The 263,377-nt window shown below is 47.4% G+C and overlaps 8 protein-coding genes, 2 long non-coding RNA genes, 1 other non-coding gene and 3 pseudogenes across 35 annotated transcripts; 10 read left to right on the top strand and 4 right to left on the bottom strand.

Moving 5' to 3' along the window:
- Positions 1-37,724: 37,724 nt before the first annotated feature.
- On the bottom strand, positions 37,725-42,862 carry LOC117071534. The gene is made up of 3 exons (XR_004432344.1): positions 42,805-42,862; positions 42,210-42,439; positions 37,725-38,439 (listed from the first exon to the last, which is right to left on the bottom strand). It is a non-coding gene; the product is annotated as an uncharacterized LOC117071534 (long non-coding RNA).
- Positions 42,863-84,157: 41,295 nt separating this feature from the next.
- SEMA4B (semaphorin 4B) lies at positions 84,158-129,738 on the top strand. The gene is made up of 15 exons (XM_033189012.1): positions 84,158-84,338; positions 100,312-100,586; positions 117,509-117,672; positions 117,836-117,898; positions 119,906-120,004; positions 121,065-121,176; positions 121,450-121,563; positions 121,697-121,848; positions 123,648-123,829; positions 123,927-124,077; positions 125,045-125,255; positions 125,359-125,474; positions 125,732-125,898; positions 127,650-127,735; positions 127,996-129,738. Exons 2-15 carry the CDS (start codon positions 100,448-100,450, stop codon positions 128,733-128,735), a joined length of 2,496 nt encoding a protein of 831 aa, XP_033044903.1. The 5' UTR covers positions 84,158-84,338; positions 100,312-100,447; the 3' UTR covers positions 128,736-129,738.
- On the top strand, positions 100,596-105,811 carry LOC117070218 (annotated as a pseudogene). Its single transcript, XR_004431831.1, has one exon. The product of XR_004431831.1 is annotated as a 40S ribosomal protein S12-like (transcript).
- Positions 129,049-129,713, top strand: LOC117070216 (annotated as a pseudogene). The gene has a single exon (XR_004431830.1). The product of XR_004431830.1 is annotated as an uncharacterized LOC117070216 (transcript).
- Positions 129,739-130,329: 591 nt separating the features above from the next.
- CIB1 (calcium and integrin binding 1) lies at positions 130,330-134,196 on the bottom strand. Its single transcript, XM_033189019.1, has 7 exons — positions 133,941-134,196; positions 133,776-133,810; positions 132,305-132,413; positions 131,443-131,593; positions 131,182-131,300; positions 131,005-131,093; positions 130,330-130,585 (listed from the first exon to the last, which is right to left on the bottom strand). The coding sequence occupies exons 1-7, from the start codon at positions 133,989-133,991 to the stop codon at positions 130,564-130,566; spliced, it is 576 nt and encodes a 191-aa protein (XP_033044910.1). The 5' UTR covers positions 133,992-134,196; the 3' UTR covers positions 130,330-130,563.
- A 99-nt stretch (positions 134,197-134,295) lies between these two features.
- GDPGP1 (GDP-D-glucose phosphorylase 1) lies at positions 134,296-143,386 on the top strand. Of its 3 annotated transcripts, XM_033189015.1 has the most exons (4): positions 134,296-134,395; positions 134,629-134,703; positions 138,594-138,650; positions 142,206-143,386. In XM_033189015.1, exon 4 carries the CDS (start codon positions 142,215-142,217, stop codon positions 143,370-143,372), a length of 1,158 nt encoding a protein of 385 aa, XP_033044906.1. In that variant the 5' UTR covers positions 134,296-134,395; positions 134,629-134,703; positions 138,594-138,650; positions 142,206-142,214; the 3' UTR covers positions 143,373-143,386. The 3 variants fall into 3 exon arrangements, with proteins under 3 accessions (XP_033044906.1, XP_033044908.1, XP_033044907.1); XM_033189017.1 differs by lacking the exons at positions 134,296-134,395; positions 134,629-134,703 and adding an exon at positions 135,542-135,807; XM_033189016.1 differs by lacking the exons at positions 134,296-134,395; positions 134,629-134,703 and adding an exon at positions 136,584-136,639.
- A 4,618-nt stretch (positions 143,387-148,004) lies between these two features.
- Positions 148,005-165,833, top strand: LOC117070212 (tubulin polyglutamylase TTLL13P). 2 transcript variants are annotated; one of them, XM_033189013.1, is made up of 17 exons: positions 148,005-148,917; positions 150,069-150,336; positions 150,680-150,720; positions 152,705-152,823; positions 155,527-155,657; positions 155,928-156,084; positions 156,770-156,913; positions 157,267-157,352; positions 157,669-157,900; positions 158,367-158,551; positions 162,209-162,394; positions 162,695-162,872; positions 163,164-163,331; positions 164,134-164,245; positions 164,944-165,187; positions 165,486-165,607; positions 165,697-165,833. In XM_033189013.1, the coding sequence occupies exons 1-17, from the start codon at positions 148,914-148,916 to the stop codon at positions 165,783-165,785; spliced, it is 2,466 nt and encodes an 821-aa protein (XP_033044904.1). In that variant the 5' UTR covers positions 148,005-148,913; the 3' UTR covers positions 165,786-165,833. The 2 variants fall into 2 exon arrangements, with proteins under 2 accessions (XP_033044904.1, XP_033044905.1); XM_033189014.1 differs by lacking the exons at positions 165,486-165,607; positions 165,697-165,833 and having other exon boundaries at positions 163,942-164,245; positions 164,944-165,191.
- Positions 165,834-165,879: 46 nt separating this feature from the next.
- On the top strand, positions 165,880-173,082 carry NGRN (neugrin, neurite outgrowth associated). Its single transcript, XM_033189018.1, has 3 exons — positions 165,880-166,099; positions 166,510-166,620; positions 172,066-173,082. The coding sequence occupies exons 1-3, from the start codon at positions 165,936-165,938 to the stop codon at positions 172,664-172,666; spliced, it is 876 nt and encodes a 291-aa protein (XP_033044909.1). The 5' UTR covers positions 165,880-165,935; the 3' UTR covers positions 172,667-173,082.
- Positions 173,083-175,446: 2,364 nt separating this feature from the next.
- Positions 175,447-177,492, top strand: LOC117070219 (annotated as a pseudogene). Its single transcript, XR_004431832.1, has one exon. The product of XR_004431832.1 is annotated as a p53 apoptosis effector related to PMP-22-like (transcript).
- Positions 177,493-181,136: 3,644 nt separating this feature from the next.
- On the top strand, positions 181,137-184,051 carry LOC117070207 (golgin subfamily A member 6B-like). 11 transcript variants are annotated; one of them, XM_033188996.1, is made up of 6 exons: positions 181,140-182,005; positions 182,433-182,523; positions 182,779-182,962; positions 183,235-183,336; positions 183,425-183,581; positions 183,668-184,049. In XM_033188996.1, exons 3-6 carry the CDS (start codon positions 182,948-182,950, stop codon positions 183,862-183,864), a joined length of 471 nt encoding a protein of 156 aa, XP_033044887.1. In that variant the 5' UTR covers positions 181,140-182,005; positions 182,433-182,523; positions 182,779-182,947; the 3' UTR covers positions 183,865-184,049. The 11 variants fall into 11 exon arrangements, 8 of the variants coding, with proteins under 8 accessions (XP_033044888.1, XP_033044887.1, XP_033044886.1 ...); XM_033188995.1 differs by having other exon boundaries at positions 182,431-182,962; XM_033188993.1 differs by having other exon boundaries at positions 181,140-182,523.
- A 2,654-nt stretch (positions 184,052-186,705) lies between these two features.
- On the bottom strand, positions 186,706-194,448 carry LOC117070210. Its single transcript, XR_004431829.1, has 5 exons — positions 194,405-194,448; positions 190,729-190,853; positions 190,367-190,456; positions 189,473-189,509; positions 186,706-187,977 (listed from the first exon to the last, which is right to left on the bottom strand). It is a non-coding gene; the product is annotated as an uncharacterized LOC117070210 (long non-coding RNA).
- On the top strand, positions 193,422-229,117 carry LOC117070208 (ubiquitin-conjugating enzyme E2 Q1-like). 9 transcript variants are annotated; one of them, XR_004431828.1, is made up of 6 exons: positions 193,422-193,777; positions 201,234-201,313; positions 205,534-205,648; positions 209,184-209,268; positions 214,348-214,443; positions 219,941-219,997. XR_004431828.1 is itself a non-coding variant. In XM_033189004.1 (6 exons), exons 1-5 carry the CDS (start codon positions 193,685-193,687, stop codon positions 214,351-214,353), a joined length of 336 nt encoding a protein of 111 aa, XP_033044895.1. In that variant the 5' UTR covers positions 193,422-193,684; the 3' UTR covers positions 214,354-214,443; positions 229,095-229,117. The 9 variants fall into 9 exon arrangements, 8 of the variants coding, with proteins under 8 accessions (XP_033044895.1, XP_033044897.1, XP_033044894.1 ...); XM_033189004.1 differs by lacking the exons at positions 201,234-201,313; positions 209,184-209,268; positions 219,941-219,997 and adding exons at positions 213,665-213,713; positions 213,829-213,894; positions 229,095-229,117 and having other exon boundaries at positions 205,527-205,648; XM_033189006.1 differs by lacking the exons at positions 201,234-201,313; positions 209,184-209,268 and adding exons at positions 213,665-213,713; positions 213,829-213,852 and having other exon boundaries at positions 205,527-205,648; positions 219,965-220,021.
- Positions 226,153-226,316, bottom strand: LOC117071715. Its single transcript, XR_004432464.1, has one exon. It is a non-coding gene; the product is annotated as a U1 spliceosomal RNA (small nuclear RNA).
- Positions 229,118-230,082: 965 nt separating the features above from the next.
- LOC117070209 (golgin subfamily A member 6-like protein 4) lies at positions 230,083-241,515 on the top strand. Its single transcript, XM_033189011.1, is given in 17 exon segments — positions 230,083-230,166; positions 231,841-231,960; positions 232,580-232,602; positions 232,604-232,637; positions 232,825-232,860; positions 232,862-232,912; positions 233,563-233,650; positions 234,038-234,703; positions 234,706-234,956; positions 235,222-235,299; positions 235,935-235,938; positions 236,947-237,021; positions 237,774-237,864; positions 238,118-238,226; positions 238,507-238,593; positions 238,689-238,845; positions 238,932-241,515. Coding segments are annotated over 17 exon segments (2,151 nt in total). The 3' UTR covers positions 239,129-241,515.
- The last annotated feature ends 21,862 nt before the right edge of the window (positions 241,516-263,377 follow it).

Raw genomic sequence — 263,377 nt, 5'->3', positions numbered from 1 at the left:
TGGTGGTAATGCAATTACTGCCCTCCTCTCCCCACCAAGGACTTGCCCCTTCCTCTGCATGGTGGACTGGTATCTCAGAGGCCTGGCCAGAGGCAGCACTGTAGGTGTGTTCCAGAGTCTGGCCTTTGCCTGCTGAGGGATCAGAGAGGGAGCACTTGTGTTCCTTGTAAGCACAGCAGCAGCTGGAGGCAATTAAAGCAAAATCTTTAAACTGCCTCTAACTGCCTGCCTCCCAACCCCCAGCTCCATGCCAGCCTTTCCCATATAATCCCTGTTTGGTGAGGCAGCTGATGCCAGCTCCATTGGCTCATAGAGGTTACCACACTTGCTCAATGTCGCACTGCTGGGAAGTAGTAAAACTCCAGTTCAAATCAATTCCAATCCTGTTTTTTTGGGTTTTTGTTTTTTTGGTTTTTTTTTTCTAAGACAGGGTCTTACTCTGTTGCCCAGGCAGGAGTGCAATGGTGTGATCACGGCTCCCTGCAGCCTCAACCTCCCGGGCTCAAGTGATCCTCCCACCTTAGCCTCCTGAGTAGCTTGGACTACAAGAACATGCCACCATCACCATGCCTGGCTAATTTTTTTTCTATTACTTTTTTAAGGAGAAAGAGGGAGAAACTACAGCCCCTATTTATTGTGCTGGTCTGGAATTCCTGGTGATGGTAACTATTGGCCCTGAAAGCTGCTGCAGAGAAAGATGGTGTTTAAAGGAAAGGGGCTCAGATCCTCCATTTGGGGTCAGTGGAATTGAAAATTTCCACCCCTCCACATTTTCAATCAAACCCTAATTTGTCGTTGAATTTAGGTCATGTGCAAGTTCCCTGTGGAGGCACAAAAATTTGTATTACTCCGTCCCTACCCGCTGGGAGCCAGACACACATGTATACAATCACCATAAACGCAGGCACAAGAGGAAAGTGTCTGCTGGGTGTGGTGGCTCACTCCTGTAATACCAGCACTTTGGGAGGCCAAGGCAGGAGGATCCCTTGAACTCAGGAGTTTGAGACCAGCTTGGGCAGCAGAGTGAGAACTTAATCTCTATTTAAAAAAAAAAAGAGAGAGAGAGAAAGAAGGTGTCCCAAGAGGAGTGTAGATGACACTTGAAGCATCTGGCAAGGAGAAAAGCACCTTGGGTGCAGGAGCCCCTGGAGAGCCTGGGGAAGGAGCATCCATCTAGCTGCCTCTTCAAAGAGCTCTAAGGTCTGGGGGGAGGCTGGACAGGACAGCTGGGAGTGGTCAGGGACTCACATTTCTTTTTCTTTTTTCTTTGGAGACAGAGTCTTGCTCTGTTGCCCAGGCTGGCGTGCAGTGGCGGGATCTCGGCTCATTGCAACCTCTGCCTCCCAGGTTCAAGCAATTCTCCTGTCTCAGCCTCTCAAGTAGCTAGGATTACAGGTACGCACCACCATGCCCAGCTAATTTTTGTATTTTGAGTAGAGACGGGGGTTTCACCATGTTGGCCAGGCTGGTCTTGAACTCCTGACTTCAGGTGATCAGCCCGCTTTGGCCTCCCAAAATGCTGGGATTACAGGCATGAGCCACCGTGCCCAGCCCCCTTTTTTTTTTTTTTTTTTTTTTTTTGAGATAGGCTGGAGTGCAGCAGTGTGATCTCGGCTCATTGCAAGCTCCGCCTCCCAGGTTCAAGTGATTCTCTTGCTTCAGTCTCCCAAGTAGCTGGAATTACAGGCACAAGCCACTGCGCCAGCCTTTTTCTTTCTTTTCTTTCTTTTTTTTGAGACAGGGTCTCACTCTGTTGCCCATGCTGGAGTGCAATGGTGCAGTGGTGCAATCTCAGCTCACTGCAGCCTCGACCTCCCGGGCTCAAGTGATTCTCCCACCTCAGTTTCCTGAGTAGCTGGGACTACAGGTGCATGCCAGGCTAATTTTTGTATTTTATGTAGAGACAGGGTTTCAGCATGTTTCCCAGGCTGTTCTGGAACTCCTAGGCTCAAGTGATCCTCCCACCTTGGCCTCCCAAAGTGCTGGCATTACAGGAGTGAATCCCGCGGGTACTCACATTTCATCCAGCCAACACTCCAGGACATTCATTTTGTGGTGTGCAATAGGCAGACGGTAACATCTGGCAACAGTGGTGAGAGGGTATTGGGATCGAGCCTGGGGAAGGGAGACGAGTTCCTGAGCCAGGGACAGGCCTGACACAGGGTGCTGGCGGAATCCCCAAGAGAGGCAGGACTCCAGAGATGGTGTAGAAGAGATAGAATCAGCAGGAATTGTAGCTGGTTGGACAAGGGGCATGGCCGGGGGAGGAGTCAGAGTGACTCAGACTTCCATCCCTGGGGCTGGAAGAATGGCACAGCCATTATTAGAAATCGGAGAATAGGAGGAGGAGAGAGTTGTGGGAGAGGTGTTGACAGCAGAGCTATTTATGGTCATCTCCAAACTTATTTCCCTGCCAGCTGTCTGTGTCCCCTCCCCCACCCAATCTGCCCTACCTGCTGCTTCCAGCACTGTCCTCCTAAAGCCCAATCCTGAGCAGCTACTCCACAGCTCAGATACCCACAGGAGCTTCCCACGCCATACACAATCAACTCTGAACAACTTCTAACAGTCCATGGCCTCCACCTCCCTCTCCTCTCTTCTCTTCTGCTATTTCCCCCTCCCCAGGATCCCTAAATGTAACATTCTCCTGAATTGTCACTGCCTCTGTGCCCTTGCATTGTGCCCTCACTCCACCAAACAGGTTCTCTACTGCCCACAGCCGGACCCAACTCACACTTGGTGGCTGCTATGGACTGAATTTTTTTTCTTTCTTTCTTTTTTTTTTTTTTAGATGGAGTCTTACTCTGTCACCCAGTCTGGAGTACAGTGACATGATCTCAGCTCACTGTGACCTCCACCTCCCAGGTTCAAGCAATTCTCCTGCCTCAGCCTCCTGAGTAGCTGAGATTACAGGTGTGCACCACCATGCCCAGGTAGTTTTTGTTTTTTTTTGTTTTTTTTTTTTTTTGAGATGAAGTCTTGCTCTGTCGCCAGGTTGGAGTGCAGTGGCATGATCTCGACTCACTGCAATCTCTGCCTCCCAGCTTCAAGTGATTCTCCTGCCTCAGCCTCCTGAGTAGCTGGGACTACAGGCACCTGCCACCACACCCAGCTAATTTTTGTGTTTTCAGTAGAGATGGGATTTCACCATGTTGATCAGGCTGGTTTCGAACTCCTAAAGTGCTTCGGCCACCTCTACCTCCTAAAGTGCTGAGATTACAGGTGTGAGCCACCGTACCCAGCCAATTCTGTTTTTTAATATCACCCAATCTGTGATATTTTCGTTATAGCATCCTGAACTAAGACAATGGCCAAGTCCAAGCCCACCTTCACAAGCCTGCACTGAGGGTAGGGTGCTACAGGGACAACAGCATTCATTTACCTGAGTCATCATGTAGGGTATCCAACCCCCCAGACCCCTCCAATAAAAGAGCACAAAATCTATTCTGATTTTAGCTTTGGAAAGTGGACATCAATGGGATTGAGAAGCAAATTTGAAAGATTTTGAAATACTATTTAATTTCTTGAAGTTTTCTCTCATCGCTTAAGTTAATCCTAAAAAATACTAATATTCTTAAAAAGTCCTAATATTAATAAAACTAGGGAGCCAAGAGCCATTTGCAGTGGCATGCACCTGTAATCTCAGCTACTGGGAAGGCTGAGGCAGGAGGATTGCTTGAGCCCAGGAGTTTGAGGCCAGCCTAAGCAACATAGCTTAATCCAGTTAAAAACCAGAGAGCCAGAGTTGGGGCCACAGGAAATGATTAAAAGCCATTAAAAAGAACCAGGTGCTGGCCAGGAGTGGTGGCTCATGCCTGTAATCCCAGCACTTTAGGAGGCCGAGACGGGTGGATCACGTGGTCAAGAGATCAAGACCATCCTGGCCAACATGGTAAAACCCCATCTCTACTGAAAAAAAAAAAAAAAAAGAAAATTAGCCAGGTGTGGTGGTGGCACCTGTAGTCCCAGCTACTTGGGAGGCTAAGGCAGGAGAATCACTTGAACCTGGGAGGCGGAGGTTGCAGTGAGCCGAGATTGCTCCACTGCACTCCATCCAGCCTGTTGACAGAGCAAGACTCCATCTCAAAAAAAAAAAAAAGAACCAGTTGCAACATTATCATATTGCAGCAGATTCCTAGAGTATACAGATTTCATCCAATTTGCAGAGATAATTTGTATGATTCAAGGTCTCATTGCCTGGGCAAGTCAGTAGTTAACCTCTCTGAGCCTCAGTTTCCTCATCTGCAAAATGTGGATAATAACAGCACCTACTCCTAGGGTAATTCTGAGAATTAAATGAACTCATGCAAATAAAATGCTTAGAATGGTACCTGGCACACATTGAGGGGATCTGTTGCTAGTGGTGTTAATATTATCACATCATTCATGTCTTATAAAGCACCAGTTTTTATTGTTGTTGTTGGTTTTGTTTTGTTTTGAGACAGAGTCTTGCCCTGTCACCCAGGCTGGAGTGCAATGGCGTGCTCTCGGCTCACTGCAACCTCCACCTCCCAGGTTCAACCAATTCTCCTGTCTCAGCCTCCAGAGTAGCTGGGATTATAGCCATGTGCCACTATGCCTGGCTAAGTTTTTGTAAATTTTTTTTATGGGGTTTAGCCATGTTGGCCAGGCTGGTTTTGAACTCCTGACCTCAAATGATCCACCCGCCTTGGCCTCCCAAAGTGCTGAGATTACAGGTGTGAGCCACTGTACCTGGCCTACATGGCACCAGTTTACTGAGCCCCTGTGACATGCCAGTCCTAACCAAGGGATGGACAAGAGGGCATGTTCCTTTCCTGAGAGGACCTCAGTCCACTGAGAAACATGGGAAATGAATGTGTCAACAGATATTTCAAAACAGTGGATTAGCCAGGCATGATGGCTCATGCCTGTAATCCCAGCATTAAAGGAGGTCAAGAAGGGAGGATCGTTTAAGGCCAGGAGGTTGACACCGCAGCCATATTTGTGTCACCACCCTCCAGCATAGGTGGCAAAATAAGGCCCTGTCTCAAACAAGAAGAAGAAAAGAAAGAATGAAAGAGAGAGAGAGGGGAGAGGGAGGGACGGAGGGAGGAAGGAGGGAAGGAGGGAAGGAAGGAAGGAAGGAAGGAAGGAAGGAAGGAAGGAAAAGGGGAAGGAGAAGGGGAAGGGGAAGGAAATGTAATGGTGGTTACATGTTATTACATTGTCACAACCCCTAGAACTGTATAACACAACGAACCTTAATGTAAACTATGGACTATAGTTAATAATATATATCAATGTTTTTTCATCAATTTCAATAAGTATAACACGGTAAAATATTAATAGGAGAGACTATGAAGGATGGGCTAGGGTAGTAGGATGGGTATATGGAACTCTGTATTATTTTGCTCAATTAGTCTGTAAATCTAAAGTGTACTATTAATAAAAAACAAAGTATTAATTATTTTTTGTACTGTTTTCCAAAAGGCATTAACAATAATCTAATGGTGCAGGGCATTCCTTTTGAGCGAGGAAAGAAGAAGGTAAAATGATTTAAATAGTTATCCTTGTGAGATTTTGATTTGTGGTATGTTTATGAAGTGTTGGACAATGGGTGAGGGTGTTGGATTTGAGACATAGAATGAGGCCAGGCATGGTGGCTCACACCTGAAATCCCAGCACTTTGGGAGGCCAAGGTGGGAGGATTGGTTGAGGCCAGGTGTTTGAGACCAGCCTGGGCAACACAGCAAGATACCACCTCTAAAAAAAATAATAATTTAATTTAATTTAACGTAAAAAAATAAAAAGAATGGGCCGGGTGCGGTGGCTCATGCCTATAATCCCAGCACTTTGGGAGACTGAGGCAGGTGGATCACCTGAGGTCAGGAGTTTGAGACCAGCCTGGCCAACGTGGCGAAACCCTATCTCTACTGAAAGTACAAAAATTAGCTGGGTGTGGAGGCAGGCAACTGTAGTCCCAGCTACTGGGGAGGCTGAGGCAGGACAATCGCTTGAACCCGGGAGGCAGGGGTTGCAATGAGCCAAGATTGCACCACTGTACTCCAACCTGGGCAGAAGAGTGAAACTCTGTCTCAAAAAATAATAAAAATAACAAAAAATAAAAATAAATTATTTAATTAAAAGAATGGAATAAAATATAAGGAAGACATCAAAAAAATAAAAAAATGAGGTAGGTCAATATTTGTTGACATCAAAAGATGTTCTGTGTGCCAGGTGTGATGGCTAACACCTGTAATCCCAGCACTTTGGGAGGCTGAGGAGGGTAGATTGCTTGAGTCCAGGAGTTTGAGACCAGCCTGGGCAAAATGGTGAAACCTAGTCTCTACAAAAAATACAGAAATTAGCTGGGCATGGTGGAATGCACCTGTGGTCCCAGCTACTCGGGAGACTGAGGTGAGACGATTGCTTGAACTCAGAGGCAGAGGTAGTAGTGAGCTGAGATCACACCATTGCACTACAGCCTGGGTGACAGAGTGAGAGAATGAGACCCTGTCTCAAAAAAAAAAAAGTTATATAATAAATAAAAGGAGAAAATTGCAGAGAAGTAACCATATGTGCACACACACATGCGTGAAAAATTGAAGACACTTAAGCCAAAGAGTATGAGGGAGGGGTGGGATTACGCAGGACTCTCAATTTCTACTTTATACAGTTCTGTGGGGTTTGAATGTCATGTAACAAGCATCTATTACCTTTATAACCAGAAAAAAACAATTGAGATATATATTGTTTATTTTAAAAACAAACAGACACAGCCAGTCTCAGTAGCACATGCCTGTAATTCCAGCTACTCAGGAAGTGGGAGGATTACCTGAGCCTGGGAGGCAGAGGTTGCGAGCCGAGATCATACCACTGCACTCCAGCCTGGGCAACAGAGTGAGACACTGTCTCAAAAAAAAAAAAAAAGATTTAAATGTAATACAGTACAAAATACTCATTATTTCAAATTCTACCTTGCAAGTAACTTTTAAGAAACTATCACTCGGCCGGGCGCGGTGGTTCAAGCCTGTAATCCCAGCACTTTGGGAGGCCGAGACGGGAGGATCACGAGGTCAGGAGATTGAGACCATCCTGGCTAACACGGTGAAACCCCATCTCTACTAAAAAATACAAAAAACTAGCCGGGCGACGTGGCGGGCGCCTGTAGTCCCAGCTACTTGGGAGGCTGAGGCAGGAGAAAGGCGTAAACCCAGGAGGCGGGGCTTGCAGTGAGCTGAGATCCGGCCATTGCACTCCAGCCTGGGCGGCAGAGCGAGACTCCGTCTCAAAAAAAAGAAAAAAAAAAAAAAAAGAAACTATCACTCGTGCATTTTGTTACAGAAAATGAGTGCAGTCAGTTCTCTGTAACCAAAGGGGTCTGCATCCATGGATTCAACTAACCATGCATGAAGAATATTCAGACAAAATATTGCTTCTGTATTGAACATGTACAGACTCTTTTTTCTTATCATTTTTCCTAAACAATATAGTATAACAACTATACAGCTATTTACATTGTATTACATATTATAAATAATCTAGAGATAATTTAAAGTATACAGACAGGGCTGGGTGAGGTGGCTGATGCCTGTAATCCCAGCACTTTGGGAGGCTGAGGTGGGCGGATCACCTGAGGTTGGGAGTTTAACACCAGCCTGGCCAACATGGTGAAACCCCATCTCTACAAAAATACAAAAATTAGCCAGGCGTGATGGTGTGTGCCTGTAATTCCAGCTCCTCGGGAGGCTGAGGCGGGAGAATCACTTGAACCCAGGAGGCGGAGGTTGCAGTGAGCTGCGATTCTGCCACTGCACTCCGGCCTGGGCGACAGAGCAAGACTCTGTCTCTAAATAAATAAATAAAAGTATACATACAGATATTTGTTGGTCATATGTAAGTACTACACTATTTTATATCAGGGACTTGAGCATCCTGAGATTTTGGTATCCACAGGAGGTTCTGGATGAATCCTCTATGGATACCAACGGACGGTTGTATCCTCAATATCTGAAAAAACTATGAAAATACTCCCCCCGCGTCCTTTTACAGCTGTGTGAGGATGGGTTTTCTTCATATGCTTCAACCCAAACAACATAACAGCAACATGAATGCAGAAGCAGCTATGAGAATCCAGCTACTTTCATTAGTCAGATATTGAGAGAATTGCAAAAATGTAAACAATGCAGTTCTTCTCATGAAGTTTTTTTGGAAACTAGTTATTTTTAAATAAATAAATATTTCTTTTTTTGTTTGTTTGTTTGTTTTGAGACGGAGTCTCCCTCTGTTGCGAGGCTGGAGTGCAATGGCGCGATCTTGACTCACTGCAACTTCTGTCTCCCGGGTTCAAGCAATTCTCCTACCTCAGCCTCCCGAGTAGCTGGGACTATAGGCGTGTCCCACCACGCCCTGCTAATTTTTATATTTTTAGTAAAGACAGGGTTTCACTATGTTGGCCAGGATGGTCTTGATCTCCTGACCTTGTGATCTGCCAGCCTCAGCCTCCCAAAGTTCTGGGATTACAGGCATGAGCCACCGCGCCCAGCCTAAATAAATATTTCTAAAACATATTCAATTTTAACTTTTAACTTAGTAAATATGGTTATATATAACCCATAAATGCAAAAGCTCTTTGGAATCCTCAAAAGCAGTGTATGTAAAAGGATGCCAATAAAACCACCTCTGCAAAACTTATAACAGTGAGAGAAATGCAATATAACTGACTTCATCTTGCTTCTAACCTCACAAGCTAACTGCCCTTGCTCATTCCTGGGCATAGGCCAAGCTAACTATGGGAAGAATTTTGTTTATAGTTTAACCTTAAAGCAAGGATTAGCCTGGCGCAGTGACTCATGCCTGTAATCTAAGCACTTTGGGAGGCCGAGGCTGGAGGATCACTTGAGGCCAGGGGTTTGAGACCAGCCTGGGCAACAGAGTGAGACCCTGTTTCTACAAAAAAAAAAAAAAGAGAGAGAGAGAGAAAAGAAAGAAAAGAAAAGAAGGATGAGGTTGATAATAATCCTTTCCCAAAACTAACCCCCATCGTGTTTGGAACTGAAACTGCCTTTGTAAAGCTAGAATCATGGGAGGGGTCTGAATTATGCTAAACTGTAGGCTTACTTGCTTTTCTATAATTGCTTACTGCTCAGAGGTCATATAGATTTCTAAGTAACTGCTGGAGGTCACAAGATTTGTAACTTCACTAGTTGTTCCTATAGATAACATCACTATTGTAAACCTAAGGCTGGTCTGAGATATTTCTCACACTTTTGCATTCTGGCAGACCAAATGACTTCACTGAGACCCATGACCCACACCAAGAGACTGACTCCACCAGTCCTGTGACCCCACCCAGAAACTGACTTAGCACACCAAAACAGTTTAAACATTCCTATTATTTCATCCCCAGCCAATCAGCAGCACTAATTCCCTAGTTGTCCCCTGACTGTCAAATTGTCCTTAAAACCCTAGCCTCTGATTTCTTGATGAGATGGATTTGAAGAACATCTCCGGTCCTCCTTGCTCAGCACCCTATGATTATTAAACTCTTTCTCTACTGCAGCACCTTCTGTTTCAATATACTGGCTTTTTCTGTGCGGCAAGGAAGAAGAATCTGTTGGGTGGTAACACCGAAATAAAAACATTTGAGAATAATTATACTAGAACAGAGTAATTGCATCTCAACAAAAATGGAGGCCACATGATCATACACAAGATACTTAATATTTATACATGTCAAAAGAAAATTACAATAAATTTATAATAAATATCTCAATTGCCTTTACGTGTGATTCTAGAATCAGGCAACACTTAATTCCATAAAATAGAATAAAAGTGATATAATGAGCTGAGCAGAGAAGGTTGGCTTTTTTTTTTTTTTTTTTTAGACAGGGTGTCTGTCACCCAGGCTGGAGTGCAGTGACACAATCACAGCTCACTGAAACCTTGATCTCCTGGGCTCAAGTGATCCTCCCACCTCAGCCTCCTCAGTACTCCCCAGTAGCTGGGACTACAGGCATGCAATACCATCATACCTGGTTGGTTTTTTTTTTTCTTGGTAGAGATGAGGTCTTACTTTGTTGCCCAGGCTGGTCTTGAACTCCTGAGCTTAGGCAGTCCTCCTGTCTCAGTCTCCCAAAGCGCTGGAATTACAGGCATGAGCCACCACACCTGGCCATGGAGACTGGCCACAGAGACAGAGAAGGGCTGAAGAAAGCAGATACAAAGAACAAAGAGTGCATTACAGTTGAGCCTTGAACAACACAGGTTTGGACTGTGCAGTTCATTTATTTGTAGATTTTCTTCTTTTTCTTTTCTTTTTTAGACTGAATCTCGCCCAGGCTGGATTACAGTAGTGCAAACTCAGCTCACTGCAACCTCCGCCTCCCAGGTTCAAGTGAATCTTGAACTAACACAAGAGAATCGCTTGAACCTGGGAGGTGGAGGTTGCAGTGAGCTGACATTGCACCATTGCACTACAGCCTGGGTGACAGAGCGAGACTCCATCTCCAAATAAATAAATTCATTAAAATAAAATCAAATTACTGTTTCTTGTAAGGCAGGGAAAGGAAGACAGAACAAAATAAAAATAACTGATTAGTTAACAGCAGATTATTTTAGGCTACTTTTTTGTGTAAGGACTTTATTATATCAATTAAAGATTTAAACTGGTCTGTTTAGGAAATCCACTATCCCTTCCTTCTGATTTCTTCAAAGGTCAACCAACAGCTTAGTATGGGTGGTGAAAATGGAACTGTAGCGTGGGTGACTCCATGTTGATTTTCAATCTGGTCTGTTAGCGCAGGAACTTTGTCCACAATAATGGGCTCCTATAATTTTTATTTAATATACTGTATAATATATAGTCCATATTAAGTTTCCCAAATTGTCCCAATAATTAATGTAAGCATATTTTAAATTACAAACACGTAGGATTTAGGAGTTCTCTTTTTGATAGTGATTTTATATTTTATTGCACTAAGTCTTGCTAAAGAAAAAATGAAAAAAAAAAAAAAGATTCATGACACTTGTTAAAGATGGCAAGGCAGGTTTTATCCAAGGTGAGCTATGGTGATAGGTATAGGGACCTCTGTAATGGGGTCTTGTAGTGGGGGAGAGAGGGAACTCAATTCCAACTCCAACAAGAACAAGTGGGGATCTATAACCAAGGAGTCGGGGGTTGGGTGTCAGTGGATGGAAAACTAATACAAAGAAACATCGAGGATAAAAGCGCTTCTGTTCTGGCTAAACTGACTGGTAGCATTATTGCTGAAGGCAGGCCAGGGTGATAAGATATCAAGGGGGGTCAGATACCAAGGTTGAGACTGGCCTGTCTTTCTTTCTTTCCTTCTTTCTTTCTTTCTTTTTCTTTTTGAGACAAGGTCTCACTCTATCACCCAGGCTGGAGTGCAGTGGCACGTTCTCGGCTCACTGCAGCCTCGACTACCTGGGCTCAGGCGATCCTCCTGCCTCAGCCTCTGAGTAGCTGAGACCACAGGCATGCGTCCTAATTTTTTTGTATTTTTTGTAGAAATGGGTTTTTGCCATGTTGCCCAGGCTGATCCACCCACCTTGGCATCCCAAAGTGCTAGGATTACAGGCACAAGCCACAGTGCCTGGCCTAGATTTTGTTAAACTGACTTAGCAGGTCATTTGCTCAAACTGGATTCTACAAAGAAAGAGAGAGAACCTGAGGTCAGGCCTATGGAGGCGGAGGACTCAGAGGAGGCTGACTGAAGTTTTGGCCAAAGGGAAGTCTTTGTTAGTTTATAATATGTCCTCTTTAACATGTATTGACTCTTCTTTAGTGGTCCAATGTGTGGTCTAATGTGTAAGTTCCAGGTGTTTTTGTTTTGTTGTTGTTTGACATAGGGTCTCATTCTATCACCCAGGCTAGAGTGTGGTGGCATGATCTCGGCTCACTGCAGCCTCGACCACCTGGACCCAGGCGATCGATCCTCCCACCTCAGCCTCCCAAAGTGCTGGGATTACAGGCGTGAGCCACTGCACCTGAACTTTGTGTTTTAAGAGATAGAGCCTTGCTATGTTGCCCAGGCTGGACTTGAATTCCTGGGCTCAATTAATCTTCCTGCCTCGGCCTACCAAATGGCTGGAATTACAGGTTCATACCACCACACCCAGTTCTAGGTATTCCTTTATTTGTTTTTTATTTTATTTTATTATTATTCTTTTTTCTGAGATGGAGTCTTGCTGTGTTGCCCAGGGTAGAGTGCAGTGGCGCGATCTTGGCTCACTGCAACCTCCGCCTCCCAGGTTGAAGTGATTCTCCTGCCTAAGCCTCTGAGTAGCTAGGATTACAGGCATGAGCCACCATGCCCGGCTAATTTTTGTATTTTTAGTAGAGATGGGATTTGGCTATTTTGGCCAGGCTAGTCTTGAACTCATGACCTCAGGTGATCTGCCCACCTTGGCCTCCCAAAGTGCTGGGATTACAGGTGTGAGCTACCACGACCAGCCGAAAGTCTCTGTCTTTTATAAACATATTTACACTGTTCACATTTATGGAGATTGCTGAATATTTTTTACATTTCTATCTCTTTATTTTGCACTTTTTATTAGCCATGGTTTTCTTTTGCTTATCTATTTATTTATTTATTTTAGAGACAAGGTCTCACTCTGTTGGCCAGTTTGGAGTGTAGTGGTGTGACGATAGCTCACTGCAACTTCAAGCTTCTAGGTCAAGGGATCCTCCCCCCTCAGGCTCCCAAGTAGTCGGGACTATACACCCATGTTACCATGCCTGGCTTCCTTTTGCTTCTTTTTACATCCTTTTAAGCTTTCTATAGGATCAGCCAAGATTTCTTTATTCTCTTCTACCTCCCTTACTGGTATGGAAATGATATGTTCTATTTCTACCTGTTTAGTTTAAATTCAGACTTGGGAACCCACATCTATAATCTCAGCACTTTGGGAAGCTGAGGCAGGAGGATCACTTGAGGCCAGGAGTTTGAGACCAGCCTGGGCAACATAGCAAGACCCTATCTCTACCAAAATTGAAAAAATAATTAGCCAGATGTGATGGCACACACCTGTAGCTACTCAGGAGACTGAGGCAGGGAGATCCCTTGAGCTCAGAAGGTCAAGGCGGCAGTAAGCCATGATCGCACTCTAGCCTGGGTGGCAGAGCAAGACTCTGTATCAGAAAGAAATAAAGAAAGAGAGAGAGAGAGAAAGAAAGAAGGAGGGAGGAGGGAGGGAGGGAAGGAAGGAAGGAAGGAAAGAAGGAAGGAAGGAAGGAGGAAGGAAGGAAGGAAGGAAGGAAGGAAGGAGGAAGGAAGGAAGGAAAAAGAAAAGAAAGAAAAGAGGGAAAGGAAGGAGAAATTAAATTCTTGACTTTACAAAGTTTAAAACTCATTTTATTTATCTTTCTTAAAAATATGAGAAACTTAGATTATTTCTCTCCAGTTCTCCCATCTTTCATGTTATTAGTCCGTAATATTTTAGTTCCAGTGGGAGTTCTAAGCCTCCTCATTTTTTTTGTTCAAGTAGATTTATAAACATGTTTGCACCTTTCTTTCTTTTTTAATAGAGACAGGGGTCTTCCTATGTTGCCCAGGCTGGTCTCGAACTCCTAGGCTCTAAGGGATCTTCCCACCTCAGCTTCCCAAAAGTGCTGGGATTACAGGTGTGAGCTACCACACCCAGTCACGCCAGTTTCTTTACTCAGCATTGTGTCTTGAATTTCACTCCTGCCTCCTGGGTTCAATTTCCTAATAACCAAAAGGTGTCATTCAACAGGTCTTTTAACAAAAGCCTGTGAGTAATTAAGCTTTTCTGTTTCAACTTGTTTTATTTTACTCTCACCACTAAGGTCTAAATGTCTCAGAATTCATGTGTTAAAATTTAATGGCTGGGCCAGGTGTGGTGGCTCACGCCTGTAATCCCAGCACTTTAGGAGGCCCAGGCAGGCAGATAACTTGAGGTCAGGAATTCAACACCAGCCAGGTTAACATGGCAAAATCCCATTTCTACTAAAAATACAAGAAAAAATTAGCCAGGCATCATGACACATGCCTGTAATTGCAGGTACTCTGGAGGCTGAGGCAGGAGAATTGCTTGAACCTGGGAGGCAGAGGTTGCAGTGAGCCGAGATCATGCCACTGTACTCTAGCCTGGTCAACAGAGTGAGACTCCATCTCAAAAAAAATAAATTAATGGCCAATGAGATGGTATTAAGAGGTGAGGCCCTAAAGGCTGAGACAGGAGAATCGCTTGAACCTGGGAGGCAGAGGTTGCAGTTAGCCAAGATCTCGCCTCTGTACTCCAGCCTGGGTGACAGATCGAGACTCTGTCTGAAAAAAATAGAAAAGAGGCCGGGCGCGGTGGCTCAAGCCTGTAATCCCAGCACTTTGGGAGGCCTAGACGGGCGGATCACGAGGTCAGGAGATCGAGACCATCCTGGCTAACACGGTGAAACCCCGTCTCTACTAAAAATACAAAAAACTAGCTGGGCGAGGTGGCGGGCGCCTGTAGTCCCAGCTACTCGGGAGGCTGAGGCAGGAGAATGGCGTAAACCCGGGAGGCGGAGCTTGCAGTGAGCTGAGATCTGGCCACTGCACTCCAGCCTGGGCGACAGAGCGAGACTCCGTCTCAACAAAAAAACAAAAAAACAAAAAAAAAAGAAGAGAAAACATAACATTACCAGCACCCCAGAAACCGTCCTTAAGTGTTCTCTTAGACATTATTTTTCCAAGTTCCCCAAAGGTCACTACTACTATCCTAACTTCTACTAAAATGATTGATTTTTCTCATTTTTATTTTTATGTAAATAAAATCATACAGTATATACTCTGTTGTGTCTTTTTCTCCATATTACATCATAAAATTCATTCATGTTTTTGCATGTAGCTGTAATTCACTAATTCCGTTGCTACCTAAAATTGAATTTTATGAACCTGCCATAATTTTTTCCTACTATTTGCATTCTACTATTGATGAACATCAAGTGTTTACAGTTTGGGGCTATTACTAATGATGCTTCTATGAACGTTCTTACACTTATCTTCTGTACATATATACAAAATTCTGTGGGATAATACTTAGGAGTGAATTACTCGGTCATAGGCCATATACATACACATATAAAGTGTTTAGTTTTAATAGACACTGCCAATTTTTCAAATTGATTGTCTAATTTATATTCTACCAGCAAAGTATGAGAATTTCAGTTTCCCTACAGCGTCGATAACAGTTAGCGTTGTAATTCTTTTCAGCTTTAGTTATTCTGGTGGGTATAGTGGGAGCTCAGTGTGTTTTTTTTTTTTTTTTTTTTGAGACGGAGTCTGGCTCTGTCGCCCAGGCTGGGGTGCAGTGGCTGGATCTCAGCTCACTGCAAGCTCCGCCTCCCGGGTTTACGCCATTCTCCTGCCTCAGCCTCCCAAGTAGCTGGGACTACAGGCGCCCGCCACCTCGCCCAGCTAGTTTTCTGTATTTTTTAGTAGAGACGGGGTTTCACCGTGTTAGCCAGGATGGTCTCCATCTCCTGACCTCATGATCCGCCCCGTCTCGGCCTCCCAAAGTTCTGGGATTACAGGCTTGAGCCACCACGCCCGGCCTCAGTGTGATTTTTAAATTGCATTTCCCTGGGGACTAATGAGATTGCATTCCTTTTCATATGCTTATTAGCCATTTAGTAGCCATTTGGATATTCTCATGTGAAGCGCCTGTTTCAAATCTTTTGCCTATTTTTCCATTGGCTTTTCTGCTTGTTTGTGATTTGTAGGAGTTCGATATGCATTTCTTTCTTTCTTTTTTTTTTTTTTTTAGACGGAGTCTCACTGTGTTACCCAGGCTGAAGTGCAGTGGTGGGATCTCGGCTCACTACAACCTCCGTCTCCCAGGTTCAAGCAATTCTCTTGCCTCAACCTCCCCAGTAGCTGGGATTACAGATGTGCACCACCACGCCCAGCTAGTTTTTACATTTTTAAGAGACAGGGTTTTGCCATGTTGGCCAGGCTGGTTTTGAAGTCCTGACCTCAGGTAATCCGCCTGCCTCGGCCTCCCGAAGTGCTGGGATTACAGGCCTGAGCCACCACACCCAGCCTTGATATACATATTGATATGAGTCTCCTTATTTATTTATTTATTTTTTTCGAGACGGAGTCTTGCTCTGTCACCCAGGCTGGAGTACAGTGGCGCCATCTTAGCTCACTACAACCTCCATCTCTCGGGTTCAAGTAATTCTCCTGCCTCAGCCTCCCAAGTAGTTGGAATTACAGGCTCACGCAACCATGCCCAGCTAATTTTGGTTTTTTGTTTGTTTGTTTTTTTAGTAGAGATGGGGTTTCACCATGTCGGTCAGGCTGGTCTCAAACTCCTAACCTCAAGTGACCCATCTGCCTCAGCCTCCCAAAGTGCTGGGATTACAGGCGTGAGCCACTGTGCCCAGTTGAGTCTCCTTTTTGGATGTATGTGTTGCAAATGTCCTCTTACTCAGTGGCTTGCTTTATTTTGTTGTTGTTGTTGTTGTTGTTGTGTTGAGACGGAGTCTCGCTCTGTCGCCCAGGCTGGAGTGCAGTGGCCGGATCTCAGCTCACTGCAAGCTCCGCCTCCCGGGTTTACGCCATTCTCTCGCCTCAGCCTCCCGAGTAGCTGGGACTACAGGCGCCCGCCATCTCGCCCGGCTAATTTTTTGTATTTTTTAGTAGAGACGGGGTTTCACCGTGTTAGCCAGGATGGTCTCGATCTCCTGACCTCGTGATCCGCCCGTCTAGGCCTCCCAAAGTGCTGGGATTACAGGCTTGAGCCACCGCGCCCGGCGGCTTGCTTTATTTTTTAACACATCTTTCGATGCACAAAAACTCTTAATTTTAATGTAGTCCAACTTATTGACCTGAGAAAAGAAAAATAGCTCAGAACAGTCTATGTGAGGTATACGAAACTGATCAGGCCCAGAGAGACTTGAGTATGGGACTTCAGTCACAGCTCCCCATGCCCTCCCACATTCATGCCTGGGGCAACTGTTTAAAGGCATTTTTGCTTTTTTTTTGCCTTTTCTGTTATCTTCATGTCCTGGAATTCCTGATACAAAAAAATCAATGGATAGCCAATCAATAGCTTATGTTATTTTAATGTAAATTCTTGGTAGACCATTTAGGGACGGCTTACCCTTTTTTCCTTTAAAAACCCATCTGTAGGCCGGGCGCGGTGGCTCAAGCCTGTAATCCCAGCACTTTGGGAGGCCGAGACGGGCGGATCACAAGGTCAGGAGATCGAGACCATCCTGGCTAATACGGTGAAACCCCGTCTCTACTAAAAAATACAAAAAACTAGCCGGGCGAGGAGGCGGGCGCCTGTAGTCCCAGCTACTTGAGAGGCGGAGGCAGGAGAATGGCGTGAACCTGGGAGGCGGAGCTTGCAGTGAGCTGAGATCCGGCCACCGCACTCCAGCCTGGGCGACAGAGCCAGACTCCCTCTCAAAAAAAAAAAAAAAAAAAAAAAAAAAAACCCATCTGTAACGACTGCTAATTGGAGCATTTATTCAGGGCAACTTGAATCTGTGCTCCTGGATTACAGTCCTCAACTTGGCCCAAATAAACTCTCTATTTTTATGAATGATTTTCCCTCACTTTCTTCCTCTAGGTCAACATATCTTTTGTTTTTGTTTGTTTGTTTTTTGAGACAGAGTCTTGCTCTGTCGCCTAGGCTGGTGTGCAGTGGCATGATCTCAGCTCACTGAAACCTCTGCCTCCCAGGTTCAAGTGATTCTCCTGTCTCAGCCTCCTGAATAGCTGCAATTACAGGCATTTGTCAACACACCCAGCTAATTTTTGTATTTTTAGTAGAGACAGGATTTCACCATGTTGGCCAGGCTGGTCTCAAACTCCTGACCTCAGGTGATCCACCTGTCTTGGCCTCCCAAAGTGTTGTGATTACAGGTGTGAGCCACCATGCTCAGCCAACATATCTTTTATGTTTATTATTTATATGTCCTATGTAATAAATCTTTTCCTATCCCAAGATTGTGAAGGTATTCTCCTACAGTATCTTCTAGAAGACTTATGCCTTTTTCAGAACTCCTATAGGCCAGGTGTGGTGGCTCACACCTGTAATCCCAACACTTTGGGAGGCTGAGGAGGGCGGATCACGAGGTCAGGAGATTGAGACCATCCTAACTAACACAGTGAAACCCCATCTCTACTAAAAACACAAAAAATCAGCCAGGCGTGGTGGCAGGTGCCTGTAGTCCCAGCTACTCGGGAGGCTGAGGCAGGAGAATGGTGTGAACCCAGGAGGCGGAGGTTGCAGGGAGCCAAGATCGCGCCATTGCACTCCAGCCTGGACGACAGAGTGAGACTCTGTCTCAAAACAAACAAACAAACAAACAAAAAACTCCTATAATATCTTCCTAAAGTACAGAAGCTTTGGAATTTTTTAAAAATTTTACAATGATACCTATAATCCATCTAGAATTGATTTTTATTCACCCTGATTTCAGGTATGTTTAAATGTGAAAAACAATGTGTTCTCAAGAATTGATAAAATAGCTATTTTTTTTTAGCCTTCATTTGTTACTTAATACTTTAGGGCATTTTTCTCTGCCATTAAATATTCTTCTACAAGATATTTTTAAATTGTAAATTGGCAAATTGCCATTGTATATGCTTATGGGTTACAAAGTGATGTTATGGGTCGAGCTCCAGTAATTTCAACACTTTGGGAGGCCAAGGTGGGAGGATTACTTGAGTTCAGGAATTCAAGACTAGCCTGGGCAATATTGTGAAACCCGCATCTCTTAAAAACAAAAAACAAAAACTAAAGTATGTTATGATTTATGAATACAATGTAGAAAAATTAAATCAAGCTAATTAACGTATCTGTTACCTCAAATGCTTATAATTTTGGTAGTGAGAACATTTGAAATTTACACTTAGTGACTTCAAAATGTATAGCACATTATTATTTACTATATTCACCATGGTGTGCAATATATCTTAAAAAAAAAAAAAGAAAGGCCGGGCGCGGTGGCTCAAGCCTGTAATCCCAGCACTTTGGGAGGCCGAGACGGGCGGATCACGAGGTCAGGAGATCAAGACCATCCTGGCTAACATGGTGAAACCTCGTCTCTACTAAAAATAAAAAAAAAAAAACTAGCCGGGCGAGGTGGCGGGCGCCTGTAGTCCCAGCTACTCGGGAGGCTGAGGCAGGAGAATGGCGTAAACCCGGGAGGCGGAGCTTGCAGTGAGCTGAGATCCGGCCACTGCACTCCAGTCCGGGCCACAGAGCGAGACTCCATCTCAAAAAGAAAAAAAAACAAAAAACAAAAAAACAACAAAAAAAAACTTATCCTCCTGTCTAATTGAGGATTTGTACCCTTTGACTATCATTCTCCCAAGGTTTTTTTTTTTTTTTTTTTACTAGAAGCCTAATAGTCCATCATCTGCCTCTCCCTGGAGCAGGGGCTCTGGAATTAGTCAGGTTAATATTCTGTCCTCATCTCTTACGAACTATGTAACTTTTACCTTTTTTTTTGAGACAGAGTTTCACTCTTGTTGCCTCCCAGGCTAGAGTGCAATGGCTTGATCTCAGCTCACCACAACCTCCGCCTCCCAGGTTCAAGCGATCGTCTCCTGCCTCAGCCTCCCAAGTAGCTGGGATTATAGGCATGCACCACCATGCTTGGCTAATTCTGTATTTTTAGGAGAGACAGGGTTTCTCCATGTTGGTCAGTCTGGTCTCGAACTCCTGACCTCAGGTGATCTGCCCGCCTCAGCCTCCAAAAGTACTGGGATTACAGGCATGAGCCACCGCGCCTGGCCGAACTATGTAACTTTTGACAATAATTTTACTCTCTTTAGCTCTTATGGGAGATGGCCAGGTCTTGAACTCAGTTAGTTTCGTAGTTGGATCTCAACCCCTAATTGATTTAGAAGCCCTACATCAACTGAAATAGTGGATCATTAACTCTAGACCAGTCTTATTTACTCATAAAAGTCTCCTAAAGACCTAGGATAGGCCACATTTGAGAGTCCAAAGTTTTATTGTCTGTGACTAAGAACAATAAAACTACATGAAACCATGCCCTGTGGTGTTTGAACGCTGAAGTCAGGGTTGGCAGCATGAAAGAGTGGCAATTGAACCACTTAATTAAATTCCCTTATCAGATGATCAGACTGTTGTTTATCAGTAGAGCTAGTGGTTAAGTGAGGCCTCCAACCTTGTCCTAGCCGGTTGCCTTGGGAGAGTTTCCAGATTTCTTTGTGGCTCACTTTATCATCATCTGTAAAATGGGCAGAGTAACAGCTTAGTACCAAACTCATGGTAATGTGCTGGTTAAAATATACTCAGCTGGCTGGGTGTGGTGGCTCATTCCTATAATCCCAGCACTTTGGGAGGCCAAGGTGGGTAGATCACCTGAGGTCAGTAGCTCGAGACCAGCATGACCAACATGGTGAAACCCCATCTCTACTAAAAATACAAAAATTAGCCAAGTGTAGTGGTGCACACCTGTAATCCCAGCTACTCAGGAGGCTGAGGCAGAAAAATTGCTTGAACCCAGGAGGCAGAGATTGCAGTGAGCTGAGATAGCACCATTGCACTCCAGCCTGGGCAACAAGAGCGAAACTCTGTCTCAAAAAGTAATAATAATAAATAAATAATACTCAGCTGGCCGGGCGTGGTGGCTCATGCCTATAATCCCAGCACTTTGGGAGGCCAAGGAGGGTGGATCACTTGAGCTCAGCAGTTCAAGACCAGCCTGGCCAACGTGGTGAAACCTCTTCTCTACTAAAAATACAAAAATTAGCCTGACATGGTGCCATGTGCCTGTAATCCCAGCTACTTGGTAGGCTAAGGCAGAAGAATTGCTTGAACCCAGGAGGCAGAGGTTGCAGTGAGCCAAGACGGCGCCGCTGCCCTCCAGCCTAGGTAACAGAGCAAGATGCCATCTCGTGGGGAAAAAAGAAATCAGTTTGTCCAATGAGGTGCTGGTAAATGTTTAACAACCAGTTCCAGTAGGATGCATGTGTGTGTATGTGTACTAACTTGTAGCATTTGCTGATTTCAGTAGTGTAAATATTTCCACCATGGCCAATTTCAAACTACCAACATGGCATCACTGAACAGAGTTGTATATTCCCATCTATGATATTTCCATCATATAGATGCAACAGACATAAATGTCCTCAAATGCACAGATACTAGTAAAAAATAGTAAAATAAGTAGAAAGTGATGAGTTTGAGTCTTTTAATATAATCATAAGTTTATATAACTTAATTTTTAATAATGACTGTGTGTAACAACTGGCTTGCAAAATTATTGAGAATTTAACAATTGGGCTCTCATGAACCTGTACAAGCTGGCTCCAGACACCACTCCAGCCACCCCACGTGCCCTTTTGGATCCTGTGGAGTATAACCCAGGACCCGGCAACTGCACAAGTGCTCAGGCCAGCTTCAATATCCTTCTTAGGGACTCCTTCCTCTGGCCATTGTGTCCCCTCCCCAAGGCCACAGCCCCAGAGGTGACCTTTCCCCTTCCAGGCTCCAAGCTGTTTAACATTCTCATCTACCAGCACCTCCCCCCACTGCAGGGCGGCTATTTCAGGAATGCTGGGACATGCACGTAGGGCATCCTGGCCAGCCACTCACCGGCCAGCCACTTGCCGAATGCACCCCGTCAGGTGCTCGCAAGGTCATCCAGATGGCTAGAAAGAGAGCAGCAGCCTTAGGAAGGGGCTGCCTGATCCTAGGCTCACAGCCCAGTGATACCTGCATTCTCGAATTAAGAATGCCTGGGCACACAGACCCTAGAAGTCCACTGCCCTCATGTATTTGAAAACCTGAATCCAAACTACCATTTCTTAGTTTAATCTCACTCCTGTCCATTGCTTCTCTACCCCTGCAAGTGACAACAGAGACAGTCATAAATAATGTTGGCAACTTCACGCATGGGGTGCTTGCTCTAGAATTATCCTACTTAATCCTCATAACAACCCTATGAAGTAGGTACTATTTTTATCCCAGTTCTGTAGATGAGAAGTCCAGGACTTGGGGTGGTATATAGTCATATAGAAGGACTGTCTGGGGAACTCAAGTGTCTTATCAGTGTTTTTTCTTTTTTTTTTTTTTTTGTTTGAGATGGAGTTTTGCTCTTGTCGCCCAGGCTGGAGTGCAATGGTGTAATCTTGGCTCACTGCAACCTCCGCCTCCCAGATTCAAGTGATTGTCCCGCCTCAGCCTCTCAAGTAGCTGGAATTACAGGCACCCACTACCATGCCCAGCTAATTTTTGTATTTTTAGTAGAGACAGAGTTTCACCATATTGGCCAGGCTGGTCTCAAACTCCTGACCTCAACCTCAGGTGATCCACCTACCTCGGCCTCCCAAAGTATTGGGATTACAGGCATAAGCCACTGTGCCTGACCCGTTTTTTTTTTTTTTTTTTTTTTTTTAGATGGAGTTTTCACTCTTGTTGCCCAGGCTGGGGTACAGTGTTACCATCTTGGCTCACTGCAATCTCTGCCTCCCAAGTCCAGGTGGTTCTCCTGCCTCAGCCTCCTAAGTGGTTGGGATTACAGGCACACGCCACCACACCCGGCTATTTTTATTATTATTATTTTTAGCAGAGATGGGGTTTCACCATGTTGACCAGGCTGGTCTCGAACTCCTGACCTTGTGATCCGCCCACCTCAGACTCCAAAGTACTAGGATTACAGGCGGAGCCACTGCGCCCAGCCTATCAGTGTTTTTTCTTTCTCCCTCACCTGTCTTCCTTTACACGGTATCCTTGGTTCATACGTGATTATTTTGCATGTTTGACATGTTGCTTATTACTAAACATTCTCAACACAGAGGCAGTAGTAGAAGCCATGAGTCTGATAAGTTTGCTCAAGGAGAGAGTGTTCTATGAGGAGGGATCATTGACAAGACCCTGGAGGACATGAGGACCTAAGAGCCCCTAACAGGAGACAAAGAAGGAGCTGTCCCTCAAAGTGCGAGATGTCCCAGGAGAGAGGTGTCCAGGGGATGACTGTGGGGAGAAGCTACAAAGTGGACAAGTAAACGAGCACCAGAAGGTGTCCCAGGGATCTGGCAATCAAGAGGCCATCAGTGACCCGGGCAGGGTCTGTTTCTTCATTTCTTTGCCAGCGGGTGAGGAGGCTGTAGCGGGGAAGGCAGGAGACCCAATAGGTGGGTGGAGGAAAGGCAGGGAGGTCGCCAAGTGGGGCCACCCAGTGTAGACTTCCCTTCCAAGAAGGAGAAGGAGGGAGAGAGACACTAGGTGGAAGGAGGGCTTTCGGGATTTGGGTTTCAGTTTTTGTTTTTTGTTTTTTGTTTTTTAAAAACACAGTTTCGGCAGGGCGCGGTGGCTCACACCTATAATCCCAGCACTTTGGGAGGCCCAGGTGGGAAGATCACTAGGTCAGGAGATCAAGACTACCCTAGCCAACATGGTGAAACCCCGTCTCTACTAAAATACAAAAAAAAAAAAAAATTAGCTGGGAGTGGTGGCACATGCCTATAGTACCAGCTACTCAGGAAACTGAGGCAGAGGAATTGCTTGAACCCAGGAGGCAGAGGTTGCAGTGAGCCGAGATCCCGCCACTGCACTCCAGCCTGGTGATAGAGCAAGACTATGTCTCAAAAACAAAGAAACATAAACACAGTTTCATTCTGTCGCCTAGGCTGGCGTGCAATGGCACCATCTTGGCTCACTGCAACCTCCACCTCCCAGATCCAAGCAATTCTTGTACCTCAGCCACCCGAGTAGCTGGGATTACAGGCACACGCCACCATGCCTGGCTATTTTTTTTTTTAGTAGAGACAGGGGTTCACCGTGTTGGCCAGGCTGGTCTCGAACTCCTGACCTCAAGTGATCCACCTGCCTCAGCCTCCCAGTGTTGGGATTACAGGTGTGAGCCACCGCGCCCTGCCGAAACTGTTCTTTAAAAAACTGAACTAAGGCACTCTGCCTTAGTTTTAGTTTAGTTTTGTTTTAAGCTGGGAATGCCCTTAGCAAATTTCTATGCTGAGGAAAGGGAGCTAGCAGAGGTGAGGCTGAAGATGCCAGCAAGAAGACAGTGATGGCTGACACCACAGATGTGGAGGGATCCAAGTCCCAAACCAGAGAATACTATACTCCCCTCCCCTCCCGGTTTGGTGGGAGCTGGGTGGCTCCTGCCTGGTACCGCCTGTATTTTCTCAAAGGAGGAGGCAGAGGGTGAGGGGATGAGTAGTTGGGGGACTGAGGATAGTGGAGGAGGCATATAACAGCCAGTCTGAGAGGACAAGAGAAGGGGTTGCCAAGAGAAACAACTGAAATAGGAAGTGATACAGATGCTCCTCGATTCACAAGGAGCTACAGCCCCATAAACCCGTTGTATGTGGAAAATACATTTATTGTGGGCAGCACAGCAGACGGTCCCCTGACTGATAATGGTTGATTTCAGATGTTTCGACTATATGATGGTGTGAAAGCATTACACCTTCAGTAGAAACCATAACCCCATCGTAAGTCATAAGGAGTTCTTTGACTTAGGTTGGGGCTACATCCTAATAAACCAATCACAAAGTTGAAAAATCTGGAATGGAAGCATTGGAAGTCAGAGACCATCTGTACAGGTGCAGTGGGACCATCTCTGCAGGTGTCAGCGCCTCAGCAGCCGAGACTAGACTTGGCAGATGCTGGTTACAGGTTCTGTCTGCAGCCCATAAGCTTGTCCATCGTCTCCTTTTTTACTGCTTTTGCCACCAGAGAGGGACACTCTCGCTCCAGGTTCTGGGAACAGTTCACCACGGTCCCCCATTTAAAACCCCATGAGGCTGGGCACAATGGCGCACACCTGTAGTCCTAGCTCAAGCAGGAGGATGGCTTGAGCCCAGGGGTTCTGGGCTGCAGTACACTATGCCAACCAGGTGTCCACACTATGTTCAGCATTAATATGGTGACCTCCCAGGAGCAGGGGACCACCAGGTTGCTTAAAGAGGGGTGAACCGACCCAGGTCAGAAATGGAGCAGGTCAAAACTCCTGTGCTGATCAGTAGTGGGATTCTGCCTATGAATAGCCACTACACTCCAGCCTGGGCAACATAGTGAGACCCTGCCTCTAAAAAATAAAATAAATAAAAAAATTTTAAAAAGGCTGGGCGCAGTGGCTCACACCAGTCAGCCCAGCACTTTGGAAGACTGAGGTGAGAGGATTACTTGAACCCAGGAGTTCGAGACCAGCCTGGCAACATGGTGAAACCCCATCTGTACAAAAGATAAAAATTAGCCGGGTGTGGTGGTGCATGCCTGTAGTTCCAGCTACCCAGGAGGCTGAGTGGGAGAATCACCTTGAGCCCGGGGAGGTAAAGGCTGCAGTGAGCAGTGATTGCACCACTGTACTCCATCTTGGGTGACAAAGTGAGACCCTGTCTCAAAAAAAAAAAAAAAAAAAGCCATGAGGATATCTCTGGATTTCTTTCTTCCTTTTCTTATGAATGGTGCTTTATCACCCTCACTATGATGGTTAATATGAGTGTCAACTTGATTGGATTGAAGGATGCAAAGTATTGTTTATGGGTATGTCTGTGAGGACGCTGCCAGAGATTAACATTTGAGTCATTGGACTGGGAGAGGCAGACACACCCTTGATCTGGGTGGGCACCCTCCAATGGGCTGCCAGCACAGCGAGAATAAAGTAGGTGGAAGGCGCGGAAGGAGCTGACATGCAGAGTCTTCCAGCCTTCATCTTTCTCCCCTGGTGCATGCTTCCTGCCCTCAGACATCATCGGGTTCTTCAGCCTTTCGACTCTTGGACAACACAGTGGTTTCCCAGGTGCTCTCCAGCCTTTGGCCACAGACTGAAGGCTGTGCTGTCAGCTTCCCTACTTTTGCAGTTCTGGGGACTGCGCCTCTACTGGCTTCTTTGCTCCTCAGCTTGCAGCCTATCATGGGACTTCACCTAGTGATGGTGTGAGTGGATTCTCCTTAATAAAGTCCCTTTCGACCACATACGGTGGCTCATGCCTGTAATCCCAGCACTTTGGGAAGCTGAGGCAGGCGGATCACCTGAGGTCAGGGGATCAAGACCAGCCTGGCCAACATGGTGAAACCCTGTCTCTACAGAAATACAGAAATTAGCCAGGCATGATGGCGGGTGCCTGTAATCCCAGCTATTCGGGAGGCTGAGGTGGGAGAATCACTTGAACCCAGGAGATGGAGGTTGCAGTGAGCTGAGATTGTGCCATTGCACTCCAGCCTGGGTGACAGAGAGAGTCTCAGTCTCAGAAAAATAAAAAATAGTAATAAAAAAAAACCTCTCTTTCATATATACATCTATCCTGTTAGTTCTGTCCCTCTAGAGAACCCTCACTAATCCACTCACTTTCTTTTATTTATTTATTTATTTTTAGATGGTGTCTTGCTGTGTCACCCAGGCTGGAGTGCAGTGGTGCAAGCTCGGCTCACTGCAAGCTCGGCTCACTGCAAGCTCCACCTCCCAGGTTCATGTCATTCTCCTGCCTCAGCCTCCCACGTAGCTGGGACTACAGGCTCATGCCACCACGCCTGGCTAATTTTCTGTATTTTTAGTAGAGACGGGGTTTCACCGTGTTAGCCAGGACAGTCTCGATCACCTGACCTTGTGATTCGCCTGCCTCAGCCTCCCAAAGTGCTAGGATTACAGGCGTGAGCCACCACGCCCGGTGCCCACTCACTTTCTCAAGATCACTTAACATGTGTAGTAATCCCCCATGCAGAATAAGGAGGTTATTCATTTTGCCCAGAACAGAGCAGGACTTCCAGTTCCAGGTTAGTGATTATCCCATTTTGTCACAGGATGTACCACAAGATCTCCCGAGGCTTCCCCTTATTTGATCAAATAGAAAATACATTCCTAGAGGCCAGGGAATGGTGGCTCACACCTGTAATCCCAGCACTTTGGGAGGCCGAGGCGGGCGGATCACAAGGTCAGGCGTTTGAGACCAGCCTGGCCAACATAGTGAAACCCTATCTCTACTAAAAATACAAAAAATTAGCCGGGTGTGGTGGCGGGCACCTATAATCCCAGCTACATGGGAGGCTGAGGCAGGAGAATGGCTTGAACCTGGGAGGCAGAGGTTGCAGTGAGCAGAGATCACACCATTGCACTCCAGCCTGGGTGACAATGCAAGACTGTCTCAAAAAACAAAAAAAAGAAAATACATTCTTAGAATTGACCTCCCTATAGTCAACATAGATGGAATTTATTGCAGGCATTGGTCCTTTTCCCTTGAAAAAGATTTGCCTGTTCAATAATTTAGATCTGAGTTTCATTAGGAGGGAAATAGGTTTCCATTCTGATCTATCAGTAGTGATTGCATAGGAGCCCACCTGGAAAGAGTTCTGTGATCAACTAGTCAGGCCTGCCAAGGGCCAGGCAGTGGAACAGTTAAAGCTTGTGTGCTAAACATGGTGCTTCAGCCCTCAGTATCTGTGGGGGATTGGTTCCAGGACCTTCCTTGGGTGCCGAAATCCATACATGCTCAAGTCCCTGATATAAAATGGCTTAGTATTTGCATATAACTTACCCACATCCTCCCATATACTTTAAATCTCTAGATTTCACACATAATATCTAATACAATCTAAATGCTATGTAAATAGTTGTTACGTTGTATTGTTTGGGAGATGATGACAAGGAAAAAGGTACATGTTCAGTACAGGCACAATGTTTTTTTCAATTGTTTCCAATTTTTTTTTTTTCTGGAGACAGGGTCTCACTCTGTCACCCAGCCTGGAGTGCAGTGGCACCAACAATAGTTCACTTGAACTCCTGAGCTCCAGCAGTTCTCTTACCTCAGCCTCCCTTGAGACTACAGGAATGCACCACCATGCCTGGCTTTTTTTGTGTGTGTGTGGTAGAAATGGGGTCTTGCTATGTTGCCCAAGCTGGTCTCAAACTCCGGGCCTTAAGTAATCCTTCTGCCTCAGCTTCCCAAAGTACTGACATCACAGGTGTGAGCCACTGTGCATGACCCTTCAGATATGTTTGTTTTATGCTTGGTTGAGTCCATGGATGCAGAATCCACAGATACGGCACCCACAGATACTGTCAGGCCTCTGAGCCCAAGTGAAGCCATCATGTCCCCTGTGACCTGCACGTATACATCCAGATGGCCTGAAGCAACTGAAGATCCACAAAAGAAGTGAAAATAGCCTTAACTGATGACATTCCACCATTGTGATTTGTTCCTGCCCCACCCTGATACGATATATTCTCCCCCTCCCTTAAGAAGGTACTTTGTAATATTTATTCTCCCCTGCCCTTAAGAATATACTTTGTACACCTATCCCAAACCTATAAGAACTAATGATAATCCCACCACCCTTTGCTGACTCCTTTTTTGGACTCAGCCCGCCTGCACCTAGGTGAAATAAACAATTTATTGCTCACACAAAGCCTGTTGGTGGACTCTCTTCACAGGGACGCACGTGACATTTGGTGCTGTGACTCGGATTGGGGGACTTCCTTTGGGAGATCAATCCTCTGTCCTCCTGCCCTTTGCTCCGTGAGAGAGATCCACCTATGACCTTGGGTCATCAGACCAATCAGCCTAAGGAACATCTCACCAATTTTAAATCGGGTAAGCAGCCTTTTTTTACTCTCTTCTCCAATCTCTCTCACTATCCCTCAGCCTCTTTTTCCTTTCAATCTTGGCGCCATCCTTCAATCTCTCCCTTCTCTTAATTTCAGCTGCTTTCCTTTTCTAGTAGAGACAGAGGAGACACATTTTATCCGTGACCCCAAAACTCTGGTGCCAGTCACGGACTCAGGAAGACAGTCTTCCCTTAGTGTTTAATCACTGCGGGGATGTCTGCTTGATTATTCACCCACGTTTCAGAGGTGTCTGATCACTGCGGGGAAGCCTGCCTTGATCCTTCACCCTTAGTGGCAAGCACCACTTTCCTGGGGGGCAAGTACCCCCCACCCCTTCTCTCCATGTCTCTACCCTCTCTTTTCTCTGGGCTTGCCTCCTTCACTATGGGCAACCTTCCACCCTCCATTCCTCCTTCTTCTCCCTCAGCCTGGCAAGAACTTAAAACCTCTTCAACTCACACCTGACCTAAAACCTAAACCCCTTATTTTCTTCTGCAATGCCGCTTAACCCCAGTACAAACTCGACAATGGTTCCAAATAGCCAGAAAATGGCACTTTCAATTTTTCCATCCTACAAGGCCTAGGTAATTCTTGTCGTAAAATGGGCAAATGGTCTGAGATGCCTGACGTCCAGGCATTCTTTTACATGTCAGTCCCTTCCTAGTCTCTGTTTCCAATGCTACTTATCCCAAATCCTTCTTTCCCTCCTGCCTGTCCCTTCAGTCCCAACCCCAAGTGTCACTGAGTCTTTTCGATCTTCCTTTTCTACCGACCCATTTGACCTCTCCCCTCCTCCCCATACTGGTCCTCCTCAGGTCGCTCCCTGCCAGGCTGAATCAGGCTCCAATTCTTCCTCAGCCTCTGCTCCCCCACCCAGTAATCCTTCTATCACCTCCCCTCCTCACACCCTGTCCGGCTTACAGTTTTGTTTCACAACTAGCCCTCCCCCACCTGCTCAACAATTTCCTCTTAAAGAGGTGGCTGGAGCTAAAGGCATAGTCAAGGTTAATGCTCCTTTTCCTTTATCCAACCTCTCCCAAATCAGTTAGCATTTAGGCTCTTTTTCATCAACTATAAAAACCCAGCCCAGTTGACGGCTCATTTGCCAGCAACCCTGAGATGCTTTACAGCCCTAGACCTTGAAGGGTCAGAAAGCTGTCTTATTCTCAATATGCATTTTATTACCCAATCCACTCCCGACATTAAATAAAGCTCCAAAAATTAGATTCTGGCCCTCAAACCACACAACAGGACTTAATTAACCTCGCCTTAAAGGTGTACAATAATAGAATAGAGGCAGCCAAGTAGCGACATATTTCTGAGTTGCAATTCCTGGCCTCCACTGTGAGAGAAACCCTAGCCACATCTCCAGCACGCAAGAACTTCAAAATGCCTAAGCCATACATGCCTAAGCCACAGCAGTCAAGCATTCCTACAGGACCTTCTCCATCAGGACCTTCTTCAAGTGCCAGAAATCTGGCCACTGGGCCAAGGAATGCCCACAGCCCGGGATTCCTCCCAAGCCGTGTCCCATCTGTGCAGGGACCCACTGGAAATCAGACTGCCCAGCTTACCCGGCAGCCACTCTTAGAGCCCCAAAAGTTCTGGCCCAAGGCTCTCTGACTCCTTCCCAGATCTTCTTGGCTTAGCGCCTGAAGACTGACGCTGCTCAATTGCCTCGGAAGCCTCCTGGATCATCACAGATTCTTTGGGTAACTCTTATAGTGGAGGGTAAGTCCATCCCCTTCTTAATCAATATGGAGGCTACCCACCCCACATTGCCTTCTTTTCAAGGACCTGTTTCCCCTACCTCCATAACTGTTGTGGGTACTGACGGCCAGGCTTCAAAACCCCTTAAAACTCCCCCACTCTGGTGTCAACTTGGACAACATTCTTTTATGCACTCCTTTTTAGTTATCCTCACCTGCCCAGCTCCCTTATTAGGTCAAGACATTTTAACTAAATTATCTGCTTCCCTGTCTATTCCTAGGCTACAGCCATACCTCATTGCCGCCCTTTTCCCGGGTTGAAAGCCTCCTTCGCATCCTCCCCTTGTATCTCCCCACCTTAACCCACAAGTATAGGACACCTCTACTCCGTCCTTGGCGACCGATCATTCACCCCTTACCATCCCATTAAAACCTAATCACCCTTATCCCGCCCAACACAAATATCCCATCCCACAGCATGCTTTAAAAGGATTCAAGCCTATTATCACTCACCTGTTACAGCATGGCCTTTTAAAGCCTATAAACTCTCCTTACAATTCCCCCATTTTACCTGTTCAAAAATTGGACAAGTCTTACAAGTTAGTTCAGGATCTGCACCTTATCAGCCAAATTGTCTTGCCTATCCACCCCGTGGTGCCAAACCCATATACTCTCCTATCCTCAATACCTCCCTCCACAAGCCATTATTCTGTTCTGGATCTCAAAACATGCTTTCTTTACTATTCCTTTGCACCCTTCATCCCAGCCTCTCTTCACTTTCGCTTGGACTGACCCTGACACCCATCAGGCTCAGCAAACTACCCAGGCTGTACTGCCTCAAGGCTTCACGGACAGCCCCCATTACTTCAGTCAAGCCCAAATTTCTTCCTCATCTGTTATCTATCTCGGCATAATTCTTCATGAAAACACACCTGCTCTCCCTGCTAATTGTGTCTGACTAATCTTCCAAACCCCAACCCCTTCTACAAAACAACAACTCCTTTCCTTCCTGGGCATGGTTAAATACTTTCACCTTTAAATACCTGGTTTTGCCATCCTAATAAAACCATTACATAAACTCACAAAAGAAAACCTAGCTGACCCCATAGATCCTAAATCCTTTCCCCACTTCTCTTTCCATTCCTTAAAAACAGCCCCAAAATCTGCTCCCACCCTAGCTTTCCCTCACTCATCCCAACCCATTTTCATTATACACAGCCAAAGTGCAGGGCTGTGCAATCGGAATTCTTACACAAGAGCCGGGACTGTGCCCCGTAGCCTTTCTGTCCAAACGACTTGACCTTACTGTTTTAGGCTAGCCCCCACATTATTCCTGATACCACACCTGACCCCCATGAATGTATCTCTCTGATAAACCTGACATTCACTCCATTTCCCCATATTTCCTTCTTTCCTGTTCCTCACCCTGATCACATTTGGTTTATCGATGACAGTTCCGCCAGGCCTAATTGCCACTCACCAGCAAAGGCAGGCTATGCTATAGTGTCTTCCACATCTATCATTGAGGCTACCACGCTGCCTTCCTCCACTACCTCTCAGCAAGCCGAACTCATTGCCTTAACTTGAGCCCTCACTCTTGCAAAGGGGCTACATGTCAATATTTATACTGACTCTAAATATGCCTTCCATATCCTGCACCACCATGCTGTTGTATGGACTGAAAAAGGTTTCCTCGCTATGCAAGGAATCATTAATGCCTCTTTAATAAAAACTCTTCTCAAGGCCACTTTACTTCCAAAGGAAGCTGGAGTCATTCACTGCAAGAGCCATCATAAGGTATCGGATCCCATTGCTCAGGGCAACACTTATGCTGATAAGATAGCTAAAGCAGCAGCTAGTGTTCCAACTTTTGTCCCTCATGGCCAGTTTTTCTCCTTCTCATTGGTCACTCCCACCTACTCTCCCACGGAAACTTCCACCTGTCAGTCTCTCCCCACACAAGGCAAATGGTTCTTGGACCAAGGAAAATATCTCCTTCCAGTCTCACGGGCCCATTCTATTCTGTGGTCATTTCATAACCTCTTCCATGTAGGTTACAAGCCGCTAGCCCGCCTCTTAGAACCTCTCATTTCCTTTCCATCCTGAAAATCTATCCTCAAGGAAATCATTCTCAGTGTTCCATCTGCTATTCTACTACTCCTCAGGGATTGTTCAGGCCTCCTGCCTTTCCTACACATCAAGCTCGGGAAATTGCCCCTGCCCAGGACTGGCAAACTGACTTTACTCACATGCCCTGAGTCAGGAAAGTAAAATACCTCTTGGTCTGGGTAGATCTGGGTAGACACTTTCACTGGATAGGTAGGGGCCTTTCCCACAGGGTCTCAGAAGGCCACCACAGTCATTTTTTTTTTTTTTTTTTTTTTTTGAGACGGAGTCTCGCTCTGTCGCCCAGGCTGGAGTGCAGTGGCCGGATCTCAGCTCACTGCAAGCTCCGCCTCCCGGGTTCACGCCATTCTCCTGCCTCAGCCTCCCGAGTAGCTGGGACTACAGGCGCCCGCCACCTCGCCCAGCTAGTTTTTTTTGTATTTTTTAGTAGAGACGGGGTTTCACAGTGTTAGCCAGGATGGTCTCGATCTCCTGACCTCGTGATCCACCCGTCTCGGCCTCCCAAAGTGCTGGGATTACAGGCTTGAGCCACCGCGCCCGGCCCCACAGTCATTTCTTCCCTTCTGTCAGACTTAATTCCTCGGTTTAGCCTTCCCACCTCTATACAGTCTGATAATGGACCGGCCTTTATTAGTCAAATCACCAAGCAGTTTCTCAGGCTCTTGGTATTCAGTAAAACCTTCATACCCCTTATTGTCCTCAATCTTCAGGAAAGATAAAACGGACTAATAGTCTTTTAAAAACACACCTCACCAAGCTCAGCCTCCAACTTAGAAAGGACTGGACAATACTTTTACCTCTTGCTCTTCTCAGAATTAGAGCCTGTCCTCAGGATGCTAGCACAGCCCATTTAAGCTCCTGTATGGACAGTCCTTTTTATTAGGCCACAGTCTCATTCCAGACACCAGCCCAACTCGAACTGCACTGCAAAAACTTATCATCCCTACTATCTTATGTCTAGTCATACTAGGAGTAAATACTCAACTACTGGTAAATACCCTGGTAAATATCCTACTGGTAAATACCCTGCCCTTGTTTCACTGCCGGTTTACATTTTTCCTTCAAACCATCGTAACTGATATCTCCTGGTTTTACCTCAAACCCCCACCCTTAAGTCTCTCTTAAAGTGGATAATTTTGCTGACAGGGTACACTCTAATACTTTCACCCTGATGAAGTCCTATTCTTTACTTTTTTTTTTTTTTTTTTTTTGAGACGGAGTCTCGCTCTGCCGCCCAGGCTGGAGTGCAGTGGCTGGGTCTCAGCTCACTGCAAACTCCGCCTCCTGGGTTTACGCCATTCTCCTGGCTCAGCCTCCCAAGCAGCTGGGACTACAGGCGCCCGCCATGTCGCCCGGCTAGTTTTTTTTTTGTATTTTTTAGTAGAGACGGGGTTTCACCATGTTAGCCAGGATGGTCTCGATCTCCTGACCTCGTGATCCGCCCGTCTCGGCCTCCCAAAGTGCTGGGATTACAGGCTTGAGCCACCGTGCCTGGCTATTCTTTACTTTTATACTCACTGTTATTCTCATTCCTATTCTTATGCCACCCTCTACCTCTCCCCAGCTATCTCCACCACACTATCAATCTCAGTCACTCTCTCCTAGCTGTTTCTAATCCTTCTTTAACAAACAATTCCTGGCTTTGCATTTCTCTTTTCTCCAAAATCATTGCTGAGGCCTTGACTTACTCACTGCTTAGAAAGAAAAAAAAAAAAGACTCCATGTATTTTTAAATAAACAGTGTTTTTTTTTTACCTAAATCAATCTGGCCTGGTATGATAACATAAAAAATCTCAAAGCTAGATCCCCAAAACTTGCCAACCAACCAAACGATTATGCTGAACTCCCTTGGGCACTCTCTAATTGGATGTCCTGGGTCCTCCCAATTCTTAGTCTTTTAATACCTGTTTTTGTCCTTCTCTTATTTGGACCTTGTGCCTTCAGTTTAGTTTCTCAATTCATAAAAAAACCGCATCCAGGCCATCACCAATCATTCTATATGACAAATGTTCCTTCTAACAACCCCACAATATCACCCCTTACCCCAAAATCTTTCTTCAATTTAATATCTCCCACTCTAGGTTCCCACGCTGCCCCTAATCCCACTCAAAGCAGCCCTGAGAAACAGTGCCCATTGTCTGTCTATACCACCCCAAAAAAATGTTTGTCACCCCAACACTTCACCATTATGTTGTTTTGTTTTTCTTATTAATATAAGAAGACAGGAATGTCAGGCCTCTGAGCCCAAGTTAAGCCGTCGTATCCCCTGTGGCGCAGGTATGCATCCAGATGGCCTGAAGCAACTGAAGATCCAAAAAAGAAGTGAAAATAGCCTTCACTGATGACATTCCACCATTGTGACTTGTTCCTGTGCCACCCTAACTGATATGTTCTCCCCTGCCCTTAAGAAGGTACTTTGTAATAATCTCCCCCGCCCTTAAGAAGGTACTTTGTATGCCTATCTATCCCAAACCTATAAGAACTAATGATAATCCCACCACCCTTTGCTGACTCCTTTTGTGGACTCAGCCCGCCTGCACCCAGGTGAAATAAACAGCCTTGTTGCTCACACAAAGCCTGTTGGTCAACTCTCTTCACATGGACATGTGTGACAGATACGGCACCCACAGATACAGAGGGCTGACTGTATTTGCCCAGGCTGGTAAGAGGTGGGGTAGGGGATAGAGGTAAGGGTTAGCTTTGTAGATTGGAAAGGGAAGAGATTCTGCAGAAGTCTTATTGGTTTTTCAACTTCTTTTCTGAGTAGTTTAGAGTGGGGTGGTTGCTGATTGAGAATGTTTACGTCTGTTTGACAGAGTCAAGGTGGAAGGTATCCAGAAAAGAGAAGTACACACGGCAGCTCTTAGAGTTTTGACACCCCCTCCCTGCCAATCCAGGGCACTGTTAGCAGGGCAGTCACAAAGACTCTTGGGCCAGGGTGCCTCTCGGCACTCAGGCCTGAAGAGGTGGGGAGGGCAACGGCCTGTAGAAGTGGCCTGGCAGGAGAAATGCTGAGTTTGTCTTTCTGCCAGAGGCAGGCACAGGATGTACTAATTGCAGCCTGGTCCTCTGCTCTAGGTACACATAGATTTAGATTTTATGGAGTCTGAAGCTTTTGGTACGATTGGCAGGACAAGGGAGTCCTTTTTAAGAAAGTCATACAGAATTAGGTACGGACCCTCCGAAGGGGCCTGTGCAAGTGAAGGGGCCCTGGAGCTCAAGCTTCAGAAAAGGATATATGCAAGAAGAAAATAAAACAGGATGGCTGGGCACAGTGGCTCACGCCTATAATCCTAGCACTTTGGGACGCTGAGGCAGGTGGATTGCCTGAGCTCAGGAGTTCTAGACCAGCCTGGGCAACATGGCAAAAACACGCCTCTACTAACAATACAGAATCACTTGACCCTGGGAGGTGGAGGTTGCAGTGAGCAGAGATCGCACCACTATACTCCAGCTTGAGTAACAGGGCCAGACCCTGTCTCAAAAAAAAAAAAAAAAAGATAAACATATTTGGTTTGGCCAATGATGTAATCAATCATGACTAGGAATCACCCACAAAACCCAAAAGGACAGTGTTCAGAGAGCTTCCAGGTGGGTGAACAAGAAGACTTCCATGGGCTGGGAGGGTGGTGCACCCCAACTCCACAGAGATGGAAACTCCTGTGCTGAGACCAGCTCAGCCCGGGAGACCCTAACCCAGTGGCCTTAGAGGAATTAAAGACACACACACAGAAAATCAGGGGTCTCACAGCCTTCAGAGCTGAGAGCCCCGAACAGAGATTTGCCCACGTATTTATTGACAGCAAGCCAGTGATAAGCATTATTTCTATAGATTATAGATTGAAAGTATTCCTTATGGGAAACAAAGAGATGGGCTGAAACAAAGGGATGGGCTCTGCCTAGTTATCGGCAGCAGGAGCATGTCCTTAAGGCACAGATTGCTCATGCTGTTGTTTGTGGTTTAGGAACGCCTTTAAGCGGTTTTCTGCCCTGGGTGGGTGAGGTGTTCCTCGCCCTCATTCCGGTAAACCCACAACCTTCCAGAGTGGGCGTCATGGCCATCATGAACATGTCACAGTGCTGCAGATTTTATTTATGGCCCGTTTTGGGGCCAGTTTACAGCCAGATTTTGGGGGCCTATTCCCAACACTCCTGTGCTCACGACCTTTCCAGAGCTCACCCCCTGTATCTCCAGGTAGACCATGTCAGAATTGAATTGAATTATAGGAATCCCAACTGGTGTCTGCTGCAGAATTACTTGGCGTATGGAGAAAAAAAAACAGCCCAAACATTTGGCATGAGAAGTGTTGTGTTGGCTAGGTGTGGTGACTCACGCCTGTAGTCCCAAAACCTTGGGAGGCTGAGGCAGGAGAATCACTTGAGCCTAGGGGTTCGAGACCAGCTTAAGCAACATAACAAGACCCCATCTCTACAATAAATAAAAAATTAACTGGCATAGTGCACACCAGTAGTCCTAGCTACTCAGAAGACTGAGGTAGGAGGATCACTTGAGCCCAGGAGTTTGAGACTGCAGTGAGTCGAGATCGTGCCACTGCACTCCAGCTTGGGCAGTAGAGTGAGATCCCATCTCAAAAACAAAACAACAACAATAAAAAACTTTATCTGAAGAATGCAAGTCCCAGGCCGGGCACGATGGCTCACGTCTGTAATACCAGCACTTTGGGAGGCCGAGGCGGGTGGATCACAAGGTCAGGAGTTGGAGACCAGCCTGGCCAACATAGTGAAACCCCGTCTCTACTAAAAATACACAAAATTAGCTGGGCATGGTGGCAGGTGCCTGTAATTCCAGCTACTCGGGAGGCTGAGGCAGAAGAATGGCTTGAACCCAGGAGGCAGAGGTTGCAGTGAGCCGAGATCACGCTATTGCACTCCAGCCTGGGTGACAGAATGAGACTCCATCTGAAAAAAAAAAAAGAATGCAAGTCCCCCTTTCGTTATCAGGCCCAGAGAGGCATTGAAATGTGACAGCGGGTTGGGTGCAGTGGCTCACACCTATAATCCCACCATTTTGGGAGGTCCAGGTGGGCAGATCACAAGGTCAGGAGTTCAAGACCAGCCTGACCAACATGGCGAAACCCCATCTCTAGTAAAAATACAAAAAATTAGCCATGCATGGTGGTGTGCACGTGTAATCCCAGCTACTCAGGAGGCTGAGGCAGAAGAATCACTTGAACCCAGGAGGCAGAGGTTGCAGTGAGCCGAGATCATACCACTGCACTCCAACTTGGGTGACAGAGCAAGACTCTGTCTCAAAAAAAAAATTAGCTGGGTGTAGTGGTGCACACACCTGTAATCCCAACTACTCAGGAGGCTGAGGCAGAAGAATCGCTTAAGCCAAGATTGCACCACTGCACTCCAGCCTGGGCAACAGAGTGAGACTCTGTCTCAAAAAAGAAATGCAACAGCAAATGACAGCAGTCACATCTCACCCCACCCCCGACCACCAAGCTAAATAATTACCTCTTGAAGCCACTTGCTATGTGGGCTCTAGACTGATACCACGTAGCCATAAAACGCCATATTCCAGACACCGTAACTCATACCCCATAGCTCAATAATGCCTAGCCAATCACAAGCCAATGTTATTGCTGCAAACTAATAAGAACATTGTTGAATCACCCACTCCTTGTCCCCTTTTGCCTTTAAAGGCCTGCTTGTAACAAAAGCCGAACACAGAGCATACCCCAAGGCAACTTGAAGTGTGTCCCCAATGGCTGTCCTCACTCTTGGCCCAAATTAACCCTGTATATTGATTTTGCCTCAGCTTCTTTCTCTGGGTCAACACTAGAATGTCCAACAGCCAGTTTGGGGTGGACGAGAGGGCGAGCCCTCTGAGCACCTGCCCTGTTCGTGGTCTGAGTGGGTCTCAGCGGCTGGACGACTTGCTCTCCCCTCGGGCTGTGAAGTCCTCGGCCTCCCAAGGGCTGGCCTCTTTGGAAATCTTTGAGGTCCTCCAGACTCCAACAGGAAGCTTGTGGCAGGGGCGGCGGGGGGATGAAGGAACTGGATTGTGGGAAGTGCCTAATGAGTCAGCCAACTCTGAGGAGGGGAGGGAAGGAAACATGCGGTGGTAAGAGGATCTGCAAGCCAGGGATGGGTGGGAAGTGGAGCCCATGGAGGATGAACAGCTGGGCCATGTGAGTTTCCACTGTCTCGGGGAACGTCACCCGGAGGTCTCTTCAGCAGCCGCCCCACCCCCACCCCTGCAGATTCCACAAGGACCAAGGGCTTCCCTGGACAAGGGCCTGGTCCTTGGGGACTCAGGCAAGACTCCAATCTCCATAGTCGACCAAGCTCTCTTCTCTGTTTGGGACTTGGGAATGGGACCATTTGGGAGGTGAAGAGCTGGGACTCCCTTTGGTGGAGAAAGCTTGGGTTTCAGCACTGACTTGGAAAGACCAAAACAAAGGACTTTTGGCCAAGCTAGAGTGGTTCTCAGGAGGAAAGGCAGGAAGGCATTTCCCTGCATTCAGGTAAGGAGAGAGAGAAAATTAACAAACTGTTGCTGTGGAGGGAGACAAACCCCTTGATAAACTCAAGAAACTGGTTACAGGAATCCCAGTAAACCTGCCTGCAGCAGAGCACAGTAGTGGAGAGGCCCGGGGAGTCCCAGCAAAAAACACCCCACCTGCTGGGTGCGGTGGCACACACCTGTAATCCCAGCACTTTGGGAGGCCGAGGTGGGCAGATCACGAGGTCAAGAGTTTGAGACCAGTCTGGCCGATACGTTGAAACTCAGTTTCTACTAAAAATACAAAAATTAGCCGGGTATGGTGGTGGGTGCCTATAATCCCAGCTACTCAGGAGACTGAGGCAGGAGAATCGTTTGAACCCAGGAGGCAGAGGTTGCAGTGAGCCGAGATCACACCATTGCACTCCAGCTTGGGTGACAGAGCAAGACTCCATCTCAAAAAAAAAAAAAAAAAGACGGCCAGGCGCGGTGGCTCAAGTCTGTAATCCCAGCACTTTGGGAGGCCGAGACGGGTGGATCACGAGGTCAGGAGATCGAGACCATCCTGGCTAACACAGTGAAACCCCGTGTCTACTAAAAAAATACAAAAAAACTAGCCGGGCGAGATGGCGGGCGCCTGTAGTCCCAGCTACTCGGGAGGCTGAGGCAGGAGAATGGCGTAAACCTGGGAGGCGGAGCTTGCAGTGAGCCGAGATCTGGCCACTGCACTTCAGCCTGGGCGACAGAGCGAGACTCTGTCTCAAAAAAAAAAAAAAAAGACAAAAAGGAAAACACCCCATCAACCAGCAAACAAGCCAACAAAAACCAAGGGGGAACGACCAGGAACAGTGTCTGCAGCCTCAAATGCCTTCATACCAGTGACAGTGACACCCCACAGTGGGGCCCTGCTCCTAATCAACTGAAAAATGAGGCAGTGACAGTTGTGGGAAGCCATCAGTGGGAGGAGACCAAAAGCCTGGGGTGGATTTTTCTGCTTTGTTGAGATACAATTGACAAGTAAAATTATATATATTAAAAGCATACAACGTGATGATTTGGTATATGGACACGTGAAATGATTATCACAATCAAATTAATTAACACATTCATCACCTCCCATAGTTACCCTTGTTACCCTTTTTTTTTAAAAAATGAGAACACTTAAGAGGTACTCTCAAAAGATTGTTTTTTAAAGTTATTTTATTTTATTTTTTTTCTGAGACGGAGTCTCGCTCTGTCACCCAGGCTGGAGTGCTGTGGCCGGATCTCAGCTCACTGCAATCTCCGCCTCCCGGGTTCACGCCATTCTCCTGCCTCAGCCTCCCGGGTAGCTGGGACTACAGGCGCTGCCACGTCGCCCGGCTAGTTTTTTTTTTTTTTTTTTTTTGTAGTTTTTTTAGTAGAGACGGGGTTTCACCGTGTTAGCCAGGATGGTCTCGATCTCCTGACCTCGTGATCCGCCCGTCTCGGCCTCCCAAAGTGCTAGGATTACAGGCTTGAGCCACCGCGCCCGGCCTTAAAGTTATTTTTAAAGGTTGGGATCACCTAGACTCTAATTCAAGTGACCTTATGGGAGCCCAGAAAGACAGGATTGTAAGCAGGTAAAGGAAACCTCCGCAATTCTGTTTCTTGGTCGAGAGAAAGCCTGTCTTGAAGGAGGTGTGGAGGAGGCGGGTGCCGGCAGCCAGTTGAGGAAGAGCCAGAAGGTGGCAGTGTCTACCTGGGGAGGAGCAGTAGGCGGAGCCCCACACCACAGCCAGGGCCAATCCTTATGTGCAGCCCCAGATTACTCCTTGGCAAGACACAGTCGTGCCAGGCCCTCCTCGCAGGCCTGTTTTTTACGCTGGTCTGGCCATGAGGTAAGATCAGGTAGGGACAAAGTGCCAGAGCATGACAGCTGCCCGGGCTGGGCCCAGTTGCACAGCTTGGGTGGCCTTAGCCTTTGAGCTCTAAATTGAATCTCCTCCTACTCCTATCCCATGGCAGTCGGGCCCCTGACATCCTCCCCACTGCTTCCAGGGTTTTAGAGGGCTTTCCAGTCCCTCTGGCCCCTGGGCTGCAGTGTTGACCTCCTGAGTCCCTGCCTGTCACTTCCTGGTGACGTCCCTCTGCTCTGTGCCCAGCCTAGGAAAAAAAAAAAAAAAGCCCTCTTTCTATGCTTTTTTTCTTCTTTCCTTTTCTTTTTCTTTCTTTCTTTCTTTTTTTTTTTTTTTTAATGAGACAGAGTCTTGTTCTGTCACCCAGGCTGGAGTGCAGTGAAGTGATCTCAGCTCACTATAACCTCCACCTTCCAGGTTCAAGCAATTCTCCTGCCTCAGCCTCCCCAGTAGCTGGGACTACAGGCACCCGCCACCATACCCAGCTAATTTTTGTATTTCTAGTAGAGACAGGATTTCACCATGTTGATCGGGCTGGTCTCGAACTTTTGACCTCCTGGTCCACCCACCTCAGCCTCCCAAAGAGCCACCGCGCCTGGCTTTTTTGTATTTTTAATGGAGGTGGGGTTTCACCATGTTGGCCAGGCTGGTCTCAAACTCCTGACCTCAGGTGATCCGCCCACCTCAGCCTCCCAAAGTGAAAGTGCTGGGATTACAGATGTGAGCCACCATGCCCGGCCTTTCTATGCTTTCTTGTCACATGAGATACAGCTTTTACTGAAGGCTTGGGCAATAGAGGGATGTACTTAGTAGGAAAACAAACCATTTCAAAAAGAATAGTATAGATCCTGTTCATAAAAGTCCTTTGAGTCCGGGTATAGTGGCTCACGCCTGTAATCCCAGCACTTTGGGAGGCTGAGGCAGGCGGAACACAAGGACAAGAGTTTGAGACCAGCCTGGCCAACATGGTGAAACCCCGTCTCTACTAAAAATAAAAAGATTAGCCAGGCGTGGTGGCGTGTGCCTGTAGTCCCAGCTACTCGGGGGGGCTGAGGTAGGAGAATCACTTGAACCCAGAGGCGGAGGTTGCAGTGAGCTGAGATCACGCCATTGCACTCCAGCCTGGGCAACAAGAGTCTCAAAAAAAAAAAAAAAGCCGTTTGGTGTCCCTGCCACTGTGAAATCCTCACTGGACACATACACACATACCCCCCAGGCTCTGACCTTGCCATTTTGTTTTCTGCCCCCGTCCTCCCTCCTTCATTTCTATGACCATCCTTCCGTCTCTTCTTCCCTTTTGGGGTCTCTCACCCCCAAGTTCCGGTTAACGTTCTCTGTAAAGCTGTTTGATTCCTCCTGTGTTTAAACATCTCCCTTCAACTATGTCCTTAGCACCTCCCCTTCCTCAACAAAAGTGGCTGATCAAGATATTTTCCTAAACAAAAACCGGTCTCACCCTGCTACATGCATGGAAAACTTACCATCTGGTGTATATATTGGCCTCTCGAGCAATTGATTCGTCTGAGTCCACAGCTGGGACCTGGATCTCCTCTCTACCAGCTGCCAGGCTGAGGGCAGACTCAGGGCCCCAGGGGTGAATTTGTCAGGGCAAAGGCCTTTGTGGGCAGCCTCTTGGCAGCCTGCCAGTAGCCCCTTCTGGCAGCGTCCCATCTCTCCCAGCATCACAGATCAAGCCTCAGAAGTGCAGGGCCTAAGGAGAAAACCTGAGAGTGACAATGGCAAGAGTGATCACCACACCCCTGGTGGGTGGACTCTGGGGGAACACAGAGGTGCTTGGGCCCAGAGCTGGTGGGAGAGGGGAGGTGATGGGAAACGGGACACTCAGAAAGTCCCACCAGCATGGAAATTCACTGGGGGGGCTGGGCACCCCTGGAGAGGCACTGGGAGTTGGGAGGATAAAAGGAAAGACAGGGCTCTCACTGTCAGTGAATAGAACAAGCTGGGAAGGAAACAGACAATGCTTTCCAGGTTTGATTGCCAAGGCAGAGAGGCAAGTGAGGGGATAGAGAAAAGTCTTCAAAACTGCCATTCAAGGCCAGGCATAGTGGCTCTCACCTGTAATCCCAACACTTTGGGTAGCTGAGGCAGGAGGATCGCTTGTACCCAAGAGTTCGCGACCAGCTGGGGCAACATAGCAAGACCGTGTCTCTAAAAAAAATTTTTTTTTAAATTAGCAGGGCATGGTGGTGTATGCCTATAGTCAGAGCCATTCAGAAGGCTGAGGTGAGAGGCCTGTGTGAGCCCAGGACATCTAGGCTGCAGTGAGCTGACATCACACCACTACACTCATTCAGCCTGGATGACAAAGTGAGACCCTGTCACAAAAAAAAGAAAAAAACAGGCCAGGCTATGGTGACTCACGCTCATAATCCTAGCACTTTGGGAGTTTGAGGCAGGCAGATTGCCAGAGCTCAGTAGTTTGAGACCAGCCTGGCCAACATGGTGAAACCCGGTCTCTACTAAAAATACAAAAAAATTAGCCAGGCATGGTGGGGAGCACCTGTAATCCCAGCTACTCAGGAGGCTGAGGCATGAGAATCACTTGAACCTGGGAGGCGGAGGTTGCAGTGAGCTGAGATCGCACCACAGCACTCCAGCCTGGGTGACAGAACTAGACTCCATTTCAAAACAAAACAAAAACCAAAAAACTGCTGTTCAATAAGCACTTACCATATGTCAGGCACTGAACACTGACAGCAGCTTTCAATTACACTGACTTACTCCACACCAGGCTTGTTCTAAGCAGCTGCTGTCCAATAAACACAATGCAAGCTACCTAGGTAGTTTTGTTGTTGTTGTTATTTGGTTTTGGGTTTTTTTTTTGAGATGGAGTTTCACTCTAGTTGCCCAGGCTGGAGTGCAATAGCGTGATTTTGGCTCACTGCAGCCTCTGCTTCCCGGGTTCAAGTGATTCCCTTGCCTCAGCAGCTTTTTTTTTTTTTTTTTTTCTGAGACAGAGTCTCACTCTGTTGCCCAGCCTGGAGTGCAGTGGTGTGATCTTGGTTCACTGCAATCTGTGCCTCCTGGGTTCAAGCAATTCTTCTGCCTGAACCTCCTGAGTAGCTGGGATTACAGGCATTCGCCACCATGCCCGGCTAATTTTGTATTTTTAGTAGAGATGGGGTTTCTCCATGTTGGTCAGGCTGGTCTCGAACTCCCGACCTCAGGTGATCCGCCCACCTTGGCCTCCCAAAGTGCTAGGATTACAGGCGTGAGCCACTGTGTCCAGCCTTTTGTTTTGTTTTGTTTTGTTTTGTTTTTGAGATGGAGTCTCGCTCTGTTATCTAGGCTGCAGCGCAGTGGTAAGATCTTGGCTCACTACAACCTCCGTGTCCCGGGTTCAAGCAATTCTCCTGCCTCAGCCTCAGGAGTAGCTGAGATTACAGGCACACACCACCACACCTAGCTAATTTTTGTATTTTTAGTAGAGACAGGGTTTCACCATGTTGGTCAGGCTGGTCTCGAACTCCTGACCTTGGGTGATCCGCCTGCCTTAGCCTCCCAAACTGCTGAGATTACAGGCATAAGCCACTGTGCCTGGCTTAGTAGTTGTTTTTTAATTTTTTAATTTACTTTGCACCAAGGCAGAAAATATCATAGTTTTAAAAACTCTAGTAGCTGCATTTTTAAAAGGAAAAACAAAAAACCCACTGGTGAAATTATTTGTAATAATATGTTCTATTTAGACTAGGTGTGGTGGCTCACTCTTGTCCTCCCAGCAGTTTGGGAGGCTGAGGCAGGCAGATCACTTGAGGTCAGAAGTTCAAGACGAGCCTGGCCAATATGGGGAAACCCTGTCTCTACTAAAAATCCAAAAATTAGCCAGGCATGATGGCATGCGCCTGTAATCCCAGCTACTCAGGAGGCTGAGGCAGAAGAACCACTTGAACTCGGGAGGCAGATGTTGCAGTGAGCCAAGATGGTGCCACCATGCTCCAGCCTGGGCAACAGAGTGAGACTCCATCTCAAAAACAAGAAAACAAATAATATATTCTATTTAACCCAATATAATCAACAATTAGTGAGTTATTTTACTTTTTTTTTTTTTTTTTTTTTGAGACAGGGTCTCACTCTGTTGCCTAGGCTGGAGTGCGGTGGCATGATCACAACTCACTACAGCCTTGACCTTCCCTGGGCTCAGGTGATCCTTCTACCTCAGCCTCCTGAGTAGTTGGGACTATAGGCACATACCACCATGCCCTGATAATGTTTTGTATTTTTTTGTAAAGATGGGGTTTCATGATGTTGCCCAGGTTGGTCTCAAACTCCTGGGCTCAAACAGTCCACCCACCTCAGCCTCCCAAAGTGCTGGGATTACAGATATGAGCTGTTGCACTTGGCCTTTTTTGTATGAAGTCTTCAAAATCCAATGTGAATTTATGCATACATCACATTTCAGGGTTTTTTTGTTTGTTTTGTTTCTTTTGAGACAGGGTCTCGCTCTGTCACCCTGGCTGGAGTGCAGTGGCACAATCATGGTTCACTGCAGCTTTGACCTTCCAAACTCAAGCGATCCTCCTGCCTCAGCCTCTGGAGTAGCTGGGACTACAGGCACACGCCACCACACCAGGCTAATTTTTAATTTTTTTTTTTTTTTTAGAGACAGGGTCTCACCATGTTGCCCAGGCTGGTCGCAAACTCCTGGGCTCAAGCGATCCTCCTGCCTCAGTTTCTCAAAGTGTTGGGATTACAGGTGTGAGCCACTGTGCCTGGCCTCCCCACTCAGCCTCCCAAAGTGTTGGGATTACAGGCGTGAGCACCATGCAGGGCACATCTCAGTTTAGACAAACCACATTTCTTTCTTTCTTTTTTTTTTTTTTTTTGAGATGGAGTCTCGCACTGTCACGATCTCAGCTCACTGCAACCTCTGCCTCCCAGGTTCAAGCAATTCTTGCCTCAGCCTCCTGAGTAGCTGGGAGAGACAAGCCACATTTCAAGTGCTCAGTAGGTACTGTGGCTGATGACTACCCTATCAGATGCGGCTAAATGCTTCAGATGTGTTAGTCCTCACAACTATGCTTTTGTTATCCTCATTTTATAAATGAGAAAATTTACACAGAAAGTGCTTCAGCACTTTGCCCATTACCACCCAGAAAGAAAATGGCCGAGCTGGAATCTGAGCCACCAACGTCAGCCAACTGAGGGTCCACAGTCTGGTGTCCTAACAACTGTGCTATGCTGTCAGCTTCACAAATCTCATCTCCCATAGGAGGTCATCAAAAAGCTACTTGCAGCTGGGCGCAGTGGCTCACACCTGTAATCCCGGCACTTTGGGAGGCTGAGGCAGGCAGACCACTTGAGGTCAGGAGTTCAAGACCAACCTGGCCAACATGGTGAAACCCCATCTCTACTAAAAATACAAAAATTAGCCTGGCATGGTGGCACATGCCTGTAATCCCATCTACTCAGGAGATTCAGGCAGGAGAATTGCTTGAACCCAGGAGGCAGAGATTGCAGTGAACCGAGATCACACCACTGCACTCCAGGCTGGGCAACAGAGTGAGACTCTGTCTCAGGAAAAAAAAAAAAAAAGCTGCTTGTTATGCTGTTTCACAGAGGAGAAACTGAAGGTAAGAGAGACTAAAGGATCTTGCCCAGTAGGTGCCACAGATGGGATTTGAACTTATATGGAGTGAAAACTTGGGAGACAGCAACCACATCACCTCATATCTTCAGGGAGGTCAGGCACAGTGTCTCATGCCTGTAACCCCAATGCTTTAGGAGGCCGAGGCAGGAAGATCTCTTGAGCTGCAGTGAGCCATGATCACACACTGCACTCCAGCCTGCATGACAGAGCAAGATTCTGTCTCTAAAAAAATAAATAAAGCACCGGGGAGGGAGAAGCTGGACGTGGCCACCCACATCTCATGCTTAAGAAGGGTGACTTTGAAAAGATCAAAGAAAAAATGACTCTGTGGCTTGAGACCAGGGGAGGGAAGAAGATGTCTGTCTGCATGATGTTCTGCACTATCATTTTAGATGGTTAAGTCTATCAAATAATGCACTGACTAGGCATGATGGCTCACATCATGCGGTGGTACACATCCATAGTTCTAGCTACCCCAGAAGCTGAGGCAGGAGGATCACTTGATGCCAGGAGTTCAAGGCTGCAGTGAGCCATGGTTGCGCCACTGTGCTCCAGTCTGGGCAAGAACCTGCCTCACAACAAAGAAACAAAAACCCACACACAAACAGTCTGCCATAATTTATTTAAGCCATCTGCTATTTGGAGCAATTTTTCACTGGTGTAAATAGGCCTACAATGAACATTCCTTTTTTTTTTTTTTTCTTGCCCAGTCTGATCTCAAACTCCTGGGCTCAAGCAATCCTCCTGCCTCAGCCTCCAAGGTTCTGGGATTACAGGCATGATTACGGGCCACTGTAACTGGGCCACATTCTTGTAAATTATTTTTTCCAATAATCCAAAGTAAGACTGGGCACAGTGGCTCATGCCTGTAATCCCAGTACTTTGGGAGGCCGAGGCAGGTGGATTGCCTGAGGTCAGGAGTTCAAGACCAGCCTGACCAACATGGTGAAACCCTGTCTCTACTAAAAATACAAAAAAAAAAAACCGGTGTGCTGGCACATGCCTGTAATCCCAGCTACTTGGGAAGCGAAGGCAGGAGAATCACTTGAACCAGGGAGGCAGAGATTGCAGTGAGCCAAGATTGCACCACTGCACTCCAGTCTGGGCCACACAACGAGACTCTGTCTCAAAAAAAACAAAAAAAAAAAAAACAAAAAAAACCCCAGCAGCTCACGCCTGTGGTCCCAGCACTTTGGGAGGCTGAGGCAGGCAGATCACGAGGTCAGGAGATCGAGACCAGCCTGACCAACATGATGAAACCCTGTCTCTACTAAAAATATAAAAATTAGCCAGGTGTGGTGGTGCATGCCTGTAGTCCCAGCTACTCCGGAGGCTGAGGCAGGAGAACGGCATGAACCCGGGAGGCAGAGGTTGCAGCGAGCCAAGATTGCGCCACTGCACTCCAGCCTGGCGACAGAGCAAGACTCCATCTCAGAAAAAAAAAAAGAAAAAGAAAAAGAAAGCAATAATCCAATATATAGGCAAGAGCCCTTACTTCTCTACTACTTACAGTCTGGTGTTCAGAGAGTGTAGGAGTGAGCCCGGAGAACTTCCCAAGCCTACCATGTCGTCACTGCACACAAGAGTCCCTGAAGATGGCCACACAAAACCCTGGGGCTTACTCATACATGTTCGCAATTTCATTTTCTTATTGGCCAGTTTCATCTACACTGGAACGTGGTTCCACCTATCTTTCCGTTCTCTGAGAAGCTTCAGCTCAAGGGGAAACATTTCTAGGGCCACAGGTTCTATTGACTGCCTCTGCAATGAGCACATTATGCAAAACAGATGTTCTGTGCCTCATTCAGTCTCTGCTATCAGGAAAGCTGTGTTCAGAGCCACATGGAGCCTGCAGCCTCCTACTTTGCGGGAATGTTTGTGTAAAAGTTCCTGGCTTTCTCTTTGTTTACATCTGACTGTTTACCTTTCAGTCCCATCTTGTTTCCTGCTCAGTGAACAGTTTTTGCACTGGCAGAAGCCAGGTCGAACAGTTCCATAAACTACTTTTTTACAGTTCTCACTAGAGCAGAGGTTTGAAATTGGGGTGCCTGAATGTTGGCTCAAGGAGGACACAAACTCCCTGAATTAGTGTGCAAAATCTATGTGAGTGTGTGTGTGTGTGTGTGTGTGTCTTTCTAGGGAGTGGTTCCTTATTTTCATTGGATTTCCAAAGGGGTCTGAAACCCACCGCAGGGTCAGAACAACACCTGGGTATATGGTGGGCCCCGAGAGGCCACCACATGGAACGTTCTGCCGTCTGCTCTTTGGAATATTCTTCTGGCCAAGAGCCACCACTTCCCTGACTCTGGACTTTCTCTTCCCCACTGCCACCAACAGGGGATGTACGCTTTCCACTCGGCACCACTCCTCACTGAGAACTGCTCTTAGGGCTTTCTGAGCCTGTTGGTGTGACTGCGGTGGTGGCAGCTTGCAGGAGAGACACCTCACTCTTTGCTTTGTGGGATCCTCTGCTTGGTCCCTGAACCACAGGCTAAGGCTCAAATTCTAGCCACGCACAAAAAAGTGATCGATAGCCAGGTGCAGTGGCTCACACCTGTAATCCTAAGCACTTTGGGAGGCCGAGGCAGGCGTTTCACCATATTGGCCAGGCTGGTCTCAAACTCCTGACCATTGCATTTGTTTGCAATGTAATTTGCAAACAAATCTGGTAGGCTGCCATAACAAAGTACCACAGACTGGGTGGCTTAAACCATAGACATTTAGCTTCTTACAATTCTAGAGTCCAGAAGTTCCCAATCAAGGTTTCTGCAGGGCTGATTTATTCTGAGGTCTCTCTCTTTGGCTTGCAGATGGCCATTTTCTCCCTATGTTCTCGCACTTTTCCCTCTTGCATGTCTGTGTCCTAATCTTCTCTTCTCTTTTATTTTTTTGAGGCACATTTTTGCTCTTTTTGCTTAGGCTGGAGTGCAGTGGCACAATCTCAGCACACTGCAACCTCTGCCTCCCGGGTTTAAGCGGTTCTCCTGCCTTAGCCTCCCAAGTAGCTGGGATTACAGCCATGCGCCACTACACCTGGCTAATTTTGTATAGTAGAGACGGGATTTCACCAGGTTGGTCAGTCTGGTCTCAACTCCTGACCTCAAGTGATCTGCCCGCCTCAGCCTCACAAAGTGCTGGGATTACAGGCATGAGCCACCGCACTTGGCCCTACCTAATCTTCTCTTCTTATAAGTACAGCAGTCCTACTGGATTAGGGCCCACCCTGAGGACCTCATTTTAACTCAATTACCTCTTTAAAGACTTTACCTGGCCGGGCGTAAAAACTACAAAAAACTAGCCAGGCAACGTGGCGGCGCCTGTAGTCCCAGCTACCCGGGAGGCTGAGGCAGGAGAATGGTGTGAACCTGGGAGGCGGAGCTTGCAGTGAGCTGAAATCCGGCCACAGCACTCAGCACTCCAGCCTGGGTGACAGAGCGAGACTTCGTCTCAAAAAAAAAAAAAAAAAAAGACTTTACCTACAAATACCTATGAAGCTAGAACTTCTTGATGAACACAATTTAGTCCATACCACTATCTTACATTTCAGGGATTACAAAAGCAACATATGCTCCCTATAGAAAATATGGAAACATCAGAAATGGAAAAACTAAGATAAGAATCTCTGCAAAAATCATTGTTTTTTTGTTTTGTTGTTGTTGTTTTTTGTTTTTATTTATTTATATTTATTATTATTATTATTTTTGTTTTGAGACAAGAGCTACTCTGCCACCCAGGCTGTAGTGCAGTGGCATAATCACAGCTCATGGAAGCCTTAACCTCCTGGGCTCAGACAATCCTTTGGCCTCAGCCTGCAAATACCTGGACTACAGGTGTGCACAACCATGCACCATGCCTACCTAATTTTAAAAAATTTTTTGTAGTGACAGAGTCTCACTATGTTTCCCAGGCTGGTCTTCAGCTCCTGAGCTCAAGCAAGCCTCCCACCTTGGCCTCCCAATGTACTGGGATTACAGGCATGAGCCACTGCACCTGGCCCTGGCTTTTTTTTTTTTTTTTTAAGTAAATAAAGTAAAAGCAAAAATATACCCTTCATTCCTCATTTCTACCTTCTCCCCCAAAGAACACTGCTATGATAGTGAGGGACCTTTTCTGGGTTTGTCTAAACTGCTTCCAGTAACATCCTTGCCCTGCAGCTACACCTGTTCCTGCTGGTGCCCTGGAGAACAGACCCCTCGTGCCTGGGTTGCTGGTGGATCAAATCTTTGTGCACATTCACGGTGATTCTGTAGAAGTGGAATTCTTTTGTCAAAGGGTATACAAAATGCTAATAATTAGAGCTCAGATTTAAAAGAATTTTTTTTTTTTTTTTTGAGACAGAGTCTTGCTCTGTCACCTGGGCTGGAGTGCAGTGGTGTGATCTCGGCTCACTGCAAGCTCCACCTCCTGGGTTCACACCTTTCTCCTGCCTCAGCCTCAGAGTAGCTTGGACTACAGGCGTGTGCCACCACGCCCAGCTAATTTTTTGTATTTTTAGTAGAGATGGGGTTTCACTGTGTTAGCCAGAATGATCTCGATCTCCTGACCTCATGATCCACCCTCCTCGGCCTCCCAAAGTGCTGGGATTACAGGCGTGAGCCACCGTGCCTGGCCTAAAAGGAAATTTTAAAAGAAGGCACATAAAGATACAGGAGACCTGGCCGGGCGTGGTGGCTCATGCCTGTAATTCCAGCACTTTGGGAGGCCGAGGGGGTCGGATCACAAGGTCAGGAGTTTGAGATCAGCCTGGCCAAAATGGCGAAACCCCATCTCTACTAAAAATACAAAAATTAGCTGGAGTGGTGGCAGGGCACCTGTAATCCCAACTACTCTGGAGGCTGAGGCAGGAGAATCGCTTGAACCCAGGAGGCGGAGGTTGCAGTGAGCCGAGATCGTGCCGTTGCACTCCAGCCTGGGCGACAAGAGCACGACTCCATCTCAAAAAAAAAGAAAAAGAATAAAAGATGCAGGAGACCTGTTAGGATAGCTTCCCTATGGTACTGAAATGTTAACTGTGCCTGTTCTTAGGTAATGGGGCAGGAAGTTGTTTTTCCTCCCTTTATCTTGCTACCTACCTGGATTTTCTACATTTTCTTTCATGAGCTTGTGCTACTTTTTGTAATGGAAGGAATAAACAACTGTAATAGAATGCTGCCAGAGAGGACAATTGAAAGGAACTTTTGGTTCTGTTCAGAAAGGGCAGGCCTGCTGCTAGGAGCTGCAGGGGACAGAGAGCAGATGGGGCAGGGGGACTTCTCGCAGAGGCTGAAATGGAAGGTGGGACCTGTGGCCAGTGTAGGGGGTGGGGCAGTCTCTGCCTTTCAGACCTGGGAGGGAACTGTGTGCATGAACTTTGCCAGGGAGGGAGGTAGCTCTTAGCTGGTCCAAGATGGGCTGAAGAGTTTGTAAACAAGTGCCTGGCCACTCAGAATAAGTTTAGGTCCTTTGGCCCAGACTAATTCTATCCCAGGCTACTGAGAAACGGGATGCTGAGTCCCTGCCACGGGTCTTTGAAAAATGACAATGGAAGATGCGCTGGAAGATTGGAGAGGGTCAAAATGCCATTCCCTTTCCTGAAAGGAAGGCAACAGAAACTTCAAACATTGGGGCAGAGGGCTAAGCGAGTTTAAAGGGGTGACTCAGGATCCCATAGAAAAGGATGTGACAATTCATGGGAGCTAGAATGGGTCAACTGCAGCCCCAGACCAACCTCAGCTTGTGATGTGAGGCACAGAGCTCCTAGATTCAGCAGATCTCCTAAGAGACTTATGATTGTTTGCAGCCAAGATAGAGAAATATGGAGTAGATACTAGAACGGTCAGGTCAAATGATAGCCCCCAAATCAGTGGACTGATGCCAAGGTGAGGCAGGTTTCTAAGTCCATGTCAAAAGGCTCTGTTCGCCCTGTTGCCCAGATTGGAATGCAGTGGCATGGTAACTGCTCACTGCAGCCTCAGCTTCTGGGTTCAGGGGATCCTTCCACTTCACCCTCCTGATCACTGGGACTACAGGCACCATCACACCTGACTAATTTTAAATTTTTTGAAGAGACAGAGTCTACTTGTGAGCCCAGGCTGGTCTTGAATGCCTGGGCTCAAACAATCCTCCCACCTTGGCCTCCTAATCCACAGGGATTACAGGCATGTACCATTATGCCTGGTTAATTTTTTTTTTTGGTAGAGACAGGGTCTCGCCATGTTGCCTAGGCCTCGAACTCCTGATCTCAAGTGATCCTCCTGCCTTGGCCCCCCAGAGCACTGGGATTACAGGCGTGAACTACCCTACCTGGCCTTCGTTGTTCTGTTCAGAAGCCAGATTAGAGAATCTAAATGGGTCATCCAGTGACTAGCCAAATCCAAACAGGTACGAGTCCAAAAGCTGAGATCATCACTGACAGCAGAATCTCTCCCAGAGAATTGGCAGTGAGCCATTCCAGAGGCAGTGGGTGGGCAACTGCCCAGGGCTATATTCAGTCTTCATGGCCATGGGAGGGTGCTGCATCCTGAGTGTTTAAAAGTCCTGAGGAATCCAGACGTAGGGATGAATGATTCTAAGGAGTTGGAACTTGGCATGGTAACATGGCTGCTTTGGGCTTTCTTGACCTGATGTCTTTAGCTGTTTGGTCCATCTGATTGTCTTTAGTTGAGTTTCTTATTCACTGAACAGCTTTATAGGTCTTTTGAGTATTTCCAAATTGTGTGCCAATTGCATTTTCCACTGTAAATGAATCAACTGGCCTTCTGTTTGTGTTTTGAAAATTTACAAGCAACGACTGGACAGGCCCAGTGGAATCCTTCAATCTCCCCCATTCAACATTCCTCACTAATGACCTTCCTGGCCTGAGAGGTAGTTAAAAATAGTTGCCTCCTGCCCTCAAGTTACACTGCTTCAGGTATTGCATTTCATAATCCATGCCCTCTATACTGAACCTCGTGACCAGGACAAGCTTCCAGGGCAGTCACAGTCAGAGTGGACAGCTGTCACCTGTAGTTGGCCGCAGCCCCATCAATGAGTAGGGCCTGCACCAACTGTGCTCAAGTGTTCTCTGCAGAGAATGAGCAGCATGCCTGGCTTCATGAGTTGGGGACCCTTGTGGCTCTGGGGATCCAAAGGACTTGGTTTCTCCCTTGGAAGATAGAGGCAGGGGTAGAACCAGGGCATACGCAGTTATACTAGTGAGGTGTACTCTTATACCCCCCTGGTACAGTCTGAAGTCTACAGGAGGTGAAAGAGGTGTGCAGGTGGGCCAGATATCCCTAGCAGTGGTTTCTATTTGTGGCAGCCAAATGGTGAGAGCAAGAAGGTGGAGAGGACTGCGGAACCTTTGCAAGGCAAACCAGTGAGAGTAAGTGCCTGGTGGGCCACAGTGCCTTGCGGGACGTAATGGTTGTATCTCCAGAGATGAGTAGATGCTGGCTTCCTATTTAACATCAGTCCAGTCCCCTAAACGCCTCCGTCGGTGGGCCTGGCATTCTTCCAGACTCCCCTCAAACCATGTTTCCAGCAAACGCCCTGCCATCAGCCTTACTCCCACGCTGATTACTGGCTCTCAGCACATGTGTGTTTCATTTACACTGTGCTGCTGTTTTGGAATTGTTTGCAAGTTGCGTCATATGTGTATGTTGTGTCTAAAGTGGATAGAGGCCTCTGAGATCAGGATCTAGTTTTCTTGAATCATCGTCCTCTTCCTCCACAACCACCACCAATAACTGGCACCAAACACAGGGCATTACGTAATGTGGACAAAAATGCTTGTAAATGAGTTCATGTCACAGACACTCAGAAGTTTGCCCCCACTGTAAACAATGTAGAGATGAAAGGCTTTGTTTCCAAGCCTCTCTCATGTTCTCAGGAACATGGAGAGAGGAGCCCTCTACCTTTGCAATTCATTCAATGGACTAGGGATCTACTTGCCCTCATAGGGTTCTTAGAATAAGGAAAAAAAAGCAGAAGGCATGTTCCGCAACCTCACAGAACATATTTAGCTAGGAAGATTCTTCAAGAAGCTGGCAAATAATTTTTTTTTTTTTTTTTTTTTTTTTGTGAGATGGATTCTCACTCTGTCACCCAGGCTGGAGTGCAGTGGCACAATCTTAGCTCACTGCAACCTCCGTCTCCTGGGTTCGAGCAAGCAATTCTCCTGCCTCAGCCTCTGGAGTAGCTGGGACTACAGGCCATACCAACACTCCCGGCTAATTTTTGTATTTTTAGTAGAGACGGGGTTTCACCATGTTAGCCAGGCTAGTCTCAAACTCCTCACCTCAGGTGATCCACCCACCTTGGCCTCCCAAAAGTGCTGGGATTACAGGCATGAGCCACCATGCCCGGCCAGAGCTGGCAAATAATTAAAACAATTTTCAGGCATCCCATCCTCCCAACTTCACAGTTAAGTGTTAAAATAAATTAGGCCAGGCTGGGCGCAGTGGCTCATGCCTGTAATCTAAGCACTTTGGGAGGCTGAGGTGGGCGGATCACAAGGTCGGGAGTTCGAGACCAGCCTGGCCAACATAGTGAAACCCCATCTCTACTAAAAATACAAAAATTAGCCGGGCATGGTGGCACACACCTGTAGTCCCAACTACTCGGAAGGCTGAGGCAGAAGAATCGTTTGAACCCAGGAGGTGGAGGTTACAGTGAGACAAAATTGTGCCCATTGCACTCAGGTCTGGGTGACAGAGCAAAACTCCATCTCAAAAAGGAAGAAAGGAAGGAAGGAAGGGAGGAAGGAAGGGAGGGAGGGAGGGAGGGAGGAAAAGAGGGAGGGGAGGAGGCAGGAAGGGAGGGAGGGAGGCAAAAGGAGAAGAGAAGAGAAGAGGAAAAGAGAAGACAGAAATTAGATGCCGGACATGGTGGCTCATGCCTGTAATCCTACCACTTTGGGAAGTCTAGGCAAGAAGATCACCAGAGGACAGGAGTTTGAGACCAGCCTGGCCAACATGGTGAAACCCCGTCTCTACTAAAAATACAAAAATCAGCCAGGTGTGTGTACTCCTGTAGTCGTAGCTACTGGGGAGACTGAGGTAGGAGAATTGCTTGAACTTGGGAGGCAGAGGTTGTAGTGAGCCGAGATCGTGCCATTGTGCTCCAGCCTGGGCCACAAGAGTGAAACTCTGTCTCAAAAAATAAACAAATAAAAATAAAATAAATTAGAGTCAGAAACATTTGCTTCGGTTTTGGCAAATCCATAACAGCTTTTTCTCTTTCTTTCTTTTTGAGACGGAGTCTCACTCTATCACCCAGGGTGGATTGCAGTAGCATGATTCTGGCTCACTGCAACCACTGCTACCCGGCTTCAAGCAATTCTCCTGCCTCACCCTCCCGAGTAGCTGGGATTACAGGCAGCTGCCACCGCACCCGGCTAATTTTTGTATTTTTAGTGGAGACGGGGGTTTCACCATCTCGGCCAGGCTGGTCTTGAACTCCTGACCTCGTGATCCACTTGCCTCAGCCTGCCAAAGTGTTGGGATTACAGGCATGAGCCACCTCACCCTGCCCAAAACAGCTTTTTCAAAAATTCTTTACTATGAGGTTCTTTGAGATATCAACCTGTATAACTTAAATGACTTATTGATATTCTCGACTTTTCAGAAATGTATTTTGTTTAAATAAATAAATAAAGCAAGCAAGCAAGCAAAGGTGCAAATTCTCCAAAAAGGCCAACGTGCTGCGTGGCTCCTGGCCACGAGGGGGCATGGTCTCCCTAGTCCTAGGCTAAGGAACCAACGATGGGGACCCCCGCTGTGTCCAGCTTCAGCCTAGTGGAGCTGGGAGGAATGCCCTCTTGGCCAAGGTCCAGGAGTTCCAGGAGACTCCAGATCTCTTCTCCGGTGCTAGCAACTCCCCCGCAGCAGAGTGCATGTCTGCGGTGTAGAAAGCCACGAGTGCTCTAGGCTGAAGAGGAGGTCATGTTTAAATTACAGACTGAGCAAGAGTGCTGTGCTGGCAGCTTTGCCCAGGAGCCAGCAGGGCGGGTGGTGTCTGGGGCATGACCTTGGGTGGCTGTGGTGCTGGTTAGGGTGCTGGGTGGAGCCTGGCTGGTGAGGTTGGAGAGCATGGGCGTGGCAGCCACAACACAGATGGGACTACACAGAGCCTGTGGGAGCCACTCTGCCTGGCCAGCTGCTCCCAGCCCTGCCAGCATTGGGATTGTGTGGTCAAGGCAAAGACCATGCTTTTCAGCAAGGTCATCTGCAGTCTGGCTTCAATCTCCCTCCCTCCACATTACCTTTTCCAAAAGGACCTCATCTCCAGCGCAGCTGAATGACCTGCTCTTCCCAAAAATGACTTAAACTTTGCTTCATTGATTCATTTTTGCACTTACTTCGACACACAGCAAACACTAATAGAGCGCGTATGGTAGCCAGACACTGTGGAAATACAGGACCTTGTCTGTGACTTCATAGACATGATAGTTTTTGTTTGTTTGTTTGTTTGTTTGTTTAACAGAGTCTCACTCTGTTGCCCAGGCTGGGGTGCAGTGGTGTGATCTCCGCTCACTGCAGTCTCCACCTCTCTGGCTCTTCTGCCTCAGCCTCTCAAGTAGCTGGGACTACAGGCATGCACCACCATGCCAGGCTAATTTTTATATTTTTAGTAGAGATGGGGATTCACCATGTTTGCTGGACTGGTTTTGAACTCCTGACCTCAAGTGATCCACCCGCCTCGGCCTCCCAAAGTGCTGGGATTATAGGCATAAGCCACTGCGCCCCGCCCATAGGCACTACAGTTTTATGCCTTCGAATCTTTATTCATGTTTTTCTATTTGTGGAAAATTCTCCTTGTTCCTCTCTGCCTGGCCAGATTTTACCATCTTTCAGTGACCTCCTCATGCCTCACCAACTCCAGGATCCCCCCTCTGATTACTCCAAAGTGAGAAAAGGGACCAGATCCTTCTCATTCACTGTTATATCCTAAGTGACTAACAGGTGCCTGGTATAAGCAGGTGCTCAAAAATATTGACAGAATGAGTGAGGCAGTCTTGTCCATCTCTGACTTCACAGCCCTATTGCCCAAAACTTTCACTTCCAGTCTTGTCCATGACATTTCTCCTACTGAACTCTTGCGTTTATTACTACTCAGTGCTGGGTGGTTGGATTAGGCAGGGCTCTGGATTTGCCAGGAACAGAAAGGAATGTATTGGTTCATTGAACCACACCATGGGAGGGGCAGCAGGAACCACAGGGGTCTGACAATACAACGTTTGGACACACTGCCACTGGCTTCTCTCATTGGTGTCTTCATCCCCTACTACTGCAGAAAGCCTTTTGCCACCCAGAAAATGGCTGTCAGCTGGTCAGGATTCACATCCTACCAGTTTAGCAATCCAAGAAGAATAGGATTTTCTTCTCCAATTACTTTTTTTTTTTTCTTTTTGAGACAAGTCTCACCCTGCTGCCCAGGCTGGAGTGCAGTGGCACAATTATAGCTTACTGCAGCCTCAACCTCATGGGCTCAAGTGATCCTTCTACCTCAGCCTCCCAAATAGCTGGAACTACAGGTGTGTGCCACCATGCCTGGCTAATTTTTTAAATTTTTTGTAGGGACGGGGCAGGGGGTGTGTCTCGCTATGTTACCCAGGCTGGTCTCGAACTCCTGAGCTCAAGCAATCTGCCCACCTTGGCCTCCCAAAGTGCTGGGATTACAGGCGTGAGCCACTAAACCAGGTCTATTTTATTTATTGTTTGTTTGGGTTTTTTGTTTTTTTTGAGATGGCATCTCACTCTGTTGCCCAGGCTGGAGTACAGTCACACAATCTTGGCTCACAGCAACCTCCACCTCCCAGGTTCAAGCGATTCTCCTGCCTCAGCCTCCTGAGTAGCTGGGATTACAGGCATGTACCACCACACCTCACTAATTTATATTTTTAGAAGAGACGGGGTTTCGGTATGTTGGCCAGGCTGGTCTCAAACTCCTGACCTCAAGTGATCCACCCACCTCGGCCTCCCAAAGTGCTGGGATTACAGGCGTGAGCCACCGCGCCGGGCCTTTCCCTAGACTTTACAGGAGCCTACAACAGTCCATCTTGTCCACTTGTCACCACTGCTGCGGGTGGGGTCATTTGTCCTGTCTGAAGGTGTGGAAATAGAATCCTGGTAGCCATGTTATGACTTGAGCAGTCACTTCTGGTTTTCCTTCTGAGAAAATCTTCTGAGCCCAGCTGTATGAGTAATATTGGCTTTTTGTCTCAAGTGGGAAATGGCTCTAAGACCGGTTTTTCTATTTGTGTTTCTTTGTTTATTTTGGTAGAAAGCAGATGGCAATACGTAAAACGGCATCTTCTTCAATGGTCTCAGGAGCACAGTCATCTCTAAAGAAATATTCTTCTCCAAAGAGCTGCAGGCCTTCAACAGCCTTATTAGGGAATACTATTATACCTGTTTACTGAGGACACTGACGCTCAGTGGTAGTAACAAGCCCGAGGTCACAGAACTATGGTGGGAGGGAGGGGTGAAGACAAGACCCGTGGATCTAGATCCTGGTGCCAGAAGTTTTGCTTACATCCAGTCATTCAATCCGCACTGCAGTCTTCTGAGGTCAGAATCAGGCGACAGGTTCTATGAAGTTTACATGGCTTGCCCAAGGTCACAGAGGCAAACAGGGCTGAGATCTGCTGATTCCAAGCCCATAGTATTTTCACTTCAGGTCACCTTACCTCTCTGTGCTTGCACTTCCTAATCTGTGAAATGGGAATAATAATAGTCCATGCCTCTGGGTTTGTTGTGGGAGTTAAATGGAATGACACACCTGGCCCGTAGTGAGCTCTGTAAGTGGATGCTACTGTTGTTATCGTAATTTTATCACAAGACCTCCCTCTGGTCAGGAGTTGGCCACTCCCTGTTGCAGGAGAGCCAGATTCCGTGGGAGCCTCTTCGTGGCCCAGGTGCTCCTGAGGCTCAGTGCAGGTGCTGGGAAAGTTTGCAACAGGAATAAAGGGAACAAAGGCTCCAGGTGCCTGTCGATGCTTTGTCTGGCTGGAGGCCAGCTTCCTGCTGGATCAGGTTGCTCTTGGCTGTCTGGGTTCATGGAGCTGACCCCTCCTCCCTGTCCCTGCCAACTGAGGGCTGAGGAATAAGCCTGGTGACACCAAACAGGGTCCATCATGGGCAATGTACTTCCTTTCTGGAACCCAGTGCTGGGATCTCACTGACTGAACCAGGAAACTTTGGGGCACTGAGAGAGACCTATTCTGGGTCCTCATTCCACAGTGTGGCCTCAGTGAACTGCCTCCCAACCTCTCCTGGAGGGGTAGTCTTGGGTGTAGAGGCGGCACCTGGAGTCCGAGACCTGGGTTTGAATGCCAACCCAGGATGGAGCACTGAAGTGACCTTAGACAAGCCAACTGTCTCTCTATCTCAATTTTCTACTGTGAAGGTTCAGGAGGTTGTGCTGGTTCGTGCATAAAGCCCTTGCAAGCCCTTAAAATTCACTGCTCTCCCCAACACCACCTATAGGAGATGAAACTTTTTTCTTTTTCAGACGGAGTCTCTCGCCCAAGCTAAAGTGCAGTGGAACGATCTCAGCTCATTGCAACCTCTGCCTTCCGAGTTCAAGCGATTCTCCTGCCTCAGCCTCCCAAGTAGCTGGGATTACAGGCACATACCACCACACCTGGCTAACTTTTGTATTTTTAGTAGAGATGGGGGTTCACCACGTTGGCCAGGCTGGTCTTGAACTCCTGACCTCAGGTGATCCACCCACCTTGGCCTCCCAAAGTGTTGAAATTACAGGCATGAGCCACTGCACCTCAGCCTAGGAAATGAAACTTCAAACCCAGCAGAGTGTGATCTTTGCATAACACAAACTAGACTATGTGTCGCCTGTCCTCAAAACCTGCCACAAGCCCTGGCCTGCTCCCTTCCAACTTCTGCTGTACCTCCCAGTCACCAGGCTTCTTTAAGTTCCTTGAATAGGACTTTGTTCCTGCCTTAGGGCTTTTGCACTCGCTGTCCCTTTGTCCTGAAACATTTTGAGCTCCAGGTCTTTCCGTTGCTGTCTTTATCACTCAGGTCTTGTGCTCAGGTATGACCTCCTCAGAGCAGCCTTCTTCTGTCACGCCTGTCTTGTCCCTCTCAACCAACATCATCCAGTTTTATATCCAGAGCATACCTCTCTCTGAAATTATCCTGTCTGTATTTATCTACTTTTTTTTTTTTTTTGAGACAGAGTCTCGTATTGTCAGTCACCTAGGCTGGAGTGCAATGGCGCAATCTTGGCTCACTGTAACCTCCGTCTCCCAGGTTCACGCAATTCTCCTGCCTCAGCCTCCCGAGTAGCTGGGATTGCAGGTGCCCGCCACCATGCCTGGCTAACTTTTTGTATTTTTCAGTACAGACGGGGTTTCACTATGTTGGTCAGACTGGTCTCGAACTCCTGACCTCGTGATCTGCCTGCCTCGGCCTCCCAAAGTGCTGGGATTACAGGCGTGAGCCATCGCACCTGCCGTGTCTCCCTTTTTATTGTCTACCTCCCTCCACCAGAAGTTAAGCTCCGTGAAGACAGGGAACCTGTCTGTCCTTTCTCCCTTTATCTCCTCAGAAGTGCCCAGAGCAGTGCCTGGCACAGTAGGCACTCAGGGACTCTTTGTAGGCTTCCCATTCTGTAAGACCCACCTTGAAGTAGGGTCTGGGCTGCCTGTGCCCATCATTTCTCTGTGCTCTGGGGCAGTGGCCTGGCACTGCAATGAGGCAGCTTTGTGAGTGTGAAAAACACTGTCTATTTCCAAAATACTTTCACATGTGGTGACTCATTTGACCCTCCCAATAACTCTGTGAGACAGGTAGAGCAGGATCATAAACTCCATTTCATAAATGAGAAAATCGACGTGTCCGGAGGCTTACAGGAACTTGCCTAAGGTCATATCCCTCATTTGGTGCAGAACCAGGAAGAGAACTATTTGTCTTAGGAAGCTCCAGGACCTCCAGCCAGACACAGAATGCCGAAGATCCACATATCAATCGCATTTCTCCATTAGGTCATGTTATCCATGTACACGTGTTTAGAATTACTGCAATGAGGGGGTAGTATTCTGATCTCTGAAATGCTTTTGAGATCTAAATTTTTCTAGGACTCTTGGATATATCTGATGAGACTTATCTTTAGGTCTCTTCCAGGGAAACTAAAATTCTTGCCTTCTTCATGGACTGAGAAATCAAAGTGTCTGCCCTATTCTGCCACAGAATCCCAGTAATGCCTCTACGTACATAGCACATGGCATTTAACAGCCGGTTTCACCTATATTCAACTGCAGATGAGGTTCAGAGACGTGAAGGGACTTGCCCACATAGGAAAATGGCAAAGGGAAGTCTAGAACTCAGCTGGTCTAACTCCAAGCACAATGTTCCTTCCGCCATGACCATATGCTTGTAAATTCACTTCCAGTTTCATGGAAGATGGAGTTCTTCACGGCTAAATTGTTAAAATAATAACGCTATCTTTAGATGCCTTTATTAGGCTCATTAAAAGCTTATCTGGGCCAGGCACAGTGGCTCACGCCTATAATCCTAGCATTTTGGGAGGCCGAGGAAGGTGGATCACTTGAGGTCAGGAGTTCAAGACAAGCCTGGCCAACATGCTGAAACCCCGTCTCTACTAAAAATACAAAAATTAGCCAGGTGTGGTAGCACATGCCTGTAATCCCAGCTTCTTGGAAAGCTGAGGCAGGAGAATCACTTGAACCCAGGAGGTGGAGGTTGCAGTGAGCCGAGATTGCGCCATTGCACTCCAGCCTGGGTGACAGAGTAAGACTCCAACTCAATTTAAAAAAAAAAAAAAAAAGGGCTGGACGCGGTGGCTCAAGCCTGTAATCCCAGCACTTTGGGAGGCCGAGACGGGCAGATCACAAGGTCAGGAGATCGAGATCATCCTGGCTAACACGGTGAAACCCCGTCTCTACTAAAAATACAAAAAAAAAACTAGCCGGGCGAGGTGGCGGGCGCCTGTAGTCCCAGCTACTCAGGAGGCTGAGGCAGGAGAATGGCGAAAACCCGGAGGCAGAGCTTGCAGTGAGCTGAGATCCAGCCACTGCACTCCAGCCTGGGCGACAGAGCGAGACTCTGTCTCAAAAAAAAAAAAAAAAAAATGGTTATCGGCAGGAGGCCAGCCATGCTGGCTCATGCCTGTAATCTCAGCACTTTGAGAGGCCAAAGCAAGAGGACTGCTTGAGCCCAGGAGTTTGAACCAGCCTAGGCAACATGGCAAAACCCCATCTCTACCAAAAATACAAAAATTAGCCAGGTGTGGTAGCACATGCCTGTAATCCCAGCTTCTTGGAAAGCTGAGGCAGGAGAATCACTTGAACCCAGGAGGTGGAGGTTGCAGTGAGCCGAGATTGCGCCATTGCACTCCAGCCTGGGTGACAGAGTAAGACTCCAACTCAATTTAAAAAAAAAAAAAAAAGGGCTGGACGCGGTGGCTCAAGCCTGTAATCCCAGCACTTTGGGAGGCCGAGACGGGCAGATCACAAGGTCAGGAGATCGAGATCATCCTGGCTAACACGGTGAAACCCCGTCTCTACTAAAAAATACAAAAAAAAAACTAGCCGGGCGAGGTGGCGGGCGCCTGTAGTCCCAGCTACTCAGGAGGCTGAGGCAGGAGAATGGCGAAAACCCGGGAGGCAGAGCTTGCAGTGAGCTGAGATCCAGCCACTGCACTCCAGCCTGGGCGACAGAGCGAGACTCTGTCTCAAAAAAAAAAAAAAAAAAATGGTTATCGCCAGGAGGCCAGCCATGCTGGCTCATGCCTGTAATCTCAGCACTTTGAGAGGCCAAAGCAAGAGGACTGCTTGAGCCCAGGAGTTTGAACCAGCCTAGGCAACATGGCAAAACCCCATCTCTACCAAAAATACAAAAATTAGCCAGGCGTGGTGGCACACACCTGTGATCCCAGCTACTCAGGAGGCTGAGGCAGGAGAATCGCTTGAACCTGGTAGGTGGAGGTTGCAGTGAGCCGAGATCATGCCACTGCACTTCAGCCTGGGCAACAGTCCAAGACCCTGTCTCAAAAAAACAAACAAAAATTAGCACTATGGTGGCATGTAGCTGTAGTCCCAGCTACTTGGGAGGCTGAGGTGGAAGGACGATTTGAGCCTGGGAGGTCAAGGCTGCAGTGAGCTAAAGTAACATCACTGTACTTCAGCCTGGGCAACAGAGACAGACCCTATCTCAAAAAAAAAAAAAAAAAAAAAAAAAAAGCTTATTAAGTGCTTGCCATGGCCTTCTGTTAGATCGCAGCAGGAGAGGGAGGAGACGAGAGGAAACCTTATGATGGAATACGGGGCAGCTCCTCCAAATGAGGGCAGAAATCTATGCTTATTGGTAACTTTGCAAATATGTGTCTCCGTTGTGTGCAGACACACAAAGAAAGTCTGGAAGGATGTGCTCCAAAATGCTAATAGCAGCATCTCTGGAAATCACCTTATGGGTAATTTTTCAGTCCTTTTTATATACTTTTTTTTTTTTTTTTTTTTGAGACGGAGTCTCGCTCTAGCCCGGGCTGGAGTGCAGTGGCCGGATCTCAGCTCACTGCAAGCTCCGCCTCCCGGGTTTACACCATTCTCCTGCCTCGGCCTCCAGAGTAGCTGGGACTACAGGCGCCCGCCACCTCGCCCGGCTAGTTTTTTGTATTTTTTAGTAGAGACGGGGTTTCACCGTGTTAGCCAGGATGGTCTCGATCTCCTGACCTCGTGATCCGCCCGTCTTGGCCTCCCAAAGTGCTGGGATTACAGGCTTGAGCCACCGCGCCCGGCCCCTTTTTATATACTTATCTGAAATTTTATTTTGTAATGGGCAAGCATTTTCTTTATAATCAGCCTTTTTTTTTTTTTTTTCTTTTGGAGACAGAGTTTTTCTCTCATTGCCCAGGCTGGAGTGCAACCTCGACCGCCCAGGTTCAAGTGATTCTCCTGCCTCAGCCTCCTAAGTAGCTGGGATTACAGGTGTGTGCCACCATGACTGGCTAATTTTTTTGTACTTTTAGTAGAAACAGGGTTTTACCATGTTGGTCAGGCTGGTCTTGAACTCGTGACCTCAGGTGATCCACCTGCCTTGGCTTCCCAGAGTGCTGGGATTACAGGCATAAGCCACCACAACCAGCCAATAAAGCCATTTTCATTTTGAAAAATAATTGAAAAAAGCTAGTGAACAGGCCAAGCATGGTGACATGGGCCTGTAGTCCCAGCAACACAGGGGGCTACGGCAGGAGGATCACTTGAGGCCAGGGACTGGAGGCTGCAGTAAGCCATGATTATGTATGTAAATAGCCACCACACTCTAGCCTGGGCAACATAGTGAGACCCTATCTTATGAAATATGAAGGACGGAAGGCCACTGAATAAAAATAAAAGAATGGGAAGAAGTCCTGATACATGTGTCTAATGTTTTCAGTCATATCACTCCAAGGATGCAGGTGGAATCTGTGTCACTCATGAATGGATCCTTTACTTGGGGGGCATTCAAAATATTAAGGTAATGAGGACTAAGTAGACATCTTCCAGTGAATGACACAGAAATTATAAACCTCTTGGCAGTCTTTTTGAACAACTCTCATCTTTCTCAGGATCCTAATGATTCATGTCACAGGCCCTTCCCAAAGATTGTGTGGTGGCTCTGGAGGAAAATCAAGGAGTGATATGACTCGTTTTTGGATAATTGTCAGTGAGTCAGACCTCGTTCAGCGCTCTGGAGTTTCCAGGCCGTTAACTTCTCTGCCTGAACTCGTGAGTCAGGGTCAGTCAGCCTAGAGTTGCAACGTGTACGTGCTTCCGGCCCTGCTCTTCTGGCCCGCCCCCCAGCCTTCACTCATGCACGCCTGCAGGCACTTACAAGCCTCCTCATCCATATATCCCGGAAAGGGTGCAAGCATGCCTGGCTTAGTCATCCATTCACAGGAGGTTTGCACAACCCTACCTGAGTGCTGCTAAGATCAGGCTGTAAACTGCCAGAATGAACCAAAAGAGGGAAAATAAATATGAGCACTCTCCCATAAATTTTGCAATAGTCAGCTGTAGTCTAGCTGTGATTTAGAGCATTTGTTTTGTGAATAACCGGATGTGAATAATCTATATGTGAATAACCTATACATCTGTCAATAGTGATCCATTATGATTCATTGTAGTGGTGGGCACCTTGTAATCAGCTACTCAGGAGTTTTAGGTGGAAGGATCGCTTGAGTCCAGGAGTTCTGAGCTGTTGTGCTCTATGCTTATAGTGTGTCCGCACTAAGTTAGGCATCAATATGGTAACCTCCTGGGAGCTGGGGGACCACCAGGTTTTCTAAGGAGAGGTGAACCAGCCCAGGTCCGAAACAGAGCAGGTCAAAACTCTGGTGCTGATCAGTAGCAGGATGGTTCTGTGAATAGCCACTGCACTCCAGACTGTGCAACTTAGCAAGACTCTTTCTCTAAAAAAGTGTGTGTGTGTGTGTAAAATACATTGTGGTATATCCAGAGAACAGATTACCATGCAGCTATTTAAAAGAATGAGGTAGAGCTATGTAAGTTGACACAGAAAGTGTCAGTTTGGCTGGGCACGGTGGCTCACACCTGTAATCCTAACACTTCGGGAGGCTGAGGCAGAAGGATCATTGAGCCCAGGGGTTCCAGGCTGCAGTGAGCTATGATCACACCACTGCACTCCAGCCTGGGTGACGGAGCAAGATCTGGTCCCTAAAAAAAACTCAAAAACCAAAAACAAAAACAAAGGGTCAGTTTTAAGAATAAGAGGAACAGCCGGGCGCGGTGGCTCAAGCCTGTAATCCCAGCACTTTGGGAGGCCGAGACGGGCGGATCACGAGGTCGGGAGATCGAGACCATCCTGGCTAACACGGTGAAACCCCGTCTCTACTAAAAATACAAAAAACTAGCTGGGCGAGGTGGCGGGCGCCTGTAGTCCCAGCTGCTCGGGAGGCTGAGGTAGGAGAATGGCGTGAACCCGGGAGGCGGAGCTTGCAGTGAGCTGAGATCCGGCCACTGCACTCCAGTCCGGGCGACAGAGCGAGACACCGCCTCAAAAAAAAAAAAAAAAAAAGAATAAGAGGAACATTGCATAGCAGTGTATATATTATGCTCCCATTTGTGTGCATGTCTATTATTATTATTTTTTAAATTATTTTGCTCATTCTATCACACAAGCTGGAATACAGTGGCACAATCTCGGCTCACTGTAGCCTCGACCTCCCAGGCTCAGGTGATTCTCCCATCGCAGCCTCCCAAGTAGCTGGGACTACAGACACATGCTACCACGCACAGCTTATTTTGGGGGTTTCACCATGTTGCTTAGATTGTTCTCAAACTGCTGGGATCAAGAGATCCTCCTGCTTCAGCCTCCCAATGTGCTGGGATTACAGGTATGAGCCACCATTCAGGCATATTATTTTTATTTTTAAAACTTTTTTTTTTTTTTTGAGGCGGAGTCTCGCTCTGTCGCCCGGACTGGAGTGCAGTGGCCAGATCTCAGCTCACTGCAAGCTCCGCCTCCCGGGTTTACGCCATTCTCCTGCCTCAGCCTCCCGAGTAGCTGGGACTACAGGCGCCCGCCACCTCGCCCGGCTAGTTTTTGTATTTTTAGTAGAGACAGGGTTTCACCGTGTTAGCCAGGATGGTCTCGATCTCCTGACCTCGTGATCCACCCGTCTCGGCCTCCCAAAGTGCTGGGATTACAGGCTTGAGCCACCGCGCCCGGCTTATTTTTAAAACTTATAAATGGGCCGGGCGCGGTGGCTCAAGCCTGTAATCCCAGCACTTTGGGAGGCCGAGACGGGCGGATCACAAGGTCAGGAGATCGAGACCACCCTGGCTAATACGGTGAAACCCCGTCTCTACTAAAGAATACAAAAAACTAGCCGGGCGACGAGGCGGGCGCCTGTAGTCCCAGCTACTTGGGAGGCGGAGGCAGGAGAATGGCGTAAACCCGGGAGGCGGAGCTTGCAGTGAGCTGAGATCCGGCCACGGCACTCCAGCCTGGGCGATAGAGCCAGACTCCGTCTCAAAAAAAAAAATAAAATAAAAAAAAAAACTTATAAATGGCATTTTCTCATTGTAAAGGGATAAACATACAGAAAAGACTAGCAGAAGACAGGAAACTCTCTCATCACCCCTTGCATCAGTCAGGACAGGCTAGGCTATGCTGTTGTAACAAACATCTCTAAAAATGTCAATGGCTTAAAACAACAAAGATGTATTTCTTGCCCATGCTTTATTCCTAACATGGACTCAGAGATTCAGCTCATTGTAGTCAGCACTATAGTCACAGCACCACCAACATACGATGCCACCATCCCAACATGAAACTTTACAGTTCACCATTATAGAGGAAGAAAGCATGAGAACAAACACTGGATCTCAAATGCCTCCCCTGGAAGGGACACTTGACACTTTTCCTCACATTTCACAAGCAAATCACAAGGATACACCTAACTTCAAGACAGTGTGTGAAAGTATAACCTTCCCATGGACACAGGAAGAGAGCTGGAAATATTGATTCACCTTGGGAATGTCTACCACCCCATCCCAAACCACCCTCCTTCCCAGAGGGGAGTTAACACATTGCTACTGAATCCCTTCAGGCCTCTTTGATATATAGGTATACCTTGGAAATATTGCAGGTTCAGTTCCAGACCACTGCCGTAGAGCAAGTAACATGAGTTTTTTGGTTTCCCAGTGTGTATAAAACTTATGTTCATACTATCCTGTAGTCTATTAAGTGAGCCATCGTATTATCTCTAAAAAATATGCAGATATCACAGAAATATTAGCCAGGCATGGTGGCAGGTTCCTATAATCCCAGCTACTTGGGAGGCTGGGACAGGAGAATCGCTTGAACCCAGGAGGTAGAGGTTGCAGTCAGCTGAGATGGTGCCATTATTGCGCTCCACCCTGGGTGACAGAGCCAGACTCTGTCTGGGAAAAAAAAAAAAAAAAGATATGTCTTTTTAATTTTTAAAAAACTTTAAAAACTTTTTTTTGAGACAGGGTTCCACTCTGTTGCCCAGATGGGAGTGCAGTGGCACAGTCATAACTCACTGCAGCCTTGACCTATTAGGCTCAAGTGATTTTCCTACCTCAGCCTCCCAAGTAGCTGGGACCACAGGCATGCGCCACCATACCTTGCTTTTATATTTCTGGCAGAGATGGGGTTTGACCATGTTGGCCAGGCTGGTCTCGAACTCCTGGGCTCAAGCAATCTGCCCACCTGGACACCACAAAGTGCTGGGCCTACAAGTACAAGCCACCATGCCCAGCCTGTTTTGGCTACTTATTGTTTGTGTGTTCACTGTAGTAGTGCCTTTAATTTTCCTTTGTCTTCGGAACTTGGCTAATTGGCTCAAGAAGGGTAGTTTTTCAGCCTGTTTTGGCTTTCAACATGCCTTCCTCACTAAGCTTAATCCTTTGTGGCTAGAGATGTGGAACTCTTGCTTTTATGTGAACATTTAGAGGACTTAGAGGCCATTATAGGGTTATTAATTGGCCTAATTGCAACATCTTTGTGTCTCAGGGAATAGGGAGGCTCCGGAAGAGGGAGAAAGAAGGGAGGGAGAATGACCCATTGATGGCCATTTGATGGAGCAGTCAAAACAAGCAAAACATGTATCAATTGTGGCTTGGCACGGTGGCTCATGCCTGTAATCCCAGCACTTTGGGAGGCCGAGGCTGGTGGATCACCTGAAGTCAGGAGTTCGAGACCCGCCTGGCCAACATGGTAAAACCCCATCTCTACTAATAACACAAAAATTACCCGGGCGTGGTGGCGCACTCCTGTAATCCAAGCTACTACGGAGACTGAGGCAGCAGAATCACTTGAACCCCAGAGGCGGAGGTTGCGGTGAGCCAAGATCACACCACTGCACTCCAGCCTGAGCAACAAGAGCGAAACTCCGCCTCAAAAAGAAAAAAAAGAAAAAAAGTTTATCAATTAAGTTTGCCATCTTATATGGGCCTGGTTCATGGTACCCCAAAACAATTAAATAGTAACATCAAAGATCACGAATTACAGATCACCATAACAGATATATTAATAATGAAAAAGTTTGAAACGTTGAAAGAATCAGCAAAATGTGACACAGACACTAAGTGAACACATGCTGTTGGAGAAGCTGTGCTCATAGACTTCCTTGACCTCACCACAAACCTTCAATTTATAAAAAAAATGCAGTATATACGAACTGCAATATCTTCAAAGAGCAATAAAACAAAGTTTGCCTGTATATAGTTTTGACATAAATTAATAGTTTTACAATAATTTTAAAATATATCTGGCGAGGCACAGTGGCTCATGCCTGTAATCCTAGCACTTTGGGAGGCCAAGGTGGGTGGATCACCTGAGGTCAGGAGTTTGAGACCAGTCTGGCCAACATGGTGAAACCCCATCTCTACTAAAAATACAAAAATTAGCTGGGCATAGTGGTGAGCACCTGTAATTCCAGCTATTCAGGAGGCTGAGGCATGAGAATCGCTTAAACCTGGGGAATGGAGGTTGCAGTGAGCCAAGATTGGCCACTGCACTCCAGCTTGGGCAACAGAGCAAGACTTAGTCTTATAAAAAATAAAATAAAATAAAAACATACCAGCCTAGGCAACATAGTGAGACCCACATCTCTATTAAAAAAAAAAAAAATAGAAAAATAGCCGGGCACAATGGGTCATTCATGTAATCCCAGCAGTTTGGGAGGCTGGGGAGGGTAGATCACCTGAGATCAATAGTTCGAGACCAGCCTAACTAATATGGTGAAACCCTGTCTCTAGTAAAAATACAAAAATTAGCTGGGCATGGTGGCACATGCCTGTAATCTCAGCTGCACGGGAGGCTGAGGCAGAAGAATCACTTGAACCCAGGAGGCGGAGGTTGCAGAGAGCTGAGATCACGCCATTGCACTCCAGCCTGGGCAATGAAAGCGAAACTCCATCTCAAAAAATAAATTAATTAATTAAATAAAAATACAAATAATAGCTGGGTATGGTGGCATGCGCCTATAGTCCCAGCTACTTGGGAGGCTGAGGCACGAGAATAGCCTGAACTTGGGAGGTGGAGGTTGTAGTGAGCCGAGATCACACCACTGCGTTCCAGCCTGGGTGACAGAGGAAGACTCTCTCTCAAAAAAAAAAAAAAAAAAAAAATATATATATATATATATATATACACACACACACATACATATATATACACACATACACACACATATATATGTGTGTGTGTCTGTGTGTGTGTGTGTAATGCAAGTTTTGGAGTCAGATCTAGATTTGAATCTCAAATAGGTTATTTACCAGCCATGTCTCCTGAGATAAGTTCCTTAATCTTTCCAAAACTCAGTTTTATTTTCTGTACCTTCTTCCTGGGTACATGTGGGGATTAAATGTGATGGTGTAAATGAAGCTCTTAATAAACAGATGCTTACAAAAGTTGTAATAGTGATGTCTAACTTGGAAATGAAGAGCTTTTGAAAGTGACTGTTTAGAGGGCTGGGGGTAGGATATGCAAAAACATATGCAACAACAAAAAATCCATCCATCAGAGTTTTCCAGGTCAATATCTGGACCAGTTTCTCTTATATTCTGTAGCCCTTGTTGTGATGTGGGGTGGGAGAAAGGGACATGGACATCTTACTGGCTACTGGCCAGGTCTTATCTGTTTTGTTTTGTTTTTTTTGAGACAGAGTCTTGCTCTGTCACCAGGCTGGAGTGCAGTGGGTGCAATTTAGGCTCACTGTAACCTCTGCCTCCCGGGTTCAAGCAATTCTCTTGCCTCAGCCTCCTGAGTAGCTGGGACCACAGGCATGCACCACCATGCCCAGCTAATTTTTGTAGTTTTAGTAGAGACAGGGTTTCACCATGTTGGCCAGGATGGTCTTGATCTCCTGACCTCGTGATCTGCCTGCCTCAGCCTCCCAGTGCTGGGATTAAGGTGTGAGCCACAGTGCCTTAATGGCGTCTTAATGACTGGGGACATGGAGGAGTGAGTCAGGTACAAAAAATAAAAACAAAACAAAAAAACCCCTGCTCAACCCTGCTCTCTGTCCATGGACCAGTACCCGTTCAACTTATCTGGGCTCTCCTTCCTACACCCTCGGGTTTCCCAAAGCTGAGTGTCATGTTGAAGAGAGCAGCTTTCCAGGTAAATAAGGACTGGCCAGGAACAGTGGCTTATCCCTGGAATCCCAGCACTGTGGGAGGCCAAGGCAGGAGGATAGCTTTGGGGCAAGAATTGGAGACCAACCTGGGCCACATGGCAAGACCCCCATCTCTACAAAAAATAAAAAATTATACTTTTGGAATCTTCAGAAAGAAAAATGAATAAACTAATTAAATAAATAAAATAAATTATCCAGACCTAGTGACACACACCTATAGTCCCAGCTACTCAGGAGGCTGAGGTGGGAGGATCACTTGAGTCCAGGAAGTTGAGGCTGTAGTGAGCAATGAGCCATGATCACACCATGGCACTCCAGCCTGGACAACATAGCCAGACCCTTTCTCAAAAAAAAAAAAAGAAGAAGAAGAAGAAGAAGCAAAGAAAGAAGAAAGGACAAGTCTTCATGTAGAAATATGTTGAAATATGTTATTTTAAGAAATAACAATTTTCACAACATTTCTCAAGAACAGTCTGACAGTGTATCAGACGCCTTTAAAAAATAAGGAGATCCAAGCCAGGCACCACCTGTAGTCCCAGCCATTCGGGAGACTTAGGTGGAAGGATCACTTAAGCCTAGGAGTTTGAGTCTATCTGGGCAACATAGCAAGACTTTGTCTCTTCAAAAATATATGTGTAAAAAAATAGACAAAAATTTGGCTGGGCGCGGTGGCTCACGCCTGTAATCCCAGCACTTTGGGAGGCCGAGACGGGCGGATCACGAGGTCAGGAGATCCAGACCATCCTGGCTAACACGATGAAACCCCGTCTCTACTAAAAATACAAAAAATTAGCCGGGTGTGGTGGCGGGCGCCTGTAGTCCCAGCTACTTGGGAGGCTGAGGCAGGAGAATGGCGTAAACCCAGGAGGCGGAGCTTGCAGTGAGCTGAGATCTGGCCACTGCACTCCAGCCTGGGCAACAGAGCCAGACTCCGTCTCAAAAAAAAAAAAAAAAAAAAATTAGCCTGGCAGGGTGGCAAGCGCCTGCATTACCATCTACTCAGGAAGGTGAGGTGGGAGGGTTGCTTGAACCCAGGAGGCAGAAGTTGCAGTGAGTAGAGATCGCGCCACTGCACTCCTGGCTGAGTGACAGAGTGAGACCTGTATATACACACACATACACATACACAGACCCTTTGATCCAGCAGTCCACAGAGCATAATTTATTCTAAGAAAATAAAAGAAGTGAATAAAGATGGGTTTATCTTGCTCATAATAATGTAAATATTGAAAACCTAAATATCTAGCTAGAGGAGATTAGACAAACTATAGAATGCTTTACTTATCTATCTAACTACAGGTAGACATTATGGATGTAAATTATCCATTGAAATGTTAAATAGAAACAAAAAGAGCTAGTTCATGGCAGGATTAGGCAAAAAATGAATAAATAAATAAGAGCAACAGGAATGTAAAAGCACATGTATCCTATGTTCCATTTTCAAAAAAAGTTTATAAATACACACCTTGAAACTACAAAAGGATAAACACCAGAATTTTAGCAGTTATTAACTCTAGGGGATGGGAACATAAATTTATTTCTCTATGTGCTTATCAGAATTTTCTTTTTCTTTTTTCAATTTTTTTTTTTTTTTTTTTGAGATGGGGTCTCACTCTGTCACCCAGGCTGGAGTGCAGTGCTCCAATCACAGCTCACTGCACCCTCAACCTCTCTGGGCTCGGATGATACTCTCACCTTAGCGTCCTGAATAGCTGGGACTACAGGTGTGCATCACCACGGCCAGCTAATTTTTGTAATTTTTTGTAGAAAAAGAGTTTCACCATGTCACCCAGGCTGGTCTTGAACTCCTGGGATCAAATGGTCCATCCATCTCAGCCTCCCAAAGTGTCAGGACCACAGGCCTGTGCCACCATTCCTTGTCAGAATTTTCTAATTTTTCTACAAAGAACATGATTAAGTAATAAAAGACAAAGATTGTTAAAATATGTCTTCAGCCACTTTTATTTTTTGAGACAGGGTCTTGCTTTGTTGCCCAGGCTGGAGTGCAGTGGTGCAACGGCAGCAGTGGTGAACTGCCACCTCAACCTCACAGGCTCGAGCCATCCTCCCACCTCAGCCTCCTGAGTAGCTGGGACGTGCCACCATGCCCAGCTAATTTTTTAATTTTTTGTAGAGATGTTACCCAGGCTGCTCTTGAACTCCTGGACTTAAACCATCCTCCCCTTTGCCCTCCCAAGGTGTTGGGATTACTGGTGTGAGACACCACGCCCAGCTTCAGCCACTTATTTTCTATAATATCGATGCTCAAGGTAATCTGTGGGCAGAGGTGACTGGGCTTGAGACTGGGATCAGGAAGCCTTGTTTTGTGCTGCGTGTGACCTCACCTGGCGGGGAGGTATTTGCATCCACTTTTTACAGATAGATAACCGATGTGCAGAGAGGACCCATGCTGTGCTCAAGATCCCAGAGTTCTTAGTGCCAGAGCTGGATTTTTTTTTTCTTTTTCTTTTTCTTTTTTTTTTTTTTGAAATGAAGTCTCGCTCTTGTCCCCCAGGCTGGAGTACAATGGCGCGATCTCGGCTCACAGCAACCTCCGCCTCGCGGGTTCAAGCTATTCTCCTGACTCAGCCTCCCAAGTAGCTGGGATTACAGGCACCTGCCACCATACCTGGCTTTTTTTTTTTTTTTTTTAGTAGAGACAGGGTTTCACCATGTTGACCAGACTGGTCTCGAACTCCTGACCTCAGGTGATTCACCCACCTCGGCCTCCCAAAGTGCTGGGATTACAGGCATGAGCCACCGTGCCCGGACTTGTTTTGGCTTTTTGAGATGGAGTCTCATTCTGTCACCCAGGCTGGAGTGCAGTGGCATAATCTTGGCTCACTGAAACCTCCACTTCCCGGGTTCAAGCAATTCTCCTGCCTCAGCCTCCCGAGCAGCTGGGATTACAGGTGCCCGCCACCATGCCCTCCTAATTTTTGTATTTTTAGTAAAGACAGTGTTTCACCATGTTGGCCAGGCTGGTCTCGTACTCCTGACTTCAGGTGATCCGCCCTTCTCAGCCTCCCAAAGTGCTGGGATTATAGGTGTGAGCCACCGTGCCCGGCCCCAGGGCTGGATTTTGAACCCAGGTTTCCTGATTCTGGTTAAGTATTTTCTCAACTACACCAGAGGTATCCTTTTCTGAGCCTCATCTCTAAAACAACAGGGTCAGGATACAGTCCCTTCCAGCTGAAATATTCAGTGTCCGCAGGAAGCTTTTCCCCTCCCCCATCACTCCTGGCACGTCTACATTCCCGAACAGTTGGTGTATGTGCCCCATTTATCGGATGGGGCCGATAATTCCCTGGCCTGCCGGATTTCAGGCTGGCTTCGGACAACTCCAGCCTGCTCCATGGCCACAAAGAGGGTAAGGGTGGGGGTGCTCTATTGTTGGGCATCTGGCCGGGTGCCTGCAGAACCAGGCAAGAACTGCCCATGAAAGCTGGCTGGCTGCCGGGAACTCGTTGTCTTTCCATTTAAACAGACACTGGCTGTCTGTTGAGTTTCTGGAAACATCTGACCTTTTACAGAGCATCTCAAGAGTTGTCAGGGAGGGCTGGAGGGAGGCTTCTCACTTTCTGTAAACGGTTTAACCCTTCCTACAAAACCCTTAACAATAAAAAGAAGAGGTCAATTTCCAGGGAACTAGAAAGGTTTGTTTGTCTTTTTTGTTTGTTTGTTTGGTTGGTTGTTTTTGGGACAGGGTCTCACTCTGTCGCCATGCTTGAATGCAGTGACTTAATCTCGGTTCAGTGCAACCTCCCAAGTTCAAGCGATTCTCCTGCCTCAGCCTCCTGAGTAGCTGGGACTACAAGCACGCGCCACCATGCCCAGTTAATTTCGTATTTTTAGTAGAGACAGGGTTTCACAAAAAAAAAAAAAAAGAGACAGGGTTTCACCATGTTGATCAGGATGGTCTCAATCTCCAAACCTCGTGATCTGCCCGCCTCGGCCTCCCAAAGTGCTGGAATTACAAGCGTGAGCCACCGTGCCCGGCCTATTTGTCCTGTTTTGTTGGCTGGGGAGGTAGATCATGCCTGGGAGCAGGGAAGAGACATTAAGCCCAGAGGCCTCCTGTGTAATTTTTTCTGATCCCCTGTTTCTGGGACTGGAGGCTGCAGCTGCCGGGGGAGTGAGGGGGAGGGGGTGGGTGAGATGGAGGTCCTGGAGGAAGGGGAGGATCTGAAAGGAGGCAGCTCCCTCTGCCCTGAGCAGAGGCTCTACTGAGGACAAGAGTTTGGCCCACTAGAGCAGGGACTACTTCTCTGCGGTGGTGAGCAATATACTTTATCCTGCAAATGTTTTAGGGCACCTCCTATGTGCCAGACGCTATGTGAGACACTGGTGACATGACAGTGAGCAATCTCAGACAGACGTGTCCCATGCCTTCGTGGAATGCCTTTTTTTTTTTTCTTTTTTTTTTGGGACAGAGTCTCACTCTGTCACCCAGGCTGTAGTGCAGTTGTGCGATCTCGGTTCACCGCAACCTCCACCTCCCTGGTTCAAGCAATTCTCCTGCCTCAGCCTCCCGAGTAGCTATGTCTATAGGCACATGCTGCCATGACCAGCTAATTTTTTGTATCTTAGTAGAGACGGGGTTTCACCCTGTTGCCCAGGCTGGTCTTGAACTCCTGAGCTCAGGCAATCTGTCTGCCTCGGCCTCACAAAGTGCTAGGATTACAGACGTGAGCCACCGTGCCCGGCCAGAATTCCCATTTTATGGAGGAGTAAACTGGGAGCACGAGCACAAATGCCAAAAAAAGCCTTAAGTGCTATGAAGGAGACTTTAATATAGGAAAGCCGGGGATGCTTTCCCAAGGAGCCTTTTGAACAGAGACTTAAATCTTTACTGCTTGAAGATAGTGCACAGCATCACCCTCATAGTGCACAGCATCGCCCTCATATTGAAATGTGTTAAAATGAAGAATCTTCAGCCCCACCTCAGACCTACAGTTTCTAAACGTGCTTTATATTTTTATTTTTTTTTTTTACTTTTTATTTTTATTTTTTGAGACAGAATCTCACTCTTGGTGCCCAGGCTGGAGTGCAGTGGCACTATCTCAGCTCACTGCAACCTCTGCCTCCGGGGTTCAAGCGATTCTCCTACCTCAGTTTCCCGAGTAGCTGGGATTACAGGCACTCGCCACCACACCCGGCTAATTTTTGTATTTTTAGTACAGACGGGGTTTCACTGTGTTGGCCAGGCTGGTCTCAAACCCCTGACCTCAGGTGATCCACCCACCTTGGCCTCCCATCGGAGGAGAGCAGTCTAGCTAAGAACCCTGGGGTGGGAAGGAGCTTGGAGCAGGATGTGAAAGTCAAGGAATATTTGTGAGTATTTGCAATTTTTTTTTTTTCCATAAGTGGGAGAGACTTGATGTTGAAAAGTCTTTAGGCCTTTGAATCTGGGAGGCGGAGGTTACAGTGAGCTGAGATGGGGGCGCCACTGCACTCCAGCCTGGGTGACAGAGCGAGACTCCATCTAAAAAAAAAAAAAAAAAAAAAAAAAAAAGTCTTTAGAAGTAAACCAGTTGAGAGGGAAGGAGTGGGAGACAAACTACAGTGGAAGGGTAGATAGGAGGAGGGGCAGTTTCTGTAGGACCAGCTTCCCAATCTCCAACCTCTGCTGCTGGTTAGAATTACCTACAGAATTAAAAAATTTACAAGTGTTTGACTGGGCGCAGTGGCTCATGCCCATAATTCCAGCACTTTAGGAGACTGAAGCAGGGGGATCACTTGAAGTCAGAAGTTCGACACCAGCCTAGCTAACGTGATGAAACCCCGTCTCTACAAAAAATACAAAAATTAGCTGGGCATGTTGGTGGGCACCGGTAATCTCAGCTATTCTGGAGGCTGAGGCATGAATATCACCTGAACCCGGGAGGCAGAAGCTGCAGTGAGCCAAGATTGCAGCACTGCATTCCAGCCTGGGCAATAGTGCAAGAATCCATCTCAAAAAATCAAATAAATAAATATTGATGTTGGTTGGGCGCGGTGGCTCATGCCTGTAATTCCATCACTTTGGGGGTCAAGGCGGGCAGATTACCTGAGGTCAGGAGATCGAGGCCAGCCTGGTCAACATGGTGAAGCCCTGTCTCTACTAAAAATACAAAAATTAGCTGGGCATGGTGGCACACGCCTGTAGTCTCAACTACTCGGGAGGCTGAGGCAGGAGAATTGCTTAAACCCAGGAGGTAGAGGTTGCAGTGAGCCAAGATTGTGCCATTGCACTCCAGCCTGGGTGACGGAGTGAAACTCTGTCAAACAAACAAACAAGCAAACGAACTGATGCCTGGATTCACCCCCAGATAATCTGATTGAAATGATGTGCAGAATTGACCAGCTCCTCCAAGCAATTCCAATGTGCAGCCAGGGTAGAGAACCATTACTTTGGTGGGAAGATGGCTAGGAGGGGACAGGGCGGTGGGGGGCTTGCAGGGAGTGGCTTGGAAGTGGATGAAGCCTGTTAGGTACCAAGGAGGGCCCATTTACCTAGGTTCCCAGTTCAGAAAGGGCTTCAGATTTAGACTTTGCATATTACTGCAAAATGTATTTGCACCTATAGCCATTGTACTTGCATGTGTTAAAGAGCACTGTTTTGTTGTGTCTAAACATGTAAAATAACTGCATTTCTTGTAAACAGTAATGTAGAGAAAAAAATCAATGAGTCAATGAGGCAGGCTCACGCCTGCAATCCCAGCACTTTGGAAGGCCAGTGTAGGTAGATCACCTGAGGTCGGGAGTTTGAGACCAGCCATGGCCAACATGGTGAAACCGTCTCTACTATAAATACAAAATTAGCTGGGTGTGGTGGCACATGCCTGAAATCCCAGCTACTTGGGAGGCTGAGGCAGGAGAATTGCTTGAACCCGGGAGGTGGTAGTTGCAGTGAACCAAGATTTAACCATTGCACTCCAGTCTGGGCAATAGGAGCGAAACTCCCTCTCAAAAACAAAACAAAACAAACAAACAAACAAAAAATGAAAAAAATCACAATGAGATATTATTATGTACCTATAAGATCAGCTAAAATAAAAAACAGTGATAACAGGAAATGCTGGCGAGAGTGTGGAGAAAATGGATCTCTTTCCACATTCCTGGTGGAAATGTAAATGGTACAGCCATTCTGCAAAACATTATGGCAATTTATAAGACTAAATATGCACTTACCATAAGACACAGCAATGGCATTCTTCGGACATATATCTCAGAGAAATGAAAACTCACGTTCGTATAAAAACCTGTACACAAATGTTCAGAGTAGCTTTATTTGTAATAGCCCAAAACTGGAAACAACCCAAATAGCCTTCAATTCAATGGGTGGATGAACTTGAGCTGAATGTGGTGGCTTATGCCCGTAATCCCAGTACTTTGGGAGACTGAGGTGGGAGGACTGCTTGAGCCCAGGAGTTGAAGACCAGCGTAGGCAACATAGTGAGACTCCCATCTGTACAAAAAAAAAAGTAAAAGTTAAACTCTAGTACATGCATTCCATGGGATACTACTCAGTAATAAAAAGGAAAGAACTATTGATACATACAATGACTTGGATATATCTCAAAGGCATTGTGATTATCGAAAAAAGCCAATCTCTGCACTCTAGGCTGAATGACAGAGAGAGACATTGTCTTAAAAAAATTTTTAAAAAGAAAAAGGAAAAACCCAATCTCAAAAGATTATGCACTATATTTACATAACATTCTTGAAATAACAAAACTATACAGATGGAGAAGAGATTGATGGTTGTGAGGGGACAGTGGCAGGAGTGTGACTATAAAGAGGTACCATGAAGGATTACCCCACGGGGATGGAACAGTTCTTGATGGTGGTGGTTGGTACACAAATGCATTCATGGGTTCAAATTACGTAAAACTATACACACATATATATGTGCATGCACAAATAAGTGCATGCAAAAACTGAACGATAAGGTCTGCAGTCTATTTACAACATTGACCAATGTCAATTTCTTGATTTTGCTATTCTGGTACAATTATATAAGTTCATCACTGGGCAAAGCTGGTTAAGTGTTCATGGGACACTATGTACTATTTTTGCAACTTCCTGTGAATCTATAATTATTTCAAAACTAAAAAGTTAACAGGCCAGGAGCGGTGGCTCAGGCCTGTAATCCCAGCACTTTGGGAAGCCGAGGCGGGCAGATCACAATGTCAGGAGATCAAGACCATCCTGGCCAACATAGTGAAACGCCGTCTCTACTAAAAATACAAGAAAAATTAGCCAGACAAGGTGGCGGGTCCCTGTAGTCCCAGCTACTTGAGAGGCTGAGGCAGGAGAATCGCTTGAACCCAGGAGGTGGAGGTTGCAGTGAGCCAAGATCATGCCCCTGCACCCCACTCTGATGACAGTCAGACTCCGTTTCAAAAAAAAAAAGTTAACAAAAACATGTATCTAATCTTAAAGTTACACATTTTAAGAACGTGTAAGAACAATAACATGTATATTAATCACCTCAAGGGTTTTCTATCGGGAGAGGGAGCGGGAGGAGGAATGACAATAAAAGGAAACAAACAGCTACATTAATCAAGGGTCCCTGTGCAAACAAATGATAATAATGTGCTGTGAACCGAAAAGGTATTAACTCAAACGTCTCTGCACCTGAGGTCCTGCAGAGAGGAAAGAGTATGTGTATTGGGGGTCGGGGGAGGAGATGGGAGAAGGGGGGATCAATAACATTAAAGACAGGGCTTTATTTCAACAACATTAAAGATGTTTCCCTTTATTCAACAGAAGACTGGAGGAAGTTGGAGGAGGAGAAGGAGCAGGAAAAGGGAGGAGGGAGAAGACGCCGGAGTAGGCAGTGGAAAGTACTCTTCTGGTCTGGGGACCAGTAGCCGAATCCCTGCGGAGCTCTGAGGCCCCACGGGGGAGTCCTAGTTTCCAGGTGCTCTTCGGAGCAGTGATGCTCCCAAGGTGCTCTGTGTGCTGGAAAATTGGAAGTGCTGATTTTAATTTTTATTAAATCTGTTTTTAATAATTTTAATATTTTTTTCTAGACGGTGTTATGGAGAAAGAAGTGCTGATTTTTTTTTTTTTTTTTTTTTAAGACGGAGTCTCGCTCTGTCGCCCAGGCTGGAGTGCAGTGGCCGGATCTCAGCTCATTGCAAGCTCCGCCTCCCGGGTTTACGCCATTCTCCTGCCTCAGCCTCCGGAGTAGCTGGGACTACAGGCGCCCACCACCTCGCCCGGCTAGTTTTTTGGATTTTTTAGTAGAGACGGGGTTTCACTGTGTTAGCCAGGATGGTTTCGATGTTCTGACCTCGTGATCCGCCCGTCTCGGCCTCCCAAAGTGCTGGGATTACAGGCTTGAGCCACCGCGCCCGGCCTGAAGTGCTGATTTTTAACATAGCCTCTTGCAAGGCACAGCTTGCAGGGGCTGGGTGACCTTAGGCATGACCTCTAATTTAGCTGTGCTTTCCATATCCTTAGCAAGGAGTGTCCCCACGCCAGCACTGTTTGAAAGGCAGAGCTAATAAGACGATTGAGAGTATTTTAAAAGTCGTTTGCACAAGTTCACGGCCTTAGTTATAAACACAGTACGTATTGCTACTAATTGGATGACTATAAGGAGGAAGAAAGAATATAAAGGGCGGCCGGGCGCGGTGGCTCAAGCCTGTAATCCCAGCACTTTGGGAGGCCGAGACGGGCGGATCACGAGGTCAGGAGATCGAGACCATCCTGGCTAATACGGTGAAACCCCGTCTCTACTAAAAAAAATACAAAAAAAACTAGCCGGGCGACGAGGCGGGCGCCTGTAGTCCCAGCTACTCGGGAGGCTGAGACAGGAGAATGGCGTGAACCCGGGAGGCGGAGCTTGCAGTGAGCTGAGAGCCGGCCACTGCACTCCAGCCTGGGTGGCAGAGCAAGACTCCGTCTCAAAAAAAAAAAAAAAAAAAAAAAAGAATATAAAGGGCAAAAGGAAATAATTCAGGAAGTGCATAAACATTTATTGACAAGGATGCTCATCTCAACATTACTTAAGATAATAAACAATCAGACACAACTTAAATATCCACTTGATTAAAAATGTATGCTACATTCGTGTGATAGAATATATAAAAATGAAAGTATGCAAGAATTCTTTTATTTATTTATTTATTTGTTTGTTTGTTTGTTTATTTATTTTGAGACGGAGTCTCACTCTGTTGCCCAGGCTGGAGTGCAGTGGTGTGATCTCAACTCACTGTAACCTCTGCTTCCTGGGTTCAAGCGATTCTCCTGCTTCAGTCTCCTGAGTAGCTGGGATTACAGGCAGACACCACCACGCCCAGCTAATTTTTTTTTATTTTATTTTTTTTTTTTTTGAGACGGAGTCTTGCTCTGTCACCCAGGCTGGAGTGCAGTGGCCAGATCTCAGCTCACTGCAAGCTCCGCCTCCCGGGTTCACACCATTCTCCTGCCTCAGCCTCCCGAGTAGCTGGGACTACAGGTGCCGCCACCTCGCCCGGCTAGTTTTTTGTATTTTTAGTAGAGACGGGGTTTCACCGTGTTAGCCAGGATGGTCTCGATCTCCTGACCTCGTGATCCGCCCGTCTCGGCCTCCCAAAGTGCTGGGATTACAGGCTTGAGCCACCGCGCCCGGCTAAGCTAATTTTTGTATTTTTAGTAGAGACGGGGCTTCACCCCATCTCTACTAAATACCCCATGTATTTTTAGTAGAGCTGGAGTTGGTCAAAGTTGGTCTTGAACTCCTGACCTTGTGATCCGCCCACCTCGGCCTCCTAAAGAGCTGAGATTACAGGCGTGAGCAAGAATTTTTAATGTTATAGAAAAATGTGATATAGGCTGGGTGCTGTGGCTCACACCTGTAATCCCAGCACTTTGGGAGGCCAAGGCAGGCAGATCACTTGAGGTCAGAAGTTCGAGATCAGCCTGGCCAACATGGTGAAACTCCATCCCTACTAAAAATGCAAAAATTATCTGGGTGTGGTGGTGGGTGCCTATAATCCCACCTGCTTGAGAGACTGAGGCAGGAGAATCGCTTGAATCCGGGAGGCAGAGGTTACAGTGAGGGGAAATCGCACCACTGCACTCCAGCCTGTGCAACAAGAGCAAGACTCCATCTCAAAAAAAAAAAAAAAGAAAAACGTAAAATAATGCTGTCTTAAGTAAAAGTTAGAAAAAAGTATGTACTGAATCATCTTTTTTCTAAAAGATGTAAGTGTATACTTATGCATAGGAAACACACAGGAAGATATTCACCAAAATATTAACACCAGTACACCTAAGACTTGTGCAGTTTACTACATGCAAATTAATCTCGATTTTTAAAAAGTTTTTAAAAATATTAATGCTGCTGGCTGGATGTGGTGACTCACGCCTGTAATCCCAGCACTTTGGGAGGTTGAGGCAGACGGATCACGAGGTCAGGAGTTCGAGACCAGCCTAGCCAATATTGTGAAACCCCATCTCTATTAAAAATACAAAAATTAGCGGGGCGTGGTGGCAGACACCTGTAATCCCAGCTACTTGGGAGGCTGAGGCAGGAGAATTGCTTGAACCCGAGAGGCAGAGGTTGCAGTGAGCTGAGATAGAGCCACTGCACTCCAGCCTGGGTGACAGAGCAAGACTCTCGGAAAAAAAAAAAAAAAAAATGAACGGCCGATGCTGATGTGTAGGTAAAATGAAATTATGAGTGATATTATTTTTAATTGTGTTTTTCTGTTGTCTAACTTTCTTGTACTAAATATGTGTTTACTTTTATAGAGACGTAACAAAAGTAATCACTTTTTTCTTTTTCTGGAGGAGCTAGGCAGCAATTCCCGGAGAGGAGAGGCTGCAGAAGGACAATGTACACTTAGGCCAGTCCCGCCCGGCCTTGGAACGGGCTGCCACTTGGCCTCTGGTTTCTGCAGTCCCTTGACCAGCCAGCTCAGGCCAGCTCAGCCACTTACAAGTTCAGAACTGGTTGTTTCAGTAACCGCCCTGAAAGCTGCTGTTGCTTTCCTGGAAGATAGGAGCACCAGGACGCAAGAGCAGGAGAGGGAGGAGCCAAGGTCACTTGATAAATGCGGGATATTTATAACCCTATCTTTCACCCCTCCTGCAGATCTCCGTTTCGTTTTACTCTCTGAGCACGCCCTCCCACTGCATGGTAAGGGAGCAGTGAGCAGCATTTATCTCGGGTGGAGACGTGCGTGGTTTCACAGAGTGTGGCTCTGCCCTCCTCTCTCTCACTTGCTTCCTTCTGTAAACAATACTACCATTCTTGAGAGCCGACCATGTGCAGGTGTGCGCCTCCACCATTGCATTTCCCACCACAACCTTGTGAGGTCTCTAGTGTTCTGATGCCCACTTTACAGATGAAAAACTCAAGGCTCAGACAGGTTAAGGAACTCGTCCTAGGTAACACAGCCAGTTAGGTGAGAGTGGATCTAGGATTTCAACCCGGGCCAGCCCAGACTCCAGCTAGTGAGGCCGCCCCCTGTGGCCCAGGTCCAGCGAGGCCGAGTCTCCCAAGGTGAAGGACCGCACAGTCCCTTGGGCTCCACGGCTAACTTGGGCCGACAAGCGGTTGTGGCGAGGGGGATCCGACAGGCCAGGGTGGTCGTGGCATCGAGTCCAGCGTTGCTGCAAATGGCCGGGGGCCGGTGGCGGTGGTGGGGCGGGGGGCACGGCCCGCATCAGGGAAGTCCCGGAGGCGCCCTGCGGACAATTCCCGTAAACACGGGCGGGGCGGGGCGGGGCTTGGCGGGGGCCCAGCATTTCCTGGGACGCCGCGCCGGATCGAGGCTGTGCGCCCGAGACTCCGGGTCCCCAGGGAGGGCGCTGGGCTGGCCTGGCAAGGGGGACGAGTCAGTGGACACTGTAGGAAGAGCGGCCCCGCGGGGGGCGATGACCGTGCGTTGGCCCTGACTCACTCCAGGTAGGCGCGGGGGGTGCCCGGCGAGGTGGGAGCCGCGGCCCGGGAGGTGGCGGACCAGGCGGAAACCGCCGCGCAGCCGCCGCCCCCACCCTTGCACCCGCACCTCCCGCCCGGCCCCTCTCCCCAGAGGGCGCCACCTGCACACTCTGATGGGCACTGGCGCCGGCCGCCGGGGGAGCCTGTTACTATGGCAGCGCAGGAGGCTGGGCCCATGTTCCCATGGCCACCGGGGGCCTTTGAGCAGCGTTCACATCGCGCCAGTGCACCACCCCTACTCCTAAATCCGGGACCTGGCCCTGGGGGGAAGTCATTTGGAATTCGGAAAAGGCCTGGCCCCCTGCGGAATGGTAATGGGTATGACCTCCGAGTTAGGCCCTTTGTCATGGCTTCTTTCTTGTCACTGAGCACCAAGGTGGTGGATACAAGGCTAGAAGAAGGAGGTTGGGGTTCTGGGCATGAAGCTGCTGTTGCGGCTAGTCGGGAGTTACTCTGGTCTAGCAAAAAGGCGCAGGAGCCCTGGGGCACCTCGGGAAGGTCACCAAACCTCTGCCCACATTTCCTTACCTGTAACTGAGTTAAACAATTCTTCTAAAGGTTGAAATGCCTTAAAATTTTGTGTGGGAAGCATACAAAGTTTTAAAAAGTTTTTTTCCCACAATGCCTTAGAACTGGAAAAGATTTAGCAATCACCTTGGCCCATCCCTCCTCATTTTCATAAGGAAAACTGAACCCAGAGAGATTAAATCGCTTCCCAAGATGACAATGAGTTAGTGAGAAGGTCAGGATTTGAACTCGGACCATGGCCATTTCTTTTGGTGATTATACTTTTTTTTTTTTTTGAGACATAGTCTTGCTCTATCCCCCAGGCTGGAGTGCAGAGGCGTGATCTTGGCTCACTGCAACCTTCACCTCCCAGGCTCAAGTGATTCTCCTGCCTCAGCCTCCCAAGTAGTTGAGACTACAGGCATGCGCCACCATGCCCAGCTGATTTTTGTATTTTTAGTAGAGACAGGGTTTCACCATGTTGGCTAAGCTGGTCTCCAGCTCCTGAGCTCAGGTGATCCGCCCACTTTGGCCTCCCAAAGTGCCTGGTTTATAGGCTTGAGCCGCGGTGCCTGGCCTTTTTGGAGATTCTGAAGCACAGGAAACTCTGGGATATGTCTCCTTGCACCTGGGGCTCAAACGGTTGGTGACAGGCAATCTAAATATGGGGACATTGGCCAGGCATGGTGGCTCACACCTGTAATCCCAGCACTTTTGGAGGTTGAGGTGGGTGGATCACCTGAGCTCAGGAGTTTGAAACAAGCCAGGTCAACATGGTAAAACCTTGTCTCTAGTAAAAATACAAAAATTAGCCGGGTGTGGTGGCGTGTGCCTGTAATTCCAGCTACTCAGGAGTCTGAGGCAGGAGAATGGCTTGAACCTGGGAGGTGGGGGTTACAGTAAGCTGAGATTGTGCCACTGTACTCCGGTCTAGGTGACAGAGCAAGACTCTGTTTCAATAAATAAATAAATCAAATAAGGCTGGGCGTGGTGGCTCATGCCTGTAATCCCAGCACTTTGGGAGGCCAAGGCAGGTGGATCACCTGAGGTCAGGAGTTCGAGACCAGCCTGACCAACATGGAGAAACCCCATCCCTACTAAAAATACAAAATTAGCTGGACGTGGTGGTGCATGCCTGTAATCGCAGCTACTTGGGAGGCTGAGGCAGGAGAATAGCTTGAACCTGGAAGTGGAGGTTGCCGTGAGCCAGCTGAGATTGCGATTCCATTCCAGTCTGGGCAACAAGAGTAAAACTCCATCTCAAAAAACAAACAAAAAATAAAATTAAAATTAAAAATTAAATAAGGATTGGGGACATTGGCAACAGTTGAACTAAATATGGGAAATGGAGACTTGTGCCTTGGGGAGAGCTGAGTCTCTCCTCCTGCTTCGTGGGTCTTGTGCCTTGAGGCTCCTGCTTTAATGTAGTGTCTGACTACATTGGACAGGATGGTCCAATATAAGTCCCTAGGAGCCAAGCATTCAGCCACTCTCCAAAATACCATCTCTTCTGATGCCAGCAAAGCTGGTGAGCCTGGAGCTAAGCGAGAAAACTGTTTAGCTTCCCTAAAGCAGGGAATTGGGACTCTAGTCCTGCCTCTATCAGTGTGGTGCTGTTTCCTTTGAAAGGGATAACAGAAAAGTGGGGGAAAAGATCCAGGAAGGAAAACTTGAATGGATCCTTTGGAAACGATTTGAGACAGTCAGCTAGAGCAGAAAACATTTGCTGGGTACCTGCTATTTCCATATTCTGTCCTGGGGCTGGAGATGAAAAACCTGAGTTAGGCAGGCCTTGTCCCTACATTCAAGGAGCTTGTAGAAGAGAAGGGAAGAGAGGGATGTGATGTGTAAATGAGTATTTCACTGCAGCATAATGAGGTCCTAATAGGAATCTGAGCAAAGTGCAGAGGGAACTCACAGGAGCAACTGTGGAAATTAGTTGAAAACAGCAGGATTCTAGCCTGTGCAGCCTGGGAGCACTTCTAGAACTGCCAAATTGGCCCTGGCCACTACCTTTGCTGGAAACAAAGGATAAGGGAGTGAAAGTGTCTAAAGAAATGTGGGGGTCGGGTGCAGTGGCCCACGCCTGTAATCCTAGCACTTTGGGAGGCCGAGGCAGGCAGATCACAAGGTCAGGAGATCAGACCAGTCTGATCAACATGGTGAAATCTTGTCTCTACTAATTAGCTGGGCATGGTGGTGCCTGCCTGTGATCCCAGCTACTCAGGAGGCTGAGGCAAGAGAATCACTTGAACCCGGAAGGCAGAGGTTGCAGTGAGCTGAGATCATGCCATTGCACTCCAGCCTGGGCGACAGAATGAGACTCCATCTCAAAAAAAAAAAAAAAGAAAAGAAACGTGGGGCAGGCATGGTGGCTCATACCTGTAATTCCAGCACTTTGGGAGGCCAAGGTGGGTGGATCACTTGAGTCCAGAAGTTTGAGACCAGCCTGGGCAACATGGTGAAACTCGGTCTGTACAAAAAATACAAAAATTAGCTGAGCCTGGTGGCCCACGGCTATAGTGTCAGCTATCCGGGGCGCTAAGGTAGAAGGATCACCTGAGCCAAGGGAGGTTGAGGCTGCAGTGAGCCATCATCCTGTCACTGCATTCCAGCTTGGGCAACAGAGTGAGACACTGTCTCAAATAAAATAAAATAAAATATAAAATAAAATAAAATAAAATAAAGCCAGCCGAGGTGGCTCATGCCTGTAATCCTAGCATTTTGGGAGGCCAAGGCAGGCGGATCACCTGAGGTCAGGGGTTCAAGACCAGCCTGGCCAATATGGTAAAACCCTGTCTCTACTAAAAATACAAAAATTAGCCAGGCGTGGTGGCATGTGCCCGTAATCCCAGCTACCCAGGAGGCTGAAGCAGGAGAATTGCTAGAACCCGGGAGGTGGAGGCTGCAGTGAGCTGAGATCGCGTCACTGCACTCCAGCCTGGGCAACAGAACAAGACTCCATCTCAAAATAAATAAATAAATAAATAAGAAAATGTAGATCAGAATGATTATTCTCTGAAAGAACAGTTTAAAGGATCCTGATAAACTAAGCTCTGTGAAGGCAGCAGCCTTGTCAGTTTCCTTAACCTTGAGCAATGCTTAGAAGGCAGCAAGTGCACAAAAAATATGTGTTTCATGAATGAAAGAAGGAAGGGAGGGGGAAGGAAGGTAAAGGAGGAAGTGAGCGAGGGAAAGAAGGAAAGGGAAGGAAGGGAGAGGAGAGGAGTGAAGGAAGGAAGCAAAGGTAGGAAGGAGGGAGGGAAGGAACGAAGGAAGGACAGACATTGGCTTATAATAATTATCAGAAGAGGTGGATGGCTATAACTTGAGACAAAATGCGGTTGAAATTCTGACTATAGGTTGAATATCCATATGGGTTCTGGAGTCAGCAGATCTGGGTTGTGGTCCTAGTCCTGACTTATCACTTGTGTGACCTTACTAAGTCCTAGGACCTCTCTGTGCCCCAATTTCTCACTTCTGAAATGGGAATACAATAATAACTCATATCTCACCCTATTGTGAGCATTAACTAACTGATTGAATGTAAAAGTTTGGCACAGTCCTCACTTATAGTAGGTGCTCAATAAATATTAATTAGCTATATAAATGACAATTTTGATGTAGGTGGAAAGAATTTGCCAAATATTTCATGTCAAGGTTATATAACTATTGCAAACTGAGGTATAATTTTTTTTTCTGACAAAGACTAATTTTGAAAGTTCCCTGTGTCTGCAGACTAACACACCTTAGAGAAATGGTTCTTCACTTTTTTCGGGGGGGAGTGGGGGCTGGTAGCAAAGAGCTTTCGAAATTAAATGAAAGCTCTGATTCCTCTCTCCTGAAATGGCATCTCATTCTTGGGGTTCACAGCTCCCTGAAGCCCACCATGTGGTGAAGGGGCTCCCTGCTCTGCTGCACTGCTCACAGGCTGTAGTGAAAGAACTCAGGCAGCATTCATAGAAGAGGTGGCTGGGAGGAGCAAGCAGGGTCAGCTGTCGTTCAAGGGGTTTGTGGAAACCAAAAGATGAATGGCTAGAGATAAGCCCTTGTGGCCCCATGGGTGGGTCCCCTTAGAGCCTCCTTCCCTGCTAGGGCCACGCTGGGCTCACTCAGAACCTTGTGGGCTCCAGAGTCCCTGGTGTGGTGCCCACCAGCCAGACCCTCATTCACAGTGCATAAATGGTGCTGCAGGGTGGCTGCCGTGTGAGATTCCGGTCCAGGCACGGATCAGCTTTCTGTGCATGTTGTCTCCTAATACCACTGCTTTAGGGTGGCAAGTGGGCACACTGCCACACGTGGTGCATTCCTCAGAACCTCCACCTTGGCAAAGCAGGGTGAGAGTACAGCCTACAGAGCCTTAGGAAATCCGTGGCAACCCATCTATGCATCTCTGCCACCCTCCTAGGCATACCTGTTCCTGCCCACTCTCTGGGATCAGCATCAGACCAAGAGCAAGACTCTATCTGGGAGTAACAGTGGCAGCCACCAGGTGACCTGAGGTGATGGGGAAACTCCAGGGTCAGAGAGCTCCTCCTCCCTGGGAAGGAAGAGGCAGAGGGGAGAGCCTTGGGCCTTTGGAAAGGAAGGTTGGTTTCCTGAGGTGGAGGGAGGGCCCTGTCCTGTTCTTCTTTCCTCTCACAGGGTAATAGCCAGGGGTCTGGGGCTCAGACTGGGATTTTAGAGGGAATGACTCCATAGCAAATGGGGAGGTAGATTCCTGACTTCATGGGATCTTTGGAACCAGGATGTATGTGTATGTGTGTATGTGTGTGTGTGTGTGTGTGTGTGTGTCAGTGTCTTGTTCTGTGTGTGTGTGTGTGTCAGTGTCTTGCTGTCGCTGAAGCTGGAGGTGCCATCATGACTCATTGCAGCCTCTACCTCTCAGGCTCAAGTGATCCTTACACCTCAGCCTTCCAAATAGCTGGTACCACAGGAGCACACCACCAGACCTGGCTAATTTTTAATTTATTTTTTGTAGAGACTGGGTCTTCCTGTGTTGCCAGTCTAGTCTCCGCTGGACAGGCGAGTGGGTGCAAAGGAAGAGGCAGACAGCAGCTCCTGAACTCGTATTGGGGAGCAGAGGAGTGACAGTGGCAACTTCATGTTCTACCCTGTCAGGGCAGGGACAGGTTGAGCCCTGCTGATTGCCCCACAGCTCTGTGGGGCGGGGGGATCCCCTCCCAGGGAGTGGCCAGCTCAAGCCCCAACAGGCCCCAGTGGGGGTGGTGCTGGGTGTCGGGCTCCTCACCACAGCGAGCGCACCTGGGACTTGGTCTGGGCAGGCCGGTTCTTTCTGCCCATGAGAGTTGCAGCCTCAGCACCAGCTTTTCAGGAGGTGGCTGAACTTGAGGGAGTACCCAGAAGGGGGTCCTCAGAGATGGGCACCTAAGATATTTCAAAGTTGTTGACACCATAGGGCAACTTTCAGATGGGGAGGTGAACCAATAACATAGCAGGCATGGCCTTGTTCATTGAGCATTCACTACATGCCAGTGCTGCCTGTGGCTTTATATGTACTCTCTCTAGCTACCCATGAAGTGCTGCTCATAGCACTCCGTCTTAGATGAAGAAGCTGAGGTTCAGAATGACTGTATGGCTTGCTAAAAGTCCACAAAATACGGAAGGTGCTGAATTCTTCTGACAAAAGAACCTGTATGCTTAACCACTGGATTCTACCACTTCCAGGAGCAAGAAAAACAAGAGGCCAGTAGCGGGGAAAATGGTTTGGGGAACGGAGATGAAGCCATTTATTTACCTTTGTTGCCAGACCCTGGGTAAAAGCTGCCATTGAGTTTTGAAGGCAGTATAAGTGCTGACCCGGGGTGGATGCCCTCTGCTGCAGAGGGCGCTGGCCCAAGGAAGCTCCCAGCCCTGAGGACTTGGCAGCCATTGGCTGATTTGAAAGTATACACAGGGTGTGCCAGCTGGTGTGCTTCCTCTTCAACATGTATTGATGCTGCAGCTGAGCTGTTGCCCAGCCCCTGGGGAGAAGACACCAGCAGTGTGCCCAGCCAGGGCAGGGTGGAGAGCTGCAGCTGCAAGTTGGCATAAGAGGAGGGCTCAGGGCTACAAGGGGATGGTGGTGGGGGGCCAAGGCCTGGAGAGCTGGGCTGCAGCCAGTGTATGTCTGTGAGGCCTTGCTGGGCAGCCTGCCAAGCTCCTCCCCATTCCCAGCCTGCACCCGAGAATGGGGAGGAGCTTGAGTGCTACCCCAGGAGGGGGCGGGTGGGACCTTTGGGTTCAAGCTCCACTGGGCTTGGCAGGAGGCCCCTCCCCCACAGTCAGCAAACAAAGTAATGACTCCCAGAGTAGAACTATGGAAGCCAGAGATCTAGGTTCCCCTGGGTGGGAATTAGAGCAGGCAGACCTGGCCAGGAGCCACCTGGCAGGGGCCATCCGTATCCAAGGACATGGCCTGCATGCAGCTGGGCAGAGGCTGTACCCATGGATGATTAATGGGTATTGATCACTGGGGAGGCCAAATGTAGCCTGGACCCTGCTGGCACTTGCCCTGCGCCTATTCCCTTTGTACTGGGTAGGGTAGAGAAGCAGCAAGGATATGTGTTCATTTGCTTTATACTTTTAGCCATGCTTCCCTTTATTTTCTTTCCCTTGTAGCTTTTTTTTTTTTTTTTTGAGACAGAGTCTTGCTCTCGTCACCGAGGCTGGAGTGCCTTGGCACGATCTCAGCTCACTGCAGCCTCCGCCTCCTGGGTTCAAGCAATTCTCCCTCCTCAGCCTCCCGAGTAGCAGGGATTACAGCCTCATGCCACCATGCCCGGCTAATTTTTGTATTTTTAGTAGAGATGGGGTTTTGCCATGTTGGCCAGGCTGGTCTCGAACGCCTGACCTTGTGATCCTCCCGCCTCGGCCTCCCATAGTGCTGAGATTACAGGTGTGAGCCACCACGCCTGGCCTCGTTTGGGCCTCTTAATAATAGATTCCTATGTACAGTTTATCTCTCATTCTTGTGCTTCTGTCCTTATGTGTGTATGTCTGTGTGTATGAGAGAGAAAAAGGAGGAAGGTCCATGGGGAGGAGGTGCCAGAGCGTGTATGAAGAAGGGGCCAGCCTTGATGATGACTTCATATTGCTGGCCGGGGCACGGAGGAAGCAGTGCCCCATCTCTTCGTCTCTTATTTTGGTACTCCCTTTCCAAGCTGCCTCCTGAGCTCTTTATAAACACTGGCATTCTGGCCGAGAAAGACTCGCCAACATCCAAGAGTGGCAAAGGGGAACAGGAGACACATTGTTGGCTTGGGAACCGCTCCTGCTCGCAGGAAGTCAGCTCACAGGAGATTTTTCTCTGTCAGTGTCCTCCTGTGGTTTCTAGTCTGGGGAGAACACATCAGCACACTAACGGAAGAAAGGGGAGCCCGCGAAGACCAAGGCTGCCACACTGAGGGCGTGGATTTGAGGGCTCTTCTCCAGGCTGACAGTTGGGATCCTCATTTTGTCAGCCCTGTGGAGTTCCTACTAGAGTGCCATGCAAGGCAGTGGGGGTTTGGAAGACAGAAGTCCTGTCACTGCCTTCAAAGGGCTTGCTGCCCAGTTGACATAAGACATACTGGAAGCATTTGAGCAGGATATAATTATCCGTTTAGTGAGGCCGCATCAGCCCCTGTCTCCTCTCCTCTGAGATGAGCACAGCAGTCACACAACTTATGTGTTGCCAAGACACCAGGGCAAAGCAGCCCTGCCACCATTTTAGGATCTGCTTGATATAGAGATTCAGGCACTCAACAAATAGTGATTGAGCATGTGGCCACACATCAGATGCTGTTCTAGGTAAGTGCAATAGACAGAAGGTAGAAGAAGGAAATGTTGTAGCTAGCACCTTGACTTTGACAAGATTTCTTGCAATTTTGTTCATAATATTCTCTTTTCTTTGGTGGGTGTTGAGGGGGGATGGAGTTTCCCTCTTGTGCCCAGGCTGGAGCTCAGTGGCAGGATCTGGGCTCACTACAACCTCTGCCTCCCAGGTTCAAGCGATTCTCCTGCCTCAGCCTCCTGAGTAGCTGGGATTACAGGTGCTCACCACCATGCCTGGCTAATTTTTGTATTTTTAGTAGAGACAGGGTTTCACCATGTTGGCCAGGCTGGTCTCAAACTCCTGACCTCAGGTGATCTGCCCATCTCAGCCTCCTAAAGTGCTGGGATTACAGGCATGAGCCACTGCTTTCGGACCATAATAGTCTTATGGATAGTATGGAGAAATGTGGGCTGAACAGTGCAGTTAGGATGACACATAGCTAGTTGTTCAGCCTATAAAAGATATTGATCAGGCCATTTGCGGTGGCTCACACCTGTAATCCCAGCACTTTGGGAGGCCAAGGCAGGTGGATTACCTGAGGTCAAAAGTTCCAGACCAGCTGTGACCAACATGGTGAAACCTCGTCTCTACTAAAAATACAAAATTAGCTGGGTGTGGTGGTGCATGCCTGTAATCCCAGCTACTTGGGAGGCTGAGGCAGGCGAATCGCTTGAACCCACGAGGCAGAGGTTGCAGTGAACTGATATCATGCCATTGCACTCCAGCCTGGGCAACAAGAGATAAACAACATCTTAAAAAAAAAAAAAAGGCCGGGCGCGGTGGCTCAAGCCTGTAATCCCAGCACTTTGGGAGGCCAAGGCAGGTGGATCACCTGAGGTCAAAAGTTCCAGACCAGCTGTGACCAACATGGTGAAACCTCGTCTCTACTAAAAAAAATACAAAAAACTAGCCGGGCGAGGTGGCGGGCGCCTGTAGTCCCAGCTACTCGGGAGGCTGAGGCAGGAGAATGGCCTGAACCCGGGAGGCGGAGCTTGCCGTGAGCTGAGATCCGGCCACTGCACTCCAGCCCGGGCCACAGAGCGAGACTCCGTCTCAAAAAAAAAAAAAAAAAAAAAAAAAAAAAAAAAAGATACTGATCTGTTTTAACCTTGATGGAGGTCTCTAGTGGTGTGCCATTGGGCTCTGTTTGTGACTCTGTCTCATCCATTTATTTATTTGTTTACTTATTTTCAGCCTCCCAAAGTGCTGGGATTATAGGCATGAGCCACTGTGCCTGGCTGTCACCCTTTTTTTTTTTTTAATCACTCAAATGTTTAAATGAAAAGATTAGTACAAAAACACCTAATAACTCTTCACCTATATTGACCAGTTTTTGCCAGTCACATTCATATTCTTTCTCTCTAGTATATGCACATACATATATATGTACATTTGTTTTTGCTGAATCATTTGAAAGTAAATTGTAGACATCATGACATTTCACCTGTAAAGCTTCAGCAGGTGTTTCTGAAAGACCAGGACTTAATCACATCTGAGAAATACCATTATCATACCTAAAAAGATGAAGAATGCCGTAATATCATCTAATACACAGTCCATATTAAAATTTCCCCAATTGCTCCATGGCTTTTTTTTTTTTTCTTTTTCAACATTCAATCAAGGTTCACACATTGCTATTGATTTTGTTTTTTTAGACAAGGTCTCATTCTGTCCCTTAGGCTGGAGTGCAGCAGCACCATCATGGCTCCCTGCAGCTTTGACCTCCTGGGCTTGGGTGTTCTTCCACCTCAACCTTTCGAGTAGCTGGGACAACAGGTGCACACCACCATGCCTGAGTAATTTTGTATTTTTTGTAGAGACCAGTTTCACCATGTTGCCCAGGATGGTCTTGAACTTCTGGGCTCAAGCGATCCACCTGCCTTGGCCTCCCGAAGTGCTGGGATTAGAGGTGTCAGCCACCTCGCCTCGCTGCATTTGATTATTATGTCTTTTTAGTCCTTTAACCTAAAACAGCCCCACCCCTGTCTGTTTTGCCTCTCACTAGATTGCCCTTTCTGAAGAGTCCAGGCTAGTTGTCTCGTAGAATACTACTCATGCTGGATGTGTCTGATTGTGTCTTCATTATTAGATCTGGGTTACAACACACCTTTGACAAGAATGCTGCAAAAACTGATGATGTTTTGTACTTGTTTTATTTTTTTTTTTCTTTTTCTGAGATAAGGTCTCACTTTGTCACCCAGGCTGGAGAGCAGTGGCGTGATCTTAGCTCACTGCAGCCTTGACCTCCCAGGTTCAAGCAGTCCTCCTGCCTCACCCTCTGAAGTAGCTGGGACTACAGGCATGCGCCACCATACCTGGCTAATTTTTGTAGAGACGGAGGTTTGCCGTATTGCCCAGGTTGGTCCCGAACCCCTGAGCTCAGGCAGTCTGCCCGCCTCGGCATCCCAGAGTGCTAGGATTCCAGGCGTGAGCTGCTGGGCCCAGCCTGTTTTGTACTTCTTATTGCATCATATCAGAAGGTAAATTACGTCAAATAGTCCCATTACTATGATGCTACTTTTGTCTACTTGGTTAAGATTGTGGCCACGAGATCTCTCCCTTAGAGATAAATGTTCCCTTTGGTAATTAGTAAGTCATCTGTGGGACAGACTTTGTTAACATATAGTTTCCTAACAATCTTCCACCCAATGATTTCCCATCCACTGATGATTCTTACTTGAATCTAGATTTTCTAATTCCATCACCATTTCTTCTACATTTTTTTTTAAATTTTTTTTTTTTTGAGACGGAGTCTCGCTCTGTCGCCCGGGCTGGAGTGCAGTGGCCGGATCTCAGCTCACTGCAAGCTCCACCTCCCGGGTTTACACCATTCTCCTGCCTCAGCCTCCCGAGGAGCTGGGACTACAGGCGCCCGCCACCTCGCCCGGCTAGTTTTTTTGTATTTTTTAGTAGAGACGGGGTTTCACAGTGTTAGCCAGGATGGTCTCGATCTCCTGACCTCGTGATCCGCCCGTCTCGGCCTCCCAAAGTGCTGGGATTACAGGCTTGAGCCACTGCGCCCGGCCTTTTTAAAAAATTTTTTGAAGACAGTCTCGCTGTCAGTCAGGCTGAAGTGCAGTGGCATGATCTCGGCTCACTGCAACCTCCGCCTCTCGAGTTCAAGAGATTCTCCTGCCTCAGCCTCCCGAGTAGCTGGGACTACAGGCGCCCACCACCACGCCTGGCTAATTTTTTTGTATTTTTTTTTTTTTGAGACGGAGTCTCGCTCTGTTGCCCGGGCTGGAGTGCAGTGGCCGGTTCTCAGCTCACTGCAAGCTCCGCCTCCCGGGTTTATGCCATTCTCCTGCCTCAGCCTCCGAGTAGCTGGGACTACAGGCGCCCGCCACCTCGCCCGGCTAGTTTTTTTTTTTGTACTTTTTAGTAGAGACAGGGTTTCACCGTGTTAGCCAGGATGGTCTCGATCTCCTGACCTCGTGATCCGCCCGTCTCGGCCTCCCAAAGTGCTGGGATTACAGGCTTGAGCCACCGCGCCCGGCCATTTTTTTGTATTTTTAATAGAGACGGGGTTTCACCGTGTTAGCCAGAATGGTCTCGATCTCCTGACCTCGTGATCCGCCCGCCTCGGCCTCCCAAAGTGCTGGGATTACAGGTGTTAGCCACCACTCCCAGCCCTGCTCACCCAATATTTTTATCAATAGCTTGAATAAAGGCATAAGGAATGGTTATCATGTTTACAGATGACTCCAAACTGGGAGGGGAAGCCAATGTATGATAATAGAATCAGTTTTCTTTTCTTTTTTTTTTTTTTTTGAGACGGAGTCTCGCTCTGCCGCCCAGGCTGGAGTGCTGTGCTCACTGCAAGCTCCGCCTCCCGGGTTCGAGCCATTCTCCTGCCTCAGCCTCTCGAGTAGCTGGGACTATAGGCGCCCACCACCTCGCCCGGCTAATTTTTTTTTTGTATTTTTTAGTAGAGACGGGGTTTCACCGTGTTAGCCAGGATGGTCTCGATCTCCTGACCTCGTGATCCGCCCGTCTCGGCCTCCCAAAGTGCTGGGATTACAGGCTTGAGCCACCGCGCCCGGCCAGAATCAGTTTTCAACATGACTTCAGTGGGATGACATCTGAGCCAGAACCTATTATTTATTTATTTTTTGAGACAGAGTCTCGCTCTGTTGCCCAGGCTGGAGTACAGTGGCACAATCTCGGCTCACTGCAAGCTCTGCCTCCCGGGTTCATGCCATTCTCCTGCCTCAGCCTCCTGAGTAGCTGGGACTATAGGCACCCACCACTGCGCCCGGCTAATTTTTTTTTGTATTTTTAGTAGAGACAGGGTTTCACCGTGGTCTCGATCTCCTGACCTAGTGATCCACCCGCCTCGGCTCCCAGAGTGCTGGGATTACAGACGTGAGCCACCGCGCCCGGCTGGTAAAACTCTTTATTGGACCAAAGTTGATATAAAAAAATAGTTCTGGTTGTCAGCTGCCATGAGTCAGCAGTATTTTGTGACACAAGTTGCATTCATTCATTCATTCAGCCAATACTTATTGAAGTCCTACTTACCATGTGCCAAGCACTATTCTAGAGGCTTCAGATAACATTACTTAACAAACCAAATAAGCAAAAATCTCTGCCCTCCCAGTCAGCATTCTGGGGGAGATGGGATGTCAGACAATAAAGAAAAACCATAATATATCATATGTTATTCAGTGATGAGTGCGCTGAAAAAATATCTCAAGGTATTTTTAAGGAGATAAGGGGCATATTAGGAGGAAGTTCAGATTCTTCAAGGCGATAAATGAGCAAAAGGAAGCAAGGGACTCAGTCCTGTGGTTATCTAGGGGGAGAGTGTGCCAGGTGAGGGAGCAGCCAGATCAAAGGCCCTGCTGGGTTCAGGCTACTATACATGTACCTAGTGTGGATGAATGAGGGGAAAAGTAGTAGAGGATGCAGTGGTACTGGTGGTGAGGATGACATGGAGGGCTTTGCAGACCATTGCAAGTAAAGTCATTCTGAATGAGATGGGGGAACCCTTGGACCGTGTTGAGCAGAGGAAAGCCCTGACCTGGCTTGTTTTGTTTTATTTTATTTGAGATAGAGTCTTGCTCTGTAGCCCAGGCTGGAGTGCAGTGGCACAATCTTGGCTCACTGCAACCTCCGCCTCCCAGGTCCCAGTTCAAGCAATTCTCCTGCCTCAGCCTCCCGAGTAGCTGGGATTACAGGCACACACCACCATGCCCAGCTAATTTTTGTGTTCTTAGTAGAGATGGGGTTTCACCATGTTGGCTAGGCTGGTCTTGAACTCCTGACCTCAAGTGATCTGCCCGCCTCGGCCTGCCAAAGTGCTGGGATTACAGGCGTGATTCACCACGCCTGGTCTGGCTTGTGTTTTAGAGACTCACTCCAGCTGCTGTGTTAAGAATAGATTGTAGGGGAACCAAGGAGGAAACGGGGAGAACAGTTAGGAGGCCCTTCCAGTAACCCTGAGAAAGAGGGTGGTGCCTGGGCCCTAAGGAGCTGGGAAGTGGTCAGATTATAGATTTGCTAATGGATTGGATGTGAGGAGTGAGAGAATGAGAGGAGCTGAGGGTTTTGGCCTGAGCAACTTAAAGGTGGAATTGCCATTAAATGAGAGGGGAAGGCTGTAGGTGGAGCACATGAGAAGGGGGAGAGATCAGGAGCTTAGTTTGGGACATGTTGGGCTTGAGACACTTTTTAGACAGCCAAGTAGAAATGTTGAGGCCGGGTCAGGCGTGGTGGCTCACGCCTGAAATCCCAGCATTTTGGGAGGCCAAGGCAGGAGGATCCCGAGGTCAGGAGTTCAAGACCAGCCTGGCCAACACTGTGAAACCCTGTCTCTACTAAAAATACAAAAAATTAGCTGGGCATGGTGGCATAAACCTGTAATCGCAGCTACTCAGGAGGCTGAGACAGGAGAATCGCTTGAACCCAGGAGGCAGAGGTTGCAGTGAGTGGAGATTGCACCATTGCACTCCAGCCTGGGCGACAGAGCAAGACTCTGTCTCAAAAAAAAAAAAAAGTTGAGGCCATTTGGCTGAGCAGGGCTGGACTAGGCTGCAGATAGGAGTTTGGGTATCACTGGTTGTAGGTGGATTGACCCCATTTAGAGTAAAGCATCCAAACCTGGGCAAATAGTAGCACTGTGGGTGCTTGTTGCTGTCCACATCCCATGTGGAATTATGTGTCCAGTGCTGGGAGCCCCTTTAAAAGGGATGCTGCTAGCCTGCACCAGGTCCACAGAAGGGTGATAGTGGTACAGAAATCATGGAGCATGAGGAAGCTTAGCTATAAGAAAGGAGACCTGGGACCATATGGGTGCTGTGCCCACCCTCTTGACAGCATTCCTGTTGTGGGAGCAGATGTGGCAGGCCCTGGAAGTGGGGAGGAGAGGAAACGAGGTGCTCTGAGGAGGCTGATTTTGGCTGGGGGTGAAGAGGAGCTTTCCTGCAATTGCAGCAAATTTATGGAGAGATGGTCTCTACTGCCATGGAAGTAACTAGCAGAGGCTTTCACTCTTTTGGACTCTAACTACAGGAGGAACTACTACAGTTTTCTGTAATCCTGTGCACACTTAGGAAAAGTTGAAGTAGCTTTCCCAAAATTACTTATCCTTTGAGATTATTGCTTAGTTTCTATGTTTTGTTTGTTTCTTAATGTTGTTGGGATCCACTAAATTGATTTCAGAATCTGCTAATGGTCTAGGCTGCAGTTGGAAACCCCTGGTCTCAGCAGAGCTGAGCTCCTCCCGTGGAGATGTTAGAAGCCAGGAGAATTAGGGGTGGGTGCCTCTGGGCTTCCACTCCAGTCTTAGGGGTTCCCTTCCCCTGCCAGGCCACGTGCAGGTTGTGAAGGTCTTACCTCCTTAGCAGTACATTAAATCCTATTATCCCACTTAAGCTAATCTTGCCCTTCCCCCACCCAAGGGCTTCGCGTGGACAGAAGAGTAAGTGGACCAGCCCGCAGGGTGCCTGGACTAAGTGCTGAGCTTGTAGTGAATGCCCAGCCATGACTTGCAGTGGACTGACCTGTGCAAAAATTGGACTCTCAAGCTGCTAGCCCCGGTGTCAGCACGAGCTCGGCCGAGTTCATTTGGTCGCAGGAACAAGGGGGCCAGGAGCAAGAGGGGAGGGGGCGCCTAAAGGGGGGAGACCAAGGCCTAATCACCAGCCGCCCCCCAACTCCCTAGGCGCATAGTGGGGACGCAGCGTGTCCCCAAACCAACGCCACTAGCAGAAGGTCCCAGAGGAGCCGGAAGGGGCCGGGGCCTGGGCGGCAGTGGGAGGGTCTGAGCAGTGGGGGCGGGGAGCTAGGGGTCGGCTTTTGTCAGTGTCTCAGCGCTCGGGCGGCCGCCCGGGCTACTGATCACTGGCTTGACCCCCTGCGGCCGCGCCCGGAGCTGCTGCCTCCCCTCGCGCTGCCAGCGCCCGTGAAGGTGGAAGGGGGAAGGGGGAAGGGGCGGGCCGGCTGGGCTCACCGCCGACTTCCTCCTTCGGCCCCGCCCTCCGCCGCTTGCGGGCGAGCTCTGCCCAAGCCGAGGCTGCCAGGCCGGCGCTGGCGGGAGTACTGTGGTGCCCCGCGGAGGGGCTGCGTTCGCCAGGGCCCACGTGACACTGTTTCTCACCTCCCGCCCCCCAGGTCTGAAGGCGGGGGGCCCCGGGGCGACTCGGGGGCGGACCGCGGGGCGGAGCTGCCGCCCGGGAGTCCGGCCGATCCACCTGAACCCGAGCCGCGGGACACCGTCGCTCCTGCTCTCCGAGTGCTGCGCGCCGCGATGGGCCGGAGGAGCTGGCTCGCCCCCCCATGGGGCGTGCTGCCGCCTCGGCCACCGCTGCTGCTCCTGCTGCTGCTGCTCCTGCTGCAGCCGCCACCTCCGACCTGGGCGCTCAGCCCCCGGATCAGCCTGCCGCTGGGTGAGTGCCGGGACCCGGGGGCGCGGACCGGGGGAAGGAGGGCTGCCGGGGACGTGCCTCGTGCGGAGGTGACCGTGACAAAGGACCAAGGAGGGGACCTGTCGGAGGCACGGGGTCCATTAGGACCCCTTCTTTTTTCAAAGCGCTGCGCTCAGGGAGGGAGAGGAGAGGGAAGCTGTGGGGTTGCGGGCCCCTTTCTTCAGTTTTCTTTCTGGGCAGGGATGGGGTCTAGCCCGCTCTGTCGTCCCCGCTAGTTCCCTTAGGAGGATGCACTTTCGGCGGGGTCCGCCTGCCCATCTACTTATCTTTGATGCTGACCAGAGCCGACCGCGGTGCCGCCCCCGATGGCGGCTGGGGTTAGAGGGAGGCCAGTGCTTGCAGTCCTATAAACACTGGGGTTCTGGTATTCCCAGCAAGTCGCAGCAGGGCCGGGAGCTGTGGTGGGGCGGGCGGGCGCCCGATCCTCCCTCTCCGCTCCTCCATCCCTGGCTTGCCAGTGCAGCCCCAAGCCCCAGCATGGAGAGACCTCCAGGCCCTGGGAGCGACCAAGACTGCGGATAGGGGCAGCTCTGGGCGCTGACATTTCCAAGTCCTGGGCGCGACCCCTCCTCAGAGTGATCTGGGAGTGGCATCCTGGTTGTCTGGGTTCCTTTCCTGGTGCTCACATCTGCTTCTGTGGCCACCTCCTGTTTCAGCCCTGTGCCCTTCCCTCTCCTTTTCCCTTCCATCCGGTTGCTTCTCCAGCTCTTCTTGGGGCACTTGGGCTTTGGATTCAGAGGGTCCTGGATCCCAAGCCCATTTCTTCCACTGGGCAAGTAAGTGCCTTCTGCTCCTAGTGCCCCACTTTCCTCATCTGCAAAATAGGCAGAGTCATAAGTGCCTTGCAAGATGTGTTACTCGGATATGAAGTTTATAAGTTCCCAACAGATGTTGTATCCGCAAGCCCTTTAACTTGTTGGTTGTCATATTGTCTGAATTGGAATAAAGCATGTATAAATTAGAGGTTACAGACTGAAACTGTCCCAGACTTCCATGTCCTCACAGCATCCCCCCCCCCCCCCCCCCCGCCCCGAAAGCATCCTATTTACAAAAGAAAATAGTAGAATCAGCACTTAAATTAAGGCAGGGCCCTAGTGGCTTCAAGTAACCCTATCTGAACCCCTGTCTGAAATATTGCAGATGACCTGCGTTCAAATGCTACCTCAGCCACTTAGTAACCGTGTGACCTTGAGCAGGCTACTTAAAGTTTCTGGGTCTTGATTTCTTCATCTGTAAAACAGGTATAATAATAGAACCTACCTCAAGGTAGTGAGGATTAAATCAGCTCGTGTTTGAAAAGTCGTTGGGACAGGGCCTGGTACAGGAACCGCTGAATGAGTGTTACTCAGCTCAGAGTTTATTCCTGTACATCTCGCCCAGATCTGGGGTGATTCTGCCTGGGGTTAGGACAGGGTTGGGGTGTTAGTTTGACTGTAGCCCCTTGGGTGCTTCAGCTTGTGAAGTCAGGATAAACAGGTGTAACCAGCCCCAGGCCTGCTGCGTTGCTACTTCTGTTGTGGCCATAACTCCCTTTGCCCTCAGACCCTCTCATTTTTGGGAGAAGGCAAGGTGAGATGGGGGCAGATGCTCCAATGGACTCCACTTATGTCCTTGGGAAAGCTGGGCTAGCTCATGGGACCATGTCAAAAGACAGTAGGTTTCATGTCCAACTCTGGAACTGGATGGTACAATGACAGAGTAGCTAAAAGGCAAAACTGGAGAGCAGTAGGGGCATCGAGGGGACCTGCTTCCCGAGGAGCAGCTAGAATACTTGGTTATTATTACCCATGCAGCTGCAGGACCTGGCCCACTTCTACAAGCCTGTGACTGTTCTTAGACTTCTGTCACACGCCAGCATTCACCTGTCAGGGCTGCTGTAGGCAGACTTGCATTTTGTGCACTGTACCAAAGTGCCCAGCTGAGGGCTGAGAGGACCTGAAATGCAGTCCACACTCAGCTCTCCAACCTGGGAATCCTGGAGCAAAAGACCCCTTCTGCTATGTTCTTGGGGCTAGGTCTGCCCAGAGTGGCCCATTTTTCCAGTCCCACCAAAGCCCTGGAATAGTGTAGCGGCACCCAGCTACCTGAACTTGTGAGCATGTATCTAGACTCGACTGAGTTGCCACTATACCCTGGAGTGCCCCCTCTCTGGGCTTCCTCCTGGCCCTCATACCCACCTCCCACTCTTACCTACGTGCAGGTCCTAGGACAGGCTGGAGGTCCGGGAGGGGAATGCCCTGGTAACTGAACAGGCTCACCCTTGAGTGTGGCCTAAGGCGGTTTCCTGCCTCATCCCAGGGGGCTCATTAGATGTTCCTGGCAGTGTGCCCATCCTGGGCAGGCTCGTGGTGACCATGGGATGCCGGGTCCAGGGCCCTAGTGCCCTCCCTCACATGCATCTTAGGACAAAAGGGTCATGGAACTGGAGATTACACACCTCCCTTTCCTCCTGCCACTCACTCCTCTACTGAATTCCCACCCACACCCCATAAGGACCCAGATGCCTAGGGACAGTAGGGCTATGTCTGTGGTTTAAAACAAAATCCCTTGAAGTGGAGCGTCCAGCTTGCCCTGCATCTGGGGTCCTTCATAGGGAACCCTAATTATTGTTGATGAACAGCACATTCCTGGGGTGCTTAAGATGCAGGAGGTCAATTTGTGGCCTCGCCCAGTGGCCAGTAGTGGGAGGAGGTTGGGGGGACAGCCACTAGGGGCTCCACAGTCAGCTGGAAGTCTCTGAAAGGAATGCTTGAAAGAAGCATGTGGAATTTGGGTTCTCTTGTGTTGGAACTACCACTCAGAGCTCCATGACCAAAGCCTCAGTCAGGAGCAGGAGTGGTGCTGAGTAGAAGCAATGGCACCCAGTGCCTCCCAGCCTGGCCATGTGGGGAGAAACAAAACACATCTGCTCTCATGGTCCTCCAAAGTCTTATTGGGCCACCTTATTTGGACACTTAAAGGGAATTATTATTATTATTATTTTGAGATGGAGTTTCACTGTCTCCCAGGCTGGAGTGCAGTGGCGCCATCTCGGCTCACTGCAGCCTCTACCTCCAAGGTTCAAGTGATTCTCCTGCCTCAGCCTCTCCAGCAACTGAGACTATAGGTGCCTGTCACCATGCCTAGCTAAGTTTTGTATTTTTGTAGATATGGAATTTCACCATGTTGGCCAGGCTGGTCTCGAACTCCTGACCTTAGGTGATCCGCCCATCTTGGCCTCCCAAAGTGCTGGGATTACAGGCATGAGCCACCACGCCCAGCCTTAAAGGGAGTTATTAATTCCCTCCTGCCCCAGAAGTGCCAGGCGGGAAAGCTCTGAATGCAGTATTTCTGAAGCAGATTGGACAGAAATCTGTAGGCCTGCAAACTGCAGTCACCAAAACCCCATTGAGCAGAGAGAATGGGGCATTTGGTACACATCAGCTGCTTGCCCTCTGGCCCTGGAGGAGGCAGCCAGGGTCAAGGCTGCCCTGGGAAGCCTTGATGCTGGTCCCTTGTTGAGCCCTCACCCCGGTTACTGGCTTCCCTCCTTGACATGGTCTCAACTGGACATGAACGTTTGTCTCCAGCTCTGTCCTATGGGCCGGCATCTCTCTGGCTCTGCAGAGGCAAGTGGAAGGCGCTCTAACTGTGGATGCTCAGAGCCTGGCTTTATAAAGTAGCTTGCCACCCTTACTAACTGCACAACCTGGGGCAAGCTCCCAGTCTTCTCCAGGCCCATTTTCACATTAGCAAGATAGGAATAATGGCCATCTTCACAGTGTTCTGAGGGGATTACATGAAATAATATATGTAAAGTGTTTGGCATGGTGCCTGGCACGTGCTGCGTCCATGGTAAAAAGGTAGCTTCTGCTTTGTTGTGCTAGAAATCCCCTGCCAGCCTTGCTTGGTGAGGTTATTTGCATCCATTTTGGTGCACACTGGTGGTATGCAGTCCCTCTGCTAGGTGCCAAGCCTGTCGGGCTTAGCGCCTGCCCTGGTAGAAAAGACAAAGCAAGGCCCGCAGGGACTGATTGGAGATCATTATCAGGGGTCCTGCTTAATTATAGCCCAGTTATTAAGTGCTCCTGACTCAGCCTTTTCAAAGTCCTCCTTTGCCTGAAGAACCTCTTCTGCATGGGGCTGGACATGCCTCTCCCTACCTGCCCCTCACTGGTTCTGCTCTGACTTCTGCACAGCCCACATCCAGCTGGTGTTGAAATACCTATTTGCCAACCCAGGAAAGCTGTAAACTTGCACAACTTTTGGGGCACATCTGGATATACCAGCATGTTCATCCTCTAGGCAAGAGACAGAGGGTGGCACGAGGCCTGGAGAAAAGGCTAGACTTGGGTCTTGTCATCAATCACTCCTTCCTTTATCTTCTTAGAGCCTGTTGCCTCTCAGTCCACCCCCATGGGTGCTCAGGCTGGCACAGGACTCAGGGGGCCTATGATGTGGCCCTCCCTGGGGATCAGGGGGAAGAGGAACAACACAACTCGAGACTCCTGTGGTCGAGGCCTGCCTTCCCTCAGATTAGCTTTTTGGGAAATCTGCTCCCTTGGACTGCATTCTCTGTTTTTCCCCAGCTGGTCTCCCTGCCCCTGCTCTTTACATTCTGTTCTCCGTTTGCTGGGAGCAGGACAGCTATCCTGTCTATAAGATAAGATAATTAAAAGCCTGGTGGCTCTTTCCCTGCTGCCACCAAGTTGTGCAGAGACGGAGGCTCAGGCTCGGGTGCATTCATGATTCTGCTTCACCCATAACCCACTGCCATGGCCGAGGAAGGCATTGCTGCTGGAGGTGTAATGGACATTAATACTGTTTTACAAAAGGTGCTAAAGACAGCCTCATCCACAATGGCCTAGCACATGGAATTCGCGAAGCTGCCAAAGCCTTAGACAAGCACGAAGCCCATCTTTGTGTGCTTGCATCCAACTGTGATGAGACTGTGTATGTCAAGTTGGCGGAGGCCCTTTGTACTGAGCACCAAATCAACCTAATTAAGGTTGATGACAACAAGAAAAGGGGGGAATGGGTAGGCCTCTGTCAAATTGACAGAGAGGGGAAACCCCATAAAGTGGTTGGTTGCAGTTGTATAGTAGTTAAGGACTGTGGCAAGGAGTCTCAGGCCATAGATGTCATCGGAGAGCACTTCAAATGCAAGAAATGAAGAAAACCTCTTTGACTTACAAAAAAAAAAAAAAGCACCTGGTGCCCACACTGGCTCTATACTTGTTAGTTCACCATCGACCCTCTTCTGGGCACTGAATACTGGAACTCTTAAGGGCTGGCTCCTGCCCTGTGGCAGAGATAGTCACAGAAGAGTAGTGACTACAGAGTAATACACAGAGGTGGAGTGTTTTGTCCAGCTGCTAGAGTTCTGCCTCTCAGGCCTGTGGTCTGACCTGTTGTGCATGGAAGCTCTATTCTGCACTCCTGGATCCATCTGGAAGCCCATCCTGTAGTCTAACAGGCTTCAGAGACGTGGGGGGCCTGTGGTGAGGGAGTTTCAGTGGGATGGTAGGTAGGAGACAGAAGCCATCATTTTACCATATTCCTAAAGAGAAGCCAAATTAGCCTACTTGTGTCCTCTTTGTTTGGCACCTTTTGGCCCATCCTCTAGGAAGGGGGCCAAACAGGAAGAGCAAAGAAAAGCAGCCATTGCGGTGCACTCACTGTGTGCCAGGCTCTGCTGTTGGATATGGAAGTGTATTGCTTTATCTCATGCAGATGAGGAAACCAAAGCTCAGTGAAGCTAACTCATTACCAAGGTCATGCGGCTACAGAAGAGTTTGGGACCAAGCCTTGGGCCACAGTTCTCGATTCAGCAACCACATTCTTTCCGTTAGAACAGCTGCCTCCTGCTTCACCTGTGAATCGTACAAAAGCAGCAAGATGACCTGCCTCAGCCCTTGAATAATTGCAGATACATTTCCATCTAGTAAAGAAATCTGTTGAGGTTAGTCTAGACGGGGCAAGGGATCCAGCCGAGGACCCTGGTGGCATGGCATGGCATGGTCATGGTTGGAAATAGGCAGAGCTGGCAGACTTGGTCAGGAATGTGGCACACAGGAGACTGGGGCACACGTCTCAGACAGAAGTTTGCAGACTGAGGGGTAGTGGGTCACAGCCAGCCTGGGGATATATTTTGTTTGACTTCCAAGTTCTTTAGAAAAATTTTAATTAGGCCAGGTGCGGTAACTCACACCTGTAATCCCAGCACTTTGGGAGGCTGAGGCGGGTGGATCACCTGAGGTCAGGAGTTCGAGACCAGCCTGGCCAACATGGTGAAACCCCATCTCTACTAAAAATAGAAAAATTAGCTGGGCATAGTGGCAGGCACCTGTAATCCCAGCTACTCAGGAGGCTAAGGGAGGAGAATTGCTTGAACCTGGGATTGCAGTGAGGGGTTGCAGTGAGCCGAGATTGTGCCATTGTACTCCAGCCTGGGCTACAAGAGCAAAACTCTGTCTCAAAAAAAAAAAAAAGAGAAAAATTTTAATTAGTTGCTAATATTTAAAAGATAGGAAACTCCTAAGTCAAACTCCTGTCAGCTATTATACTTCTTTTTTTTTTTTTTTTTTTTGAGACGGTGTCTCGCTCTGTCACCCAGGCTGGAGTGCAGTGGCCGGATCTCAGCTCACTGCAAGCTCCGCCTCCCGGGTTCACGCCATTCTCCTGCCTCAGCCTCCCAGGTAGCTGGGACTATAGGCGCCGCCACCTCGCCCAGCTAGTTTTTTGTAGTTTTTAGTAGAGACGGGGTTTCACCGTGTTAGCCAGGATGGTCTCGATCTCCTGACCTCGCGATCCGCCCGTCTTGGCCTCCCAAAGTGCTAGGATTACAGGCTTGAGCCACCGCGCCCGGCCAGCTATTATACTTCTATGTGTTCAGTGCTTTTGGGAGGGGTCAGAGTGGAAACAGTGCTTCTCAGACACAATTTTGTGAGTATGAAGCTTCAGGACCTCCACATTCCCCCATTTTTATCTGGGGCCCCTCTCTGGGCTGGGGCATTCTGACTGGGACTGTGTCATTCATTTGTTCAGTCAACAAACGTTTATGGAAGAACTGCTGGGAGCCCGCCTGACCAGTTGATACAAACATGAATAAGACATGGTCTTGATCTTGAAAGTGCTCTCAGGCCGGGCGCGGTGGCTCAAGCCTGTAATCCCAGCACTTTGGAGGCCGAGACGGGCGGATCACAAGGTCAGGAGATCGAGACCATCCTGGCGAACACGGTGAAACCCCGTCTCTACTAAAAAATACAAAAAACTAGCTGGGCGAGGTGGCGGGCGCCTGTAGTCCCAGCTACTTGGGAGGCTGAGGCAGGAGAATGGCGTAAACCCGGAGGCGGAGCTTGCAGTGAGCTGAGATCCGGCCACTGCACTCCAGCCTGGGCGACAGAGCGAGACTCTGTCTCAAAAAAAAAAAAAAAAAAAAAAAAAAGAAAGTGCTCTCAACGTGGTGGAAGAGAGAGCACAAAAGCCAGCTATGGTGGCTCATGCCTGTAATCCAACACTTTGGGATTACATCTCTACTAAAAAAAATTAAATAGAATAAAAAACAAACGGCCGGGCGCGGTGGCTCAAGCCTGTAATCCCAGCACTTTGGGAGGCCGAGACGGGCGGATCACGAGGTCAGGAGATCGAGACCATCCTGGCTAACATGGTGAAACCCCGTCTCTACTAAAAAATACAAAAAACTAGCTGGGCGAGGTGGCGGGCGCCTGTAGTCCCAGCTACTTGGAGGCTGAGGCAGGAGAATGGCGTAAACCCGGGAGGCGGAGCTTGCAGTGAGCTGAGATCCGGCCACTGCACTCCAGCCTGGGCGACAGAGCGAGACTCTGTCTCAAAAAAAAAAAAAAAAAAAAAAAAAGAAAGTGCTCTCAACGTGGTGGAAGAGAGAGCACAAAAGCCAGCTATGGTGGCTCATGCCTGTAATCCCAACACTTTGGGATTACATCTCTACTAAAAAAAAATTAAATAGAATAAAAAACAAACGGCCGGGCGCGGTGGCTCAAGCCTGTAATCCCAGCACTTTGGGAGGCCGAGACGGGCGGATCACGAGGTCAGGAGATCGAGACCATCCTGGCTAACATGGTGAAACCCCGTCTCTACTAAAAATACAAAAAACTAGCCGGGCGAGGTGGCGGGCGCCTGTAGTCCCAGCTACTTGGGAGGCTGAGGCAGGAGAATGGCGTGAACCCGGGAGGCGGAGCTTGCAGTGAGCCGAGATTGCGCCACTGCACTCCAGCCTGGGCGACAGAGCGAGACTCCGCCTCAAAAAAAAAAAAAAAAATTAGCCAGGCATGATGGTGGGTGCCTGTAATTCCGGCTATTTGGGAGGCTGAGGCTGAGGCGGAAGAATCGCTTGAACCCAGGAGGCGGAGGTTGCAGTGAGCCAAGATCATGCCATTGCACTCCAGCCTGGGCGACAGAGCAAGACTGTCTTGAAAAAAAAAAGAAAGACAGAGCACAGATAGACCATCAGACCATCATCATCATCATCAAACATCAAACATTGCCATCACCAGACAGTGTCACCAGTGCCCTGCAAGACATGTGAACAGGAAATGATGGGCATACGGAGAAGGGCCCTTGCCCAGCTGGGGATTCAGGAAGGCCTCCTGGAGGAGGTGGAATTGAGCTGAGTCTCAAAGGATGAGTGTGAGTTAGTCAAAAGGAAAGCCTTCTGGGCGGAGGGGACTTCCTGAACAGACCGGAGATGAGAAATGGGCCCTTGACTTGCAGTTAGTTCCATGTCACTTGGTTGAACCAGGAGGTGGGTGGGTGGCAAAGGCTGGCAAGTTAGGAGCTCAGACAACGGGGCGCTATTAAAGTTTTTAGGCAGAACAGTGACAGCTCCCAGAGAGCCCTCTGGCTGCAGCATAGCAGCTGGCCTGGAGGCGGGAGGCTGGTTGGGAGGCTACTGTGGTGGTGGCCTGGGTGAGAGGATGGTGCCTGGCTCAGGACTGTGGTAGTGGGGATGGTAAGGGGAATGGACTTGGAAAATATTGAGAGAAAATTGGCAGGATTTGATTATAGACTGGACTTAGGAGGGAGAGGGAGAAGGATGGTGAGACACCCAGGTGAGTGGTGCCACACACAGACACAAAATCCCAAGCCAGGGTGTGGGACTGGAACGGGGCAGTGAGGTGGTGGGAAGCACCCACAGAAGCCCTCCTGCACTGTGGGGTCTGGTGTATTAGAGAAAGATCTGCACTTGGATGAAGAGATTTGGTGATCGCCAGCATCCGCGTCATCAACGTGATGAGCATGGACCCAGGAGCTTGAACGGAGTGAAAGGAGCAGGGCCAAGAACGGACGGACCCAGAGAGTAAGAACATTCAGGAGCAAAGCCTGAGGCGGGAGGGTGGTCAGCAACACAGACTCTGCAGCCAGGTGGCCCAGGATCCAGGGTCAGATGGCATCCCCACCACTCCTCCCAGGGCTGACTCACACCTGAAATGGAGGTAATAAACCACAGCAGCCTTGTGAGGATGGCACGACTTAATCCATTTAAAGGGCTGAGGAGGTGCTTACATACTTTATTTAGCTCTTTGAGGGCTGGAGACCCAGAAGGCATGTGAGGGAGACACGGGGTGATGCTTGAGACTGGGGGCACAGACACCTAGAGGATGGGGCAGCATCACCCGTGTCTGGGGTCTGGCAGCTAGGCGATCCCTGGGCTCTTGGCAGGGCTGTCCCTGCTGAGCGTGGGGCTGGCTGAGGCCCAACTTCTGTGGAGGCGTGAGTGGAAGGTGAGAGGCAGAGATGGCATGGGGTGGCTGTTCTCTTTGGGAGCTTGTCTAAGGCAGGTGGAGGGAGGCACAAAAATTTCTAGAATGGACATTGGAACAAAAACTGCTTTCTGAGAGGTAGAGTTGGTCACATAGGATTTGGTCTCTGAGGAGATGGGGACGGGAAGTTGAGGTTGTTTATGCCTGATGACCCCGATTTCCTTGGAAGAAGTGGAGACATCTATAAAGGCAGGAAGGCAGACCCAGGGCAGAGGCCCTAGGAGCGGAGTTGTTAGTGGGGAGCCAGCCCCTGAGCAGAGAGATTGAGCTGGCCCTGGGTAGGCCTGTGAGCAGGCAGGCGGCAGGCAGGCTCCTAAGGTGACAGCAGTGGTGTGTGCAGCCATGGCACAGGCCCTAGGTCGGGGCTGGGACTGACTGGGGGTTCCGGCAGAGGCTCTTGGTCTGCCCACTTGGGGCTGTAGCAGTGGCTTTCCAGGACATGCCCCAGGAGCACAGATGCTGTGAGGCCGGGTTGCCTTGCCCTCGTTGCCACTTTCTTGGTGACCTCAGTCCATGGGAGGACCCTTGGCACACAACATCCCCAACGAGGGACTAGACTCTGGCACTGGGCTGGTGTCAGCAGAATGTGGCCCCCTCCTCCATGCTCCATGAGGAAGAGGTGGCTGCCCTGCCCAGCACGGGCAGGGCGGTGTGGAGGAAGGAAGTGCACCCAGGTTGGCTGTGTGTCCCAGTTTCCTGCTGACTGCGGCCCTGTCAGCACTCCTGCCCTGGAGGTGGGGCTGCTGCTGGGATAAGTGGGTCCAAGGTTCTGGTGACTTAAGTTGTGACATCCCTGGGGACGAAGGGCTACAACAGTCTTTCAGGAGGCTCTCTGGGGACTTGTCCCACCCAGACTCCTCTCTGAAAGTGGGGGAGGCCACTGGCTGCCTCCTTGCATTGGAGGCCCCTTCCCCACCGACTCCACAGGGAAACTGGTGTTTTCTGGCCTGATCCTGCTGGGGCCTGTAGCGGGTGGGATGTTAGGGCCAGGTCAGCGTCTTGCTGCCGTGCCCGGAGCCACAGTAGAGAGAAAGGTGGGGTGGGGCTCTGAGTCACAGTGCTGCTACAGCTCGCTGGCTGGCCTGGGGTGGGGACTGCCCAGGGTGGGGATGGTGCTGAGCCCTATTCCTGTCTAACCCCAGAGAGCTCCAGGCTTCCGGCTGAGTCACAGGGAAGGAGGACCCTTACATGGGGCTGGGGGCTGAATATTCCCACATCACTTCCTACTCAGAGCCCCACTTCCTGGGGTAGGGAATGGGGACCCTGCAGGTGTTATGTGCCCACTCCATATGCTGTCTCCCTCCAGGGAGGGACACGGCAGCCCCAGACCAGCCCCATTCTGCCTTCTTGAAGGATGATCTGCCTAGTGGGATGCATTGGCCCTGGAGAAGCCCCTGGCTGAAGCCTGTCGGGGTGGAGGGAGAGGGTTCATCCTGAGCAGGAAAACTGGCTGCAGCCTCGGCGTGTCCTGCTTTCTTCATACTGGACTAACCCACTGGATAGATGGATTTGGAGGATGTCCGAGCAGCACAGGCAGCCCAGGAGAGCGAGCGAGACGCTCTTTAGCACAACGGAGAGCATAAAAGCTAAGACTGACCCCAAGGTGCACCTGTCCCTCGCAGGAAGTAAAGTACAGAAACATCCCCTCCCCATCACCCCTGCACAAAGAGCACCTAGGAGTGAGTGCACAAGCGTGGACAAGCCCTGCGGTACCGTGTACACACACACACACCACAGGCAAGCTCAGGCAGGGCCCTGCACAGACGTCTGCAGTCACTCTGGAGGTGACCCAAGCACCTGGGCCCTTAGACAGTAACACCACTCACACTGAGCACAGACCAGCTCACACCCACAACGTGAGCCTGTGACACACAAGTCTCTGTTTCTGAGCTGATACTCTCTGGCTTTGGCCTTGAGACCCTCATATGACCAGGTGTGTGCCTAAGTTAGAATCTCCCAGGCTAAGTTCGTGAACCCCCCCGATGAGGGAGGCCCGGCTCCCCCAAGGAGCCCTGCCCCTCTGGCAGCTCTCACCAGGCTGGATTTTCCTGCGGGGTTTTTGGATTTTGTTTTTGAGTCACTCATTGAGTGTTGGTCGTGTGCCAGACACCATGCCACACTGCAAACCATGTGCAACGTTGTTTTGAGCAAAGCTGTCTCAGTAAATGTGGGTTATTATGTATATTATTATTTACATGCGTAATCTAATTTTTTCTAATAACAACCCCATGAGGCAAAGTGTTATTATTTTCCCCATTTTACAGATAAGGAAAATGGGGCTTTGAGAGGTTAAGTGGCGTGTCCTGGTGGCACACAGCTAGTAAGTGGTAGAGGATGGCTTTGAACCCAGGTCTGTAACTCTACTCTGCACACCATGGCTTTCAGTCTGAGTCTCAGGGCAGAGAGATGAGGGCAAGTATGGAAGGGAAGCCCCAGAAGGAGAAAGCCTGGTTAAGGGGCCCTTCACCCGCCTCTCCAAGGCACTTTCCACTTTCTGTCCCTTTGTCGTTCCATTCACTCCACTCCTCGCATGGCTGGAGGGCTGGAGGCCTGGGCTGAACCAGGGGCTGGCTGGTCTGTAGGGCTGCACTCTGTCTATAGTGCCCCAGCAGGTTTCCACCCCTTCTGCCAGTCGTAAGTGGGGTTGAATTGCCACCTGGGACTGAGGCTTATCTCTGACCCTTGGCATTTCTGTGTCTGGACAGACTCCAAGGGCGGTCTGCTGCCCAGACTTACAGGGCCCACCGAGGTGGCTCTTCGGCAGGTAGATAAGCGCGGGCAACCAGCTTATCTGAACCAGCCCTCGTTTCCAGGTAATTCTGGAAAAATCCAAAAGATGAGGAGGGACCGCAGTGTCTGTCTGTCCTGGTCTCACTCCTCATGAGACTCCTGTGATCTTTATATGTCTCACTCCTCCTATGACATGTATGAGAATGTACAGCTCAGTGAGATGATGTCTCTGCTGCCTAACAGAAGCGCCTACTTGAGGGCCGGGTGCGGTGGCTCAGCCACCTGACCCCCGTCTTCCTGTTGACTAGTGTCACCCCCACCCGAGGGCTTCCTTCCTCATTTGCTGCCAGGTGTAAAGCTGAGCTTCAGCTGGGCGCAGTGGCTCACACCCATAATCCCAGCACTTTGGGAGGCTAAGGCGGGCAGATCACCTGAAGTCACGAGACCAGCCTGGCCAACATGGTGAAACCCTGTTTTTACTAAAAATTAGCCAGGCATGGTGGTGGGCACCTGTAATCCCAGCTCCTTGGGAGGCTGAGGCAGGAGAATCGCTTGAACCTGAGAGGTGTAGGTTACACCATTGCACTCCAGCCTGGGCAACAAGAGCGAAACTCCATCTCAAAAAAAAAAAAAAAAAAGAGGCCGAGCTGCTGGGCATGGTGGCTCATGCCTGTAATTCCAGCAATTTGGGAGGCCGAGGCAGGCGGATCACCTGAGGTCAGAAGTTCGAGACCAGCCTGACCAACATGGAGAAACCCCGTCTCTACTAAAAATACAAAATTTGCCGGGCATGGTGACGCATGCCTGTAATCCCAGCTACTCGGGAGGCTGAGGCAGGAGAATCACTTGAACCTGGGAGGCGGAGGTTGCGGTGAGCCAAGATCGTGCCACTGCGCTCGAGCCTGGGCAACAATAGCAAAACTCCGTCTCAAAAAAAAAAAAAAAAAAGGCCGAGCTTCCCACAAACGCAAACGGCTGCTATGTGTGCCCCCTTATGGACATTGAGGATGGAGTAGCTTCATTTCCCATTTTTCTTTGGCCACCAGGAGGCTCAGCACTAAAGGCGCAGCCCTTCTCTACCAGCTGTGTGCAGACTCAATGACCTACTTATGTGAATTTTTACTTCCTTGCTGGTTGAGATGTTTTTCTTCAGATTTGGGTTTTCTCTGCTCCTGATTTTAATGTTTATATTTCACTACTTTCTTTTCTTCATGTCTCCTCACCCTTTATGGAACCAGGCTGGGGGTATGTAAAAACACTCCACAGGTAAACACACATGAAGTCATCTTCACAGCTGCTTGGTTGGGCATGTTGCACTTTTTGCTTCCTCAGCTTCGGGACACTGTTTGTGTGGTCATGACCCACTGGTCAGCTACAGCGTGCCTGAGGTTGGTCAGGGTGCTGCTCTTTACTTACTTTTCTGTTCTCATCAGCTGCTTAGAATTTTAAAAATAATTTCTCTCCAAACCCATTAGTTGCCCAAAGCATAAACAGTACCCTGGTGGGTAAATGTGTGTGTTGCTTTTTTTTTTCTTCTCTAATTTATATATTTCACATCTTATAAGGATAACCTGCTTATTACAGAATCTAAAAATGATAATAAGTAAAAAAGAAAAGAATGCTACCTATAATTCTACCAGGGAGCCCATGGTTTAGTATTTTGTGATACATCCTTCTGGATTTTTTTCCTATGCTTATATTTTTCCCACAAAAAATAGGATTTGACCATATATACTGTAAATATAACCTTAATTTTCACTTAGTGGTAGATAATTTGTCTCTTTCCTTGTTGTTATTCTGCAAAAACAAAAGATATTTAAAATGTGTACCAAGGTCTGGGTGCAGTGGCCCACACCTGTAATCCCAGCACTTTGGGAGGCTAAGGCGGGTGGATTGCTTGAAGCCAGGAGTTCAAGACCAGCCTGGCCAACATGGCAAAACCCTGTCTCTACTAAAAATACAAAAATTAGCCGGGCATAGTGGCACGTGCCTGCAATCCCAGCTACTCGGGAGGCTGGGGCAGGAGAATTGCTTGAACCTGGAAGGTAGAGGTTGCAGTGAGCTGAGATCATGCCAGTGCACTCCAGCCTGGGCAACAGAGTGAGACTCGGTCTCAAAAAATAAATAAAATTTTTTATCAAGGAGACATGCACGTATATATATATATTTTTAAGTATAGAAGGGCTTATTATAACAAACAAAAACGTGTCCTCTCCCGCCCCAGGCCAATTTAAAAGGGACTTCTAATCATTTAGGGTTCTTAGGGTTCTTGTTCTACCATTATTTCTTCCATTTTGTTTTTTCTTTTTGAGATGGAATTTCACTCTTGTTGTCTAGGCTGGAGTGCAATGGCGCGATCTCAGCTCACCCCAACTTCTGCATCCCAGGTTCAAGCGATTCTCCTGCCTCAGCCTCCCGAGTAGCTGGGATTACAGGCATGTACTACCACGCCTTGCTAATTTTATATTTTTAGTAGAGACGGGCTCCATGTTGGTCAGGCTCGTCTCAAACTCCCAACCTCAGGTGATCCACCTGCCTCAGCCTCCCAAAGTGCTGGGATTATAGGCGTGAGCCACCGCGTCCGGCCCATTTCCTCCATATTTTTAAGTAAAATACTTATACCACTATTTGTTGGTTTATTTGACTTCCTGACTTTCCCTCACTTACATCTCCCTTCCCTTCCTCCCTGCAACATATTCTGTCACCGTACTGTATTCACTTCCTTTATTTGGTTACCTTTGCAATATAAAACAGTACTTTTTTTTTTTTTTTTTTTTTTTTTTTGAGACGGAGTCTCACTCTGCCGCCCAGGCTGGAGTGCTGTGGCCAGATCTCAGCTCACTGCAAGCTCCGCCTCCCAGGTTCACGCCATTCTCCTGCCTCAGCCTCCCGGGTAGCTGGGACTACAGGCGCCACCACGTCACCCGGCTAGTTTTTTGTATTTTTTAGTAGAAACGGGGTTTCACCGTGTTAGCCAGGATGGTCTCGATCTCCTGACCTCGTGATCCGCCCGTCTCGGCCTCCCAAAGTGCTGGGATTACAGGCTTGAGCCACCGCGCCTGGCCTGACCTGTATTTATTATTCCATTAGCCATTGGCAGCAGCTTGTGACAACCCTGCTGCCATATTATGATGTCTGTCTGTCGTCAGTTCTGGTTTCTGAGGTCAAAATTGAAAACACTCTCATTCTGTGTAATAACCATCAGTCTCAAAGTTAAAGACCACTGCTTTTTTGGGAGGCTGACATGGGCAGATCACTTGAGTTCAGGAGTTCGAGACCAGCCTGGCCAACATGGTGAAACTCCATGTCCACTAAAAATACAAAAATAAGCTGGGTGTGATGGTACATGCCTGTAATCCCAGCTACTGGGGAGGCCGAGGTGGAAGAATCGCTTGAACCTGGGAGGTGGAGGTTGCAGTGAGCCAAGATCATACCACTGCGCTCCGGCCTGGGTGACAGAGCGAGACTTCGTCTCAAAAAAAAAAAACCAGTGCCGAACATTTGCATTACTCTGTCAATGCAAATCACATTCACTGCAAGGCCCACTTACATTTTCTTCTCTTTGGGTCTAATGTTACTCAAAGGAAACTGTTAAGTGTATTTTCCTTTCTTAATATTCTATTATGTGCTCAAAACTCATCACTTTATATTTTAGTTTGCTTGATATTTTGACCATGCCTTTCTTGCTTGTTTTTCTGGAGCTTCTAATACATCATTTTTTTTTTCCCCAGCTGTGTAGTGTTCAGTTGGATTGGGGCATCATAATTGATTTTGGCAAGGTCCCCTCTGGTTGGACTGACTCTTAGGTTTCCAGCTTTTTATTAATGTGAAGGGTGCCGTAGTATTCTCTTTTTTTTTTTTTTTTTTTTTTTTTTTGAGACGGAGTCTCGCTGTGTCGCCCAGGCTGGAGTGCAGTGGCGCGATCTCGGCTCACTGCAAGCTCCGCCTCCCGGGTTCCCGCCATTCTCCCGCCTCAGCCTCCGAGTAGCTGGGACTACAGGCGCCCGCCACCGCGCCCGGCTAGTTTTTTGTATTTTTAGTAGAGACGGGGTTTCACCGTGTTAGCCAGGATGGTCTCAATCTCCTGACCTCGTGATCCGCCCGCCTCGGCCTCCCAAAGTGCTGGGATTACAGGCTTGAGCCACCGCGCCCGGCCAGTATTCTCATACATACATCTCTGCGTTGTTTCTTATGCAATGTTTGAGAGTCCAGGAATGCTGCTCGCCCATCAAACCTGATCCCCCTGCCCCCAGCCCCTTGCTACCCTTTGTCTTGCTGATGACCTTCCTTTAAATCAGTCCATCTAGAGGTTGGTGTTAAGAGGCTTCCTGTGGGAGGGGTGGCCCCAGATAATATCCATCTTCCTCTCCCCAGGCTCTGAAGAGCGGCCATTCCTTAGATTCGAAGCCGAAAACATCTCCAACTACACGGCCCTTCTGCTGAGCAGGGATGGCAGGACCCTGTACGTGGGTGCTCGAGAGGCCCTCTTTGCACTCAGTAGCAACCTCAGCTTCCTGCCAGGCGGGGAGTACCAGGAGGTGAGAGATGTTGCCTGGAGCTGGCTAGGCTGGGCAGAGGACCGCAGAGGGAAGATGGACTGGAAGCTTGACCTTCTGGTCTGAGGATGATGCCGATGAGAGAGGAGGGAGGCTCAGCAAACCCTCCATTTTGTCCACTACCTTGCCCTTTCTCATTCCCCAGCTGCTCTGGAGTGCAGACGCAGAGAAGAAACAGCAGTGCAGCTTCAAGGGCAAGGACCCACAGGTGAGCCCGCACCTGGAAGGGAGCTGAGCTGCAGGAGGGATGGAGGGTGGTAGACTTCCATCCAGGCCAGAGGTGGGTGGGAGATGGGAGCAGATACAGCCAGGCAGGGTGGAAAGGGCATAAGCTTCTGAGATGGCCAGGCCTGGGTTTGAATCCCAGCACTACACTTACGTTTCTACAACCTTTGACAAGTAGATTCACCTCTCTAAGCCTTAATGGGCCCACCTGTAAAATGAGGATAATGATCCGGTCTCACTGGGCTTACAGTGAGGATTCAGGAAGCTAATAGGTATAAGGCACCTGGCTCATAGGCACAAGGACTAACAAGTCAGCTTCCAGCGTGAACAGGGATTGGGTAGGTTGAGAGTTGTGTCCCTCTGCAGATGATTCCTGATGTAGCACATCTGACAGATTCTGATGTGGTTTTGGCCAAAGCACAGGATGAAATCTGGTTCAACCCAGGTTCTCCTGCAGGACTCATCATCATCCCTAGAGACCTCCTGCTCCTGCTCCTAAGTGCAGCAGGTGCTGGGTAAGGTGAGGGCAAAAGAGTGCCGGACTTGGGATCAAGACACAGGTTCAAGTCCTGGCTGCCATTCTGTTATTCAGCTAACATTGATTAAGCACCCACTCTGTGTCCATATACTTGTAGGTACTGGAGATTTAATTGTGAAAAAGCAGGCTTGGTGCGGTGGCTCACGCCTGTAATCCCAGCACTTTGGGAGGCCGAGGCAGGTGGATCACAATGTCTCCGCCTCACGGTCTCCTGAGTGGTCTCAGGAGCTTGAGACCAGCCTGGCCAACATAGTGAAACCCCATCTCTACTAAAAATACAAAAAACATTAGCCAGGCATGGTGGCGGGCACCTGTAGCCCCAGCTACCTGGGAGGCTGAAGCAGGAGAATTGCTTGAACCTGGGAGGCAGAGGTTGCAGTGAGCCGAGATCGCACCACTGCACTCCAGCCTGGGTGACAGAGTGAGACTGTGTTTCAAAAAAAGAAAAAAGAAAGAAAAAGAAAAAGTAGTCAGTTTACAAATGTTATTGGCGGTGGGTGGGGTGGAATAAGGTGGTCAGGTTACATTTCTTTAAAAAAGTGACATTTGAGCCAAGATCAGGAGAGGGTAAGGAGCCGACCGTGGCATATCTGGAGGAGGGGCAGGACTTTTGATTTCACTCTGAGGGAGGTATTTGGGAGGCCAGGGGAGGGCTGAGCAGAGATGTGACTGGTCTCACCTGTATACGAAGAGGGTCATTCTGGCTACTGTGGTAGAGTAGCCTTCATGGGGAAGGACAGGAGGAGGGAGAGCAGTGAGGAGCGAGTGATGGTGGTGGCTTGGACCAGTGAGAAATGCTCAGATTCCAGATGCATTTTGAAGATGGAGCCACCAGGATTTCTGGGTGGGAAATTATGGGGTATGACCGACAAGAAGTGTCAAGGCTGATTGGGGTTAGGGCCTCAGTGACTGAAAAGACAGAGTTAATGGAAGTGGCAGGATCTCAGGGGGAAGCATGTGTTTCAGGGAGGACCAGAAGCTTGGTTGCAGGTGCCAGTTAGACACCCCATTGAAGGTGATGCATGAATCTGGGGTTCAGGATTCAGGGCTGAGCATTCCTCTTGCTCTGGGCTGTGGCTTCGTCAGCTTCCCACCTGGTTGGGAGGGGCCTGTGGTTTTCAAGGCTTTCAGAAGCCTGTGGCTTCTGAGGAGGACGTTCCTGGGGGCCAGTACAATTCAAGGGGGTAGGATTCTGTGCCCTCACCCCTAGGCCGAAGGAAAGTTTGCCAGTCACAAAACTAGCTGAGCCCCTGGACTCCCTGCAGCACACACACTCTATGCATGCTCCACTGTGTCCCAGAAAACCCGTGGGTTCTTTGTTCCTGGACTTGAGTGCCCCATCCCCAGTCCTGGGAGCAGAAGCCTGGCCTGGGTGTGGTAGGGAGGGCTCAGCGGTGCCACCTGGTGGCAAGCTTGTGCATGGGACTGATATCCCCTCACTCCTTCCCCCAGCGCGACTGTCAAAACTACATCAAGATCCTCCTGCCACTCAGCAGCAGTCACCTGTTCACCTGTGGCACAGCAGCCTTCAGCCCCATGTGCACCTACATCGTGAGTGCCCTGTCCTCAGCCCTGAGGCTGGCCTGGGAACTGCCCCTCTTTCTGCCTCAGGGATCCTGTTCTTTAGCATGGACCCCTGGTGAAAGGCAGGGCCCAGAGGGAGGTTTCTGGGTACCACTGGTCTCCAAGAGCCCTGAGGCCCCACACCCTGGCACAAAGCTCAGCCCTGACAGCCATGTCTCCCTGTGCAGGGAGGCATGCAGTCACTCACCCATGAAGATCCTGTCCCACCCAGGCCTTGCTGCCCTCTCCTGCTTCTTCCAGCATCTCTCCCTCTCCTTTGCTTGATTCTCTTGTCTTATCTTGTACACCCCCTCCTCAGCACACACCCCTAGCAGAGGGTGGCATTTGATGCTGTGGGTTGGAGCCCAGCTTTGGGGTCAGACATGCCTGGGTTTGAATCACATTGCTGCCCCTTCCAGGCTCACATCATTTTCTTTTTCTTTTTTTTTTTTTGAAATGGAGTCTTGCTCCGTCGTCCAGGCTGGAGTGCAGTGGCACGATCTCATCTCCCTGCAAGCTTCACCTCCTGGGTTCACGCCATTCTCCTGCCTCAGCCTCCTGAGTAGCTGGGACTACAGGTGCCCGCCACCATGCCTGGCTAATTTTTTCTATTTTTTAGTAGAGACAGGGTTTCACAATATTAGCCAGGATGGTCTTGATCTCCTGACCTCGTGATCTGCCCGCCTCGGCCTCCCAAAGTGCTGGGATTACAGGCGTGAGCCACCACGTCCTGCCAGGCTCACATCATTTTCTAAGCCTCACCTCCTCCGCCAAGTGGGTCTGATAACGTGTCCCACATCGGGTCACTGTGAGACAGTGCGGCACTGTGTCTGGGTGAGGCCTCTCTGGAAGCCGACTGTCCAGGTTCAAACCCTTCGGCACCATGTCCTGGGGGAGCAGGACAGCCTCCCTGACACCTGACCCCTTCTGTCCTGTACACCTCACCTGCCTGTAGAGTTGCTTTCTCCTGCACACCTCTCTCTTTCTCACCAAGCCCGATGCTCATTCCCTGGAGTGCCCCTGAGCCCATGTGTCCACCCTCCTGCAGAACGTGGAGAACTTCACCCTGGCAAGGGACGAGAAGGGGAATGTCCTCCTGGAAGACGGCAAGGGCCGTTGTCCCTTCGACCCGAATTTCAAGTCCACGGCCCTGGTGGTTGGTGAGTGTTGGGGGCAGGATGGGTTCATTGAAGTTCCATGTGGGGGCACGCAGGGCCAGAGGGCTAGCTCTGGACAGGCTGGGTTCATGCCATGCTTATTTCCAAGGGCACAGAATGGCCATGGGCTTGTCTTAGGTTTGGTTTTTTCAAGTTCCAGCTTCCTTCTCTGCCCACCACAGGCAAAACGGGCAGTGCTAGGGTCACTCTGGGTCCTGAGCAGGGAAAAGGGGCCGTGGTGAAGAGCCTGTTCCCATGGGAATGTTTTCTTGGCAGATGGCGAGCTCTACACTGGAACAGTCAGTAGCTTCCAAGGGAATGACCCGGCCATCTCCCGGAGCCAAAGCCTTCGCCCCACCAAGACCGAGAGCTCCCTCAACTGGCTGCAAGGTGAAGTCCTCTTGGCACCATGCAGAGGGCAGGGATCCTGTTCACCGGGCCCTAGAAGGGGGCCCTTTCCCCCAGCAGGGCCTGTCTCCAGGATTTCTGGGCTGACTCTGAGCTCCTGACCCGGTCCCTACAGACCCAGCTTTTGTGGCCTCAGCCTACATTCCTGAGAGCCTGGGCAGCTTGCAAGGCGATGATGACAAGATCTACTTTTTCTTCAGCGAGACTGGCCAGGAATTTGAGTTCTTTGAGAACACCATCGTGTCCCGCATTGCCCGCATCTGCAAGGTGAGGGGAATGGGGCGACAGGGTGGCCACCCCAGGGACCTCAAAGGCTCCACAGCTGCAAGATCACCCACATCCATGCATGGCCTTTCCCATCCCCCAGGGGGTACAGCTTGGCTAACAGCTTTTCTCTCTCACCTTTTAAATTAAAATATTTTACTACTTTTTTTTTTTTTTTTCTCTTTTTAGACAGGATGTTTGCTTTGTCACCCAGGCTGGAGTGCAGTGGCACAATCACGGTTCACTGTAGCCTCGACCTCCTGGGCTCAAGCGATTCTCCTACCTCAGCCTCCCGAGTAGCTGAGACTACAGGTGTGCGCCCACACACCCGGCTAATTTTTGTATTTTTTGTAGAGATGGGGTTTTACCATGTTGCCCGGGCTGGTCTTAAACTCCTGGGCTCAAAAGATCCACCCACATTGGCTTCCCAAAGTGCTGGGATTGCAGGCATGAGCTACTGCACCCAGCCATTTTTTTTTTTTTTACTTAAAAAATGTGAAAATAGTCAGGCGTGGTGGCTCACACCTGTAATCCTAGCACTTTGGGAGGCCGATGTGAGTGGATCACCTGAGGTCAGGAGTTTGAGACCAGCCTGGCCAACATGGTTAAACTCCATCTCTACTAATAATACAAAAGTTAGCTGGGTGTGATGGCACATGCCTGTAATCCCAGCTACTCGGGAGACTGTGGCAAGAGAATCGCTTGAACCCGGGAGGTGGAGGTTGCAGTGAGCCGAGATTGTGCCATTGCACTCCAGCCTGGCTGACAGAGCAAGACTCTGTCTCCAAAAAAAAAAAAAAAAGTGAAAATAGAGAACTGTACACACAAAAATCACTTACAAGATGAAGAGGCACTGTAGCATCAGCTGGAGGGCACAGACCCCAGAGGCCAGCTGCCCAGGTTCAAACCCTGATGGCCTAGGATCTTGGGCAAGTCCCTCACCCCCTCAGTTAACAGTTTCCTTGTCTGTTAAATAGGAATAATAACACTGACCTCAGAGTTGTTATGTGAATTAATTTAATTAATCCATGTAAAGCTCTTAGAAATGTGGTGGGCAGTGACTAAATGTGAACTATTCGTGTTATCACCCTACCACCCCAGCACAAGGAGTCACTGTTAACATTTTAGAATGCCCTCTCCTCACCTTTTTTTTTTTTTTTTTGGCATATGTGTAACTGTGTATTTATTTATTTATTTATTTTTATTTACTTTTTCCTTTTTGAGACAGGGTCTCACTTTGTCACCCAGGCTGGCATGCAGTGGTGAGATTTCACTGCAACCTCCACTGCCCAATCTCAAGCAATCCTCTCACCTCAGTGCCTCATGTAGCTGGGACTACCAGCATGCACCACCATGCTCAGCTAATTTTTTTGTATTTTTTAGCAGAGACAGGGTCTCAAACTCCTGAGCTCAAGTGATCCACCCACCTTGGCCTCCCAAAGTGCTGGGATTACAGGCATTAATAATATAAGTACAGTCCCGACCTTGTGCTTATTAACTCACTCATGAACATGGCATTAGGCTGTTTTGGGGTTCTTTGGCTTCCTTATTTGCTCAGCAGTGAATCGCAGCCTCCTTTCCATATTTAGGAAGGCTCTGCTTGGTCACGGTAAGGACCATGCTCCTGATGGACGTGTACACTGCCTCCAGGTCTTCCTGACTTCAGATGGAAGTTGGTCCTGGCCTTCTCCTGCCCTTCAGTCCTGGTGTCTGGGGTGGGTCCATCGAAGCAGTCCTGTGCCATGCATCCCTGTCATGGCTCAGCGTGTGCCTAAGCCCAGCCCTTCCGCCTCTCCTTCCAGGGTGATGAGGGTGGAGAGCGGGTGCTACAGCAGCGCTGGACCTCCTTCCTCAAGGCCCAACTGCTGTGCTCACGGCCCGACGATGGCTTCCCCTTCAATGTGCTGCAGGACGTCTTCACCCTGAGCCCCAGCCCCCAGGACTGGCGTGACACGCTTTTCTATGGAGTCTTCACTTCCCAGTGGTAGGGTCCCCAGACCTCGCTGGAGATGGAAGGGTGAAGAGTGGCTGGGACTGGGGCCCCCAGGGCTCCTGGGTTAATCTGGTTATTTCCTGTGCAGGCACAGAGGAACTACAGAAGGCTCTGCTGTCTGCGTCTTCACCATGAAGGATGTGCAGAGGGTCTTCAGTGGCCTCTACAAGGAGGTGAACCGTGAGACGCAGCAGTGGTACACTGTGACCCACCCGGTGCCCACACCCCGGCCTGGAGCGGTGGGTACTGGCTTCCTGTACCCAGAAGGGGTGCTAGGAAGATGTGGGTCCCCACACCATGCTGGAACCAAGGCTGCCTAGCCTCGGGCAGATCACTTGGCTTCTCTGAATCTGTTTTCTCATCTTTAATATGGGACATAGGCCCAGGCCTGCTTTGTCTACTGGGTTAGAGGTAACCATGAATGTTAGAATGTCTTCAGTTCTGTTTCGGGATACAAGTGTGTCCCCATCAGGGCGCTTGCTGCAGGCTGCTACAATCATCTCTTCACTTGGTCCTCTCCCCTACTCAGCTGCAAGCTGCTTATTTAATTATCAAGTGACTGAATGGGCAAGCTGTGGTGAAATAGTGCTTTCTTCCTCCCTTCTAGCCTAACGGGCTACCCTGAAAGCAGACCTTGAGACAAGGATAGATGTGCCAAATAGTTTATTAGGGAGGTGATGCCAGGAAGCAGCATGAAGGAATAAGAAGGTTGAGAGGAGGAGGGAGGGAAACCAAAAGAGGGTGTGTCAGCGAGCCGTTGTTGCTGTGGGCAGCTGGAGCTGGGTCCTGCTGGAGCCCCTGACAGATGGTGTGGAGCACCTCTCAGAATTTCAGGAAGCCCCAGGCGGGGCAGGAAGGAACTGCCGATTGCGCTGGGGCGCTCTGCCCAGCCAGGGCTTCCTGAGAGCACTGGTGAAGGGTGCGGAGGAGCAGGGAGTGTGGTCCTGGTTCTTGAGGCCCCTGGGCATATGAGGCTGGGGTGGTAGGTGGGGAGGAGACACAGCAAGGAAGCCCTCCAAGCACTCGGTTTCCCCATACCCTGGGCTTTGTCCTTGCTCCCTCAGACGTGCACGCCGGCTCTGTAGAGCACTGCCAGGGATGTACCCTGGCTCCGGGCCGGGGGACAGACACTGCTACTGTCCACTGGGAAGCAGGGCCTGCTGCCCCCAGGTGTGGCTGGCCTCACGCCGCTGCTTTCTCCTCTAGTGCATCACCAACAGTGCCCGGGAAAGGAAGATCAACTCGTCCCTGCAGCTCCCAGACCGTGTGCTGAACTTCCTCAAGGACCACTTCCTGATGGATGGGCAGGTCCGAAGCCGCATGCTGCTGCTGCAGCCCCAGGCTCGCTACCAGCGTGTGGCTGTACACCGCGTCCCTGGCTTGCACCACACCTACGATGTCCTCTTCCTGGGCACTGGTGAGTGTCTGCAGCCCAGCAGGCTCAGGGGAAGGGGTGCACGTGGCCAGTGGGTCATGGGCGGTGGGGTCCACCCTGGGCCTGAGTCCTGTCTACACCCCAGGTGATGGCCGGCTACACAAGGCGGTGAGCGTGGGCCCCCGGGTGCACATCATTGAGGAGCTGCAGATCTTCTCATCAGGACAGCCTGTGCAGAATCTGCTCCTGGACACCCACAGGGTGAGCAGGCCAAGGAGGAATCCTGGCAGGGTGCTTGCGGGGGTGCCCTCCATGAGCACCAAGCAGTCCCCACCCAGCTTCTCCTCCCCTGCCTCAGCAAGATGTAAAGATACAGGATCCAGCTATTAGAAAGTGGGGTTGCCGGTTACATAACAGGCCTCTTGGGGGTGGCTCTGGGAGGCATACAAGCTGGGTGGCCATGGGTGATGGCCCTGGCTGCCCATGCCCACTTCTCATCCCCGTGTCTGGCTGTGCAGGGGCTGCTGTATGCGGCTTCACACTCTGGCGTAGTCCAGGTGCCCGTGGCCAACTGCAGCCTGTACCGGAGCTGTGGGGACTGCCTCCTCGCCCGGGACCCTTACTGTGCTTGGAGCGGCTCCAGCTGCAAGCACGTCAGTCTCTACCAGCCTGAGCTGGCCACCAGGTGAGCATTCCCAAAGGCCCCTTCCCATCTGTCCAGCGCTGCACAGGTGGCCTCCGAGCACCATCCTGGGCCCTCCTGGGGACTGCCACGTGGCCTCATTTATGTCCACTGTCTCAGGATAATTATTAATTAGCTCTCCTGCTTCCTCTCAAGTGCAATTCAGACAGGAAGTTATGTGTTTGTCTTGGCTACCTGTAAAATGAGGACATGATTTGGTTACATATGAAGTACCACAACTTTGAAAAGCCTTGAAGAAAAAATGTGGATTAGCATGTGAATGTGCTTTAGTAATAGTAGGGCTGTGAAATGGTCCATTAACAAACCCAGTAAAAATTGGTTTCAGAATAACCTATTTGGGTTATAAAATGTTCATTTAGAAAATAGGGATGAATACAAACAAAAAATACCCTCATCCCACCACCTAGAGAGAATCACAGTGAGATTTTGATATATTATCCTCTCAGATTTTACTACATATGTGTATAGAAAACAAAAATCCTTTTATTTTATTTTATTTTATTTTACTTCATTTTATTTATTTATTTATTTATTTTTTGAGACAGAGTCTTGCTCTGTTGTCCAAGCTGGGGTGCAGTGTCACAGTCTCAGTTCACTGCATCCTCTGCCCCTGGGTTCAAGCAATTCTCCTGCCTCAGCCTCCCAAGTAGCTGGGATTATAGGCACCTGGCACTACACCTGGCTAATTTTTGTATTTTTAGTGGAGGCAGGGTTTCATCACATTGGCCAGGCTGGTCTCGAACTCCTGACCTCAAATGATCCACCCACCTTAGGCTCCCAAAGTGCTGGGATTACAGACATGAGCCACCGTGTCTGGCCAAACATTCATATATTTTATATAACATTGGGAACTGTCCTGTTTGTAGTGTTCTTGCTTCATGTATGGATACACCTGGTGTCAGTTTTTACAAAAACCAAGTGAGTTTTGGTGCGTATGCCAGGAGGGACACACCAGAATGTTAACTGTCATGATCACTGGCTGGTCGATGCTGTGATTTTTGTAGTGCTTTCATCCTTCATGCCTGGTTGAGTTATATGTCTCCTGAGTGTGTCCAGAATTACTGTCCTTTATTTTTTATTACATAGATGTATGCATGTGCATTGTTTTTAAAAAAAGATGAGAACACATCAAAAAAATTTTTAATTAAAAAAAAGAAGAAAAGAGAGAGATCTGTACATACAGATCCCAGCTGTCCTTCCAATATTTTTCTGAGGGTACATACTATTTTTTATTATTATTTTTTGAGACAGGGTCTCTCTGTGTTGCCCAGGCTGGAGTGTAGTGGTGTGATTACAGCTCACTGCAGCCTTGACCTCCTGGGCTCAAGCGATCCTCCAACCTCAGCCTCCCAAGTAGGTGGAACCACAGGCGTGCGCCACCATGCCTGGCTAATTTTTCTATTTTTTGTAGAGATAGGGTCTTGCCATGTTGCCCAGGTTGTCTTGAATTCCTGGGCTTAAGTGATCTACCAGTCTTGGCCTCCCAAAGTGCTGGTATTACAGGTGTGAGCCACTGTGCCCGGCCACTGAGGTACATACTGTTTATGTAATTAAAGGAAGTGTTATCTTAGCTTTGACTTGAAATAATGTGTAGACAGAGGAGATGCTGACTCCCGTGGGTGGGGATCAGCTCAGGAAAGGCCCTTGCCCAGGCCCAAGTCTGCAGTGAGGGGTGATTGAATGCGGGCTCAGCGGACTTCCTGGCCAATCCCAGAATTCTCTCTGGTCCTCAGCCCATGGATCCAGGACATCGAGGGAGCCAATGCCAAGGACCTTTGCAGCACCTCTTTGGTTGTGTCCCTGTCTTTTGTACCAACAGGTGAGGTGCCCCCTCAAAAGATAGAGGAGAGAGGTGGGGACAAGTCTGCTTGGAAGGCTCCCCCAGGCACAGATGTCGTAAATGCCTTTCCTCACATCCTCGCCCCCTGCCCCTGTAAGCAGGTCCCCAGGAAGACTCAGTCCCAGGGGTCCCCAGAGTTGCCCATCATGGCACCAGGGCATAGCCCAGAGGGAGGCAGGGGAGCTTGGAGCTACTGTGGACACTGGCACCTCCCTACCCCATGCGTTTTCTGCCTGCAGGTGAGAAGCCATGTGAGCAAGTCCAATTCCAGCCCAACACAGTGAACACTTTGGCCTGCCCACTCCTCTCCAACCTGGCCACTCGACTCTGGCTGCACAACGGGGCCCCTATCAATGCCTCGGCTTCCTGCCATGTGCTACCCACTGGGGACCTGCTGCTGGTGGGCTCCCAACAGCTGGGGGAGTTCCAGTGCTGGTCACTAGAGGAGGGCTTCCAGCAACTGGTAACCAGCTACTGCCCAGAGGTGGTAGAGGACGGGGTGGCAGACCAAACAGATCAGGGTGGCAGTGTACCCGTCATCATCAGCACATCGCGTGTGAGTGCACCAGCTGGTGGCCAGGCCAGCTGGGGTGCAGACAAGTCCTACTGGAAGGAGTTCCTGGTGATGTGCACACTCTTTGTGCTAGCCGTGCTGTTCCCAGTTTTATTCTTGCTCTACCGGCACCGGAACAGCATGAAAGTCTTCCTGAAGCAGGGGGAATGTGCCAGCGTGCACCCTAAGACCTGCCCTGTGGTGCTGCCCCCTGAGACCCGCCCACTCAACGGCCTAGGCCCCCCTAGCACCCCACTTGATCACCGAGGGTACCAGGCCCTGTCAGACAGCCCCCCGGGGGCCCGAGTCTTCACCGAGTCAGAGAAGAGGCCACTCAGCATCCAAGACAGCTTCGTGGAGGTATCCCCGGTGTGCCCCCGGCCCCGAGTCCGCCTTGGCTCAGAGATCCGTGACTCTGTGGTGTGAGAGCCGACTTCTAGAGGACGCTGCCCTGGCTTCAGGGGCTGTGAAAGCTCGGAGAGGGTCAACTGGACCTCTCCTCCGCTCTGCTGTTCGTGGAACACAACTGTGGTACCCAGCCCTTGGGAGCCTTGGAGCCAGCGGGTCTGCTGCTCTCCAGTCAAGTAGCGAGGCTCCTACTACCCAGACACCCAAACAGCCATGGCCCCAGAGGTCCTGGCCAAATATGGGGGCCTGCCTAGGTTGGTGAAACAGTGCTCCTTATGTAAACTGAGCCTTTTGTTTAAAAAACAATTCAAAATGTGAAACTAGAGTGAGAGGGAAGAGACAGCATAGAATGCAGCGCACACGGCCGCTCCAGTTCCCGGGGCGCTGGGGATGCGTCCAAAGTGGTTGAGACAGAGTTGGAAACCCTCACCAACTGGCCTCTTCACCTTCCGCCTTGTCCTGCTGCCACTGGCTGCCCTGTCTCACTGCAGATTCAGAACCAGCTTGGGCTCCGTGCGTTCTGCCTTGCCAGCCGGCCAAGGATATAGTTGTTGCTGCCATCATCCTACCGCCTCAGGGACCAGAGGGCTAGGTTGGCACTGCAGCCCTCACCAGGTCCTGGGCTCGGACCCAACTCCTGGACCTTTCCGGCCTGTATCAGGCTGTGGCCACATGAGAGGACAGCGTGAGCTCAGGAGAGGCTTGGTGACAATGTACGCCTTTCCCTCAGAATTCAAGGAAGAGACTGTTGCCTGCCTTCCTCCATCTTAGCGTGAGAACCCGTGTGCCCCTTCCCGCCACATCCACCCTCTCCAGTTTTGAACTCAAACACGAGGAACTAACTGTGCCCTGGTCCTCTCCCCAGTCCCCAATTCACCCTCCATCCCTCACCTTCCTCCACTCTTAAGGGATATCAACACTGCCCAGCACAGGGGCCCTGAATTTATGTGGTTTTTATATGTTTTTTAATAAGATGCACTTTATGTCATTTTTTAATAATGTCTGAAGAATTATTGTTTAATCCTGGCTCTTCCTCTTCAAGGACAGTTGCTTTTTGAGGTTGGTCTAGTTCTCTGAGTGCTGAGGGGTTCTGAACCTTCTCTGTGCAGGGTCCAGTGAGCCAGTCAACCTAGCCTGGCCAGCAACATCTCCCTGTGGGGTGGCTCTGAGGTGGGGAGCTTAAGCCACTGATAGGCAGAGGCAGGGGGTTCATTGCATTTACCTCAACCCCTTTATTCTGCATCCCCAATTCAGTTTAGCAAGGGTAGGGACACAAGGGTTGGGATGGGATGGGATGGGATGGGGGCCCTTTGTTAAAGTTTTTAATTTTTCAAATCATGCAGTAAAATAGACTTAATTGATGTACGGTTCTTTACATCTTGACACATGCAGAGACTCATCTAACCACCACCCCAGTCAGGATACAGGAGAGCACCACCCCCCTGCTGCCCCTTCATCCTCACGCCCTCCCACGGGGACAGCCAGCACAGGTGTGGCTTGACTTCCCACTGGCCCCTGCTCGATATGCTGCTTATTCCTAGGATGATCGAAGGCTCCTAGAAGAGAAGTCCAGTCCTTCCTCACACCAGTGTATCTCACATCACACACAGGGTCAAACTTCTAAACCTTTATTACTGATTAGTACAAACACAAACGGAGCAATGACAATGGTAGTGAGGAGAGGCCCTGACAAGGAGGACCACCCCTGCCCAGGGTAAGGCTGCACAGTGCCAGCTCCAGGCTGGGCCAGCGTGGTCCGCGCTGGCAACACAGGCTTGATCTTGGCCACAGCTCAGCAGTAGAAAGGTTCTTGGGCAGGGTGCCAGGACACACGCTGGGGCTGCTGTCACAGGACAATCTTAAAGGAGCTGAACAAGAGAAAAGGGGTGGGTTTTCTGCTGGAAGAGGAGGGTAGGGACTAAACCCAAACTTGACCCCCCTTCTCCCTTTAGACCCTTCTTTGGAACGAACTGTGTCCCGTGTGTCAGCCCACTCTGGAAGAACTCCCTGAGACATCCAGAGGGAGCTTTCTGGACCCACACACAGGGTCAGAGCTTCTAAACCTTTATTACTAATTAGTACAAACACGGAGCAATGACAACGGCAGTGGGAAGGGGAGAGGAGGGCTGCCCCTGCCCGGGGAGAGACTGCCAGCTTAGCCGGCCCTGTGTGTGTGGACTGGGGCTTTCTCTCACCCTGGCACCACCTCCTGTAGCAATGTCCTAGGCCCAGAGGCAGCAGATCGGGACCTGCAGGTACCCAGAATGCAGGGGCACCACTGTCATACCTGGCAAAGTCTGGAGAACGGGAGATGACGTGCTGGAACTCAGAGAGGTTGATGGTTCCATCCCTGTCAATGTCAGACTCCTCCAGGATCTGGGAAAGGGAGAGTTTCAGGCCAGAGCCCCAACCCCTCCCTCCCACTCCCAGGCCCAGCTGGGGCAGGGCCTGTTCAGCTGCTCACGTTGTCAATGAGCTGCTTCATCTCAGATGCACTAAGCCGTGTGTCCTCGCCCTCTCCCGTGAGGCAGTTCACCAGCCGGCTCAGGTCTTCTCTGTTCAAGGTTCCATCATCATCAAAGTCTAGAGAGCAGACACAGGAAGCCAAAAGACACGGTTGGGAGGGGCTCTGAGGTTCCACAAGCGGCGCCATTTCCCAAGCAGGGCCACCACAAAGCCCATGTGGGAAGGGGTGGTGTCCTGCCAGGCTGTTCCTGGTTCTCACCGAAGATGCGGAAGGCATAATGGGACTTGATGTCCGGCGTGGCTGTGTCACTGAACACACTGAGGAGATCCAGGAAGTCCTCAAAGCTGAGGCTGTCTCTGGTTGGGGAGGTGGAGAAGACCCTGCAGATTCGCTCCTTGAAGGGGTTGGCCTAGGAGAACAAATGCCACAGGATGTGGCCCAGGTCACACACTCATTAAACCCTACCAGAAACTTGAGAGAGCAGGTCACAGGACCGGCACCAGGGAGCTCAGGCTCGTGGGGGTGAACGATCTGTGCTTTGGGGCCAATATGGAGGGCAGTGGGGGCACAGGAAAGCAAACTGACCCAGTTAGGGAAGGGACTGATATGGCTTCCTGGGAGTCAAGTGTTTAACCCAAAGGCAGGTCACATACAACATAAGTGTGGGCAGAGAGGGAAGAAGAAGTCATCCTAAACAAAGGGAACGAGATGGGCTGGTTATTTTAAAACACAAATATTTAATTGAACAACTATTGTGTTACAGGCACTGGGCCAGGCCCTTTGCACAGAAATTTCGCAGCAGCCCCACGGAGTGGCAATCAGCCTCTAAAACAGGGTTCCTCAAACTTTAATAATGTAACTCAACTCCCCTTAAGGGATAAAACTTCTTTGAACTTCCAAGATTATGTTCTAGAATCCCCATTTGAAAAGCACCATTCTAGATAATTTTGCCAGGTGATTTTGGTAAAGTCCTTGTCCCCAGAAAATTAGAACTAAGGAGAAAAATGACCAGAATGGGGCCCAGTGACCCCATGATCTCAAAGCTGGTGGCAGTTGGAGTTAGGGGGTCTAGCAGGGAGGGAGTGGTGGGAGAGGTGTCAAAGGGGGGGAGCGCTTGCACCTTGAGCTCTGGAAGGCTGAGAATCTGCTCGAAGGGCACTTGTGCCAGAAGTGACTCCTCCACGCTCCGCTGCTCCTGGGGAAGCAGCTCACAAAACCTCCTGTGGGCTCTGGTAGAGAGAGGGGAACTGTCGGTGTTCTCAGCGATCGGTTTCCCTGTGTGTTCATTCCCACTCCTTGCCTGCTGCTCATTATCAACCAGGTGAGGAGCTAAAACCACATGCACAGAACTTCCGAGTCATCAGGCAACAGTAAGCAAAAGGACATGTCACAAGGCAGTACAGCCTAGGAGTCTTTTCTTGCAATGAGTATTTACTAAGCATCTACTATGTGCTGGGCACTGATTCTAGAGATCCCTGAGGGATGAAGAGGTTGGGGAAAAGGCCAGAAGTTGGCCCTAAAGAACTGGCCAGGCACGGTGGCTCACACCTGTAACCCCAGCACTTTGGGAGGCCAAAGCGGGCGGAGCATTTGAGGTCAGGAGTCTGTGACCAGTCTGAGTAACATGGTGAAACCCCTTCTTTACTAAAAATACAAAAGTTAGCTGGGCATGGTGGCAGTTGCCTGTAATCCCAGCTACTCAGGAGGCTGAGGCAGGAGAATCACTTGAACCCAGAGGCTGAGGCTGTAGTGAGCCGAGATTGTGCCCCAGCACTCCAGCCTGGGCGACAGAGCGAGACTCTGTCTCAAAAAAGAGAGAGGGAAAAAAAAAAAAAAAACAGGGAGAAAAGAGCAAAACCAAAAATCTTCTCACCATCGCTCCAGGGATCTCTTGCCCTCAAAGCCTCCTTTTTAGTAGCCACCCTGAACTGTCCTCCTCCTCCGCCTCCACCTCCTTCCCATGAGATTATCTTTGCTGCAGGAAGCCCAGGCACCTCCTCACTCAAAGTGCCCTGGCCTGCATACAATCTGGCAAAAAGGCTTCCAGCCCAAGTTCAAATCCATTTACTCAGAGTGTTGTCTTAAGCAGTTACCAAACCTTTCTGAACTTGTTTCATTGTCCAATACCTCTCTCCTAAAGATTAAATTAGGTAATGCAGGCAACAATTTAGCACAGTCCCTGGCACATGGTGAGTGCTCAGAAAGCGATAACGGTTACTGTATTATTCAGGTAAAGTTGGGAGAAGGAGCCAGGCTCCCCAAAGCTTCTGTGGTTTAGCCACCGGGCAAGGTCGGCCCCTGCCGGACTGGAGCAGGAAGTTCGGCAGTGCTGAAGCTAGTGGAGCTCAGGGTCAGAGAGCCTAACTTTTCCTGGAGGCTCTGAGGTGGCTCGCGGTGCCACCCTGGGGCCTCAGGCGAGGGCGGGGAGGGCGTGCCGGCAGGAGGGCGCAGCCCGGGCTGGGTCTCCTGGCCTCCAGCTCCCGCTCCTCTGCAGACCTCAGGCCAGCCCCCGCGCCTCCGTCGGGAGAGTGCCCCCGAAGCTGTCTCTAGAGGATCCCGGGGTCGGAGGCGGGGTTCAAGGCAGCACTTACAGGAGGATCTCCTGCTTCGTCAGGAACGTCAAGTCCTGGAAGGCAAAGCGAGAGCGGGCATTAGCGGACCGCTGGGAGGCCGCGGCCGCCCCGCAGCCCGCTCCGGACCCTGCTCCGGGGAACAGGCCCGCACACGAGCTCCCTAGGGCCAGGCGTCCCGCGCACCTGGTACTCGGCCAGCAGCTCCTTGGACAGGCGACTGCCCGAGCCCCCCATCTCCCCGCCGCGCGCACAGCTCCGCCAACTCGCCTCGAGACGCAGGCAACTTTCTCACTTCCGCCCTTGGGCCGCGTCACTGCCCGGTCCCCGCGGCAACCGCTCCTGGGGCCACCACCCGCGGGCCCGCCCCGTCCTAAAAGCGCCCAGGCGTTCCCAGCCGGGTTTGGCAGGCGAGCTGCTGGCTCCGAGCGGTCCCTGGCGAGCGGGAGGCGGGGCCCGGGGAGGGGCCCGACGCTCCGGGGCGGAGCCCAGGACTCACGGCTCCGCCTCCGGGGTGGGCGGGGACGGGCCACGCCGCTCGCGTGCGTGCTGGCTGCGTATGCGTCACGGGAGTCGTGACCTCGCTGTGGCCCCGGCAGCGGCTGCGGGCAAAGTCGCGAGGTGCATCCGCTTCGGCTGCAGTAGGTGGTGGCGGCCGCAGCCCTGGGTGGGGTCCCGTAGGAGCATCTGAGAAGTCACTGGAGCTAGCGTTTCCGGGAAACCTGGAGACTCACTGAGTGGCCGAGGTCGTCGGCTGCCCCTCTGCCCAGCAAGGGCTTTTCTAGATGATGTTATCATCAGGCAATCGCTGCACCTGTCGCAGCCCCCAAGCCACCTCTTCCAGAAGTAAACCATAACCTTGCTTCATTCTTAGGCTATTTACTGAGGACCCACTGGATGTGAAGCACTGTGCATAGTTTTCTTCGATTGTTGCAACTTCCCTTGCAAGGTAGGTTCCCATTTTACAAAGATGGAAATACGTAAGTCCAAAGGCTTTTAGTGATTTTTCCGGGCTCCAGCATTTAGAAGGTGATCGGTCCAGTCCAAGGCACCTTTAAAGGCGCTCCACTGCTGTTATCTTCATTCCAGCTGACCTGCTGTCTTTTTGACCCCATCTCACCCCTAGGCTGCTGACCCGTTTGCTCTTGTCCCCTCTTAACCTCTAGAACAATGTTTGGCACATAGTAGGCTTTCAGTAAATATTATCGAATGCATAATAAATGAATGAACGTATACTACTGCAAAAGGTAAGGATTCCAAACTGCTGGGAGGAGGAAGTGGAGGTTGTGTTGGTCAGTCTGGGATTAATTCTTGATCCTTCCAATCCATTGTACTTGCTGATCTTTGTAAAGCATGTTAATCTCAGTTTATAATCATTAAATGGTTAAAAACCCAAATCCTGGCCCTCTGTAACTGGACTTGCTCCTGTTGGCTGTGTTTCAGCCGCGTTGGGCCCTCAGTCCCTCTTCCATCTTATCCTCAGGGAAGCCTTTCCTTACTCCCTAGACTGCCTAGGAATCTACTTTACACTTGAAGAATACCCGTTGCTTCTCCTTGGCAGCATGTGTTTAATAAGACCCACTGTATTAATATGTACATTCCATCACAGTAGAAATATTCAAGGCCAGGCGTGGTGGCTCATGCCTGTAATCTCAGCACTTTGGGAGGCTGAAGCAGGCAGATCACTTGAGGCCAGGAGTTCAAGACCAGCATGGCCAACATGGCAATACCCCGTCTCTACTAAAAATACAAAAATTAGCCAGGCATGGTTGAACCTGGGAGCTGGAGGTTGCAGTGAGTGGAGATTGTGCCACTGCAGTCCAGCCTGGGCAACAGAGTGAGACTCTGTCTCAAAACAAAACAAAACAAAAAAACCTAGGGTATAGACTCATCCCAAGCTGATCATTTTTCTCGTAATAGCAGACTCTTTCTGTCAAAGAAAGAGTTAGATTTCTGTTTAGGCAAAAAGCAGGAAGCTGTCATCATTTCTCCTGTACTAAATAGACCTTGTTTGCCTCTTACAAGCCAAGGCGAATACCTGGACTGCATGGTAGTAAGTATCTCTCTCTCTCTCTCTCTCTCTCTTTTTTTTTTTTTTTTTTTGAGACAGAGTTTCACTCTTGTTGCCCAGGCTGGAATGCAATGGCGTGATCTTGGCTCACCGCAACCTCTGCCTCCCAGGTTCAAGCAATTCTCCTGCCTCAGCCTCCTGAATAGCTGGGATTACAGGCATGTGCCACCATACCTGGCTACTTTTGTATTTTTAGTAGAGACGGGGTTTCTCCATGTTGGTCAGGCTGGTCTCAAACTCCCAACCTCAGGTGATCTGCCTGTCTTGGCCTCCCAGAGTGCTAGGATTACAGGCGTGAGCCACTGTGCCCGGCCATAAGTATCTCTTTATAGTGAAGATATGAGAGTCAGCTTTGTGCCTGGTGACCAGCTATGATCTAGATCTCTCAGCCACTTCACTTGACTCTGAATCCTTCATGGAACAACCTTCTGGTTTTCATTTTGCTTCCTGATTCATTTTGTACACTGACCAGCAAGCAAGAACCTTTTGTGCCATTTGGCACATTTCTCATTGTAAATTATTATTATTTTTCAGATAGAGTCTCACTCTCACCAGGCTGGAGTGCAGTGGTATGATCTCAGCTCACTGCAACGTCCACCTCCCGGGTTCAAGCAATTCTCCTGCCTCAGCCTCCCGAGTAGCTGGAATTACAGGAGTGCACCACCCAGCTAATTTTTGTATTTTTTTTTAATAGAGACGCGGTTTCACCATGTTGGCCAGGATAGTCTCGATCTCCTGATCTCATGATCCGCCTCCCTCAGCCTCCCAAAGTGCTGGGATTACAGGCATGAGCCACTGCGCCCGGCCTCTCATGGTAAATTATTAAATGTGCAGTCGGAATCATCTGGTAGTCCTTGGTGAATCTGGTTAGCATATTGTCCCTCCTGTACCTGATCAACTCTTGGTACAGTGATAAAACCGAACTGCTGATATACTTCTATTTTTTATTTTATTTATTTTTTTGAGACAGAGTCTCACTCTGTCACCAGGCTGGAGTGCAGTGGTGCGATCTCAGCTCACTGCAACTTCTGCCTCCTGGGTTCAAGCGATTCTCCTGCCTCAGTCTCAAGAGTAGCTGAGATTACAGGTGCCCACTACCACACCTGGTTATTTTTTTTGTATTTTTAGTAGAGATGGGGTTTCACCACATTGGCCAGGCTGGTCTCGAACTCCTGACCTCGTGATCTCCCACCTTGGCCTCCCAAAGTGCTGGGATTACAGGCGTGAGCCACCGTGCCCAGACTTCATTGTAATTTTCTTTTTTTCCTTTTTTTTTTTTTTGAGATGGAGTCTCGCTCTGTCACCAGGCTGGAATGCAGTGGCACAATCTCAGTTCACCACCACCTCCACCTCCCAGGTTCAAGTGATTCTCCTGCCTCAGCCTGCCAAATAGCTGGGACTACAGGTGTGCACCCACCACGCCCAGCTAATTTTTGTATTTTTAGTCGAGACAGGGTTTCACCATGTTGGCCAGGATGGTCTCGATATCTTGACCTCATGATTCACCCACGTCAGCCTCCCAAAGTGCTGGTCCAGGGATTACAGGTGTGAGCCACCGCACCCAGCCCCTCATTGTGATTTTGATTTGCCTTTCCTTATTGATTAATGATGTTAAACATCCCAAATGTGCTTGTTGGTCATCTTTATATCTTATTTGAAAAAATGTCTAAGATTATCTTTTTTTTTCTCCTTGTTTTGGTTTTGTTTTATTTTTATTATCTCATTTTAAATTTTTTTTTTAAATTTTTTTTGAGACGGAGTCTCGCTCTGTCGCCCAAGCTGGAGTGCAGTGGCCGAATCTCAGGTCACTGCAAGCTCTGCCTCCCGGGTTAACGCCATTCTCCTGCTTCAGCCTCCTGAAGCTGGGATTACAGCTTGGGATTACAGGCGCTTGCCACCACTCCCGGGTAGTTTTTTGTATTTTTTAGTAGAGATGGGGTTTCACCGTGTTAGCCAGGATGGTCTCGATCTCCTGACCTCGTGATCCGCCCGTCTCGGCCTCCCAAAGTGCTGGGATTACAGGCTTGCGCCACCGCGCCCGGCTAAATTTTTTCACCTGTCAGATAAGATTCTTTTATAATAGATACTATATTAGTCATGCCTGTGGTCCCAGCTGCTTGGGAGGCTGAGGTGGATAGATTGCTTGAGCCTGGGAGGCAGACATTGCAGTAAGATGAGAATAAGATACTACATTTTATTATCAAAATTATGCTTAGCTTCACTTTTTTTTTTTCTTTTTTTGTCTTTTACCTTGCAGCTCCAGCTGAAAGGATTAGCTTCACTTTTAAACATTTTTGGCCAGGCGTGGTGGCTCACGCCTGTAATCCCAGCACTTTGGAAGGCTGAGGTGGGTGGATCACCTAAGGTCAGGAATTTGAGACCAGCCTGGTGAAACCTGGTCTTTCCTAAAAATACAAAAATTAGCTGGGTGTGGTGGCACACACCTGTAGTCCCAGCTACTCAGGAGGCCGAGGCATGAAAATCACTTGAACCCAGGTGGCAGAGGTTGCAGTGAGCCAAGATCATGCCACTGCACTACAGCCTGGCTGACAGAGTGAGATTCTGTCTTTAAAAAAAAAAAAAAATTGATCATCTTAAACATTTCTAAGTGTATAGTAGCATTAAGCACATTCACGATGGTGTGCAGCAAATCTCCAGAATGTTTTCATCTTGCAAACTAAGCCTCAGTACCCATTAAACTTAGCTTGACTTTTGATATGTAATTTTTTATGTGTTTTCTGTTTCCTTTCTGTTTTATTAACATGAAGTTTCTGGACCAGCAGAGCTGAAGGAACCCAAACTTGGACTGAAGTGACTCTACTAAGGTAATGCCTCCTTTTGATATCCTACCTGGGCCAGTGGCAGACCCCTCTCCCTGACAATGCTGGGTCCAGGGCTCCAGGCAGCCAGGGGAAGATGAAGACAGGCACTAATGTCCCCCTTGAAGGCTTGGCCCTGGGCACTTACACACACATTGGTGCCATCCTCACCCAAATGTTTCTATGCGTGACCAATTGGAATCACTGTGAAGCATGGAAAAGCTTTTCCCACAAAAGAAGTTGTCATCTTTGAAACCCTGAGCTCTCTCATGCGTTGGAACTCAGGTATGATTTTCTGCAGGGCAGTTTGATGGTGTGCATCAAAAACCTGAGCCATGGGAGTTTGAGACTGCCTGAACAGCATAGCAAGTTCCTGTCTCTACCAAAAATAAAACAAAACAAAACCAAAACCTGAGCCATGGACCTACTCTGACCCAGTGGTATATCAGGATTTTATTTTAAAGGAAAATAAAAACGTGACGTGTTCAGTGATGAGTGTGTGAGTGTATAGGATGTTCATTGCCACATTGTGTATAATAGAATGAAACTAGCTACAACCTATATAAACAGTTGAAGATTGGTTTAAAAGTCAAGATCCGTCTATGTATGAAAATGAAGCTAAACAAAAATTGTGATTTTTCCTTAGGCATTGTAACAAAGGGTTATAGTTTATTTTTTCTCCATTAAAACATTTACTCAATATATGTAATTTTTAGAAAGAAAAAAATAGTTGATATATATGAGACATAAAATGTGTGTGTGTGTGTTTATTAGTCTGTTCTCACACTGCTATGAAGAAATACCCGAGACTGGGTAATTTATAAAGGAAAGAGGTTTTATTGACTCACAGTTCTGCAAGGGTAGACAGGCCTCAGGAAACTTACAGCCATGACAGAAGGGGAAGCAAACACATCCTTCTTCACATGGCAGCAGCAAGGAGACGTGCAGAGCAAAGAGGGAGGTAAAGCCCCTTGTAAAACCATCAGATCTCATGAGAACTCACTCTCATGAGAACAGCATGGAGGTGACCACCCCCATGATTCAATTACTTTCCACTGGGCCCCTCCCACAACAAGTGGGGATTATAGGAACCACAAGGTGAGATTTGGGTGCAGACATAGCCAAACCATATCTATCTATCTATCTATCTATCTATCTATCTATCTATCTATATTTTTTGAGACAGAGTTTCACTCTTACTGTCCAGGCTGGAGTGCAATGGCGCAATCTCGGCAGTGCCCGGTGGCACATGCCTGTAGTTCCACATACTTGGGATTCTGAGGTGAAAGAATCCCTTGAGCCTGGGAGGTCAAGGCTTCAGGGAGACGTGTTCGCACCACTGCACTCCTGCCTGGGTGACAGAGTGAGAACCTGTTTCAAAATAAAATAGGATGGCTGGGCACGGTGGCTCAAGCCTGTAATCCCAGCACTTTGGGAGGCCGAGATGGGCGGATCACAAGGTCAGGAGATCGAGACCGTCCTGGCTAATATGGTGAAACCCCGTCTCTACTAAAGAATACAAAAAACTAGCCGGGCGACGAGGCAGGTGCCTGTAGTCCCAGCTACTTGGGAGGCGGAGGCAGGAGAATGGCGTGAACCTGGGAGGTGGAGCTTGCAGTGAGCTGAGACCCGGCCACCGCACTCCAGCCTGGGCGACAGAGCCAGACTCCGTCTCAAAAAAAAAAAAAAAAATCAAAATAAAATAGGCAGTGGCTGGGCGCGGTGGCTCACGCCTGTAATCCCAACACTTTGGGAAGCCGAGGCTGGTGGATCACCTGAGGTCAGGAGTTCAAGACCAGCCAGGCCAACATGGTGAAACCCTGTCTCTATCAAAAATACAAAATTAGCTGGGCATGGTGGCAGATTCCTGTAATCCCAGCTACTTGGGAGGCTGAGGCTGGAGAATTGCCTGAACCTGGGATGTAGAGGTTGCAGTGAGCCAAGATAGCGCCATTGCACTCCAGCCTGGGTGACAGAGTGATAAGTAAATAAATAGGCCAGGCGTGGTAGCTCAGGCCTGTAATCTCAGCACTTTGGGAGGCCGAGAGGGGAGGGTCACCTGAGGTCAGGATTTCAAGACCAGCCTGGCCAGTATAGTAAAACCCTGCCTCTACTAAAAATACAAAAATTAGCCGGGCCCGGTGGCGGGTACCTGTAATTCCAGCTCCTTGGGAGGCTGAGGCACGAGAATCACTTGAACCTGGGAGGTGGAGGTTGCAGTGAGCCAAGATCGTGCCACTGCCCTCTAGCCTGGGCAGAGTAAGACTCTGTCTCAAAAAAATAAAAAACAAATAATCTGGGCATGGTGGCTCATGCCTATAATCCCAGCACTTGGGAGGCCGAGATGGGCGGATCACAAGGTCAGGAGATCGAGACCGTCCTGGCTAATATGGTGAAACCCCGTCTCTACTAAAGAATACAAAAAACTAGCCGGGCGACGAGGCAGGTGCCTGTAGTCCCAGCTACTTGGGAGGCGGAGGCAGGAGAATGGCGTGAACCTGGGAGGTGGAGCTTGCAGTGAGCTGAGATCCGGCCACCGCACTCCAGCCTGGGCGACAGAGCCAGACTCCGTCTCAAAAAAAAAAAAAAAAATCAAAATAAAATAGGCAGTGGCTGGGCGCGGTGGCTCACGCCTGTAATCCCAACACTTTGGGAAGCCGAGGCTGGTGGATCACCTGAGGTCAGGAGTTCAAGACCAGCCAGGCCAACATGGTGAAACCCTGTCTCTATCAAAAATACAAAATTAGCTGGGCATGGTGGCAGATTCCTGTAATCCCAGCTACTTGGGAGGCTGAGGCTGGAGAATTGCCTGAACCTGGGATGTAGAGGTTGCAGTGAGCCAAGATAGCGCCATTGCACTCCAGCCTGGGTGACAGAGTGATAAGTAAATAAATAGGCCAGGCGTGGTAGCTCAGGCCTGTAATCTCAGCACTTTGGGAGGCCGAGAGGGGAGGGTCACCTGAGGTCAGGATTTCAAGACCAGCCTGGCCAGTATAGTAAAACCCTGCCTCTACTAAAAATACAAAAATTAGCCGGGCCCGGTGGCGGGTACCTGTAATTCCAGCTCCTTGGGAGGCTGAGGCTGGAGAATTGCCTGAACCTGGGATGTAGAGGTTGCAGTGAGCCAAGATCGTGCCACTGCCCTCTAGCCTGGGCAGAGTAAGACTCTGTCTCAAAAAAATAAAAAACAAATAATCTGGGCATGGTGGCTCATGCCTATAATCCCAGCACTTTGGGAGGCCAAGGTGAAGGGATCACTCGAGGTCAGAAGTTCAAGACCAGCATGGCCAACATGGTGAAACACCATCTCTACTAAAAATACAAAAATTACCCAGGTGTGGTGGTGCCTGCCTGTAACGCCAGCTGCCCAGGAGGCTGAAGCGGGAGAACCGCTTGAACCCGGGAGGCAGAGGTTACAGTGAACCGAGATCACTGCCACTGCACTCCAGCCTGGGTGACGGAGTGAGATTCCATCTCAAAATAAATAAATAAATAAATAAAATTAAAATGTCTAGAAGTGGGTTACCATCATGTGTTTTTCATCTTTTATGATTATTTTAGGTCAGCTCTATGGCTCTTCCACATGATTCAAATGAAACTTCCTATTTACTACCTCCAAACAATGAGGACTGGGACGGGCAAGCCATTCCTGACTTTGTTTATGGGCAGAAGGATCTCATAGCAGAAGGGATTCAGTGGCCAAGGAATGCACCTGGCATCCTGGAAGCTCTGCCACAGTCTCCATTTGATGCTGCACTCTGCTGTGCCTGGAAGCAGCGGGTAGAGCTGGGGCTGTTTCGCTACCGCCTAGGGGAGCTACAGACACAAATCCTCCCTGGTGCGGTGGGTTTCGTGGCTCAGCTGAATGTGGAGCGTGGTGTGCAGAAGAGGCGCCCACAGACCATCAAGAGCGTGAGGCAGGCATTTGACCCTGAACAGTTCAACTTCAACAAGATCCAGCCCGGAGAAGTCCTCTTCCGTTTGCACCGGGAGCCTGATCTCCCTGGGACTCTCCTGCAAGAGGACATCCTTGTGGTGATCAATGTCAGCCCCTTGGAGTGGGGCCACGTGCTGCTGGTGCCTGAGCCTGCCCGCGGGCTCCCCCAGCGCCTGCTGCCGGGTGCACTGAGGGCGGGGATTGAGGCTGTACTGCTGAGCTTACACCCGGGCTTCCGTGTTGGCTTCAACAGCCTGGGAGGCTTGGCCTCGGTGAACCACCTCCACCTACATGGCTATTATCTGGCCCACAGACTGCCCGTGGAGCAGGCGCCAAGCAAGCCCCTGGACCCTGGAGGCCATTTGCATCTGCTCCAGGGCCTCCCAGCTCCGGGCTTCCTCTTTTACACTCGTGGGCCAGGGCTTGACTTGGAGTCCTTAATATGCAGGGTATGTCGGGCCACTGATTATCTGACTGACCATGAGATTGCACATAACTTGTTTGTGACCCGGGGAGCTCCGCCAGGAAAGACATCACCTTCCTCAGCCCTCACAGGGGTCCGAGTAATTCTGTGGGCCCGGAAGTCCTGCTTTGGGATAAAGGATGGTGAGGCTTTCAACGTTGCCCTCTGTGAGCTGGCTGGGCACCTCCCTGTCAAAACATCCCAGGACTTTAGCAGCCTGACAGAGGCAGCTGCTGTGGCCCTCATTCAGGACTGTCAGCTGCCCCCATCCCAGGCAGAAGAGGTACAGGCAGCACTGGTGGCCCTGATGTCCCAGGAAGAGCAATAATACTTCTGGATGTATTTATGTTCTTTTCTTTTGAGATAGGTCTCACTCTGTCACCCAGGCTAGAGTGCAGTGGTGTGATCCCGGCTCACTGTAGCCTCGACCTCTGGGGCAGAAGTGATCCTCCCACCTCAGCCTCTTGAGTAGCTGAGACTACAGGCATGCACCACCACACACCTGGCCAACTTTATTTTAACAATTAGGTGATTTTGTATTTTTTTTACATAGACAGGGTTTCACCATGTTGCCCAGGCTGGTCTTGAACTCTTGGGCTGAAGCAATCCTCTCACCTCAGCCTCCCAAAGTGCTGAGATAACAGGAGTGAGCCCTTGCACCTAGCCTGGATGTATTTCTTTTCTTTCTTTCTTTTTTTTTTTTTTTTTTTTTGAGACAGAGTCTCGCTCTGTCACCTAGGCTGGGGTGCACTGGCGTGATCTCAGCTCACTGCAACCTCCACCTCCAGGGTTCAAGTGATTCTCCTGGCTCAGCCTCCCGAGTAGCTGGGACTACAGGCTCCTGCCACCACACCCGGCTAATTTTTTTGTATTTTTATTTTTATTTTTATTTTTTTTTTTTTTGAGACGGAGTCTCGCAGTCGCCCAGGCTGGAGTGCAGTGGCCGGATCTCAGCTCACTGCAAGCTCCGCCTCCCGGGTTTACGCCATTCTCCTGCCTCAGCCTCCCGAGTAGCTAGGACTACAGGCGCCCACCAACTCGCCCGGCTAGTTTTTTCTATTTTTTTAGTAGAGACGGGGTTTCGCCGTGTTAGCCAGGATGGTCTCGATCTCCTGACCTCGCGATCCACCCGTCTCGGCCTCCCAAAGTGCTGGGATTACAGGCTTGAGCCACCGCGCCCGGCCAGGATTTTTTTGTATTTTTAAAAGAGAAGGAGTTTCAGTGTGTTGGCCAGGCTGGTCTTGAACTCCTGACCTCAGGTGATCCACCTGCCTCGGCCTCCCAAAGTGCTGTGATTACAGGCGTAAGCCACCGTGCCTAGCCTGGATGTCTTCATTTTTTACCTGATGTGTCCCTTTCCAGAGTGCTGCCCATCATGGTCATTTGGACATTTATTTTCATGGCTGCCTTCTCACCTATCTCAGCCTAAGAAGAAGGATAAAGAAAGAGCTAATAATGATCTTTTTAAAGGGGAGTTGATAATGGTCTCTTTAAAGGGGAGAAAGCCTACAAAAATTCTACTGAGTCAGACTTCATGAATGTATCTGCTACCTCTCCCCGTTCTTGATCAAGCCCCAGTGGTGTTAAAAAGGAGTGTGTGTGACAGTTACACACTCCCGACTTTATATTTGGACTTTGTCTTTCTTTGATATCAAATGTTAGCAAGGTGATAGTGCATGTGCCTCCAGCACTGAGCTGCCATTTCTGTTCTCAGCCTCTCCGTTTATTCCCCTTTGCTCACCACTTATTTTTATTTCTTCATTCCTTCTTTCCATTTAGCCCTGCTCCACCCAAATGCCCCCCTCCACTTTCCCGGCCACCTTGAGCTTTCCTCTAGCCCCCAACACTGAGTTGAATGCTCTTCACTGACATCATCTGATGTAAAAACACAGTGTCATCACAATTTCCCAGGTGCATGTCTTTATTTTTTTGTAAGGCTGGGTGCAGTGGTGCAATCACAGCTCACTGCAGACTGGAACTATTGGGCTCAAGCTACCCTCCCACTTCAGCCCCCTGAGTAGCTGGGATGACAGGTGTGCACCATCACACCTGGCTAATTTTTTTAGTTTTTTGTAGAGACAGGGTCTTGCTATGTTGCCCAGGTTGCTGTCAAACTCCTGGCCTCAAGAAATCCTCCCACCTTGGCCTCCCAAAGTGCTAAGATGCCACCACACCTTGCTTCAGTGTTTTTTGTTGTTGTTGTTGTGTTTTGTTTTTTTTTTTGACACAGGGTCACTGTTACCCAGGCTGGAGTGCAGTGCTATGAACACAGCTAACTGTAGCCTCAACCTCCTGGGCTTAAACAATACTCCCATCTCAGCTTCCCAAGTAGCTGGGACCACAGGCATGCACCACCACACCACGCTATTTTTTGTGGAGACAGGGTCTTGCCAAGTTGCCCAGGTTGGTCTTAAACTCCTGGCCTCAAGATCCTCCCACTTCAGCCTCCCAAAGTGCTGAGATTACAGGCATGAGCCACTGCACCTGGCCTGAGTCTTTTTTTTTTTTTTTTTTTTTTTGAGACGGAGTTTCGCTCTATCGCCCAGGCTAGAGTGTGGTGGCACGATCTCGGCTCACTGCAACCTCTCCCTCCCGGGTTCAAGAGATTCGGCCTGAGTCGTCTTAATACCTCCATTCAAAAAAGGGGATGGAGACTGACAGTTTGTAATTTGTTCAAAGTCAGACAGCTGGAGTCGGGACGGCAGCACAGACAGGTACCAGAAGATGAGCTGGGACAATGTGTGCTTGTGACTGCCTCTCCAGTCACTGGTTCCCATGGTAGGTAGTGCTGTCCTTAACAGTTTGCCCTCCCTGAGCCCCAGCCATCCCTCTTGGGGTCTTTCCCAAGCATTTTAGAAGCTCCTCTTGATATAGACACAAAATCCAGAGCTAAGTCGTTGTTCCTCTGTCTGCATCTGAGTCAATGTGGGAAATTTTTTCTTTATCTCGTTGCTTTATTCTGCCCTGTTACTCCAGATATTTCCACACTGGTTCCAGAGGAACCAGTCAGTAGACACTATTTTAAGAGAGTATGTGGGTGTGAAATCCCATTTTCCTTTTAGCTCCCTTAACTTTTACACAGCAAGTAAAAGAAGTCTTGGGTTGGCCGGGCACAGTCGCTCACACCTGTAATCCTAGCATTTTGGGAAGCCAAGGCAGGCGAATCACTTGAAGTCAGGAGTTCGAGACCAGGCTGGCCAACATGGTGAAACCCCGTCTCTACTAAAAAATACAAAAATTAGCCAGGCGTGGTGGCAGACGCCTGTAATCCCAGCTACTTGGGAGGCTGGGGCAGAAGAATCGCTTGAACCTGGAGGCAGAGGTTGCAGTGAGCCAAGCACGAACCATTGCACTCCAGCCTGGGCGACAAGAGTGAGACCGTCTCAAAAAAAAAAAAAATTACTGAATGGTAGCAATTCAGGCAAGAAATGATGGTCCAGAGCCTAGAACAGTCCCTAGAACACTAAATTGTTTATTGATGCAATGAGTGTCCTGGAAGTCAAGGGACTGCAGAACATTTCCAGGAGGACCATTTCTTTCTTTCCCTTTTTTTTTTTCTTCTTTTGAGACAGAGTCTTGCTCTGTCATCCAGGCTGGAGTGCAGTGGCACGGCCTCGGCTCACTGCAACCTCTGCGTCCCGGGTTCAAGCGATTCTCCTGCCTCGGCTTCCTGAAGATCTGGGACTACAGGCGCGCACCACCACACCCAGCTAATTTTTATATTTTTAGTAGAGACGGGGTTTCACCATATTGGGCAGGCTGGTCTCGAACTCCTGACCTCGTGATCCACCTGCCTCAGCCTCCCAAAGTGCTGGGATTACAGGCATGAGCCACCGCACCTGGCCAGATACTTGTTTTTTTAAATACGAGTTCTCACTCTGTCACCCAAGCTGGAGTGCAGTGGCATAATCATAGCTCACTGCATCCTCTTAACTCCCATGCTCAAGAGATCCTCCCACCTCACCCTTCCTAGTAGCTGGGACTACAGGGCCAGCCACCCAGCCTGGCTGATTCTATGAAATATTTTGAGGAGATGAGGAAGGGTGGTATCTTTCAAAGTTCAAAGTGATTTTGGAATATAAACAATTTCTTTGGGTTAAATTACATAGAAGTTTATCATTAACCTATGTTCCTGAACTATGAAACATGAATATGTGGGCAAAGAAATAGTTTATCTTGATAGACAATAACAACAAAAACAAAGTCTATGAATTAGAGAATGTCCATGCCTTTTTAGGCTGGGCGCAGTGGTTCATGCCTGTAATCCCACCACTTTGGGAAGCCAAGGTGGGCAGGTCACTTGAGGCCAGGAGTTCAAGATCAGCCTGGCCAACATGGCAAAACCCCGTCTCTACAAAAAAATACAAAAATTAGCCGGGCATGGTGGTGCGCACCTGTAGCCCCAGCTACTTGGGAGGCTGAAGTGAGAGGATTGCTTGAGCCTGGGAGGGTAAGTAAAGTTGCAGTGAGCTGCGATCACACCACTGCACTCCAGACTGGGCTACAAAGCAAGACTCAGTCTCAAAAAAATAAGATAATAATAATTTTTTAAAAGTTCATGTATTTTTAAGTGTTCTCTAGATTTAGCCACACAGTATAATTTTAGGGTGACAAGTTGAGCTGAGTTGGGTGGAGGTGGTGAGCAGAAATCAAAGTGGGTGGATGTCAGGAAGAGAAGGTGGCAGTGAAGGAGCACTGTGATCAGGGTGGAGCTATCTCAGTCCACCAGAGGGAAAGCCTTGAAAGGCACATGGCCTTACGATGGCTGTCACTCTTTTTTTTTTTTTTTTTTTTTTTGAGAGGGAATCTCGCTCTGTTGCCCAGGCTGGAGTGCACTGCAAGCTCCGCCTCCCGGGTTTACACCATTCTCCTGCCTCAGCCTCCCGAGCAGCTGGCACTACAGGCACCCGCCACCTTGCCCAGCTAGTTTTTTGTATTTTTTAGTAGAGACGGGGTTTCACCGTGTTCGCCAGGGTGGTCTCGATCTCCTGACCTTGTGATCCGCCCGTCTCGGCCTCCCAAAGTGCTGGGATTACAGGCTTGAGCCACCGCGCCCGGCCGGCTGTCACTCTTGAATGCATACGCTGTGCTAGCTAAACTTAGAGTTATTAAAGAATTGAGCCCAGTGTGGTGACGCCCTCCTGTAGTCACAGCTACTGGGGAGGCTGAGGCAGGAGGATTGCTTGAGCCCAGGAGGTCCAGGCTGCAGTGAGCTATGATGGTGCATTCCACTGCACTCCAGCCTGGGTGACACAGCAAGACCCCATCTCAAAAAAAATAAAAAAAGAAAAAGAAAAAAAAGAATTGAGGGAAGGCAAACAGCTCTTTGTCCTGATCATATGCTTGACCAAATTCCTTGGCCCGGAGTTTAGGGAAAGATGGGAGTGCGGTGAGAACTGGCTTCGAAGCAGGAGGGCTGCAAGTCCCATGATGCACCGGAGGAATCTGGCCTCGAGGCTGGCCAGCTCCAAAGGGCAAATGCTGTTACCCGCCCCCCGCCCAAGATGGCCTCGGCCGGCGCCCAAGTAGGTGTGGCTGCAGGGAGGCCCCGCCCCCAGAACGCTTCTCCAATGGGAGCTGCCCTCGTGTCCATGGCAACGGCAGTGGCCACTGCCTTGCTTAAGGAAGCGCTGCCCCTGCTGCCGCCGCCACGGCCGCCGGGAGCTAGGAGTGAACCCCTGCAGGGGAAGAGGTTCCCCCTCGCGATCGTGGGGACAGCCAGTCCTGTGAAACGAGGAGGCGGTTCCGGACGCCCAGAAACGCCCAGGGAGAACTGGAGCCAGGGGAAGAGGGGACATGAGCGGCCTGCTGAGTGCAGCCCCAGGCCGCTAGGGGCGGACCCAGCAGTCCCTCAGCTCTCCTCGGAACCATGGGTGGGCAGTCTCCACTGTCACAGCCCAAAGGGTCTTAGCCATCAGGTGCCTGTCCCTAATGTGTACACGTGCAGAAAATGAGTCCTGGGACAGGGAAAGGGCCAGTGTAGGGGGCTTTTGGCCTTCAGCTGTATTTTATCTATTCATTTATTTAAAGACTCTTGCTCTGTCGCCCAGGCTGGAGTGCAGTGGTGTGATTTCGGCTTACTGCAACCTCCACCTGCCAAATTAAAGTGATTCTGTTGCCTCAGCCTCCTGAGTAGGTGGGACTACAGGCAACGCACCACCATGCCCAGCTAATTTTTGTATTTTTAGGAGAGACGGGGTTTCCCCATGTTGATCAGGCTGGTCTCCAACTCCTGACCTCAAGTGATCTACCGGCCTCAGCCTCCCAACGTGCTGGGATTACAGGCATGACCTACTGCGCCCGGCCTTCAGCTGTGTTGTGTTGTGTTGTGTTGTATTGTATTGTATTGTATTGTATTTTTTGAGATGGGGTCTCGCTCTGTTGCCCAGGCTGGAGTGCAGTGGCGCAATGTCAGCTCACTGCAACCTCTGCTTCCCGGGTTCAAGCTATTCTCCTGCCTCACCCTCCCGAGTAGCTAGGACTACAGGCACGTGCCACCACGCCCAGCTAATTTTTTGCATTTTTAGTAGAGACGGGGTTTCACCGTCCTAGCCAGGATGGTCTCCATCTCCTGACCTCGTGATCCACCCACCTCAGCCTACCAAAGTGCTGGGATTACAGGCGTGAGCCACTGCGCCTGGCCGATTCAGCTGTATTTTAAAGCGAAGGTCCCCACAGCACTGCCAGCCATCCTCCTTCCCAATCAGGTACAAAAGAGCCATGGTCATGGCCCGTACCATCTGTGTCCAACTACTGAAGGCACCCCTGTGCATTGTATGATCCAGTGTGATCCTGGATGATTGAGGCTTGTCATCAGGGAATCCACATCTCACTGGTATCTTCCACTCCCATGCACCTCCACCTACCTGGACACATCCCATTCCTCAGTGAAACTGTTTTGTCCTGAAGGGGCAGCAACATTCCTTTAAAACAGCATGAAGGTCGTTCTGGTGGATTCCTTCAGGCCTTCTAGGGCCTGAGGGAGGTCTGATATACACTTCATTCCCACCTCCCAACCCCTCAGAATCTGAGAGAATGGAGCCGAGTACCTGTAGGACCAGCGAATCAGAGGAAGACTATGTTGAGAAAAAGGAATCTGAGAAATGTGTTAAAGAGGAAGCTACCATCCCCTCTAACTCTTCACAGCAGGCTCTCTTAAAAGCTGACTATAAGGCATTTAAAAATGGGGTTCCCTCACCCATTATAGCCACAAAAATTCCGAAGAAAGTCATAGCCCCAGTTGACACAGGCGACTTAGAAGCTGGGAGGAGGAAGAGAAGGCGGAAACGCAGGTAACTATTCCCTAGATCCCCTCAACTGCCCAGCTCCAGGGAGTAACCCACTGGCCTCCCTTCAACATTTGGGGGAGCTGGGATCTAAGATCTTCCCTTTAGCCTACAAAAGAGGACAGGAAATGCTGGAGCATCATTAACCCTTTGATACAACAGAAACAAAATTCAGAACTATTTAGGCTGGTTCATTTTGGAATCCCAGCCTGTTTATATCGTCCTGTTCTTTCTTTTAAGTGGCTTCTAGAGAAAAGGAATTGTGTTGTGAATTTGTTGGATGTCTCTTCGTCTGAGTGCCTGTCCTTCCCTCCCACTCTGCCTGATTTATGCTATTCCTCCATTCTAGATCCCTGGCCATCAACCTGACCAACTGCAAGTATGAGAGTGGTAAGCACCCAGCCCGTCGCTCACACTATGGTGCATAACAGGGTGCCTACAGCTGCTGCTCTTCCTCTGGAATGGACCCCCGATCAGGCTTCCAGCCCCTGGGGCCTGGCAGGCTTGCCTATAACCTGTACTGAGCTTCCTAGGTGTCCTCTGCCTCAGACACTGGCAGCTGAGACATTGCAGTGAGACAGTCTCAGTGTTAGGGAGGGTATCTTCACAGTAAACAAGGAAAAAAAAAAAAAAGTCCAAGAGCCACCACTCACCACTGCCCACCCTTCCCAGATTCTATTTATTTATTTTTGAGACAGCGTCTTGCTTTGTCATCCAGGCCGGAGTGCAGTATTGCAATCATAGCTTAATGCAGCTTTGAACTCCTGAGCTCAAGGCCATCTTCCTACCTGAGCTTCCCAGTAGCTGGGACTACAGGCCTGCACCACTATGCTCAGCTAATTCTTTTTATTTATTTATTTATTTTTGAGACCAAGTTTCACTCTTGTTGCCCAGGCTGGAATGCTATGGTGTGATCTCGGCTCACTGCAACCTCCACCTCCCAGGTTCAAGTGATTTTCCTGCCTCAGCCTCCCAAGTAGCTGGGATTACAGGCATGTGCCACCACACCTGGCTAATTTTGTACTTTTAGGAGAGACGGGGTTTCTCCATGTTGGCCAGGATGGTCTCGAACTCCTGACCTCAGGTGATCCACCCACCTCGGCCTCCCAAAGTGCTGGGTTTACAGGTGTGAGCCACCTTGCCTAGCCTGCCCAGCTAATTCTTAAATGTTTTGTAGAGACAGAGTCTTGCTATGTTGCCCAGGCTGGTCTTGAACTCCTGGGCTCAAGTGATCCTCCAACTTCAGCTTCTCAAAGACCTGGCATAACAGGCAGGAGCCACCATGCCAGACCCTTCACAGATTTTACCAGTGATGAGACAAGCTTAAAAGTTTTTTCAAGGAAGATTTGAAGGGACTTCAACAATTAAGAAAAAAAGAAAATCTCCAGCTAGGTCCTTCCCCTAATATTCCCTCTGGCATCTTTTTTTTTTTTTTTTTTGAGACGGAGTCTCACACTGTCACCCAGGCTGGAGTGCAGTGGCGCGATCTTGGCTCACTGCAAGCTCCGCCTCCCAGGTTCACACCATTCTCCTGCCTCAGCCTCCCCAGCAGCTGGGACTACAGGTGCCTGCCACCTCGCCTGGCTAGTTTTTTTGTATCTTTTAATAGAGACGGGGTTTCACCGGGTTAGCCAGGATGGTCTCCATCTCCTGACCTCGTGATCCGCCCGTCTTGGCCTCCCAAAGTGCTGGGATTACAGGTTTGAGCCACCGCGCCCGGCCTGCCCTCTGGCATCTTTATAAGGAGCCACCCAAGTGTGGAGTATGAAGTGCCAGTGTGACCCCTACCTATAGGCGGCTCCCCAAGCCACAAACATCCGTGATTGAGGGATAAGACTGACAGGAGCAGCCGGGCACGGTGGCCCACGCCTGTAATCCCAACACTTTGGGATACCAAGGCGGGCGAATCTCCTGAGCTCAGGAGTTCAAGACCAGCCTGGCCAACATGGCGAAACACCATCTCTACTAAAAATACAAAAATTTCCCAGGTGTGTTAGTGGGCTCCTGTAGTCCCAGCTATTGGGGAGGCTGAAGCATGAGAATCACTTGAACCTGACAGGCAGAGGTTGCAGTGAGCAGAGACCACGCCATTGCACTCCAGCCTGGGCAACAAGGGAGAAACTCTGTCTCTAAAAAACAAACAAACAGAAAACCAGGTTCTAGTTTTCTCTGCTAGGTATTTTGGAAGGGCCCTAACAGCCCCTAAGAACTTGAAATTGCCATGTGGTAACTAAAGTGCGGGGCTGAGGCGAGAACTACCTCCCTCTTCAACCTGCCCTCAGGTCAGGTGTATACCTTACCTGACCCAGCTACACAGTTCCAGGGCTAGTTGCTGGTGTCCATGCTGGCACCACTGATCTCCCTGTCTCTGCAGTGCGTCGGGCAGCCCAAATGTGTGGCCTGAAAGAGGTGGGGGAGGATGAAGAATGGACTCTGTACTGGACAGACTGCTCTGTCTCGCTGGAACAAGTCATGGACATGAAGAGGTTTCAGGTACCCATCTCCCGGCCTGAGAGCCTACAGGGGCTAGGGCCCCAGAATGACTTTTCCCACCTCCTTGCCCAGGCACCCAAGACTGCTACTCTTTGTGGCTGTCCCCTTGTGCAGACAGGAAAGAGCACCCCCCAGGGTCTTCTTTTCCAGTGGAAAGATCTCCTCTTGGAGATCTTGGGTTTCTGGAATTACCGGAAGGAAGTGTCTGGTGGGCACATCCTATCTCATTATTTGTGCTTTGCTTGGTGGCATCTGTGTGTAGCTGGCCCTCTCCAGGGTGGGTGAGCTCATCTTAGGGAGAATACTGGGAGGCAGCTTCAGAGCTAACATCAGGGCCAGCTGAATGATCCAGCCTTCTAAGCAACTTAGCTTAACATTCCACATCCATTAGGAGACTGCAGGGTCCTGCCTGGTGGCAAGAAATTCAGGAATGATCCACTGGGGTCCACAAGAACAGAACTGCCTTGTGATATTTTTATTATCCTCTAATTGGGTGTTTGTGGTGATCAGCAATAAAATAATTTAAAAGGGTCTGCAGGCTTATTCTTTGGGGAAGCAAGGCAGGAAGTTGAGGAAATTAAAACCTGTCCCATGACTAGTCTTGGGAGAGGTGCCGAAGAGAGAAAGCAAGTGCTAGAAGTTCTCAAGAAGCTCCAAAGGAGGTTGGGCGTGGTGGCTCACACCTGTAATCTCACCACTTTGGGAGGCTGAGGCGGGTGGATCACTTCAGGTCAGGAGTTCGCTTGAACCCAGAAGGTGGAGGTTGCAATGAGCAGAGATCATGCCACTATACTTCAGCCTGGGTGAGTGACAGAGTGAGACCCTGTTTTAAAAATAAAAAAACAAGGCCAGGCACGGTGGCTCACGCCTGTAATCCTAACATTTTGGGAGGCCAAGGCAGGCAGATCACAAGGTCAGGAGTTCAAGACCAGCCTGACCAACATGGTAAAACCCCATCTCTACTAAAAATACAAAAATTAGCCAGGCGTGGTGGCACACACTTGTAATCCCAGCTACTTAGGAGGCTGAGGCAGGAGGATTGCTTGAACCTGGGAGGAGGAGATTGCAGTGAGCCAAGATTGCATCATTGCACTCCAGCCTGGGCAACAGAGCGAGACTCCATCTCAAAAAAAAAAAAAAAAAGTTCCAAAGGAGGGGCATTTGTAAAATGAGGATAGCAGGCTGGGTACAATGGCTCATGCCTAAAATCCCTTTGGGAAGCCAAAGCAGGCAGGTTGCTTGAACTCAGGACTTTGAGACCAGCAACAGGCAAAACCCAGTCTCTACCAAAAATACAAAAAGAATAAAAAAATTAGCTAGGCATGGTGGTGCATGACTTTAGTCCCAGCTATTTGGGAGTCTGAGACAGGAGGATCTCTTGAGCCTGGGAGGTAGAGGCTGCAGTGAGCTGAGATCACACCACTGCATTCCAGCTTGGGCGACAGAGGGAGACCCTGTCTCAGGGAAGGGGAAAAAAAAAAAAAAAAACAGCATGAGGATAGGCCGGGCGCAGTGGCTCAAGCCTGTAATCCCAGCACTTTGGGAGGCCGAGACGGGCGGATCACGAGGTCAGGAGATCGAGACCATCCTGGCTAACACGGTGAAACCCCGTCTCTACTAAAAAATACAAAAAACTAGCCGGGCGAGGTGGCGGGCGCCTGTAGTCCCAGCTACTCGGGAGGCTGAGGCAGGAGAATGGTGTAAACCCAGGAGGTGGAGCTTGCAGTGAGCTGAGATCCGGCCACTGCACTCCAGCCCGGGCGACAGAGCGAGACTCCGTCTCAAAAAAACAAAAACAAAAACGAAAAAACGGCATGAGGATAACAATAATTAGCAGCATTCATTGAGGACTTACTGTACAACAGACCCTGTGTTAAATGCTTTTATATTATTAGCCCATTAAATCCTCAAGAACAGCCCTGAGCAGCAGATATCCCTTGGTTAGGACATGGAGAGTGAGAAATACTAAGTTCATACAGTGAGTGCAGCCAGTGACTGGGAAAGCCAGTGAGAGAGCACTTAGTGTACTCTTTGTGACTGTCCCCCTGTGCAGACAGGAAAGACCACCCCCAGGGTATTCTTTTCCAATGGAAAGATTCTCCTGGGTCTCTGGAATTACCTGAAGGAAGTGTCTGGTGGGCACATCCTATTTCATTATTTGTTCTTTGCTTGGTGGCATCCCAGATGCTGCCACCCACCCGGCAGGACAGAGCAGCCAGGGGTTTCTGGCAGACACCAGGGCGATGCCACACCCTCTGTGGGTGCCATGGTACCACATTCCTTGGGGCCGGTTCTTAGTTTCCTTTTCTCTTTTGTGTCTTTTGGGAAATGCTTTCGTCTCATTGTCTGCTTTGTGCTACCATGCATTAGTTATTGTTAGAGGACTAGGCTTGGTGGTCTGAGGGATGTTAGAAGGTGGAGACTGTGGAAGCCACAGTCTTGGCTAGGTACATCCTTTCTCACTGCCCCTCATTTGCTGAGCTCAGTGTGGATGTGTGTGTTGGGCAGGAGTCACAGAAGGTTTTCTCACCTGCCTCAAGGAATCTTCCTATTTTTGCCCTTGAGGTCCTCGGTGCAGTGCTACCTCCACTGTGACTTCTCCCTTAACCTTCCCGATCCTCCTCCACTGCTTCCTGGGATGCCCTGGGATGCCCAGGAACTGCCACTTACTCTGGGGGCTCGTACTAACTGGCTGTGTTTCAGAAAATCAACCACTTCCCTGGCATGACAGAAATCTGCCGCAAAGATCTGCTGGCTCGGAACCTCAACCGCATGCACAAACTCTATCCCTCTGAATACAACATCTTCCCCCGCACCTGGTGCCTCCCCGCAGAGTGAGTGGGTCTGGCTTCCATGCTGAGATACCATGGGGAGGAAAAGGGTCATTCTCAGAGTTCCCTCCAGGCTCTGGTCTTGTGACCTAGGAATGTCTCAGAGGGATGGAAGTGGAATGAGAAAGTTTCAGCTGGTCAAAGAAAAGAGGGTCGGGTCTGAGACTGAGTGTTCCAGGAAGAGCATGGACTAGATAGCAGGAAGAGCTCCATGGGGCCATGGGAAAGCCATGATACACAGAAACCTTTTGACCAGGCCTTCTCTACACATAGCTATGGGGACTTCCAGTCCTACGGTCGTCAGCGAAAAGCCCGCACGTATATCTGCAAGCCAGACAGTGGCTGTCAGGGACGTGGCATCTTCATTACCCGAAATCCCCGGGAGATCAAGCCAGGAGAGCATATGATCTGCCAGCAATACATCTCCAAGGTGAAGGATGCCTCAGGACCATCAGCCTTCCCCAACACCCAGCACTGGGCTGCCTTGTCTCTCCCAAAAGCCAGGAAGGAAGCTGGTCCTAGGCTTCTACCCTTCCCACTAGCCCCCTTATCGTGGAAGCAGTATCCAGCCATGGTTCAGAACCAGCCTGCCTAGGGTTAAATCTCAGCTTTCCACTTCCCAGATATGTGACCTTGGGCAAGTTTCTTACCCTCTCTGTGCCTCTGTCTCTTTATTGATTGATTGAGACAGAGTCTCGCTGTGTCGCCCAGGCTGGAGTGCTGTGACACGATCTTGGCTCACTGCAACCTCCACCTCCCAGGTTCAAGCAATTCTCTGCCTCAGCCTCCCGAGTAGCTGGGATTACAGGCACCCACCACCACACCCAGCTAATTTTTGTATTTTTAGTAGACACGGGGTTTCACCATCTTGGCCAGGCTGGTCTTGAACTCCTCACCCCGTGATCCACCCTCCTCAGCTTCTCAAAGTGCTGGGATTATAGGCATGAGTCACCGCGCCTGGCCTCTCCTCATTTATTAAGTGGGAGTAATAACAGTAACTACTTTACATGTTTATTGTGGAAATTCAATGAGCTGTGTATGTGAAGCACTTACAACAGCTCATAGTAGGCACTTCAAACGTGTTATTATTCCCTCATGGGTTTGTGTGCTCCCAGCCCTTCCTCATTGATGGCTTCAAGTTTGATATGCGAGTCTACGTCCTGATCACATCCTGTGACCCTCTCCGGATATTCATGTATGAGGAGGGCCTGGCCCGTTTTGCCACCACACCCTATGTGGAGCCCAGCCATAACAACCTGGTAAGGGGACTGGGAAGCACTCTTCTTTTCCACTACCATGAGTGCTGAGGTTCTCTAGAGAAACATGGTAGAGAGGTTTGTCACTGTCACCAAAGAACAAGGAATGAAGTCAGCAAGAGCTGCAGTATCTAGCTGGGAGGCAAGTGTTTGGTAGGTGGTAAATGAGAAAAGGTCAGCACCTGGAGGAGCCCAGCACACCCTCTGCCCCAGGATCGTCCAGAATAGCAGTCCTCTGGTGGAGAGAGACAGGAGACAAGAGATCCTTGGGAGGGGTGGGGAGTAAGAAGGCAATGAAGGGCTGGAGAGGACGGCCACATGCAGTCTGAGACCACAGGGCCACTCTCTCTCCACAGGACAATGTCTGCATGCACCTGACCAACTATGCTATCAACAAACACAATGAGAATTTTGTCTGGGATGGTACTGTGGGCAGTAAGAGGTACTCGCTACTCTGTTTTCTCCTGCTTCCTCTGCTGCTTAGCCCCATAGTCCCAGTAGCCCATGAAACCGAGCTGGCTCTTGGGAGGCTAATTGCCCAGGGAAACTCAGCCTTTATAGACCCTGTCCTGTGCCTGCACTTTGGAGCTCTAAGTGCAGCCCCAAACCCCACCCTGGTAACTAGTCCCTGCTCCAAACTGGTAGCAGCCCTTCAAAGCCCAGGCATGCAATTAGGGTTAGTGTGAGGGAGCCTCCTGCCTACAGCCTGGCCCCAGTGGCCTAGAAACTGGCCTTCTTCTGAGCACTGGGCCTCGCAGGAAGCTGTCGACACTCAACATCTGGCTGCAAGAGCACAGCTACAACCCTGGAGAGCTGTGGGGGGACATCGAGGACATCATCATCAAAACCATCATCTCAGCCCATTCTGTTCTACGCCACAACTACCGAACCTGTTTTCCCCAGTATCTGAATGGAGGTACATGTGCCTGTTTTGAGATCCTTGGTTTTGACATCTTGCTGGACCACAAGTTGAAGCCCTGGCTGCTAGAGGTGAGGATTATCTCCTTGCAAAACCAAGGTCCAGAGGCCTCCTTGAATAGGACACCTGGGACAGGGGTATACTCAGGTGGTGGCACACAGAATGGGAGATGTGAAAACCCTGGGGTGGGTGGGAATCAGCAGAAGGCATAAGATCTCTACCCTTTTGACCTGCTGAGTCAAATCTTGGTGGTTTTTGGCCTCTACCATAGGAATGCAGGTTTGGGATCCCCAGTGCCCTAATGTAAGTTTTTAGGGACACACTATCTAGAGAGGCAGGCCAGCTGATTTGCTCTCACTGGTCTGTGAATTGGAGATCTCTATGGCAGAGTTTTGTGGCCTTGGAAGCCAGAGCATCCAGCCTCCCTGGCTGAGGCCATGGGAGAGGAATATCTCAGACCCTCTAGTTCTGCCTGCAAGAGGCTACCACCTGCTCAGGTGGTCAGGGAAAGGGGTGTATAATGACTCTTCCTGGCAGGTAAACCACTCTCCAAGCTTTACCACTGACTCACGCCTTGATCAAGAGGTAAAGGATGCACTTCTCTGTGATGCTATGACCCTTGTCAACCTCCGGGGCTGTGACAAAAGGAAGGTGATGGAGGAGGATAAGCGGCGAGTCAAGGAACGGCTTTTCCAGTGCTACCAACAGCCACGAGAATCGAGGTGTGCTAGGTGTCTGGCATGTGTTTAGTTCTTCATTATTCCTGAGACTAAAAGTCCTCCTTTAGATGGAGAATGTGGCCTGGGGCTGATTTGCTATCAAAAACAACTTTTTGCATAAATAATATGTTCATATTTGCATTAAAAAATCACAGGGCCAGGCTTGGTGGCTCATATCTGTAATCTCAGCATTTTGGGAGGCCGAGGCAGGAGGACTGCTTGAGCCCTGGAGTTCAAGACCAGACTGGGCAACATGTGAGACTCTGTACCTAAAACACAAAAAAGAAACAAAAGAATAATAATTTAAAAATAAAAAAATTAGCTGGGCATGGTGGTGTGCCTGTATTCCCAGTTACTCAGGAGTCTGAGGTGGGAGAGTTACTTGAGCCCAGGAGGTCAAGACTGCAGTGAGCCGTGTTTGCACCACTGCACTCCAGCCTGGGTGACACAGTGAGACCTGGTCTCAAAAAAAAAAAAAAAATCATGTATCATAGATATGTTCAAAATTTTAAAAATACAGGGGATAGTCTTTCTCCTCCCCTTCTCCTCCAGGTACTCAGTTTTACTCTCTGGAGCCAATCAACATTCTTACTATCGTGTGTATATAGTCAGCATTTAATGTATATGTATTTATACAAAATATTTTTCTCCCTGCCTACCCAGACAGAGGCATAACTTTCACACTGTCTGCACCCTGGTTAGCAATGTATTTTAGAACCATTCTCATGTTAGCACATAAGGAGCTTTCTGTGGTTTGATTAGCTGGTTTGTTTTTCTAACAAAGCTCCTTTAGAAACCAGTTCCTGAGAAACTTTGTAACAAAGAAACACAGAAAACAGTTTAGTCATTCAATAATAGAGAATCATTTACATCTGTGTTGGTTACCCATTGTTGTTTTCTTTGTAAAATGAGTTACAAACATGGTAATTGGTTACCAATACTAAAATTGTAATTTGTTAATGATATGTATGTTACCACTATGACCACATTGCTCTTCCCACTCGCATTCCAGTATGCAGGGGGCAGTGTGTTTGATTCCCCATGAGAGCCACAGGGCCTGGGACACCGTAAGCACTCAGATGTCTGCGTGATGAATGGGAGTGAAGTAGAACTGGAAATATACTGGCTATTCCCACAAGACTGGACTGGGTACCTGAGGGCCATGAAATGTGTCTTTCAGTAAGGAAAAATGGTTGAACAGTACTGGACTAAATAAACAAAATACAATCGTACACTAGAGTACTAGGAAGCCATTTAAAAATATTGTGGCCAGGTGTGGTGGCTCATGCCTGTAATCCCAGCACTTTAGGAGGCCGAGGCGGGTGGATCACTTGAGCTCATGAGTTTGAGACCAGCCTGGGCAACATGCAAAACCCTGTCTCTACAAAACATACAAAAATTAGCCAGACACGGTGGTGCATGCCTGTGGTCCCAGCTGCTCAGGAGGCTGAGGTGAGAGGATGGCTTGAGCCTGGGAGGCCGAGGTTATAGTGAACTGAGACTGCATCACTGCACTCCAGCCTGGGCGATAGAGTGAGACCTTGTTTCAAAACATTAAATTAAAAAATAAAATAAAAATATTGTTGTATTATTTTTTTTTTTTTTTTTTTTTTTTTTTTTTGAGACGGAGTCTCGCTGTGTCACCCAGGCTGGAGTGCAGTGGCGCGATCTCGGCTCACTGCAAGCTCCGCCTCCCGGGTTCCCGCCATTCTCCCGCCTCAGCCTCCAAGTAGCTGGGACTACAGGCGCCCGCCACCTCGCCCGGCTAGTTTTTTGTATTTGTAGTAGAGACGGGGTTTCACCGTGTTAGCCAGGAGGGTCTCGATCTCCTGACCTCGTGATCCGCCCACCTCGGCCTCCCAAAGTGCTGGGATTACAGGCTTGAGCCACCGCGCCCGGCCTGTTGTATTATTTCATTTTCATTTAAAGAAAGCAAGCAAGCGGTCAGGCGCAGTGACTCACGCCTGTAATCTCAGCCCTTTGGGAGGCCAAGGCGGGCAAATCAGGAGGTCAAGAGATTGAGACCATCCTGGTCAAAATGGTGAAACCCCATCTCTACTAAAAATACAAAAATTAGCTGGGCGTGGTGGTGTATGCCTGTAGTACTAGCTACTCAGGAGGCTGAGGCAGAAGAATTGCTTGAACCCAGGAAGCGGAGGTTGCAGTGAGCTGAGATTGTGCCACCGCACTCCAGCCTGGATGACAGAGTAAGACTCTGTCTCAAAAAAAAAAAAAAAGGAAGGACGGACGGACGGACGGACGCACAAGCTAGTGAGTGGCAGAGCCAGGATTCAAAGTCAGGAGGTCCTGCCTTAGATCCATGCTCATAATCAACAGGCTAATTGCATAGTAAGATTATGGGAGACTTTATCTTCTTTCTGCTCTTCTAAATTTTCTGTAATGAACATATATTACTTTTTTCTTTTTCTTTTCTTTTTTTTTTTTTGAGACTAGTCTTACTCTGTCATCTAGGCTGGAGTGCAGTGCCGCAATCTTGGCTCACTGCAACTTCCACCTGCTGGGTTCAAAAAATTTTCCTGCCTCAGCCTCCCAAGTAACTGGGACTTCAGGCACACACCACCATGCCCAGATAATTTCTGTATTTTTAGTAGAAACAGGGTTTCACTATGTTGACCAGGCTGGTCTCGAATTCCCAACTTCAAGTGATCCACCTGCCTTGGCCTCCCAAAGTGCTGGAATTACAGGTGTGAGCCACCATGCCTGGCCACTTTTTTTTTTTTCCCCCAAATGGAAAACTTATATCAAAACATATGTTACTTTTACAATCAGAAACCTAAAAGACTATGATAATGGAGTGCTAGCTTATGAGTAGACCTCTCTCCACTTAAGATGAAAATCAGGCTGAGTACAGTGGCTGACGCCTATAATCCCAGCACTTTGGGAGGCCAAGGTGGGTGGATCACTTGATGTCCAGCCTTGCCAACATGGTGAAACCCTGTCTCTACTAAAAATACAAAAATTGGCCAGGCATGGTGGTGCATGCCTGTAATCCCAGCTACTTGGGAGGCTGAGGCAGGAGAACTGCTTAAACCTGGGAGGCAGAGGTTGCAGTGAGCGGAGATTGTGCTAGTGTACTCCAGCCTGGGCAACAGTGCAAGAACCTGTCTCAAAAAAGAAAAGAAAAGTAAATCAGATTTCTGGAAGTCAAGACTATTTTTTTTTTTTTTGTGAGACAGAGTCTCGCTCTGTCGCCCAGGCTGGAGTGCGGTGGCGCAATCTCAGCTCACTGCAAGCTCTGCCTCCTGGGTTCACGCCATTCTCCTGCCTCAGCCTCCCGAGTAGCTGGGACCACAGGCACCCACCACCACACCCGGCTAATTTTTTGTATTTTTAGTAGAGACGGGGTTTCACCATGTTAGCCAAGATGGTCTCAATCTCCTGACCTTGTGATCTGCCTGTCTCGGCCTCCCAAAGTGCTGGGATTACAGGCGTGAGCCACCGCGCCCGGCCCAAGCCTATTTTCATGGCTACCCACATTTGGGGCTTGCCAAAGATGGGCTTGGCAGCTTTCCCTACTTGGGCATGGGCCCGGGAGGTCAAGAACCCAGTAGGAGGGGCTCCAAACCTTAGTCAGTCTTCCTTTCCCTACTGAACATTCCCACAGCTCTCCTCTGACTCACTTGAGCTTGCTTTCCACAGGAAAGAAAAAACTGAGTCATCCCACGTGGCAATGCTGGACCAGGAACGATATGAGGATTCTCACCTGGGAAAATACCGGCGGATCTACCCTGGGCCTGACACAGAGAAGTATGCCCGCTTCTTCAAGCACAATGGCTCCCTCTTCCAGGAGACTGCTGCTTCCAAGGCCAGAGAGGAGTGTGCCAGGTGCTTTGACCGATATTCTCCTCTGCACACCCAGGTGGGGACAAGTCCTGAAGCTGCATTGCTTCCCAGCAGGGGAAGAGGAAGTCAGACACTTGAGCAGAGGAATGGAGCTATAAATCATATCAGACTCTTAGTGACTCTTTTCAGTTTAGTAGGTTTCCTGTCTTCCCCCGTCATTGCTCTCCCATCAGTCCTAAGAACAGATTATAATTTCCTACTCTTTCCCCATCCCCATTTTTCCTCACCTCTCTTCTCCCCAACACCATTTCTCTAGTGTCTGAAGCTGCTGTGTCTTGTCAGGCAGCAACTGGAGGAGATCCGCCTTAAGCAGGAACAGCAGGAGACCTTGGGCAGTAAGAGGCAAAAGGCCAAGGACCAGAACCAGGGTGAATCAGCTGGGGAGAAAAGCCATCCCAGAGCAGGGCTCCAGAGCCATTCCACCCGCTTGGCTTACAGGAACCACAACTGGGAGAAAGAGGTGCCAGGGGTTTTGTGGCTATCTTTCTGCGGGAAAATGGGTTGGGACAACTAGAGACGGGAATTAATCTCTGCTGTCCTCTCCCCCCATGCACAAGAGAGAGAGAGTTCCTAATCAGTACATTGAATCTGATCCTTTGGAAGATGAAGTGAGAGAATGGACAGCAAAAGGAACTGTCCTGGGTCTGGGAAGGGATGAGGGTAGAGTGGGCAGGAGGCTTGCAGCCCTCCTGGGCGATGGTTTGGGACTCATCCTTGGAGATCCTGCATGTATCTCTCATGTACCTTGTAGCTGCTGCTGGGACAGCTGGATACCATGAGGCCTCAACAAATTATGGAAGAGGAGGAGCTGGAGCGGATGAAGGCCCTGCTACAAAGGGAGACTCTCATCCGAAGCCTGGGTATTGTAGAGCAGCTCACCCGTCTGCAGCACCCTGGCCCCAAACTTCCTGAGAGTCGGGTGAGGGTCCCTGTGAAGCCTCCCAGAGGAAAAGGGAACAAGGGCTGTCATCCCAACACATGGTGGTGGTCTCAACAAAGGAGGCTTGTGTGATGGTATCTGTCAGTGGAGCCTGGGAAAGCAGAGTGCACTAGCTGGACCTTGGGAGAGGGTCTGTTGATTCCTTTTACGTCTGTTCCCAAGCTCCTTTGTTTTAGATATGACATCTAGCAAAGTGCAGCTCCAAACTTTCTCATTTACAGGAAACCTGCTCTCTATATTCCTGTCCCCAAATAACCCCACACTCATGACTGACAAATAACAAGGCCACCACCCTCAGGGGCTTCTGAATAATTTTCTCCCTAGCACTGTCAGTGCCCTGGCTCTAATGGGAGATAAGTAAACAGATTTGGGCCAACAAAAGAGCTGCCGCTTTCACTATTCCCTGGGCTAGTAGCAAATCTGTTGGGTCTACCGTTTTTGTTGAACCTCAAAGGAGTATCTGGTTAAATAGTGGCCATGGCCTAGAAGAGATTTTTTTTCAGTTACCTCCTTCGTCCAACGCTCCATCCAAACTCACATAAAAATGTGGTAAGGGGCTGCTCTTCTCCTCTAGCCTAGATTTCGTTAGGACAGGCTGGGCAGTCAAGAACTGAAACCTGTGAGTCTGGTTCTATTTGTGCTCCTAAGAGGGGCTGCCACAGAGCAGGGCCCTCCTCATTTGCTGCATCCAGTTCTGCCCCATAAATCGATCCCCAGGATCTTAGGGGCACTGCCAAGCATGAATGCTGCAATCCCACATGTTCCCCGGTGCCATCTGCAGCCCAAGAACTTCACCTGGACAGGAGAGCCGGCAGCCATCAACTCCTGTTCATTGTCAATGAAGAAGGCTGGGAGGCGCTATTTTTCCAGTGCCAACATCAGGCTGACTAGCCGTAAGTATGCAAAACTATCTTTGGTCATTTTGACCTGTGTAAATCCCACTAGCAAGCACAGAGCTTGGATGCCCCCAAAATATAAGGCACTTCCACCGGTGTAAGAATGGGGAAGTTAGGGTACCCATTTATTTACCCCTTTCTTTTTTGTTTTGTTTTGTTTTCTTTTTTTTTTTTTTTCTGAGACAAGGTCATGCTCTGTCGCCCAGGCTGAAGTACAATGGCTTGATCTCACTTCACTGCAACCTCCGCTGACAGGCTCAAGTAATTCTCCTGCCTCAGCCTCCCGAGTAGCTGGGACTACAGGCACACACCACCATGCCTAACTTTTGTATTTTTTGTTTTCACCATTTAGCCCAGGCTGGTCTTGAACTCCTGAGCTCAGGTGATCCACCCGACTCAGCCTCCCAAAGTGCTAGGATTACAGGTGTGAGCCACCGCACCAGGCCTATTTAATCCTTTCTGTACACTAGACCCTGGTGATAGAAATGGCAGAAATACAGTCCTAGCACTCAACAGAGGTAACAGGAACATGGACAAGAAGACATACCATACCAATTACAATACAGTGTGGGAAAGACAATGGAGGGAAGCATGGGATGCCCTTCCTCTGTGTTAGTAATTGGGCCACAGCTGGGAAAGGTGAGCCAATCTCTTCTGTGAGTACCAACTCAGGGACATCCATGTTTCCACTGCAGAAGGACAAGCCAGCAGAAGGCTAGAAGCCATAAACCGAGTCCTGACAGGATCAGTGCCACCCACTTTAACCCCAAAGCAGGGCTATCTTCTGCAACCGGAAAGAGTGGCATCTGACTCATGGACTGAATGCACCTTGCCCTCCATGATAAACTCTGAACACAGAACAGCCAAAGTTGCCCTCTGCCCTGCGTCTGCACCCGTGTTGCAGCGTTCCAGAGCACTCCTCAGCATCAATCAGTTCAGGTAAAAGCAGGAGGGAAGCACTCTACCTCTCCTGGAGAACCTCCCCAGGTTTCCAAAGGGCATCCAATCTTTGCTAAATGAAAGACTGCCACCAAGTTCCTCTTAGAAAAGCCCTGCCCAGGAACCCCATTTGTAAAAGGCAAAATACAAAGACACCAAGAATTCCTCAATACCCTAAGATTAACTGGGGATCAGTAAAGACTAGAAGATGAAGAGGCGCCAAGGCCAGCCATGTACTCATTTCTGCTCATCAAGCCTTAGCCTGGGTTTATCGCTAGGTGATGGGTCTGAACCCTAGGTGCGGCCCTGGGCTGGAGGTCATCCAGGAGACAAAGAGCCCCTTTCCCAGAAGAGCCGAGTGCCCAAGGCACTGGGCTGTCGCCGTCAGAAGACTGCCGAGTGGAAGCCCTGCCCACCAAGGTGGCGGAGACAGGCAGGCCTGGGGAGCCGCTGGGGCGGAGGGACGGCTCTTGGAAACGGAATCCATACTTTAATTAAAATTTATGCAGTTTTCCAGGAGCGTCCTGTACCTCATTTCGGCCCTCACGTTTCAGCCAAGCCCTCTCCACAGCTACAGCCAGAAAGAGTGGGCCACTGAGCAGCCCGAGCCCAGAACTTACGCCCACCAAGTGAAGAGGGAAATGCTTGCTACTACCCAGCTTCCGGTCCGCCCCTTCCACTTCCGGCCTTACCCGGCTACTTCCGCTGCTGTTTCGTAGCAGACTGCTGAAGGCTGGTTTGCGTCGACATGGCGGTTTCCCTGGGTGTCTTGCTGGGGGGGCGCCTTTGCGCTGCCGTCGCTCGCTGTGGGTTCGCGACCCGGGGGGTGGCGGGCCCAGGCCCTATCCGCCGGGAGCCGGACCCCGATTCCGACTGGGAGCCGGAGGAACGGGAGCTGCAGGAGGTGGAGAGGTACCGGCTTCTCCTTGGGCCCTCAGCTTGAAGCTGGGCCTCGCGCCCCGGCGCCCCAGGCCGCGCCCCCTTGGCGCCGGGTGTCCTGCCGCTGCTTGCGCAGCGGCCCTTGTTTCCTCTTACCCGTTGTTAGTCGCGCAGCGTGAGGTGTTCAGCTCCCCAGGGACCACTGGTCCCTTCATTAGTAACGTATTTCATCATCAGTTTAGAGAGTTCGGCATGCTTACAGGCAGTTATTGTTCTAGGTGTTAGCTTTCTGGGTGTACAGAGCAGCTCTAAGCCGGCAACACGGCCCGGTTGCCCTTGCGATCAAAGAGAAGAGGGCTGGGCGCTCCATGATTTAGCCTGAGGCTCTTCAAACATCCATTCTGCTTCCACGCATGGCTTCTGCCATTGGTTCTTTTCCCCAGCACCCTGAAAGGACAGAAAAAAGCAATCCGATTCCAGAAAATTCGGAGGCAAATGGAGGCGCCTGGTGCCCCGCCCAGAACCCTGACTCGGGAAGCCATGGAGCAGATCCGGTAAGACTCAGGGTACCTTGTTTGTATCTGCTGTGACAAGAAATGAAGGATACTGGAGCCCAGAGCACGGGTTTGGCGTTTTTGATACTGCTTTTATATTTTCATTTACTTTTTGTCATTGAAATTTATTATCAGAAAAGTAGAGTAATATAACGAACTTCCCTAAACCTGTCGTCATCTAGATTTAATAGTGTATTGTTTTGTTTTTTAAAGACATGTGGTTTCCGCCGTCACCTTGAACTCCTGACCTGAAGTGATTCGCCCGCCTAGGCCTCCCAGAGTGCTGGGATTACAGGCATGAGCCACTGCGCCCCGCCTGGTTTTAGTAGTTTTTAACGTTATGACGTGGTTGTTTCATTTTTGCTGAAGTTTTAAAATAGTAAATTGCAGACATCACAACATTTAACCCCTGCGTGTAGATCATGACTTTCCCAACCTAAGGTACAGGGATGCTGGTGCTTCCATAGTTAGGTGCATTTTTCTGAAGAGAGGATCTATAATTTAGGAAAGCTTAAAAGAGATTTTAAGTTTTTTTGTTTTGAGTAGGTAAAGTGTTACATATGGCTCAACATCCTAACAGTATAACGTGGTATACGCATTGAGAATTATTTGTCCCACCCACTCTCCTGTGGGTACTTTTTTTTTTTTTGGTAGATGGGGGTCTCACTCTGTCGCCAAGGCTGGAGTACAATGGTGTGATCACAGGTCACTGCAGCCTCTACCTCCTGGGCCCAAGCAATCCTCCCACTTCAGCCTCCCAAGTAGGTGGGACTACAGATGCATGCCACCATGCCTAGTTAATTTTGTTTATTTTTTGTAGAGACAGTCTCATCATGTTGCCCATGCTAGTCTACAATTCCAGGGCTCAAGCGATCGTCCCACCTCAGCCTTCTAAAGTGTTGGGATTACAGGCATGAGCTACTGTTTGCAGCTGTACTATTTTTAATAGTTTTTCTCTACCAAAAACCAGGCTCCATGCCCTGAGCGAGCCACTGCGCCTGGCCCTCAATTCTTTTTTATAGATGGTGGTGTTATATTTTTTTGAGGCAGTATATGACAGTGGTTTTTAATGTTTGTTTAAACAATTTTTTCTCCTATCTATTTATTTATTTGACAGAGATGGGGGTCTCACCATGATGACCAGGCTGGTCTCAGACTTCTGGCCTCAACTGATCTTCCCATCTCAGCCTCCCAAAGTGCTGGGATTAGAGGCGTGAGCCACCACGCCTGGCCACAATGCATTATTTAACCTGTCTTTTCTTATGGGCATTTAGTTGGGTTGTTTCCATTTCTGTTGCTCACTAATAGTGCTCCAGTGAATAACTATGTATATGTATCATTCTACATACCTGCCAGGAGTATTTGTTATATACATTCCCAGAAGTAAGGTTGCCAGGTCAAAAGACAAATGCGTTTGCATTTTGATAAATATTGCTAAGTAGCCCTACTTAGCACATTAGTACATTATACTAATACATAATACATACTTAGTACATAAATAGTACTTATGTACTATTTTTCATTTCCATCAGAATGACTCTGGAATTGAAATTTAAAATAAAGGGGATTCTGTAGAGCTGGTCAAGATTTTGTGAGCCTGTAGCACCTTCTGGGTCCTCAGTCAGGTCTAATTTCCTCTTTTTTTGTTTGTTTGTTTTTTGTTTGAGACAGTCTCACTCTGTTTCCCAGGCCAGAGTGCAGTAGCAAAATCTCAGCTCACTGCAGCCTCTGCCTCTGGGTTCAAGAGATTCTTGGGCCTCAGCCTCCGGAGTAGCTGGGATTACAGGTATGCACCACCACACCTGGCTAATTTTTGGATTTTTAGTAGAGACAGAGTTTCACCATGTTGGCCAGGCTGGTCTCTAACTCCTGACCTCAGGTGATCCACCCACCTCGGCTTCCCAAAGTGCTGGGATTACAGGCATGAGCCACCGTGCCGGCCTCTATCTCCTGTCTTCAACAATAGCTTTTTCAAACCTTCCACTTTCTTACTTATCTCCCTTTTTTTGTGGTCAATAAATGTCCTTTTAAGAGAAAAAAACAGTCCAATAAGTAAGAACTTTGAGCTTCCTGCTCTTCCTCTTTGCCCACTACTCTCAAACTTATGCTCTACTCCCATCTCAGAGGAAATGGGAGTCCTTCAGTTGTCTGGGACCAATTCTCTGTATGCTTTAGGTCATATTTCTCCCTGCTTACTCAGGGACCTCTGTCCTCAACCTAAAGCTGTCTCTCATTCTTTTGTTCCCAGTTGGTTCCCAGGGTACCTATCCTTGGTTTTTTGTTTGTATCACTGCAATAAAACTGCTCTCCTTAAATCCATCAGTGACTTCCTCAGTGCTAGACTCAAATGACACTTTGTAGTCTTTAGCCTCCTTAATAATTCAGCAGCATTTGCCCTTGTAAAAACTGCCTTTTAAATTAAAAAAAAAAAAAATTAAATACAGGATTTTGCCGTGTTGCCCAACCTGGTCTCCAAACTCCTGAGCTCAAGCGATCTGCCTGCCTTGGCCTCCCAAAGTGTTAGGATTACAGGTGTGAGCTACTGCACCCAACTGAAACTTTCTTTTTTCTCTCTATTTATTTATTTATTGCCACTGATTCTCTTTTCGTTTTTTTTTTTTTTTTTTTTTTTTTTGTCGTTGTTGTTGTTTTTTTTTGAGCCAGAGTCTCACTCTGTCACCAGGCTGGAGTGCAGTGGCATGATCTTGGCTCACTGCAACCTCCGCCTCCTGGGTTCAAGCGATTCTCATGCCTCAGCCTTCTGAGTAGATGAAATTACAGGTGCACACCACTATGCCCAGCTAATTTTTTTTTTTTCTTTTTGTGTTTTTAGTAGAGATGGGGTTTCACCATGTTGGCCAGGCTGGTCTTGAACTCCTGACCTCAAGTGATCTGCCTGCCTCAGCCTCCCAAAGTGCTGGGATTACAGGCAGGTGTGAGCCACCATACCCAGCCTTTATTTTTATTTTTTTAATTTTACTTTAAGTTCTGGGGTACATGTGCAGAATGTACAGGTTTGTTACATAGGTGTACATGTGCCATGGTGAACTGCTTTCTTTTTTTTTTTTTTTTTTTGAGGCGGAGTCTCGCTCTGTTGCCCGGACTGGAGTGCAGTGGCCAGATCTCAGCTCACTGCAAGCTCCGCCTCCCGGGTTTTACGCCATTCTCCTGCCTCAGCCTCCCGAGTAGCTGGGACTACAGGCGCCCGCCAGGTCGCCCGGCTAGTTTTTTGTATTTTTAGTAGAGACGGGGTTTCACCGTGTTAGCCAGGATGGTCTCAATCTCCTGACCTCGTGATCCGCCCACCTCGGCCTCCCAAAGTGCTGGGATTACAGGCTTGAGCCACCGCGCCCGGCCTGGTGAACTGCTTTCTTAAAATTCTCTTCTCCCTTGACTCCAGGGTACCATTCCCTTCTGATTTTTTTTTTTTTTCTTTGTTTCTAGGGCTGCTTTTCTCAGTTTCCTTCCGGGCTCCTCTTCTACTTCCTATATCTTAAATTTTGTTTTTTCTTAGAGTTGTGTCCTTGTCATTTTAGCTCATTCTGCATATTTCCCTGCCTGATGCTAGCCACTCAGTCACCCCTGCTATTGGCTTGTGACTTCCAAATCTGTCATCTCCAGTTCATGTTTTTCTTCCTGAACTCTAAAGGCATATATTCAACTGTGTACCAGACATCTCTGTTTTGGATATTACAGTTTCCTCAAACTCAACATGTACAAAATAGAATTCATCGTTGTTCCCTGACAACTTCATCCTGTTCCTGTTTTTCCTGTAACCTACTAATTACCCAAGCTAAAATCCTGAATCTTGACCTTGATGCTTCTTCCCCCAATATTTAGTCCCTTAGTACCAAGTTGTACTATTTGACTTTTCTAAAATATTTCTCAACTCACTTTCCTCCTATGCTCCATTGACTGTCTCACTTGAGACTGTCTGGATTACTGTAACAGCCTCTTGACCAATCTTTCTGCCTATACTTTTGTCACTGAAAAACTACCACTAGGTTGAACTCCTTTTTTTCCTTTTTTAATAGAGATGGGATCTCACTGTGTTTCCCAGGCTGGTCTCGAACTCCTGGGCTCAAGCAATCCCCCCTGCGTCAGCCTCTCAGAGTGCTGGGAGTGAGCCACTGTGCCAGGCTGTAGGTTGAACTTCAAAATGAAAATTTATCCATGGCATTCCACTGCTTAAAATTTTTCCTTGACTTGCTCTTGCCTTGGGATAAACTCCAGACCCCTAAGTGTTATCTACCTCTTACCCTCACTGTCAGTTGAGCTGTTCCCAACAAAGGTGATGTGCCACTTTGCATTTCACAAGTGTTCACTTTATCATCATTACCTTTCATCTCTCCTTCTCTACTCCCTTCTGCCAGCTTATTACCCTTTCATCCTTTCAGACCCACTCTAGCTTGGACTTCATGAAGCAATTCCTGGGCCTGGCTGTAAGTGTTCTTATTCCCTATATCTGAGTCTCCCTCCTGGGGTGCTGTCTTTGCATCCTGTGCTATAACCTTTACCATAATGTCATTCATTGTGTCTGTCCCCACTCCCAAACTATGTAAAGGGAAGGTCAGTTCTCCTGCATCCCCAGGACCTAATGTGGTATTAGATGTCAGTGAGAGGAGCTGAGTTAATATGAAATGAAGTGACCTGACTGACAGTGGTCAAGTGTTGCTCTTGACACACAGGAATGGAACACAGCCATTTAGCTAGCACAAGATAGGGACTACATTTGCGGTTTTTCAAGCCCTGTTTTTTTTGTTTTTTTGAGAGATTCTCACTCTGTTGCCCAGGCTGGAGTGCAGTGGTGCAATCTCGGCTCACTACAATCTTCACTTCCCAGGTTCAAGCGATTCTTGTGCCTCAATCTCCCAAGTAGCTGAGATTACAGGCGTGAGCCACCACACCTAGCTAATTTTTGTATTTTTAGTAGAGATTGGGTTTCACCACATTGGCCAGGCTGGTCTCGAACTCCTGGGCTCAAGCGATCCGCCTATCTCGGCCTCTCAAAATTCTGGGATTACAGGTGTGAGCCACCATGCCAGGCCTCAACCCCTCTTCTTCTTTTTTTTTTTGAGGCGGAGTCTTGCTCTGTCGCCCAGGCTGGAGTGCAGTGGCCGGATCTCAGCTCATTGCAAGCTCCGCCTCCCAGGTTTACGCCATTCTCCTGCCTCAGCCTCCCGAGTAGCTGGGACTACAGGCGCCCGCCACCTCGCCCAGCTAGTTTTTTTGTATTTTTAGTAGAGACGGGGTTTCACCGTGTTAGCCAGGATGGTCTCAATCTCCTGACCTCGTGATCCGCCCACCTCGGCCTCCCAAAGTGCTGGGATTGCAGGCTTGAGCCACCGCGCCCGGCCCAACCCCTCTTCTTTATAATACGTATTGCAAGTTAGATGTTCTGATAGGAGCCTTTATAACTTGCAAACCTGCTCCTTCTTCCCATAGGTATTTACGTGAGGAATTTCCAGAGTCCTGGTCAGTTCCCAGGTTGGCTGAAGGCTTTAATGTCAGCACTGATGTGATCCGAAGAGTTTTAAAAAGCAAGTTTGTACCCACATTGGAGCAGAAGCTGAAGCAGGATCAAAAAGTCCTAAAGAAAGCTGGGCTTGCCCACTCTCTCCAGCAGCTCCGGGGCGCTGGAAATACCTCAAAGCTGTTCCCTGCAGGCCACTCTGTATCAGGCTCTTTGCTTATGCCAGGGCATGAAGCCTCATCCAAAGATGCGAATCACAGCACAGCTTTGAAAGTGATAGAGTCAGACACTCACAGGACAAATACACCAAGGAGATGGAAGGGAAGAAATAAAGAAATCCAGCACCTGGAGGAGAGCTTTGTGCCTGTTGCTGTACCCCTAGGTCATCCAAGAGAGCTACAGAAGTACTCCAGTGATTCTGAGAGCACCAGAAGAACTGGCAGTGGTGCATTGCCAAGTGATCAGAAGCTAGAGGAGTTGAAGGCAGAGGAGCCAGGTAACTTCAGCAGCAAAGTAGTGCAGAGGGGCCGAGAGTTCTTTGACAGCAACGGGAACTTCCTGTACAGAATTTGAGTCGGGGCTTGGCTTGTGGAGATGCCTCGTGAAACACAGCTGGGCAAGTAATATATATGGAACAGCCTGGATTTCTACATATGGAGAAGCCACCTTGGAATAGGAAGAAGTGTTGAGCCTGGACTGTGGGAGGAAAAAACTGCGTGGATAGATTCAGACTTCCTGTAGTAGTGCCCCCAGTCTGACCTCTGTAGATCTTCTGTACTCACTCTTCTTGCTTGGACTCTCTGTATGTTGAAAACCAGCCATGTTGCATGTGTTGTTACAATTTTCTGTGATACTTGCAATTTATGTTTGAGAGGAAGTGAAAAGTTTGCCTTCTGACCTCATTTCCTTCTTGATCAGTGAACACTAACATTTTTGGGACAACTTAGTCAATTGTTTTCCTTACAAGCAAAATAAAGTAAAATGTAGCAGTCTGCTTTTTTGGTGCTCTTGGGTGGGATGGTTTACCTGTGAACCTTGGTGAGTGAGGGAAGGACAAAGGCAGAAAGGAAGGATCCCTGGTCGCTAAACATTGGGAGAGAGATGGAACCAGAGGAATTTCCCAGCAAAGGGCTCTGTGCAGAGCATCCTGCTTAGTGATAGATTCTGACAACCAAAAACTGGACACCTTTCTCTTAGTTGCTAGGGTTCTGCCAAAGATTGGGAAATGAGGGGTTGGCAGAAAATACAAAGCAGGCAAAGGCTTTAGGGCCCTTATAATCTCCAACCACATTTTAAAGTTAATTATATTATGAGTGGGGCACGGTGGAATGTGTCTACAGTCCCAGTGACTTGGGAGGCCGAGGTGGGAGGATTGCTTGAGCCTCGGAGGTTGAGGCTGCAGTGAGCTATGATTGTACCACCGCACTCCAGCCTGGGGTAACAGAGTGAGACCTCCATCTCTAAATAAAATCAATCAATCTTCAGTTATGTCTCATTATACAGTTTCCTTAACCAGATTTCTACAATGGCACCATGATGTAGGCAATCCCCGATTAAGAGGTCCCTTTTACAAATAAGGAAATAGACTCTCATATGGCTGCCAATAAGTGGCGGTGCTGGGACTTAACTCGGGTCTCATCATTAATCCAGGGCTTTTGAAATTCCAGGGATATGGCACTGTCTGCCATAATTTTGTTAATTTACTGATTGTTTTAGAAATACATCTGTTGGGCCGGGCGCGGTGGCTCAAGCCTGTAATCCCAGCACTTTGGGAGGCCGAGACGGGCGGATCACGAGGTCAGGAGATCGAGACCATCCTGGCTAACACGGTGAAACCCCGTCTCTACTAAAAAAATACAAAAACTAGCCGGGCGTGGTGGCCGGCGCCTGTAGTCCCAGCTACTCGGGAGGCTGAGGCAGGAGAATGGCGTGAACCCGGGAGGCGGAGCTTGCAGTGAGCTGAGATCCGGCCACTGTACTCCAGCCTGGGTGACAGCGAGACTCCGTCTCAAAAAAAAAAAAAAAAAATCTGTTAAAACCAGAAATTTAGGGACAGCTTAGTCAATTGGTTTTCCTTACAAGCAAAATAAAGTAAAATGTAGCAGTCTGCTCGGTGCTCTGATGGGATGGCTTACCTGTGAACTTTGGAGAACCGTGTCCTGCTTTCACAATTTACCAGCAAAAATGGCTACTCAGAATTTAAATATGTGTAGGACATTAATGAAAACACCTACATTCCAACTCAGTCATTGCCATTCTAGAATCTTACTGCTATTTCAAATGTCCATTTTCAGCAATTAAAATACTGATTACTGTTGCTTTTATCAATTATTGATAACTCGAGCATCTGTTCTCAGTATAAATGGCAAAGCCCTATCACATGCCAAGCAAAGTTCTACGATCCAGATACTGGTAATACAACAGTGGGCACATAGGACCCTTGCTCTCATTCCTCTGTCACTATCATGTAGTTCATAGTAGAAGCTTATCAATATTTTTATGGTTTTGTTGTTGTGTTGTTTAATTGTTAAAGATGTGTTAGATGCTGTTTGATTGTTTAAATTTGCATTTGTAACTCCTGCAAATCATCTGATCATGCCATACCCTTTTCCCAATGGGCTATAGAAACCTAAAGGCTGTTCTTAAAACTTTGTTTTTTAATTTATTTTTGAGACGGATTCTAGCTCTGTCGTCCAGGCTGGAGTGCAGTGGCAAAATCTCAGCTCACTGCAACCTCCACCTCACAGGTTCAACTGATTCTCCTGCCTCAGCCTCCCAAGTGGCTGGGATTACAGGCATCTGCCACCATGCCCAGCTAATTTTTGTGTTTTTAGTAGAGATGGGGTTTCACCACGTTGGCCAGGCTGCTCTCAAACTCCTGACCTCAAGTGATCTGCCTGCCTCGGCCTCCTAAAGTGCTAGGATTACAGGTGTGAGCCACTACGCCTGGCCTTTATTTATTTTGAGACAGGGTCTCGCTCTTGTCCACACTGTAGTACAGTGGCTCAATCTCGGCTCACTGCATCCTCCGCCTCCCGGGTTCAAGCAATTCTGCCTAGCCTCCCAAGTAGCTGGGACTATAGGCTTGTGCCACCATGCCCAGCTAATTTTTAAAAATATTTTTAGTAGGGGTTCACCATGTTGGCCAAGCTGGTCTCAAATTCCTGACCTCAAGTGATCTGCCTGCCTTGGCCTCCCAAAGTACTGGGATTACAGCGTGAGCCACCACGTGAGACAGGCAGATCACCTGAGGTCAGGAGTTTGAGACAAGCCTGGCCAACATGTCAAAACCCCATCTCTACTAAAAATACAAAAATTATCTGGGTGTGGTGGCAGATGCCTGTAATCCCAGCTACTGGGAAGGCTGAGGCAGGAGAATTGCTTGAACCCGGGAGGCAGAGGTTGCAGTGAGCCGAGATTGTGCCACTGAATGCACTTCACCCTGGGTGACAGTGAGACTCCATCTCAAACACCTCCAATGCTCTTTCTCAAATACCATGGCTACCCTTCCTGCTTTACTTCATCTGTCACACAAGTAATATATACTCATTAAAGAAAAAGACAAGCAAAATGAAAACAAAAGTCATCCCTAATCCCACCGCTGAAGAGTTACTATCCTACCAACATTTTTCTAAGCATATGTACAACTTTAAAACAAGCACAAAAGAATAATACTGCGCCGGGCACGGTGGCTCACGCCTGTAGTCCCAGCACTTTGGGAGGCCGACGCGGGTGGATCACTTGAGGCCAGGATTTCGAGACCAGCCTGGCCAACATGGTGAAGCCCTGTCTATATTAAAAATACAACAATGAGTGACTCCCCACCTCCGCCCGGGCCCGCGCGCTCCTCCGGCCCCGCCCGGCCCCGCCCGGCCCCACACCGCCGGTAGACGTGATCCTCTGCGGCCTGGCCTGCTTGCGCTGCCGCTGGATCCTGATCCTGCTCCTACTCAGCGCCATCGCCTTTGACATCATAGCCCTGGCCGGCCGCGGCAGGCGGCAGTCGAGCGACCACGTCCAGACGTCCTTGCTGTGGTGGAGATGTTTCCACGAGGGCGGCGGCGGCAGCCGGTCCTAAGAGGAAGGCTGCTAGAGCCTCATGGAGTACGCGTTGGGTAGAGCAGCAGCTGCCATGCTCTTCTGGGGCTTCAGCTTCCTGGTGATCTGTTTCATCCTCTCCTTCTTCATCCTGTGTGTACCCCAGATGCTTGTCTTCCTAAGAGTGATTGGAAGTCTCTTTGCCTTGGCTGCTGTGTTCCAGATCATTTCCCTGGTAATTTACCCCGTGAAGTACACCCAAACCTTCAACCTTCAGGCCAACCCCTGCTGTCACATCTATAACTAGCCCTATGGCTTTGGGTGGGCAGCCACGATTGTCCTCATCGGCTGTGCTTTCTTCTGCTACTGCCTCCCCAACTATGAAGATGACCTCCTGGGCAATACCAAGCCTAGGGACTTCTACACATCCGCCTAACTTGGGAATGAGTGTGGGAGAAAATCGCCACTGCCAAGATGGATTCCAGAAGAAGAAACTGTTTCTCTAGGCTACTTTGAACCTATTTTTTGGCAGTGTTCATAGTCAAAAATGCTAAAATAATTTAGGAGAAAATATTTTAAAAGTAGTGTTATAGTTTTATGTTCACCTTTTATTATGTTTGGTGAAGTTCTGTCTTTTCACTAATTACCTATACTATGCCAATATTTCCTTATATCTACCCATAACATTTATGCTACATTTGTAAGATAATATGAACATGAAACTTAACACTTTATAAGGTAAAAATGAGATGGTTTCCAAGATTTAATAATCTGATCAAGTTCTTGTTATTTCCAAATAGAATGAACTGGGTCTGTTAAGGGCTAAGGAGAAGAGGAAGGTAATGGTAAAAATTGTCAATGACTGGCCGGGTGTGGTGACTCAAGCTTGTAATCTCAGCACTTTGGGAGGCTGAGACAGGCCGATCACCTGAGGTCACGAGTTGAAGACCAGCCTGGCAAACATGGTGAAACCCTGTCTCTACTGAAAATACAAAAATTAGCCGGGCTTGGTGGCACATGCCTGTAATCCCAGCTACTGGGGAGGCTGAGGCAGGAAAATCGCTTGAACCGGAGAGGTAGAGGTTGCAGTGAACTGAGATCGTTGCATTGCACTCCAGCCTGGGCAACAGAGCAAGACTCTTTCTCAAAACAAACAAAAATTGTCAATGACCAGACATTCTGAAAGAAATGCCAAAAAAAGCTTTTTTTTTCAAGACTTCAAACGATTTAAAGAAGTAAAATAGTTTCCTAAATGCATATTGTTTGTGAGAATTTCTCACTAATATCCTGAATAATTCTTTTTTTTTTTTTTTTGAGACAGAGTCTCGCTCTGTCGCCCAGGCTAGAGTGCAGTGGCGTGATCTTGGCTCACTGCAAGCTCTGCCTCCCGGGTTCACGCCCTTCTCCTGCCTCACCCTCCCGAGTAGCTGGGACTAAAGGCACCCGCCACCACGCCTGGCTGATTTTTTATATTTTTAGTAGAGACAAGGTTTCACCATGTTAGCCATGATGGTCTCGATCTCCTGACCTCGTGATTCACCCACCTCGGCATCCCAAAATGCTGGGATTACAGGTGTGAGCCACTGAGCCCGGCCCTGAATAACTCATTTTTGCTAAGCTTCATGTTGACGCTATATATCATCTAAGAAAATATTGTTTTGTGGTCTAAACCTATTGCCATGGTTAGTAAGCCTTTCTTAGGTGTGAAATATTTAGATGAAATTTTCTCTTTTAAAGTTCTATATAGGGTTAGGGTGTTGGAAAATGCTATATTAATAAATCTGTAGCGTTTTGTGTTTATATGTTCAAAACCAGAGTAACTGGATTGAAAGATGGACTGATAGATCTATCAGTCTAATTTATCATGACTGATAGATCTGGTTTAGTTGTGTAGTAAAGGATTAGGAGAGCCATTCCTGTCACAAAAGTGCCACTAAAACAGTCTAAGGAGAAAAATGGCTTGCTTTTCTAAACTTCAGATTTATCTGGGCTCTAATCATGTAGACAGGCTTCTGATAGATTGCAACTGTCAGTAGAAACCTACATATAGTTAAAATCCTGGTCTTTCTTGGTAAACAGATTTAAAATGTGTGATGTAAAACATGCCACAGGAGAATTCAGGGATTTGAGTTTCCCTGAATAGCATACATATGATGCATCAGATGAGTTATTACTATTTTTTTACCATTTCTACTTATATGATGAAAACCAATTCATTTTAAATATCAAATTATTATTTTGTAAGTTGTGGAAAAGGGCAATTGAAGTTTTCATTATGAAGTTTTCCCAATAAACCAGGAATTCTAAACTTGAAAAGAAAAATAGAATTAGCCAGGTGTGACTGCACAGGCCTGTAATCCCAGCCACCTGGGAGGCTGAGGCAGGAGAATCACTTGAACCTGAGAGGCAGAGGTTACAATGAGCCGAGACCACACCACTGCACTCTAGCCTGGGTGACAGAGACTCTGTCTCAAAAAAAAAGAAAATAATATTGGGATTATACTGTACGCTCAGGTGTACATTCTTTCTTATATGTATTGTGAGTATATTTTGACAATAAATATCTTTACTTCACTTAAAATAATCACCTCATATTTCGTTTTATGGAATACAATATTATTTTGTTGTATGAAGTCAAATATTAGATTGAACCATATATCTGACCTTTTTTTTTTGAGACGGAGTCTCGCTCTGTTGCCCAGGCTGGAGTGCAGTGGCATGATCTTGGCTCACTGCAACCTCCACCTCCTTGGTTCACACCACTTGCCTGCCTCAGCCTCCCGAGTAGGTGGGACTACAGGCGCCCGCCACCACACCCGGCTAATTTTTTGTATTTTTAGTAGAAAGGGGGTTTCACCATGTTAGCCAGGATGGTCTCGATCTCCTCACCTCGTGATCCGCCCACCTTGACCTCCCAAAGTGCTGAGATTACAGGCGTGAGCCACCGCACCCGGCCTATCTGACTGTTTTTTACCTATAAAAGTAGCAGTTGCCTATAGTCCCAGTTACTTGGGAGGCTGAGGCAGGAGGATCCCTGGAGCACAGGTGTTCAAGACTGCAGTGAGCTATATAATTATTTCTTTGTTGTGGGACATTTAGGTCATTTCTAAATTTTCACCAGTGTTGTGATAAACCTCTTTTAATGAATCTTTTTTGTCTTGTTTATTGACATATAATTTTATCATTTCCTTAGAATTCCCAGAATTAGAATTGGTGGGTCAAAGAATAGATACCTTTTTTTTTTTTTTTTTGAGACAGAGACTTGCTCTGTCACCCAAGCTGGAGTGCAATGGCATGATCGCAGCTCACTGCAACCTTCGTGTCCTGGGTTCAAGTGATTCTCCTGCCTCAGCTTCCCAAGTAGCTAAGATTACAGGCGCCTGCCACCACACCCAGCTAACTTTTTGTATTTTTAGTAGAGATGGGGCTTCACCATGTTGGCCAGGCTGGTCTCGGACTCCTCACCTCAAGTGATCCACCCGCCTTGGCCTCACAAAGTGCTGGGATGACAGGCATGAGCCACTGCACCCTGCCAGGAGGTGACATTTGAACACAGCCTTGAAGATGCTGTGTAGAAAGTCTGACAGGTGGCCAGGCGTAGTGTCTCACGCCTGTCATCCCAGCATCCCAGGGAGGCCAAGGTGAGAGGATCGCTTGAGGCCAGAAGTTTGAGGCCAGCCTGGGCAGCACAGTGAGACCCTGTCCCTTAAAAAAAAAAAACTTAGTAAACCCGGGAGGCAGAGCTTGCAGTGAGCTGAGATCCGACCACTGCACTCCAGCCTGGGCGTCAGAGCAAGACTCTGTCTCAAAAAAAAAAAAAAGAAAAAGAAAAAATTAGGCCAGGTGTGGTGGCTCACGCCTATAATCTCAGCACTTTGGGACGCCAAGGCGGGCAGATCACGAGGTCAGGAGATTGAGACCATCCTGGCTAACACAGTGAAACCCTATCTCTACTAAAAATACAAAAAAATTAGCTGGGCGTGGTGGCGGGTGCCTGTGGTCCCAGCTACTCAGGAGGCTGAGGCAGGAGAATGGCATGAACCCGGGAGGTGGAGTTGGCAGTGAACGGAGATCGTGCCACTGCACTCCAGCCTGGGCGACAGAGCGAGACTCTGTCTCAAAAAAAAAAAAAAAGAAAAAATAGCCCAGCGTGGTGGCCCTTGCCTGTGGTCCCAGCTGCTTGGGAGGCCGAGGTGGGAGGATCACTTGAGGCCAGGGAGTTGAGGCTACAATGAGCCATGACTGTGACACTGCACTCCAGCCTGAGTGACAGAGCAAGACCCTGCCTCAAAAGAAAAAAAAAGTTTGATAGGGCATGTGGAACAAGAGACAGGAACAAGAGGGAAGAGCATGAACAAAGGTATTGAAGAGTAGAGGGACACTGTGTTGGGAACTGAGTGGTGTGGACTGGACAGTGTTGGAAGGGCAGAGGAGAGTTTCCAAAAATAGTTGGGACCAGACTGGGAAAGGCCTTGAATACCTTCCCAAGGAGTTAGGAATTTATTCCATACCTGGTGCCCATGAAGGAAGCAGATTGCTTCAAGGTTAAGCTCAGGCTTTGGAGACAGACTCTCCGGATTTGGATTCAGGCCCTGCCACTTATTAGCCATGGGGCTGGGCTCACCCAGCCTCAGTTTCCTCATTTGTAAAATAGGAGTGATAATCACAGGATTGTTGTGGGGTTTCAATGAGAGAATGCGTGTAAAATGCTTAGTACAGTTACTGTCACTTATTTCTCAATAACTGCTGGCTTTGGTCATCAATAAAAGAGGGAAACAACATTATCAGATCTGTATTTAGAAGGTGTTCTGGCAGATAGGGACAGATTTGGGCCAAAATCTCAAGCCCATATTTTTCAAGGGTACACTAAACCTTGGTACATATCTAATTATAATACATTTTTTAAAAGCGTTAAATGAGTATAGTTGAAACTGCAGAGTTTTCTTTTTTTTTTCTTTTTCTTTCTTTTTTTTTTTGAGACAGAATTTGTATTCTTAGTAGAGATGGGGTTTTTCCATGTTGCCCAGACTGGTCTCAAATTCCTGAGTTGAAGTAATCCACCTGCCTCGGCCTCCTAAAGTGCTGGGATTACAGCACATAAGCCACCACCTCTACTTTATACTTTCTTGTTGAAGTAGACTGTATTACTGATTCCCCACCCATGCCCTCTTTTTGGATATCTGGCTCCTCCTCGAGTCTCTGGAAAGGGCAGCACTACAAATCCAGGGACAACTAGGGAACTCCCACCCTCGCTGCTAGGCAGACCAGTCTGCGACCTACAGTTTAAATGGTTGGAAGAAGGACCTGAAATTTGAGACTGGGGAGGGAGGCAGGGGGTTCTAGGCAAGGGAGGCATTAGGCCATGAGCAAGGGACCAGGGGCCTGGGCAGGCCACAGAGCACCACAGTGCCCTCACTACCCTATTAATGGGCCAGGAATCCGGAAGCCAGCTACCAAATGCCCTCATGCCCAGGGTCTTCCTGCAGGTGGGGCTGAAGAGCCAAGAGGCTCAGAGCAGCGAGACCAGTAACTGGGTCACCTGCAGCAGTATGTGCGTATCAGCAGCAGGTGGCCACTTATCAGCAGCTGACCTCTGAGGAGGTGCTGCACAGGCAGTTACTGCTGCAGACCCAGCTCCTGGACCAGCTGCAGCAGCGGGAAGCTCAGGGCAAAGCGGTGGCTAAGATGGCCCTCCAAAAGTTGCAGGAGACCCAGGGGAGGGAGTTGCTGAGGACAGGGCCCTGAGAGGGACAACCTGGCAACCTCCGTGCCTTCTCACCCTCTTTTCTGGCCTCTTAGGAGCACCTGGAAGCTACCAGCCAGCAGAAGCAGCAGCTAAAGCCCAGTTGAACCTCATGGCTCTCCCTGGGGAAGGTACGGGAGACCACTCGGAGGAAGAGGCGACAGCCCCGGGAGGAAAGGGAGACTGTTAGCAGCATAGGATTAAGGAGTTAGAAGAGACCTTTAAGACAGCTGATCATTTTGCGGACTGGGTGTCCGTGCTAAGTTCGGTATCAATATGGTGACCTCCTGGGAGCAGGAGGCCATCAGGTTGCCTAAGGACTGGAGAACTGGCCCACGTCAGAAAGGGACCAGGTCAGGACTCCCGCACCAATCGGTAGTGGGACTGTTCCTGGGCAATATAGCAAGATCTTGGTTCTTAAAAGTAAAAATTCAGAACAGCTCATTCTCCTCTGGGAATGGGCTGGCTCAGGGTTACACATGAGGGTGGGGGCAGAGGTGGGCCCCCAATACTTCCCTTGTTGGGTTGTCTGAGGACCCCTCTGGCCACCCCCTAGAGGAGATGGAGGAGGACATCTGGACAGTGAGGAAGAGGAGGTGCCTGGGCCCATTCTGAACATCCCAGAGGACCTGGAGAGCTGGGAGGCCAGGTGAGCCTGACTTTCCCTGCCCCTACTTTGCTACCTTCCTCGGTGGTCCCTCCCGGATCCCCTTATGTTCTTGGTTTCCCCGCCTTCTGATTTCTGTGGACTTTTCACTCCTTCTGGGAGCCAGTGGTCAGACACCATTTCACCTGTGACCAACAGGTACACACTCTGAGCCCCAAGGGAGGGGTCTGCGCTCCACCTCCCTGCCCCAGTTGTTCTGTGTATGTCCCTACAAGAATACTCACCTTTTGCCTTCAGGTGGCATTTTTCAACTTCGCTGGAGCCAGTGCCCAGTAGGAGCAAAGGGTGTGCTGCGAGCCCCTGGCTCACCCGGTGGCCTCATCCCAGGAGCCAGAGGCAGCGGCCCAGCCCCAGGGACTGGGGGTGAGTCTGTGTGTGGGGAGACCCACCAGCCCTGCAGGGGGCCATGGAGAAGCTGCAGGTGAGTAGATCCTGGCATTGGCCAAGAAGGGTGGGGGCGGGGCAAGGCAGGTGGCTTCTGAGATGTGACCCCATTATTTTGGCTCCAGAGTGGCTTTATGGACCTCCTGAAGGAGAAGGTGGACCTGAAGGAGTGGGTGGAGAAATTAGAGCTTGGATTCATCCATCTCTCAGGAAAGACAGACACCATGAGTGAGGGGGAGGCCAGGGCACTGCAGGGGGAGCTGCAGGGCTGTCAGAGGGGCCCCAGCATCTGAGCCTGTCCTCCCGCAGGAAAGTACATCACCCCAGATGGGAGCCGGGGGCAGTGCCAAAGATGCGGCACTGGGAGAGGAGGACATCATCAGGCTGACCCAGGACCAGGAGGAGATGACGGTACGGTGTGCAACATGTCTGCGGGGGTGGGGGTGGGGTGAACTTGGGCACCAGCACCGGCATGGCTGCTAAGCACCCCTCCCTCCAGGTGAACCTGCTGGAGCTGCAGGGGCAGGTGTTGCAGCTTGTGAGCGACCACAACGAGGGGCAGGACAAATTCCTGACCACTGCCCAGAGTCCTGCTGATGAGCCCGTGCTAGGAGTCCCCATCCCCCAGGAGCTTGGGTGTGCTGACAAGCAGGGTGGTGAGCAGAGTGCTCAGGCAGGGTGAGCAGGCAGGAGCAGGGGCGGCTCGCACTGAGCTCAGATCCCCTCCCCCCTCTGTCTGAAGATCTTTGGGAGGTGAGCCTCACTGACAGCATGGAGCCTGCACCAGGAGAGGCCAGAGAGGGTTCTCCCCACAACAACCCCACTGCACAGCAGATCATGCAGCTGCTTCCCCTAACGCAGGACTCTCCAGGAGCACGGAGGCTTGGGCAGCAACCCCTGCATGCCATTCTTTTCACGGTGTGGAGATCAGGGAGATAAACATCATCATCATCTAAGAGCTGGTCAAGAAATTTAAAAACAAACAAACAAAAAAAGTTTAGGGGTTAATCTCCTACACAATTCATTTACTTCATTTGAATGTTAGAGCCACTCATGTTTGTGTTTCTAACTTAGTTTAAATTTATTTGTAAAAAGTTACAGAAGAGTGGGTCTTTCCCTCATGTTCACTCTGGCATCCTTTAGCATTTTTCTTTTTATGTGATAACTGTAGGTCATTAGCATGCATATCGAGTTTGCCCTATGTGGTGGGAGTTCAAACACGCAAAGACCCACTATATGCACAAAACTGTTCTTGCTGGTTTGGAATAGGCTGCCATGCTTTTTTAATGTTTTTGCAGCATGTATATTCATTACAGAATTCAGATAAAATTTGCCTATGTTCTGCTATTATGCTTGATCGACTCCTAATCACAGTGAGCTCTGCATTAGCTTGAAGAGCTAATGAAGCTCTTCAAGTGCGCTGTTTATTAGTTTGTAATGTGCCACTGTGAGTACTGACATTTACAGTTGTTTAAAGATGGAGCACTGGAGGGAGCCTTTCCCCTTTTTCTGTGTATTGGGGATGGGTGTAATAACATTTTGGGGAGCTTTTTCAATCTTCCAAAAGAGGAAAGTGGCCTGCTCTGGCAGATGTGTGCAGGATAGAATACGTTTCATTTGTTTTGGAGCCAAGAATGAGTGCATTACTATGGTAGTCCCCTTAGGATTCGTATGTGCTCTGGGCTCATGAAGATATTACATCATAAGCTGGGGCAGTTGTACTCCTTTTTGATGACCTAAAAAGGGATTGTACCACTGTTAATTAGCCAAATTATTTGGTCTAATAGTTTTTCTTTATCATTCTGAAACTGGGTTTTTCTAATATATTGATAAATTATTTCAAAGGCATTTTGATAGTTCAAATCACTTCACTTTTACCCTGACACATATAAATGACTAGGAATGACCTTCAGATAGCGTTTAGCATCTGTAACCTATCTGACAATAATGTGTTCATCAGGTACCTATGGATTAAATCACATACTGGCATATTTAAGCTGAATGTCAGTCTGAAAAATAAATGTGCTATATTACCTGAAATACCACTCTTTGTGTAGATATTTTGTCATAAGTTTAAGAAAAAGCTGAAAAGATGGAAATCCTATGACAATAACTTAACTCTTCTAAGTGCATGCAGTCATTTGCAATACCTCATTCAGCCAAGTATTTGTTCTCTTCCTCATTCAGTATAAGGCAGCTTTCAATTTGCTTAGAAGGCAACATTAGAAGGTTAGAGTTCAGCAGAAATATAGAATTTTAAAGTGTGAGTTCAACTGAATAAATTTGAATTTCTGTAGGAAGTAAAGAATCAAAATGCCTATTGAAAGACTGCAATATATGATAATTATTTTTAAAGTGTTTGATTAAACCTGATAGGTTTTCCCAAAATGAAAAAAACTCAGTTCTGAAACCAAAGCTGCTTTGTACAAAACAGGAAAATGTAAATCACCCCATCCATAATAGCTTCTCTAAAACTTTATCTTACAGTCACTTTCAAATAACTATTCAAAAATGTAACTGCTGTATTAATGTCTTGAAATCAGTTAAAACATTTTAAAATATGAGCACCATAGTTTAAAACAAAGAATCTAGGGGAAGGAAAGGTAGAAAAAGAAATGCCAATTCCAGTCCAAAGCTTTATTTGCCAAGTTTTCTTAGAATTACTTTTACCCTGTCGGAATTCCGTCCGAGAGCAGCATGGAGAACTCTGTGGGCCTCACTTGCCGGAGGCCAACAGACCTCTCCTTACCCACCTTCTTCCCCTGAAGCTAGGTGACCAAAATAAACTTGCAGTTTTGCTCCTAAAAAAAAAAAAAAAAAAAAAGAATTACTTTTACCAACTTATGATTTCTGGTAAACAGAATGTATAATAGAAATACTGACTTTTGTCTAAAGTGGCATTCTTGACTGCTTCTGTGATGCTACTGTAATGTAATAAATTATGAAATTCTTGCAAGGTGCTGTTTTTGCCTTAAAATTTTATATGTCTTGAAAACTATAGTATTAAATGTATTGAGACTGTGCAAATGCCAGGAACGCTTGGCATGAGATAATCAGTTTTTATTCTCACAAAATTGTAACTATGTAAGTGTGTTTATTAAAAGAACATAAACTAAAAAAGTTACAGGGATAAAAAATACGGTGGAAAAGTTGTGTCAAAAAAGTTGTGAAAAAAAGTTAAAAAAAGTTTTATGGAGTTTTTTTTTTAAGTTATGAAAAAGAAGTTACTGGATTTAAAAAACCATCATGGAATAAAAATAAATAAAAGCAGGCCCCTGTCAGCATAAGCCTGGGGAAGTGGATCTGTAGTCTTCGCCCACACCATGTCCCTACAACCCCTTCCCAGTCACCCCTTTACCATTAGGGTAGCAACACAAGACCCCTGTCTAATGGAGGGAGAAAAACAGACCCTTTACCACCTTGACCAAGGCTGATTCTTTACATTTCTGGAGGATGATGTTTGTTATTTAAGAGCCAGAGGTTGATGGAGTTGGTTTGTTTGGAGGAGGTGCGATGGCTTCCTTACTTTTCCCTCAGGGGGGCTCCCATCTTCCTACTCAGAGAGGCAGCTGAGGTGGGACAGTGGAGCTAACTGTAGACCAGGCGAGGACACGGGCTGCTGGGGGTGACCCGCCCTTCCCCCATGTACATACTGTATCTGTGTAACATTGTGTATGTATCGTACCTAGCGGAGGTTGCAGCTGGCATATGAGGAAGAGGTTCTGATAGTTATTTGCAGCTGGGAAACTTATTTATTGCTAGCATAGGAGCAAGGAAGGAGGCGGGGATGGAGTCATGGCTCCCTGGTGATGGGACTCCTGTTTTCTTTGCTTTTTATTTGGGAATAAATGGATTTAGCCATACTGCTCAGCCTGGTATGTTCCCGTTTCCCTCAGTGGGTCCTGCAGTTTGTCCCATTGAAAGAGGAGCCCCAGAGTGTCTGAGCATGTCCATTTGGGCTGTTGGGGATCTTCCAGGCCTGTTGCCTTTATGCTGCCTGGTGACACCTGGTGGATTTCACGGGGACTGCCATGGCGCCTAATGGCACAGTGCAGCCCTGACAGCCAACAGGTTCAGAAGACTGATCTAGCTGTGGCCGGGAAGACAACACCAGCACCCGAGGGCACTGACTTTCACCCACCCCAAGTGTCTTCCATTCCCTCCTCCTGCCTCCCTCTCCTGTCTGCACCAGGTGGTCTGTCCGTCCAGAGTGCCTGCTGCCCCGCAGGCTCCCTCCAGGATAAGTTCACCTCTCTGCCCCCTAGTGGCCAGAGCCAGCGTCACATAATAAGAGCCAGCTAAGCTCCAAGGAGTTTCCAGGAAAAGAGTCCCTTGGAAAGGGTGTGACCTTTTCACCGCTCCCAAAAGCACCCTAAAAATGGCTTGGACTTTTCCCTCCCCTGAGCTCCACAGAGAACACAGCCAGCAGAGGACACATTCTCTGTCATCCAGATACGGGTTGGAGTCTCAGCTGAGGGACAGCAGGACTGGTAGAGACTGTCAGTCCACACAGCTGCCTGCACAGCACCCCCATGCTTGCCCAGAAGGGCGGGAAGGATGGCGGGGGCTGGCTGTCCACAGGCCGGGCATGATGGGGAGGCTCCCTGGAGGTGGCGCCCTTTCGAGAGGCAATGTCAGGAGACAGCTTCCTCTTGTTGGGCCACAAGACTCCACAAGGACAGCATGAGGACTGATTCCCAGTGCTAGAGGCCAGTCAGTCACACGTGTGTGTGTGTGTGTGTGTGTGTGTGTGTGTGTGTATGAGAATTTATAGCTATTTATAGAACAGGGCAGGGGCATACCACAGAGGGGGCACAAGTTTTCAGCAACGATCACACCTCGATGTGTCAGCTCACCACTACAACAGACTAAGTCACAGATGAAGGGGGCTGGCTTTGGGGCTGGGGGAGCCACTGTCAAGTCACAGGACACCCACCCAGGCAGGCTTGGAAAGGGAGGTCTCTGAGAAGAGGAGGGATCTGTTCATCTGTTCAGAGGTCAAAGTGAGACCTGAGGCTCTCAGGACGGGATGGACTTGCCTGACTGAATCAGCTGGCATTGGAGAGAACACAGAGAGAAAACAGGTTAGAGAAAAGCCAGAGCCGGTGAGGCAAGTGCAGAGCATGGGTGCACCACAGCAGCTGTGAAAGGGCTGGGAAGGGGAGGGTGTAAGTGTGGGCATGGCAAGGTTCCTGGAAAAAAGAGAGGCTGGAAGGGAAAGGGGAGGAAGATGGAGGGAGAAGCCAGAGCTTCATAGGTAGTGCCCGGGGTCTGTGGCGGCCCTCCCCACCCCACACACGCTGGCTTCTCTCATGGCACCCACGCAGTCCACCCACAGTTCAGACCAATGCCAGCCCCCTTGGGCTTCCCTCTTCTCTGGTCACCCTGTTTTCCAACCCACTGGCCCAGGGCCACCTCTTGGGGAGCCCCACCCAACAGCCACCAGGCCTGATAGAGAAGGAACACCCCTTGAAACAAAATGGTGAAGCTATAAGGGATGGATGGCTGGAGTGAGCACCAGAGGCCCCTCTGGGCAGTCAGAAAGCCCAGGGTCCTCTGAGGGACCCTGGGGAAGGCAAGGAGGACAGGTAGCTAGATGTCACTGGGCATAGACTTATAAGTCTAAGAGGGGAGCCTCAACTGGTTGGCAGGGGGCTTCAGGTTGCATAGTTGAGGCTGGGCCCATCCTGCTCAGAAAAGCAGAAGAGGAAGAGTCCGTGGCAGGAAAGGCAGGTGGACTCGCTAGGCGGAGCTTGGCTGGGCCAGCAGGCACTGTGGTCTCCTTGGCTGAACAGCACAGATGACCCCTAGGAGCAACAGGCCAAGATGAGTGAGCCTGCTGGTCAGCTGTAGTGCTTCAGCAGGGGCCAGGGACCCTGCCTTCAGTCCACACTAGCAGCTATGATGGTACCTGGGAGGGAGGGAAGGGGGCCTGTGTGTCCCTGCCCAGTCTGTGAAGTGTGTTGTGGGATGACTGTGTGTATGGGACTCTCTGACTTTTATCCTAGATCACCACTGGATTGCTGACAGATAGAGGATGTCGGACCCTAACTATCACCATTAATCTGCAGTGGATTTGGCTCTCGGCACTCCCAGGCTGGGAGCTGGATATCCTGCCCTGGCAGCATGACTCAGACTGCATGACAGGTACAGTGTGCCCAGGATGATGTTCCTAGGCCTCTGACCACCTCAGAGTCCAGCCCTACACACAACCCCCTCCAAGCTCCCAGCCCCTACACCATAAACCATGAGCTCTGTGCCCTCTCTGGTGGCTCCACATCTGCCAGTTTGGGCATGGAGCCTGTTCTAAGAGCCCCCAGGCTCAGACATGGAGACCTTGAGCAGTGACACTGAGTCCCATGGCTCGCAGGGAGGGAAGTGAGACAGCCAGCAGCACAAGGACAGAAAGAGGAAAGAGTAAGTCTGCAGCTTCAGAAGGGAGGGTCAGGGAGCCTGGCTCTGAGTCCCCAGGTGTGCCCCCCGTGTGGAGCTGGGGCAGCAGGGTGGGCAGACCTTTCATGCAGCAGGCAGCAAGGCATGTACCTACCAAGGATGACGCTCCTCAGGGAGCACCGATAGTGATTCTGAAAGACAGCATCAAATCACATGGCAGGTCACACGCATGGGTGGGGCAGGCCTGAGGGTGGGGGACACATAGGCACACGCCGGAGTGTGCACACACATGCTGTGAGGCCCCACGGCCTCCATGCATACACTAACACACATGCCCACAAACAACATGCATACACTGCCTTCTCTGCCACCTGCAGGTGCCCAGCACCCTCACCAGCCGGCATGTGCCACATGGATCTGGGATGTGCCGCCACTCAGCACACTGAAGCACATGCATGGGCAGAGTCACAACACAGATGCTCGCCCGCACACAGAGGCATTTGCACCAGCTCCCTGCACACTCGTGCCTGGTGTGCTCAGAGGACCACCCACGCTGCTCATGGAGACAGGGCTTGCTCACTAATGTCCAGCTGTCATTTCTCCACCTAAGAGCCTTCCATGGCTCCCTACTGCCTACAGCATTGAACCCCAACAAGTCACACTCTTCAGACATTGAAGGTTCTCTACCCTATGCCCCACCTTCCCCACAGAGCTCTTCCTCATTCTGTCTCTGTTCCCTGCTTTGGCCAGGGGCTATCCTCAATGCGACCCACACTACACCTCTGCCCATGGCAGCTTTTTACCCAGTTATCCTCCAATTCCTCACCACGTAAGCCTATCTCAGTCATGCCCCGGACTGCATTGAAGCCAGCCTGCCTTGAAGAAGCTCTCCCAGACTGCCCTTTTCCCCAAGGTAGGGTCATGATTTGCCAAATGTTTAGCGGGTGTTAGCAAGACTGGAGTTGGAGCAGGCATCAAACCTTACATCCCATATGTCACACCTCACCATAGACCTGGGTGCCAAATAGCCTGAAGAGTCTGAACTCACGTTGGCAGTTAGCAAAGTGCTCCTACACCTGTATCTGCAGTTCACATAGCATCCCTATGGCCACTGTCTCCCTGGATCTCCACAGCCATCCTAGGAGAAAGGCAGAACATCATCATTTGATAGAAGGGATACTGAAGCTCTCTGGGAGGAAAGGGGACTTGCCTAAAGCCCCAGGGTGAAGCAGCAAATCTGGACTCTCTAGACAGCCTAGAGCTGCCGGCATTCCCTTAGGATCTGTGCCCTTGGGCCTGGCTTAATTTTTTCCTCTCCAAAGAGCCATCTGTAGGGCCAGAGGCTGGCAAAGCCTGACTCATCACTGGATGCCAGTTCCTTTGCCTGACTTTCAGTGATTGCTACCTTACCCTGGGGTTTTGTGTTTCTTGTCTCAACACTATCATTTCTCATTCCTCCACAAGTTGAATTGCTCACTCCAGTCACTTGAAGCATGCTCTTCTTGACACAGGTAACTCTAGGCACACGGCTGGTACTAAAAAGAAAAAAGAGCATTATGTCAATTTCATTGATTAACAAAAGTGATGGCTCCACTACAAAGTAAAGTTGATACTGCCTGGGCCTCTGAGTTCAACAGCCTTTCAGACAAATGGCTCCGAGCTAAAACATGAGCATGCACGCATACGCATCTGTCTCCGTCTGATGAGATAATCTGGGTATGGGTTGTTATCCTTGAGCATTTTCCTGCCTCATTAATGCATGTGTAGCTAGCACAATAATAATCATAGCTATTAATGGCTAAAGCTGAGGGCTTTCCTGAGCCAGGCAGTGGCTTTAAAAACTTTAAAGTGGCTTGCCGGGCGCGGTGGCTCAAGCCTGTAATCCCAGCACTTTGGGAGGCCAAGACGGGCGGATCACGAGGTCAGGAGATCGAGACCATCCTGGCTAACACGGTGAAACCCCGTCTCTACTAAAAAATACAAAAAACTAGCCGGGCGAGGTGGCGGGCACCTATAGTCCCAGCTACTCGGGAGGCTGAGGCAGGAGAATGGCGTGAACCCGGGAGGCGGAGCTTGCAGTGAGCTGAGATCCGGCCACTGCACTCCAACTGGGCGACAGAGCGAGACTCCGTCTCAAAAAAAAAAAAAACTTTAAAGTGGCTTTTAAAACTTTAACAGCTAAAGCTGAGGACTTTCCTGAGCCAGATAGGGGCTTTAAAACCTTTAAAGTTTTCACATAGGCTCTCATTGAATAATTTCTGTTTTTCAGATCAAGAAACTGAGACTTACTATCACATTTGGGATTAAGTTAAAAAAAGAAAGAAAGAAAGAAACTGTGGCTTAAAGCTGTCAAGTATTTCAAAGCCAGCAAGTGGCTAAATTGGAACTTGAACCCAGGCAGTTTAGCCCTGGGATCCTGTGCCCTTACCCAGTATCCAGTGTTGGCTACACAAAACTAATGAGTACATGTTTTCAAACTATAATTTAAGTGGGTGACGTATTTTTCACTATATTTTATGTAGGTGACTTTCAGTTAGGGGGTATTCTACTTACACAATCTATTGAGCTGGATATTAACTGAGAACAAACAGAAACTAATGAACTCTGAAAAACATAAAACATGACCAACATGATGTCACTGCAAAAGACAAAACAGCACATAGCCTTCTTGTGACTGTATTTTGCTGACAGTCCACGAGCTAATACTCAGCCTGAAGTCAGCAGCGCTGTTCCCTTGGGAGACACACACAAACACACGGACACACACACACACACAGGAGTTGGTGGTTTTGTGCCTCCCCGCCAAAACACACACACACATTGGCGGTTGTGCCGCCCGGAGCCTCCAGTCGGCCAGTGTGAGGAACGGACCAGATGGGTCCAGGAGTGTTGGGTCAAGGCGAGGAGCGGGCAGCCGGAAGCGCGCGCACGCTCTGGACTCCTGCACCCGCCGAAATGGGTGCTCACTGGGCGCGCGGGAGTGAGGGGTGAGGGGTGAGAGGGAGGGGGACGGGGTGGAGGCAGCACCTTCCCAGGCGGCAGCGGGGGCGGTGGTGCTGTTGCCCTTTTAAGCTGCCGCTTCACAGGAGCCGCGCCTCCTGTCGGTGGAGTCGGTTACAAGGGGAGCAGCCGCCCGGGGCCGCCCCATAGCTCCCTGCAGAGGCCTCGGTGTCCCTTGCGGTTTTCCTGCCATGCTCCGACTAGAGTCAAAGCAGCGGGAAGAGGCGGAGCCGCGAGAGCGCCGCCGAGCGGCCTCACCGGGTGGTCGCGGCCATAACAGAGGCTCCTCACCGGCTCACCTTCCGCGCCCCTGCCGTCAGAGATGAGGGTAAGATGTCCGTGTCAGGGTGTCCGTGTCATTGTCAGCGCCCAGCGGCGGCCCCAAAGGGCAGGGCATGGGCGGAGAGGAGGCTCCGGAAGTATCCGGACAAAGGGGAGCCTGCCCGGGAGAGGCCCCGGTTCCCCGGGCGGGGCGAACGCGCTCCTTTCTCCTGTGACTGGCCCGCCCCGATCGCCGAGACTGCCGGAGGCTTGGGTGGGAGGAGGCGGAGGGCGCGTCTCTCTGTCTCCTTGCGGGGGGCTGGCTTGGGGGCTGCTGGCACCTCTCGCCCTCGTCCCCGAGCCCCGAGCTGGGAGCCCCTGTCGCCCGCAGCTCTTTCGGCGCCCATGATCGCCCTCAGTCAGCCGGCCTGCTCCCCAGAACCGTGACAGGGTGTGGCAGGGCGGCTCCAGCTGTTACTTGAGCCCAAGCAGGGAAGGGGAAAGGCCTTTAAGATTTTCGGTTTTTTGACAGGGCGCAGTGGCTCTTTCCTGTCATCCTAGCACTTTGGGAGGCTGAGGGGGGGTGGATCACCTGAGGTCAGGAGTTCTACACCAGCCTGGCCAACATGGTAAAACCCTGTCTCTACTAAAAATACAAAAGTTAGCTGGGCATGGTGGCAGGCGCCTGTTGAGATGGAGCCTCACTCTGTCGCCCAGGCTGGAGTGCAGTGGGCGGTCTCGGCTTACTGCAGCCTCCTTCTCTTGACAATCCATGGGTTCAAGCGATTCTCCTGCCTCAGCCTCCTTAGTAGCTGGGATTACAGTCGCCCGCCACCATGCCTGGCTAACTTTTGTGTTGTTTACTTTCACCATGTTGGCCAGGCTGGTCTCGAACTCCTGACCTCAAATGACTCACCTCTGCCTCCCAAAGTTGTGTGATTACAGACCTGAGCCACCTCACGTGGATCCAAGGCCCTTAAGTGTAAAGGCCTCATTCTTCAGTCAGGTTTTCCTTGTTCCTGCATGTTCAGCCAATCGTTTTTAAGTTTGTGTTTAAGGAGAAACTAACAATGAAAACGGACTCGTTAAGGGAGGAAAAGTTAGAATGCAGCCTCTGGTGCTGTTTGAGCGATCCCTCTCTCCCCGGCCGGACCGCTGCTGTGTTCTGGAAAGGCACATTGTACCGTGGATGTGGCAGGTAAGAGTCCTGTACAGGCGCTCTGCCCGCTTTTCCTTTCAGGCTTCTGTATCAGCTATTTTTCCCCTATAGAATGTACCCCTGATAGCCACCCCCTAACCCTACCCAATTTGGCTTTACATGTTTGACCATCAAGGCTCTTCTGGGTCATACTTAGTTCATGCTGATATTTCCCCTTCCTCCCTTCTTTCGTCCTTACTATTTTGCTTTGGTCATGTTATGCTGTGTGCTGTAAGGCTTTAAAAAAAAATGTTTATGGTGGCAGGGGAGAATGTTTTATAATTATGCTTTGTGTTTTTTATCTCCCACTCAATAAATTCCCGACCTCAGGTGATCTGCCCACCTAGGCCTCCCAAAGTGCTGAAATTAAAGGCGTGAGACACAGTGCCTGGTCTGTATTCTTTTTTTTTTTTTTAATTCCTTTTTTTATTCATTCATATTTCAGAGAGGTACTAAAAGACTGGGAGGCTGGGTGTGTCAGCTCACACCTACAATCTCAGTGCTTTGGGAGAGTGACGTTGGAGGATCACTTGGGCCCAGGAGCTCAAGACTAGTTTGGGCAATGTTGTGAGACCCCATCTTTACAAAAAATTAATGAAAATAATAGCCAGGTGTGGTGACACCCACCTGTAGCCCCAGCTACTTGGGAGGCTGAGGCAGAAGGACCTCTTGAGCCCGGGATGTTGAGGCTGAAGTGAGCTGTGATCATCCTGCTGCATTCCTGCATTCCAGCCTGGGTGAAAGAGCAAGACCCTGTCTCAAAACTAAATAACTATATAAATAAATAAAATAAATAAATAAATACGAATAAAAAATAAAATTAAAAAATTGATTGGGAGTTCTTCATGGCCAAGACTTGGCAACTGATAGCTTTTAGGGGGAACGTATGCTGACTCCTGATTGTTTTCCTCTACCCCTCTTTCTTATCTCCCGGTGCAATCATAAATGATGGCTGGAACTACTCCATTCCTCTGGAGATGAAATCTGCATTCTCTTTCTTTTTTTTTTTTTTTTTTTTTGAGATGGAGTCTCGCTCTGTCGCCCAGGCTGGAGTGCAGTGGCCGGATCTCAGCTCACTGCAAGCTCCGCCTCCCGGGTTTACGCCATTCTCCTGCCTCAGCCTCCCGAGTAGCTGGGACTACAAGCGCCCACCACCTCGCCCGGCTAGTTTTTTATATTTTTTAGTAGAGACGGGATTTCACCGGGTTAGCCAGGATGGTCTTGATCTCCTGACCTTGTGATCCGCCCGTCTTGGCCTCCCAAAGTGCTGGGATTACAGGCTTGAGCCACCGCGCCCGGCCGGAATCTGCATTCTCTTGTCTGAGACAGATATGTTTGCTTGGGTTCTGCTTAAGGAGATGGGGGAGAGCAGTGCATTTCAGTGCCTGGAAAATGTGTTCTCTATGTAGGCTTTTGGTTAATCTCTGTTTTCAGTCTTGCCTATCAGTCCCACCCTCGGGGGTACTTGGTGTCTGAGTCTAGAACCTTTCCAGGTTGCTATGGGACAAATTAGCTTCCTTGTTATGGGTATCCCCCGACCTCCACTTTTGTTTGCTTTGCTCGACTAATTAACCGTTTTCCTTTTACTGTCATTTTCTAATGGAGGTGAATCTTCTGTTGGTAATCCCATTTCTTTTTTTGTAATTATGTGTTTATATAATGTTTCTTCTTCACTGTATTTCTAGTGGAGCCTCAGGACAAAGAGCAGATGGTGGAGACATGTGTTCAGTGTTCAGTTTTTTTCCGTAAGACATTTGCAAATTGTGTTTTTCACTGAATATCACATGGACTTAATGCATATAGAGCTACCTTGTTTGTCATGATTGTGCCTACAATTCTATGGAGAAATATGATTTGTGAATTACCTGATGAAATTTTCCTAATTTTGAATCATCCTTGCATTCCTATAATAAACACTGTAAGAATGGCTATGGTAATATTTCATTTTTGCATTTTTACTTCTGTATTAAAGAACATTATATTTTGTTTGTTTCCTTTAAGGCTGTTATTTCATTTCAGTATCAAGGGTATGCAGGGATAGCTTGGGAAACATTACATCTTTTTTCTAAGACCTAGGATGTAGATCTAGTCTACACAGTAATTTTCAACTACAGGAATATTATGCCTCCCATGGGACATTTGGAAATATCTGCAGACATTTTTGTGGTCACAACTGGTCATGCTTGGGAGGTCTTATTGGCATTCCATGGGTAGGGGGGATGTTACTAAATGTCCCACAACACAGCAGGAGAACCCTCCACAAAGAATTGGCTGGCCCAATATATCAATATTGCTGAGGCTGACAAACGCTGGTTTAAATGAATGTCCAATTTGGAAGATGAGTCTTTGTGTTTTTCCTTCTTCTGCGTATTGGTCTCCAGATTTTCCATTTCTTCAGTTAGTTTTCGTAACTGTAGATTCTTAAAAGAAATGAGCACTTCATCCATACTTCTAAGGTGTTTTAAAGATTTGTGAAGTTTTCAATTTTTGCATCATATTCACATGTGGCTATATGCCCTTTTCTCTTCAAAGTTTTCTTTATCTTGATCACTTATCTGAGGCGTGACTGTTTCATTATCTTAATCTTTTGAAAGAATCCTGTTTAGTGTTATTTTTTAAATTTGGTGGGGTGTTTTTCACATTTTCCTTAAGTCTTCATTATTTCCCCTTTTTGTTTATTTTGCTTTTTCTAGTGTAGTGGATCAGTGTAATTTAAATTGCTTTTTAAACAAACATACAACGGTATACAGTATACTTCCTTTGGGTGCTGTTTGACTTTATTGCACGAGTTTTAAAATCTATTTTCTAAATAGTTTGTATTTTCTAAGTCATTTTATTGCAACCTCTGTTTACATTGCTCTTGCTATTAAAACTTTCTGTTGGCCAGGCATGGCGGCTCACGCCTGTAATCCCAGTATTTTGGGAGGCCAAGGCAAGTGGATCACCTGAGGTCGGGAGTTTGAGACCAGCCTGACCAACATGGAGATAGCCCATGTCTATGAAAAATACAAGAATTAGCCAGGTGTGATGGTGCATGCCTATAATCCCAGCTACTCGGGAGGCTGAGGCAGAATAGCTTGAACCCGGGAGACAGAGGTTGCAGTGAGCAGAGACCGTGCCACTGCACTCGAGCCTGGACAGCAAGAGTAAAACTCTGAAAAAAAAAAAAAAAAAGACTTTTTATTGTGAGATATGACATGTATTGAAATTTATAAAACATAAGCTTAGTGTAACATATGGTTAGAGTCAGTACTTGGGAACCAACACCTAGCCAGCACCGAGGTGAAGAGAAGGCACATTGCTTGCACCACAGAAACCTTCTGCAGGCTGCTTCCCAGTCACCATGCCTCTGTACACTTCATCTTGCCTTATGTTTCTCTAGTGTTATCACTCATGTATGCATCCTTGAACAATACAGTGTAGTGTTGCCTATTGTTTGAACTTTTGAAAATCATACCATATGTATTTTTTCATCTCTGTTTCGCTCAACATTGTGTATGAAATTTGTTCCTATTGTGTGTAGCTATAGTTCTTTGCATTGCTGCATTTACTCCATTGTTTGAAAACACCATACCATTTATTCCCTTCACTAGATACAGACATGTGGGTTGTTTCCCATGTTATTAGGAGGAGCAAATGCTGCTATGATCTTTTTTATCTATATTTAATGGTACCTCTGTGCCAGCATTTCTCTGGGGCACATACTTAGGAGTTGGATGACTGAGGCATGAAGATCAATTTCTTCTTTTACCCAAGACTTATCCAGAAAAAAAAAAAATTTAAAAAGCATTTTCAGGTGGCTTTTGAGGTATTTTAAGTGCATCAATATGGTCAGAGAATATGGCCTATGACCTTTCAGCTAGATTATCAGCAATCATTTAGACTTTACCGTTGGCGTTACTGTTGTCTTTGCTTATTACTACTTCTTGTATTATGTCTCCTGCTCCCTGCCCCTCAAGTATATCCCTGAATAATATTCTGGGTTTTTTTTTTCTTAGAAAAGGTTTATGGGGATGTGTATGGAGTGTGTTCCATGAACTTGCTGTGTGTTATCACTTGTTCAACAAATATTTGACTCTGTATGAAGTACTCCATCCATATCAGTGTGGAGAATCCTGAGGCAAACATACACAGATATGATTCCTGTCTTGATGGAGCTAGATATAGAATTCTGAGGTCATACTTGAGTTTCTTTCCAGGTCTTTACACTTTTATGTTCTGATATTTATTGTTATAGATGAAAAGTCTCATGCCTATCTGATTCGTAGTTCTTTCTGATAGTATGATTTTCTGTGTAACAGTAAAGTGTGGGGGTTTTAATTTTTTTTTTTTTTTTTGAGAGGAATTCTTGCTCTGTCACCCAGGCTGGAGTGCAGTGGCACGATCTTGGCTCACTGCAACTTCCACCTCTCAGGTTCAAATGATCCTCCTGCTTCAGCCTCCTGAGGCTGTAACTGCAAGCATGTGCCACCATGCCTGACTAAATTTTTGTATTTTCAGTAGAGACAGGGTTTCACCGTGTTAGCCAGAATGGTCTCGATCTCCTGACCTCATGATCGGCCTGCCTCAGCCTCTCAAAGTGCCAGGATTACAGACATGAGCCACCTTAAATGCTTTGCTGAGTCAAGTCCATTGTGCTCTGGCCCTTCTACAAGTGGTTTTTTTGTCTGTTTTTTTGATTGGATGGTTTTTGGTTGTTTTTTTGTTTGTTTTGGTTTAGGGTTCTTATTTTTACCTTCTAGAATTGTCTTTTGCATTGTAATCTGTTTTGTATTTTGTGGATACAGTATCTTCTCAATTTCTGCTAAAGATTACAATTAGATTTTACAATTCTGTTTATTTCCTTCATTAGCAGTGCTTCAGGTCATTTGTGCTTCTTTGACTTGGCACCTTCCTTTCAGGTTGCTAATTTTCTTCAACTCTCTGATGATACATGCTTATCTGTTCATTCATACATGAGGTTTACCTTTGAGCAGTATCAGTTGTTATGAATGTCTTCAGAATTGTCACTCTTTTCTGCTGTGGCCTCCCCCTCCTGGTTTGCAGACCTCTGCTCTTCCTGTGGCATGAGGATGGGGAGGTGCTGGCCGGTGAGCTTTCCAGATTTTGAACTAAAAGGAAGAGCAGAATCTGTTATAAGATTTTGCTGTTGCATTGAGTTATATTAAAAAACATTATGTCTTTTCTCTCTGGTTTTGACACTGATAGTAAGAGACCTTCCAGGTAGGCTTCCTATTAGCAGAGTGATCCTTACCAGCTATAGCTGGGACAGGTACGGTGAAGAATGTTTGAGTCTTCCAACAGAAGTGGTCCCTCCATTATTTGGATTGGGTTTGTGGCTTTCTTGAGGCCAGCAGTCTGATGCCATCTGCTTTGTATCTTCCAGCATGTCCTTATGGTTTTGGTTCACTAAGGGTATTCTTTTTATATTTGTTGTTTTGCTGCTGCTGCAGCACACTTACTCTCTTTTATAAAATTCTGTCATTTCAGTGGGATTTTAGAAAGAGGACCAGGTCACATCTTGAAATGAAATTAATCTTAGGATTTCACAGCCCTAACTCACTTTTTGTTTTGATTAAATTCCCCTTTTTGAGGGGTAGGGGCTCAGCTTTCTCATGTGTAGAATGAAGGATAGTAAATGGGGTAGTGGTGACCGACCCAGATGCATGTGAGAATCACCTCAGAGAGCTTTTCAAAACAGATTCTTTGGGTAGGCTTTGAAATTAGCATTTCAAAAATGCTCTTTCAACCATTGATGCAACCAGATTCTTTGGGACTTTGAGGCTGGGTATATATTCTTTAGATACCCTGAATAATATGATTTGGAATATAACAATTTAGAGAAATGAAGAAGGGGTGAATTCCATTTTGGAAGCTGCTGCTTAGATACTGCTGAGACCTTTGTTGGTCTTGATTTCTGGATCCTAGTTTCTTGATCTTTTACATATTCTGGATTCTAACCTGAACTGGCCTTAATGGTTAAAGATGCATTTATATACTATGTCCTAACCAGGAAGCTTATCTTTTGAACTTTGCCCAAACTGAGTATGAAGGCCCTTCCTAAAAATTCATTACATTCATATCTGAACTTGATAATTGTAATTGATGTTAATTGGTAAATTATGTCTTGTAGAGAGATATTTGATAGTAAATTACATGCTTTTAAAAAGAAAATTTGCGTTAAGAAAATGTGGCACATATACACCATGGAATACTATGCAGCCATAAAAAAGGATGAGTTTGCATCCTTTGTAGGGACATGGATGCAGCTGGAAACCATCATTCTTAGCAAACTATCACAAGAACAGAAAACCAAACACCACGTGCTCTCACTCATAGGTGGGAACTGATCATTGAGATCACTTGGACTCGGGAAGGGGAACATCACACACCGGGGCCTATCATGGGGAGGGGGGAGGGGTTGCATTGGGAGTTATACCTGATATAAATGATGAATTGATGGGTGCTGACGAGTTGATGTGTGCAGCACACCAACATGGCACAAGTATACATATGTAACAAACCTGCACGTTATGCACATGTACCCTAGAACTTAAAGTATAATAATAAAAAAAAAAAAAACAAGTTTTCAAGAGGATATGAAGAAAAAAAAAAGAAAATTTGCTTTATAGTGAGGTGGTAATCTTTTCGTAATTCTTAGTTTTGGGAAGTGTCTACTATAGGTAACGCATCTGATCTTTTACAATGTAAGGAAATTGAATTTATGTAACGATTCAGGCTTTTCAAAGTTACAAAGATAGCTGTTTTGAGAAGTTGATAGTTTGGGACATTTATTTTAAACAAAGTAAAGCCTTTGATCTTATGCACATAGCCATATAAGTAAAAGGTTTCCTTATTTTAAATTAGATTACATTTTAAAGTTTTTTTCATTTTTGCTTTATATTTGACTGATTGCTTTTCTTTATTCTGAAGGCATCCATTAACTTAAATTGTTCAAAATCGTTTCAATTTGAAAAGCTGAGAACTGTTGTTTGTCAAATCAAAGTTGGAGTTTTTTTTGTTTTTTTTGTTTTTTTTTTTTTGAGACGGAGTCTTACTCTGTCGCCCGGGCTGGAGTGCAGTGGCCAGATCTCAGCTCACTGCAAGCTCCGCCTCCCGGGTTTACGCCATTCTCCTGCCTCAGCCTCCTGAGTAGCTGGGACTACAGGCGCCCGCCACCTCGCCCGGCTAGTTTTTGTATTTTTAGTAGAGACAGGGTTTCACCGTGTTAGCCAGGATGGTCTCGATATCCTGACCTCGTGATCCGCCCGTCTCAGCCTCCCAAAGTGCTGGGATTACAGGTTTGAGCCACCGTGCCCAGCGAAAGTTGGATTTCAAAATGCATATTTTAATTTTAATAAGCTCTCTGGTAGTGGGACTGCAGTGACAGATGGTTGGGAGTTTGTCCCTAAAGCTGTGACACCAGTCTTCTAATGTGCATATTTGTTCCATGTAGCCCTGGAAGATTCTTTCTCTATTTTTGAATGGAACAAAAGAAGAAGTGACTTCAAAGAAGAGGAAGAAGAGATGGCTGAAGTAGGTATATTATATAAGAATAACATTTTGGCCAGGCCAGGTGGCTCATGCCTGTAACCCCAGCACTATGGGAGGCCAAGGCGGGCAGATCACCTGAGGTCAGGAGTTTGAGACCAGCCTGGCCAAAGTGGCAAAACTCTGTCTCTACTAAAAGTACAAAAATTAGCCAGGCGTGGTGGCGGACACCTGCAATCTCAGCTACTCAGGAGGCTGGGGCAGGAGAATGGCTTGAACCCAGGATGGGGAGGTTGCATGGAGCCAAGATCGTGCCACTGCACTCCTGTCTGAGTGACAAGAGCGACACTCTGTCTCAAAAAAAAGAAAAAATCATAAATATCTTCAGTTTTGAACATTTGAGTAATTCTCCAATCTCCTTTATAAATAACTACTAATGTGGAATAATTGAAAGTACATCATATTTGGAATACAATTTAATTTATAAATTCTGGCTTTACCTCTAATTCATGATATGCCTTTGAGCAAATTTTTTATCTGAATTCTTGGATTTGATTTTCTGGAAAACAAAAGCTCTTAACTTTCAGCACTAAAATTATATTTTATACTAATCAGTACTTAACATGTATTTGGTTATTTTGTGGAAGAGAAACTACTGAGTTTAAAAATTTTATGCTTGCATAAAAGGGGAATTTGAACATACTTTATGGACTACTTGCCAGAAGTAGTGAAACTGTCTCTTCTTAAAAGCTAATTCAAAGAAATGTGTCTTAGTCTGTTTTATAGTGTTTTAACAAAATAAGAGAGAGTGGGTAATTTATAAAAAGCAGTTCTTTCTTTTCTGACAGTTCTGGAGTCTGGGAAATCCAAGATGAAAACATCAACATTTGGTGTCTCAGGGCCTTCTTGTTGCATCCTCACATGGTAGCAGGCAGAAGGGCAGGAGAGCAAGCTAGTCCAACTTGTGAAGCCTCATTCATAAGGGCTTAATCCCATGAAGGAGGAAGGAGCCCTCTTGGCCTAATAACCTCTTAAAAGTCCTACCTCTTAATATCATCACGTTGGCAAACTTGAATTTTGGAGGGAATACATTCAAACAGTAGCAAATTTAGTACAGCACATTCCAAAGACATTGAGCCTAGGCCAGTTGTCAGTCATGGGTATAATTTTAGATGTTTTCAGGCTCTGAAGCTTTACATTTAAATGTAAACTTTGGAATAAAGATCTGTGTGTCTGCATTGACCAAATAGAATGTATGTGAATTCCACGGTCAGATTGTTTTAAAAGATTTTTTCTGTTTGGGGTCTTATAATTAATTTAGGATTCCATTTTCTTAGTTTGGAAGTTATTAATCTAAAATATACTTTAGAGTGCTTCAGAACTAAAAAAGTAGTGTTGTAGGCTTCTTTTTGTTTGTTTTCTGAGAGAGGGTTTTACTGTCACAGAGGCTAGAGTGCAGTAGCGCAGTCACGGCTCACTGTAACCTTGAACTCCCAGATTCAAGCGATCCTCCTGAGTAGCTGGGATTACAGGCCAGTGCCCCATGTCCAGCTAATTTCTTTTTTACTTTTTGTAGAGTTTGAGTCTCGCTCTGTTGCCCAGGCTGGTCTTGAACTCCTGGCCTCAAGTGATCCACCACCTCTGTCGGGCCTCCCAAAGTGCTGAGATTACAGGTGTGTGCCACTGTGACTGGCTGTAGGCTTGTTTTATGAGTCTGGGAGTAAAATACTTCTTAAAACTGTCCAATTACAAGGAGAGTTTGTTTTAATGTTTTTATGCAGTTTAGCTTAGGTGGAATAAACTTCATGGAAACATTAAACCTTTTCCATGGGTCAGACATCCATTGTACTAAGGTTCATGAACCCTTGCATTTCCCCCTCACAAGTTAATAAACAAGAGACTGCCCCTTTGAGGGAAATCTACAAAGGGAGGAGACTGAACTTTGGAGATGTCAGATTAGGACAGGTGAAAAGCAGATATTCTAGGCTCCTAAAATAACGTGGGAACAGGCCCAGAGCAATTTTGGACATGGCGTGTTTGGGTATATTGGATGCTTTACTTTTGAGAAGGAAGGTTGATGTGTTGAAGTCATGGAAAGCAAGATTGTCCAGAAAAGGAAGATGGTTAAAAGTCTTGAATTTGAGAAAGGAACGTTTCTATTTGTTGTGTTTGTTGTCAAGAAGGTCTTAAGCAGGGAATCGTGTGCTGATAATATTGTTTTAGAAAGATATGTTGAATTCTGTTTGGGATGTGCTGACTAATACTTAGGTGGAGAAGTTTTGTGGATGGGAACATGACTGAGGTTAACGATACAGGAGGAAATACAGGCCAAAAGCATTTGTTAGCATTGTGGGGAAAACAAGCGTAGGATGGAGGATCAGAGCTGAAAAGTGCACACAGGGAGAAGGGAGATCCATGAAGTATAGAGTCATGGGCAGAGTTTGAGTGGAGGTAGTCAGTAATCTGGTCTAGAAATCGGGTAATTAGCCAGCTTGGGGGGGAAAATCGAGATAAATATAAACTACTCCTTTAGAGATTTTGGCAATTGAAGTAGAAAAATAACATAATTGAAAAAAGTTAGAATTTAAACAATTCTGCATATATTTGTATATATGTAAGAACAGCTAGTATGGGAAAGGAGGGAGCAGAATGATGTTAATAAAGATTTTGTTCTGTGGGGTATGATTCAAATTCTTTTAAAAGTATTCTTGGCCGGGCGCGGTGGCTCAAGCCTGTAATCCCAGCACTTTGGGAGGCCGAGACGGGCGGATCACGAGGTCAGGAGATCGAGACCATCCTGGCTAACATGGTGAAACCCCGTCTCTACTAAAAAATACAAAAAACTAGCTGGGCGAGGTGGCGGGCGCCTGTAGTCCCAGCTACTCGGAAGGCTGAGGCAGGAGAATGGCATAAACCCGGGAGGCGGAGCTTGCAGTGAGCTGAGATCCGGCCACTGCACTCCAGCCTGGGTGACAGAGCAAGACTCCGTCTCAAAAAAAAAAAAAAAAAAAGTATTCTGAGTTTTTGAGATACGGTCGCTGTCACCCAGGCTGGAGTGCAGTTGGCATGATCATAGCTTACTGCAGCCTCAAACTCCTGGGCCCAAACGATCCTTCTATTTCAGCCTCCTGAGCACCTGAGATCAAATGCTTTTTTTAACTTACTTTTAAGTTATTAACATCAATAGATGCTTCCTACATAAAACCATAAACCTGGAAATTAGGGGAAGCACCAAATCTCTCCAGAGATAATAACTAAAATTAATTGAAATTAACATTTCAATATGAGTTCTTCTGGTCTTTTTCTGTGCTTATTTCAGCATAATTGAAATTCTTTCTATTCCTTTGTGTATTCCATTTTTCATTTCAAAGTTTTTCAATACAGGAGAAATTATGCTGTAGTGGTATTTCAGTGACCTCTTACTATTTCATGGGCTTGAGTTAACTGTTTTGCTATGTTTGCACATGCAGATGTTGTGTTTGTTTTTGTGGTTGCAAGGTGGGAATAGGTATCCTTATGCCTAAATTTGTGCTTACATCTTAGACTAGTTTCTTCTAATACAATTCTAGAAGTCGAGTTTCTGGAACAAACTATGAACGGTTAAGGTTCTTGACACCTGCTGCCAAACTCTTTCAATGGTTCCTCTTAAGAGGAAATTTAAAAGATGGCTTGGCCGGGCGTGGTGTCTCATGCTGGTAATCCCAGCACTTTGGGAGGCTGAGGTGGGCAGATCACTTGATGTCAGAAGTTTGAGACCATCCTGGCCAACATGGTGAAACCCTGTCTCTCCAAAAAATACAAAGAAATTAGCTGGGCGTGGTGGTGTACATCTGTAATCCCAGTTACCCAGGAGACTGAGGCATGAGAATCACTTGAACCTGGGAGGCAGAGGTTACAGTGAGCAGAGATTGCCCCACTATACTCCTGCCTGAGTGACAGAGTGAGACTCTATCTTCAAAAAATAAAAGAAGATAAGTTAAATAAAGAAGTAAATAAATTAATGATGGTCTATTTCATACTAGTTGTGACTTTGTAAAGCTTTTAAATCTGCTTTACCCAGAGTCTAGCTTTTAAAGAAAATACAGGATATAAAAGGTGGGAACCCTTGAATGGAATGTGGGGCTTTTTCTCTCTCCCCATAGGATAGATACATTCTGTTTCTTGTTCCCCATTGAGTCAAGAATAATTGAACTTTTGGCATAAGAAACTGCTGAAGAAATATTGGTTGAATAACCTAATATTTCTCTTCTTTTTGCAGGATATAGAAGACTTAGATCACTATGAGATGAAAGAAGAGCCTATGAGTGGGAAACAGTTGGAGGATGATGGAACTGAAAAAGAAAATTGGGCAATATTAGAGAAAATTAGGAAGACTGAAAGGTACGACCATTTAAATGTGGAAGTGTGTGTAAATTTCTGGAGCATGGACTTTTTGGTTAAGTAATTATAGTTAATACCAGACAATTCATGAACATGCCAATCTTAGCTGCTCTCCTCCTCCATTCCTGAGTTGGTGGTGGATTCAGTCATACGGTTATTGGTTTTGAGACAGGGTCTTGCTCTGTCACCTGGGCTAGAGTGCAGTGGCACAATCATAGTTCACTGTAACTAGCCTTTATCTCCAAGGTTCCAGGGGTCCTCCTGCCTCAGCTTCCCAAGTGTCTCAGACTATAGGCATGTGCCACCACACCAAGCTAATTTTTTTGATTTTTAGTAGAGATGGAGTCTCACTGTGTTGACCATGCTGGTCTTGAACACCTGAGTTCGAGCAGTCCTGCTCCCTTGCCCTGACCAAGTGCTGGGATTACAGACATGAGCCACCATGCCTAGCCACACTCATATGATTTGTTGCCCAAGGTTATCTTTCTCATCTATGAATACCACTTTTTATCCTGTTCATCTGCTCTTCACATCCTGGAACCACCTGCTGATCCCTGTATGTACTCCTTCCCAGCTTGTCTATGCTGTTTTGTCTGCTGACCTTCCTTCTGTGGCATCTGTATATTCAAATTCATTCTTTCCTACAAAGCACAGCTCAAATTATTTCTCCTTCATGAAGCTGACTTTGATCAATCCTGCTCTGACCAGACCGAAAGTAATGTTTCTCTTTTGACTTTACATCCCTTTATGTGAAGCAGCAGGATGGGAAAGGAACACTGAGTTTGGTGACAAACACACCTTGTATGGTTTCACTTTTCTCAACTCTAAAATATAGATAGACAGTACATATCTTTTGGATAGCTGCTATGAAAAATAAATTAAAATGATACATGTATACACATAAAATGCTTAGACAGTGTAGGGAAACATCAGATGTTTTTCTGAACACTTACTGCTCCCTGTCTTGTATTAGAGCTATTTACTGACCCCACAATATCCGAGGACCAGTTACTTTGTCTTGGGTGCAGGTTCTCCAAAACAGGGAATGAATTGTTAGCCAAGTACATGCCAAATGTTGAAATCAGATAGCTAACTCTCCCTCCTTCAATCGTATTTATATATTAACTTAATAGGTAGTTTTTCATACAGCAAAGAAGTTTAGTTAATCCCCCATATTTTGATTATTTACAAAACTAAGACTGTAGCATTTGAATTAATGTCACTGTACTTTCTGTGTCTTGTGATCAATTCCAGTTTGAGTTATCTTCAAAAGAGGTATAAATTATTGAACACTTTTGCATGACCGATACTATGCTAAATACTTTATAGATCTTTTCATTTAGTCATCATAGCCACTGTGTGAAATAGGTACTCTTGATATATTAGAGATAGGAAAAACTTCTCATATTTTATAGCTACGAAATGAGTTCATGGTTACATAGCTAGGAAGTAATATTTTTATCAACTTGATTTTTTGTGCCCTTCAAAGTCTAGCGCAGTCTTTAAAACCTTTAGTTTCACATGGCCAAAAAGTAGTTCCATTTCTGTTTAGTCTTAGGATAAGATACTGATGTGTTTTCATCATTACAGAAGTCCCTGCACTGAAAAACTGAAACCAGTTGCATGTAGGCACACATGGTTCTCAGTGTCTAATGTGTGAACTAGACCATCTGTGCAATATTCTTGCTTGTAGTCTTATGAATGGAAGCCTATTTTAGTTAATAATGTCACCTTGAGTGTCTTCTAGTATTTTCAAAAATTGCTGGGGTTTGGAATACGCTCATACTAAATTCTAGGCTATCATGGAGTCCATGGTGGTATGAACATGTTGGCTAGAGGTTTTTAGGTGATAAGAAAAAGGAAATGAACCACTTGTGTCTAGTTTTATATTCTCTTGAAACTTCATAATTCTTCATTTAATTGTACTTTTTTTTTCACTCTTAGATTGTTGAATAGTGATCAATTTTTATTGTAATCTTTTTCTTTTTTCTTTTCTTTTTTTTTTTTTTCTTTTGAGATGGAGCCTTGCTCTGTGGCCCAGGCCAGGGTGCAGTGGCACCATCTCAGCTCACTACCACCTCTACCTTGCAGGTTCAACTGATCATCTTGCCTCAGCTTCCTGAGCACCTGGGACTACAGGCACATGCAACCACACCTGACCGACTTTTGTAATTTTTTAGTAGAGATGTGGTTTCATCCTGATGGCCAGGTTGATTTCAAACTCTTGGCCTCAAGTGATCCACCTGCCTCAGCCTCCCAAAGTGCTGGGATTACAGGTGTGAGCCACCGTGCCTGGCTACTGTAATCTTTTAGAGCAGGTTGAAATACCTCAAATCTTTACATTAGTTGATTCAGTCGATCCTGGTAAACAGCGGCCTCTCTGTTTCAACCTGCAGTGTCTGGGTCAGTGCAAGCTTCAGATAGACTTATGAAAGGGCTCAGGGACATATACAGATCACAGAGTTATAAGACAGGTAAGGATCTCTAAATCCCTGCTCTTCTTACTGTTCTTTTGTTCTTTTCTCTTGTCAGATTATAAATGTCATTTCTTTAAACTGGACAGAAATGGAAATGTTTACTAGCTTTATTTTGTGAAACTCGAATGCAATCAAGTTCCAAAAGATGTAGGGGGTAAGATAGGATGAGTATGCTATTGGTTTTGTAGGCCTGTTGGAATTCTTTTTGTCATCTTGCTGATAGAGTGAACATTTACATGATTTTTATCTTCTGTCAAAAAGCTTGAGCAATATTGCTTGATAAGTAAATAAGAGTAATACATTTCATTCTACAGAGAGTGATTACCAAGTTGATTTTTGTGATTTTTCCCCCAGTTTTGAAAGCAACATAATCAACTCTTATTGTGGAGGTAGTTATGTTATTACTTTTAAAATATATAGGTGGAGTACACCTGTAGTCCCAGCTACCAGGGGTGGTGGGAGGCTGAGGCAGGAAGATCTTTTGAGCGTGGAGAAGTCAAGGCTGCAATGAGCTGTGATTGCACCATCATATTCCAACCTGGGTGACAGAGTGAGATACCCTGCCTCATAAAACAAAACTAAGGGGGAGTGAGGGGTGGGATACATATTGGATGTGTGTCTATAGGACCGTCATAGAAACATGCTGATTTTTTAGTGATTTAAATTTTGATGGTTCCGTCTATGGCAAATTTTCCTCCTTGAACAGCTTGGCTAGTAATACAAGTTTAGGAAAGCATATTAAACTTCTTTTGAATTCTTGAGAAAATTATATACATGTGCCTGTTTTCCTTTAGAATGACTGCAAACTCTGAAGCCCCTTATTAGATTAGATTTAGGCTATATGATCTCTTTAGGACTTTTATTCTACAGGAGCTGGAAGCTATAGTGGCCTCCAGTTTTCCCGGGGATATAGAGCAGCTTAAGAGTTCCTCTTTCTGGAACTTACCCTAGGTGCTCTATTTTAGCTTTCAGATTGGTTCATTTTTGAGTTAGTACAAGTAATAATAATAATAATAGTCTTTCTGTTTGAATTGTTTTTTTGTTTTGTTCATCTCAAGGTTGACCCTAATAGTCCTTTGCACAGTGATCTTCAGATCTTAAAAGAAAAACAAGGGATAGGAGACATTTTGCTTATCTTTTAAGGTAAGAAAATTGTTATGAGACTCTATATCCTTCTAATGGGGGTGTATATTTGTCCAAGTGTTTTGGAAAACAGTTTGGTAAAGTGGAAGATCCTCATACCCTATGGTTCAGGAATCTTGTGGATATATACTCCACAAGAAATGAGTACATAGGTGCCAGGAGACACAGGAATGTTCAGAGCAGCATCATTTATAATAGCCCCAAACAGAGAAGAACTCCAATGTTCATTCCAATAAACTGGATGATTGTGGTATTCATAAAATTGCTTACAGCTATGTGAGACGAGATGGGCAGATCTTTGACACTACGTTGAGCAAAGGAGACCAGACCCTCAAAACTTATTTTGTACAATTTCCTCTATACAGAGTTCAAAAATAGGCAAAACTAATGTTAGTTAGGGCATACATTCTTAGTGGAGGCAATGTCGCCTGCAGTGGAGTGAAAATCGGTCCTTAGAGTGAAAGAAAGTCTTACCTATTGTAATGGTCTGCTGCCCTCCAAGGAGCCATAGAACATAAATGAGAAGAAAACTGAGAAACACTTATTTATGGATTCATAGTTGGGCAGTAAAACTGTCAAGGAAAAAGAGGTGATTACACACAGGGTAGGGTAAGGAGTCCATCTAGGTGGGAGGTAGAGAGGTGTGAACTGAAAGGTACATCTGTGGGCTTCTTGGATACTGGCTGTAATGTATTTCTGGACCAGGGTTGGTGGTTACATGGACAAATAATTTAGAATAACTCATTAAGGTCTACTTTCAGGTATATTTTGTGTACTTTTCTGAACATGTTATATTTAATAAAGTGTATTTATGATACTAAAAATAAAGGTTAACAATGAATAACAAGAAAATCTAGAAAAAATGTTAATGATCTAATATGGAATCTGGATAAGATGTAATGGTTTAAAATCTATGGCTATATGAAGTATTTTGATGAAAAAACAGACATGCAGTTTCACTGAAATCTGTATTGCTTCTTTTTTGTGATTGGAAGTCTTGCAGAAGTGGGATAAAGGTCACAGTTTGCTAGGTTAGTTATGAAATGTTCTGAAGACCCTCAAAATATGAGTAATTTAAAGTAACTTGAGGATTTTCAAACATTCAGCTGACTAATTCCATTATGTGACATAATCCGCATTATGGTGATTAAAATCTAAATATCTCCAGCCCTTACTTTGATCATTTATATGGTTGAGATAGTAATAGTTGCATTTAGGGTAAAAATATGAGTGACTACTTCAGACTACAGAACTCTCCAGAAGAGTTTTGTTGTTGTAGTTATTTTTTCAGTTGTATTTCCTTTACATGCTTATGAATGTGTTTTGGGGGCTAACATCCTGTTAAGAATCGTTCTGTATACTCAGAATACATATTAACTGTGGTGTTGATACTACAGAATAGTTATCCGGACATGATATCCATCTGTAAAAGCTCAGAGAAACAAAAGTGCGGGGGGGAAAAAACCCTTAGTATTACAGTGGATGTGCTGAGCTCATTTTGAGTTTCCCCACAAAGAAATATTGGTTTTATTATTTACTTACTTAATTTTATTGAGACAGGATCTTGCTCTGTTGCCCCAGGATGGAGTGAGTGGTGCAATCACTGCTCACTGCAACCTCTGCCTCCCGGGCTCAAGCCATCCTCCCACCTCAGCCTCTTGAGTAGCTGAGACCGCAGGTGTATGCCACCACACCAAGCAAATGTTTGCATTTTTGATAGAGATAGGGTTTCATCATGTTGCTCATGTTGGTCTCAAACTCCCTGGCTAAAACGATCCACCCCGCTCAGACTCACAAAGTATTAGGATTATGGGTCTGAGCCACCTTGCCCAGCCCAATATTGTTTGCTAAAATTTTGTATTTATTTACCTATCTTTTAATTTTGCTTTTCTGTTTTAATTTTTAAATTTCTATTTTTTTCAATATTGTGTTTTAAGAGTTTACTTACCCTGACGCCTGCAGCCTAATCTTTGCCATATCTCTCCAAGTGTTCTGTGAGTGCTAATATGGCGGAATGTTAATAGATATTTGTTTTGTGGGGATTGCAAGGTTTGGGGGAAACCAGGTTCAAAATATCTTGTACCAAAGGACTTCCTGGAGCCTTATTGCCATTTTCTATTTTTCCCAAATTCATTTACTAGTGCTGCTGACAGCATCTCAGAGGATGCTCTCCTCTGGCTTACTCTCTGGGAAATGCTGCTCTGTTGGAAATCCAGAGTTCTGAGTGATTCCCATGTGTTTTCTGCTGCAGAGCAGGACATGCTGAAGTGATTCCTTCATGAGCAGATATTAGAGGTCTCCTTTTGACAGCTTGTTACAAAGTTGATCACAAATATACTATTGCAGTGAGTGGAAGTCCCAGGTTGGGTGTGAAGCAGAGTTGTTTAGAATTGTGTACCGTTTTATTTTGTTACCTTTAAAGCTTCTCTAGGCTGCTTTGGTTTCGGCAGGAAAATCCTATAAAAAGTACTTCTTTTGGCATAAAACCTCACGGTCAGTTTTGGAAGTTCAGTGTTAGGTAACCCAGCCAAATACTATGTATGTAAAATAAACACAAGACTGATAAATAGTAAATATTTAACCTTTGTGTCTCTTACTCACTACACCAGCCTTTTACTAGCCTCCAAGCCATAGTTCTTTTGTTTTTCATGGTTGAATGTTAAAATGCCTTTTTAATGATGCCCTTACTGAATGGGGAGAAAAGACATAAGTATTCTGCTGTGGTTTTATGCGCTGGTTTATAAAATTGTGTATGTTGACTCAATATTCCCATAAGCATAGGAAAGGAAAACGGGTCATTTTTTGTTCAGAATTTGAGGGGGAAAAAATGATCAAGGAAAGGATTTGGATAAAAATCTGCAAATTCAGGATGAATGTATGAAAATATTTTAAAATGTGATTTTAAAATGGACCAGTATAGCTTTTCAACATTTTGTTGTAAGAATTCCAAGAATGTAAGTGTATGATCTTAGTATGTTACCTAGAATTGAGACAAATACATGAAGTTATGAGTCATGCCATTTTCAGTTTTAAAATCTCTCACATAGTTTCTTCATTGATTCTTTTTTGCCACAGTGTGTTATGGTTCTCATTATTTGGATGAATAATTTGAACAATAAGTGAGCTTATGACCTGCCCAAATAAATCTTCTGATTCCTAGTAAAGTGTTTTTCATTATACCAAATATCAGCTGTATAAGAGGAAATTAAAAGTACTAAGAACTCTAAGTACCCTATTGATTATCATATGATAACCATGGGCCAGGCACGGTGGCACATGCCTATAACCCCAGCACTTTGGGAGGCTGAGGCAAGCAGATCATTGAGGTCAGGAGTTTGAGACCAGCCTGGCCAAGATGGCAAAACCTCATCTCTAACAAAAATACAAAAAAAATGGCCAGATGTGGTGGCACATATCGGTAATCCCAGGTACTCAGGAGGCTGAGGCAGGAGAATCGCTTGAACTAGGGAGGAAGAGGGTGCAGTGAGCAGGGGGAAAATACAGCATTTGGAAGGGTGGGCAGCAGAAGGAATCTCAGGCAAGGGAAAGATGTGGGGAGAGCCCCAGAGGACAGAACAGTATGTGGTGGACTTAGTGTCCACATAGATCTAATCAGTGGTCTTAGATTTGTGTTTTCAAAATTACCACAGTTTTTGTTCTAAAACTATCATTCCCTTGATTTTATGTTAGGCATACTATCTATGTATTTTGAAATTTAAAATAACATTAAAGGAGAAATGAAATTATTTTGTTTGAGAAAGAGTTAAAAGGTTAAAATATCTTGATCTAAATAATTTTCTAATGGGAGATTTGGTACATCCCCAGAAGTTGACTTTGATTCAGAGAACAGTCTTCAGACCTAGAAAGGGCTTGAGGAGTCCCACAGAGGAGCCACATGCTGTGAACCATTTGATACTCACAACAGAATGGATAGAAACAATGTGAACCATGAAACCATGCAGATGTTCATATTTTGGATAGGGTAAAGTCAGTGCCATTGTCAGAGGAACAACTCTTGGCCATGACAGGATGGGAGAGAAAGTTTCCATTGTAAAGAATACTCAAAGGCATTTGAGGAAACGGGTTCTTCTGCCCCTATTCTTTGTAATATTTAGGGCTAAGTTCTTAGTTTTTGACATCATCAAAATTTCAAAGTACTCTGTTCTAAGAGCCATTTCAAACAATTGACTAGAATTTCAGAGCAATTACATGAGAGTAATACCATTAGAATTTTTAAATTGCCCATAGTCCTATATCCCTAACAAGTATGTTCATACTTGCATGTTCTCTTCTTATCTTTACTGTGTGCATACTTTCTTAATGATGGCACGTAGAAATTGTTTAAGCAGGAATAGTTCTCAAGATAATTTTGCAACTTTCCTTTTTTCTTTTTAAGGTATGTATTGGATGGAGGAGCATTATGTATGGAACCTCTCACAAAACGGGTGATTATTTTCTTATAATACTCAATTTTCACTCTCAAGACAGTGTTTTGATTATGTAAGTTAGATCATGAGTACAAGGTTATCTTAAAGACATTTTAGTATTTTTTTTTTATAGATCCTACTTTCAAGAATGAAAAAGGTATCCCAGCACTTTGGGAGGCCCGGGCCGGCGGATCACAAGGTCAGGAGATCGAGACCATCCTGGCTAACACGTCAAAACCCCATCGCTACTAAAAAGAAACACACAATTTAGCTGGGCATGGTGGCGGGCGCCTGTAGTCCCAGCCTCTCAGGAGGCTTAGGCAGGAGAATGGCAGGAGCCTGGGAGGAGGAGCTTGCAGAGAGCCAAGATGGCGCCACTGCACTGCAGTCTGGGTGACAGAGCTACCTGCTAGGATACACATTAACAGTAACCTTTATGTAAGGTTCTAATTTGGTCATGTTGGGCACTTAGAACATCAGTTTGTTGTTTTTTGTGAGATTCTGGAAATGTTCCAATTTTACTTTTTCCCCTTGACTCCAGACTTTTTAACACTGATCTGCTGCTGTTAAGTTATATGCTATTTTGTTAGGCCTCCTCAAGTGGGAATCAGGAATGCTGCGGTGTTCTAGAGATGTATTTTTCTTCTTGTAGGGCTGAAGCAGTGCCTACTCGATAGAATCAGTCATCATGCAAGTAAATGCCAAATGAGTCAAAGGCAAAGCCAACGTGCAGCTTGGAGCAAAGAAGGTACTTTTATTAAGAATTTGATATAAACCCTAAGATAAATTTTATATTACTTTGTGAACCTTCTTCCTGTCTTAATTATTTTTTATTCATTTCATTTTCATTCAGTTTGTTTTCTGTTACAAAGATGATCTATAGAAAATATAGAAGTATAAGAAAATTAAACATACTGACTGATAATCACTTAATGATTTAGTATCTAATTGTTTGGTCTTTGTTATATTTAGTGTAGACAAACATGTCTACAGTTGTAAATTTATTATTGGTATATATACCCTAGTAAAAGTTATATGTACTTTGAAGTTTTGCAAAATTGTGTTCATGTTATAGAATTAATTCCTGATGAATTTTTATGTGCTAGGCACTAGCCTTTTCAATTACTTATTTTTACTTTTTTTTCCCTCTGTGCCTCTGCTTACCAAGTCTTTTCATTTCTTACAGTTTATTAGCTCTTATTTTTTACTTTTTATTAGCTCTTCCAATCCTCTTAATAACTTAAAAAGAGAGTATTATTAATATCTGCATCATATGGATGAGGCAACTAAAGGTAGGTAACTTGTCCAAGGTCACAGGTAACAGAGCGAGGATTGGAACCAGACAGCCTGGCTGCCCTAGGCCCAACCACGAGGAGCTGAGAGCAAGCCATGGGGCAGAAGGATGTTGGTCAGGCTGGTTTTCTGTTTAGTTAACATGAAATGCAGCCTGTAACCTGAATTCTAGGACATTACTGAGAAAGCCTTCGAAAGCCAGAGGTGTTTTGTTTTGTTTTGTTTTGTTTTGTTTTTTTAACCTTGACCATGACTTTTAGCAAAAATTTGATTTTGTCTAAAGACAACATGGTGCTCTAAGAAGCTTCCATTCACACTCTTGTGGAGAGAATGGTAGTTGAGCTAAAGAGTGAAATGCTGCAGCACACAGCCTTTAGGGCAGCTTCTGATCTATTTCTATGGTCAGGAAAGACACCCATCTTTCCCTGCTGCCCACAGCCTCCAGTTATTCACCTTCAGAATTTCCTAGTCTGTGATCACATTCAGATGAGAGATTGGTTTTGTTTCTTCCAGGGTAGGAGGAAGGGAGTCACCACCTATACTAAGCAGTCTAGTCTCCTGTGTATAAATGAGCAAGGTTGGGGAGCCCAATTTGAGAACCTTGTGTAATGCTGAGATTCTCCAAGAGAATCCAAGAGAATGTCAGGATTATGCATGGTTGTAAAGTGGTCTCATGTTAGTTGTGCCGAGAGCTCTCATCAGAAGCAGGTACAGATACTTTTTGTAGGAAAGCATCTCTACCTTAAGCCTGTAGGATTCCCAAAGATTAAAAGCAGGCAAATATGAATTCAGTGAAATCATAGCATTCAAGTAGTCTCAACCCAACATATTTGAGAATTGTTAGAAATAATAATATGTTTCCCAAGGACTATAGGTTTTGGAATTATCAGATACAGAACACAGACTTCAAATATTAGAATTGTGAGAAAATAGTTACATGTGAAACCTAATATAAAAAAGATGGACTCATAAAATTGAGCAACCAGTAAGACCGCCAGGAATGATGAGGAGGACCTGAAAAGAAAATGGATGAAATAGAACTTACAGAAACAAAATATATAGCTCGATATGGTGGCTCACACCTGTAATCACAGCACTCTTTGGGAGGCTGAAGTGGGAGGATGGTATGAGACCAGAAGCTGGAGACAAGCCTGGGCAACATGATGAGAACTCATTTCTTTAAAAAAATACCCCAACACCACCAAAGAAAAAAAAGAATAGCTGGGTGTGGAGCATGTGCCTATAGTCCTAGCTAGTCAGGAGGCTGAGGTGGGAGGATCGCTTGAGCCTATGAGGACAAGGCGCCAGGTGCGTGCCCCTGCAGTCCAGCCTGGGTGACAGAGTGAGACTCTATCTCAGAATAAAATGAAATAAAGAAATAGAAAATGTAATTGTTGAAATAAGAAACTCAGTGGATGGATTAGACATAAGAAGAAAGAATTAATTGGTTAGACAATTATCTCCCAAAAGTAAGTCAGTATGTTACAGAGAGGGACATGATGATAGATGATAGGGCAGAAGTTGGTGGGGTTGTGGGAGGAGGAAGTCCAGCATGAGGTCTAAAATATGTCTTAGTGAAATCCTAGGAGAAGATATTAAAATTATATTAGAAAGAGAAATAGAAGTTCTAAAGGTGATAGAAGGAAATCCACGTAAATCAGTCACAACAAATGTAAATGGACTAAAGTTACCAGTTAGCCAGATGGAACTAAAAATACAATATCCAGCTGTTTTAATCCATCATATTTAAAGTATGAAGATATGAAAAGTTTGAAAGTTTTTATAAAGGAGAGAGAGTGATAAAGATATGCCAGTATACATTAACCAAAAGCAAGTGATGGAGCTTCAGTATCAAACAAAAAGGGATTTTGGAACAGAAAGCATTAGTAAGAACATGATGCTAAATGACTGTTAATTAGGAGGATGTAGCAGTTTTCATATTTTAGGTACCTGTAAAAATCACCTCAAAATACAGCAGAAAAACTGATTAAACCACAGGGAGAAACTGACAAGTCTGCCATCATATTTGGAGATGTCAGCATACCCTGCTTACCATAAGTAAGTTACACAGAATGCCCATATGTAGATTTGAATAACCAGTGAAAGAACATGGTATAATGGACAAATATAGACCTTTGTACCCAATAATTAGATATTCTATTTTCTTCTCAAGCATATGTGGACTGTGGGAGAAACATTAATTATATATTAATTCATAAAACAAGTCAGAAGATTTAACAACAATTGGTACCACCCACACCATATAATTTATCATTTAAAGATGAAGCAGTTAAGGTTAGAAGGCAATAATGAAGAGATTCACAAAACGCTATGTGAATTTGGAAATCAAACACCCTTGTAATTGGTAGTTTAAGAAACAATGCAATTTCAGAATGCTTAGAATTGAACCATAGTTAAAATACAAAACTTCTATCTATTCCTCTCTCTCCCTCTTCCTCTGTCTTCCTATCTGGAACATTCAAGAAGCTAGTCTTTTTCAATGAAGATCACCCCAAATACTGAAAGGTAGAAAAAGGACAGATGTCATTCTCTGATCTTAGTTGAATCTATAAGTTAGTAACAAAACCAGAAAACAAATGTTGATTTGTGGAATTTTAAAATTAATGCAACAGCCCTTAGGTCAAAGAGGGACTTGAAATTAAAACTGCCAAATATGTAGAGAATAGCAATAATGCAATCATTACTGATTAGAGACTGGAGGAGAGCTCAGAGAAATATTCATTGCCTTAAAATCCTTATGTCATTAAGAAAAGAATGAAAATGAATGAAGCCTCTAACTCATTCTTAGAAAGGACAATCAAAAAACCTGACGGAAAGCAGAATGGGGAAATTATTAAAGATATATAAGTAGAGGCTGGGTGCAGTGGCTCACGCCTGTAATCCCAGCACTTTGGGAGGCCAAGGCGGGCGGATCACGAGGTCAGGAGATCGAGACCATCCTGGCTAACGCAGTGAAACCCCATCTCTACTAAAATTATAAAACATTAGCCGGGCGTGGTGGCAGGACCTGTAGTCCCAGCTACTCGGGAGGCTGAGGCAGGAGAATGGCATGAACCCGGGAAGGCGGAGCTTGCAGCAAGCTGAAATTGTGCCACTGTACTCCAGACTGGAGACAGTGAGACTATGTCTCAAGAAAAATTTTTTTTTAAAATTAAAAAAAAAGATATACAAGTAGGAATCAGTGAGTGAGAAGAATAGAAAGGGCTAAATCTCCAGTACAGTAAAGAATCTGCAGAAGCATTCCTTTAAACTGGGCTTTGAGTACCTTGCTACTGATGATTGAGTATGGAAGAGGATAATATTCTTATTTTCTCCTTGTGTTTTGGGTGGCGGGCAGTAGGTTTTGAAAGTGACTCCTTCACACTCACTTGGGAATTTCAGCGAATATGTACTTTCTATGTACAGTTTGTTTCTAAATCTTTTATTTTTGTCCTTTTTGCGAAAATACAGACTGATTAAAAAACACTTTTTCATTAATGTTAAGAAAAGCATGTTACTACCCATTTTATATCTTAGGCTTTTAACAGCATTATGGCAGGGCTTTACTATTTTAAAGAGCTCTTAGAAGTTCAGAAAGACTACTCTGTAAAAAATGGGAGAAGTGGCGAGATGTGGTGGCTCATGCCTAAAATCCCAGCACTTTGGGAGGCTGAATTGGGTGGATCACCTGAGGTCAGGAGTTTGAGACCAGCTTGGGCAACATGGTGAAGCCCCATCTCTCCTAAAAATATAAAAAATTAGTTGGGCTTGGTGGCAGGCACCTGTAATCTCAGCTTCTGGGGAGGCTGAGGCATGGGAATTGCTTGAACCAGGGAAGTGGAGGTGGCAGTGAGCCGAGATCACGCCATCCCACTCCAGCCTGAGCAACAGAGCGAGACTCCGTCTCAAAGAAAAACAACCTCAATGAGCTTGTTTAGCGAGCAGGAACCAACGCTTACCTGTAATTAGAAGTTAACCAGAAGCTTTCAAAAACATATTAGTTGTCAAGGAAGTCAAGAAAAAGAGGAAAATTATGTATGTGATCCCCAATAGTAAAATATATCAAAACCAAGGTAAAATTAGAAATAGAGGCATTTTCTAAATTAAATTCAAGGCTGCCAGATTAGAAGGACAATATCAATGTAATACAATCTCTTTTCCATTAATGTTTAAAACTTGTCCTATACTGACCTATAAATTTGTCCCACTGATGAAATGGAATCTGAAAATCAGGATACAGATACTGTGGGAAGAATGATAAAATTGAACTTAATTGTAGCAACAGTCTAGTCTCTGGACCAGGCCCAAGAAAACAAAACAGAGGCATACTCAAGTAGGATTAACAAGCCATTTAGCAAGGGGTGAGAAGGCCTATTGTAATTCAGTGGTTTTCAGTCTCTGGAGTACATGGAATCACCCAGAAGCTTATCCACACCCACACTTTTCAGATATTCTGATTTGTTAGGCCTGAGCCAAGGCCCAATTCTGATATTTTTGCTTGTTAATGTGCTGATATATGCAAAGACCAAAGACTAAGAACAATTGCTTGAACATAGTGACAACCTCTACCTGGAAAAGGCCAAATCCTAATTACCCTGATTCCTACACCAACAGTTCCCAAACTGGTGTACTACAGAGTCTTGCAAATGCTCCTTGAAAAATAAAACAGAAACAAAAAACCACAATCATGGCCATATAAATTCATTGTTCTGAGAAGTCCTGTTGAGTTTACCAAGCGTTTCCTAAACTTATTTATTAATTTGTTACCTCTATTACATGTATTTATTACATTTTTAACGTGGTAACTGTTCATAACCCCAAACTTATAGAAACAATGCCCCAAGGATGTTCTGTGATGTTACTATTACCCTGTTGGAAAGGTACAGAACAGTCATAACATGTACTCCGTTAATTAATTAATTGATTTATTTAATTTTATTTATTTTTTTGAGATGGAGTCTTGTTCTGTCGCCCAGGCTGGAATGCAGCAGCACAATCTCGGCTCATGCAACCTCCAACTCCCAGGTTCAGGTGATTCTCCTGCCTCAGCCTCCTGAGTAGCTGGGACTACAGGTATGTGGCACCACGCCTGGCTAATTTTTTGTATTTTTAGGAGAGACAAAGTTTTACCTTGTAGGCTGGTCTCGAACTCTTGACCTCAAATGATCCAGCCACCTTGGTCCCCCAAAGCGCTGGGATTACAGTCATGGGCCATCATGCCCAGCCTTCCATAAGGCATTTAAAGGCACTTCCAAAGGCACAATCAACAGACTTGCCAAAAGTCAGTGGCAAGATCTCTAGACTCAGACCCGCCTTCAAATTCCAACTCCCCGCAACCCAAAGCCAATCAGTTGTCCTACCAGAATAACATCAAATTGCAATTAGCACGTGGTCCTCGAATTCTCCAGATCAGCTCCAAAGAGATATATACTGTTAACAGTGGAGATATTGTGAACTGAAGACTTTAACAGATAACATTAATCAAAAGAATTTCCATGGGTAAATGATTATACATAAAATATGTTTCTCACCAACAAAAGCCTCTATAAATTTCAGACTGATCTGATGACAAATTTACTTATTTTTTAAATGCATAATTATGTCAAACAAATGCCACTACAAAGGTCTGAATACAGTCTCTGAGTCTAAGGTCCTCCCCATCATCTCCTCCATTTCACATTTGATTATACATATATTTGAGAGAACATCACTCATTATTTCTTTTGGGAGTATTATCAGATATTATCCAGTACTTTGGGAATTATCAAAAGTAATTGATTGGAAGTCAATGGCACTATTTATACTAAAAGAGTAGGATCCTCATCAGTAGATAGAGGCATATAAGTATAGTCATATTACATCTACGAAGTGTCAATATCAGGTGGCGGTTCCAAAGCCGAAGTGGTGGTTGGATGCAAAGTGGAGTTTTAATTGGCAAATGAGGCAGATACAGAGAAATGTAGATTCGATAATAATGTGAAGACCATGAAAGCCTGTGGCTATAAAGAATGTTGAGCCATAGAGTCCATTGGAGATAGTAAAGGGGGCCTGGAAATACTCAGAGACTTGTAGAAGGGTAAAGTAAATACCTAAGGTAGTTGTGATGGATAGTCCTTGAAGTATTTGCTTTTTGACTGCCTTCTATCAGGCTGTGTTCAACCTTGAAAGTTTCTTGAGGGCAAGAATCAAGTCTTTTACAGCTTCTAGCATTCCTCTGTGTACCCAACAGGTCCTCAATAAATAATTTCTTACCCTACTTTGTCATAAAATGTAGGACATCCTTAGCTGTACAGCACGATGTGATTTGATCAGACCCAATCTATCAGTGGAGAGTAACAGCATTGAATCGGTTTAAAAACAACACTCCCTATTTCCTTTTCACTTTTGTAATATATTCGTTTGGTTTCTAGTAATGTTGGTCCTATCCATATGTTTTTAGATAATAGTACAAAGTGTGTCATGCCTAAGCAAAATTATACCAAAAATTTTATGGAGGAAAAGCTAATGCTTTTAGTTTTGATTAAGATTTTACATGTTCGAAAATGTAAATTCAGATATTGGACAGTGAGGGTTTCATTTTGGAGGGTGGAGATTGAACCTCCTTTGTTGGGGTAAGACTGATAGACTCCTTTGGCTACTTGTGTATCAGGGTGGGGAGAATATACAAGTTTACCAAATCTTGTAAATTCTCACAGTGCTTAGTTTTGTGACTGCACAAAAACTGGCATTGTTTTTCCTAGGTCTCAGTGGAGAAATGTAAGCTGTGAGTTTAGCATCCTGTGTACTGTGTTTTGGCCAGGGTTTTGCAAGTTTTGGTGGAGACAATTATATTACTTTCCTTATCCTGTTTGTAACATATATTTATATCAATATGCTTCCTTGTGTTTTACTATGGTAAAATTCTATCTTGCATATAGAGAAATAAGTCTATTAGAGTGAATTAAAAGAAATCTTTAGTCTGAGGTGGCAGCCTTGTCTAACGGACCGTATGTTTAAGCCTCATTAATACATCACACTAGAGCCCAGCGTAGTGGTATGTGCCTGTAATTCCAGCCACGTGGGAGGCTGAGTCAGGAGGATTGCTTGAACCTAGGAGATTCAGACCAGCCTGGGCTACATAATGAGACCCCATCTCAGTCAATCAACCAATCAATCATTTACACTAAAAGACCAAGATCTTTCTGGCTCTTTTAGAATGTTAGAATTCTAACAAATGTCTGTGTGTCTAAAACAATGAAAAGGGTTTACAACAGAGTTACAGCAGTCATCAGAGAAAAATCATGGACAAATTGCAAATCTATACTAGTTGTGAATTACTATGACTGCAGTTGAAATCCAACGTTATTTTTGTACAGTCTTTTTGGGTGTATCTGTGTTTAATAATAACTTGTTTGCAAATTTAGAGGATTGTACCTATGATTTACTGTTAGAGACCTTGATCTTGAGGGGCTTAGAGATTAAGGGAAGAGAGAACTAGAAACCAAGAATTCAATGCAAAGAGTGAGGTTCTGCAGTACAGGGTGTATACAGGGTGCAGAGAAGCGCTGTGGCACCGTGTTCTGGCTTCATCTTCTACTGCTCTAGACTTCCTAAGTGCCACTTCCTGAACCTACCTGTTTTTTTCCACCATCTAGACCTCTCTCTGTAGGCACCGTTCTTTCTCCTTGCAAGCCTTATGTGTCTGGTGAAGTTCTGTTTCTTCAAAAGCGTCTTGAAGCCTGCCTCTAGCTCATCCAAATAATTTTGTCTACATCTCTGTTGTAGGAAGATACAAAGACTTCTCAGAGAAGGTATTATTTAAGCTGATCTTTCTTTATAAATGATTACAGTCAATTATTCTTATTTGCAGTAGTAAAGTAAAGTTGCCTGGAACACTGAATTAATCAAATACTAAGCCGTTGTTTCCAGGGTAAATATGTACATATGTACATATCTCACATAGGTTATAATCTTAATTCTTAAAAACCGCTCATCCTGATAGATTGATTTTCTTTCTTTCCAAGAGAATAAGGGGAGTACAGAAGTGTTAAGTGATTTGCTTGAGGCCGCTCCACTAACAGGTGCCAGAGTTAAGATTCAGACCCCGTTCAATTGGCCTTAGAGCCACAGCTTCTGCACCACACTACACTGCCCTCTACTGTCTCTGTCCTCGGGTCATATTTGTGTGAGAGGTGAAACAAGAAGACCGAGGGTCACCTTATTTGACCTTAGCTTGGGACGTGTGCAAGGAGTGACAGAATTTTCACTACTATATGCATATCCATGAATCACCTTGACACTTCCACAGGTATTAATTTGGGGATTACAAAGACATTTCAGCAAGTAAGCAAATTTGCAAATGTGGGATCCATAAATAATGAGGGTCAACTGTACTTGTAAGTGATTGCTAGGGTCTCCTTCATGGTAATCCCTTCCCCCAACAGTGTGGAATGTTTCTTTAGCTTCTTTGATAGTTCATGTATTTATTAAGTACTTACTATAAACCAGACTCTGCTTTAATTTATGGTGAACAACCTAGAGATTAAGTTCTGCCCTGTGGAGTTTATATTAGAGTATGAAAAAGAAATAACTAAGACTGGAGCTCAGGGGTGAGGCCCAGGTTGGAATTATAGATTCACTTGACCAAGGTGAAACCTGATGTGTCCCCTCGTACTTCCCATCCAAAGACATACTTCTAGAACATTTCTCTTCTAGAGCATTTCTCTTCTATTCTTGTGTATAAACTCTTCCTTTTCAGCCTCTCTCCATTGATGATGTCAATCAATACTTGTGTTTTGTTGATTTTGAGGCCACTTGCCCATGTAACTGGCAGGACATTGAAGAAGAATCATTCCGATCCAGTTCTGCTACCTAACAGCTGAGTTGCTTGGGTCAAGCTCTTGGACTTCTGAGCCTGTTTCCTAATTTCAACAGTGGCGATATGATGTGTTAGGCCCTGGTGGGTTGCAAGGAAGAGGCACACACATATCACCTTTGATGATGAGGGCCCAGTGTTCACTTGGATGCAAATTCATCCAAACAGCGATATTGTCTCAGGCCCTAGTACTTTCAAAACCTCACAGAATATTAATTTAGCAGTATTTAGGATATGTTTTGAGCTCTGAGGACCTATACTGTAGTTATTTCTTCATACGACTGTTTTCCATACTAGATCATGAGCTCCATAAAGGGAGGGTCTACAGTTTCTTCTTTCTATCCTACACACTCAGTTCAGTGACTGATACATAGTAATAGAGGCACAAATGTTTCAAGAGTTGAGGAATTTTCAACTCTTACTGAAAGAATAGGAAGATACAAAGACTTCTCAGAGAAGGTATTATTTAAGCTGATTTTTTTTTTTTTTTTTTTGAGATGAAGTCTCGCTCTGTCACCAAAGATGGAGTGCAATGGTGTGATCTCAGCTCACCGCAACCTCTGCTTCCCAGGTTCAAGCAATTCTTCTGCCTCGGTCTCCTGAGTAGCTGGCATTACAAATATAGGACAGACTGAAGGAATGTATCCACCTTAATTTGAGTTAACATTTTTTGAAATTTTATATTGCAAAAATAGTACATATTCACTCTTTTGAAACTAGAATTGATAGGCAAGGAGGGCTGTCTACAATGCACTCCACAGATCCACCATACTGAGACAATGCTTAATGCTTTGATGGATTTATTGTATACTTTCTATGCATGTATGTGTATTATATACATACATGTGCATGCTTAAATAGAAAGATTTCTCCTTGGTGTTCTGTTTATCCATTTATTGTTGTGAAGTAAATCCCCAAAGAGCACATTTGCTTTGCCCAAGGGAGTCTTTTGCTACATCCTGCTGTACGTAATGAAAACTAAAAAGGGGGCTAACATTTCAGCCTTGTGACCTTGTGGTGGTTCAAACAGAGGCTTCATCAAAGGCAGATTCAGAAATGAGCTCGGTGTGTGTAGGTGGTTTTGCTTGGCATTATTTTTACTAATAGTATGATAGTGATGACTTCAGTGTCCACCAACAGGGAACTGATTAAGTAAACTGTGGTACATCCTAACGATGAATACTGTGCAGTTGTAAAGAAGAATGAGAAAGACCTCTGCACTCATGTAGAAAAACTCACATATATTGTGTGGGTGTTATAAAAGGAACAAGGAATGGCATAGCATGAATGGTATGCTACTTTTTGTGTTGAGAGAGAAGAGTAGAATAAGAATATACATGTGTATTTGCAAAGATAAATTCTGAAATGATATATAAGAAACCGGTTAAAAGTGTTTGGCTGTGGAAGGAGAAGAAGACTGCGAATGGGATTTTGCCACATACATTCATAAATAGTTATATTTAAAAATTTTCTGAACTATGTATTTGTACACATGACCCTTTTAAAAATAAGTGAATGAAGAAATGAAGTAGGATAATGAGAAAGAGATAAGAACAAAGGATCTAAGGGGCTGCCCATCTTTTTAGTACCGTGAATATTAATACATAACAATAGCAGCAAATATTGGAAGAGTAGCCCCAGGATGTCAGCCTTTCCTTTGTCTTTTCCTCAATTTCATATATTTAAAAAATCTGAGAACAATAAAACAATTTGAAATAAAAATGTCTCCAGATCTCTTAAAAGGAAGACGGGGCAGTGTTATGTAGTACACTTCCCAAAAATGGGCTGATTTACCTCAAGAGGCAGGGATTCTGACCTACACGGGAACCTACATGGGAAACATACAGCAGAAAAACTAAGAAAAAGAAAAGAGATTTAAATACAGATACATGAAAATAGCAATTCTCCCTGATTGTATAGGAAGTCATTCCTTTTGTAATAATTTGAATGACAAATATTAAGAAAAATCTTTAATTTGCCACTCAAAACATTCTGGTTTGTTGCTTTTTATAAGTTTTTATGCATATAAACCTTTTTAAAGGTAGAATCATAATACTTTTGTCACGTACTATATTTTGGGCATATTTCTGTGGCAGTCAATATATCCTGGCATCATCATTTTTAACAGCTGCATGTATATTAAGTTAATCATTGCCACCCCAGAGGTGAATTTTCCTATATATACATTTTAATGGACTTGAGCAAACATTTTTGGACTGAATTCATAGAAGTAGAATTTCTGGAGGAAAATAATTTTTAGGCTTTTTAATCAAAATTTTCTTTTTTTTCTTTTTTTCTTTTTTTTTTTTTAAGGGGAAAGCGTGAATGCAGTCCCCCACTACCACAAATCATGCAGTCGAGTTTCCCACATTTGGGGAAGTCGCAGGGGTCAGCACATCCGGAGTGCAATGGATAAGCCTCGCCCTGGGAAAACCACCTTCGTGATCATGGTATCTCCCCTGCCAGGTAAGTATTAATCAAAATTTTCAAATTATCCTCCAGGAAAAGTGACTCAGGTTATACTCCCACCAACAAGGACAGAGCTCCAGGTTCCCCCTTCCATTTGTCATCTTTCCTGCCTTTATACAGAAAATCTCATTGTTTTCATGAGATTTCTTTGATTTCTAGTGCTTTTGAATCTTTTTGTATACCATTGGCCATTTTTATTCTCATGAGAAATGCCACTTTCTCCATTGCCTTTTCTCAGTTGAAAATCATTTGTTTTTGTTTTGTTTTGTTTTTTGTTTTGTTTTTCTTAGTAATTTTAAAGTAAATTTGACTAAGGATGTAAAACTTTTATGTGTCAATGAGGTTACAAAAACTTTCTCCCAATAAGTAATTTGTCATTTCATTTTTTCGTACTTCTTTTCTTTTCTTTTCCCTTCCCTTCCCTTCCCTTCACTGCTCTTCCTTTCCCTTCCCGTCCCTTCCCTTCCCTTCCCATCCCTTCCCTTCCCTTCCCTTCCCTTTGCTTTCCTTTTTCTTTTCTCCTCCTTTCTTTCTTTCTCTCTTTTGTCATTCTTTCTTTCCTTCTCCTTCTTCCTTGCTTCCTTCCTTCCTTGCCGTTCTCACTTTGTTTTTTCCTCCCTTTTTCCCTCTCTCTTTCTCTCTCCCCTTCTATCTTCTTTCCTCTTTCTTTCTCTTTTTCTTTCTTTCCTTCCCTCTTTCTTTCTCTCTTTCCCTCTCTCTTTCTTCCTTTCCTTTCTTTCTCTTTCTTTATTCCCTCCCTCCCTCCTTCCTTCCTTCTTTCCTTCTTTCTCTCTTTTCTTTCTTTCACTAGCCAACCTCCAAAGTCACATTTCACTTAATTTTTATGCTGCCAAATTTGAAAGCCTTTTAACTGAGTGATTTTAGTGTAAACAGGAGCAGGAGAAAATATAATGATCTAAGTTTCATTCTGTCACCCAGGCTGGAGTGCGGTGCCATAATCATGGCTACTGCAGCCTCGAACTCCTGGACTCAAGCAATTTTCCCACCTCAACCTGCCAAGTAGGTAGGACTACAGCTGTGTGCCACCACACCCAGCTAATTTTTTTTTTTTTTTTTTTTTTTTTTTGAGACGGAGTCTTGCTCTGTCACCCAGGCTGGAGTGCAGTGGCCGGATCTCAGTTCACTGCAAGCTCCGCCTCCCGGGTTTACGCCATTCTCCTGCCTCAGCCTCCCGAGTAGCTGGGACTACAGGCGCCCGCCACCACGCCCGGCTAGTTTTTTTGTATTTTTTAGTAGAGACGGGGTTTCACTGTGTTAGCCAGGATGGTCTTGATCTCCTGACCTCATGATCCGCCCGTCTCGGCCTCCCAAAGTGCTGGGATTACAGGCTTGAGCCACCGCGCCCGGCCTGCCCAGCTAATTTTTAAAACTTTTTGTGGAGACATGAATTCGCTATGCTGCCCAGGCTAGTCTTCATATCCTGACATCAAGTAATCCTCCCACCTTGGCTTGCCGAAGTGCTGGGATTACAGGCATGAACTACTGGTCCTGGTCAAGAGTTTAGTTTTGATTGCTAGTGGTGTTCTTGGTATCTTTTCATAATTGAGGCTTTGGGGCTAATGCTGAAGTATTACACTCACCATCCCAGGTTTACAGGACTTTTGTTTTAATGTTGAACAGATGGAACTTTTTGGTTCTGCATCTTTGCAGGTATACAAAATGTGCCTACCAGGAATCTGCTTTATATCCATTGAAAGCAAGAAATAATACAGTAAAACTTTGCCTGGCTAGAGGCTTTGAAAGAATGGTGTATTCTGGTTTAATTCTAATAACTTGGAAGTATGACAGTGAAAAAAAATTCAAAACTTGAATTAACTGTGGAATGCAATTTGAAAATATAGCCAGTGATTCCACTTTTCTTCTCTAGTAAGGTTGGACATTCCGATCTCCTTGGTGTTTTATTATAGAACTGCCAGTGTGCCTGAGTCTCACATTGTGAAGATACTTTTTAAAAGCTTGAGATGTAAAAGGATGTCAATGGTTTTGTATGAGATCAGCCTGGATGAGAACTGACACTTGCAAATATATGTTTTAGACTAAATCTCTGATTGCCACTTGTTTTCTTATTGAACTCACAAAAATAAAAGACATTGGATACAGGGTGGGAGTAGGAAGGAGATTTATGTCTTTTAATTGCATGTCATTGTTGCATAACAAGGTAGAACATATGGTATATCTGGCTTTGGACCTACAGAAGGAAACATATTTTTCTACCTGCCATATACAAGAGGTTCTTGAACACCTGGAGGGACTACTGCAGCACAGATTGCTGAGCCCTACTCCAGAGTTTCCGATTCACCAGGTCCAGGGTGGGGCCTGAGAATTTGCACTTATAAAAAGATCTCAGGTGCTGCTGGTGCTGCTAGTCCATAGACTACATTTTGAGAACCACTCTTGTCTATTAACTGTAAATTGTAGAACTCTAGAAAAAAGTTTAGTTTGGTCTGAGATAAGAAGCACACAGGTTATGGAGAAAATCATGAAAGATTCAACCCATGATCCCAGCCTAGTATGGAATTCAGGTAACAAGCAGTGCACAGTGACATAACATAATTATTGGTTTTCATGATTGCAAACCACAGTGTCAAGTGAGAAATTCAGTTTCATTTGCAAGGCTTAGAGAGGCCAGGTGATTCTGGAATAACGGGACTTGTATTTCTCTTAAACCAGTAGAGAGCTTTAAGTGCTTATTAAATTGAAAACTCTGTGTTCTTCCTTATTTTCTATTTTATTTTATTTTATTTTATTTTACATCTTTTGAGATGGAGTCTTGCTCTGTCACCCAGGCTGAAGTGCAGTGGCATGAGCTTGGCTCACTGCAACCTCCGTCTCCTGGGTTCAAGTAATTCTCCTGCCTCAGCCTCCCAAATAGCTGGGATTACAGGCACCCACCACCACACCTGGCTAGTTTTTGTATTTTTGGTAGAGACAGGGTTTCATCATGTTGGCCAGGTTGGTCTTGAACTCCTGACCTCAGACGATCCACCCACCTCGGCCTCCCAAAGTGATGGCATTACAGGCGTGAGCCACCGCACCCGGCCCAGAAGCTTTGTGTTTTTAAAGATATTAGACAGATTTCTCATTTAAAAGACAAAAAATCTTCATAATGTAGGAGAATAAGAGAAATGTTCTTCCAAAAAAGAAAAATCATTGTGATTATTTTGTCTTATTGGAATGTTGGTACTATAGTCTGCTTCATTAATCATCAAGCATGCTATGGATTTTCCATTTTTCTAAGATCTGTATCTCAGTTAAGGTGATACTGGTAATTCTTGTACTCCATTTGAAGATGAAACATATAGGCCAAAATCATAAACTTTGCATAGAAGTTGGATAATGAAGACCGCTCTGGAGGAAAACATAGATACACACACACAGACACACATATATATAAAGTATACACATGTATAGTTTTTTAAGTTTATTTTTTACAGTTTGAAAGCTTTTAAAGCAAAAGCCAGCCCCTCCCCTCTCCGAGTGGGTGGCCCCTCCACTCTCTCTGAGTGGGCGGGAACAGCAGCTGTATGGGCAGCTTTCCTTGTGATAGCACAGGTCCTACTGGACACCCTGCTACCTGGCCACACCTCCTTTCCCTTTCATCTTTCTCACTGACCAATGGGCTTGGAGCATTAAGGCCACGCCCCTCTTCTGAGTTCTAGTGGGGCCCTGGTTACGCCTCCTCTGGCTCAGTTGCACAGCGGCCTGGTAGGTGACTGGAGGCATTCAGCCCTGCTCACTAGGATTTCGCTGATGTGACCCCAACCCCGCCTCCCTCCGCACCCCATGATGTCAGAAAAAACACGACAGGGAAAATTCACCGCAGCCAAGAAAAAGGTAAAACGCACCAGGTCATAGCCCCCAACCCAGCCACAGATCCCCTCCGACGATAAGACCATTGCCAGAGTCCAAACTACTCCTGGGGCATACCGAACTGGGCCCCCCAACACCAGCGACTCTGGGCTCCCCCTACCAAATTCTTGTCAGTCAGCCCCACCCCTTCAGCAAGCAGCCCAGTCCCTCCCTTGCCAATCTTTACCCCAGAGTGACTTTGGGCGGGCGGCTTCTGGGGCTCCCCGCTCCATACTCAGCCCTCACCTCCTGCCGCCCCAAGCCTGACCTCCCTGGACTCTTTGGGCTTGCGTCTCCCAGGACCTGGGTCCCCCAGCCCCAGGCCCCACCCTCGCCAGTCGTCCCTGGGTGACTTCAGGCTGGTGACTCCCAGGGCTCCCTACTGCACTCTGCCCTCCCCTCCTGTTGTCCCAAGCTCGACCTCCCTGTGCTCCTTAGGCTGGCGTCTCCAAGGACCTGGGTCTGAACCCTGTGTTTCCCTCCCCCATCATGGAGTGGCGACACGGGCATTGCACTGATATGATCCCCTCCCCTGGGAGGAGTGGAATGTGGTGATGTCACAGTCCCCCTAGGAACTGTCATTACTGCTGCAAGACCAGCCTTTCATCTTACAACCCAATTCCCTAAGTTTTCTCACCCCATTTCCTGTTCCTCTGGTCATAGCACAAATTTCCAGTTGGAAGGGGAATGGGCACTATGGGACCCAGGAGGAAGAGGTTTCAGACTGCCTTACTCCCTTAACATAGATATTGACAGTGGGAAAAGCCTGCACTTCCCCTGTGTGCTCAAAACGTTGACAGTATCTCTGGGTGGCCATGGGAGAACGGGTTTGGTTTGGTTTTCTCCCAGGCTTCTACTTTGCAGAGAGACTTTACCATTCTTTTCTGAGTTCTCCACAGTTGTGGGACCAGACCACCCTTCAGTCAGTGGTCTCTGAAGTGAGATTAGCTCATCTTCAGTAGAGTAGATCTTGGGAAACTAAACTGGACAGCTTGAATCTTGCTCGTATCATCTCAACCCTGGGGTACTTTGAGTGCCACAGGATGAATGTGGGACACCTTTCTGAAGCATCATTTTCCCTTGATTCTCTTCAGATAAAACATTAATGTCCTTAGGGATGACAGTCACATAGGTTTCGAAGTATATACCAGACTTCTCTCTGAAATCAGGCTTGGGTTGTCCTCTTTCTGGAAAATTCCCAGATTTAACAAAAAAGCTGCCTTCTGCCATGAGGACACGTTGATATGAAAGTGTGAGAGGTACTGGTGTACTTCTTCACACTAACAGACGTGTGAGGATGTATGACTCTAAACCACACGACATACAGTTCCTGCCTGCTTCATGTTTACTGTTCTAACTCCGCCCCTGGTTTTGGTCCCTGGCAGCTGCTGATTTTTGGCAAAACCCCAGAGCTTGGAGTCAGAAGACTGAGTTTAAGTTCCAGTATTGCCTTTTTCTTTCTTTCTCTTTCTTTCTTTCTTTCTTTCTAGCCATGCTATCAATCCCTCTCAGTCACTAAAGGATTGTGACAACACCTTGTACAGTTGGTGGTGGCATTAAATCAGATGGTGTATAAGAGTATTTTGTCAAAACTGTGAAGGAGGATGTGGCTGTAGGGCTGATAGTTCTCATGAGTGTTACTGCTCTTCTTTCCCACAGTTAAAAGAATATTGGCAGAGGAAGAGCCCTGGCATTCCAGCAGGAGCTAACAGGAAAAAGAAAATCAATGGCAGTAGCCCTGACACAGCCACTTCTGGTGGTTACCGCTCACCTGAGGATGTGAGTCTTGGCTGGTCAGGCTCCTGGGGACAGGGGACCCAAGGGGCAGTAGAGGATAATTGTTAAGTTTGTGGATGGACTGTTGGGTACTGGTTAAGGATTCTGGGTTTGAATCCTGCCTCTCCGTCTGCTAATGATTGATTAGGGATTGATTAAGATGATTTAGGGCAAGTTGCTTGAGGTCTTTGGGTCTCTCTTTTCACATCTGTATAATAGGGGTGGGATTTTTTTACTTCCATTTGTGAAGTTTAAATGAGATTTGTTATTGTTGCTTTTATGAGAATCCTTAGTACATGGCCTGCTGTAAACACCCAGGACACCCACGAAATGGTCGTTGCACTTTGATTTTCCTCATTCCCAGTCTCAAGGGGAAGCCAGGCCAATGAGAAGAGTCACTTGCCATCAGGCTGTCCCTTTAGGAGTCACTGAAAGGGCCCCAGGGTGGGATGGTGGGGTGATAAAAACCATGAGAGAAGTTGGCACAAAGGAGTTATGGGACAACTGGTCCAAGATAGGCAGAAAAGAAATGTTTGTCAGTTGATGGGGAAGAAAGGAAGTCAGAGGGCTTAGACATTGATGGGGGACAGAACATCTCCATGTGCACTCTCATCTCTTGTAGTCAGCAACAGGTGTCTACAGGGAGGACCCTGTCATCTACTACCCTGAAAGATCTGCAGGTAAGAGGCCCTGGGCCGAGGTTCAGTGACCCTGCAGGCCACTCTCCAATCTCCTCCCACAGCAGGGGCTGGTTGCCCCTCTGCCAGCTGAGACAGCCCACACACACCCCTCCCCAGCCCTAATGAGTGTTCTCTCTACCCCTCCCCGAAATCCTACTCCAACTCCTCCTCTCCGCATGCACTTCAGAGCCAGTACCAAGAACTAGCAGGAGCCCCGGACTCAAAGCTCCGTAATAATCAGTCAACTCAGTGAAAACATCCATTCACTGGGAAGAGTCCAGTGGCGTCCTCTGATTCCACGCTGCCAATCCTGTATTCATTTCCCATTGGAGCTCTGAGTCAAGGGGCTAGGGGCCCCTGGTACCAAGGGAAATTGGGGAGCTGGGGCACACAGGCCTCACCTGGATGGACCCCAGAGCACAGAACGTGCAGCATGGCTCTTCTGCACTGCCCTCTTTGCTGACTGTCTCTTCCCCAGACACCCCTGCTCGAGTCCTTGTCACACATGCCCTGCAGTTGTCACCTCTCAGGGAAGCACTAGCCTGACTGGTTGTCAGGAACCCATATTTCTGTCCTGACTCAGTCCCTGATTTGCTTTTTGAGTCAGGACAAGCCTTCTCTCCTCCTTGGGCTCGTGTTTCTGGAGGAGGTAGAGCGTATCAAAGGTCTCTGTTAGCTCTGAGAGTCTGAGACGTAAAGGCCCCTAGAATGGAAACCTCAGGGCCAAGGGCTCCTGTCTGTCCTTTTCTGTCTTATGTCTCTGCTGTGAAGAACCATACCTGGCCTGTAGGCGGTCAGTAGATGTTGAATGAACGCACCTTTCTAAATCACAAGCTGGCAGAATGGGAGGGCCTTTCTCAAACTCTGTCTCTAGAGGTTCACCAGCCCCTATCACCAGGGCCCTTTCGCCTTGTGCTTTGGGCAGGCTCACACATTGAAGGAGAAGAAGAAGCATGAGATACATCGGGTACAGAAGCTTGGGAGGAGCATCTTCAAACTCAAACACCAGAGGGGTAAGATGGGGCTGGCATGACCTGGGAGCAGGACCGGCATCAGAAGGCTGTCGGGGTGGCTTAGAATGCCCCAGGGAGGTGGGTGGATGGAAGGGCTTTGAGGCAGAGGGAGAGAGGTCTGTGCCAGGAGACTGCAAGCCTTGTCATCTGCTTGAGACTTGGTGTCCCCATCAGCAAAGAAGGAGGAGTGCCCGTTGTCAGCCACCCACAGTGTTCTCCATCTCAAAGTGGTTTGGAAGACTGGCTACCATCTGGGTGCAAGGAATCATTAGCAGTGAGGCCAAGTTTAGGAAGCCTGAGAGGAGGAGCTCTGCAGCAATGGGAGGATTTTTTTTTTTTTTTTTTTTTGAGACTCCAGAGGCCCTTATTGTCTGCTTCCTTTCTCAGCTGAGCCCCAGGCCCCAGATCCCTCAGCAGGGCCCTCTGAGGTGGAGCAGCTACAAGATGAGACCAAACACCTAAGGAAGGATCTGGAGAGTCTGGGAAGACACCTCCAGGCCGAGGTGGAAAACAATCAGATGTTGAATCTCCTGAACAGGAGACAGGAGGAAAGGCTGCAGGAGCAGGAGGAGAAGATACGTGAGCAGAAGGAGAGGCTACGTGAGCAGAAGGAGAGAATACGTGAGCAGGAGGAGAGGATATCTGGGCAGAAGGAGAGGATACATGAGCAGGATGAGAGGCTATGGGAGCAGGAGTGGCTGCCAGAGCAGGAGAGGCTGCTGGAGGTGAAGAAGCTGTTGGAACAGGAAAGACAGGAGGAGGAGGAGGAGGAGGAGAAGCTGGTAGAGCATGAGAGGCTGCTGAACCAGGTAGAGAAGTTGCTGGAAGAGGAGAGGCTGTGGGAGCAGGATGAGAGGCTGCGGGAGGAGGAGAGGCTGCCAGAGCAGGAGAGGCTGTTGGAGCAGGTGGAGAAGCTATTGGAACAGGAGAGGTGGCAGGAGGAACAGGAGAGGCTGCTGGACCAGGGGAGGCTGCTGGACCAGGTGGAGGAACTGTTGGAACAGAAGTTGTGGGAGCAGGATGAGAGACTGCGGGAGCAGGAGAGGCTGCTGGAGCAGTGGAGAAGCTTTTGGAACGGGAGAGGCGACAGGAGGAGCAGAAGAGGCTGCTGGAGGAGGAGCAGCTGCTGGACCAAGTGGAGAAGCTGCTGGAACAGGAGAGGCTGTGGGAGCAGGATCAGAGGCTGTGGGAGCAGGAGACACTGCAGGAGCTGGAGAGGCTGCGGGAGCTGGAGAGGATGCTGGAGCTGGGGTGGGAAGCCCTCTACGAGCAGCAGACTGAGCCACACAGCAGCTTCGAGGAGCTGGTGGGTTGCCCCACCTTGGGAGCCTGCCCTCTTCCCTAGCCCTCCAGGCCTGTTTCCCCACCTGTAAAATGGGGCATTGTAGCCCTCACATGAAATGGTATTTCTAAAGGCACCTGTGAGCCACAGCCCTGCTCTGATGGCTGTGGGAGAGAGGGGATGATTTCTCTAACCTGCCTCCACCATTCCCAGTGCTATGGGAGGCAGACACCAAGTTCTGGGGTCTCCAGCTACAGTGGGTGGCCACTGATTGCTCCTCTCTGTCCAGAACAACGAGAACAAGAGCACACTGCAGTTGGAGCAGCAAGTAAAGGAGCTCAAGAAGCTGGGCGAGCTGAAAGACAGGGTAACCTCTGACCCATCCAAGAAGGGCTGGGAGATGGGCACCAGCATCTGGGGAGGGGAGGTGCCAGGCCAGAGGCAGCTGCAGCCTGGGGGCAGGTGACCCCAGCAATCTCCAGAGCAGTTCTATGACTGTTTCTTGCTTCCTGCCCTCTGAGTTTTAGAGGTGGGGAGCCCTGGGCTCCCGCCAGGTCTGGACATCATTATCCCAGCTAGAGGCATGGAGCCCTCGAGTCACAGGAAGAGACAGTGGTATAAGAGGTTGGCCGGGTGCGGTGGCTCAAGCCTGTAATCCCAGCACTTTGGGAGGCCGAGATGGGCGGATCACGAGGTCAGGAGATCGAGACCATCCTGGCTAACACAGTGAAACCCCGTCTCTACTAAAAAATACAAATAACTAGCCAGGCGAGGTGGCAGGTGCCTGTAGTCCCAGCTACTGGGGAAGCTGAGGCAGGAGAATGGCATAAACCCGGGAGGCAGAGTTTGCAGTGAGCTGAGATCCAGCCACTGCACTCCAGCCTGGGCAACAGAGTGAGACTCTGCCTCAAAAAAAAAAAAAAAAAAAAAAAAAAGGCTCCTTATGTCGGGTGAGGTGGCTCATGCCTGTAATCCCAGCACTTTGGGAAGCTGAGGCAGGAGAAAGGTCAGGAGTTTGAGCCCAGCCTGGCCAACATGGCAAAACCTCATCTCTACTACAATTTCAAAAATAATAATAATAATTAGCCAGGCCTGGTGGTGCATGCCTGTCATCCCAGCTACTCAGGAGGCTGAGACATGAGAATCATTTGAGCCCAGGAGGTGGAGTTTGCAGTGAGCTGAGATTGCACCACTGCACTCTAGCCTGGGACACAGTGACACTGTCTCAAAACAAAACCAAACGGATAAACCAAAAGGCTCCTTAGATTCAAACTGGATTCCGGCCTCAGTTCCACTGGTTATCATTCAACTACCTTGCATCTCTACATCTGTGTTTCTTTAACTTCAAAAGGAAGTTAGCATTTTCCTTGCAGAGGTGCTCAGGATTAAATGAGATAACACATGGAGACAGTAGGCATGTAGCACACTTAGCAGATGGTGGTTGGCTCTCCTTGCTATTCCACCAGTCTGTGGCCTACAGTTTAAATGGTGGGGAAAAGGATGTGAGATTTGAGGCTGAGGAAGGATGCATGGGGTTCTAGGCAGGAAGGCAGTCTCTTAGGCCTGGAGCAAGGGACTAGGGGCCTGGGGGAGGCCACAGAGCCCCAGTGCCCTTGCTACCCTATTAATGGGCCAGGAATCTGGAAGCCAGCTACCAAATTCCCTCATGCCCAGGGTCTTCCTGCAGGTGAAGCTGAAGAGCCAAGAGGCTCAGAGTCTGCAGCAGCAGGGAGACCAGTACCTGTGTCACCTGCAGCAGTATGTGGTCGCTTAGTAGCAGGTGGCCACTTATCAGCAGCTGACCTCTGAGAAGGAGGTGCTGAACAGGCAGTTACTGCTGCAGACCCAGCTCATGGACCAGCTGCAGCAGCAGGAAGCTCAGGGCAAAGCAGTGGCTAAGATGGCCCGCCAAAAGTTGCAGGAGACCCAGGGGAGGGAGTTGCTGAGGACAGGGCCCCGAGAGGGACAACCTGGCAACCTCTGTGCCTTCTCACCCTCTTTCCTGGCCTCTTAGGAGCACCTGGGAGCTACGAGCCAGCAGAAACAGGAGCTAAAGCCCAGTTGAGCCTCATGGCTCTCCCTGGGGAAGGTACGGGAGACCACTCGGAGGAAGAGGCGAGAGTCCCGGGAGGAAAGGGGGACTGTTAGCAGCATAGGATTGAGGAGTTGGAAGAGACCTTTAAGACAGCTGGTCGTCATGCCGTCCTGGTGTCCGCACTAAGTTCCGTATCAATATGGTGACCTCCTGGGAGCAGGAGGCCATCAGGTTGCCTAAGGACAGGAGAACTGGCCCAGGTCAGAAAGGGACCAGGTCAGGACTCCCGCACCAATCGGTAGTGGGACTGTGCCTCGACAATATGGTAAGATCTTGGTTCTTCTTTTTTTTTTTTTTTTTTTTTTTTTTTTTGAGACAGAGTCTCGCTCTGTCGCCCAGCCTGGAGTGCAGTGGCCGATCTCAGCTCACTGCAAGCTCCGCCTCTCGGGTTTACGCCATTCTTTTGCCTCAGCCTCCCGAGTAGCTGGGACTACAGGCGCTCGCCACCTCGCCTGGCTAGTTTTTTGTATTTTTTAGTAGAGACGGGGTTTCACCAGGTTAGCCAGGATGGTCTTGATCTCCTGACCTCATGATCCGCCTGTCTCGGCCTCCCAAAGTGCTGAGATTACAGGCTTGAGCCACCGCGCCCGGCCAGATCTTGGTTCTTAAAAGTGAAAATAAAGAACAGCTCATTCCCCTCTGGGAATGGGCTGATTCAGGGTTACACATGAGGGTGGGGGCAGAGGTGGGCCCCCAGTACTTCCCTTGTTGGGTTGTCTGAGGACCCCTCTGGCCACCCCCTAGAGGATATGGAGGAGGACATCTGGACAGTGAGGAGGAGGAGGCACCTCGGCCCATGCTGGACATCCCAGGGGACCTGGAGAGCCTGGAGGCCAGGTGAGCCTGACTTTCCCTGCCCCTACTTTGCCACCTTCCTCGGTAATCCCTCCCAGATCCCCTTATGTTCTTGGTTTCCCCACCTTCTGATTTCTGTGGACTTTCACTCCTTCCGGGAGCCAGCGGTCAAACACCATTTCACCTGTGACCAACAGGTGCACACTCTGAGCCCCAAGGGAAGGGGCTGTGTTCCACCTCCCTTTCCCGGTTGTTCTATGTGTGTCCCTACAAGAATACTCACCTCTTGCTTCAGGTGGCATTTTTCAATGATGCTGGAGCCAGTGCCCAGGAAGAGCAAAGGGTGTGCTGCCAGCCCCTGGCTCACCCAGTGGCTTCATCCCAGAGGACCCCAGGGACTGGGGGTAAGTCTGTGTGTGGGGAGACCCACCGAGCCCTGCACGGGCCCATGAACGGTGGGGGCTGGGCAAGGCAGGTGGTTCCTGAGATGTGACCACATTATTTTGGCTCCAGAGTGACTTTATGGAGGACAAAGTGGACCTGAAGGAGCTGGTGGAGTACTAGAGCTTAGATTCATCCACCTCTCAGGACAGACACCATAAGTGAGCGGGAGGCCAGGGTACGGCAGGGGGAGCTGCTGGGCCATCAGAGGGACCCCAGCCTCTGAGCTGTGTCTCCCCACAGGAAAGTACATCAGCCAGGGGGCAGTGCCAAAGTGTGGCACTGGGAGAGGAGGTCATCAGCAGGCTGGCCCAGGACCAAGAGATGCAAGTAGGGTGTGCAACATCTCTGTGGGGGTGGGAGTGGAGATGGGGGTGAACTTGGGCACCAGCACTAGCATGGCAGCTAAGCACCCCTCCCTACGGGTGAACCTTCTGGAGCTGCAGGGAGAGGTGTTGTGGCGTGTGGGAGACCACAATGAGGGGCAAGACAAATTCCTGGCCACTGCCCAGAACCCTGCTGATGAGCTCGCTCTAGGAGCCCCAAACCGCCAGGAGCCTGGGTGTGCTGACAAGCAGGGTGGTGAGTAGAGCGCTCAGGCGGGGTGGGCAGGCAGGAGCAGGGGAGGCTCGCACTGATCTCAGATCCCCTCCTCCCTCTGTCTGAAGATCTTCGTGAGGTGAGCCTCACTGGCAGCGTGGAGCCTGCACCAGGAGAGGCCAGAGAGGGTTCTCCCCATGACAACCCCACTGCACAGCAGATCGTGCATCTGCTTCCTCTAACGCAGGACTCCCCAGGAGCACGGAGGCTTGGGCAGCAACCCCTGCATGCCATTCTTTCCAGGCTGCCAAGAACAGGGAGATAAACCATCACCATCATCTAAAAGCTGGTCAAGAAAAATAAAAAGAAAAGAACTTAAGGGGTTAATCTCCTACACAATTCATTTACTTCATTTGAATGTTAGAGCCACTCATGTTTATTTGTGTTTTTCTAATTTATAGTTTAAATTTATTTGTAAAAAGTTAAAGGAAAGTGGGTCTTTCCCTCATGTTCACTCTGACATCCCTTAGCATCCTTTTTTTATGTGATAACTGTAGGTCATTAGCATGCATATCGAGTTTGCCCTTAGGTGGTGGGAGTTCAAACACACAAAGACCCACTATTTGCACAAAATTGTTCTTGCTGGTTTGGAATAGGCTGCCATGTTTTTTTAATGTTATTGCAGCATGTATATTATGAAATTCAGATAAAATGTGCTTATGTTCTGCTACTATGTTTGATCGACTCCTAATCACAGTGAGCTCTTCATTAGTTCAATATGTGGTTTGCCCTCAAGTGCGCTGTTTATTAGTTTGTAATGTGCCACTGTGAGTACTGACATTTACAGTTGTTTAAAGATGGAGCAGTGGAAACAGCCTTTCCCCCTTTTTCTGTGTATTGGGGATGGGCGTAATAACAGTTTGGGGAGCTTTTTAAATCTCCCAAAAGAGGAAAGTGGCCTGCTCTGGCAGGTGTGTGCAGGATAGAATACGTTTCATTTGTTCTGGTACCAAGAATGAGCGTGGTACTATGGTAGTTCTCTTAGGATTTGTATGTGCTCTGGGCTCATGAAGATATTACATCATGAGCTGGGGCAGTTGCATTCTTTTTTGATGGCCTAAAAAGGGGTTATTTCTGGGGAATGAAAGGCTCCCATCATTGACTGTGGATGTGGAAAACCTTTCCTAGCTTAGAGCATTTGTACCTATAATACATTTTAAAGTCAGAGTTCATGTTCCCTGTTTTAATCACATGACTACATGTCCCAGTACACAAAAGGGCCCTGGTTGGCATTCTTCTCAATGTATTTAGTAAAGGTAAGAAATCCTTTGAGAGTTTAGATGTCCCTGAAACAAGCATATAGGCTCTAGTCAAGAATGAATTCGAGTGAAGGAAAGCCGTGTGACATCTGGCATTCCTCTCTGTTCATGGAGCTTCTTTGAGGCTAGAAGATTGATTTTACCATCTAAAACTCTCTGATTAATACCTAGTCTTCAACCACATTGGCTACTTTGACATAGGAATTTACTTCTTTTCCTTGAATGGAAAACACTTTAAAAATAATAACAAACGTTATTATAAATGAATATATGCAAGAGTACTTAGTTGAAACAAAAAGGAGTTTTAGTAGACAGTATTATACTACATTTGAAAATCAAGGAGTTTATGCGACTTAAAATGTTTACAAAGTGCAGTGCAATCTACTGTTTGTGAGTGTCAAAGTGTTATAAGGAAAGTGTCTATACAATCACAGAGTCATATTTCCCCACAGAGTTCTTTACAAAGAGTGAAATATGTTTTTATACCTTTCAGTTTCAGTTAGAGGCATACTTTGTGCAATATTTATGTGAATGTGCCTATACATTATGAATTATTTCAGTCATATGTTGCCTAAATCATAACTTGATGATGCTTGGGAAAGAATCAACAGTTAAAACCTCATGAAGTTCTGATGTCTGTGTTCCAAAATACATCACAGTCACATTATTAAGATGTAGGGAGAAAGGTATGTGCACTCCCTGGGGTGGGCATTTCTGATTACCTCCATCTGGCATCCTCATGTTACTTTTATAAATATGACTTTAATAGGAAAGCAATATAATTTTAAAGATAAAGTAACAGATTTGCCTGAATTCACAGAAAAAAAGTGCAAATATTGGGTCCTCGTGACTTCAACCGGCTCTTCCAAATTGTATGAATTTATTAATGTATTAGATAAACCCAGTTTCAGAATTATAAAGAAAAAATGTTAGACCACATAATGTGGCTAATTAACAGTGGTACGATTTCTAGCCCAAGCGTTTAAAATGGACTTAAAGTCCTGTTCTTGCTTTTTCTTTCTGAACTTGCCGCTTTTGCATTATTTGAGTTCAGTTTAAAGGCAGTGACTTTAAGTCCATTTTAAACTCTCAGGCTAGAAATCGTACCACTGTTAATTAGCCACATTATTTGGTCTAACATTTTTTCTTTACAATTCTGAAACTGGGTTTATCTAACACATTGATAAATTATTTCAAAGGTATTTTTATAGTTCAAATCACTTCACTTTTACCCTGACACATATAAATGACTAGGAATGACCTTCAGATCGCGTTTAGCATCTGTAACCAATCTGACAATAATGCGTTCATCAGGTACCTATGGATTAAATCACATACTGGCATATTTAAGCTGAATGTCAGTCTGGAAATAAATTTACCATATTAACTGAAATACCACTGTTTGTGTAGGTATTTTTGTCATATATTTAAGAAATAGCTAACAAGGATAGAAATCATATTACAATAACTTAAGTCTTTCTTCAAAGTGTGTGCAGTCCTTTGCAATACCTCATTCAGCCAAGTATTTGTTCTCTTTCTCATTCAGTGTAAGGCAGCCTTTTTTTTTTTTTTTTTTTTTTTTTGAGACGGAGTCTCCCTCTGTCGCCGGGGCTGGAGTGCAGTGGCCGGATCTCAGCTCACTGCAAGCTCTGCCTCCCGGGTTCCCGCCATTCTCCTGCCTCAGCCTCCGGAGTAGCTGGGACTACAGGCGCCCACCACCTCGCCCGGCTAGTTATTTGTATTTTTTAGTAGAGACGGGGTTTCACCATGTTAGCCAGGATGGTCTGGATCTCCTGACCTCGTGATCCGGCCGTCTCGGCCTCCCAAAGTGCTGGGATTACAGGCTTGAGCCACCGCGCCCGGCCGCTAAGGCAGCTTTCAATTTGCTTAGCAGGCAACATTAGAAGGTTAGAGTTCAGCAGAAACATAGAATTTTAAAATGTGAGTTCAACTGAATAAATTTGAATTTTTGTAGAAGGTAAAGAATCAAAATACTTGTATATTTAAAGATTGAAGCATATGATAATCATTTTGAAGTATTTGATTAAAACTAATAAGTTTTCCAGAAATTAAAAAAACCAATATATATATATATATTTTGATACGGAGTCTCGCTCTGTGGCTCAGGCTGGAGTGCAGTGGCGCAATCTAGGCTCACTACAAGCCCCGCCTCCCAGGTTCCCACCATTCTCCTGCCTCAGCCTCCCGAGTAGCTGGGACTACAGGCGCCTGCCACCACGCCAGGTTAATTTTTTGTATGTTTAGTAGAGATGGAGTTTCACCGGGTTAGCCAGGATGGTCTCAATCTCCTGACCTCGTGATCCTCCCGCCTCAGCCTCCCAAAGTGCTGGGATTACAGGCGTGAGCCACCGCGCCCAGCAAAAAAAAAAATTTTAAAACTAAAGCTGATTTCTAGAAAATATGAAAATGTAAATCAGCCCTATCCAGAATATAGTTTCTGTAAAATTTAGTCATTTTACAATAGTATAACTATTAAAAAATGTAACTGCTATTTTAATGTTTTGAAATAAATTAAAACATTTTACAATATGAATACTGTAGCTTAAAAGAAAGAAACTGGAGAAGGAAAAGTAGAGAAAGAAATGCCAATTCCAGTCCAAAACTTTATTTGCCAAGTTTTCTTATAATGACTTTTACCAATTTATGAATTATTGTAAACAGAATCTATAATGGAAATACTGAAAGACTTTTGCCTAAAGTGGCATTATTGAATACTGCTATGATGCTACTGTAATGTAATAAATTATTGTTACAAAGTGCTGTTTTTGCCTTAATTTTTATCTTGTGTGTCTTGAAAACTAGTATTAAAGGTATTGAGATTGTGCAAATGCTGGGCACACTCGGCATTAAATAATGTTTTTATTTTTACAAAATTGTAATATGACCATGCAAGTATTTAATTAATTAATTAATTTTGAGACGGAATCTCACTCTGTTGCCCAGGCCAGAGCACAGTGGCGCGATCTTGGCTCACTGCAACCTCCACCTCCCAAGTAGCTCGGACTACAGATACATGCCACCATGCCCAGCTAATTTTTGTATTTTTAGTAGAGATGGGGTTTCACTCTGTTGGCCAGGCTGGTCTCGAACTCCTGACCTCATGACCTGCCCACCTCAGCCTCCCAAAGTGCTGGGATTGCAGGCATGAGCCACCATGCCTGGCTGCAAGTGTTTATCAAAAGAATACAAACTGAAAAAATAGTTACGGGATTTTAAAAAGTTAGGAGATTAAAAAGAGTTATGGGATTTAAAAAGTTATGAGATTAAAAAGTTATGGATAAAGTTATGTTATGGGATAAAAAAGTTATGGGATAAAAAATGTTATGGTCAGTGGCTCACGCCTTGTAATCTCAGCACTTTGGGAGGCCAAGATGGGTGGATCACCTGAGGTAGGGAGTTTGAGACCAGTCTGACCAACATGGAGAAACCCCGTCTCTACTAAAAATACAAAATTAGCCGGGCGTGGTGGCAAATGCCTGTAATCCCAGCTACTCAGGAGGCTGAGGCAGGAGAATCGCTTGAACCCGGGAGGTGGAGGTTGCGGTGAGCTGAGATTGTGCCATTGCACTCCAGCCTGGGCAACAAGAGTGAAACTCCATCTCAAAAGAAAAATTAAAAAGTTATGGAAAAAAGTTGTGGAAAAAATTCCAAAAAAAGGTTTATGAAAAAAGTTATGGGATAAAAATTAAATAAATAAATAAAAGCAGGCCACTGTGAGCAAAGCCTGGAGAAGTGTCTAATGGGGGAGACAGGTGCAGATGAGTTGAAGATCACCGTCATCCAAAAGCAGGGAACTAGGCCTGGGGCTGTATCTCACGCCTGTAATCCCAGCACTTTGGGAAGCTGAGGTGGCGGATCACCTGAGATCAGGAGTTGGAGACCAGCCTGGCCAATATGGTGAAACTCTGTCTCTACTAAAAATACAAAAAATTAGCCAGGCATGGTGGCGGGCGCCTGTAATCCCAGCTACTCAGGAGACTGAGGCAGGAAAATCGCTTGAACCCAGAAGGCGGAGGTTGCAGAGGGCCCAGATGGCACCACTGCACTCCAGTCTGGGTGACACAGAAAGACTCCATCTCAAAAAAAAAAAAAAAAGCCTTAATTAAAAAAAAAAAAGCAGGACCCTGTCAGCAAAGCTTGGAGAAGTGGGGCCAGAGGCTCCATCCCCACCATGTCCCCATCACCCCTTCCCAGTCACTCCTTTACCATTTGAGTAGCAAGACAAGACCCCTGTCTAACGGGGAGAGACAAACAGACCCTTTGCCACCTTGGCCAGGGCTGAGTCCTTAAATTTCTGGATGATGATGATTGTGATTTAAGAGGCAGAGGCTGATGGAGTTGGTTTGTTTAGAGGAGGCCTAATGGCCTCCTTACTCTCACCAAAGCAATTTTTCCCTCAGCGAAGCTCGCGTCTTCTTACTCGGAGAGGCAGGTGAGGCGGGACAGTGGGACTAACTGTAGACCAGGCGAGGGCACGGACTGCTGGGGGTGGCCCCCCTTCCCCATGTACATATTGTTTCTGTGTAATGTTTTGTATATTCCGGGGAGTAGGGCTGCCCTGTATTGTAGGTAGTGGAGATTGGAGCTGGCACGGGGGAGTGGGGGATGGGAGCAGGGAAAGGTTCTAATAATTATTTGCAGCTGGGGAACTTATTTGATAGCATAGGACAGAGGAAGGGGGCGGGGTTGGGTTCGTGGCTTCCTGGCAATGCGACTCCTGTTTATTTTGCTTTTTATTTGGGAATAAATGGATTTAACCATACTGCTAGCCTGGCATGTTTCTGTTTCCCTCACTGGGTCCTGGAGTTTGTGCCACTGAATGAGGAGCCCCAGAGTGTCCGAGCATGTCCAGCTGGGTTGTTGGGGACCTCCCAGGCCTGTTACCTGTATGCTGCCTGGTGACGCCTGGGGGATTCCACAGCACCTATGGGGCACAGTCCAGCCCTGACGGCCAACAGGCTCAGAAGCCTCATCTAGCGGTGGCTGGGAAGGCAGGATGCCAGCACCCAAGGGCACTGACTTCCATGCACATGAGGTGTCTTCCTTTCGGCCCCCCTGCCTCCCTCGCCTGTCTGCACCTAGTGGCCTGTTCTGTCTGTCCTTCCAGAGTGCCCATTGCCGCTCAGGCTCCCTCCAGGCTGAGTTCATGGCCCTGCCCCTAGTGGCCAGAACCGGCTTCACAGGATGAGAGCTGCTAAGCTCCAGGGGCTTTCCAGGAAAAGTGTCCCTTGGAAAGGATGTGGCTTTTTCACTGCTCCCAGTACCCTAGTAATGGCTTGGCCTTTCCCCTCCGTTCAGCTCCACAGACAACACAGTCAGGAGAGGACACATTCCCCGTCATCCAGAAATGGGCTTGCTTGTCAGCCAAGGGACAGCAGGACTGTCAGGCCACATGGCACCCCCATTCTTGGCGGGGGGTGGGAGGGATGGCAGGGCTGGTTGTCCACAGGCCAGGCATGACAGGGAGGCCCATTGGATGTGGCGCACTTTGGAGGGGGGATGTCGGGGGACAGATATGGGTCTCAGTAAAGAGATCTGCTCTTTTACAATTTCTGCACCAATTTGCCATACTTGGAGATGACACATAGCAGCTTATTTTTTACTTTTTCAAGAAAGGATGTCATGGAAAGAAATCGAGCTGCCTTTCTATGAATAGAACTCAATTGCCTTCCAGCCATAGGCTGCATGCTTTAAAACGTTTATCAGAAATAAGAAATGAGTTGAGCAGCACCATCCATAGCCTTACACTGAGCATTCCCACCATGACCTCTACCATGTACGAAGTGCCTTGGTTAATTATGAAACCCTTGAAAACGAGATGAAAAGTCCTATTCCCATGCAGACCAGCTGGGTTATGCAGAGACGCAGCCACCAGGACACAGCCCTAACCACAATGTGCCCTCTGGAAAACACGTGTCTCTGTTCACATGGAAATGACACAAGTCTAGTTCTTGTCCAAAAGTCATGCAGCCAAACAAAAATGTCTGCAAAACTGGGAAGAACTTTTTACCATGACTTTAATTTTGAGGGTGCTCTTTAGCAGAGGCTGTTGATGAAGGAAGAATTCTATCAACCAGAACCACTGAGCAGGAATGAATCTATAACTCCCTTTTTTAAGGCCAGAAAGGACCTTAAGTTCCTTCTATTTCCAGAGCAGGGAACTGAAGCCCAGAGATTACAAAAGATTTGGCCTCTTTAAAGGCTCCATCCAGCCCCTCCATGAAAAGGAAATGGGCCAACGTTGGCTTCAGTATTCTAAACTTTTGGAAAGTGGTAAAAATGAAGGCCATTGAACAAAAATACTAGGGTTTTTTTCCATCTTGTTCAGTGAGTGTCAACACACTACATGTTTTTCATAATGGTTAATTTTTATGATAAAATTATATTATCATTGTATAAAATTTGGGAAATTCAAAAACCTATGGAGAAGAACATTTAAATTATCCATAACCCCACAATTTATTCATTTGCTTATTCAAGCAACAAATAAAAGTGCATGCCTTATCAAGAGCAGGGTGTGTTCCAATACTGACTATCCAGAAATGATAGCCTTGAATTGATTCCCTTCCAACCCTTTTCTCAATGCACTACTACTAATAATTTAAAAATCAGGTTATTTAGTTTTGGAATCTCCTTTTCACTTAATATATCACAAACCTTTTCCCAGGTTATCAAATAGTATTCTAAGCTATGATTTTAACAGCTGCATCACATCATATCAGTTTACATTATGAAACTATTCTACTTGAGACATAAGAGATGATCAATTTTTTCAGCCGGGCGCGGTGGCTCAAGCCTGTAATCCCAGCACTTTGGGAGGCCGAGGCGGGCGGATCACAAGGTCAGGAGATCAAGACCATCCTGGCTAACACGGTGAAACCCCGTCTCTACTAAAAAATACAAAAAACTAGCCGGGCAAGGTGGCGGGCGCCTGTAGTCCCAGCTAATGTAGTCCCAGCTACTCCGGAGGCTGAGGCAGGAGAATGGCGTAAACCTGGGAGGCGGAGCTTGCAGTGAGCTGAGAACTGGCCACTGCACTCCAGCCTGGGCGACAGAGCGAGACTCCGTCTCAAAAAAAAAAAAAAAAAAAAAAAATCATTGTCACTGAGTCAAAATGGTTTTTCTTTTAATTTGCATTTTTTACTTGACAATGTAAATCAAATTTTTAAAATTCTGTTTCTTCATAAATTACCTATGCATGCTTTTTGCCATTTTCCTATGGAATTGTTAATATTTCTTTCTTTTCTTTTTCTTTTTTTTTTTTTTTTGAGATGGAGTCTTGCTGTGTTGCCCAGGCTGGAATGCAATGGCATGATCTTGGCTCACCGCAACCTCTGCCTCCCGGGTTCAAGCAATTCTCCTGTCTCAGCCTCCCGAGTAGCTGGGATTATAGGCATATGCCACCATACCTGGCTAATTTTGTATTTTTAGTAGACACAGGGTTTCCCCATGTTGATCAGGCTGGTCTCAAACTCCTGATCTCAGGCGATCCACCAGCCTTGGCCTCCCAAAGTGCTGGGATTATAGGCGCAAGACACCACACGCGGCTGGAACTGTTAATATTTCTTCTTAGCATTCTAGTCTTGATATTTCTTAGTGAAGGATTTTTCTGACTGCATTGTGAGATCTAGCCTCCTGGCTGGGGCAGCAGGAGGTGGAGTGGAGAAACAGCGGGAGTCAGAGCCAGGCTTGTTCTCTTAGTCCTTCCACAATCACCAAGGTGTGACCTGGGCCAACTCTTTTAGTATCTCTGGGCTTCAGTTCCCTTCTCTGTAAATAGAAGGGTCTTAATTAAGGTCACTTCCAGTCCTATAAAAGGGAGTTTCAAAGCTTCTTTCACTGTCATAATTGTGATCAGCTTTGAAGGAGGTAGTGCTAGTGGGTAAACATCAAATTGTAAGCTTGCTTCCCCAGTTCTAACCTACTAGTACCATCTACACTGAGAAAATCACTTCGACACTCTTAGTTTCTTGATCTGTAAATGGAAAACTTGTTTAACAGATTTGTTGTAAAAGTTATGTGAAATAATAAAAATCAAAGTGTATAGATTATAATATACCATAGACAGACTGGGCATGGTGGCTCACACCTGTAATCCCAGCATTTTGGGAGGCTGAGGCAGGCAGATGACTTGAGGTCAGGAGTTCGAGACCAGCCTGGCCAATATGATGAAACCTCGCCTCTACTAAAAATACAAAAATTAGCCGGGCGTGGTGGCTCATGCCTGTAATCCCAGCTACTCCAGAGGCTGAGGTGGGAGAATCACTTGAACCCTGGAGACAGAGGTTGCATTGAGCCAAGATCACACCACTGCACCCCATCCTGGGCAACAGAGCCAAACTCCATCTCAAAACAAAACAAAACAACAACAACAAAAATATATATTTATATATACATAATATATAAATATATACTCTGTATATATTATATACACCACACACATACACACACACTGTGAAGTTGCATTTTTAAAGAATTTAATATTCATAATCTTAGTGCACAAAAAAGTAAAGAAAAAATTTTTTTAACTTGTTGCATGTAACCTCCCTTTCAAACTAGACTCTAGCCTCCAGTGCTCCAAAGAGAATGAGACAACAGAGAGAATGTAAATAGAAACAAAAGAAGCTAAATCTTAGTGTTTGAGCTTCTAAGCATGGAGCCTCAAGTAATATGCAATTTTCTGAAGCACTTCTGTACATGATTTTCTCCTTGTGTGTGCTGACTTGACAGCTTAATTCACACACATAATATGCACACACATACCTCACACACATAAACCTACCTTATATATATACCTTACATAAGTGCTTCACACTCACTATATATCTAATCCCTTTTATAGGCACTTGGCAATAAAAGCAGAAAATGTGATTCAAAAAATAGAAACCACTCTCATTTTAACTCTTTCCTTTAATTTTTGTCATTTAAAACATAAATTTGACAGGCTATATTTTTAAAACAGACTATTTTTAAAACCTTTAATACTAGTCTCATATATGGTCTATTTCTATTGGTTTATAGTTTGTCAGCAAATTGCATTTTCTACCCACAGATAAGTGTAGCACTGTTCTGACCACCAAGACATAGGTAAGGAACAGACACTACGTTAGGATCAAGAGGAGACAAGACATGTAAACGTGTCATTAGCTAGTGTGTCCATAAATCCAGTTCTGTCATTAAAGAGTAAATACGAGAGCAGGGAGATTTTTCTGGTGGGTGAGTGATGATTGCTCTTTTCTTCCCCACGCTATCCTGGCATTTTTCTCCCCTTCCTTGGTACTGGATTATAGAATGCAGGGGCAGGCCGGAAACAGTGGCTCATGCCTGTAATCCCAGCACTTCAGGAGGCCGAGGCTGGTGGATCACGAGGTCGTGAGTTTGAGACCAGCCTGGCCAACATCACGAAACCCTGTCTCTACTAAAAATACAAACATTAGCCAGGCCTATATATCAGGCGCCTATAATCCCAGCTACTCAGGAGGCTGAGGCAGGAGAATCTCTTGAACCCAGGAGGCGGAGGCTGCAGTGAACCGAGATCGCGCCATTGCACTCTAGCCTAGGTGACACAGCAAGACTCCATCTCAAAAAAAAAAAAAAAAAAGAATGCAGGGATAGTTGTTCAGCTTATACATCATGGGCATAAACAATGGCCATTAATTTAAATGCTAGTTTAAAGTTAGCCAGAAATAGCTCTTCACAAAAGAGACCAAGTTTTTTACTCTGCAAAAAGAGAATGGTAGCTGAGAAAATATTTCTGAACTAAATTTACCTTACACAAAGAATATATCCAGAGTTCTAGATATATGGATATGCTAGAGGAAGAAATACAGATGCAGCCAAACACCTCTCCTCAATCAAAGAGGCAGAGGGTAGAATATGATCTCTGTTCTATGGCTGTTTTCACTTTCTGTTCATTCTTACTCTCTTGTGATGTGTTATTGTGGTTGTGGTTTCCCAGCAAACGCTCTTATGTCTGTTACATAACCTTGCTAAGCACTTTACATATATGAACTGATATGACTCACATAATAACCTTATGGGATAAGAACTGTTAGTATCATTCCCCTTTTACAGATATAGAAATCAAGGCCTGGAGAGATTCCATAACTCTCCCTGGCAAGTGGGATTCAGCTCCAGGAAGTCTGGCTTCTTGGCCTACATTCTTGACTATAAAAGTTGCACTGTCTCCTTAGCTGAAGGGTGAACTTAGGCATTTGAACAGTCAAGGGGATGTGGATAGAGTGAGAAAAGAAAGGAAAAGCTTTCAAAGTTATCCTGTTGTTTGAGGACACGAAAAGAGAAGAGAAAGAGAAGGAGAGAGCTTGGGATAGCTGTGAGAAGGCAATATAAGAAATGGAAGAACAGGAAGTGGAAGACAAAAAGCAAAGAGAAATTAACCTTGGCCCTGCTAGGCTCCTTGGCGACCAAATCTAATGGCTTGGGCTGGAGGGGCTAGAAGCAGGTGTCTCTTCTTTCAAGCAGCACATTTAACTTCACCAGATTTCCCCAGGCTCTCTCTGCAGCAACCCCCATGAGGGCCTCTTTTCACAGCAATTATGAAAGTGATGGTGGGAGGAAGTACTGCTCACTTACTGAAATTAAAAAGCCACCCAAGTAAAAGCATTAACCCAGTAGTAAGATTAAATTCCTGGCTCCAAAGGGAAGTTGTCAGGAGGTGTCCTTTCCCATGTGTGAAATGGAAACACTTTCCTCTCTTGGGCAAGATAACCAACAGCTGTGAGAGGTGGAAATCAGTGCAGTGTTTGGTGAAAACTTGGGTTTCTCTGATGGGTTCTGTGAAATGCTAACGTCTAACAGGGCTTGTTCAGTCTATCCGGTAACATTTTTTTCCCGTGACCTTGGATCTTAACGTTGGCTCCACTCTTAAATTACTGTGGAATGGGAATGAGAGAGTAAGCTCTTGACAGCTACAGGTGTTATGCCCAGACCGTTTATTCCCTGAAGAAGACCACCAGAGTCCAGAGTCAAAGCCAAGCGGCGAGGATCTTTACTGCAAGTTCGAACTTGGTCCCTCTGTTCCACAACATACAAGAGGGCCCCGAACAATGCGTGCGCTTGCTTTTTTATAGCCCGATGTCAATAGGACTTGTAAGGTTACAGAGGAACAAGGGAATTCTTTAGGTTACAGCATTACAATTGGTTAACATATTAAGTTGTACATTTAGCGGTGATCTATTGGTTCCCGTGCTTTCAGTAAAACTACAAACGGCTGTGTCGTTATCAGGGATTTTTCCAGGTGGTGTTTTCCTAAAGTTGAGATAGATGGTGGGACGTGTTTGTACTGGGCTCAGGAAGTTGAGAGATATGAGAGATATATGGTGTTTGTACTGGGCCCAGGAAATTGAGAGATATATGGTGTTTGTACTGGGCCCAGGACTGAGGAATGTGCCTGATTTCTTTCAATGTATCACATTGATTGATTTGGGTATGTTGAATTATCCTTGCATCCCTGGGATAAATCCCACTTGGTCATGATGAATGATCTTTTTAATGTGTTGTCGAATTCAATTTACTAATATTTTGTTGAGGATTTTTGCATCAATATTCCTCAGTGATATTGGCCTGTAGTTTTATTTTTTGGATGTATCTTTCATTGTGGTATCAGGGTAATACTAGCCTTGTAGAATGAGTTTGGAAGTATTCCCTCTGCCGCTATTTTTGGAGTAGTTTGGGTAAGGTTGGTATTAGTTCTCTTTAAATGTTTGGTAAAATTCAGCAGTGAAGCCATCAGGTCCCAGGCTTTTCTTTGCTGGGAGACTTTTTATTACAGCTTTGATCTCATTATTTGTTGTTGGTCTGTTCAGGTTTTGCATTTCATCATTGTTCAATCTTGGTAGGCTGAATATGTTTAGGAATTCATCCATTTTTTCTAGGTTTTCCTATTTTTTGCATGTACTTGCTTATAATATTGACTCACTGATGATCCTTTGAATTTTTGTGGTATCAATGGTCATGTTTCCTTTTTCATCTCTTATTTTATATATTTGGGTCTTCTCTCTTTTTTTCTTAGTCTTAGGCTAAAAGTTCGTCAAATTTGTTTATCTTTTCAAAAAACCAACTTTTCATTTCATTGATTTTTTTATTGTTTTCTGCATTTCAATTTCACTTATTCCTGCTCTGATCTTTGTTCTTTTCTTCTACTAATTTTGGGTTTGGATTGCTCTTGCTTTTCTATTTCTTTAAGATGCATTGTTACATTGTTTATTTGATGTTTTTCTACTTGTTTTTTGTTTTTGTTTTTGTTTTAAGATGGAGTTTCGCTCTTGTTGTCCAGGCTGGAGGGCAATGGTGTGATCTCGGCTCACTACAACCTCTGCCTCCTGGGTTCAAGTGATTCTCCTGCCTCAGCCTCCGAAGTAACTGGGACTACAGGCATACGCCACCACGCCTGGCTAATTTTGTATTTTTAGTAGAGACGGGGTTTCTCCATGTTGATCAGACTGGTCTCAAACTCCTGACCTCAAGTGATCTGCCCACTTCAGCCTCCCAAAGTGCTGGGATTACAGGCATAAGCCACCATGCCGGGCCTGTTTTTCTACTTTTTTAAGGTAAGGGTTTATTGCCATAAACTTCCCTCTTAGTACTGCTTTTGCTGTATCCCATAGGTTTTGGTATGTTGTGTTTCCATTATCATTTGTTTCAAGAAATGTTTCCATTTCCTTCTTAATTTCTTAATCGACCCACTGGTCATTCCAGAGGACATTATTTAATCTTCATGTGTTTGTATGTTTCCAAAATTTCTCTTGTTATTAATTTCTAGTTTTATTCCATTGTGGTCAGAGAAGATGTGTGACATTACTTCAATTTTTTAAAATGTATTAAGACTTGTTGTGTGTTGGCCAGGCGTGGTGGCTCAAGCCTGTAATCCCAGCACTTTGGGAGGCCGAGACGGCCGGATCACGAGGTCAGGAGATCGAGACCATCCTGGCTAACATGGTGAAACCCTGTCTCTACTAAAAATTACAAAAAAAAACTAGCCGGGTGAGGTGGCGGGCACCTGTAGTCCCAGCTACTCGGGAGGCTGAGGCAGGAGAATGGCGTAAACCCGGGAGGTGGAGCTTGCAGTGAGCTGAGATCCGGCCACTGCACTCCAGCCTGGGTGACAGAGCAAGACTCTGTCTCAAAAAAAAAAAAAAAAAAAAAAAAAAGACTTGTTGTGTGACCTAAGATATGGTCTATCCTTGAGAATGATCCATGTGCTGAGGAAAAGAATGTGTATTCTGTAGCCATTGGATGCAACATTCTGTAAATATCTATTAGTTCCATTTGGTCAACAGTGCAGATTAAGTCTAATGTTTCTTTGTTGATTTTCTATCCAGAAGATCTGTCCAATGCTGAAAATAGGCTGTTGAGGTCTCCAGTTATTATTGTATTGGGGTCTATCTCTCTCTTTAGCTGTAATAGTGTTTGCTTTATATATCTGGGTGCTCTAGTGTTGGGTGCATATCTATTTAAAATTGTTATATCCCCTTGCTGAGTGACCCCTTTATCATTATATAATAATCTTCTTTGTTTCTTCTTATAGTTTTTGTCTTGAAATCTATTTAGTCTAATGTAAGTATAGCCACTCCTTCTCTTTATCAGTTTACATTGGCGTGGAGCATCTTTTTCCATCCTTTTATTCTCAGTCTATGTGGGTCTTTGTAGGTGAAATGTTTCTTGTAGGCAACATATCATCAGGTCTTGTTTTTTTTGTTTGTTTGTTTTTTCCATTCAGCTACTCTGCATAACAACCAGTTATGATCAGGGCCAATGATTCAGCCTCCACTTCCCAGCAGATAAGTCTCAGGTATTGAAGCAGAGAGTACCTTTGGGCTCTGAGGATGCAGGAAGTACCTGCTCCACCTAAGACCTCCATCGTTGCTTCATCCAAACTACTCCCTAATGCCAGAATAAGAAACAAGTCTCTTCTGGGCCCACATAGGGTATGTGTCTCATTTTTGCTGGTTGTGTCATGGACTCAGGGCCACTAAATGTGATTGGGAAAAGATCATCAGGCAGTGTTGTAGAATATTGTAAGACTGGTCTAAGGAGAAGGAAAAGGCTAAAGGGGTGCTCATCTTAAGAATACCAGGCTGGGCGCAGTGGCTCATGCCTGTAATCCCAGCATTTTGGGAGGCTGAGGTGGGTGGATCACGTGAAGTCAGGCATTTGAGACCAGCCTGAACAACATAGTGAGACCTCATCTCTAATTAAAAAAAAAAAAAAAAAAAAAAAGGCCAGGCATGATGGCTCACGCCTGTAATCCCAGCACTTTGGGAGGCTGAAGTTGGCAGATCACAAAGTCAGGAGTTCGAGACCAGCCTGGCCAACATGGTGAAACCCCGTCTCTACTAAAAATACAAAAAAATTGGCTGGGCACAGTGGCTCACCCCTGTAATCCCAGCACTTTGGGAGGCCAAGGTGGGCGGATCACAAGGTCAGGAGATTGAGACCATCCTGGCTAACGTGGTGAAACCTTGCCTCTACTAAAAATACAAAAAAATTAGCCAGGCGTGGTGGTGGGCGCCTGTAGTCCCAGCTACTTGGGAGGCTGAGGCAGCTACTTGGAAGTCCCAGCTACTTGGGAGGAATTGCTTGAACCTGGGAGGCAGAGGTTGCAGTGAACTGAGATCACACCACTGCACTCCAGCCTGGGTGACAGAGCGAGACTCTGTCTCAAAAAAACAAAAACAAACAAACAAAAAATTAGCCGGGCATAGTGGTGCACACCTGTAATCCCAGCTACTTGGGAAGCTGAGGCAGGGGAATTGCTTGAACCTGGGAGGCAGAGGTTGCAGTGAACTGAGATCACACCACTGCACTCCAGCCTGGGTGACAGAGCAACACTCCGTCTCAAAAAAAAAAATTAAAAATGCCCAGACAGAGACACTGGGGAGTAGGATCAGGGAATTGTTGACTTAAAAGAGGGAGGAGTGAAATTCAGTCCAAGAAAGTGTCAGTAAATAATTGTGAAATCAAGTATCACATGATGCATGCCCATGTAAAAAGAAAAGCTACAGCAGGAATTTTTTTTTTTTTTAGAATGGTTTATTTCATCCCCCAAGGCCAGTATTGCTTGCATTTTGTATTAATGGTTTGCATTAAGTGTGACAGAGGGAGACCCTTTAGCCTTGGAGGACACTGGCTTTTCTCTTAGTTCTCCTGTGCTGGCCTGAACTTGTCCAGGACTGGATACCCCAGGCCCTGTTCCAGCCCCTTCTAAGCCAAGAGGAGGAAGGAGAATGGATTTACAACCTCTAGCCAGTTCCCACGCCCTATTCTGAACTGTGCTATTCAAGAATACTTGTGGGAGGACACAGGGGTGCTCCGGGCTACACAAAATGACTCAGAGGCAGCCCCAGTGTGGGGTGGTCCTTGCCAAGACACAGAGACAAGAGTGGTGCTGGAGTGACTTGGGACAGAGTATGTTTTAGAGGGGACTTATCTCCGTAATCTTCAATGCCCCCAAACTGTTACAAATAAAGACTAATTATAAAGACTGGAAGGAAAAACAAGGGAGGGAAAAAATTTAAATACATACACATGTATACATGCATATATATTTGTAGCCCCCTGGCTGTTTGGTTTATAGGAAGAAAATTATCCCTAAAATAATTAATTGGCCATTGGAAAGAAAAAAAAATCTTGTAAACTTCAGTAAAAGCAGTGACTCTTGGCAAGCAAAAGTGGATTTAAGATAAGTTCCCTAACCAGCTTGTCAAACCAGACTGCTGCTCCCAAGCTACACCTATTACAAATATTAAAGCCACTAAGTATAAGATTTACCGAACCACATGGCCTGGAGATGGAAACATCCTCAGAGAATGGTCTGGTGCCAAAGACTGTTCCCTTAATGGCTTTATTGTTCCCTTAGTGGGCTTTTACTACTGTGTGTTTGATTCGCTTCATATACACACAAGCAACTTGAATTTTTTTTTTTTTTCTCCAAGATGGAGTCTTGCTCTGTCGCCCAGGCTGGAGTGCAGTGGCACCATCTCAGCTCACTGCAACCTCAAATTCCTGGCACAAGTGATCTTCCAGCCTCAGCCTCTCAAGTAGCTGGGACTACAGGTACATGCCCTACACCCAGCTAATGTTTTTATTTTTTTGTAGAGATAAGTTCTTGCTATGTTGCCCAGGCTGGTCTTGAACTCGTGGCCTCAAGCAATCCTCCCACCTCAGCCTCCCAAAATGTTAGGATTACAGGTGTGAGCCACCACACGCCAAACCATTAATTTTTTTAGACAGAGCCTCACTCTATCACCCAGGCTGGAGTGCAGTGGCATGATCTCGGCTCACTGCAACCTCCAGCTCATGGGTTCAAGCAATCCTCGTGCCTGGCTAATTTTTTGTTTTTTTTTAGTAGAGACAGGGTTTCACCATGTTGGCCAGGCTGGTCTCAAACACCTGACCTCAAGTGATCCACCCCCATCGACCTCCTAAAATGTTAGGATTAGAGGCGTGAGCCACCGTGCCCAGCCCATTAATAATCTTTAAAATGCAAATGAAAGCATATATATATATATACACACACACATACACACACACACATACACATAATATTTATCCTATAGTGTTGGGTATGGGCAAATTTTTTTAAGTGTAATAATACACAATGGTGTTGGTAAGAAAATAATTCACTTTCATACTGTTGGTTATAGTATAAATTGGAATATATCATATAGATGTAATCACAAAAATATGACAATATATGTATAAGAATGTTTATTACAGCAATATTTATAACCAAAAGCAGAAAAACAACTAAATTATTTAAATGTTTGTGGACAGAGGCCTAGCTTTAAAACATATGGGACATCTATACCTTGGAATTCTATTCAGCCATTTAAAAAAAATGAGGTTGATTTCTACATATATTTATTTATTTATTTATTTATTTATTGGAGACATGGTCTCACTCTGTCGCCCAGGCTAGAGTCCAGTGGCACGATCTCGGCTCACTGTAACCTCCACCTACCCAGTTCAAGCGATTCTCCTGCCTCAGCCTCCCGAGTAGCAGGGATTACAGATGCACACCACCACGCCCAGCTAAGTTTTGTATTTTTAATAGAGACGGGGTTTTGCCATGTTGGCCAGGCTGGTCTCGAAATCCTGACCTCAGGTGACCCCCCCGCCTTAGCCTCCCAAAGTGCTGGGATTACAGGCATGTGCCAACGCACCAGGCCTTTTTTTTTTTTTTTTTTTTTAATGTATATGTGTATGGTGTAGAGTCCAAGAGGATAAGTTCTTCTTGGCCTTCTGAAGTTTCCCTGAAAAATCAACTTGGAAAAGGCAGGTTAATAGGAGAAAAAGCACACAGATTTATTTAGCAAGTATGCAATTAATGAAGACTCAAAGATACAGGTGGAATTGTCCATTTTTATGCTTAGGTTTAACAAAGTATGGAGAGCCATGTAAAAATATGATTGGGCCAGGCGCGGTGGCTCACACTTGTAATCCCAGCGCTTTGGGAGGCTGAAGGGGGGGTGGATCACCTGAGGTCAGGAGTTCGAGACCAACCTGGCCAACATGGTGAAACCCCGTCTCTACTAAAAATACAAAAAAATTAGCTGGGTGTGGTAGTGGGCACCTGTAATCCCAGCTACTTGGGAGACTCAGGCAGGAGAATCACTTGAACCCAGAAGGCGAAGGTTGCAGTGAGCTGAGATCGTGCCATTGCACTCCAGCCTGGGTGACAGAGCAAGACCCCATCTCGGAAAAAATAAAAAATAAAAAATAAGACATACAAATGGCCAACAGTTATGAAAAAATCCTTCATCTCATTACTCATAATGGAAATGCATAGCAAAACTACAATGAGATATATATCACCCCAGTTAAAATAGCTCTATCCATGAAGAAACTCCATCTCTACTAAAAATACAAAATTAGCTGGGTATGGTGGCGTGTGCCTGTAATTCTAGCTACTCAGGAGGCTGAGGCAGGAGAATCACTTGAACCCGGGAGATGGAGGTTGCAGTGAGCCAAGATCGCGCCACTGCACTCCAGCCTGGGCAACAGAGCAAGACTCCATCTCAAAAAAAAAGATATATATATATATATATATGCATATTACTGGACAGAAGGGGTATGGTCTACTGCTAATAGACTGAGTGGGGAAACCCAGCCAGGCCTGTCTCTCCAGATTCTTGGCCTTTCTCTGCAGCATTCCTTCCTTCTGGATAAGGGGCAGGGACCTCTTGGGAATGGAGGTCTTATGATCTACAGTCAAACAAGGTAAGTCAGATAATTTTTTTTTTCTTGAGACTGGGTCTTGCTCTGTCACCAGGCTAAAGTACAGTGGCATGATCCCGGCATACTGCAGCCTCAGCCTTCTGGGCTAAAGTAATCCTCCCACCTCAGCCTCCCAAGTAGCTGGAACCACTAGAGTGCACCGCCACAGCAGGCTAATTTTTTAATTTCTATTTTTGTAAAGACAGGGAGTCTCCCTATATTGTCCAGGCTGGGTCTTGAACTCCCGGCTCAATCAAACTTTTGCCTCTGCCTCCCAAAGTGCTGGGATTACAAACACGAGCCACTGCACCCATCCAGATAATTTCTTTATCTTTTTTTTTTTTTTTGAGACAGAGTCTCACTCTGTCACCCAGGCTAGAGTGCAGTGGCATGATCTCGGCTCATTGCAACCTCCACCTCCTAGATTCAAGTCATTCTCCCACCTCAGCCTCCCGAGTAGCTGGGACTATAGGCACGCGCCACCATCACTGGCTAATTTTTGTATTTTTTAGTAGAGACAGGGTTTCACCACGTTGGCCAGGCTGGTCTCAAACTCCTGACCTCATGTCATCTGCCTGCCTCAGCCTCCCAAAGTGCTGGTATTATAGGCCTGAGCCACTGCACCCCACCCAGTTAGTTTCTTTATGGGCAGTTTGACACAGAAAGATGGAGGAAAAATTCGAGTAGTTGTTTTGTTTTGCTTTTTTGAGATGGAGTCTCACTCCCTCACCCAGGCTGGAGTGCAGTGGTATGATCTCGGTTCACTGCAACCTCTGTCTCCTGGGTTGAAGCGATTCTCCTGCCTCAGCTTCCCAAATAGCTGGGACTACTGGCATGTGCCACCACGCTCAGCTAATTTTTGTAGTTTTAGTAAAGATGGGGTTTCTTCATGTTGGCCAGGCTGGTCTTGAACGCCTGACCTTGTGATCTGCCCTCCTCAGCCTCCCAAAGTGTTGGGATTACAGGTGTGAGCCACTACGCCCGGCCTAGAGTAGTATTTTTAAGTTTTATGGCTGACTATAGGGAAAAGGGACTCTCATTTTTATGGCTAATCTTGGGGGAGAATGGTACTGAGAGAAAGGAATGGAAGAGAAAGTCAGAGGAAAACGTTTGCTTAGGAAGCTGCTGCTGAGGTTCTCATTTTAGGCTATTGTTTTCTGAACCCCAACAGTGGCCAGTTGTACCATAACAATCAGGATGCACTTAAAACTTTTTTAAAAACTAGTTCTATCCTGGCCGGGCACAGTGGCTCACGCCTGTAATCCCAGCACTTTGGGAGGCTGAGGCGGGCGGATCACAAGGTCAGGAGATCGAGACCACAGTGAAACCCCGTCTCTACTAAAACTACAAAAAATTAGCCGGGCGTGGTGGCGGGCGCCTGTAGTCCCAGCTACTCAGGAGGCTGAGGCAGAAGAATGGCATGATCCCGGGAGGCGGAGCTTGCAGTGAGCCTGAGATCGTGCCACTGCACCCCAGCCAGGGCGACCGAGCGAGACTCCTCTCAAACAAACAAACAAAAAAAAACTAGTTCTATCCTTTAACTACTGAATTAGCCAGTTACCTCCTTCTTAGAGCTACTCCTTCTCTGAGATTGCCCAGGAACCTGAGGCATATGTAATGCACAAAGGAGTCCTGTGGACATTCATACCTCTTGTAGCTGAGCCCACGCGTCCCTAGCTCTGGTCTGTGGCTGTTTCTGCCCTTGCTCTTGACCACCACAAGGTGTCACTCTTTGCTGCTCCTGCGCGTTCCCACCAAGGCGGTAACTGCTGGCAAGAGAGTTAGAATTCTGCTGTCCCAGCACCAGCTAATCAAGAGTCCTTACCAGTTCCCAGGGCTTCATTCATAGTGCCCAGCCCTTTCAGGCCCCCCCAGGCCTTGCCCCGCAAGCCCGCCGCCAGCACCAGCACTATGTCAGGACTGGCTCAGAGGAAAACCCATTCCAGACAATAACAACATTTTCTTTCTTGCCCAGGTGTTTTCCTTTTTTTTTTTTTTTTTTTGAGACGGAGTCTCGCTCTGTCGCCCAGGCTGGAGTGCAGTGGTGTGATCTCGGCTCACTGCAAGCTCCGCCTCCCGGGTTCACAACATTCTCCTGCCTCAACTGTCTCAGAGTAGCTGGGACTACAGGCGCCTGCCACCACGCCCGGCTAATTTTGTGTAGTTTTAGTAGAGACAGGATTTCACTGTGGTCTCGATCTCCTGACCTCGTGATCCGCCCACCTCAGCCTCTCAAAATGCTGGGATTACAAGCATGAGCCACCGCGCCCGGCCTTGCCCAGGTGTTTCCAACTCTTAAACCAGACTTGGCTTGTTCTATTTTTACTTCTTAAAATTTTTTTTTTTTTTTTTTTTTTGAGATGGAGTCTCGCTCTGTCGCCCGGGCTGGAGTGCAGTGGCCGGATCTCAGCTCACTGCAAGCTCCGCCTCCCGGGTTTACGCCATTCTCCTGCCTCAGCCTCCGCAGTAGCTGGGACTACAGGCGCCCGCCACCTCGCCCGGCTAGATTTTTGTATTTTTTTAGTAGAGACGGGGTTTCACCATGTTAGCCAGGATGGTCTCGATCTCCTGACCTCGTGATCCACCCGTCTCGGCCTCCCAAAGTGCTGCGATTACAGGCTTGAGCCACCGCGCCCGGCTACTTCTTAAAATTTTAACTCCTCTTACTATCATTCCCAAATGGGCTTATTCTAATTCCTTCCTGGACTATAGAGCTACAAAATTCCCCCAAGAGTGACTTCCAATAGTTTTTTGGGCATCCTTGGTGTGCCCTTTCATACGTAAAGGTAGGTCAAGGGTCCCCCACCTTCCCTGACAATAGAGCCTGATTGTCTCCAGTTGGGAGACCAGCCCTTTCAAATAGCTAAATTCCTTTTACTTTCCCTAGAGGAAGGGGAGCTCCATGGGGAGTCAGCTACCCAGGGGCAGACTTTCTGGCATTCTCTGGAAAAGCAGTGAAAATAAAACTCACAAGTTACATCTTCAGCAGAGTATCTGCTACATATGAATATATTGTACACATATTTTATATGGTTGCAAACATAATAAATATAGGTCCTGAGAAGTGGAAAAATACTGAATATCAGAGGTCAGAAAAAGTCAGGAAACTCCCCCTAATGCAAAAACAACACAGTTATCTGGAAAGTCCCAGCAGAACAACGGCCGTTTGTGGTTTGGTCAAAGGGCGGGAACCAATGAACTGACTAATGTTCAACTTTAAATGTCAGCCAATTGTAAACCTACAACTGTAAAAATTCCCAGTGACTCTGTAACTTGCTGTAACTTGTTTGTGTCTGACTATAAAAGGCAGCAGAGCACCAAGCTCAGGGTCTCTCCCTAGGATCTGATGCCTGGCCGGAGAGATCCGAGTTCGAACTTGAAATAAAGTGATCCCTGCCGCTTGGCTTTGTCTCTGGACTCTGGTGGTTGCTTCTGGGTCATCGCGGGTCTGGGCATTACATTTGGGGGCTCGTCTAGGATTGCCCATAAGCCCACCAGACCCCAGGCCAACGGGTCATCGCAAAAGTGAGTAAGCCGGCTCTGTCTATATGTTGTCTGTCTGCCTCTGAATAATCCCGCGGGGTCTGTATATGAGACTGATCTAGTCCCGGCGGACGCGCTATAGGACAGTCAGTGGAGGCCGGTAGGAGATGTCCTCCGGTACTCATCTGGGGCTCTGTATTCTGTGGCCCATCTGCTTCTGGTCGGGTCCTAAGCCCGAGACACACTAGCGATCAATATATCTTAGTTGTTGGTTATCTGTTGTGCACCTCCTACTAATTTACCTTGATTTACAGAAGCCGTGGAGCCAGTCCTGTACCAGGTACTAATATCCCTTACCACCCATCTTCTATCAACAGGACTTCCTCGGAATGGGCAACTCCCAGACCACACCACTTTCTCTCCTTGTCAATAATTTTAAAGATGTGAAAGCAAGGGGGCATGATCTCAGTATAGAACTTAAAAAGGGAAAATTAATAACCCTCTGTCGCTCTGAGTGGCCCACCTTTGGTGTAGGCTGGCCAGCCGAGGGAACCTTTTGCCTCCCCATTATCCTCCAGGTAAAATCAAGGGTTTTCCTGCCAGGTCGTTCGGGACACCCAGATCAGATCCCCTATATTTTGGTCTGGCAGGATCTGGTGGAAAATCCGCCCCTGTGGCTAGCTCCCTTTCTGCTGACTTCTCAACCCTGTAAAACCCTAGTCGCGGAACACGCGGGAGCCTTCCTGAGCTGTCCGTCTCCTCTCTGTCGCGCGCCCTGCATCCCGGCCTCCGGCGCCCGCTGGAGGTCGCCGAGGAGCCAGAGGGCCGACTGGTCTGCGGCCCCAGCCCAGGAGGGCGCGGTGTAGCAGTCGGGGAGCCATCCCGGCATCTGCTGCCATGACCGACTCTCCCCTCAGAGGGGACACTTCCTCAGCGGTGGCTGCAGAGAGAGACGAGCGGCGGCTCCTGGCCGCGGGACCGTGAGACGAGTTCGTGGCCGGCCAGTTAGGGGGACGCTGCAGACCACCACCTGTGCCCGGCCGGGCTGGTTCCTAGGGCCCTGGGGGCTCGTGGCGGGCCCCATGGGAGGCGGCATGTTCCCACAGAGGCTGCTGGCCGCCTGGCTGGCGGGGGTGCGGGGCGGGGGCCTGCTGGCACTTCTGGCCAATCAGTGCCGCTTCGTCACGGGCCTGTGCGTGCGGCATGCGCAGGAGATTGCGCAGCTCTACGGCCGCACTCCCAAGAAGCCATGAGGGCCGAGAAGCGGCAGCGGTGCCAGGGGAAACCGGAAGTGAACATGGCTCGGGAGGGCCGGCGGGACGAACGCATGGGCGTGTCCAGCGCGAGGCATCTCCGCGACTTCCCGATTCCACTGTAGCGCTCCCCGTAAGGGAAATAGGACCCCCCGATGACACAGGCAACCCTAGACTCCAGTATTGGCCATTCTCTACCAGTGACCTGTACAACTGGAAAACTCAGAATGCCCGGTTCTCTGATAACCCCAAGGATTTAAC

Source organism: Trachypithecus francoisi, unplaced genomic scaffold (assembly GCF_009764315.1).
Source record: "Trachypithecus francoisi isolate TF-2019V2 unplaced genomic scaffold, Tfra_2.0 Lachesis_group3, whole genome shotgun sequence".
NCBI lineage: Eukaryota > Metazoa > Chordata > Mammalia > Primates > Cercopithecidae > Trachypithecus > Trachypithecus francoisi.
Note: the sequence above shows the minus strand (reverse complement) of the source record. Positions and strands in the feature narration are given on the sequence as shown.

What these genes read in the sequence shown, in the direction of transcription:
- LOC117070207 (XM_033188996.1), top strand. An exon ending in AGGACCAGGAGGAGATGACG is followed by an intron (nt 183,337 to 183,424) that starts GTACGGTGTGCA and finishes CCCTCCCTCCAG; the next exon opens with GTGAACCTGCTGGAGCTGCA. An exon ending in GTGTGCTGACAAGCAGGGTG is followed by an intron (nt 183,582 to 183,667) that starts GTGAGCAGAGTG and finishes CTCTGTCTGAAG; the next exon opens with ATCTTTGGGAGGTGAGCCTC.
- GDPGP1 (XM_033189015.1), top strand. Translation starts at nt 142,215, where the DNA reads ATGGCTCTTCCACATGATTCAAATGAAACTTCCTATTTACTACCTCCA.
- LOC117070208 (XM_033189004.1), top strand. Translation starts at nt 193,685, where the DNA reads ATGCAGCCTCTGGTGCTGTTTGAGCGATCCCTCTCTCCCCGGCCGGAC. An exon ending in TTGTACCGTGGATGTGGCAG is followed by an intron (nt 193,778 to 205,526) that starts GTAAGAGTCCTG and finishes TTCTTTTTGCAG; the next exon opens with GATATAGAAGACTTAGATCA. An exon ending in AAAATTAGGAAGACTGAAAG is followed by an intron (nt 205,649 to 213,664) that starts GTACGACCATTT and finishes TTTCTTTTTAAG; the next exon opens with GTATGTATTGGATGGAGGAG.
- CIB1 (XM_033189019.1), bottom strand. Translation starts at nt 133,991, where the DNA reads ATGGGGGGCTCGGGCAGTCGCCTGTCCAAGGAGCTGCTGGCCGAGTAC. An exon ending in ACGAAGCAGGAGATCCTCCT is followed by an intron (nt 132,414 to 133,775) that starts GTAAGTGCTGCC and finishes TCTCTCTACCAG; the next exon opens with AGCCCACAGGAGGTTTTGTG. An exon ending in TTATGCCTTCCGCATCTTCG is followed by an intron (nt 131,301 to 131,442) that starts GTGAGAACCAGG and finishes TCTGCTCTCTAG; the next exon opens with ACTTTGATGATGATGGAACC.
- SEMA4B (XM_033189012.1), top strand. Translation starts at nt 100,448, where the DNA reads ATGGGCCGGAGGAGCTGGCTCGCCCCCCCATGGGGCGTGCTGCCGCCT. An exon ending in CCGGATCAGCCTGCCGCTGG is followed by an intron (nt 100,587 to 117,508) that starts GTGAGTGCCGGG and finishes TCCTCTCCCCAG; the next exon opens with GCTCTGAAGAGCGGCCATTC. An exon ending in TCAAGGGCAAGGACCCACAG is followed by an intron (nt 117,899 to 119,905) that starts GTGAGCCCGCAC and finishes TCCTTCCCCCAG; the next exon opens with CGCGACTGTCAAAACTACAT.
- NGRN (XM_033189018.1), top strand. Translation starts at nt 165,936, where the DNA reads ATGGCGGTTTCCCTGGGTGTCTTGCTGGGGGGGCGCCTTTGCGCTGCC. An exon ending in GAGCTGCAGGAGGTGGAGAG is followed by an intron (nt 166,100 to 166,509) that starts GTACCGGCTTCT and finishes TCTTTTCCCCAG; the next exon opens with CACCCTGAAAGGACAGAAAA. An exon ending in GAAGCCATGGAGCAGATCCG is followed by an intron (nt 166,621 to 172,065) that starts GTAAGACTCAGG and finishes TTCTTCCCATAG; the next exon opens with GTATTTACGTGAGGAATTTC.
- LOC117070212 (XM_033189013.1), top strand. An exon ending in GCCAGAGAGGAGTGTGCCAG is followed by an intron (nt 162,395 to 162,694) that starts GTGCTTTGACCG and finishes GTGTCTTGTCAG; the next exon opens with GCAGCAACTGGAGGAGATCC. An exon ending in CAACATCAGGCTGACTAGCC is followed by an intron (nt 164,246 to 164,943) that starts GTAAGTATGCAA and finishes TTTCCACTGCAG; the next exon opens with AAGGACAAGCCAGCAGAAGG.